Here is a 288358-nt window from a genome sequence, read left to right as displayed (position 1 = left end):
CTAAACACTAATTTACTATATATGCTCATTGACTTGTCTTCTGATGGCCATTACTAGCCAAAAATTCTACTAAAGTTTTTTTTTATTTTTTAAAATTTTTATTCATGTTAATGCTGTAGAGATGTCCATATTTGACCTACTGAACATGTTTTTGGCCCAAGAGTACTTAAACACTAACTTACAATTTATGCTCATTGACTTCTCTTCTGATTGCCATTACTAGCAAAAAGTTCCAAAAAAGTTATTTTTATTTTTTTTAATTTTTTATTCATGTTATGGTTGTAGAGATGTCCATATTTGACCTACTGAACATGTTTTTGTCCCAAGAGTACTTAAAAACTAACTTACTATTTATGCTCATTGACTTGTCTTCTGATTGCCATTACTAGCAAAAAGTTCCAAAAAAGTTTTTAAAAAGTTTTTGAAAAGTTTTTTTTTTTTTTTTTTACATTATGGCTGTACAGAAGTCCATATTTGACCTACTGAACATGTTTTTCGCCCAAGAGTACTTAAACACTAACTTAATATATATGCTCATTGACTTCTCTTCTGATTGCCATTACTAGCAAAAAGTTCCAAAAAAGTTTTTTTTAATTTTTTTAATTTTTATTCATGTTAATGCTGTAGAGATGTCCATATTTGACCTACTGAACATGTTTTTGGCCCAAGAGTACTTAAACACTAACTTACAATTTATGCTCATTGACTTCTCTTCTGATTGCCATTACTAGCAAAAAGTTCCAAAAAAGTTATTTTTATTTTTTTTAATTTTTTATTCATGTTATGGTTGTAGAGATGTCCATATTTGACCTACTGAACATGTTTTTGTCTCAAGAGTACTTAAAAACTAACTTACTATTTATGCTCATTGACTTGTCTTCTGATTGCCATTACTAGCAAAAAGTTCCAAAAAAGTTTTTAAAAAGTTTTTGAAAAGTTTTTTTTTTTTTTTTTACATTATGGCTGTACAGAAGTCCATATTTGACCTACTGAACATGTTTTTCGCCCAAGAGTACTTAAACACTAACTTAATATATATGCTCATTGACTTCTCTTCTGATTGCCATTACTAGCAAAAAGTTCCAAAAAAGTTTTTTTTTAATTTTTTTAATTTTTTTTATTCATGTTATGGCTGTAGAGATGTCCATATTTGACCTAATGAACATGTTTTTGGCCCAAGAGTACTTAAACACTAACTTACTATTTATGCTCATTGACTTCTCTTCTGATTGCCATTACTAGCAAAAAGTTCCAAAAAAGTTTTTATTTTTATTTTTTTTTATTCATGTTATGGCTGTAGAGATGTCCATATTTGACCTACTGAACATGTTTTTGGCCCAAGAGTACTTAAACACTAACTTACAATTTATGCTCATTGACTTCTCTTCTGATTGCCATTACTAGCAAAAAGTTCCAAAAAAGTTATTTTTATTTTTTTTTAATTTTTTATTCATGTTATGGTTGTAGAGATGTCCATATTTGACCTACTGAACATGTTTTTGTCCCAAGAGTACTTAAAAACTAACTTACTATTTATGCTCATTGACTTGTCTTCTGATTGCCATTACTAGCAAAAAGTTCCAAAAAAGTTTTTAAAAAGTTTTTGAAAAGTTTTTTTTTTTTTTTACATTATGGCTGTACAGAAGTCCATATTTGACCTACTGAACATGTTTTTCGCCCAAGAGTACTTAAACACTAACTTAATATATATGCTCATTGACTTCTCTTCTGATTGCCATTACTAGCAAAAAGTTCCAAAAACGTTTTTTTTTATTTTTTTTTTTTTTATTCATGTTAATGCTGTAGAGATGTCCATATTTGACCTACTGAACATGTTTTTGGCCCAAGAGTACTTAAACACTAACTTACAATTTATGCTCATTGACTTCTCTTCTGATTGCTATTACTAGCAAAAAGTTCCAAAAAAGTTATTTTTATTTTTTTTAATTTTTTATTCATGTTATGGTTGTAGAGATGTCCATATTTGACCTACTGAACATGTTTTTGTCTCAAGAGTACTTAAAAACTAACTTACTATTTATGCTCATTGACTTGTCTTCTGATTGCCATTACTAGCAAAAAGTTCCAAAAAAGTTTTTAAAAAGTTTTTGAAAAGTTTTTTTTTTTTTTTTACATTATGGCTGTACAGAAGTCCATATTTGACCTACTGAACATGTTTTTCGCCCAAGAGTACTTAAACACTAACTTAATATATATGCTCATTGACTTCTCTTCTGATTGCCATTACTAGCAAAAAGTTCCAAAAAAGTTTTTTTTTTATTTTTTTTATTTTTTTTATTCATGTTATGGCTGTAGAGATGTCCATATTTGACCTAATGAACATGTTTTTGGCCCAAGAGTACGTAAACACTAACTTACTATTTATGCTCATTGACTTCTCTTCTGATTGCCATTACTAGCAAAAAGTTCCAAAAAAGTTTTTTTTTATTTTTTTATTTTTTTTATTCATGTTATGGCTGTAGAGATGTCCATATTTGACCTACTGAACATGTTTTTTGCCCAAGAGTACCTAAACACTAATTTACTATATATGCTCATTGACTTGTCTTCTGATGGCCATTACTAGCCAAAAATTCTACTAAAGTTTTTTTTTATTTTTTTAAATTTTTATTCATGTTAATGCTGTAGAGATGTCCATATTTGACCTACTGAACATGTTTTTGGCCCAAGAGTACTTAAACACTAACTTACAATTTATGCTCATTGACTTCTCTTCTGATTGCCATTACTAGCAAAAAGTTCCAAAAAAGTTATTTTTATTTTTTTTAATTTTTTATTCATGTTATGGTTGTAGAGATGTCCATATTTGACCTACTGAACATGTTTTTGTCCCAAGAGTACTTAAAAACTAACTTACTATTTATGCTCATTGACTTGTCTTCTGATTGCCATTACTAGCAAAAAGTTCCAAAAAAGTTTTTAAAAAGTTTTTGAAAAGTTTTTTTTTTTTTTTTACATTATGGCTGTACAGAAGTCCATATTTGACCTACTGAACATGTTTTTCGCCCAAGAGTACTTAAACACTAACTTAATATATATGCTCATTGACTTCTCTTCTGATTGCCATTACTAGCAAAAAGTTCCAAAAACGTTTTTTTTTTTTTTTTTTAATTTTTATTCATGTTAATGCTGTAGAGATGTCCATATTTGACCTACTGAACATGTTTTTGGCCCAAGAGTACTTAAACACTAACTTACAATTTATGCTCATTGACTTCTCTTCTGATTGCCATTACTAGCAAAAAGTTCCAAAAAAGTTATTTTTATTTTTTTTAATTTTTTATTCATGTTATGGTTGTAGAGATGTCCATATTTGACCTACTGAACATGTTTTTGTCTCAAGAGTACTTAAAAACTAACTTACTATTTATGCTCATTGACTTGTCTTCTGATTGCCATTACTAGCAAAAAGTTCCAAAAAAGTTTTTAAAAAGTTTTTGAAAAGTTTTTTTTTTTTTTTTACATTATGGCTGTACAGAAGTCCATATTTGACCTACTGAACATGTTTTTCGCCCAAGAGTACTTAAACACTAACTTAATATATATGCTCATTGACTTCTCTTCTGATTGCCATTACTAGCAAAAAGTTCCAAAAAAGTTTTTTTTTTATTTTTTTTATTTTTTTTATTCATGTTATGGCTGTAGAGATGTCCATATTTGACCTAATGAACATGTTTTTGGCCCAAGAGTACTTAAACACTAACTTACTATTCATGCTCATTGACTTCTCTTCTGATTGCCATTACTAGCAAAAAGTTCCAAAAAAGTTTTTTTTTTAAAAATTTTTATTCATGTTATGGCTGTAGAGATGTCCATATTTGACCTAATGAACATGTTTTTGGCCCAAGAGTACTTAAACACTAACTTACTATTTATGCTCATTGACTTCTCTTCTGATTGCCATTACTAGCAAAAAGTTCCAAAAAAGTTTTTTTAAATTTTTAAAAAAATTTTATTCATGTTAGTGCTGTAGAGATGTTCATATTTGACCTACTGAACATGTTTTTGGCCCAAGAGTACTTAAACACTAACTTACTATTTATGCTCATTGACTTCTCTTCTGATTGCCATTACTAGCAAAAAGTTCCAAAAAAGTTTTTTTAAATTTTTAAAAAAAAATTTATTCACGTTAGTGCTGTAGAGATGTCCATATTTGACCTACTGAACATGTTTTTGGCCCAAGAGTACTTAAACACTAACTTACTATTTATGCTCATTGACTTCTCTTCTGATTGCCATTACTAGCAAAAAGTTCGAAAAAAGTTTTAAAAAACTTTTTAAAAAGTTTTTTTTTTTTTACATTATCGCTGTACAGAAGTCCATATTTGACCTACTGAATATGTTTTTCGCCCAAGAGTACTTAAACACTAACTTAATATATATGCTCATTGACTTCTCTTCTGATTGCCATTACTAGCAAAAAGTTCCAAAAAAAGTTTTTTTAAATTTTTTTAAATTTTTATTAATGTTAATGCTGTGGAAATGTCCATATTTGACCTACTGAACATGTTTTTGGCCCAAGAGTACTTAAACACTAACTTACAATTTACGCTCATTGACTTCTCTTCTGATTGCCATTACTAGCAAAAAGTTCCAAAAAAGTTTTTAAAAAGTTTTTAAAAAGTTTTTTTTTTTTTTTTACATTATGGCTGTACAGAAGTCCATATTTGACCTACTGAATATGTTTTTCGCCCAAGAGTACTTAAACACTAACTTAATAAATATGCTCATTGACTTCTCTTCTGATTGCCATTACTAGCAAAAAGTTCCAAAAAAGTTTTTTTTAATTTTTTTTACATTTTTATTCATGTTAATGCTGTAGAGATGTCCATATTTGACCTACTGAACATGTTTTTGGCCCAAGAGTACTTAAACACTAACTTACTATTTATGCTCATTGACTTCTCTTCTGATGGCCATAACTAGCCAAAAATTCTACTAAAGTTTTTTTTAATTTTTTAATTTTTTTAATTATGTTATGGCTGTAGAGATGTCCATATTTGACCTACTGAACATGTTTTTTGCCCAAGAGTACCTAAACACTAATTTACTATATATGCTCATTGACTTCTCTTCTGATTGCCATTACTAGCAAAAAGTTCCAAAAAAGTTTGAAAAAAGTTTTTAAAAAGTTTTTTTTTTTTTACATTATGGCTGTACAGAAGTCCATATTTGACCTACTGAACATGTTTTTGGCCCAAGAGTACTTAAACACTAACTTACAATTTACGCTCATTGACTTCTCTTCTGATTGCCATTACTAGCAAAAAGTTCCAAAAAAGTTATTTTTATTTTTTTTAATTTTTTATTCATGTTATGGTTGTAGAGATGTCCATATTTGACCTACTGAACATGTTTTTGTCCCAAGAGTACTTAAAAACTAACTTACTATTTATGCTCCTTGACTTGTCTTCTGATTGCCATTACTAGCAAAAAGTTCCCAAAAAGTTTTTAAAAAGTTTTTGAAAAGTTTTTTTTTTTTTTTACATTATGGCTGTACAGAAGTCCATATTTGACCTACTGAACATGTTTTTCGCCCAAGAGTACTTAAACACTAACTTAATATATATGCTCACTGACTTCTCTTCTGATTGCCATTACTAGCAAAAAGTTCCAAAAAAGTTTTTTTTAATTTTTAAATTTTTTTTATTCATGTTATGGCTGTAGAGATGTCCATATTTGACCTAATGAACATGTTTTTGGCCCAAGAGTACTTAAACACTAACTTACTATTTATGCTCATTGACTTCTCTTCTGATTGCCATTACTAGCAAAAAGTTCGAAAAAAGTTTTTAAAAAGTTTTTTAAAAGTTTTTCTTTTTTTACATTATGGCTGTACAGAAGTCCATATTTGACCTACTGAATATGTTTTTCGCCCAAGAGTACTTAAACACTAACTTACTATTTATGCTCATTGACTTCTCTTCTGATTGCCATTACTAGCAAAAATGTTCGAAAAAAGTTTTTAAAAAGTTTTTAAAAAGTTTTTTTTTTTTTACATTATGGCTGTACAGAAGTCCATATTTGACCTACTGAACATGTTTTTCGCACAAGAGTACTTCAACACTAACTTAATATATATGCTCATTGACATCTCTTCTGATTGCCATTACTAGCAAAAAGTTATAAAAAAGTTAAAAAAAAGTTTTTTGTGTTTTACATTATGGCTGTACAGAAGTCCATATTTGATCAACTGAACATATTTTACGCCTAAGAGTGCTTAAACACTAATTTACTATATATTGTTATTGACTTGTCTTCTGATTGCCATTACTAGCCAAAAATTCCACAAAAGTTTTTTTTTATTTTTTTTATTTTTTTATTCATGTTATGGCTGTAGAGATGTCCATATTTGACCTACTGAACTTGTTTTTGGCCCAAGAGTACTTAAACACTAACTTAATATATATGCTCATTGACTTCTCTTCTGATTGCCATTACTAGCAAAAAGTTCCAAAAAAGTTTTTTTTTATTTTTTAATTTTTTTTATTCATGTTATGGCTGTAGAGATGTCCATATTTGACCTACTGAACATGTTTTTTGCCCAAGAGTACCTAAACACTAATTTACTATATATGCTCATTGACTTCTCTTCTGATTGCCATTACTAGCAAAAAGTTCCAAAAAAAGTTTGAAAAAAGTTTTTAAAAAGTTTTTTTTTTTTTACATTATGGCTGTACAGAAGTCCATATTTGACCTACTGAACATGTTTTTGTCCCAAGAGTACTTAAAAACTAACTTACTATTTATGCTCCTTGACTTGTCTTCTGATTGCCATTACTAGCAAAAAGTTCCCAAAAAGTTTTTAAAAAGTTTTTGAAAAGTTTTTTTTTTTTTTTACATTATGGCTGTACAGAAGTCCATATTTGACCTACTGAACATGTTTTTCGCCCAAGAGTACTTAAACACTAACTTAATATATATGCTCATTGACTTCTCTTCTGATTGCCATTACTAGCAAAAAGTTCCAAAAAAGTTTTTTTTAATTTTTTTATTTTTTTTATTCATGTTATGGCTGTAGAGATGTCCATATTTGACCTAATGAACATGTTTTTGGCCCAAGAGTACTTAAACACTAACTTACTATTTACGCTCATTGACTTCTCTTCTGATTGCCATTACTAGCAAAAAGTTCGAAAAAAGTTTTTAAAAAGTTTTTAAAAAGTTTTTCTTTTTTTACATTATGGCTGTACAGAAGTCCATATTTGACCTACTGAATATGTTTTTCGCCCAAGAGTACTTAAACACTAACTTACTATTTATGCTCATTGACTTCTCTTCTGATTGCCATTACTAGCAAAAATGTTCGAAAAAAGTTTTTAAAAAGTTTTTAAAAAGTTTTTTTTTTTTACATTATGGCTGTACAGAAGTCCATATTTGACCTACTGAACATGTTTTTCGCACAAGAGTACTTCAACACTAACTTAACATATATGCTCATTGACATCTCTTCTGATTGCCATTACTAGCAAAAAGTTATAAAAAAGTTAAAAAAAAGTTTTTTGTGTTTTACATTATGGCTGTACAGAAGTCCATATTTGATCAACTGAACATATTTTACGCCTAAGAGTGCTTAAACACTAATTTACTATATATTGTTATTGACTTGTCTTCTGATTGCCATTACTAGCCAAAAATTCCACAAAAGTTTTTTTTTATTTTTTTTATTTTTTTATTCATGTTATGGCTGTAGAGATGTCCATATTTGACCTACTGAACTTGTTTTTGGCCCAAGAGTACTTAAACACTAACTTAATATATATGCTCATTGACTTCTCTTCTGATTGCCATTACTAGCAAAAAGTTCCAAAAAAGTTTTTTTTTATTTTTTAAATTTTTTTATTCATGTTATGGCTGTAGAGATGTCCATATTTGACCTACTGAACATGTTTTTTGCCCAAGAGTACCTAAACACTAATTTACTATATATGCTCATTGACTTGTCTTCTGATGGCCATTACTAGCCAAAAATTCTACTAAAGTTTTTTTTTATTTTTTAAAATTTTTATTCATGTTAATGCTGTAGAGATGTCCATATTTGACCTACTGAACATGTTTTTGGCCCAAGAGTACTTAAACACTAACTTACAATTTATGCTCATTGACTTCTCTTCTGATTGCCATTACTAGCAAAAAGTTCCAAAAAAGTTATTTTTATTTTTTTTAATTTTTTATTCATGTTATGGTTGTAGAGATGTCCATATTTGACCTACTGAACATGTTTTTGTCCCAAGAGTACTTAAAAACTAACTTACTATTTATGCTCATTGACTTGTCTTCTGATTGCCATTACTAGCAAAAAGTTCCAAAAAAGTTTTTAAAAAGTTTTTGAAAAGTTTTTTTTTTTTTTTTACATTATGGCTGTACAGAAGTCCATATTTGACCTACTGAACATGTTTTTCGCCCAAGAGTACTTAAACACTAACTTAATATATATGCTCATTGACTTCTCTTCTGATTGCCATTACTAGCAAAAAGTTCCAAAAAAGTTTTTTTTAATTTTTTTAATTTTTATTCATGTTAATGCTGTAGAGATGTCCATATTTGACCTACTGAACATGTTTTTGGCCCAAGAGTACTTAAACACTAACTTACAATTTATGCTCATTGACTTCTCTTCTGATTGCCATTACTAGCAAAAAGTTCCAAAAAAGTTATTTTTAATTTTTTTAATTTTTTATTCATGTTATGGTTGTAGAGATGTCCATATTTGACCTACTGAACATGTTTTTGTCTCAAGAGTACTTAAAAACTAACTTACTATTTATGCTCATTGACTTGTCTTCTGATTGCCATTACTAGCAAAAAGTTCCAAAAAAGTTTTTAAAAAGTTTTTGAAAAGTTTTTTTTTTTTTTTTTACATTATGGCTGTACAGAAGTCCATATTTGACCTACTGAACATGTTTTTCGCCCAAGAGTACTTAAACACTAACTTAATATATATGCTCATTGACTTCTCTTCTGATTGCCATTACTAGCAAAAAGTTCCAAAAAAGTTTTTTTTTAATTTTTTTAATTTTTTTTATTCATGTTATGGCTGTAGAGATGTCCATATTTGACCTAATGAACATGTTTTTGGCCCAAGAGTACTTAAACACTAACTTACTATTTATGCTCATTGACTTCTCTTCTGATTGCCATTACTAGCAAAAAGTTCCAAAAAAGTTTTTTATTTTATTTTTTTTTATTCATGTTATGGCTGTAGAGATGTCCATATTTGACCTACTGAACATGTTTTTGGCCCAAGAGTACTTAAACACTAACTTACAATTTATGCTCATTGACTTCTCTTCTGATTGCCATTACTAGCAAAAAGTTCCAAAAAAGTTATTATTTTTTTTTTTTAATTTTTTATTCATGTTATGGTTGTAGAGATGTCCATATTTGACCTACTGAACATGTTTTTGTCCCAAGAGTACTTAAAAACTAACTTACTATTTATGCTCATTGACTTGTCTTCTGATTGCCATTACTAGCAAAAAGTTCCAAAAAAGTTTTTAAAAAGTTTTTGAAAAGTTTTTTTTTTTTTTTACATTATGGCTGTACAGAAGTCCATATTTGACCTACTGAACATGTTTTTCGCCCAAGAGTACTTAAACACTAACTTAATATATATGCTCATTGACTTTTCTTCTGATTGCCATTACTAGCAAAAAGTTCCAAAAACGTTTTTTTATTTTTTATTTTTTTTTTATTCATGTTAATGCTGTAGAGATGTCCATATTTGACCTACTGAACATGTTTTTGGCCCAAGAGTACTTAAACACTAACTTACAATTTATGCTCATTGACTTCTCTTCTGATTGCCATTACTAGCAAAAAGTTCCAAAAAAGTTATTTTTATTTTTTTTTATTTTTTATTCATGTTATGGTTGTAGAGATGTCCATATTTGACCTACTGAACATGTTTTTGTCTCAAGAGTACTTAAAAACTAACTTACTATTTATGCTCATTGACTTGTCTTCTGATTGCCATTACTAGCAAAAAGTTCCAAAAAAGTTTTTAAAAAGTTTTTGAAAAGTTTTTTTTTTTTTTTTACATTATGGCTGTACAGAAGTCCATATTTGACCTACTGAACATGTTTTTCGCCCAAGAGTACTTAAACACTAACTTAATATATATGCTCATTGACTTCTCTTCTGATTGCCATTAGTAGCAAAAAGTTCCAAAAAAGTTTTTTTTTTATTTTTTTTATTCATGTTATGGCTGTAGAGATGTCCATATTTGACCTAATGAACATGTTTTTGGCCCAAGAGTACGTAAACACTAACTTACTATTTATGCTCATTGACTTCTCTTCTGATTGCCATTACTAGCAAAAAGTTCCAAAAAAGTTTTTTTTTATTTTTTTATTTTTTTTATTCATGTTATGGCTGTAGAGATGTCCATATTTGACCTACTGAACATGTTTTTTGCCCAAGAGTACCTAAACACTAATTTACTATATATGCTCATTGACTTGTCTTCTGATGGCCATTACTAGCCAAAAATTCTACTAAAGTTTTTTTTTATTTTTTTAAATTTTTATTCATGTTAATGCTGTAGAGATGTCCATATTTGACCTACTGAACATGTTTTTGGCCCAAGAGTACTTAAACACTAACTTACAATTTATGCTCATTGACTTCTCTTCTGATTGCCATTACTAGCAAAAAGTTCCAAAAAAGTTATTTTTATTTTTTTTAATTTTTTATTCATGTTATGGTTGTAGAGATGTCCATATTTGACCTACTGAACATGTTTTTGTCCCAAGAGTACTTAAAAACTAACTTACTATTTATGCTCATTGACTTGTCTTCTGATTGCCATTACTAGCAAAAAGTTCCAAAAAAGTTTTTAAAAAGTTTTTGAAAAGTTTTTTTTTTTTTTTTACATTATGGCTGTACAGAAGTCCATATTTGACCTACTGAACATGTTTTTCGCCCAAGAGTACTTAAACACTAACTTAATATATATGCTCATTGACTTCTCTTCTGATTGCCATTACTAGCAAAAAGTTCCAAAAACGTTTTTTTTTTTTTTTTTTTTTTTTTATTCATGTTAATGCTGTAGAGATGTCCATATTTGACCTACTGAACATGTTTTTGGCCCAAGAGTACTTAAACACTAACTTACAATTTATGCTCATTGACTTCTCTTCTGATTGCCATTACTAGCAAAAAGTTCCAAAAAAGTTATTTTTATTTTTTTTATTTTTTTATTCATGTTATGGTTGTAGAGATGTCCATATTTGACCTAATGAACATGTTTTTGGCCCAAGAGTACTTAAACACTAACTTACTATTCATGCTCATTGACTTCTCTTCTGATTGCCATTACTAGCAAAAAGTTCCAAAAAAGTTTTTTTTTAAATTTTTTTTATTCATGTTATGGCTGTAGAGATGTCCATATTTGACCTAATGAACATGTTTTTGGCCCAAGAGTACTTAAACACTAACTTACTATTTATGCTCATTGACTTCTCTTCTGATTGCCATTACTAGCAAAAAGTTCCAAAAAAGTTTTTTTAAATTTTTAAAAAATTTTTATTCATGTTAGTGCTGTAGAGATGTTCATATTTGACCTACTGAACATGTTTTTGGCCCAAGAGTACTTAAACACTAACTTACTATTTATGCTCATTGACTTCTCTTCTGATTGCCATTACTAGCAAAAAGTTCCAAAAAAGTTTTTTTAAATTTTTTAAAAAAAATTTATTCACGTTAGTGCTGTAGAGATGTCCATATTTGACCTACTGAACATGTTTTTGGCCCAAGAGTACTTAAACACTAACTTACTATTTATGCTCATTGACTTCTCTTCTGATTGCCATTACTAGCAAAAAGTTCGAAAAAAGTTTTAAAAAACTTTTTAAAAAGTTTTTTTTTTTTTACATTATCGCTGTACAGAAGTCCATATTTGACCTACTGAATATGTTTTTCGCCCAAGAGTACTTAAACACTAACTTAATATATATGCTCATTGACTTCTCTTCTGATTGCCATTACTAGCAAAAAGTTCCAAAAAAAGTTTTTTTAAATTTTTTTAAATTTTTATTAATGTTAATGCTGTGGAAATGTCCATATTTGACCTACTGAACATGTTTTTGGCCCAAGAGTACTTAAACACTAACTTACAATTTACGCTCATTGACTTCTCTTCTGATTGCCATTACTAGCAAAAAGTTCCAAAAAAGTTTTTAAAAAGTTTTTAAAAAGTTTTTTTTTTTTTTTTACATTATGGCTGTACAGAAGTCCATATTTGACCTACTGAATATGTTTTTCGCCCAAGAGTACTTAAACACTAACTTAATAAATATGCTCATTGACTTCTCTTCTGATTGCCATTACTAGCAAAAAGTTCCAAAAAAGTTTTTTTTAATTTTTTTTACATTTTTATTCATGTTAATGCTGTAGAGATGTCCATATTTGACCTACTGAACATGTTTTTGGCCCAAGAGTACTTAAACACTAACTTACTATTTATGCTCATTGACTTCTCTTCTGATGGCCATAACTAGCCAAAAATTCTACTAAAGTTTTTTTTAATTTTTTTATTTTTTTTATTCATGTTATGGCTGTAGAGATGTCCATATTTGACCTACTGAACATGTTTTTTGCCCAAGAGTACCTAAACACTAATTTACTATATATGCTCATTGACTTCTCTTCTGATTGCCATTACTAGCAAAAAGTTCCAAAAAAGTTTGAAAAAAGTTTTTAAAAAGTTTTTTTTTTTTTACATTATGGCTGAACAGAAGTCCATATTTGACCTACTGAACATGTTTTTGGCCCAAGAGTACTTAAACACTAACTTACAATTTACGCTCATTGACTTCTCTTCTGATTGCCATTACTAGCAAAAAGTTCCAAAAAAGTTATTTTTATTTTTTTTAATTTTTTATTCATGTTATGGTTGTAGAGATGTCCATATTTGACCTACTGAACATGTTTTTGTCCCAAGAGTACTTAAAAACTTACTTACTATTTATGCTCCTTGACTTGTCTTCTGATTGCCATTACTAGCAAAAAGTTCCCAAAAAGTTTTTAAAAAGTTTTTGAAAAGTTTTTTTTTTTTTTTACATTATGGCTGTACAGAAGTCCATATTTGACCTACTGAACATGTTTTTCGCCCAAGAGTACTTAAACACTAACTTAATATATATGCTCACTGACTTCTCTTCTGATTGCCATTACTAGCAAAAAGTTCCAAAAAAGTTTTTTTTAATTTTTAAATTTTTTTTATTCATGTTATGGCTGTAGAGATGTCCATATTTGACCTAATGAACATGTTTTTGGCCCAAGAGTACTTAAACACTAACTTACTATTTATGCTCATTGACTTCTCTTCTGATTGCCATTACTAGCAAAAAGTTCGAAAAAAGTTTTTAAAAAGTTTTTTAAAAGTTTTTCTTTTTTTACATTATGGCTGTACAGAAGTCCATATTTGACCTACTGAATATGTTTTTCGCCCAAGAGTACTTAAACACTAACTTACTATTTATGCTCATTGACTTCTCTTCTGATTGCCATTACTAGCAAAAATGTTCGAAAAAAGTTTTTAAAAAGTTTTTAAAAAGTTTTTTTTTTTTTACATTATGGCTGTACAGAAGTCCATATTTGACCTACTGAACATGTTTTTCGCACAAGAGTACTTCAACACTAACTTAATATATATGCTCATTGACATCTCTTCTGATTGCCATTACTAGCAAAAAGTTATAAAAAAGTTAAAAAAAAGTTTTTTGTGTTTTACATTATGGCTGTACAGAAGTCCATATTTGATCAACTGAACATATTTTACGCCTAAGAGTGCTTAAACACTAATTTACTATATATTGTTATTGACTTGTCTTCTGATTGCCATTACTAGCCAAAAATTCCACAAAAGTTTTTTTTTATTTTTTTAAATTTTTTATTCATGTTATGGTTGTAGAGATGTCCATATTTGACCTACTGAACATGTTTTTGTCCCAAGAGTACTTAAAAACTAACTTACTATTTATGCTCATTGACTTGTCTTCTGATTGCCATTACTAGCAAAAAGTTCCAAAAAAGTTTTTAAAAAGTTTTTGAAAAGTTTTTTTTTTTTTTTACATTATGGCTGTACAGAAGTCCATATTTGACCTACTGAACATGTTTTTCGCCCAAGAGTACTTAAACACTAACTTAATATATATGCTCATTGACTTTTCTTCTGATTGCCATTACTAGCAAAAAGTTCCAAAAACGTTTTTTTTTTTTTTATTTTTTTTTTATTCATGTTAATGCTGTAGAGATGTCCATATTTGACCTACTGAACATGTTTTTGGCCCAAGAGTACTTAAACACTAACTTACAATTTATGCTCATTGACTTCTCTTCTGATTGCCATTACTAGCAAAAAGTTCCAAAAAAGTTATTTTTATTTTTTTTTATTTTTTATTCATGTTATGGTTGTAGAGATGTCCATATTTGACCTACTGAACATGTTTTTGTCTCAAGAGTACTTAAAAACTAACTTACTATTTATGCTCATTGACTTGTCTTCTGATTGCCATTACTAGCAAAAAGTTCCAAAAAAGTTTTTAAAAAGTTTTTGAAAAGTTTTTTTTTTTTTTTTACATTATGGCTGTACAGAAGTCCATATTTGACCTACTGAACATGTTTTTCGCCCAAGAGTACTTAAACACTAACTTAATATATATGCTCATTGACTTCTCTTCTGATTGCCATTAGTAGCAAAAAGTTCCAAAAAAGTTTTTTTTTTATTTTTTTTATTCATGTTATGGCTGTAGAGATGTCCATATTTGACCTAATGAACATGTTTTTGGCCCAAGAGTACGTAAACACTAACTTACTATTTATGCTCATTGACTTCTCTTCTGATTGCCATTACTAGCAAAAAGTTCCAAAAAAGTTTTTTTTTATTTTTTTATTTTTTTTATTCATGTTATGGCTGTAGAGATGTCCATATTTGACCTACTGAACATGTTTTTTGCCCAAGAGTACCTAAACACTAATTTACTATATATGCTCATTGACTTGTCTTCTGATGGCCATTACTAGCCAAAAATTCTACTAAAGTTTTTTTTTATTTTTTTAAATTTTTATTCATGTTAATGCTGTAGAGATGTCCATATTTGACCTACTGAACATGTTTTTGGCCCAAGAGTACTTAAACACTAACTTACAATTTATGCTCATTGACTTCTCTTCTGATTGCCATTACTAGCAAAAAGTTCCAAAAAAGTTATTTTTATTTTTTTTAATTTTTTATTCATGTTATGGTTGTAGAGATGTCCATATTTGACCTACTGAACATGTTTTTGTCCCAAGAGTACTTAAAAACTAACTTACTATTTATGCTCATTGACTTGTCTTCTGATTGCCATTACTAGCAAAAAGTTCCAAAAAAGTTTTTAAAAAGTTTTTGAAAAGTTTTTTTTTTTTTTTTACATTATGGCTGTACAGAAGTCCATATTTGACCTACTGAACATGTTTTTCGCCCAAGAGTACTTAAACACTAACTTAATATATATGCTCATTGACTTCTCTTCTGATTGCCATTACTAGCAAAAAGTTCCAAAAACGTTTTTTTTTTTTTTTTTTAATTTTTATTCATGTTAATGCTGTAGAGATGTCCATATTTGACCTACTGAACATGTTTTTGGCCCAAGAGTACTTAAACACTAACTTACAATTTATGCTCATTGACTTCTCTTCTGATTGCCATTACTAGCAAAAAGTTCCAAAAAAGTTATTTTTATTTTTTTTATTTTTTTATTCATGTTATGGTTGTAGAGATGTCCATATTTGACCTAATGAACATGTTTTTGGCCCAAGAGTACTTAAACACTAACTTACTATTCATGCTCATTGACTTCTCTTCTGATTGCCATTACTAGCAAAAAGTTCCAAAAAAGTTTTTTTTTAAATTTTTTTTATTCATGTTATGGCTGTAGAGATGTCCATATTTGACCTAATGAACATGTTTTTGGCCCAAGAGTACTTAAACACTAACTTACTATTTATGCTCATTGACTTCTCTTCTGATTGCCATTACTAGCAAAAAGTTCCAAAAAAGTTTTTTTAAATTTTTAAAAAATTTTTATTCATGTTAGTGCTGTAGAGATGTTCATATTTGACCTACTGAACATGTTTTTGGCCCAAGAGTACTTAAACACTAACTTACTATTTATGCTCATTGACTTCTCTTCTGATTGCCATTACTAGCAAAAAGTTCCAAAAAAGTTTTTTTAAATTTTTAAAAAAAAATTTATTCACGTTAGTGCTGTAGAGATGTCCATATTTGACCTACTGAACATGTTTTTGGCCCAAGAGTACTTAAACACTAACTTACTATTTATGCTCATTGACTTCTCTTCTGATTGCCATTACTAGCAAAAAGTTCGAAAAAAGTTTTAAAAAACTTTCTAAAAAGTTTTTTTTTTTTTACATTATCGCTGTACAGAAGTCCATATTTGACCTACTGAATATGTTTTTCGCCCAAGAGTACTTAAACACTAACTTAATATATATGCTCATTGACTTCTCTTCTGATTGCCATTACTAGCAAAAAGTTCCAAAAAAAGTTTTTTTAATTTTTTTTAAATTTTTATTAATGTTAATGCTGTGGAAATGTCCATATTTGACCTACTGAACATGTTTTTGGCCCAAGAGTACTTAAACACTAACTTACAATTTACGCTCATTGACTTCTCTTCTGATTGCCATTACTAGCAAAAAGTTCCAAAAAAGTTTTTAAAAAGTTTTTAAAAAGTTTTTTTTTTTTTTTTACATTATGGCTGTACAGAAGTCCATATTTGACCTACTGAATATGTTTTTCGCCCAAGAGTACTTAAACACTAACTTAATAAATATGCTCATTGACTTCTCTTCTGATTGCCATTACTAGCAAAAAGTTCCAAAAAAGTTTTTTTTAATTTTTTTTACATTTTTATTCATGTTAATGCTGTAGAGATGTCCATATTTGACCTACTGAACATGTTTTTGGCCCAAGAGTACTTAAACACTAACTTACTATTTATGCTCATTGACTTCTCTTCTGATGGCCATAACTAGCCAAAAATTCTACTAAAGTTTTTTTTAATTTTTTTATTTTTTTTATTCATGTTATGGCTGTAGAGATGTCCATATTTGACCTACTGAACATGTTTTTTGCCCAAGAGTACCTAAACACTAATTTACTATATATGCTCATTGACTTCTCTTCTGATTGCCATTACTAGCAAAAAGTTCCAAAAAAGTTTGAAAAAAGTTTTTAAAAAGTTTTTTTTTTTTTACATTATGGCTGAACAGAAGTCCATATTTGACCTACTGAACATGTTTTTGGCCCAAGAGTACTTAAACACTAACTTACAATTTACGCTCATTGACTTCTCTTCTGATTGCCATTACTAGCAAAAAGTTCCAAAAAAGTTATTTTTATTTTTTTTAATTTTTTATTCATGTTATGGTTGTAGAGATGTCCATATTTGACCTACTGAACATGTTTTTGTCCCAAGAGTACTTAAAAACTTACTTACTATTTATGCTCCTTGACTTGTCTTCTGATTGCCATTACTAGCAAAAAGTTCCCAAAAAGTTTTTAAAAAGTTTTTGAAAAGTTTTTTTTTTTTTTTACATTATGGCTGTACAGAAGTCCATATTTGACCTACTGAACATGTTTTTCGCCCAAGAGTACTTAAACACTAACTTAATATATATGCTCACTGACTTCTCTTCTGATTGCCATTACTAGCAAAAAGTTCCAAAAAAGTTTTTTTTAATTTTTAAATTTTTTTTATTCATGTTATGGCTGTAGAGATGTCCATATTTGACCTAATGAACATGTTTTTGGCCCAAGAGTACTTAAACACTAACTTACTATTTATGCTCATTGACTTCTCTTCTGATTGCCATTACTAGCAAAAAGTTCGAAAAAAGTTTTTAAAAAGTTTTTTAAAAGTTTTTCTTTTTTTATATTATGGCTGTACAGAAGTCCATATTTGACCTACTGAATATGTTTTTCGCCCAAGAGTACTTAAACACTAACTTACTATTTATGCTCATTGACTTCTCTTCTGATTGCCATTACTAGCAAAAATGTTCGAAAAAAGTTTTTAAAAAGTTTTTAAAAAGTTTTTTTTTTTTTACATTATGGCTGTACAGAAGTCCATATTTGACCTACTGAACATGTTTTTCGCACAAGAGTACTTCAACACTAACTTAATATATATGCTCATTGACATCTCTTCTGATTGCCATTACTAGCAAAAAGTTATAAAAAAGTTAAAAAAAAGTTTTTTGTGTTTTACATTATGGCTGTACAGAAGTCCATATTTGATCAACTGAACATATTTTACGCCTAAGAGTGCTTAAACACTAATTTACTATATATTGTTATTGACTTGTCTTCTGATTGCCATTACTAGCCAAAAATTCCACAAAAGTTTTTTTTTATTTTTTTAATTTTTTTATTCATGTTATGGCTGTAGAGATGTCCATATTTGACCTACTGAACTTGTTTTTGGCCCAAGAGTACTTAAACACTAACTTAATATATATGCTCATTGACTTCTCTTCTGATTGCCATTACTAGCAAAAAGTTCCAAAAAAGTTTTTTTTTATTTTTTAATTTTTTTTATTCATGTTATGGCTGTAGAGATGTCCATATTTGACCTACTGAACATGTTTTTTGCCCAAGAGTACCTAAACACTAATTTACTATATATGCTCATTGACTTGTCTTCTGATGGCCATTACTAGCCAAAAATTCTACTAAAGTTTTTTTTTATTTTTTAAAATTTTTATTCATGTTAATGCTGTAGAGATGTCCATATTTGACCTACTGAACATGTTTTTGGCCCAAGAGTACTTAAACACTAACTTACAATTTATGCTCATTGACTTCTCTTCTGATTGCCATTACTAGCAAAAAGTTCCAAAAAAGTTATTTTTATTTTTTTTAATTTTTTATTCATGTTATGGTTGTAGAGATGTCCATATTTGACCTACTGAACATGTTTTTGTCCCAAGAGTACTTAAAAACGAACTTACTATTTATGCTCATTGACTTGTCTTCTGATTGCCATTACTAGCAAAAAGTTCCAAAAAAGTTTTTAAAAAGTTTTTGAAAAGTTTTTTTTTTTTTTTTACATTATGGCTGTACAGAAGTCCATATTTGACCTACTGAACATGTTTTTCGCCCAAGAGTACTTAAACACTAACTTAATATATATGCTCATTGACTTCTCTTCTGATTGCCATTACTAGCAAAAAGTTCCAAAAAAGTTTTTTTTTATTTTTTTAAATTTTTATTCATGTTAATGCTGTAGAGATGTCCATATTTGACCTACTGAACATGTTTTTGGCCCAAGAGTACTTAAACACTAACTTACAATTTATGCTCATTGACTTCTCTTCTGATTGCCATTACTAGCAAAAAGTTCCAAAAAAGTTATTTTTATTTTTTTTAATTTTTTATTCATGTTATGGTTGTAGAGATGTCCATATTTGACCTACTGAACATGTTTTTGTCTCAAGAGTACTTAAAAACTAACTTACTATTTATGCTCATTGACTTGTCTTCTGATTGCCATTACTAGCAAAAAGTTCCAAAAAAGTTTTTAAAAAGTTTTTGAAAAGTTTTTTTTTTTTTTTTTACATTATGGCTGTACAGAAGTCCATATTTGACCTACTGAACATGTTTTTTGCCCAAGAGTACTTAAACACTAACTTAATATATATGCTCATTGACTTCTCTTCTGATTGCCATTACTAGCAAAAAGTTCCAAAAAAGTTTTTTTTTAATTTTTTTAATTTTTTTTATTCATGTTATGGCTGTAGAGATGTCCATATTTGACCTAATGAACATGTTTTTGGCCCAAGAGTACTTAAACACTAACTTACTATTTATGCTCATTGACTTCTCTTCTGATTGCCATTACTAGCAAAAAGTTCCAAAAAAGTTTTTTTTTATTTATTTTTTTATTCATGTTATGGCTGTAGAGATGTCCATATTTGACCTAATGAACATGTTTTTGGCCCAAGAGTACTTAAACACTAACTTACTATTTATGCTCATTGACTTCTCTTCTGATTGCCATTACTAGCAAAAAGTTCCAAAAAAGTTTTTTTAAATTTTTTAATTTTTTTTATTCATGTTAGTGCTGTAGAGATGTCCATATTTGACCTACTGAACATGTTTTTGGCCCAAGAGTACTTAAACACTAACTTACTATTTATGCTCATTGACTTCTCTTCTGATTGCCATTACTAGCAAAAAGTTCCAAAAAAGTTTTTTTAAATTTTTAAAAAAAATTTTATTCATGTTAGTGCTGTAGAGATGTCTATATTTGACCTACTGAACATGTTTTTGGCCCAAGAGTACTTAAACACTAACTTACTATTTATGCTCATTGACTTCTCTTCTGATTGCCATTACTAGCAAAAAGTTCGAAAAAAGTTTTAAAAAACTTTTTAAAAAGTTTTTTTTTTTTTACATTATCGCTGTACAGAAGTCCATATTTGACCTACTGAATATGTTTTTCGCCCAAGAGTACTTAAACACTAACTTAATATATATGCTCATTGACTTCTCTTCTGATTGCCATTACTAGCAAAAAGTTCCAAAAAAAGTTTTTTTTAATTTTTTTTAATTTTTATTCATGTTAATGCTGTAGAAATGTCCATATTTGACCTACTGAACATGTTTTTGGCCCAAGAGTACTTAAACACTAACTTACAATTTACGCTCATTGACTTCTCTTCTGATTGCCATTACTAGCAAAAAGTTCCAAAAAAGTTTTTAAAAAGTTTTTAAAAAGTTTTTTTTTTTTTTTTTACATTATGGCTGTACAGAAGTCCATATTTGACCTACTGAATATGTTTTTCGCCCAAGAGTACTTAAACACTAACTTAATAAATATGCTCATTGACTTCTCTTCTGATTGCCATTACTAGCAAAAAGTTCCAAAAAACTTTTTTTAAATTTTTTTTACATTTTTATTCATGTTAATGCTGTAGAGATGTCCATATTTGACCTACTGAACATGTTTTTGGCCCAAGAGTACTTAAACACTAACTTACTATTTATGCTCATTGACTTCTCTTCTGATGGCCATTACTAGCCAAAAATTCTACTAAAGTTTTTTTTAATTTTTTTATTTTTTTTATTCATGTTATGGCTGTAGAGATGTCCATATTTGACCTACTGAACATGTTTTTTGCCCAAGAGTACCTAAACACTAATTTACTATATATGCTCATTGACTTCTCTTCTGATTGCCATTACTAGCAAAAAGTTCGAAAAAAGTTTTTAAAAAGTTTTTTAAAAGTTTTTCTTTTTTTACACTATGGCTGTACAGAAGTCCATATTTGACCTACTGAATATGTTTTTCGCCCAAGAGTACTTAAACACTAACTTACTATTTATGCTCATTGACTTCTCTTCTGATTGCCATTACTAGCAAAAATGTTCGAAAAAAGTTTTTAAAAAGTTTTTAAAAAGTTTTTTTTTTTTTACATTATGGCTGTACAGAAGTCCATATTTGACCTACTGAACATGTTTTTCGCACAAGAGTACTTCAACACTAACTTAATATATATGCTCATTGACATCTCTTCTGATTGCCATTACTAGCAAAAAGTTATAAAAAAGTTAAAAAAAAAGTTTTTTGTGTTTTACATTATGGCTGTACAGAAGTCCATATTTGATCAACTGAACATATTTTACGCCTAAGAGTGCTTAAACACTAATTTACTATATATTGTTATTGACTTGTCTTCTGATTGCCATTACTAGCCAAAAATTCCACAAAAGTTTTTTTTAATTTTTTTAATTTTTTTATTCATGTTATGGCTGTAGAGATGTCCATATTTGACCTACTGAACTTGTTTTTGGCCCAAGAGTACTTAAACACTAACTTAATATATATGCTCATTGACTTCTCTTCTGATTGCCATTACTAGCAAAAAGTTCCAAAAAAGTTTTTTTTTATTTTTTAAATTTTTTTATTCATGTTATGGCTGTAGAGATGTCCATATTTGACCTACTGAACATGTTTTTTGCCCAAGAGTACCTAAACACTAATTTACTATATATGCTCATTGACTTGTCTTCTGATGGCCATTACTAGCCAAAAATTCTACTAAAGTTTTTTTTATTTTTTTAAATTTTTATTCATGTTAATGCTGTAGAGATGTCCATATTTGACCTACTGAACATGTTTTTGGCCCAAGAGTACTTAAACACTAACTTACAATTTATGCTCATTGACTTCTCTTCTGATTGCCATTACTAGCAAAAAGTTCCAAAAAAGTTATTTTTATTTTTTTTAATTTTTTATTCATGTTATGGTTGTAGAGATGTCCATATTTGACCTACTGAACATGTTTTTGTCCCAAGAGTACTTAAAAACTAACTTACTATTTATGCTCATTGACTTGTCTTCTGATTGCCATTACTAGCAAAAAGTTCCCAAAAAGTTTTTAAAAAGTTTTTGAAAAGTTTTTTTTTTTTTTTTACATTATGGCTGTACAGAAGTCCATATTTGACCTACTGAACATGTTTTTCGCCCAAGAGTACTTAAACACTAACTTAATATATATGCTCATTGACTTCTCTTCTGATTGCCATTACTAGCAAAAAGTTCCAAAAAAGTTTTTTTTTATTTTCTTAATTTTTATTCATGTTAATGCTGTAGAGATGTCCATATTTGACCTACTGAACATGTTTTTGGCCCAAGAGTACTTAAACACTAACTTACAATTTATGCTCATTGACTTCTCTTCTGATTGCCATTACTAGCAAAAAGTTCCAAAAAAGTTATTTTTATTTTTTTTAATTTTTTATTCATGTTATGGTTGTAGACATGTCCATATTTGACCTACTGAACATGTTTTTGTCTCAAGAGTACTTAAAAACTAACTTACTATTTATGCTCATTGACTTGTCTTCTGATTGCCATTACTAGCAAAAAGTTCCAAAAAAGTTTTTAAAAAGTTTTTGAAAAGTTTTTTTTTTTTTTTTACATTATGGCTGTACAGAAGTCCATATTTGACCTACTGAACATGTTTTTCGCCCAAGAGTACTTAAACACTAACTTAATATATATGCTCATTGACTTCTCTTCTGATTGCCATTACTAGCAAAAAGTTCCAAAAAAGTTTTTTTTTAATTTTTTTAATTTTTTTTATTCATGTTATGGCTGTAGAGATGTCCATATTTGACCTAATGAACATGTTTTTGGCCCAAGAGTACTTAAACACTAACTTACTATTTATGCTCATTGACTTCTCTTCTGATTGCCATTACTAGCAAAAAGTTCCAAAAAAGTTTTTATTTTTATTTTTTTTTATTCATGTTATGGCTGTAGAGATGTCCATATTTGACCTACTGAACATGTTTTTGGCCCAAGAGTACTTAAACACTAACTTACAATTTATGCTCATTGACTTCTCTTCTGATTGCCATTACTAGCAAAAAGTTCCAAAAAAGTTATTTTTATTTTTGTTTATTTTTTATTCATGTTATGGTTGTAGAGATGTCCATATTTGACCTACTGAACATGTTTTTGGCCCAAGAGTACTTAAAAACTAACTTACTATTTATGCTCATTGACTTGTCTTCTGATTGCCATTACTAGCAAAAAGTTCCAAAAAAGTTTTTAAAAAGTTTTTGATAAGTTTTTTTTTTTTTTTTACATTATGGCTGTACAGAAGTCCATATTTGACCTACTGAACATGTTTTTCGCCCAAGAGTACTTAAACACTAACTTAATATATATGCTCATTGACTTCTCTTCTGATTGCCATTACTAGCAAAAAGTTCCAAAAACGTTTTTTTTTTTTTTTTTTAATTTTTATTCATGTTAATGCTGTAGAGATGTCCATATTTGACCTACTGAACATGTTTTTGGCCCAAGAGTACTTAAACACTAACTTACAATTTATGCTCATTGACTTCTCTTCTGATTGCCATTACTAGCAAAAAGTTCCAAAAAAGTTATTTTTATTTTTTTTAATTTTTTATTCATGTTATGGTTGTAGAGATGTCCATATTTGACCTACTGAACATGTTTTTGTCTCAAGAGTACTTAAAAACTAACTTACTATTTATGCTCATTGACTTGTCTTCTGATTGCCATTACTAGCAAAAAGTTCCAAAAAAGTTTTTAAAAAGTTTTTGAAAAGTTTTTTTTTTTTTTTTACATTATGGCTGTACAGAAGTCCATATTTGACCTACTGAACATGTTTTTCGCCCAAGAGTACTTAAACACTAACTTAATATATATGCTCATTGACTTCTCTTCTGATTGCCATTACTAGCAAAAAGTTCCAAAAAAGTTTTTTTTTTATTTTTTTTATTTTTTTTATTCATGTTATGGCTGTAGAGATGTCCATATTTGACCTAATGAACATGTTTTTGGCCCAAGAGTACGTAAACACTAACTTACTATTTATGCTCATTGACTTCTCTTCTGATTGCCATTACTAGCAAAAAGTTCCAAAAAAGTTTTTTTTTATTTTTTTATTTTTTTCATTCATGTTATGGCTGTAGAGATGTACATATTTGACCTACTGAACATGTTTTTTGCCCAAGAGTACCTATACACTAATTTACTATATATGCTCATTGACTTGTCTTCTGATGGCCATTACTAGCCAAAAATTCTACTAAAGTTTTTTTTTTTTTTTTTAAATTTTTATTCATGTTAATGCTGTAGAGATGTCCATATTTGACCTACTGAACATGTTTTTGGCCCAAGAGTACTTAAACACTAACTTACAATTTATGCTCATTGACTTCTCTTCTGATTGCCATTACTAGCAAAAAGTTCCAAAAAAGTTATTTTTATTTTTTTTAATTTTTTATTCATGTTATGGTTGTAGAGATGTCCATATTTGACCTACTGAACATGTTTTTGTCCCAAGAGTACTTAAACACTAACTTACAATTTATGCTCATTGACTTCTCTTCTGATTGCCATTACTAGCAAAAAGTTCCAAAAAAGTTATTTTTATTTTTTTTAATTTTTTATTCATGTTATGGTTGTAGAGATGTCCATATTTGACCTACTGAACATGTTTTTGTCCCAAGAGTACTTAAAAACTAACTTACTATTTATGCTCATTGACTTCTCTTCTGATTGCCATTACTAGCAAAAAGTTCCAAAAAAGTTTTTTTAAATTTTTAAAAAAAAATTTATTCATGTTAGTGCTGTAGAGATGTCCATATTTGACCTACTGAACATGTTTTTGGCCCAAGAGTACTTAAACACTAACTTACTATTTATGCTCATTGACTTCTCTTCTGATTGCCATTACTAGCAAAAAGTTCGAAAAAAGTTTTAAAAAACTTTTTACAAAGTTTTTTTTTTTTACATTATCGCTGTACAGAAGTCCATATTTGACCTACTGAATATGTTTTTCGCCCAAGAGTACTTAAACAATAACTTAATATATATGCTCATTGACTTCTCTTCTGATTGCCATTACTAGCAAAAAGTTCCAAAAAAAGTTTTTTTAAATTTTTTTTAATTTTTATTCATGTTAATGCTGTAGAAATGTCCATATTTGACCTACTGAACATGTTTTTGGCCCAAGAGTACTTAAACACTAACTTACAATTTACGCTCATTGACTTCTCTTCTGATTGCCATTACTAGCAAAAAGTTCCAAAAAAGTTTTTAAAAAGTTTTTAAAAAGTTTTTTTTTTTTTTTTTACATTATGGCTGTACAGAAGTCCATATTTGACCTACTGAATATGTTTTTCGCCCAAGAGTACTTAAACACTAACTTAATAAATATGCTCATTGACTTCTCTTCTGATTGCCATTACTAGCAAAAAGTTCCAAAAAAGTTTTTTTTAATTTTTTTTACATTTTTATTCATGTTAATGCTGTAGAGATGTCCATATTTGACCTACTGAACATGTTTTTGGCCCAAGAGTACTTAAACACTAACTTACTATTTATGCTCATTGACTTCTCTTCTGATGGCCATTACTAGCCAAAAATTCTACTAAAGTTTTTTTTAATTTTTTTTATTTTTTTATTCATGTTATGGCTGTAGAGATGTCCATATTTGACCTACTGAACATGTTTTTTGCCCAAGAGTACCTAAACACTAATTTACTATATATGCTCATTGACTTCTCTTCTGATTGCCATTACTAGCAAAAAGTTCCAAAAAAGTTTGAAAAAAGTTTTTAAAAAGTTTTTTTTTTTTTACATTATGGCTGTACAGAAGTCCATATTTGACCTACTGAACATGTTTTTGGCCCAAGAGTACTTAAACACTAACTTACAATTTACGCTCATTGACTTCTCTTCTGATTGCCATTACTAGCAAAAAGTTCCAAAAAAGTTATTTTTATTTTTTTTTATTTTTTATTCATGTTATGGTTGTAGAGATGTCCATATTTGACCTACTGAACATGTTTTTGTCCCAAGAGTACTTAAAAACTAACTTACTATTTATGCTCCTTGACTTGTCTTCTGATTGCCATTACTAGCAAAAAGTTCCAAAAAAGTTTTTTTTAATTTTTAAATTTTTTTTATTCATGTTATGGCTGTAGAGATGTCCATATTTGACCTAATGAACATGTTTTTGGCCCAAGAGTACTTAAACACTAACTTACTATTTATGCTCATTGACTTCTCTTCTGATTGCCATTACTAGCAAAAAGTTCGAAAAAAGTTTTTAAAAAGTTTTTTAAAAGTTTTTCTTTTTTTACATTATGGCTGTACAGAAGTCCATATTTGACCTACTGAATATGTTTTTCGCCCAAGAGTACTTAAACACTAACTTACTATTTATGCTCATTGACTTCTCTTCTGATTGCCATTACTAGCAAAAATGTTCGAAAAAAGTTTTTAAAAAGTTTTTAAAAAGTTTTTTTTTTTTACATTATGGCTGTACAGAAGTCCATATTTGACCTACTGAACATGTTTTTCGCCCAAGAGTACTTCAACACTAACTTAATATATATGCTCATTGACATCCCTTCTGATTGCCATTACTAGCAAAAAGTTATAAAAAAGTTAAAAAAAAGTTTTTTGTGTTTTACATTATGGCTGTACAGAAGTCCATATTTGATCAACTGAACATATTTTACGCCTAAGAGTGCTTAAACACTAATTTACTATATATTGTTATTGACTTGTCTTCTGATTGCCATTACTAGCCAAAAATTCCACAAAAGTTTTTTTTTATTTTTTTTATTTTTTTATTCATGTTATGGCTGTAGAGATGTCCATATTTGACCTACTGAACTTGTTTTTGGCCCAAGAGTACTTAAACACTAACTTAATATATATGCTCATTGACTTCTCTTCTGATTGCCATTACTAGCAAAAAGTTCCAAAAAAGTTTTTTTTTATTTTTTAAATTTTTTTATTCATGTTATGGCTGTAGAGATGTCCATATTTGACCTACTGAACATGTTTTTTGCCCAAGAGTACCTAAACACTAATTTACTATATATGCTCATTGACTTGTCTTCTGATGGCCATTACTAGCCAAAAATTCTACTAAAGTTTTTTTTTATTTTTTTAAATTTTTATTCATGTTAATGCTGTAGAGATGTCCATATTTGACCTACTGAACATGTTTTTGGCCCAAGAGTACTTAAACACTAACTTACAATTTATGCTCATTGACTTCTCTTCTGATTGCCATTACTAGCAAAAAGTTCCAAAAAAGTTTTTAAAAAGTTTTTGAAAAGTTTTTTTTTTTTTTTTACATTATGGCTGTACAGAAGTCCATATTTGACCTACTGAACATGTTTTTCGCCCAAGAGTACTTAAACACTAACTTAATATATATGCTCATTGACTTCTCTTCTGATTGCCATTACTAGCAAAAAGTTCCAAAAAAGTTTTTTTTTTTTTTTTTAAATTTTTATTCATGTTAATGCTGTAGAGATGTCCATATTTGACCTACTGAACATGTTTTTGGCCCAAGAGTACTTAAACACTAACTTACAATTTATGCTCATTGACTTCTCTTCTGATTGCCATTACTAGCAAAAAGTTCCAAAAAAGTTATTTTTATTTTTTTTAATTTTTTATTCATGTTATGGTTGTAGAGATGTCCATATTTGACCTACTGAACATGTTTTTGTCCCAAGAGTACTTAAAAACTAACTTACTATTTATGCTCATTGACTTGTCTTCTGATTGCCATTACTAGCAAAAAGTTCCAAAAAAGTTTTTAAAAAGTTTTTGAAAAGTTTTTTTTTTTTTTTACATTATGGCTGTACAGAAGTCCATATTTGACCTACTGAACATGTTTTTCGCCCAAGAGTACTTAAACACTAACTTAATATATATGCTCATTGACTTCTCTTCTGATTGCCATTACTAGCAAAAAGTTCCAAAAAAGTTTTTTTTTATTTTTTTAAATTTTTATTCATGTTAATGCTGTAGAGATGTCCATATTTGACCTACTGAACATGTTTTTGGCCCAAGAGTACTTAAATACTAACTTACAATTTATGCTCATTGACTTCTCTTCTGATTGCCATTACTAGCAAAAAGTTCCAAAAAAGTTTTTTTAAATTTTTTAATTTTTTTTATTCATGTTAGTGCTGTAGAGATGTCCATATTTGACCTACTGAACATGTTTTTGGCCCAAGAGTACTTAAACACTAACTTACTATTTATGCTCATTGACTTCTCTTCTGATTGCCATTACTAGCAAAAAGTTCCAAAAAAGTTTTTTTAAATTTTTAAAAAAATTTTTATTCATGTTAGTGCTGTAGAGATGTCCATATTTGACCTACTGAACATGTTTTTGGCCCAAGAGTACTTAAACACTAACTTACTATTTATGCTCATTGACTTCTCTTCTGATTGCCATTACTAGCAAAAAGTTCGAAAAAAGTTTTAAAAAACTTTTTAAAAAGTTTTTTTTTTTTTACATTATCGCTGTACAGAAGTCCATATTTGACCTACTGAATATGTTTTTCGCCCAAGAGTACTTAAACACTAACTTAATATATATGCTCATTGACTTCTCTTCTGATTGCCATTACTAGCAAAAAGTTCCAAAAAAAGTTTTTTTTAATTTTTTTTAATTTTTATTCATGTTAATGCTGTAGAAATGTCCATATTTGACCTACTGAACATGTTTTTGGCCCAAGAGTACTTAAACACTAACTTACAATTTACGCTCATTGACTTCTCTTCTGATTGCCATTACTAGCAAAAAGTTCCAAAAAAGTTTTTAAAAAGTTTTTAAAAAGTTTTTTTTTTTTTTTTTACATTATGGCTGTACAGAAGTCCATATTTGACCTACTGAATATGTTTTTCGCCCAAGAGTACTTAAACACTAACTTAATAAATATGCTCATTGACTTCTCTTCTGATTGCCATTACTAGCAAAAAGTTCCAAAAAACTTTTTTTAAATTTTTTTTACATTTTTATTCATGTTAATGCTGTAGAGATGTCCATATTTGACCTACTGAACATGTTTTTGGCCCAAGAGTACTTAAACACTAACTTACTATTTATGCTCATTGACTTCTCTTCTGATGGCCATTACTAGCCAAAAATTCTACTAAAGTTTTTTTTAATTTTTTTATTTTTTTTATTCATGTTATGGCTGTAGAGATGTCCATATTTGACCTACTGAACATGTTTTTTGCCCAAGAGTACCTAAACACTAATTTACTATATATGCTCATTGACTTCTCTTCTGATTGCCATTACTAGCAAAAAGTTCGAAAAAAGTTTTTAAAAAGTTTTTTAAAAGTTTTTCTTTTTTTACACTATGGCTGTACAGAAGTCCATATTTGACCTACTGAATATGTTTTTCGCCCAAGAGTACTTAAACACTAACTTACTATTTATGCTCATTGACTTCTCTTCTGATTGCCATTACTAGCAAAAATGTTCGAAAAAAGTTTTTAAAAAGTTTTTAAAAAGTTTTTTTTTTTTTACATTATGGCTGTACAGAAGTCCATATTTGACCTACTGAACATGTTTTTCGCACAAGAGTACTTCAACACTAACTTAATATATATGCTCATTGACATCTCTTCTGATTGCCATTACTAGCAAAAAGTTATAAAAAAGTTAAAAAAAAAGTTTTTTGTGTTTTACATTATGGCTGTACAGAAGTCCATATTTGATCAACTGAACATATTTTACGCCTAAGAGTGCTTAAACACTAATTTACTATATATTGTTATTGACTTGTCTTCTGATTGCCATTACTAGCCAAAAATTCCACAAAAGTTTTTTTTAATTTTTTTAATTTTTTTATTCATGTTATGGCTGTAGAGATGTCCATATTTGACCTACTGAACTTGTTTTTGGCCCAAGAGTACTTAAACACTAACTTAATATATATGCTCATTGACTTCTCTTCTGATTGCCATTACTAGCAAAAAGTTCCAAAAAAGTTTTTTTTTATTTTTTAAATTTTTTTATTCATGTTATGGCTGTAGAGATGTCCATATTTGACCTACTGAACATGTTTTTTGCCCAAGAGTACCTAAACACTAATTTACTATATATGCTCATTGACTTGTCTTCTGATGGCCATTACTAGCCAAAAATTCTACTAAAGTTTTTTTTTATTTTTTTTTATTTTTATTCATGTTAATGCTGTAGAGATGTCCATATTTGACCTACTGAACATGTTTTTGGCCCAAGAGTACTTAAACACTAACTTACAATTTATGCTCATTGACTTCTCTTCTGATTGCCATTACTAGCAAAAAGTTCCAAAAAAGTTATTTTTATTTTTTTTAATTTTTTATTCATGTTATGGTTGTAGAGATGTCCATATTTGACCTACTGAACATGTTTTTGTCCCAAGAGTACTTAAAAACTAACTTACTATTTATGCTCATTGACTTGTCTTCTGATTGCCATTACTAGCAAAAAGTTCCAAAAAAGTTTTTAAAAAGTTTTTGAAAAGTTTTTTTTTTTTTTTTACATTATGGCTGTACAGAAGTCCATATTTGACCTACTGAACATGTTTTTCGCCCAAGAGTACTTAAACACTAACTTAATATATATGCTCATTGACTTCTCTTCTGATTGCCATTACTAGCAAAAAGTTCCAAAAAAGTTTTTTTTTATTTTCTTAATTTTTATTCATGTTAATGCTGTAGAGATGTCCATATTTGACCTACTGAACATGTTTTTGGCCCAAGAGTACTTAAACACTAACTTACAATTTATGCTCATTGACTTCTCTTCTGATTGCCATTACTAGCAAAAAGTTCCAAAAAAGTTATTTTTATTTTTTTTAATTTTTTATTCATGTTATGGTTGTAGACATGTCCATATTTGACCTACTGAACATGTTTTTGTCTCAAGAGTACTTAAAAACTAACTTACTATTTATGCTCATTGACTTGTCTTCTGATTGCCATTACTAGCAAAAAGTTCCAAAAAAGTTTTTAAAAAGTTTTTGAAAAGTTTTTTTTTTTTTTTTACATTATGGCTGTACAGAAGTCCATATTTGACCTACTGAACATGTTTTTCGCCCAAGAGTACTTAAACACTAACTTAATATATATGCTCATTGACTTCTCTTCTGATTGCCATTACTAGCAAAAAGTTCCAAAAAAGTTTTTTTTTAATTTTTTTAATTTTTTTTATTCATGTTATGGCTGTAGAGATGTCCATATTTGACCTAATGAACATGTTTTTGGCCCAAGAGTACTTAAACACTAACTTACTATTTATGCTCATTGACTTCTCTTCTGATTGCCATTACTAGCAAAAAGTTCCAAAAAAGTTTTTTATTTTATTTTTTTTTATTCATGTTATGGCTGTAGAGATGTCCATATTTGACCTACTGAACATGTTTTTGGCCCAAGAGTACTTAAACACTAACTTACAATTTATGCTCATTGACTTCTCTTCTGATTGCCATTACTAGCAAAAAGTTCCAAAAAAGTTATTTTTATTTTTGTTTATTTTTTATTCATGTTATGGTTGTAGAGATGTCCATATTTGACCTACTGAACATGTTTTTGGCCCAAGAGTACTTAAAAACTAACTTACTATTTATGCTCATTGACTTGTCTTCTGATTGCCATTACTAGCAAAAAGTTCCAAAAAAGTTTTTAAAAAGTTTTTGATAAGTTTTTTTTTTTTTTTTACATTATGGCTGTACAGAAGTCCATATTTGACCTACTGAACATGTTTTTCGCCCAAGAGTACTTAAACACTAACTTAATATATATGCTCATTGACTTCTCTTCTGATTGCCATTACTAGCAAAAAGTTCCAAAAACGTTTTTTTTTTTTTTTTTAAATTTTTATTCATGTTAATGCTGTAGAGATGTCCATATTTGACCTACTGAACATGTTTTTGGCCCAAGAGTACTTAAACACTAACTTACAATTTATGCTCATTGACTTCTCTTCTGATTGCCATTACTAGCAAAAAGTTCCAAAAAAGTTATTTTTATTTTTTTTAATTTTTTATTCATGTTATGGTTGTAGAGATGTCCATATTTGACCTACTGAACATGTTTTTGTCTCAAGAGTACTTAAAAACTAACTTACTATTTATGCTCATTGACTTGTCTTCTGATTGCCATTACTAGCAAAAAGTTCCAAAAAAGTGTTTAAAAAGTTTTTGAAAAGTTTTTTTTTTTTTTTTACATTATGGCTGTACAGAAGTCCATATTTGACCTACTGAACATGTTTTTCGCCCAAGAGTACTTAAACACTAACTTAATATATATGCTCATTGACTTCTCTTCTGATTGCCATTACTAGCAAAAAGTTCCAAAAAAGTTTTTTTTTTATTTTTTTTATTTTTTTTATTCATGTTATGGCTGTAGAGATGTCCATATTTGACCTAATGAACATGTTTTTGGCCCAAGAGTACGTAAACACTAACTTACTATTTATGCTCATTGACTTCTCTTCTGATTGCCATTACTAGCAAAAAGTTCCAAAAAAGTTTTTTTTTATTTTTTTATTTTTTTTATTCATGTTATGGCTGTAGAGATGTACATATTTGACCTACTGAACATGTTTTTTGCCCAAGAGTACCTATACACTAATTTACTATATATGCTCATTGACTTGTCTTCTGATGGCCATTACTAGCCAAAAATTCTACTAAAGTTTTTTTTTATTTTTTAAAATTTTTATTCATGTTAATGCTGTAGAGATGTCCATATTTGACCTACTGAACATGTTTTTGGCCCAAGAGTACTTAAACACTAACTTACAATTTATGCTCATTGACTTCTCTTCTGATTGCCATTACTAGCAAAAAGTTCCAAAAAAGTTATTTTTATTTTTTTTAATTTTTTATTCATGTTATGGTTGTAGAGATGTCCATATTTGACCTACTGAACATGTTTTTGTCCCAAGAGTACTTAAACACTAACTTACAATTTATGCTCATTGACTTCTCTTCTGATTGCCATTACTAGCAAAAAGTTCCAAAAAAGTTATTTTTATTTTTTTTAATTTTTTATTCATGTTATGGTTGTAGAGATGTCCATATTTGACCTACTGAACATGTTTTTGTCCCAAGAGTACTTAAAAACTAACTTACTATTTATGCTCATTGACTTCTCTTCTGATTGCCATTACTAGCAAAAAGTTCCAAAAAAGTTTTTTTAAATTTTTAAAAAAAAATTTATTCATGTTATGGCTGTAGAGATGTCCATATTTGACCTACTGAACATGTTTTTGGCCCAAGAGTACTTAAACACTAACTTACTATTTATGCTCATTGACTTCTCTTCTGATTGCCATTACTAGCAAAAAGTTCGAAAAAAGTTTTAAAAAACTTTTTAAAAAGTTTTTTTTTTTTTACATTATCGCTGTACAGAAGTCCATATTTGACCTACTGAATATGTTTTTCGCCCAAGAGTACTTAAACAATAACTTAATATATATGCTCATTGACTTCTCTTCTGATTGCCATTACTAGCAAAAAGTTCCAAAAAAAGTTTTTTTAAATTTTTTTTAATTTTTATTCATGTTAATGCTGTAGAAATGTCCATATTTGACCTACTGAACATGTTTTTGGCCCAAGAGTACTTAAACACTAACTTACAATTTACGCTCATTGACTTCTCTTCTGATTGCCATTACTAGCAAAAAGTTCCAAAAAAGTTTTTAAAAAGTTTTTAAAAAGTTTTTTTTTTTTTTTTTACATTATGGCTGTACAGAAGTCCATATTTGACCTACTGAATATGTTTTTCGCCCAAGAGTACTTAAACACTAACTTAATAAATATGCTCATTGACTTCTCTTCTGATTGCCATTACTAGCAAAAAGTTCCAAAAAAGTTTTTTTTAATTTTTTTTACATTTTTATTCATGTTAATGCTGTAGAGATGTCCATATTTGACCTACTGAACATGTTTTTGGCCCAAGAGTACTTAAACACTAACTTACTATTTATGCTCATTGACTTCTCTTCTGATGGCCATTACTAGCCAAAAATTCTACTAAAGTTTTTTTTAATTTTTTTTATTTTTTTATTCATGTTATGGCTGTAGAGATGTCCATATTTGACCTACTGAACATGTTTTTTGCCCAAGAGTACCTAAACACTAATTTACTATATATGCTCATTGACTTCTCTTCTGATTGCCATTACTAGCAAAAAGTTCCAAAAAAGTTTGAAAAAAGTTTTTAAAAAGTTTTTTTTTTTTTACATTATGGCTGTACAGAAGTCCATATTTGACCTACTGAACATGTTTTTGGCCCAAGAGTACTTAAACACTAACTTACAATTTACGCTCATTGACTTCTCTTCTGATTGCCATTACTAGCAAAAAGTTCCAAAAAAGTTATTTTTATTTTTTTTTATTTTTTATTCATGTTATGGTTGTAGAGATGTCCATATTTGACCTACTGAACTTGTTTTTGGCCCAAGAGTACTTAAACACTAACTTAATATATATGCTCATTGACTTCTCTTCTGATTGCCATTACTAGCAAAAAGTTCCAAAAAAGTTTTTTTTAATTTTTAAATTTTTTTTATTCATGTTATGGCTGTAGAGATGTCCATATTTGACCTAATGAACATGTTTTTGGCCCAAGAGTACTTAAACACTAACTTACTATTTATGCTCATTGACTTCTCTTCTGATTGCCATTACTAGCAAAAAGTTCGAAAAAAGTTTTTAAAAAGTTTTTTAAAAGTTTTTCTTTTTTTACATTATGGCTGTACAGAAGTCCATATTTGACCTACTGAATATGTTTTTCGCCCAAGAGTACTTAAACACTAACTTACTATTTATGCTCATTGACTTCTCTTCTGATTGCCATTACTAGCAAAAATGTTCGAAAAAAGTTTTTAAAAAGTTTTTAAAAAGTTTTTTTTTTTTACATTATGGCTGTACAGAAGTCCATATTTGACCTACTGAACATGTTTTTCGCCCAAGAGTACTTCAACACTAACTTAATATATATGCTCATTGACATCCCTTCTGATTGCCATTACTAGCAAAAAGTTATAAAAAAGTTAAAAAAAAGTTTTTTGTGTTTTACATTATGGCTGTACAGAAGTCCATATTTGATCAACTGAACATATTTTACGCCTAAGAGTGCTTAAACACTAATTTACTATATATTGTTATTGACTTGTCTTCTGATTGCCATTACTAGCCAAAAATTCCACAAAAGTTTTTTTTTATTTTTTTAATTTTTTTATTCATGTTATGGCTGTAGAGATGTCCATATTTGACCTACTGAACTTGTTTTTGGCCCAAGAGTACTTAAACACTAACTTAATATATATGCTCATTGACTTCTCTTCTGATTGCCATTACTAGCAAAAAGTTCCAAAAAAGTTTTTTTTTATTTTTTAAATTTTTTTATTCATGTTATGGCTGTAGAGATGTCCATATTTGACCTACTGAACATGTTTTTTGCCCAAGAGTACCTAAACACTAATTTACTATATATGCTCATTGACTTGTCTTCTGATGGCCATTACTAGCCAAAAATTCTACTAAAGTTTTTTTTTTTTTTTTTAAATTTTTATTCATGTTAATGCTGTAGAGATGTCCATATTTGACCTACTGAACATGTTTTTGGCCCAAGAGTACTTAAACACTAACTTACAATTTATGCTCATTGACTTCTCTTCTGATTGCCATTACTAGCAAAAAGTTCCAAAAAAGTTTTTAAAAAGTTTTTGAAAAGTTTTTTTTTTTTTTTTACATTATGGCTGTACAGAAGTCCATATTTGACCTACTGAACATGTTTTTCGCCCAAGAGTACTTAAACACTAACTTAATATATATGCTCATTGACTTCTCTTCTGATTGCCATTACTAGCAAAAAGTTCCAAAAAAGTTTTTTTTTTTTTTTTTAAATTTTTATTCATGTTAATGCTGTAGAGATGTCCATATTTGACCTACTGAACATGTTTTTGGCCCAAGAGTACTTAAACACTAACTTACAATTTATGCTCATTGACTTCTCTTCTGATTGCCATTACTAGCAAAAAGTTCCAAAAAAGTTATTTTTATTTTTTTTAATTTTTTATTCATGTTATGGTTGTAGAGATGTCCATATTTGACCTACTGAACATGTTTTTGTCCCAAGAGTACTTAAAAACTAACTTACTATTTATGCTCATTGACTTGTCTTCTGATTGCCATTACTAGCAAAAAGTTCCAAAAAAGTTTTTAAAAAGTTTTTGAAAAGTTTTTTTTTTTTTTTACATTATGGCTGTACAGAAGTCCATATTTGACCTACTGAACATGTTTTTCGCCCAAGAGTACTTAAACACTAACTTAATATATATGCTCATTGACTTCTCTTCTGATTGCCATTACTAGCAAAAAGTTCCAAAAAAGTTTTTTTTTATTTTTTTAAATTTTTATTCATGTTAATGCTGTAGAGATGTCCATATTTGACCTACTGAACATGTTTTTGGCCCAAGAGTACTTAAATACTAACTTACAATTTATGCTCATTGACTTCTCTTCTGATTGCCATTACTAGCAAAAAGTTCCAAAAAAGTTTTTTTAAATTTTTTAATTTTTTTTATTCATGTTAGTGCTGTAGAGATGTCCATATTTGACCTACTGAACATGTTTTTGGCCCAAGAGTACTTAAACACTAACTTACTATTTATGCTCATTGACTTCTCTTCTGATTGCCATTACTAGCAAAAAGTTCCAAAAAAGTTTTTTTAAATTTTTAAAAAAAAAATTATTCATGTTAGTGCTGTAGAGATGTCCATATTTGACCTACTGAACATGTTTTTGGCCCAAGAGTACTTAAACACTAACTTACTATTTATGCTCATTGACTTCTCTTCTGATTGCCATTACTAGCAAAAAGTTCGAAAAAAGTTTTAAAAAACTTTTTAAAAAGTTTTTTTTTTTTTACATTATCGCTGTACAGAAGTCCATATTTGACCTACTGAATATGTTTTTCGCCCAAGAGTACTTAAACACTAACTTAATATATATGCTCATTGACTTCTCTTCTGATTGCCATTACTAGCAAAAAGTTCCAAAAAAAGTTTTTTTTAATTTTTTTTAATTTTTATTCATGTTAATGCTGTAGAAATGTCCATATTTGACCTACTGAACATGTTTTTGGCCCAAGAGTACTTAAACACTAACTTACAATTTACGCTCATTGACTTCTCTTCTGATTGCCATTACTAGCAAAAAGTTCCAAAAAAGTTTTTAAAAAGTTTTTAAAAAGTTTTTTTTTTTTTTTTTACATTATGGCTGTACAGAAGTCCATATTTGACCTACTGAATATGTTTTTCGCCCAAGAGTACTTAAACACTAACTTAATAAATATGCTCATTGACTTCTCTTCTGATTGCCATTACTAGCAAAAAGTTCCAAAAAACTTTTTTTAAATTTTTTTTACATTTTTATTCATGTTAATGCTGTAGAGATGTCCATATTTGACCTACTGAACATGTTTTTGGCCCAAGAGTACTTAAACACTAACTTACTATTTATGCTCATTGACTTCTCTTCTGATGGCCATTACTAGCCAAAAATTCTACTAAAGTTTTTTTTAATTTTTTTATTTTTTTTATTCATGTTATGGCTGTAGAGATGTCCATATTTGACCTACTGAACATGTTTTTTGCCCAAGAGTACCTAAACACTAATTTACTATATATGCTCATTGACTTCTCTTCTGATTGCCATTACTAGCAAAAAGTTCGAAAAAAGTTTTTAAAAAGTTTTTTAAAAGTTTTTCTTTTTTTACACTATGGCTGTACAGAAGTCCATATTTGACCTACTGAATATGTTTTTCGCCCAAGAGTACTTAAACACTAACTTACTATTTATGCTCATTGACTTCTCTTCTGATTGCCATTACTAGCAAAAATGTTCGAAAAAAGTTTTTAAAAAGTTTTTAAAAAGTTTTTTTTTTTTTACATTATGGCTGTACAGAAGTCCATATTTGACCTACTGAACATGTTTTTCGCACAAGAGTACTTCAACACTAACTTAATATATATGCTCATTGACATCTCTTCTGATTGCCATTACTAGCAAAAAGTTATAAAAAAGTTAAAAAAAAAGTTTTTTGTGTTTTACATTATGGCTGTACAGAAGTCCATATTTGATCAACTGAACATATTTTACGCCTAAGAGTGCTTAAACACTAATTTACTATATATTGTTATTGACTTGTCTTCTGATTGCCATTACTAGCCAAAAATTCCACAAAAGTTTTTTTTAATTTTTTTAATTTTTTTATTCATGTTATGGCTGTAGAGATGTCCATATTTGACCTACTGAACTTGTTTTTGGCCCAAGAGTACTTAAACACTAACTTAATATATATGCTCATTGACTTCTCTTCTGATTGCCATTACTAGCAAAAAGTTCCAAAAAAGTTTTTTTTTATTTTTTAAATTTTTTTATTCATGTTATGGCTGTAGAGATGTCCATATTTGACCTACTGAACATGTTTTTTGCCCAAGAGTACCTAAACACTAATTTACTATATATGCTCATTGACTTGTCTTCTGATGGCCATTACTAGCCAAAAATTCTACTAAAGTTTTTTTTTATTTTTTTAAATTTTTATTCATGTTAATGCTGTAGAGATGTCCATATTTGACCTACTGAACATGTTTTTGGCCCAAGAGTACTTAAACACTAACTTACAATTTATGCTCATTGACTTCTCTTCTGATTGCCATTACTAGCAAAAAGTTCCAAAAAAGTTATTTTTATTTTTTTTAATTTTTTATTCATGTTATGGTTGTAGAGATGTCCATATTTGACCTACTGAACATGTTTTTGTCCCAAGAGTACTTAAAAACTAACTTACTATTTATGCTCATTGACTTGTCTTCTGATTGCCATTACTAGCAAAAAGTTCCAAAAAAGTTTTTAAAAAGTTTTTGAAAAGTTTTTTTTTTTTTTTTACATTATGGCTGTACAGAAGTCCATATTTGACCTACTGAACATGTTTTTCGCCCAAGAGTACTTAAACACTAACTTAATATATATGCTCATTGACTTCTCTTCTGATTGCCATTACTAGCAAAAAGTTCCAAAAAAGTTTTTTTTTAATTTTTTTAATTTTTTTTATTCATGTTATGGCTGTAGAGATGTCCATATTTGACCTAATGAACATGTTTTTGGCCCAAGAGTACTTAAACACTAACTTACTATTTATGCTCATTGACTTCTCTTCTGATTGCCATTACTAGCAAAAAGTTCCAAAAAAGTTTTTTATTTTATTTTTTTTTATTCATGTTATGGCTGTAGAGATGTCCATATTTGACCTACTGAACATGTTTTTGGCCCAAGAGTACTTAAACACTAACTTACAATTTATGCTCATTGACTTCTCTTCTGATTGCCATTACTAGCAAAAAGTTCCAAAAAAGTTATTTTTATTTTTGTTTATTTTTTATTCATGTTATGGTTGTAGAGATGTCCATATTTGACCTACTGAACATGTTTTTGGCCCAAGAGTACTTAAAAACTAACTTACTATTTATGCTCATTGACTTGTCTTCTGATTGCCATTACTAGCAAAAAGTTCCAAAAAAGTTTTTAAAAAGTTTTTGATAAGTTTTTTTTTTTTTTTTACATTATGGCTGTACAGAAGTCCATATTTGACCTACTGAACATGTTTTTCGCCCAAGAGTACTTAAACACTAACTTAATATATATGCTCATTGACTTCTCTTCTGATTGCCATTACTAGCAAAAAGTTCCAAAAACGTTTTTTTTTTTTTTTTTTAATTTTTATTCATGTTAATGCTGTAGAGATGTCCATATTTGACCTACTGAACATGTTTTTGGCCCAAGAGTACTTAAACACTAACTTACAATTTATGCTCATTGACTTCTCTTCTGATTGCCATTACTAGCAAAAAGTTCCAAAAAAGTTATTTTTATTTTTTTTAATTTTTTATTCATGTTATGGTTGTAGAGATGTCCATATTTGACCTACTGAACATGTTTTTGTCTCAAGAGTACTTAAAAACTAACTTACTATTTATGCTCATTGACTTGTCTTCTGATTGCCATTACTAGCAAAAAGTTCCAAAAAAGTGTTTAAAAAGTTTTTGAAAAGTTTTTTTTTTTTTTTTACATTATGGCTGTACAGAAGTCCATATTTGACCTACTGAACATGTTTTTCGCCCAAGAGTACTTAAACACTAACTTAATATATATGCTCATTGACTTCTCTTCTGATTGCCATTACTAGCAAAAAGTTCCAAAAAAGTTTTTTTTTTATTTTTTTTATTTTTTTTATTCATGTTATGGCTGTAGAGATGTCCATATTTGACCTAATGAACATGTTTTTGGCCCAAGAGTACGTAAACACTAACTTACTATTTATGCTCATTGACTTCTCTTCTGATTGCCATTACTAGCAAAAAGTTCCAAAAAAGTTTTTTTTTATTTTTTTATTTTTTTTATTCATGTTATGGCTGTAGAGATGTACATATTTGACCTACTGAACATGTTTTTTGCCCAAGAGTACCTATACACTAATTTACTATATATGCTCATTGACTTGTCTTCTGATGGCCATTACTAGCCAAAAATTCTACTAAAGTTTTTTTTTATTTTTTTAAATTTTTATTCATGTTAATGCTGTAGAGATGTCCATATTTGACCTACTGAACATGTTTTTGGCCCAAGAGTACTTAAACACTAACTTACAATTTATGCTCATTGACTTCTCTTCTGATTGCCATTACTAGCAAAAAGTTCCAAAAAAGTTATTTTTATTTTTTTTAATTTTTTATTCATGTTATGGTTGTAGAGATGTCCATATTTGACCTACTGAACATGTTTTTGTCCCAAGAGTACTTAAACACTAACTTACAATTTATGCTCATTGACTTCTCTTCTGATTGCCATTACTAGCAAAAAGTTCCAAAAAAGTTATTTTTATTTTTTTTAATTTTTTATTCATGTTATGGTTGTAGAGATGTCCATATTTGACCTACTGAACATGTTTTTTGCCCAAGAGTACCTAAACACTAATTTACTATATATGCTCATTGACTTGTCTTCTGATGGCCATTACTAGCCAAAAATTCTACTAAAGTTTTTTTTTTTTTTTTTAAATTTTTATTCATGTTAATGCTGTAGAGATGTCCATATTTGACCTACTGAACATGTTTTTGGCCCAAGAGTACTTAAACACTAACTTACAATTTATGCTCATTGACTTCTCTTCTGATTGCCATTACTAGCAAAAAGTTCCAAAAAAGTTTTTAAAAAGTTTTTGAAAAGTTTTTTTTTTTTTTTTACATTATGGCTGTACAGAAGTCCATATTTGACCTACTGAACATGTTTTTCGCCCAAGAGTACTTAAACACTAACTTAATATATATGCTCATTGACTTCTCTTCTGATTGCCATTACTAGCAAAAAGTTCCAAAAAAGTTTTTTTTTTTTTTTTTAAATTTTTATTCATGTTAATGCTGTAGAGATGTCCATATTTGACCTACTGAACATGTTTTTGGCCCAAGAGTACTTAAACACTAACTTACAATTTATGCTCATTGACTTCTCTTCTGATTGCCATTACTAGCAAAAAGTTCCAAAAAAGTTATTTTTATTTTTTTTAATTTTTTATTCATGTTATGGTTGTAGAGATGTCCATATTTGACCTACTGAACATGTTTTTGTCCCAAGAGTACTTAAAAACTAACTTACTATTTATGCTCATTGACTTGTCTTCTGATTGCCATTACTAGCAAAAAGTTCCAAAAAAGTTTTTAAAAAGTTTTTGAAAAGTTTTTTTTTTTTTTTACATTATGGCTGTACAGAAGTCCATATTTGACCTACTGAACATGTTTTTCGCCCAAGAGTACTTAAACACTAACTTAATATATATGCTCATTGACTTCTCTTCTGATTGCCATTACTAGCAAAAAGTTCCAAAAAAGTTTTTTTTTATTTTTTTAAATTTTTATTCATGTTAATGCTGTAGAGATGTCCATATTTGACCTACTGAACATGTTTTTGGCCCAAGAGTACTTAAATACTAACTTACAATTTATGCTCATTGACTTCTCTTCTGATTGCCATTACTAGCAAAAAGTTCCAAAAAAGTTTTTTTAAATTTTTTAATTTTTTTTATTCATGTTAGTGCTGTAGAGATGTCCATATTTGACCTACTGAACATGTTTTTGGCCCAAGAGTACTTAAACACTAACTTACTATTTATGCTCATTGACTTCTCTTCTGATTGCCATTACTAGCAAAAAGTTCCAAAAAAGTTTTTTTAAATTTTTAAAAAAAAAATTATTCATGTTAGTGCTGTAGAGATGTCCATATTTGACCTACTGAACATGTTTTTGGCCCAAGAGTACTTAAACACTAACTTACTATTTATGCTCATTGACTTCTCTTCTGATTGCCATTACTAGCAAAAAGTTCGAAAAAAGTTTTAAAAAACTTTTTAAAAAGTTTTTTTTTTTTTACATTATCGCTGTACAGAAGTCCATATTTGACCTACTGAATATGTTTTTCGCCCAAGAGTACTTAAACACTAACTTAATATATATGCTCATTGACTTCTCTTCTGATTGCCATTACTAGCAAAAAGTTCCAAAAAAAGTTTTTTTTAATTTTTTTTAATTTTTATTCATGTTAATGCTGTAGAAATGTCCATATTTGACCTACTGAACATGTTTTTGGCCCAAGAGTACTTAAACACTAACTTACAATTTACGCTCATTGACTTCTCTTCTGATTGCCATTACTAGCAAAAAGTTCCAAAAAAGTTTTTAAAAAGTTTTTAAAAAGTTTTTTTTTTTTTTTTTACATTATGGCTGTACAGAAGTCCATATTTGACCTACTGAATATGTTTTTCGCCCAAGAGTACTTAAACACTAACTTAATAAATATGCTCATTGACTTCTCTTCTGATTGCCATTACTAGCAAAAAGTTCCAAAAAACTTTTTTTAAATTTTTTTTACATTTTTATTCATGTTAATGCTGTAGAGATGTCCATATTTGACCTACTGAACATGTTTTTGGCCCAAGAGTACTTAAACACTAACTTACTATTTATGCTCATTGACTTCTCTTCTGATGGCCATTACTAGCCAAAAATTCTACTAAAGTTTTTTTTAATTTTTTTATTTTTTTTATTCATGTTATGGCTGTAGAGATGTCCATATTTGACCTACTGAACATGTTTTTTGCCCAAGAGTACCTAAACACTAATTTACTATATATGCTCATTGACTTCTCTTCTGATTGCCATTACTAGCAAAAAGTTCGAAAAAAGTTTTTAAAAAGTTTTTTAAAAGTTTTTCTTTTTTTACACTATGGCTGTACAGAAGTCCATATTTGACCTACTGAATATGTTTTTCGCCCAAGAGTACTTAAACACTAACTTACTATTTATGCTCATTGACTTCTCTTCTGATTGCCATTACTAGCAAAAATGTTCGAAAAAAGTTTTTAAAAAGTTTTTAAAAAGTTTTTTTTTTTTTACATTATGGCTGTACAGAAGTCCATATTTGACCTACTGAACATGTTTTTCGCACAAGAGTACTTCAACACTAACTTAATATATATGCTCATTGACATCTCTTCTGATTGCCATTACTAGCAAAAAGTTATAAAAAAGTTAAAAAAAAAGTTTTTTGTGTTTTACATTATGGCTGTACAGAAGTCCATATTTGATCAACTGAACATATTTTACGCCTAAGAGTGCTTAAACACTAATTTACTATATATTGTTATTGACTTGTCTTCTGATTGCCATTACTAGCCAAAAATTCCACAAAAGTTTTTTTTAATTTTTTTAATTTTTTTATTCATGTTATGGCTGTAGAGATGTCCATATTTGACCTACTGAACTTGTTTTTGGCCCAAGAGTACTTAAACACTAACTTAATATATATGCTCATTGACTTCTCTTCTGATTGCCATTACTAGCAAAAAGTTCCAAAAAAGTTTTTTTTTATTTTTTAAATTTTTTTATTCATGTTATGGCTGTAGAGATGTCCATATTTGACCTACTGAACATGTTTTTTGCCCAAGAGTACCTAAACACTAATTTACTATATATGCTCATTGACTTGTCTTCTGATGGCCATTACTAGCCAAAAATTCTACTAAAGTTTTTTTTTATTTTTTTAAATTTTTATTCATGTTAATGCTGTAGAGATGTCCATATTTGACCTACTGAACATGTTTTTGGCCCAAGAGTACTTAAACACTAACTTACAATTTATGCTCATTGACTTCTCTTCTGATTGCCATTACTAGCAAAAAGTTCCAAAAAAGTTATTTTTATTTTTTTTAATTTTTTATTCATGTTATGGTTGTAGAGATGTCCATATTTGACCTACTGAACATGTTTTTGTCCCAAGAGTACTTAAAAACTAACTTACTATTTATGCTCATTGACTTGTCTTCTGATTGCCATTACTAGCAAAAAGTTCCAAAAAAGTTTTTAAAAAGTTTTTGAAAAGTTTTTTTTTTTTTTTTACATTATGGCTGTACAGAAGTCCATATTTGACCTACTGAACATGTTTTTCGCCCAAGAGTACTTAAACACTAACTTAATATATATGCTCATTGACTTCTCTTCTGATTGCCATTACTAGCAAAAAGTTCCAAAAAAGTTTTTTTTTAATTTTTTTAATTTTTTTTATTCATGTTATGGCTGTAGAGATGTCCATATTTGACCTAATGAACATGTTTTTGGCCCAAGAGTACTTAAACACTAACTTACTATTTATGCTCATTGACTTCTCTTCTGATTGCCATTACTAGCAAAAAGTTCCAAAAAAGTTTTTTATTTTATTTTTTTTTATTCATGTTATGGCTGTAGAGATGTCCATATTTGACCTACTGAACATGTTTTTGGCCCAAGAGTACTTAAACACTAACTTACAATTTATGCTCATTGACTTCTCTTCTGATTGCCATTACTAGCAAAAAGTTCCAAAAAAGTTATTTTTATTTTTGTTTATTTTTTATTCATGTTATGGTTGTAGAGATGTCCATATTTGACCTACTGAACATGTTTTTGGCCCAAGAGTACTTAAAAACTAACTTACTATTTATGCTCATTGACTTGTCTTCTGATTGCCATTACTAGCAAAAAGTTCCAAAAAAGTTTTTAAAAAGTTTTTGATAAGTTTTTTTTTTTTTTTTACATTATGGCTGTACAGAAGTCCATATTTGACCTACTGAACATGTTTTTCGCCCAAGAGTACTTAAACACTAACTTAATATATATGCTCATTGACTTCTCTTCTGATTGCCATTACTAGCAAAAAGTTCCAAAAACGTTTTTTTTTTTTTTTTTTAATTTTTATTCATGTTAATGCTGTAGAGATGTCCATATTTGACCTACTGAACATGTTTTTGGCCCAAGAGTACTTAAACACTAACTTACAATTTATGCTCATTGACTTCTCTTCTGATTGCCATTACTAGCAAAAAGTTCCAAAAAAGTTATTTTTATTTTTTTTAATTTTTTATTCATGTTATGGTTGTAGAGATGTCCATATTTGACCTACTGAACATGTTTTTGTCTCAAGAGTACTTAAAAACTAACTTACTATTTATGCTCATTGACTTGTCTTCTGATTGCCATTACTAGCAAAAAGTTCCAAAAAAGTGTTTAAAAAGTTTTTGAAAAGTTTTTTTTTTTTTTTTACATTATGGCTGTACAGAAGTCCATATTTGACCTACTGAACATGTTTTTCGCCCAAGAGTACTTAAACACTAACTTAATATATATGCTCATTGACTTCTCTTCTGATTGCCATTACTAGCAAAAAGTTCCAAAAAAGTTTTTTTTTTATTTTTTTTATTTTTTTTATTCATGTTATGGCTGTAGAGATGTCCATATTTGACCTAATGAACATGTTTTTGGCCCAAGAGTACGTAAACACTAACTTACTATTTATGCTCATTGACTTCTCTTCTGATTGCCATTACTAGCAAAAAGTTCCAAAAAAGTTTTTTTTTATTTTTTTATTTTTTTTATTCATGTTATGGCTGTAGAGATGTACATATTTGACCTACTGAACATGTTTTTTGCCCAAGAGTACCTATACACTAATTTACTATATATGCTCATTGACTTGTCTTCTGATGGCCATTACTAGCCAAAAATTCTACTAAAGTTTTTTTTTATTTTTTTAAATTTTTATTCATGTTAATGCTGTAGAGATGTCCATATTTGACCTACTGAACATGTTTTTGGCCCAAGAGTACTTAAACACTAACTTACAATTTATGCTCATTGACTTCTCTTCTGATTGCCATTACTAGCAAAAAGTTCCAAAAAAGTTATTTTTATTTTTTTTAATTTTTTATTCATGTTATGGTTGTAGAGATGTCCATATTTGACCTACTGAACATGTTTTTGTCCCAAGAGTACTTAAACACTAACTTACAATTTATGCTCATTGACTTCTCTTCTGATTGCCATTACTAGCAAAAAGTTCCAAAAAAGTTATTTTTATTTTTTTTAATTTTTTATTCATGTTATGGTTGTAGAGATGTCCATATTTGACCTACTGAACATGTTTTTGTCCCAAGAGTACTTAAAAACTAACTTACTATTTATGCTCATTGACTTCTCTTCTGATTGCCATTACTAGCAAAAAGTTCCAAAAAAGTTTTTTTAAATTTTTAAAAAAAAAATTATTCATGTTAGTGCTGTAGAGATGTCCATATTTGACCTACTGAACATGTTTTTGGCCCAAGAGTACTTAAACACTAACTTACTATTTATGCTCATTGACTTCTCTTCTGATTGCCATTACTAGCAAAAAGTTCGAAAAAAGTTTTAAAAAACTTTTTAAAAAGTTTTTTTTTTTTTACATTATCGCTGTACAGAAGTCCATATTTGACCTACTGAATATGTTTTTCGCCCAAGAGTACTTAAACAATAACTTAATATATATGCTCATTGACTTCTCTTCTGATTGCCATTACTAGCAAAAAGTTCCAAAAAAAGTTTTTTTAAATTTTTTTTAATTTTTATTCATGTTAATGCTGTAGAAATGTCCATATTTGACCTACTGAACATGTTTTTGGCCCAAGAGTACTTAAACACTAACTTACAATTTACGCTCATTGACTTCTCTTCTGATTGCCATTACTAGCAAAAAGTTCCAAAAAAGTTTTTAAAAAGTTTTTAAAAAGTTTTTTTTTTTTTTTTTACATTATGGCTGTACAGAAGTCCATATTTGACCTACTGAATATGTTTTTCGCCCAAGAGTACTTAAACACTAACTTAATAAATATGCTCATTGACTTCTCTTCTGATTGCCATTACTAGCAAAAAGTTCCAAAAAAGTTTTTTTTAATTTTTTTTACATTTTTATTCATGTTAATGCTGTAGAGATGTCCATATTTGACCTACTGAACATGTTTTTGGCCCAAGAGTACTTAAACACTAACTTACTATTTATGCTCATTGACTTCTCTTCTGATGGCCATTACTAGCCAAAAATTCTACTAAAGTTTTTTTTAATTTTTTTTATTTTTTTATTCATGTTATGGCTGTAGAGATGTCCATATTTGACCTACTGAACATGTTTTTTGCCCAAGAGTACCTAAACACTAATTTACTATATATGCTCATTGACTTCTCTTCTGATTGCCATTACTAGCAAAAAGTTCCAAAAAAGTTTGAAAAAAGTTTTTAAAAAGTTTTTTTTTTTTTACATTATGGCTGTACAGAAGTCCATATTTGACCTACTGAACATGTTTTTGGCCCAAGAGTACTTAAACACTAACTTACAATTTACTCTCATTGACTTCTCTTCTGATTGCCATTACTAGCAAAAAGTTCCAAAAAAGTTATTTTTATTTTTTTTTATTTTTTATTCATGTTATGGTTGTAGAGATGTCCATATTTGACCTACTGAACATGTTTTTGTCCCAAGAGTACTTAAAAACTAACTTACTATTTATGCTCCTTGACTTGTCTTCTGATTGCCATTACTAGCAAAAAGTTCCAAAAAAGTTTTTTTTAATTTTTAAATTTTTTTTATTCATGTTATGGCTGTAGAGATGTCCATATTTGACCTAATGAACATGTTTTTGGCCCAAGAGTACTTAAACACTAACTTACTATTTATGCTCATTGACTTCTCTTCTGATTGCCATTACTAGCAAAAAGTTCGAAAAAAGTTTTTAAAAAGTTTTTTAAAAGTTTTTCTTTTTTTACATTATGGCTGTACAGAAGTCCATATTTGACCTACTGAATATGTTTTTCGCCCAAGAGTACTTAAACACTAACTTACTATTTATGCTCATTGACTTCTCTTCTGATTGCCATTACTAGCAAAAATGTTCGAAAAAAGTTTTTAAAAAGTTTTTAAAAAGTTTTTTTTTTTTTACATTATGGCTGTACAGAAGTCCATATTTGACCTACTGAACATGTTTTTCGCCCAAGAGTACTTCAACACTAACTTAATATATATGCTCATTGACATCCCTTCTGATTGCCATTACTAGCAAAAAGTTATAAAAAAGTTAAAAAAAAGTTTTTTGTGTTTTACATTATGGCTGTACAGAAGTCCATATTTGATCAACTGAACATATTTTACGCCTAAGAGTGCTTAAACACTAATTTACTATATATTGTTATTGACTTGTCTTCTGATTGCCATTACTAGCCAAAAATTCCACAAAAGTTTTTTTTAATTTTTTTAATTTTTTTATTCATGTTATGGCTGTAGAGATGTCCATATTTGACCTACTGAACTTGTTTTTGGCCCAAGAGTACTTAAACACTAACTTAATATATATGCTCATTGACTTCTCTTCTGATTGCCATTACTAGCAAAAAGTTCCAAAAAAGTTTTTTTTTATTTTTTAAATTTTTTTATTCATGTTATGGCTGTAGAGATGTCCATATTTGACCTACTGAACATGTTTTTTGCCCAAGAGTACCTAAACACTAATTTACTATATATGCTCATTGACTTGTCTTCTGATGGCCATTACTAGCCAAAAATTCTACTAAAGTTTTTTTTTATTTTTTTAAATTTTTATTCATGTTAATGCTGTAGAGATGTCCATATTTGACCTACTGAACATGTTTTTGGCCCAAGAGTACTTAAACACTAACTTACAATTTATGCTCATTGACTTCTCTTCTGATTGCCATTACTAGCAAAAAGTTCCAAAAAAGTTTTTAAAAAGTTTTTGAAAAGTTTTTTTTTTTTTTTTACATTATGGCTGTACAGAAGTCCATATTTGACCTACTGAACATGTTTTTCGCCCAAGAGTACTTAAACACTAACTTAATATATATGCTCATTGACTTCTCTTCTGATTGCCATTACTAGCAAAAAGTTCCAAAAAAGTTTTTTTTTTTTTTTTTAAATTTTTATTCATGTTAATGCTGTAGAGATGTCCATATTTGACCTACTGAACATGTTTTTGGCCCAAGAGTACTTAAACACTAACTTACAATTTATGCTCATTGACTTCTCTTCTGATTGCCATTACTAGCAAAAAGTTCCAAAAAAGTTATTTTTATTTTTTTTAATTTTTTATTCATGTTATGGTTGTAGAGATGTCCATATTTGACCTACTGAACATGTTTTTGTCCCAAGAGTACTTAAAAACTAACTTACTATTTATGCTCATTGACTTGTCTTCTGATTGCCATTACTAGCAAAAAGTTCCAAAAAAGTATTTAAAAAGTTTTTGAAAAGTTTTTTTTTTTTTTTTACATTATGGCTGTACAGAAGTCCATATTTGACCTACTGAACATGTTTTTCGCCCAAGAGTACTTAAACACTAACTTAATATATATGCTCATTGACTTCTCTTCTGATTGCCATTACTAGCAAAAAGTTCCAAAAAAGTTTTTTTTTATTTTTTTAAATTTTTATTCATGTTAATGCTGTAGAGATGTCCATATTTGACCTACTGAACATGTTTTTGGCCCAAGAGTACTTAAATACTAACTTACAATTTATGCTCATTGACTTCTCTTCTGATTGCCATTACTAGCAAAAAGTTCCAAAAAAGTTATTTTTTTTTATTTATTTTTTTTATTCATGTTATGGTTGTAGAGATGTCCATATTTGACCTACTGAACATGTTTTTGTCCCAAGAGTACTTAAAAACTAACTTACTATTTATGCTCATTGACTTGTCTTCTGATTGCCATTACTAGCAAAAAGTTCCAAAAAAGTTTTTAAAAAGTTTTTGAAAAGTTTTTTTTTTTTTTTTACATTATGGCTGTACAGAAGTCCATATTTGACCTACTGAACATGTTTTTCGCCCAAGAGTACTTAAACACTAACTTAATATATATGCTCATTGACTTCTCTTCTGATTGCCATTACTAGCAAAAAGTTCCAAAAAAGTTTTTTTTTAAATTTTTTTTATTTTTTTTATTCATGTTATGGCTGTAGAGATGTCCATATTTGACCTAATGAACATGTTTTTGGCCCAAGAGTACTTAAACACTAACTTACTATTTATGCTCATTGACTTCTCTTCTGATTGCCATTACTAGCAAAAAGTTCCAAAAAAAGTTATTTTTATTTTTTTTAATTTTTTATTCATGTTATGGTTGTAGAGATGTCCATATTTGACCTACTGAACATGTTTTTGTCCCAAGAGTACTTAAAAACTAACTTACTATTTATGCTCATTGACTTGTCTTCTGATTGCCATTACTAGCAAAAAGTTCCAAAAAAGTTTTTAAAAAGTTTTTGAAAAGTTTTTTTTTGTTATTTACATTATGGCTGTACAGAAGTCAATATTTGACCTACTGAACATGTTTTTGGTCCAAGAGTACTTAAACACTAATTTACTATATATGCTCATTGACTTCTCTTCTGATTCCCATTACTAGCCAAAAGTTCCACAAAAAAAATTTTTTTTATTATTATTTTTTACATGTTATGGCTTGACAGAAGTCCATATATTTGACTTACTGAATATATCTTTTGCCTAAGAGTCTGTGAACACTATCTTACTATATATACTCATTTAATTCTCTTCTATTACTAGCCAAAAGTTCTGCAGTTTTTTTACGTTATGGCTATGCAGAAATCCATATTTTAACTACTGAATATGTTTCTGGCTAAGGGATCCACACAAGATTTTCAACTATATATTCTCAAAAACTCCTAATGGAAAATCAGCCATAACGTAGTCCACGTACTGAACATCTTTATGCCTTAAGAGCCAATAGTCCATAGTAGTCCATATTTACCTGCCTGGCTTATTTAACCTTCTGTGGACCCTTTGTCCACAAATGGGAATCAGAAAGGAAATCAATGAGTATGTATAGTAAATTCAAGATCGAGGCCAGAAATATGTTCAGTTGGTCATATATAGATTACTGTATAGCTGATTTAATATAGAAAAGGGTTCTATGAAATTATAGAGCAAATGTAAACCTTTGTTTACCCTTTGGCAAGAAATATGTTCAGTAGGTCAAATATGGACTACTGTCTGCTTTAACATCAGAAGGAATCTTTGAGAATATTTAGTTGAAAACCTTTTGTAGACACCTTGGGCAGAAACGTTCTTTTTTTTTATTGACAAAAAAACAGTAAAATACAAAACTTTCGTAGGGGAAAGAGAATATACACATGTAATTACAAATGTTGTCAAAATACAAAAGTTAATAACTAAACAGAAAACAACAAAACAAAACAAAACAAAACAAAAAAAACAAAAGAAAGGGGCCATTTAAAAACACTTATATGTTTTGCAATGCAAAAGCAATAATCTATTCAATGCACAATTAGTTTTTATATGCATTTCAATGCAAAAGCACTAATCTCTTCAATGCACAACACGTTCTTAAATGCTTTGCAATGCAAAAGCACTTATCTCTTCAATACACGAGTTTTGTATGCATTCTAATGCAAAAGCACTAATGACTTCAATGCACACCGAGTTCTTGAATGCAATGCAATGCAAAAGCACTTTTCTCTTCAATATACAACATGTTCCTATATGCATTGCAATATAAAAGCAATAATCTATTCAATGCACAATGAGTTTTGCATGCATTGCAATGCAAAAGCAATAATCTATTCAATGCACAATGAGTTTAGCATGCATTGCAATGCAAAAGCATTTATCTCTTCAATGCACGAGTTTGTATGCCTTACCATGCAAAAGTTCGTTTCTCTTTAATGCACGAGTTTTGTATGCATTGCAATGCAAAATCACTAATCTCTTCAATGCACAAAAAGATTAATAATGCAATGCATTTCAACCGCACTAATCTATTCATTAAAAATGAGTTTTGTATGCATTGCAATGCAAAAGCAATAATCCATTCAATGCACAAGAAGTTTTTAATGCAATGCAATGCAATGCAAAAGCACTAATCTCTTCAATGCACAACACGTTCTTAAATGCATTGCAATGCAAAAGCACTTTTCTATTCAATATAAAACAAGTTCTTATATGCATTGCAATGCAAAAGCACTAATGACTTAAAGGCACACCGAGTTCTTGAATGCAATGCAATGCAAAAGCACTTCTCTTCAATATACAACATGTTCTTATGTGCATTGCGATGCAAAAGCAATAATCTATTCAATGCACAATGAGTTTTGCATGAATTGCAATGCAAAAGCAATAATCTATTCAATGCAACGAGTTTTGTCTGCATTGCAATGCAAAATCACTAATCTCTTCAATTCACAAAAAGATTAATAATGCAATGCATTTCAACCAATCTAATCTATTAATTGCATAGCGGGTTTTGAATGCATTGCAATGCAAAATCAATAATCTCTTCAATGCACAAGAAGTTTTTTTAATGCAATGCAATGCAAACACACTAATCTATTCAATGCACAAGGAGTTTTTGTATGCATTTCAATGCAAAAGCACTAATCTCTTCAATGCACAACAGGTTCTTATATGCTTTGCAATGCAAAAGCACATATATCTTCAATGCACGAATTTGATATGCATTGCAATGCAAAATCACTTGTCTCTTAATTCACACCGAGTTCTTGAATGCAATGCAAAAGCACTTGTCTCTTCAATGCACTAATATTCCTAAAAGCATTGCATGCAAACGCAATAATCTATTCAATGCACCGAGTTCTTGAATGCAATGCAATGCAAAAGCACTTTTCTCTTCAATAAACAACACGTTCTTATATGCATTGCAATGATTTCAATAATCTGTCTATTCAATGCACAATGAGTTTTGCATGCATTGCTATGCAAAAGCAATAATCTATGCAATGCAAAATGAGTTTTGCATGCACTGCAATGCAAAAGCACTTATCTCTTCAATGCACGAGTTTTTTATGCATTGCCATGCAAAAGTACTTGTCTCTTAATGCACAACGAGTTTCGTATGCATTGCAATGCAAAATCACTAATCTCATCAATGCACAAAAAGATTAATAATGCAATGAATTTCAACCGCACTAATCTATTCATTGCATAATGGGTTTTCTATGCATTGCAATGCAAAATCACTAATCTCTTCAATGCACAAAAAGATTATTAATGCAATTTATTTCAACCACACTAATCTATTCATTGCATAATGAGTTTTGTATGCACTGCAATGCAAAAGCACTAATCTCTTCAATGCACAACATGTTCTTAAATGCATCGCAATGCAAGAGCAATAATTTAATCAATGCAAACGAGTTTTGCATGCATGCATGCCATGCATTTCAGAACACTGATCTGTTCAATGCAAAACGAGTTTTCTATGCATTGCAGTGCAAAAGCACTTGTCTCCTCAATGCACAACACGTTCTTATATGCATTGCAACTTAAAATCACTTATCTCTTCCATGCGCAAGAATTTCTTTTACTCATTATAATGCAAAAGCATTTTTTTTCTTCAGTTCACATTATGGTTATCTTATGCATTGCAATGCAAATGCACAATCTCTTCAATGCACAACATGTTCTTTATGCATTGTAATGCAAAGGCACTAATCTCTTCAATGCACATTGAGTTCTTGTATGCATTTCAATGCAAAAACACTAATCTCTTCAATGCACAACAAGTTCTTGAATGCAATGCAAAAGCACTTTTCTCTTCAATATACAACATGTTCTTATGTGCATTGCGATGCAAAAGCAATAATCTATTCAATGCACAATGAGTTTTGCATGAATTGCAATGCAAAAGCAATAATCTATTCAATGCAACGAGTTTTGTCTGCATTGCAATGCAAAATCACTAATCTCTTCACTTCACAAAAAGATTAATAATGCAATGCATTTCAACCAATCTAATCTATTAATTGCATAACGGGTTTTGAATGCATTGCAATGCAAAATCACTAATCTCTTCAATGCACAATAAGTTTTTTAATGCAATGCAATGCAAACACACTAATCTATTCAATGCACAAGGAGTTTTTGTAAGCATTTCAATGCAAAAGCACTAATCTCTTCAATGCACAACAGGTTCTTATATGCCTGGCAATGCAAAAGCACATATCTCTTCAATGCACGAATTTTATATGCATTGCAATGCAAAATCACTTGTCTCTTCAATGCACTAATATTCCTAAAAGCATTGCATGCAAAAGCAATAATCTCTTCAATGCACGAATTTTATATGCATTGCAATGCAAAAGCACTTGTCTCTTCAATGCACTAATATTCCTAAAAGCATTGCATGCAAAAGCAATAATCTATTCAATGCTCACCGAGTTCTTGAATGCATTGCAATGCAAAAGCAATAATCTATTCAATGCACAATGAGTTTTGCATGCATTGCAATGCAAAAGCAATAATCTATGCAATGCATAATGAGTTTTGCATGCACTACAATGCAAAATCACTTATGCAATGCAATGCACGAGTTTTATATGCCTTGCCATGCAATGCATTTCAACCGCACTAATCTATTCATTAAATAATGGGTTTTGTATGCATTGCAATGCAAAAGCACTAATCTCTTCATTGCACAACACGTTCTTGTATGCCTTGCAATGCAAAAGCACATATCTCTTCAATGCACAATGAGTTTTGTGTGCATTGCAATGCATAATCACTAATGACTTCAATGCACACTGAGTTCTTGAATGCAATGCAATGCAAAAGCAATAATCAATTCAATGCACACCGAGTTCTTGAATGCAATGCAATGCAAAAGCACTTTTCTCTTCAACAAACAACACGTTCTTATATGCATTGCAATGATTTCAATAATCTATTCAATGCACAATGAGTTTTGCATGCATTGCAATGCAAAAGCAATAATCTATGCAATGCAAAATGAGTTTTGCATGCACTGCAATGCAAAAGCACTTATCTCTTCAATGCACGAGTTTTTTATGCATTGCCATGCAAAAGTACTTGTCTCTTCATGCACAACGAGTTTCGTATGCATTGCAATGCAAAATCACTAATCTCTTCAATGCACAAAAATATTAATAATGCAATGCAAACACACTAATCTATTCAATGCACAACACGTTCTTATATGCATTGCAATGCAAAAGCACTTATCTCTTCTCGGCACAATGAGTTTTGTATGCATTGCAATGCAAAAGTACTCATCTCTCAATGCACAACGAGTTTTAAATGCATTGCAATGCAAAATCACTAACCTCCTCAATGCACAAAAATATTAATAATGCAATGCAATGCAAACAGTAATCTATTCAATGCACAACACGTTCTTATATGCATTGCAATGCAAACGCAATTATCTCTTCAAGGCATAATGAGTTTTGTATGCGTTGCAATGCAAAGGCATTTATCTCTTCAATGCACGAGTTTTGAATGCATTGCAATGCAAAAGCACTAATGACTTCAAGGCACACCGAGTTCTTGAATGCAATGCAATGCAATGCAAAAGCACTTTTCTCTTCAATGCACGAGTTTTGCATGCATTGCCATGCAAAAGTACTTATCTCTTCAATGCACAACGAGTTTTGTATGCATTGCAATGCAAAATCACTAATCTCGTCAATGCACAAAAAGATTAATAATGCAATGCATTTCAACCGCACTAATCTATTCATTGCATAATGAGTTTTGTATGCACTGCAATGCAAAAGCAATAATCTAATCAATGCAAAAGCACTTGTCTCCTCAATGCAAAACACGTTCTTATATGCATTGCAACTTAAAATCACTTATCTCTTCCATGCGCAAGAATTTCTTTTACTCATTATAACGCGAAAGCATTTTTTTCTTCAGTTCACAAAATAGTTATCTTATGCATTGCAATGCAAATGCACAATCTCTTCAATGCACAACATGTTCTTTATGCATTGTAATGCAAAAGCACTAATCTCTTCAATGCACATTGAGTTCTTGAATGAAATTGCAATGCAACAGTATGTATCTCTTCAATACACAACGATGTATTGCATATGCAATACAATGCGAACACACTTATCTTATCAGTGCGCAAAGATTTATAATTTGCATTGTAATGCAAAAGCAACTTTATCTTCGATGAACATCAAGTTCTTGTTCTTGCAGTGCAAAAGCACTTATCTCATTGAGTCCTTCTTATGTTATATAAAGCCAGAGAGAAGCCATAATTGACCTACTGAATATATTTCTGGCCCAAGAGTCCTTAAACACTAACTTACTATACACACTCATTGACTTCCCTTCTGATTCCAATTACAAGAAAAAAAAGTTCCACACAAGTTTTTATATTTTTTTAATTAATTGTTTTAAGTAATCGCTGTACAGATCATATTTGACCTATTGGACATATTTTTGGCCCAATAGTTCTTAAACACTAACTTACTATACATATTCATTGACTTTCCTTCTGATTTGAATTACAAGCCAAACGTTCCACACAAGTTTTTACATTTTTTTTTATTTCTTTTTTTAAGTTATGCCTATACATAAGTCCATATTTGACCTACTGAACATATTTTTGGCCCAAGAGTCCTTAAACTCTAATTTACTATATATGCTCATTGACTTCTCTTCTGATTGCCATTACTAGCCAAAAGTTCCAAAAAAGTTAAAAAAATATATATATTTACGTTATGGCTGTACATATTTGAGCTACGGAACGTGTTTTTGGCCCAAGAGTACTTAATCACTAACTTATTATATACTTATCGACTTCTCTTCTGATTGCCATTACCAGCAAAAAGTTTCACAAAAGGTTTAAAAAAATAAAAAATTATAATTTGTTTTATACATGTTATGGCTTTACAGAAGTCTATATTTGACCTACTGAACATATTTTTGGCCAAAGAGCCCTACAACACTAACTTACTATACACACTCATTGACTTCCATTCTGATTCCCATTACTAGCCAAAAGTTCCAAAAAAGTTTTTTTAAATTTTTTTATTCATGTTATGGTTGTAGAGATGTCCATATTTGACCTACTGAACATGTTTTTGGCCCAAGACTACTTAAACACTAACTTAATATATATGCTCATTGACTTCTCTTCTGATTGCCATTACTAGCAAAAAGTTCGAAAAAAGTTTTAAATTTTTTTTTTAAAAGATTTTTTTTTTTTTACATTATGGCTGTACAGAAGTCCATATTTGATCAACTGAACATATTTTACGCCTAAGACTGCTTAAACACTAATTTACTATATATGCTCATTGTCTTCTCTTCTGATTGCCATTACTAGCAAAAAGTTCCAAAAAAGTATTAGAAAAGTTTTTTTTTTTACATTATGGAAGTCTACAGAAGTCCATATTTGACAAACTTATCATGTTTTTGGCCCAAGAGTCCTTAAACACTAATTTATTATATATGCTCATTGACTTCTCTTCTGATTGCCATTACTAGCCAAAAATTCCACTAAAGTTTTTTTTATTTTTTTTTATTCATGTTATGGCTGTACAGAAGTCCATATTTGACCTACTGAACATTTTTTGGCCCAAGAGTACTTAAACACTAACTTACTATATATGCTCATTGACTTGTCTTCTGATTGCCATTACTAGCCAAAAATTCCACTAAAGTTTTTTTAATTTTTTTTTATTCATGTTATGGCTGTAGAGATGTCCATATTTGACCTACTGAACATGTTTTTTGCCCAAGAGTACCTAAACACTGACTTAATATATATGCTCATTGACTTCTCTTCTGATTGCCATTACTAGCAAAAAGTTCCAAAAAAGTTTTTTTTTATTTTTTTATTATTTTTTATTCATGTTATGGCTGTAGAGATGTCCATATTTGACCTACTGAACATTTTTTGGCCCAAGAGTACTTAAACACTAACTTACTATATATGCTCATTGACTTGTCCTCTGATTGCCATTACTAGCCAAAAAATCCACTAAAGTTTTTTTTAATTTTTTTATTTTTTTTATTCATGTTATGGCTGTAGAGATGTCCATATTTGACCTACTGAACATGTTTTTTGCCCAAGAGTACCTAAACACTAATTTACTATATATGCTCATTGACTTCTCTTCTGATTGCCATTACTAGCAAAAAGTTCCAAAAAAGTTTTTTTTAATTTTTTTTAATTTTTATTCATGTTAATGCTGTAGAGATGTCCATATTTGACCTACTGAACCTGTTTTTTGCCCAAGAGTACTTAAACACTAACTTACTATTTATGCTCATTGACTTCTCTTCTGATTGCCATTACTAGCAAAAAGTTCCAAAAAAGTTTTTTTTTAAATTTTTAAATTTTTTTTATTCATGTTATGGCTGTAGAGATGTCCATATTTGACCTACTGAACATGTTTTTCGCCCAAGAGTACTTAAACACTAACTTAATATCTATGCTCATTGACTTCTTTTCTGATTGCCATTACTAGCAAAAAGTTCCAAAAAAGTTATTTTTATTTATTTTTATTTTTTATTTTATTTTTATTCATGTTATGGTTGTAGAGATGTCCATATTTGACCTACTGAAAATGTTTTTGGCCCAAGAGTACTTAAAAACTAACTTACTCTTTATGCTCATTGACTTCTCTCCTGATTGCCATTACTAGCAAAAAGTTCCAAAAAAGTTGTAAAAAAGTTTTTGAAAAGTTTTTTTTTTTTTTTTTACATTATGGCTGTACAGAAGTTCATATTTGACCTACTGAACATGTTTTTCGCCCAAGAGTACTTAAACACTAACTTAATATATATGCTCATTGACTTCTCTTCTGATTGCCATTACTAGCAAAAAGTTCCAAAAAAGTTTTTTTTTAATGTTTTAAATTTTTTAATTCATGTTATGGTTGTAGAGATGTCCATATTTGACCTACTGAACATGTTTTTGGCCGGGGAGTACTTAAACAATAACTTACTATTTATGCTCATTGACTTCTCTTCTGATTGCCATTACTAGCAAAAATGTTCGAAAAAAGTTTTTAAAAAGTTTTTAAAAAGTTTTTTTTTTTTTACATTATGGCTGTACAGAAGTCCATATTTGACCTACTGAACATGTTTTTCGCCCAAGAGTACTTCAACACTAACTTAATAAATATGCTCATTGACATCTCTTCTGATTGCCATTACTAGCAAAAAGTTATAAAAAAGTTAAAAAAAAGTTTTTTGTGTTTTACATTATGGCTGTACAGAAGTCCATATTTGATCAACTGAACATATTTTACGCCTAAGAGTGCTTAAACACTAATTTACTATATATTGTTATTGACTTGTCTTCTGATTGCCATTACTAGCCAAAAATTCCACAAAAGTTTTTTTTTATTTTTTTTATTTTTTTTATTCATGTTATGGCTGTAGAGATGTCCATATTTGACCTACTGAACTTGTTTTTGGCCCAAGAGTACTTAAACACTAACTTAATATATATGCTCATTGACTTCTCTTCTGATTGCCATTACTAGCAAAAAGTTCCAAAAAAGTTTTTTTTAATTTTTTTAATTGTTTTATTCATGTTATGGCTGTAGAGATGTCCATATTTGACCTACTGAACATGTTTTTTGCCCAAGAGTACCTAAACACTGACTTAATATATATGCTCATTGACTTCTCTTCTGATTGCTATTACTAGCAAAAAGTTCCAAAAAAGTTTTTTTTTATTTTTTTATTATTTTTTATTCATGTTATGGCTGTAGAGATGTCCATATTTGACCTACTGAACATTTTTTGGCCCAAGAGTACTTAAACACTAACTTACTATATATGCTCATTGACTTGTCCTCTGATTGCCATTACTAGCCAAAAAATCCACTAAAGTTTTTTTTAATTTTTTTATTTTTTTTATTCATGTTATGGCTGTAGAGATGTCCATATTTGACCTACTGAACATGTTTTTTGCCCAAGAGTACCTAAACACTAATTTACTATATATGCTCATTGACTTCTCTTCTGATTGCCATTACTAGCAAAAAGTTCCAAAAAAGTTTTTTTTAATTTTTTTTAATTTTTATTCATGTTAATGCTGTAGAGATGTCCATATTTGACCTACTGAACCTGTTTTTTGCCCAAGAGTACTTAAACACTAACTTACTATTTATGCTCATTGACTTCTCTTCTGATTGCCATTACTAGCAAAAAGTTCCAAAAAAGTTTTTTTTTAAATTTTTTAATTTTTTTTATTCATGTTATGGCTGTAGAGATGTCCATATTTGACCTACTGAACATGTTTTTCGCCCAAGAGTACTTAAACACTAACTTAATATCTATGCTCATTGACTTCTTTTCTGATTGCCATTACTAGCAAAAAGTTCCAAAAAAGTTATTTTTATTTATTTTTATTTTTTATTTTATTTTTATTCATGTTATGGTTGTAGAGATGTCCATATTTGACCTACTGAAAATGTTTTTGGCCCAAGAGTACTTAAAAACTAACTTACTCTTTATGCTCATTGACTTCTCTCCTGATTGCCATTACTAGCAAAAAGTTCCAAAAAAGTTGTAAAAAAGTTTTTGAAAAGTTTTTTTTTTTTTTTTACATTATGGCTGTACAGAAGTTCATATTTGACCTACTGAACATGTTTTTCGCCCAAGAGTACTTAAACACTAACTTAATATATATGCTCATTGACTTCTCTTCTGATTGCCATTACTAGCAAAAAGTTCCAAAAAAGTTTTTTTTTAATGTTTTAAATTTTTTAATTCATGTTATGGTTGTAGAGATGTCCATATTTGACCTACTGAACATGTTTTTGGCCGGGGAGTACTTAAACAATAACTTACTATTTATGCTCATTGACTTCTCTTCTGATTGCCATTACTAGCAAAAATGTTCGAAAAAAGTTTTTAAAAAGTTTTTAAAAAGTTTTTTTTTTTTTACATTATGGCTGTACAGAAGTCCATATTTGACCTACTGAACATGTTTTTCGCCTAAGAGTACTTCAACACTAACTTAATAAATATGCTCATTGACATCTCTTCTGATTGCCATTACTAGCAAAAAGTTATAAAAAAGTTAAAAAAAAGTTTTTTGTGTTTTACATTATGGCTGTACAGAAGTCCATATTTGATCAACTGAACATATTTTACGCCTAAGAGTGCTTAAACACTAATTTACTATATATTGTTATTGACTTGTCTTCTGATTGCCATTACTAGCCAAAAATTCCACAAAAGTTTTTTTTTATTTTTTTTATTTTTTTTATTCATGTTATGGCTGTAGAGATGTCCATATTTGACCTACTGAACTTGTTTTTGGCCCAAGAGTACTTAAACACTAACTTAATATATATGCTCATTGACTTCTCTTCTGATTGCCATTACTAGCAAAAAGTTCCAAAAAAGTTTTTTTTAATTTTTTTAATTGTTTTATTCATGTTATGGCTGTAGAGATGTCCATATTTGACCTACTGAACATGTTTTTTGCCCAAGAGTACCTAAACACTAATTTACTATATATGCTCATTGACTTGTCTTCTGATGGCCATTACTAGCCAAAAATTCTACTAAAGTTTTTTTTAATTTTTTTAAATTTTTATTCATGTTAATGCTGTAGAGATGTCCATATTTGACCTACTGAACATGTTTTTGGCCCACGAGTACTTAAACACTAACTTACAATTTATGCTCATTGACTTCTCTTCTGATTGCCATTACTAGCAAAAAGTTCCAAAAAAGTTATTTTTATTTTTTTAAATTTTTTATTCATGTTATGGTTGTAGAGATGTCCATATTTGACCTACTGAACATGTTTTTGTCCCAAGAGTACTTAAAAACTAACTTACTATTTATGCTCATTGACTTGTCTTCTGATTGCCATTACTAGCAAAAAGTTCCAAAAAAGTTTTTAAAAAGTTTTTGAAAAGTTTTTTTTTTTTTTTACATTATGGCTGTACAGAAGTTCATATTTGACCTTCTGAACATGTTTTTCGCCCAAGAGTACTGAAACACTAACTTAATATATATGCTCATTGACTTCTCTTCTGATTGCCATTACTAGCAAAAAGTTCCAAAAAAGTTTTTTTTTAATGTTTTAAATTTTTTAATTCATGTTATGGTTGTAGAGATGTCCATATTTGACCTTCTGAACATGTTTTTCGCCCAAGAGTACTTAAACACTAACTTAATATATATGCTCATTGACTTCTCTTCTGATTGCCATTACTAGCAAAAAGTTCCAAAAAAGTTTTTTTTTATTTTTTTAAATTTTTATTCATGTTAATGCTGTAGAGATGTCCATATTTGACCTACTGAACATGTTTTTGGCCCAAGAGTACTTAAACACTAACTTACAATTTATGCTCATTGACTTCTCTTCTGATTGCCATTACTAGCAAAAAGTTCCAAAAAAGTTATATATTTTTTTTTTATTTTTTATTCATGTTATGGTTGTAGAGATGTCCATATTTGACCTACTAAACATGTTTTTGTCTCAAGAGTACTTAAAAACTAACTTACTATTTATGCTCATTGACTTGTCTTCTGATTGCCATTACTAGCAAAAAGTTCCAAAAAAGTTTTTAAAAAGTTTTTGAAAAGTTTTTTTTTTTTTTTACATTATGGCTGTACAGAAGTCCATATTTGACCTACTGAACATGTTTTTCGCCCAAGAGTACTTAAACACTAACTTAATATATATGCTCATTGACTTCTCTTCTGATTGCCATTACTAGCAAAAAGTTCCAAAAAAGTTTTTTTTTATTTTTATTTTTTTTTTTTTATTCATGTTATGGCTGTAGAGATGTCCATATTTGACCTAATGAACATGTTTTTGGCCCAAGAGTACTTAAACACTAACTTACTATTTATGCTCATTGACTTCTCTTCTGATTGCCATTACTAGCAAAAAGTTCCAAAAAAGTTTTTTTTTAAATTTTTTTTATTCATGTTATGGCTGTAGAGATGTCCATATTTGACCTAATGAACATGTTTTTGGCCCAAGAGTACTTAAACACTAACTTACTATTTATGCTCATTGACTTCTCTTCTGATTGCCATTACTAGCAAAAAGTTCCCAAAAAGTTTTTTTAAATTTTTATTTTTTTTTATTCATGTTAGTGCTGTAGAGATGTCCATATTTGACCTACTGAACATGTTTTTGGCCCAAGAGTACTTAAACACTAACTTACTATTTATGCTCATTGACTTCTCTTCTGATTGCCATTACTAGCAAAAAGTTCCAAAAAAGTTTTTTTAAATTTTAAAAATTTTTTTTATTCATGTTAGTGCTGTAGAGATGTCCATATTTGACCTACTGAACATGTTTTTGGCCCAAGAGTACTTAAACACTAACTTACTATTTATGCTCATTGACTTCTCTTCTGATTGCCATTACTAGCAAAAAGTTCGAAAAAAGGTTTAAAAAACTTTTTAAAAAGTTTTTTTTTTTTTACATTATCGCTGTACAGAAGTCCATATTTGACCTACTGAATATGTTTTTCGCCCAAGAGTACTTAAACACTAACTTAATATATATGCTCATTGACTTCTCTTCTGATTGCCATTACTAGCAAAAAGTTCCAAAAAAAGTTTTTTTTAATTTTTTAAAATTTTTATTAATGTTAATGCTGTGGAAATGTCCATATTTGACCTACTGAACATGTTTTTGGCCCAAGAGTACTTAAACACTAACTTACAATTTACGCTCATTGACTTCTCTTCTGATTGCCATTACTAGCAAAAAGTTCCAAAAAAGTTTTTAAAAAGTTTTTAAAAAGTTTTTTTTTTTTTTTTTACATTATGGCTGTACAGAAGTCCATATTTGACCTACTGAATATGTTTTTCGCCCAAGAGTACTTAAACACTAACTTAATAAATATGCTCATTGACTTCTCTTCTGATTGCCATTACTAGCAAAAAGTTCCAAAAAAGTTTTTTTTAATTTTTTTTACATTTTTATTCATGTTAATGCTTTAGAGATGTCCATATTTGACCTACTGAACATGTTTTTTGCCCAAGAGTACCTAAACACTGACTTAATATATATGCTCATTGACTTCTCTTCTGATTGCCATTACTAGCAAAAAGTTCCAAAAAAGTTTTTTTTTATTTTTTTATTATTTTTTATTCATGTTATGGCTGTAGAGATGTCCATATTTGACCTACTGAACATTTTTTGGCCCAAGAGTACTTAAACACTAACTTACTATATATGCTCATTGACTTGTCCTCTGATTGCCATTACTAGCCAAAAAATCCACTAAAGTTTTTTTTAATTTTTTAATTTTTTTTATTCATGTTATGGCTGTAGAGATGTCCATATTTGACCTACTGAACATGTTTTTTGCCCAAGAGTACCTAAACACTAATTTACTATATATGCTCATTGACTTCTCTTCTGATTGCCATTACTAGCAAAAAGTTCCAAAAAAGTTTTTTTTAATTTTTTTTAATTTTTATTCATGTTAATGCTGTAGAGATGTCCATATTTGACCTACTGAACCTGTTTTTTGCCCAAGAGTACTTAAACACTAACTTACTATTTATGCTCATTGACTTCTCTTCTGATTGCCATTACTAGCAAAAAGTTCCAAAAAAGTTTTTTTTTAAATTTTTAAAATTTTTTTATTCATGTTATGGCTGTAGAGATGTCCATATTTGACCTACTGAACATGTTTTTCGCCCAAGAGTACTTAAACACTAACTTAATATCTATGCTCATTGACTTCTCTTCTGATTGCCATTACTAGCAAAAAGTTCCAAAAAAGTTATTTTTATTTATTTTTATTTTTTATTTTATTTTTATTCATGTTATGGTTGTAGAGATGTCCATATTTGACCTACTGAAAATGTTTTTGGCCCAAGAGTACTTAAAAACTAACTTACTATTTATGCTCATTGACTTCTCTCCTGATTGCCATTACTAGCAAAAAGTTCCAAAAAAGTTTTTTTTTAATGTTTTACATTTTTTAATTCATGTTATGGTTGTAGAGATGTCCATATTTGACCTACTGAACATGTTTTTCGCCCAAGAGTACTTAAACACTAACTTAATATATATGCTCATTGACTTCTGTTCTGATTGCCATTACTAGCAAAAAGTTCCAAAAAAGTTTTTTTTTAATGTTTTAAATTTTTTAATTCATGTTATGGTTGTAGAGATGTCCATATTTGACCTACTGAACATGTTTTTGGCCGGGGAGTACTTAAACAATAACTTACTATTTATGCTCATTGACTTCTCTTCTGATTGCCATTACTAGCAAAAATGTTCGAAAAAAGTTTTTAAAAAGTTTTTAAAAAGTTTTTTTTTTTTTACATTATGGCTGTACAGAAGTCCATATTTGACCTACTGAACATGTTTTTCGCCCAAGAGTACTTCAACACTAACTTAATAAATATGCTCATTGACATCTCTTCTGATTGCCATTACTAGCAAAAAGTTATAAAAAAGTTAAAAAAAAGTTTTTTGTGTTTTACATTATGGCTGTACAGAAGTCCATATTTGATCAACTGAACATATTTTACGCCTAAGAGTGCTTAAACACTAATTTACTATATATTGTTATTGACTTGTCTTCTGATTGCCATTACTAGCCAAAAATTCCACAAAAGTTTTTTTTAATTTTTTTTATTTTTTTATTCATGTTATGGCTGTACAGAAGTCCATATTTGACCTACTGAACATGTTTTTCGCCCAAGAGTACTTAAACACTAACTTAATATATATGCTCATTGACTTCTCTTCTGATTGCCATTACTAGCAAAAAGTTCCAAAAAAGTTGTTTTTTTTTTTTTAAATTTGTATTCATGTTAATGCTGTAGAGATGTCCATATTTGACCTACTGAACATGTTTTTGGCCCAAGAGTACTTAAACACTAACTTACAATTTATGCTCATTGACTTCTCTTCTGATTGCCATTACTAGCAAAAAGTTCCAAAAAAGTTTTTTTTTAAATTTTTTTTATTCATGTTATGGCTGTAGAGATGTCCATATTTGACCTAATGAACATGTTTTTGGCCCAAGAGTACTTAAACACTAACTTACTATTTATGCTCATTGACTTCTCTTCTGATTGCCATTACTAGCAAAAAGTTCCAAAAAAGGTTTTTTTTTATTTTTTTTTATTCATGTTATGGCTGTAGAGATGTCCATATTTGACCTAATGAACATGTTTTTGGCCCAAGAGTTCTTAAACACTAACTTACTATTTATGCTCATTGACTTCTCTTCTGATTGCCATTACTAGCAAAAAGTTCCAAAAAAGTTTTTTTAAATTTTAAAAAAATTTTTTATTCATGTTAGTGCTGTAGAGATGTCCATATTTGACCTACTGAACATGTTTTTGGCCCAAGAGTACTTAAACACTAACTTAATATATATGCTCATTGACTTCTCTTCTGATTGCCATTACTAGCAAAAAGTTCCAAAAAAAGTTTTTTTTAATTTTTTTTAAATTTTTATTAATGTTAATGCTGTGGAAATGTCCATATTTGACCTACTGAACATGTTTTTGGCCCAAGAGTACTTAAACACTAACTTACAATTTACGCTCATTGACTTCTCTTCTGATTGCCATTACTAGCAAAAAGTTCCAAAAAAGTTTTTAAAAAGTTTTTAAAAAGTTTTTTTTTTTTTTTTTACATTATGGCTGTACAGAAGTCCATATTTGACCTACTGAATATGTTTTTCGCCCAAGAGTACTTAAACACTAACTTAATAAATATGCTCATTGACTTCTCTTCTGATTGCCATTACTAGCAAAAAGTTCCAAAAAAGTTTTTTTTTATTTTTTTTACATTTTTATTCATGTTAATGCTGTAGAGATGTCCATATTTGACCTACTGAACATGTTTTTGGCCCAAGAGTACTTAAAAACTAACTTACTATTTATGCTCATTGACTTCTCTTCTGATTGCCATTACTAGCAAAAAGTTCGAAAAAAGTTTTAAAAAACTTTTTAAAAAGTTTTTTTTTTTTTACATTATCGCTGTACAGAAGTCCATATTTGACCTACTGAATATGTTTTTCGCCCAAGAGTACTTAAACACTAACTTAATATATATGCTCATTGACTTCTCTTCTGATTGCCATTACTAGCAAAAAGTTCCAAAAAAAGTTTTTTTTAATTTTTTTAAATTTTTATTAATGTTAATGCTGTGGAAATGTCCATATTTGACCTACTGAACATGTTTTTGGCCCAAGAGTACTTAAACACTAACTTACAATTTACGCTCATTGACTTCTCTTCTGATTGCCATTACTAGCAAAAAGTTCCAAAAAAGTTTTTAAAAAGTTTTTAAAAAGTTTTTTTTTTTTTTTTTTACATTATGGCTGTACAGAAGTCCATATTTGACCTACTGAATATGTTTTTCGCCCAAGAGTACTTAAACACTAACTTAATAAATATGCTCATTGACTTCTCTTCTGATTGCCATTACTAGCAAAAAGTTCCAAAAAAGTTTTTTTTAATTTTTTTAACATTTTTATTCATGTTAATGCTTTAGAGATGTCCATATTTGACCTACTGAACATGTTTTTGGCCCAAGAGTACTTAAACACTAACTTACTATTTATGCTCATTGACTTCTCTTCTGATTGCCATTACTAGCAAAAAGTTCCAAAAAAGTTTGAAAAAAGTTTTTAAAAAGTTTTTTTTTTTTTACATTATGGCTGTACAGAAGTCCATATTTGACCTACTGAACATGTTTTTGGCCCAAGAGTACTTAAACACTAACTTACAATTTACGCTCATTGACTTCTCTTCTGATTGCCATTACTAGCAAAAAGTTCCAAAAAAGTTATTTTTATTTTTTTTAATTTTTTATTCATGTTATGGTTGTAGAGATGTCCATATTTGACCTACTGAACATGTTTTTGTCCCAAGAGTACTTAAAAACTAACTTACTATTTATGCTCCTTGACTTGTCTTCTGATTGCCATTACTAGCAAAAAGTTCCCAAAAAGTTTTTAAAAAGTTTTTGAAAAGTTTTTTTTTTTTTTTACATTATGGCTGTACAGAAGTCCATATTTGACCTACTGAACATGTTTTTCGCCCAAGAGTACTTAAACACTAACTTAATATATATGCTCATTGACTTCTCTTCTGATTGCCATTACTAGCAAAAAGTTCCAAAAAAGTTTTTTTTAATTTTTACATTTTTTTTATTCATGTTATGGCTGTAGAGATGTCCATATTTGACCTAATGAACATGTTTTTGGCCCAAGAGTACTTAAACACTAACTTACTATTTATGCTCATTGACTTCTCTTCTGATTGCCATTACTAGCAAAAAGTTCGAAAAAAGTTTTTAAAAAGTTTTTTAAAAGTTTTTCTTTTTTTACATTATGGCTGTACAGAAGTCCATATTTGACCTACTGAATATGTTTTTCGCCCAAGAGTACTTAAACACTAACTTACTATTTATGCTCATTGACTTCTCTTCTGATTGCCATTACTAGCAAAAATGTTCGAAAAAAGTTTTTAAAAAGTTTTTAAAAAGTTTTTTTTTTTTTACATTATGGCTGTACAGAAGTCCATATTTGACCTACTGAACATGTTTTTCGCACAAGAGTACTTCAACACTAACTTAATATATATGCTCATTGACATCTCTTCTGATTGCCATTACTAGCAAAAAGTTATAAAAAAGTTAAAAAAAAGTTTTTTGTGTTTTACATTATGGCTGTACAGAAGTCCATATTTGATCAACTGAACATATTTTACGCCTAAGAGTGCTTAAACACTAATTTACTATATATTGTTATTGACTTGTCTTCTGATTGCCATTACTAGCCAAAAATTCCACAAAAGTTTTTTTATATTTTTTTTATTTTTTTATTCATGTTATGGCTGTAGAGATGTCCATATTTGACCTACTGAACTTGTTTTTGGCCCAAGAGTACTTAAACACTAACTTAATATATATGCTCATTGACTTCTCTTCTGATTGCCATTACTAGCAAAAAGTTCCAAAAAAGTTTTTTTTTATTTTTTAAATTTTTTTATTCATGTTATGGCTGTAGAGATGTCCATATTTGACCTACTGAACATGTTTTTTGCCCAAGAGTACCTAAACACTAATTTACTATATATGCTCATTGACTTGTCTTCTGATGGCCATTACTAGCCAAAAAGTTCCAAAAAAGTTATTTTTATTTTTTTAAATTTTTTATTCATGTTATGGTTGTAGAGATGTCCATATTTGGACTACTGAACATGTTTTTGTCCCAAGAGTACTTAAAAACTAACTTACTATTTATGCTCATTGACTTGTCTTCTGATTGCCATTACTAGCAAAAAGTTCCAAAAAAGTTTTAAAAAAGTTTTTGAAATTTTTTTTTTTTTTTTTTACATTATGGCTGTACAGAAGTCCACATTTGACCTACTGAACATGTTTTTCGCCCAAGAGTACTTAAACACTAACTTAATATATATGCTCATTGACTTCTCTTCTGATTGCCATTACTAGCAAAAAGTTCCAAAAAAGTTTTTTTTTAATTTTTTTAATTTTTTTTATTCATGTTATGGCTGTAGAGATGTCCATATTTGACCTAATGAACATGTTTTTGGCCCAAGAGTACTTAAACACTAACTTACTATTTATGCTCATTGACTTCTCTTCTGATTGCCATTACTAGCAAAAAGTTCCAAAAAAGTTTTATTTTTTATTTTTTTTATTCATGTTATGGCTGTAGAGATGTCCATATTTGACCTAATGAACATGTTTTTGGCCCATGAGTACTTAAACACTAACTTACTATTTATGCTCATTGACTTCTCTTCTGATTGCCATTACTAGCAAAAAGTTCCAAAAAAGTTTTTTTAAATTTTTAAAAAAAAATTTATTCATGTTAGTGCTGTAGAGATGTCCATATTTGACCTACTGAACATGTTTTTGGCCCAAGAGTACTTAAACACTAACTTACTATTTATGCTCATTGACTTCTCTTCTGATTGCCATTACTAGCAAAAAGTTCGAAAAAAGTTTTAAAAAAGTTTTTAAAAAGTTTTTTTTTTTTTACATTATCGCTGTACAGAAGTCCATATTTGACCTACTGAATATGTTTTTCGCCCAAGAGTACTTAAACACTAACTTAATATATATGCTCATTGACTTCTCTTCTGATTGCCATTACTAGCAAAAAGTTCCAAAAAAGTTTTTAAAAAGTTTTTAAAAAGTTTTTTTTTTTTTTTTTACATTATGGCTGTACAGAAGTCCATATTTGACCTACTGAATATGTTTTTCGCCCAAGAGTACTTAAACACTAACTTAATAAATATGCTCATTGACTTCTCTTCTGATTGCCATTACTAGCAAAAAGTTCCAAAAAAGTTTTTTTTAATTTTTTTTACATTTTTATTCATGTTAATGCTGTAGAGATGTCCATATTTGACCTACTGAACATGTTTTTGGCCCAAGAGTACTTAAACACTAACTTACAATTTACGCTCATTGACTTCTCTTCTGATTGCCATTACTAGCAAAAAGTTCCAAAAAAGTTTTTAAAAAGTTTTTAAAAAGTTTTTTTTTTTTTTTTTACATTATGGCTGTACAGAAGTCCATATTTGACCTACTGAATATGTTTTTCGCCCAAGAGTACTTAAACACTAACTTAATAAATATGCTCATTGACTTCTCTTCTGATTGCCATTACTAGCAAAAAGTTCCAAAAAAGTTTTTTTTAATTTTTTTTACATTTTTATTCATGTTAATGCTGTAGAGATGTCCATATTTGACCTACTGAACATGTTTTTGGCCCAAGAGTACTTAAACACTAACTTACTATTTATGCTCATTGACTTCTCTTCTGATGGCCATTACTAGCCAAAAATTCTACTAAAGTTTTTTTTAATTTTTTTATTTTTTTTATTCATGTTATGGCTGTAGAGATGTCCATATTTGACCTACTGAACATGTTTTTTGCCCAAGAGTACCTAAACACTAATTTACTATATATGCTCATTGACTTCTCTTCTGATTGCCATTACTAGCAAAAAGTTCCAAAAAAGTTTGAAAAAAGTTTTTTAAAAGTTTTTTTTTTTTTTACATTATGGCTGTACAGAAGTCCATATTTGACCTACTGAACATGTTTTTGGCCCAAGAGTACTTCAACACTAACTTAATATATATGCTCATTGACATCTCTTCTGATTGCCATTACTAGCAAAAAGTTATAAAAAAGTTAAAAAAAAGTTTTTTGTGTTTTACATTATGGCTGTACAGAAGTCCATATTTGATCAACTGAACATATTTTACGCCTAAGAGTGCTTAAACACTAATTTACTATATATTGTTATTGACTTGTCTTCTGATTGCCATTACTAGCCAAAAATTCCACAAAAGTTTTTTTTTATTTTTTTTATTTTTTTATTCATGTTATGGCTGTAGAGATGTCCATATTTGACCTACTGAACTTGTTTTTGGCCCAAGAGTACTTAAACACTAACTTAATATATATACTCATTGACTTCTCTTCTGATTGCCATTACTAGCAAAAAGTTCCAAAAAAGTTTTTTTTTATTTTTTAAATTTTTTTATTCATGTTATGGCTGTAGAGATGTCCATATTTGACCTACTGAACATGTTTTTTGCCCAAGAGTACCTAAACACTAATTTACTATATATGCTCATTGACTTGTCTTCTGATGGCCATTACTAGCCAAAAATTCTACTAAAGTTTTTTTTTATTTTTTTAAATTTTTATTCATGTTAATGCTGTAGAGATGTCCATATTTGACCTACTGAACATGTTTTTGGCCCAAGAGTACTTAAACACTAACTTACAATTTATGCTCATTGACTTCTCTTCTGATTGCCATTACTAGCAAAAAGTTCCAAAAAAGTTATTTTTATTTTTTTAAATTTTTTATTCATGTTATGGTTGTAGAGATGTCCATATTTGACCTACTGAACATGTTTTTGTCCCAAGAGTACTTAAAAACTAACTTACTATTTATGCTCATTGACTTGTCTTCTGATTGCCATTACTAGCAAAAAGTTCCAAAAAAGTTTTTAAAAAGTTTTTGAAAAGTTTTTTTTTTTTTTTTACATTATGGCTGTACAGAAGTCCATATTTGACCTACTGAACATGTTTTTCGCCCAAGAGTACTTAAACACTAACTTAATATATATGCTCATTGACTTCTCTTCTGATTGCCATTACTAGCAAAAAGTTCCAAAAAAGTTTTTTTTTATTTTTTTAAATTTTTATTCATGTTAATGCTGTAGAGATGTCCATATTTGACCCACTGAACATGTTTTTGGCCCAAGAGTACTTAAACACTAACTTACAATTTATGCTCATTGACTTGTCTTCTGATTGCCATTACTAGCAAAAAGTTCCAAAAAAGTTATTTTAATTTTTTTTTATTTTTTATTCATGTTATGGTTGTAGAGATGTCCATATTTGACCTACTGAACATGTTTTTGTCTCAAGAGTACTTAAAAACTAACTTACTATTTATGCTCATTGACTTGTCTTCTGATTGCCATTACTAGCAAAAAGTTCCAAAAAAGTTTTTAAAAAGTTTTTGAAAAGTTTTTTTTTTTTTTTTTACATTATGGCTGTACAGAAGTCCATATTTGACCTACTGAACATGTTTTTCGCCCAAGAGTACTTAAACACTAACTTAATATATATGCTCATTGACTTCTCTTCTGATTGCCATTACTAGCAAAAAGTTCCAAAAAAGTTTTTTTTATTTTTTTTTTATTTTTTTTATTCATGTTATGGCTGTAGAGATGTCCATATTTGACCTAATGAACATGTTTTTGGCCCAAGAGTACTTAAACACTAACTTACTATTTATGCTCATTGACTTCTCTTCTGATTGCCATTACTAGCAAAAAGTTCCCAAAAAGTTTTTTTTTTAATTTTTTTTATTCATGTTATGGCTGTAGAGATGTCCATATTTGACCTAATGAACATGTTTTTGGCCCAAGAGTACTTAAACACTAACTTACTATTTATGCTCATTGACTTCTCTTCTGATTGCCATTACTAGCAAAAAGTTCCAAAAAAGTTTTTTTAAATTTTAAATTTTTTTTTATTCATGTTAGTGCTGTAGAGATGTCCATATTTGACCTACTGAACATGTTTTTGGCCCAAGAGTACTTAAACACTAACTTACTATTTATGCTCATTGACTTCTCTTCTGATTGCCATTACTAGCAAAAAGTTCCAAAAAAGTTTTTTTAAATTTTTAAAAAAAATTTTATTCATGTTAGTGCTGTAGAGATGTCCATATTTGACCTACTGAACATGTTTTTGGCCCAAGAGTACTTAAACACTAACTTACTATTTATGCTCATTGACTTCTCTTCTGATTGCCATTACTAGCAAAAAGTTCGAAAAAAGTTTTAAAAAACTTTTTAAAAAGTTTTTTTTTTTTTACATTATCGCTGTACAGAAGTCCATATTTGACCTACTGAATATGTTTTTCGCCCAAGAGTACTTAAACACTAACTTAATATATATGCTCATTGACTTCTCTTCTGATTGCCATTACTAGCAAAAAGTTCCAAAAAAAGTTTTTTTTAATTTTTTTAAATTTTTATTAATGTTAATGCTGTGGAAATGTCCATATTTGACCTACTGAACATGTTTTTGGCCCAAGAGTACTTAAACACTAACTTACAATTTACGCTCATTGACTTCTCTTCTGATTGCCATTACTAGCAAAAAGTTCCAAAAAAGTTTTTTTTAATTTTTTTTACATTTTTATTCATGTTAATGCTGTAGAGATGTCCATATTTGACCTACTGAACATGTTTTTGGCCCAAGAGTACTTAAACACTAACTTACTATTTATGCTCATTGACTTCTCTTCTGATGGCCATTACTAGCCAAAAATTCTACTAAAGTTTTTTTTAATTTTTTTATTTTTTTTATTCATGTTATGGCTGTAGAGATGTCCATATTTGACCTACTGAACATGTTTTTTGCCCAAGAGTACCTAAACACTAATTTACTATATATGCTCATTGACTTCTCTTCTGATTGCCATTACTAGCAAAAAGTTCCAAAAAAGTTTGAAAAAAGTTTTTAAAAAGTTTTTTTTTTTTTTACATTATGGCTGTACAGAAGTCCATATTTGACCTACTGAACATGTTTTTGGCCCAAGAGTACTTAAACACTAACTTACAATTTACGCTCATTGACTTCTCTTCTGATTGCCATTACTAGCAAAAAGTTCCAAAAAAGTTATTTTTATTTTTTTTAATTTTTTATTCATGTTATGGTTGTAGAGATGTCCATATTTGACCCACTGAACATGTTTTTGTCCCAAGAGTACTTAAAAACTAACTTACTATTTATGCTCCTTGACTTGTCTTCTGATTGCCATTACTAGCAAAAAGTTCCCAAAAAGTTTTTAAAAAGTTTTTGAAAAGTTTTTTTTTTTTTTTACATTATGGCTGTACAGAAGTCCATATTTGACCTACTGAACATGTTTTTCGCCCAAGAGTACTTAAACACTAACTTAATATATATGCTCATTGACTTCTCTTCTGATTGCCATTACTAGCAAAAAGTTCCAAAAAAGTTTTTTTTAATTTTTAAATTTTTTTTATTCATGTTATGGCTGTAGAGATGTCCATATTTGACCTAATGAACATGTTTTTGGCCCAAGAGTACTTAAACACTAACTTACTATTTATGCTCATTGACTTCTCTTCTGATTGCCATTACTAGCAAAAAGTTTTTAAAAAGTTTTTAAAACGTTTTTTAAAAGTTTTTCTTATTTTACATTATGGCTGTACAGAAGTCCATATTTGACCTACTGAATATGTTTTTCGCCCAAGAGTACTTAAACACTAACTTACTATTTATGCTCATTGACTTCTCTTCTGATTGCCATTACTAGCAAAAATTTATAAAAAAGTTAAAAAAAAGTTTTTTGTGTTTTACATTATGGCTGTACAGAAGTCCATATTTGATCAACTGAACATATTTTACGCCTAAGAGTGCTTAAACACTAATTTACTATATATTGTTATTGACTTGTCTTCTGATTGCCATTACTAGCTAAAAATGCCACAAAAGGTTTTTTTAATTTTTTAATTTTTTTTATTCATGTTATTGCTGTAGAGATGTCCATATTTGACCTACTGAACATGTTTTTGGCCCAAGAGTACTTAAACACTAACTTATTATTTATGCTCATTTACTTCTCTTCTGATTGCCATTACTAGCAAAAAGTTCCAAAAAAGTTTTAAAAAAGTTTTTAAATTTTTTTTTTTTTTTTTACATTATGGTTGTAGAGATGTCCATATTAGACCTACTCAACATGTTTTTCGCCCAAGAGTACTTAAACACTAACTTACTATTTATGCTCATTGACTTCTCTTCTGATTGCCATTACTAGCAAAAAGTTCCAAAAAAGTTTGAAAAAAGTTTTTAAAAAGTTTTTAAAAAGTTTTTTTTTTTTTACATTACGGCTGTACAGAAGTCCATATTTGACCTACTGAACATGTTTTTCGCCCAAGAGTACTTAAACACTAACTTAATAAATATGCTCATTGACTTCTCTTCTGATTGCCATTACTAGCAAAAAGTTCCAAAAAAGTTTTTTTAAATTTTTTTTACATTTTTATTCATGTTAATGCTGTAGAGATGTCCATATTTGACCTACTGAACATGTTTTTGGCCCAAGAGTACTTAAACACTAACTTACTATTTATGCTCATTGACTTCTCTTCTGATGGCCATTACTAGCCAAAAATTCTACTAAAGTTTTTTTTAATTTTTTAATTTTTTTTATTCATGTTATGGCTGTAGAGATGTCCATATTTGACCTACTGAACATGTTTTTGGCCCAAGAGTACTTAAACACTAACTTACTATTTATGCTCATTGACTTGTCTTCTGATTGCCATTACTAGCAAAAAGTTCCAAAAAAGTTTTTAAAAAGTTTTTGAAAAGTTTTTTTTTTTTTTTTACATTATGGCTGTACAGAAGTCCATATTTGACCTACTGAACATGTTTTTCGCCCAAGAGTACTTAAACACTAACTTAATATATATGCTCATTGACTTCTCTTCTGATTGCCATTACTAGCAAAAAGTTCCAAAAAAGTTTTTTTTTATTTTTTTAAATTTTTATTCATGTTAATGCTGTAGAGATGTCCATATTTGACCCACTGAACATGTTTTTGGCCCAAGAGTACTTAAACACTAACTTACAATTTATGCTCATTGACTTGTCTTCTGATTGCCATTACTAGCAAAAAGTTCCAAAAAAGTTATTTTAATTTTTTTTTATTTTTTATTCATGTTATGGTTGTAGAGATGTCCATATTTGACCTACTGAACATGTTTTTGTCTCAAGAGTACTTAAAAACTAACTTACTATTTATGCTCATTGACTTGTCTTCTGATTGCCATTACTAGCAAAAAGTTCCAAAAAAGTTTTTAAAAAGTTTTTGAAAAGTTTTTTTTTTTTTTTTTACATTATGGCTGTACAGAAGTCCATATTTGACCTACTGAACATGTTTTTCGCCCAAGAGTACTTAAACACTAACTTAATATATATGCTCATTGACTTCTCTTCTGATTGCCATTACTAGCAAAAAGTTCCAAAAAAGTTTTTTTTATTTTTTTTTTATTTTTTTTATTCATGTTATGGCTGTAGAGATGTCCATATTTGACCTAATGAACATGTTTTTGGCCCAAGAGTACTTAAACACTAACTTACTATTTATGCTCATTGACTTCTCTTCTGATTGCCATTACTAGCAAAAAGTTCCCAAAAAGTTTTTTTTTTAATTTTTTTTATTCATGTTATGGCTGTAGAGATGTCCATATTTGACCTAATGAACATGTTTTTGGCCCAAGAGTACTTAAACACTAACTTACTATTTATGCTCATTGACTTCTCTTCTGATTGCCATTACTAGCAAAAAGTTCCAAAAAAGTTTTTTTAAATTTTAAATTTTTTTTTATTCATGTTAGTGCTGTAGAGATGTCCATATTTGACCTACTGAACATGTTTTTGGCCCAAGAGTACTTAAACACTAACTTACTATTTATGCTCATTGACTTCTCTTCTGATTGCCATTACTAGCAAAAAGTTCCAAAAAAGTTTTTTTAAATTTTTAAAAAAATTTTTATTCATGTTAGTGCTGTAGAGATGTCCATATTTGACCTACTGAACATGTTTTTGGCCCAAGAGTACTTAAACACTAACTTACTATTTATGCTCATTGACTTCTCTTCTGATTGCCATTACTAGCAAAAAGTTCGAAAAAAGTTTTAAAAAACTTTTTAAAAAGTTTTTTTTTTTTTACATTATCGCTGTACAGAAGTCCATATTTGACCTACTGAATATGTTTTTCGCCCAAGAGTACTTAAACACTAACTTAATATATATGCTCATTGACTTCTCTTCTGATTGCCATTACTAGCAAAAAGTTCCAAAAAAAGTTTTTTTTAATTTTTTTAAATTTTTATTAATGTTAATGCTGTGGAAATGTCCATATTTGACCTACTGAACATGTTTTTGGCCCAAGAGTACTTAAACACTAACTTACAATTTACGCTCATTGACTTCTCTTCTGATTGCCATTACTAGCAAAAAGTTCCAAAAAAGTTTTTTTTAATTTTTTTTACATTTTTATTCATGTTAATGCTGTAGAGATGTCCATATTTGACCTACTGAACATGTTTTTGGCCCAAGAGTACTTAAACACTAACTTACTATTTATGCTCATTGACTTCTCTTCTGATGGCCATTACTAGCCAAAAATTCTACTAAAGTTTTTTTTAATTTTTTTATTTTTTTTATTCATGTTATGGCTGTAGAGATGTCCATATTTGACCTACTGAACATGTTTTTTGCCCAAGAGTACCTAAACACTAATTTACTATATATGCTCATTGACTTCTCTTCTGATTGCCATTACTAGCAAAAAGTTCCAAAAAAGTTTGAAAAAAGTTTTTAAAAAGTTTTTTTTTTTTTTACATTATGGCTGTACAGAAGTCCATATTTGACCTACTGAACATGTTTTTGGCCCAAGAGTACTTAAACACTAACTTACAATTTACGCTCATTGACTTCTCTTCTGATTGCCATTACTAGCAAAAAGTTCCAAAAAAGTTATTTTTATTTTTTTTAATTTTTTATTCATGTTATGGTTGTAGAGATGTCCATATTTGACCCACTGAACATGTTTTTGTCCCAAGAGTACTTAAAAACTAACTTACTATTTATGCTCCTTGACTTGTCTTCTGATTGCCATTACTAGCAAAAAGTTCCCAAAAAGTTTTTAAAAAGTTTTTGAAAAGTTTTTTTTTTTTTTTACATTATGGCTGTACAGAAGTCCATATTTGACCTACTGAACATGTTTTTCGCCCAAGAGTACTTAAACACTAACTTAATATATATGCTCATTGACTTCTCTTCTGATTGCCATTACTAGCAAAAAGTTCCAAAAAAGTTTTTTTTAATTTTTAAATTTTTTTTATTCATGTTATGGCTGTAGAGATGTCCATATTTGACCTAATGAACATGTTTTTGGCCCAAGAGTACTTAAACACTAACTTACTATTTATGCTCATTGACTTCTCTTCTGATTGCCATTACTAGCAAAAAGTTTTTAAAAAGTTTTTAAAACGTTTTTTAAAAGTTTTTCTTATTTTACATTATGGCTGTACAGAAGTCCATATTTGACCTACTGAATATGTTTTTCGCCCAAGAGTACTTAAACACTAACTTACTATTTATGCTCATTGACTTCTCTTCTGATTGCCATTACTAGCAAAAATTTATAAAAAAGTTAAAAAAAAGTTTTTTGTGTTTTACATTATGGCTGTACAGAAGTCCATATTTGATCAACTGAACATATTTTACGCCTAAGAGTGCTTAAACACTAATTTACTATATATTGTTATTGACTTGTCTTCTGATTGCCATTACTAGCTAAAAATGCCACAAAAGGTTTTTTTTATTTTTTAATTTTTTTTATTCATGTTATTGCTGTAGAGATGTCCATATTTGACCTACTGAACATGTTTTTGGCCCAAGAGTACTTAAACACTAACTTATTATTTATGCTCATTTACTTCTCTTCTGATTGCCATTACTAGCAAAAAGTTCCAAAAAAGTTTTAAAAAAGTTTTTAAAATTTTTTTTTTTTTTTTACATTATGGTTGTAGAGATGTCCATATTAGACCTACTCAACATGTTTTTCGCCCAAGAGTACTTAAACACTAACTTACTATTTATGCTCATTGACTTCTCTTCTGATTGCCATTACTAGCAAAAAGTTCCAAAAAAGTTTGAAAAAAGTTTTTAAAAAGTTTTTAAAAAGTTTTTTTTTTTTTACATTACGGCTGTACAGAAGTCCATATTTGACCTACTGAACATGTTTTTCGCCCAAGAGTACTTAAACACTAACTTAATAAATATGCTCATTGACTTCTCTTCTGATTGCCATTACTAGCAAAAAGTTCCAAAAAAGTTTTTTTAAATTTTTTTTACATTTTTATTCATGTTAATGCTGTAGAGATGTCCATATTTGACCTACTGAACATGTTTTTGGCCCAAGAGTACTTAAACACTAACTTACTATTTATGCTCATTGACTTCTCTTCTGATGGCCATTACTAGCCAAAAATTCTACTAAAGTTTTTTTTAATTTTTTAATTTTTTTTATTCATGTTATGGCTGTAGAGATGTCCATATTTGACCTACTGAACATGTTTTTGGCCCAAGAGTACTTAAACACTAACTTACTATTTATGCTCATTGACTTCTCTTCTGATTGCCATTACTAGCAAAAAGTTCCAAAAAAGTTTTTTTAAATTTTTAAAAAAAAATTTATTCATGTTAGTGCTGTAGAGATGTCCATATTTGACCTACTGAACATGTTTTTGGCCCAAGAGTACTTAAACACTAACTTACTATTTATGCTCATTGACTTCTCTTCTGATTGCCATTACTAGCAAAAAGTTCGAAAAAAGTTTTAAAAAACTTTTTAAAAAGTTTTTTTTTTTTTACATTATCGCTGTACAGAAGTCCATATTTGACCTACTGAATATGTTTTTCGCCCAAGAGTACTTAAACACTAACTTAATATATATGCTCATTGACTTCTCTTCTGATTGCCATTACTAGCAAAAAGTTCCAAAAAAAGTTTTTTTTAATTTTTTTAAATTTTTATTAATGTTAATGCTGTGGAAATGTCCATATTTGACCTACTGAACATGTTTTTGGCCCAAGAGTACTTAAACACTAACTTACAATTTACGCTCATTGACTTCTCTTCTGATTGCCATTACTAGCAAAAAGTTCCAAAAAAGTTTTTAAAAAGTTTTTAAAAAGTTTTTTTTTTTTTTTTTACATTATGGCTGTACAGAAGTCCATATTTGACCTACTGAATATGTTTTTCGCCCAAGAGTACTTAAACACTAACTTAATAAATATGCTCATTGACTTCTCTTCTGATTGCCATTACTAGCAAAAAGTTCCAAAAAAGTTTTTTTTAATTTTTTTTACATTTTTATTCATGTTAATGCTGTAGAGATGTCCATATTTGACCTACTGAACATGTTTTTGGCCCAAGAGTACTTAAACACTAACTTACTATTTATGCTCATTGACTTCTCTTCTGATGGCCATTACTAGCCAAAAATTCTACTAAAGTTTTTTTTAATTTTTTTATTTTTTTTATTCATGTTATGGCTGTAGAGATGTCCATATTTGACCTAATGAACATGTTTTTGGCCCAAGAGTACTTAAACACTAACTTACTATTTATGCTCATTGACTTCTCTTCTGATTGCCATTACTAGCAAAAAGTTCCAAAAAAGGTTTTTTTTTAATTTTTTTTATTCATGTTATGGCTGTAGAGATGTCCATATTTGACCTAATGAACATGTTTTTGGCCCAAGAGTACTTAAACACTAACTTACTATTTATGCTCATTGACTTCTCTTCTGATTGCCATTACTAGCAAAAAGTTCCCAAAAAGTTTTTTTAAATTTTTAATTTTTTTTAATTCATGTTAGTGCTGTAGAGATGTCCATATTTGACCTACTGAACATGTTTTTGGCCCAAGAGTACTTAAACACTAACTTACTATTTATGCTTATTGACTTCTCTTCTGATTGCCATTACTAGCAAAAAGTTCCAAAAAAGTTTTTTTAAATTTTAAAAAATTTTTTTATTCATGTTAGTGCTGTAGAGATGTCCATATTTGACCTACTGAACATGTTTTTGGCCCAAGAGTACTTAAACACTAACTTACTATTTATGCTCATTGACTTCTCTTCTGATTGCCATTACTAGCAAAAAGTTCCAAAAAAGTTTTTTAATTTTTTTTTTACATTTTTATTCATGTTAATGCTGTAGAGATGTCCATATTTGACCTACTGAACATGTTTTTGGCCCAAGAGTACTTAAACACTAACTTACTATTTATGCTCATTGACTTCTCTTCTGATTGCCATTACTAGCAAAAAGTTCGAAAAAAGTTTTAAAAAAGTTTTAAAAAAGTTTTTTTTTTTTTACATTATCGCTGTACAGAAGTCCATATTTGACCTACTGAATATGTTTTTCGCCCAAGAGTACTTAAACACTAACTTAATATATATGCTCATTGACTTCTCTTCTGATTGCCATTACTAGCAAAAAGTTCCAAAAAAAGTTTTTTTTATTTTTTTTTAATTTTTATTCATGTTAATGCTGTAGAAATGTCCATATTTGACCTACTGAACATGTTTTTGGCCCAAGAGTACTTAAACACTAACTTACAATTTACGCTCATTGACTTCTCTTCTGATTGCCATTACTAGCAAAAAGTTCCAAAAAAGTTATTTTTATTTTTTTTAATTTTTTATTCATGTTATGGTTGTAGAGATGTCCATATTTGACCCACTGAACATGTTTTTGTCCCAAGAGTACTTAAAAACTAACTTACTATTTATGCTCCTTGACTTGTCTTCTGATTGCCATTACTAGCAAAAAGTTCCCAAAAAGTTTTTAAAAAGTTTTTGAAAAGTTTTTTTTTTTTTTTACATTATGGCTGTACAGAAGTCCATATTTGACCTACTGAACATGTTTTTCGCCCAAGAGTACTTAAACACTAACTTAATATATATGCTCATTGACTTCTCTTCTGATTGCCATTACTAGCAAAAAGTTCCAAAAAAGTTTTTTTTAATTTTTAAATTTTTTTTATTCATGTTATGGCTGTAGAGATGTCCATATTTGACCTAATGAACATGTTTTTGGCCCAAGAGTACTTAAACACTAACTTACTATTTATGCTCATTGACTTCTCTTCTGATTGCCATTACTAGCAAAAAGTTTTTAAAAAGTTTTTAAAACGTTTTTTAAAAGTTTTTCTTATTTTACATTATGGCTGTACAGAAGTCCATATTTGACCTACTGAATATGTTTTTCGCCCAAGAGTACTTAAACACTAACTTACTATTTATGCTCATTGACTTCTCTTCTGATTGCCATTACTAGCAAAAATTTATAAAAAAGTTAAAAAAAAGTTTTTTGTGTTTTACATTATGGCTGTACAGAAGTCCATATTTGATCAACTGAACATATTTTACGCCTAAGAGTGCTTAAACACTAATTTACTATATATTGTTATTGACTTGTCTTCTGATTGCCATTACTAGCTAAAAATGCCACAAAAGGTTTTTTTAATTTTTTAATTTTTTTTATTCATGTTATTGCTGTAGAGATGTCCATATTTGACCTACTGAACATGTTTTTGGCCCAAGAGTACTTAAACACTAACTTATTATTTATGCTCATTTACTTCTCTTCTGATTGCCATTACTAGCAAAAAGTTCCAAAAAAGTTTTAAAAAAGTTTTTAAAATTTTTTTTTTTTTTTTACATTATGGTTGTAGAGATGTCCATATTAGACCTACTCAACATGTTTTTCGCCCAAGAGTACTTAAACACTAACTTACTATTTATGCTCATTGACTTCTCTTCTGATTGCCATTACTAGCAAAATGTTCCAAAAAAGTTTGAAAAAAGTTTTTAAAAAGTTTTTAAAAAGTTTTTTTTTTTTACATTACGGCTGTACAGAAGTCCATATTTGACCTACTGAACATGTTTTTCGCCCAAGAGTACTTAAACACTAACTTAATAAATATGCTCATTGACTTCTCTTCTGATTGCCATTACTAGCAAAAAGTTCCAAAAAAGTTTTTTTAATTTTTTTTTACATTTTTATTCATGTTAATGCTGTAGAGATGTCCATATTTGACCTACTGAACATGTTTTTGGCCCAAGAGTACTTAAACACTAACTTACTATTTATGCTCATTGACTTCTCTTCTGATGGCCATTACTAGCCAAAAATTCTACTAAAGTTTTTTTTAATTTTTTAATTTTTTTTATTCATGTTATGGCTGTAGAGATGTCCATATTTGACCTACTGAACATGTTTTTGGCCCAAGAGTACTTAAACACTAACTTACTATTTATGCTCATTGACTTCTCTTCTGATTGCCATTACTAGCAAAAAGTTCCAAAAAAGTTTTTTTAAATTTTTAAAAAAAAATTTATTCATGTTAGTGCTGTAGAGATGTCCATATTTGACCTACTGAACATGTTTTTGGCCCAAGAGTACTTAAACACTAACTTACTATTTATGCTCATTGACTTCTCTTCTGATTGCCATTACTAGCAAAAAGTTCGAAAAAAGTTTTAAAAAACTTTTTAAAAAGTTTTTTTTTTTTTACATTATCGCTGTACAGAAGTCCATATTTGACCTACTGAATATGTTTTTCGCCCAAGAGTACTTAAACACTAACTTAATATATATGCTCATTGACTTCTCTTCTGATTGCCATTACTAGCAAAAAGTTCCAAAAAAAGTTTTTTTTAATTTTTTTAAATTTTTATTAATGTTAATGCTGTGGAAATGTCCATATTTGACCTACTGAACATGTTTTTGGCCCAAGAGTACTTAAACACTAACTTACAATTTACGCTCATTGACTTCTCTTCTGATTGCCATTACTAGCAAAAAGTTCCAAAAAAGTTTTTAAAAAGTTTTTAAAAAGTTTTTTTTTTTTTTTTTACATTATGGCTGTACAGAAGTCCATATTTGACCTACTGAATATGTTTTTCGCCCAAGAGTACTTAAACACTAACTTAATAAATATGCTCATTGACTTCTCTTCTGATTGCCATTACTAGCAAAAAGTTCCAAAAAAGTTTTTTTTAATTTTTTTTACATTTTTATTCATGTTAATGCTGTAGAGATGTCCATATTTGACCTACTGAACATGTTTTTGGCCCAAGAGTACTTAAACACTAACTTACTATTTATGCTCATTGACTTCTCTTCTGATGGCCATTACTAGCCAAAAATTCTACTAAAGTTTTTTTTTATTTTTTTATTTTTTTTATTCATGTTATGGCTGTAGAGATGTCCATATTTGACCTAATGAACATGTTTTTGGCCCAAGAGTACTTAAACACTAACTTACTATTTATGCTCATTGACTTCTCTTCTGATTGCCATTACTAGCAAAAAGTTCCAAAAAAGGTTTTTTTTTAATTTTTTTTATTCATGTTATGGCTGTAGAGATGTCCATATTTGACCTAATGAACATGTTTTTGGCCCAAGAGTACTTAAACACTAACTTACTATTTATGCTCATTGACTTCTCTTCTGATTGCCATTACTAGCAAAAAGTTCCCAAAAAGTTTTTTTAAATTTTTTATTTTTTTTAATTCATGTTAGTGCTGTAGAGATGTCCATATTTGACCTACTGAACATGTTTTTGGCCCAAGAGTACTTAAACACTAACTTACTATTTATGCTTATTGACTTCTCTTCTGATTGCCATTACTAGCAAAAAGTTCCAAAAAAGTTTTTTTAAATTTTAAAAAAAATTTTTATTCATGTTAGTGCTGTAGAGATGTCCATATTTGACCTACTGAACATGTTTTTGGCCCAAGAGTACTTAAACACTAACTTACTATTTATGCTCATTGACTTCTCTTCTGATTGCCATTACTAGCAAAAAGTTCCAAAAAAGTTTGAAAAAAGTTTTTAAAAAGTTTTTAAAAAGTTTTTTTTTTTTTACATTACGGCTGTACAGAAGTCCATATTTGACCTACTGAACATGTTTTTCGCCCAAGAGTACTTAAACACTAACTTAATAAATATGCTCATTGACTTCTCTTCTGATTGCCATTACTAGCAAAAAGTTCCAAAAAAGTTTTTTAAATTTTTTTTTACATTTTTATTCATGTTAATGCTGTAGAGATGTCCATATTTGACCTACTGAACATGTTTTTGGCCCAAGAGTACTTAAACACTAACTTACTATTTATGCTCATTGACTTCTCTTCTGATTGCCATTACTAGCAAAAAGTTCGAAAAAAGTTTTAAAAAACTTTTTAAAAAGTTTTTTTTTTTTTACATTATCGCTGTACAGAAGTCCATATTTGACCTACTGAATATGTTTTTCGCCCAAGAGTACTTAAACACTAACTTACTATTTATGCTTATTGACTTCTCTTCTGATTGCCATTACTAGCAAAAAGTTCCAAAAAAGTTTTTTTAAATTTTAAAATTTTTTTTTATTCATGTTAGTGCTGTAGAGATGTCCATATTTGACCTACTGAACATGTTTTTGGCCCAAGAGTACTTAAACACTAACTTAATATATATGCTCATTGACTTCTCTTCTGATTGCCATTACTAGCAAAAAGTTCCAAAAAAAGTTTTTTTTAATTTTCTTAAATTTTTATTAATGTTAATGCTGTGGAAATGTCCATATTTGACCTACTGAACATGTTTTTGGCCCAAGAGTACTTAAACACTAACTTACAATTTACGCTCATTGACTTCTCTTCTGATTGCCATTACTAGCAAAAAGTTCCAAAAAAGTTTTTAAAAAGTTTTTAAAAAGTTTTTTTTTTTTTTTTTACATTATGGCTGTACAGAAGTCCATATTTGACCTACTGAATATGTTTTTCGCCCAAGAGTACTTAAACACTAACTTAATAAATATGCTCATTGACTTCTCTTCTGATTGCCATTACTAGCAAAAAGTTCCAAAAAAGTTTTTTTTAATTTTTTTTACATTTTTATTCATGTTAATGCTGTAGAGATGTCCATATTTGACCTACTGAACATGTTTTTGGCCCAAGAGTACTTAAACACTAACTTACTATTTATGCTCATTGACTTGTCTTCTGATGGCCATTACTAGCCAAAAAGTTCCAAAAAAGTTATTTTTATTTTTTTTAATTTTTTATTCATGTTATGGTTGTAGAGATGTCCATATTTGGCCTACTGAACATGTTTTTGTCCCAAGAGTACTTAAAAACTAACTTACTATTTATGCTCATTGACTTGTCTTCTGATTGCCATTACTAGCAAAAAGTTCCAAAAAAGTTTTAAAAAAGTTTTTGAAAAGTTTTTTTTTTTTTTTTACATTATGGCTGTACAGAAGTCCACATTTGACCTACTGAACATGTTTTTCGCCCAAGAGTACTTAAACACTAACTTAATATATATGCTCATTGACTTCTCTTCTGATTGCCATTACTAGCAAAAAGTTCCAAAAAAGTTTTTTTTTAATTTTTTTAATTTTTTTAATTCATGTTATGGCTGTAGAGATGTCCATATTTGACCTAATGAACATGTTTTTGGCCGAAGAGTACTTAAACACTAACTTACTATTTATGCTCATTGACTTCTCTTCTGATTGCCATTACTAGCAAAAAGTTCCAAAAAAGTTTTATTTTTTATTTTTTTTATTCATGTTATGGCTGTAGAGATGTCCATATTTGACCTAATGAACATGTTTTTGGCCCAAGAGTACTTAAACACTAACTTACTATTTATGCTCATTGACTTCTCTTCTGATTGCCATTACTAGCAAAAAGTTCCAAAAAAGTTTTTTTAAATTTTTAAAAAAAAATTTATTCATGTTAGTGCTGTAGAGATGTCCATATTTGACCTACTGAACATGTTTTTGGCCCAAGAGTACTTAAACACTAACTTACTATTTATGCTCATTGACTTCTCTTCTGATTGCCATTACTAGCAAAAAGTTCGAAAAAAGTTTTAAAAAAGTTTTAAAAAAGTTTTTTTTTTTTTACATTATCGCTGTACAGAAGTCCATATTTGACCTACTGAATATGTTTTTCGCCCAAGAGTACTTAAACACTAACTTAATATATATGCTCATTGACTTCTCTTCTGATTGCCATTACTAGCAAAAAGTTCCAAAAAAAGTTTTTTTTATTTTTTTTTAATTTTTATTCATGTTAATGCTGTAGAAATGTCCATATTTGACCTACTGAACATGTTTTTGGCCCAAGAGTACTTAAACACTAACTTACAATTTACGCTCATTGACTTCTCTTCTGATTGCCATTACTAGCAAAAAGTTCCAAAAAAGTTTTTAAAAAGTTTTTAAAAAGTTTTTTTTTTTTTTTTTACATTATGGCTGTACAGAAGTCCATATTTGACCTACTGAATATGTTTTTCGCCCAAGAGTACTTAAACACTAACTTAATAAATATGCTCATTGACTTCTCTTCTGATTGCCATTACTAGCAAAAAGTTCCAAAAAAGTTTTTTTTAATTTTTTTTACATTTTTATTCATGTTAATGCTGTAGAGATGTCCATATTTGACCTACTGAACATGTTTTTGGCCCAAGAGTACTTAAACACTAACTTACTATTTATGCTCATTGACTTCTCTTCTGATGGCCATTACTAGCCAAAAATTCTACTAAAGTTTTTTTTAATTTTTTTATTTTTTTTATTCATGTTATGGCTGTAGAGATGTCCATATTTGACCTAATGAACATGTTTTTGGCCCAAGAGTACTTAAACACTAACTTACTATTTATGCTCATTGACTTCTCTTCTGATTGCCATTACTAGCAAAAAGTTCCAAAAAAGGTTTTTTTTTATTTTTTTTTATTCATGTTATGGCTGTAGAGATGTCCATATTTGACCTAATGAACATGTTTTTGGCCCAAGAGTACTTAAAAACTAACTTACTATTTATGCTCATTGACTTGTCTTCTGATTGCCATTACTAGCAAAAAGTTCCAAAAAAGTTTTTTTAAATTTTTAAAAAAATTTTTATTCATGTTAGTGCTGTAGAGATGTCCATATTTGACCTACTGAACATGTTTTTGGCCCAAGAGTACTTAAACACTAACTTACTATTTATGCTCATTGACTTCTCTTCTGATTGCCATTACTAGCAAAAAGTTCGAAAAAAGTTTTAAAAAAGTTTTAAAAAAGTTTTTTTTTTTTTACATTATCGCTGTACAGAAGTCCATATTTGACCTACTGAATATGTTTTTCGCCCAAGAGTACTTAAACACTAACTTAATATATATGCTCATTGACTTCTCTTCTGATTGCCATTACTAGCAAAAAGTTCCAAAAAAAGTTTTTTTTATTTTTTTTTAATTTTTATTCATGTTAATGCTGTAGAAATGTCCATATTTGACCTACTGAACATGTTTTTGGCCCAAGAGTACTTAAACACTAACTTACAATTTACGCTCATTGACTTCTCTTCTGATTGCCATTACTAGCAAAAAGTTCCAAAAAAGTTTTTAAAAAGTTTTTAAAAAGTTTTTTTTTTTTTTTTTACATTATGGCTGTACAGAAGTCCATATTTGACCTACTGAATATGTTTTTCGCCCAAGAGTACTTAAACACTAACTTAATAAATATGCTCATTGACTTCTCTTCTGATTGCCATTACTAGCAAAAAGTTCCAAAAAAGTTTTTAAAAAGTTTTTAAAAAGTTTTTTTTTTTTTTTTTACATTATGGCTGTACAGAAGTCCATATTTGACCTACTGAATATGTTTTTCGCCCAAGAGTACTTAAACACTAACTTAATAAATATGCTCATTGACTTCTCTTCTGATTGCCATTACTAGCAAAAAGTTCCAAAAAAGTTTTTTTTAATTTTTTTTACATTTTTATTCATGTTAATGCTGTAGAGATGTCCATATTTGACCTACTGAACATGTTTTTGGCCCAAGAGTACTTAAACACTAACTTACTATTTATGCTCATTGACTTCTCTTCTGATGGCCATTACTAGCCAAAAATTCTACTAAAGTTTTTTTTTATTTTTTTATTTTTTTTATTCATGTTATGGCTGTAGAGATGTCCATATTTGACCTACTGAACATGTTTTTTGCCCAAGAGTACCTAAACACTAATTTACTATATATGCTCATTGACTTCTCTTCTGATTGCCATTACTAGCAAAAAGTTCCAAAAAAGTTTGAAAAAAGTTTTTTAAAAGTTTTTTTTTTTTTTACATTATGGCTGTACAGAAGTCCATATTTGACCTACTGAACATGTTTTTGGCCCAAGAGTACTTCAACACTAACTTAATATATATGCTCATTGACATCTCTTCTGATTGCCATTACTAGCAAAAAGTTATAAAAAAGTTAAAAAAAAGTTTTTTGTGTTTTACATTATGGCTGTACAGAAGTCCATATTTGATCAACTGAACATATTTTACGCCTAAGAGTGCTTAAACACTAATTTACTATATATTGTTATTGACTTGTCTTCTGATTGCCATTACTAGCCAAAAATTCCACAAAAGTTTTTTTTTATTTTTTTTATTTTTTTATTCATGTTATGGCTGTAGAGATGTCCATATTTGACCTACTGAACTTGTTTTTGGCCCAAGAGTACTTAAACACTAACTTAATATATATACTCATTGACTTCTCTTCTGATTGCCATTACTAGCAAAAAGTTCCAAAAAAGTTTTTTTTTATTTTTTAAATTTTTTTATTCATGTTATGGCTGTAGAGATGTCCATATTTGACCTACTGAACATGTTTTTTGCCCAAGAGTACCTAAACACTAATTTACTATATATGCTCATTGACTTGTCTTCTGATGGCCATTACTAGCCAAAAATTCTACTAAAGTTTTTTTTTATTTTTTTAAATTTTTATTCATGTTAATGCTGTAGAGATGTCCATATTTGACCTACTGAACATGTTTTTGGCCCAAGAGTACTTAAACACTAACTTACAATTTATGCTCATTGACTTCTCTTCTGATTGCCATTACTAGCAAAAAGTTCCAAAAAAGTTATTTTTATTTTTTTAAATTTTTTATTCATGTTATGGTTGTAGAGATGTCCATATTTGACCTACTGAACATGTTTTTGTCCCAAGAGTACTTAAAAACTAACTTACTATTTATGCTCATTGACTTGTCTTCTGATTGCCATTACTAGCAAAAAGTTCCAAAAAAGTTTTTAAAAAGTTTTTGAAAAGTTTTTTTTTTTTTTTTACATTATGGCTGTACAGAAGTCCATATTTGACCTACTGAACATGTTTTTCGCCCAAGAGTACTTAAACACTAACTTAATATATATGCTCATTGACTTCTCTTCTGATTGCCATTACTAGCAAAAAGTTCCAAAAAAGTTTTTTTTTATTTTTTTAAATTTTTATTCATGTTAATGCTGTAGAGATGTCCATATTTGACCTACTGAACATGTTTTTTGCCCAAGAGTACTTAAACACTAACTTACAATTTATGCTCATTGACTTGTCTTCTGATTGCCATTACTAGCAAAAAGTTCCAAAAAAGTTATTTTTATTTTTTTTTATTTTTTATTCATGTTATGGTTGTAGAGATGTCCATATTTGACCTACTGAACATGTTTTTGTCTCAAGAGTACTTAAAAACTAACTTACTATTTATGCTCATTGACTTGTCTTCTGATTGCCATTACTAGCAAAAAGTTCCAAAAAAGTTTTTAAAAAGTTTTTGAAAAGTTTTTTTTTTTTTTTTACATTATGGCTGTACAGAAGTCCATATTTGACCTACTGAACATGTTTTTCGCCCAAGAGTACTTAAACACTAACTTAATATATATGCTCATTGACTTCTCTTCTGATTGCCATTACTAGCAAAAAGTTCCAAAAAAGTTTTTTTTATTTTTTTTTTATTTTTTTTATTCATGTTATGGCTGTAGAGATGTCCATATTTGACCTAATGAACATGTTTTTGGCCCAAGAGTACTTAAACACTAACTTACTATTTATGCTCATTGACTTGTCTTCTGATTGCCATTACTAGCAAAAAGTTCCAAAAAAGTTTTTTTTAAAAAAATTTTTATTCATGTTATGGCTGTAGAGATGTCCATATTTGACCTAATGAACATGTTTTTGGCCCAAGAGTACTTAAACACTAACTTACTATTTATGCTCATTGACTTCTCTTCTGATTGCCATTACTAGCAAAAAGTTCCAAAAAAGTTTTTTTAAATTTTTAATTTTTTTTTATTCATGTTAGTGCTGTAGAGATGTCCATATTTGACCTACTGAACATGTTTTTGGCCCAAGAGTACTTAAACACTAACTTACTATTTATGCTCATTGACTTCTCTTCTGATTGCCATTACTAGCAAAAAGTTCCAAAAAAGTTTTTTTAAATTTTTAAAAAAAATTTTATTCATGTTAGTGCTGTAGAGATGTCCATATTTGACCTACTGAACATGTTTTTGGCCCAAGAGTACTTAAACACTAACTTACTATTTATGCTCATTGACTTCTCTTCTGATTGCCATTACTAGCAAAAAGTTCGAAAAAAGTTTTAAAAAACTTTTTAAAAAGTTTTTTTTTTTTTACATTATCGCTGTACAGAAGTCCATATTTGACCTACTGAATATGTTTTTCGCCCAAGAGTACTTAAACACTAACTTAATATATATGCTCATTGACTTCTCTTCTGATTGCCATTACTAGCAAAAAGTTCCAAAAAAAGTTTTTTTTAATTTTTTTTTATTTTTATTAATGTTAATGCTGTGGAAATGTCCATATTTGACCTACTGAACATGTTTTTGGCCCAAGAGTACTTAAACACTAACTTACTATTTACGCTCATTGACTTCTCTTCTGATTGCCATTACTAGCAAAAAGTTCCAAAAAAGTTTTTAAAAAGTTTTTAAAAAGTTTTTTTTTTTTTTTTTACATTATGGCTGTACAGAAGTCCATATTTGACCTACTGAATATGTTTTTCGCCCAAGAGTACTTAAACACTAACTTAATAAATATGCTCATTGACTTCTCTTCTGATTGCCATTACTAGCAAAAAGTTCCAAAAAAGTTTTTTTTAATTTTTTTTACATTTTTATTCATGTTAATGCTGTAGAGATGTCCATATTTGACCTACTGAACATGTTTTTGGCCCAAGAGTACTTAAACACTAACTTACTATTTATGCTCATTGACTTCTCTTCTGATGGCCATTACTAGCCAAAAATTCTACTAAAGTTTTTTTTAATTTTTTTATTTTTTTTATTCATGTTATGGCTGTAGAGATGTCCATATTTGACCTACTGAACATGTTTTTTGCCCAAGAGTACCTAAACACTAATTTACTATATATGCTCATTGACTTCTCTTCTGATTGCCATTACTAGCAAAAATGTCCAAAAAAGTTTGAAAAAAGTTTTTAAAAAGTTTTTTTTTTTTTTACATTATGGCTGTACAGAAGTCCATATTTGACCTACTGAACATGTTTTTGGCCCAAGAGTACTTAAACACTAACTTACTATTTATGCTCATTGACTTCTCTTCTGATTGCCATTACTAGCAAAAAGTTTTTAAAAAGTTTTTAAAACGTTTTTTAAAAGTTTTTCTTATTTTACATTATGGCTGTACAGAAGTCCATATTTGACCTACTGAATATGTTTTTCGCCCAAGAGTACTTAAACACTAACTTACTATTTATGCTCATTGACTTCTCTTCTGATTGCCATTACTAGCAAAAATTTATAAAAAAGTTAAAAAAAAGTTTTTTGTGTTTTACATTATGGCTGTACAGAAGTCCATATTTGATCAACTGAACATATTTTACGCCTAAGAGTGCTTAAACACTAATTTACTATATATTGTTATTGACTTGTCTTCTGATTGCCATTACTAGCTAAAAATGCCACAAAAGGTTTTTTTAATTTTTTAATTTTTTTTATTCATGTTATTGCTGTAGAGATGTCCATATTTGACCTACTGAACATGTTTTTGGCCCAAGAGTACTTAAACACTAACTTATTATTTATGCTCATTTACTTCTCTTCTGATTGCCATTACTAGCAAAAAGTTCCAAAAAAGTTTTAAAAAAGTTTTTAAATTTTTTTTTTTTTTTTTTACATTATGGTTGTAGAGATGTCCATATTAGACCTACTCAACATGTTTTTCGCCCAAGAGTACTTAAACACTAACTTACTATTTATGCTCATTGACTTCTCTTCTGATTGCCATTACTAGCAAAAAGTTCCAAAAAAGTTTGAAAAAAGTTTTTAAAAAGTTTTTAAAAAGTTTTTTTTTTTTTACATTACGGCTGTACAGAAGTCCATATTTGACCTACTGAACATGTTTTTCGCCCAAGAGTACTTAAACACTAACTTAATAAATATGCTCATTGACTTCTCTTCTGATTGCCATTACTAGCAAAAAGTTCCAAAAAAGTTTTTTTTAATTTTTTTTACATTTTTATTCATGTTAATGCTGTAGAGATGTCCATATTTGACCTACTGAACATGTTTTTGGCCCAAGAGTACTTAAACACTAACTTACTATTTATGCTCATTGACTTCTCTTCTGATGGCCATTACTAGCCAAAAATTCTACTAAAGTTTTTTTTAATTTTTTTATTTTTTTTATTCATGTTATGGCTGTAGAGATGTCCATATTTGACCTACTGAACATGTTTTTTGCCCAAGAGTACCTAAACACTAATTTACTATATATGCTCATTGACTTCTCTTCTGATTGCCATTACTAGCAAAAAGTTCCAAAAAAGTTTGAAAAAAGTTTTTAAAAAGTTTTTTTTTTTTTTACATTATGGCTGTACAGAAGTCCATATTTGACCTACTGAACATGTTTTTGGCCCAAGAGTACTTAAACACTAACTTACTATTTATGCTCATTGACTTCTCTTCTGATTGCCATTACTAGCAAAAAGTTTTTAAAAAGTTTTTAAAACGTTTTTTAAAAGTTTTTCTTATTTTACATTATGGCTGTACAGAAGTCCATATTTGACCTACTGAATATGTTTTTCGCCCAAGAGTACTTAAACACTAACTTACTATTTATGCTCATTGACTTCTCTTCTGATTGCCATTACTAGCAAAAATTTATAAAAAAGTTAAAAAAAAGTTTTTTGTGTTTTACATTATGGCTGTACAGAAGTCCATATTTGATCAACTGAACATATTTTACGCCTAAGAGTGCTTAAACACTAATTTACTATATATTGTTATTGACTTGTCTTCTGATTGCCATTACTAGCTAAAAATGCCACAAAAGGTTTTTTTAATTTTTTAATTTTTTTTATTCATGTTATTGCTGTAGAGATGTCCATATTTGACCTACTGAACATGTTTTTGGCCCAAGAGTACTTAAACACTAACTTATTATTTATGCTCATTTACTTCTCTTCTGATTGCCATTACTAGCAAAAAGTTCCAAAAAAGTTTTAAAAAAGTTTTTAAATTTTTTTTTTTTTTTTTTACATTATGGTTTTAGAGATGTCCATATTAGACCTACTCAACATGTTTTTCGCCCAAGAGTACTTAAACACTAACTTACTATTTATGCTCATTGACTTCTCTTCTGATTGCCATTACTAGCAAAAAGTTCCAAAAAAGTTTGAAAAAAGTTTTTAAAAAGTTTTTAAAAAGTTTTTTTTTTTTTACATTACGGCTGTACAGAAGTCCATATTTGACCTACTGAACATGTTTTTCGCCCAAGAGTACTTAAACACTAACTTAATAAATATGCTCATTGACTTCTCTTCTGATTGCCATTACTAGCAAAAAGTTCCAAAAAAGTTTTTTTAAATTTTTTTTACATTTTTATTCATGTTAATGCTGTAGAGATGTCCATATTTGACCTACTGAACATGTTTTTGGCCCAAGAGTACTTAAACACTAACTTACTATTTATGCTCATTGACTTCTCTTCTGATGGCCATTACTAGCCAAAAATTCTACTAAAGTTTTTTTTAATTTTTTAATTTTTTTTATTCATGTTATGGCTGTAGAGATGTCCATATTTGACCTACTGAACATGTTTTTGGCCCAAGAGTACTTAAACACTAACTTACTATTTATGCTCATTGACTTCTCTTCTGATTGCCATTACTAGCAAAAAGTTCCAAAAAAGTTTTTTTAAATTTTTAAAAAAAAATTTATTCATGTTAGTGCTGTAGAGATGTCCATATTTGACCTACTGAACATGTTTTTGGCCCAAGAGTACTTAAACACTAACTTACTATTTATGCTCATTGACTTCTCTTCTGATTGCCATTACTAGCAAAAAGTTCGAAAAAAGTTTTAAAAAACTTTTTAAAAAGTTTTTTTTTTTTTACATTATCGCTGTACAGAAGTCCATATTTGACCTACTGAATATGTTTTTCGCCCAAGAGTACTTAAACACTAACTTAATATATATGCTCATTGACTTCTCTTCTGATTGCCATTACTAGCAAAAAGTTCCAAAAAAGTTTTTTTTAATTTTTTTTACATTTTTATTCATGTTAATGCTGTAGAGATGTCCATATTTGACCTACTGAACATGTTTTTGGCCCAAGAGTACTTAAACACTAACTTACTATTTATGCTCATTGACTTCTCTTCTGATGGCCATTACTAGCCAAAAATTCTACTAAAGTTTTTTTTAATTTTTTTATTTTTTTTATTCATGTTATGGCTGTAGAGATGTCCATATTTGACCTAATGAACATGTTTTTGGCCCAAGAGTACTTAAACACTAACTTACTATTTATGCTCATTGACTTCTCTTCTGATTGCCATTACTAGCAAAAAGTTCCAAAAAAAGTTTTTTTTATTTTTTTTTAATTTTTATTCATGTTAATGCTGTAGAAATGTCCATATTTGACCTACTGAACATGTTTTTGGCCCAAGAGTACTTAAACACTAACTTACAATTTACGCTCATTGACTTCTCTTCTGATTGCCATTACTAGCAAAAAGTTCCAAAAAAGTTTTTAAAAAGTTTTTAAAAAGTTTTTTTTTTTTTTTTTACATTATGGCTGTACAGAAGTCCATATTTGACCTACTGAATATGTTTTTCGCCCAAGAGTACTTAAACACTAACTTAATAAATATGCTCATTGACTTCTCTTCTGATTGCCATTACTAGCAAAAAGTTCCAAAAAAGTTTTTAAAAAGTTTTTAAAAAGTTTTTTTTTTTTTTTTTACATTATGGCTGTACAGAAGTCCATATTTGACCTACTGAATATGTTTTTCGCCCAAGAGTACTTAAACACTAACTTAATAAATATGCTCATTGACTTCTCTTCTGATTGCCATTACTAGCAAAAAGTTCCAAAAAAGTTTTTTTTAATTTTTTTTACATTTTTATTCATGTTAATGCTGTAGAGATGTCCATATTTGACCTACTGAACATGTTTTTGGCCCAAGAGTACTTAAACACTAACTTACTATTTATGCTCATTGACTTCTCTTCTGATGGCCATTACTAGCCAAAAATTCTACTAAAGTTTTTTTTTATTTTTTTATTTTTTTTATTCATGTTATGGCTGTAGAGATGTCCATATTTGACCTACTGAACATGTTTTTTGCCCAAGAGTACCTAAACACTAATTTACTATATATGCTCATTGACTTCTCTTCTGATTGCCATTACTAGCAAAAAGTTCCAAAAAAGTTTGAAAAAAGTTTTTTAAAAGTTTTTTTTTTTTTTACATTATGGCTGTACAGAAGTCCATATTTGACCTACTGAACATGTTTTTGGCCCAAGAGTACTTCAACACTAACTTAATATATATGCTCATTGACATCTCTTCTGATTGCCATTACTAGCAAAAAGTTATAAAAAAGTTAAAAAAAAGTTTTTTGTGTTTTACATTATGGCTGTACAGAAGTCCATATTTGATCAACTGAACATATTTTACGCCTAAGAGTGCTTAAACACTAATTTACTATATATTGTTATTGACTTGTCTTCTGATTGCCATTACTAGCCAAAAATTCCACAAAAGTTTTTTTTTATTTTTTTTATTTTTTTATTCATAGTTTTTTTTTTTTTTTTACATTATGGCTGTACAGAAGTCCATATTTGACCTACTGAACATGTTTTTCGCCCAAGAGTACTTAAACACTAACTTAATATATATGCTCATTGACTTCTCTTCTGATTGCCATTACTAGCAAAAAGTTCCAAAAAAGTTTTTTTTATTTTTTTTTTATTTTTTTTATTCATGTTATGGCTGTAGAGATGTCCATATTTGACCTAATGAACATGTTTTTGGCCCAAGAGTACTTAAACACTAACTTACTATTTATGCTCATTGACTTGTCTTCTGATTGCCATTACTAGCAAAAAGTTCCAAAAAAGTTTTTTTAAAAAAAATTTTTATTCATGTTATGGCTGTAGAGATGTCCATATTTGACCTAATGAACATGTTTTTGGCCCAAGAGTACTTAAACACTAACTTACTATTTATGATTGCCATTACTAGCAAAAAGTTCCAAAAAAGTTTTTTTAAATTTTTAATTTTTTTTTATTCATGTTAGTGCTGTAGAGATGTCCATATTTGACCTACTGAACATGTTTTTGGCCCAAGAGTACTTAAACACTAACTTACTATTTATGCTCATTGACTTCTCTTCTGATTGCCATTACTAGCAAAAAGTTCCAAAAAAGTTTTTTTAAATTTTTAAAAAAAAATTTATTCATGTTAGTGCTGTAGAGATGTCCATATTTGACCTACTGAACATGTTTTTGGCCCAAGAGTACTTAAACACTAACTTACTATTTATGCTCATTGACTTCTCTTCTGATTGCCATTACTAGCAAAAAGTTCGAAAAAAGTTTTAAAAAACTTTTTAAAAAGTTTTTTTTTTTTTACATTATCGCTGTACAGAAGTCCATATTTGACCTACTGAATATGTTTTTCGCCCAAGAGTACTTAAACACTAACTTAATATATATGCTCATTGACTTCTCTTCTGATTGCCATTACTAGCAAAAAGTTCCAAAAAAAGTTTTTTTTAATTTTTTTTTATTTTTATTAATGTTAATGCTGTGGAAATGTCCATATTTGACCTACTGAACATGTTTTTGGCCCAAGAGTACTTAAACACTAACTTACTATTTACGCTCATTGACTTCTCTTCTGATTGCCATTACTAGCAAAAAGTTCCAAAAAAGTTTTTAAAAAGTTTTTAAAAAGTTTTTTTTTTTTTTTTTACATTATGGCTGTACAGAAGTCCATATTTGACCTACTGAATATGTTTTTCGCCCAAGAGTACTTAAACACTAACTTAATAAATATGCTCATTGACTTCTCTTCTGATTGCCATTACTAGCAAAAAGTTCCAAAAAAGTTTTTTTTAATTTTTTTTACATTTTTATTCATGTTAATGCTGTAGAGATGTCCATATTTGACCTACTGAACATGTTTTTGGCCCAAGAGTACTTAAACACTAACTTACTATTTATGCTCATTGACTTCTCTTCTGATGGCCATTACTAGCCAAAAATTCTACTAAAGTTTTTTTTAATTTTTTTATTTTTTTTATTCATGTTATGGCTGTAGAGATGTCCATATTTGACCTACTGAACATGTTTTTTGCCCAAGAGTACCTAAACACTAATTTACTATATATGCTCATTGACTTCTCTTCTGATTGCCATTACTAGCAAAAAGTTCCAAAAAAGTTTGAAAAAAGTTTTTAAAAAGTTTTTTTTTTTTTTACATTATGGCTGTACAGAAGTCCATATTTGACCTACTGAACATGTTTTTGGCCCAAGAGTACTTAAACACTAACTTACTATTTATGCTCATTGACTTCTCTTCTGATTGCCATTACTAGCAAAAAGTTTTTAAAAAGTTTTTAAAACGTTTTTTAAAAGTTTTTCTTATTTTACATTATGGCTGTACAGAAGTCCATATTTGACCTACTGAATATGTTTTTCGCCCAAGAGTACTTAAACACTAACTTACTATTTATGCTCATTGACTTCTCTTCTGATTGCCATTACTAGCAAAAATTTATAAAAAAGTTAAAAAAAAGTTTTTTGTGTTTTACATTATGGCTGTACAGAAGTCCATATTTGATCAACTGAACATATTTTACGCCTAAGAGTGCTTAAACACTAATTTACTATATATTGTTATTGACTTGTCTTCTGATTGCCATTACTAGCTAAAAATGCCACAAAAGGTTTTTTTAATTTTTTAATTTTTTTTATTCATGTTATTGCTGTAGAGATGTCCATATTTGACCTACTGAACATGTTTTTGGCCCAAGAGTACTTAAACACTAACTTATTATTTATGCTCATTTACTTCTCTTCTGATTGCCATTACTAGCAAAAAGTTCCAAAAAAGTTTTAAAAAAGTTTTTAAATTTTTTTTTTTTTTTTTTACATTATGGTTGTAGAGATGTCCATATTAGACCTACTCAACATGTTTTTCGCCCAAGAGTACTTAAACACTAACTTACTATTTATGCTCATTGACTTCTCTTCTGATTGCCATTACTAGCAAAAAGTTCCAAAAAAGTTTTTAAAAAGTTTTTAAAAAGTTTTTAAAAAGTTTTTTTTTTTTTACATTACGGCTGTACAGAAGTCCATATTTGACCTACTGAACATGTTTTTCGCCCAAGAGTACTTAAACACTAACTTAATAAATATGCTCATTGACTTCTCTTCTGATTGCCATTACTAGCAAAAAGTTCCAAAAAAGTTTTTTTTAATTTTTTTTACATTTTTATTCATGTTAATGCTGTAGAGATGTCCATATTTGACCTACTGAACATGTTTTTGGCCCAAGAGTACTTAAACACTAACTTACTATTTATGCTCATTGACTTCTCTTCTGATGGCCATTACTAGCCAAAAATTCTACTAAAGTTTTTTTTAATTTTTTTATTTTTTTTATTCATGTTATGGCTGTAGAGATGTCCATATTTGACCTACTGAACATGTTTTTTGCCCAAGAGTACCTAAACACTAATTTACTATATATGCTCATTGACTTCTCTTCTGATTGCCATTACTAGCAAAAAGTTCCAAAAAAGTTTGAAAAAAGTTTTTAAAAAGTTTTTTTTTTTTTTTACATTATGGCTGTACAGAAGTCCATATTTGACCTACTGAACATGTTTTTGGCCCAAGAGTACTTAAACACTAACTTACTATTTATGCTCATTGACTTCTCTTCTGATTGCCATTACTAGCAAAAAGTTTTTAAAAAGTTTTTAAAACGTTTTTTAAAAGTTTTTCTTATTTTACATTATGGCTGTACAGAAGTCCATATTTGACCTACTGAATATGTTTTTCGCCCAAGAGTACTTAAACACTAACTTACTATTTATGCTCATTGACTTCTCTTCTGATTGCCATTACTAGCAAAAATTTATAAAAAAGTTAAAAAAAAGTTTTTTGTGTTTTACATTATGGCTGTACAGAAGTCCATATTTGATCAACTGAACATATTTTACGCCTAAGAGTGCTTAAACACTAATTTACTATATATTGTTATTGACTTGTCTTCTGATTGCCATTACTAGCTAAAAATGCCACAAAAGGTTTTTTTAATTTTTTAATTTTTTTTATTCATGTTATTGCTGTAGAGATGTCCATATTTGACCTACTGAACATGTTTTTGGCCCAAGAGTACTTAAACACTAACTTATTATTTATGCTCATTTACTTCTCTTCTGATTGCCATTACTAGCAAAAAGTTCCAAAAAAGTTTTAAAAAAGTTTTTAAATTTTTTTTTTTTTTTTTTACATTATGGTTTTAGAGATGTCCATATTAGACCTACTCAACATGTTTTTCGCCCAAGAGTACTTAAACACTAACTTACTATTTATGCTCATTGACTTCTCTTCTGATTGCCATTACTAGCAAAAAGTTCCAAAAAAGTTTGAAAAAAGTTTTTAAAAAGTTTTTAAAAAGTTTTTTTTTTTTTACATTACGGCTGTACAGAAGTCCATATTTGACCTACTGAACATGTTTTTCGCCCAAGAGTACTTAAACACTAACTTAATAAATATGCTCATTGACTTCTCTTCTGATTGCCATTACTAGCAAAAAGTTCCAAAAAAGTTTTTTTAAATTTTTTTTACATTTTTATTCATGTTAATGCTGTAGAGATGTCCATATTTGACCTACTGAACATGTTTTTGGCCCAAGAGTACTTAAACACTAACTTACTATTTATGCTCATTGACTTCTCTTCTGATGGCCATTACTAGCCAAAAATTCTACTAAAGTTTTTTTTAATTTTTTAATTTTTTTTATTCATGTTATGGCTGTAGAGATGTCCATATTTGACCTACTGAACATGTTTTTGGCCCAAGAGTACTTAAACACTAACTTACTATTTATGCTCATTGACTTCTCTTCTGATTGCCATTACTAGCAAAAAGTTCCAAAAAAGTTTTTTTAAATTTTTAAAAAAAAATTTATTCATGTTAGTGCTGTAGAGATGTCCATATTTGACCTACTGAACATGTTTTTGGCCCAAGAGTACTTAAACACTAACTTACTATTTATGCTCATTGACTTCTCTTCTGATTGCCATTACTAGCAAAAAGTTCGAAAAAAGTTTTAAAAAACTTTTTAAAAAGTTTTTTTTTTTTTACATTATCGCTGTACAGAAGTCCATATTTGACCTACTGAATATGTTTTTCGCCCAAGAGTACTTAAACACTAACTTAATATATATGCTCATTGACTTCTCTTCTGATTGCCATTACTAGCAAAAAGTTCCAAAAAAAGTTTTTTTTAATTTTTTTAAATTTTTATTAATGTTAATGCTGTGGAAATGTCCATATTTGACCTACTGAACATGTTTTTGGCCCAAGAGTACTTAAACACTAACTTACAATTTACGCTCATTGACTTCTCTTCTGATTGCCATTACTAGCAAAAAGTTCCAAAAAAGTTTTTAAAAAGTTTTTAAAAAGTTTTTTTTTTTTTTTTTACATTATGGCTGTACAGAAGTCCATATTTGACCTACTGAATATGTTTTTCGCCCAAGAGTACTTAAACACTAACTTACTATTTATGCTCATTGACTTCTCTTCTGATTGCCATTACTAGCAAAAAGTTCCAAAAAAGGTTTTTTTTTAATTTTTTTTATTCATGTTATGGCTGTAGAGATGTCCATATTTGACCTAATGAACATGTTTTTGGCCCAAGAGTACTTAAACACTAACTTACTATTTATGCTCATTGACTTCTCTTCTGATTGCCATTACTAGCAAAAAGTTCCCAAAAAGTTTTTTTGAATTTTTAATTTTTTTTTATTCATGTTAGTGCTGTAGAGATGTCCATATTTGACCTACTGAACATGTTTTTGGCCCAAGAGTACTTAAACACTAACTTACTATTTATGCTCATTGACTTCTCTTCTGATTGCCATTACTAGCAAAAAGTTCCAAAAAAGTTTTTTTAAATTTTAAAAAAAAAATTTATTCATGTTAGTGCTGTAGAGATGTCCATATTTGACCTACTGAACATGTTTTTGGCCCAAGAGTACTTAAACACTAACTTAATATATATGCTCATTGACTTCTCTTCTGATTGCCATTACTAGCAAAAAGTTCCAAAAAAAGTTTTTTTTAATTTTTTTAAATTTTTATTAATGTTAATGCTGTGGAAATGTCCATATTTGACCTACTGAACATGTTTTTGGCCCAAGAGTACTTAAACACTAACTGACAATTTACGCTCATTGACTTCTCTTCTGATTGCCATTACTAGCAAAAAGTTCCAAAAAAGTTTTTAAAAAGTTTTTAAAAAGTTTTTTTTTTTTTTTTTTACATTATGGCTGTACAGAAGTCCATATTTGACCTACTGAATATGTTTTTCGCCCAAGAGTACTTAAACACTAACTTAATAAATATGCTCATTGACTTCTCTTCTGATTGCCATTACTAGCAAAAAGTTCCAAAAAAGTTTTTTTTAATTTTTTTTACATTTTTATTCATGTTAATGCTGTAGAGATGTCCATATTTGACCTACTGAACATGTTTTTGGCCCAAGAGTACTTAAACACTAACTTACTATTTATGCTCATTGACTTCTCTTCTGATTGCCATTACTAGCAAAAAGTTCGAAAAAAGTTTTAAAAAACTTTTTAAAAAGTTTTTTTTTTTTTACATTATCGCTGTACAGAAGTCCATATTTGACCTACTGAATATGTTTTTCGCCCAAGAGTACTTAAACACTAACTTAATATATATGCTCATTGACTTCTCTTCTGATTGCCATTACTAGCAAAAAGTTCCAAAAAAAGTTTTTTTTAATTTTTTTAAATTTTTATTAATGTTAATGCTGTGGAAATGTCCATATTTGACCTACTGAACATGTTTTTGGCCCAAGAGTACTTAAACACTAACTTACAATTTACGCTCATTGACTTCTCTTCTGATTGCCATTACTAGCAAAAAGTTCCAAAAAAGTTTTTAAAAAGTTTTTAAAAAGTTTTTTTTTTTTTTTTTTTACATTATGGCTGTACAGAAGTCCATATTTGACCTACTGAATATGTTTTTCGCCCAAGAGTACTTAAACACTAACTTAATAAATATGCTCATTGACTTCTCTTCTGATTGCCATTACTAGCAAAAAGTTCCAAAAAAGTTTTTTTTAATTTTTTTTACATTTTTATTCATGTTAATGCTGTAGAGATGTCCATATTTGACCTACTGAACATGTTTTTGGCCCAAGAGTACTTAAACACTAACTTACTATTTATGCTCATTGACTTCTCTTCTGATTGCCATTACTAGCAAAAAGTTCCAAAAAAGTTTGAAAAAAGTTTTTAAAAAGTTTTTTTTTTTTTACATTATGGCTGTACAGAAGTCCATATTTGACCTACTGAACATGTTTTTGGCCCAAGAGTACTTAAACACTAACTTACAATTTACGCTCATTGACTTCTCTTCTGATTGCCATTACTAGCAAAAAGTTCCAAAAAAGTTATTTTTATTTTTTTTAATTTTTTATTCATGTTATGGTTGTAGAGATGTCCATATTTGACCTACTGAACATGTTTTTGTCCCAAGAGTACTTAAAAACTAACTTACTATTTATGCTCCTTGACTTGTCTTCTGATTGCCATTACTAGCAAAAAGTTCCCAAAAAGTTTTTAAAAAGTTTTTGAAAAGTTTTTTTTTTTTTTTACATTATGGCTGTACAGAAGTCCATATTTGACCTACTGAACATGTTTTTCGCCCAAGAGTACTTAAACACTAACTTAATATATATGCTCATTGACTTCTCTTCTGATTGCCATTACTAGCAAAAAGTTCCAAAAAAGTTTTTTTTAATTTTTACATTTTTTTTATTCATGTTATGGCTGTAGAGATGTCCATATTTGACCTAATGAACATGTTTTTGGCCCAAGAGTACTTAAACACTAACTTACTATTTATGCTCATTGACTTCTCTTCTGATTGCCATTACTAGCAAAAAGTTCCAAAAAAGTTTTTTTAAATTTTTAATTTTTTTTTATTCATGTTAGTGCTGTAGAGATGTCCATATTTGACCTACTGAACATGTTTTTGGCCCAAGAGTACTTAAACACTAACTTACTATTTATGCTCATTGACTTCTCTTCTGATTGCCATTACTAGCAAAAAGTTCCAAAAAAGTTTTTTTAAATTTTTAAAAAAATTTTTATTCATGTTAGTGCTGTAGAGATGTCCATATTTGACCTACTGAACATGTTTTTGGCCCAAGAGTACTTAAACACTAACTTACTATTTATGCTCATTGACTTCTCTTCTGATTGCCATTACTAGCAAAAAGTTCGAAAAAAGTTTTAAAAAACTTTTTAAAAAGTTTTTTTTTTTTTACATTATCGCTGTACAGAAGTCCATATTTGACCTACTGAATATGTTTTTCGCCCAAGAGTACTTAAACACTAACTTAATATATATGCTCATTGACTTCTCTTCTGATTGCCATTACTAGCAAAAAGTTCCAAAAAAAGTTTTTTTTAATTTTTTTAAATTTTTATTAATGTTAATGCTGTGGAAATGTCCATATTTGACCTACTGAACATGTTTTTGGCCCAAGAGTACTTAAACACTAACTTACAATTTACGCTCATTGACTTCTCTTCTGATTGCCATTACTAGCAAAAAGTTCCAAAAAAGTTTTTAAAAAGTTTTTAAAAAGTTTTTTTTTTTTTTTTTACATTATGGCTGTACAGAAGTCCATATTTGACCTACTGAATATGTTTTTCGCCCAAGAGTACTTAAACACTAACTTAATAAATATGCTCATTGACTTCTCTTCTGATTGCCATTACTAGCAAAAAGTTCCAAAAAAGTTTTTTTTAATTTTTTTTACATTTTTATTCATGTTAATGCTGTAGAGATGTCCATATTTGACCTACTGAACATGTTTTTGGCCCAAGAGTACTTAAACACTAACTTACTATTTATGCTCATTGACTTCTCTTCTGATGGCCATTACTAGCCAAAAATTCTACTAAAGTTTTTTTTAATTTTTTTATTTTTTTTATTCATGTTATGGCTGTAGAGATGTCCATATTTGACCTACTGAACATGTTTTTTGCCCAAGAGTACCTAAACACTAATTTACTATATATGCTCATTGACTTCTCTTCTGATTGCCATTACTAGCAAAAAGTTCCAAAAAAGTTTGAAAAAAGTTTTTAAAAAGTTTTTTTTTTTTTTACATTATGGCTGTACAGAAGTCCATATTTGACCTACTGAACATGTTTTTGGCCCAAGAGTACTTAAACACTAACTTACTATTTATGCTCATTGACTTCTCTTCTGATTGCCATTACTAGCAAAAAGTTTTTAAAAAGTTTTTAAAACGTTTTTTAAAAGTTTTTCTTATTTTACATTATGGCTGTACAGAAGTCCATATTTGACCTACTGAATATGTTTTTCGCCCAAGAGTACTTAAACACTAACTTACTATTTATGCTCATTGACTTCTCTTCTGATTGCCATTACTAGCAAAAATTTATAAAAAAGTTAAAAAAAAGTTTTTTGTGTTTTACATTATGGCTGTACAGAAGTCCATATTTGATCAACTGAACATATTTTACGCCTAAGAGTGCTTAAACACTAATTTACTATATATTGTTATTGACTTGTCTTCTGATTGCCATTACTAGCTAAAAATGCCACAAAAGGTTTTTTTAATTTTTTAATTTTTTTTATTCATGTTATTGCTGTAGAGATGTCCATATTTGACCTACTGAACATGTTTTTGGCCCAAGAGTACTTAAACACTAACTTATTATTTATGCTCATTTACTTCTCTTCTGATTGCCATTACTAGCAAAAAGTTCCAAAAAAGTTTTTAAAAAGTTTTTAAATTTTTTTTTTTTTTTTTTACATTATGGTTGTAGAGATGTCCATATTAGACCTACTCAACATGTTTTTCGCCCAAGAGTACTTAAACACTAACTTACTATTTATGCTCATTGACTTCTCTTCTGATTGCCATTACTAGCAAAAAGTTCCAAAAAAGTTTGAAAAAAGTTTTTAAAAAGTTTTTAAAAAGTTTTTTTTTTTTTACATTACGGCTGTACAGAAGTCCATATTTGACCTACTGAACATGTTTTTCGCCCAAGAGTACTTAAACACTAACTTAATAAATATGCTCATTGACTTCTCTTCTGATTGCCATTACTAGCAAAAAGTTCCAAAAAAGTTTTTTTAAATTTTTTTTACATTTTTATTCATGTTAATGCTGTAGAGATGTCCATATTTGACCTACTGAACATGTTTTTGGCCCAAGAGTACTTAAACACTAACTTACTATTTATGCTCATTGACTTCTCTTCTGATGGCCATTACTAGCCAAAAATTCTACTAAAGTTTTTTTTAATTTTTTAATTTTTTTTATTCATGTTATGGCTGTAGAGATGTCCATATTTGACCTACTGAACATGTTTTTGGCCCAAGAGTACTTAAACACTAACTTACTATTTATGCTCATTGACTTCTCTTCTGATTGCCATTACTAGCAAAAAGTTCCAAAAAAGTTTTTTTAAATTTTTAAAAAAATTTTTATTCATGTTAGTGCTGTAGAGATGTCCATATTTGACCTACTGAACATGTTTTTGGCCCAAGAGTACTTAAACACTAACTTACTATTTATGCTCATTGACTTCTCTTCTGATTGCCATTACTAGCAAAAAGTTCGAAAAAAGTTTTAAAAAACTTTTTAAAAAGTTTTTTTTTTTTTACATTATCGCTGTACAGAAGTCCATATTTGACCTACTGAATATGTTTTTCGCCCAAGAGTACTTAAACACTAACTTAATATATATGCTCATTGACTTCTCTTCTGATTGCCATTACTAGCAAAAAGTTCCAAAAAAAGTTTTTTTTAATTTTTTTAAATTTTTATTAATGTTAATGCTGTGGAAATGTCCATATTTGACCTACTGAACATGTTTTTGGCCCAAGAGTACTTAAACACTAACTTACAATTTACGCTCATTGACTTCTCTTCTGATTGCCATTACTAGCAAAAAGTTCCAAAAAAGTTTTTAAAAAGTTTTTAAAAAGTTTTTTTTTTTTTTTTTACATTATGGCTGTACAGAAGTCCATATTTGACCTACTGAATATGTTTTTCGCCCAAGAGTACTTAAACACTAACTTAATAAATATGCTCATTGACTTCTCTTCTGATTGCCATTACTAGCAAAAAGTTCCAAAAAAGTTTTTTTTAATTTTTTTTACATTTTTATTCATGTTAATGCTGTAGAGATGTCCATATTTGACCTACTGAACATGTTTTTGGCCCAAGAGTACTTAAACACTAACTTACTATTTATGCTCATTGACTTCTCTTCTGATGGCCATTACTAGCCAAAAATTCTACTAAAGTTTTTTTTAATTTTTTTATTTTTTTTATTCATGTTATGGCTGTAGAGATGTCCATATTTGACCTAATGAACATGTTTTTGGCCCAAGAGTACTTAAACACTAACTTACTATTTATGCTCATTGACTTCTCTTCTGATTGCCATTACTAGCAAAAAGTTCCAAAAAAGGTTTTTTTTTAATTTTTTTTATTCATGTTATGGCTGTAGAGATGTCCATATTTGACCTAATGAACATGTTTTTGGCCCAAGAGTACTTAAACACTAACTTACTATTTATGCTCATTGACTTCTCTTCTGATTGCCATTACTAGCAAAAAGTTCCAAAAAAGTTTTTTTAAATTTTTAATTTTTTTTTATTCATGTTAGTGCTGTAGAGATGTCCATATTTGACCTACTGAACATGTTTTTGGCCCAAGAGTACTTAAACACTAACTTACTATTTATGCTCATTGACTTCTCTTCTGATTGCCATTACTAGCAAAAAGTTCCAAAAAAGTTTTTTTAAATTTTAAATTTTTTTTTTATTCATGTTAGTGCTGTAGAGATGTCCATATTTGACCTACTGAACATGTTTTTGGCCCAAGAGTACTTAAACACTAACTTAATATATATGCTCATTGACTTCTCTTCTGATTGCCATTACTAGCAAAAAGTTCCAAAAAAAGTTTTTTTTAATTTTTTTAAATTTGTATTAATGTTAATGCTGTGGAAATGTCCATATTTGACCTACTGAACATGTTTTTGGCCCAAGAGTACTTAAACACTAACTTACAATTTACGCTCATTGACTTCTCTTCTGATTGCCATTACTAGCAAAAAGTTCCAAAAAAGTTTTTAAAAAGTTTTTAAAAATTTTTTTTTTTTTTTTTTACATTATGGCTGTACAGAAGTCCATATTTGACCTACTGAATATGTTTTTCGCCCAAGAGTACTTAAACACTAACTTAATAAATATGCTCATTGACTTCTCTTCTGATTGCCATTACTAGCAAAAAGTTCCCAAAAAGTTTTTTTTAATTTTTTTTACATTTTTATTCATGTTAATGCTGTAGAGATGTCCATATTTGACCTACTGAACATGTTTTTGGCCCAAGAGTACTTAAACACTAACTTACTATTTATGCTCATTGACTTCTCTTCTGATTGCCATTACTAGCAAAAAGTTCCAAAAAAGTTTTAAAAAACTTTTTAAAAAGTTTTTTTTTTTTTACATTATCGCTGTACAGAAGTCCATATTTGACCTACTGAATATGTTTTTCGCCCAAGAGTACTTAAACACTAACTTAATATATATGCTCATTGACTTCTCTTCTGATTGCCATTACTAGCAAAAAGTTCCAAAAAAAGTTTTTTTTAATTTTTTTAAATTTTTATTAATGTTAATGCTGTGGAAATGTCCATATTTGACCTACTGAACATGTTTTTGGCCCAAGAGTACTTAAACACTAACTTACAATTTACGCTCATTGACTTCTCTTCTGATTGCCATTACTAGCAAAAAGTTCCAAAAAAGTTTTTAAAAAGTTTTTAAAAAGTTTTTTTTTTTTTTTTTTACATTATGGCTGTACAGAAGTCCATATTTGACCTACTGAATATGTTTTTCGCCCAAGAGTACTTAAACACTAACTTAATAAATATGCTCATTGACTTCTCTTCTGATTGCCATTACTAGCAAAAAGTTCCAAAAAAGTTTTTTTTAATTTTTTTTACATTTTTATTCATGTTAATGCTGTAGAGATGTCCATATTTGACCTACTGAACATGTTTTTGGCCCAAGAGTACTTAAACACTAACTTACTATTTATGCTCATTGACTTCTCTTCTGATTGCCATTACTAGCAAAAAGTTCCAAAAAAGTTTGAAAAAAGTTTTTAAAAAGTTTTTTTTTTTTTACATTATGGCTGTACAGAAGTCCATATTTGACCTACTGAACATGTTTTTGGCCCAAGAGTACTTAAACACTAACTTACAATTTACGCTCATTGACTTCTCTTCTGATTGCCATTACTAGCAAAAAGTTCCAAAAAAGTTATTTTTATTTTTTTTAATTTTTTATTCATGTTATGGTTGTAGAGATGTCCATATTTGACCTACTGAACATGTTTTTGTCCCAAGAGTACTTAAAAACTAACTTACTATTTATGCTCCTTGACTTGTCTTCTGATTGCCATTACTAGCAAAAAGTTCCCAAAAAGTTTTTAAAAAGTTTTTGAAAAGTTTTTTTTTTTTTTTACATTATGGCTGTACAGAAGTCCATATTTGACCTACTGAACATGTTTTTCGCCCAAGAGTACTTAAACACTAACTTAATATATATGCTCATTGACTTCTCTTCTGATTGCCATTACTAGCAAAAAGTTCCAAAAAAGTTTTTTTTAATTTTTACATTTTTTTTATTCATGTTATGGCTGTAGAGATGTCCATATTTGACCTAATGAACATGTTTTTGGCCCAAGAGTACTTAAACACTAACTTACTATTTATGCTCATTGACTTTTCTTCTGATTGCCATTACTAGCAAAAAGTTCGAAAAAAGTTTTTAAAAAGTTTTTTAAAAGTTTTTCTTTTTTTACATTATGGCTGTACAGAAGTCCATATTTGACCTACTGAATATGTTTTTCGCCCAAGAGTACTTAAACACTAACTTACTATTTATGCTCATTGACTTCTCTTCTGATTGCCATTACTAGCAAAAATGTTCGAAAAAAGTTTTTAAAAAGTTTTTAAAAAGTTTTTTTTTTTTACATTATGGCTGTACAGAAGTCCATATTTGACCTACTGAACATGTTTTTCGCACAAGAGTACTTCAACACTAACTTAATATATATGCTCATTGACATCTCTTCTGATTGCCATTACTAGCAAAAAGTTATAAAAAAGTTAAAAAAAAGTTTTTTGTGTTTTACATTATGGCTGTACAGAAGTCCATATTTGATCAACTGAACATATTTTACGCCTAAGAGTGCTTAAACACTAATTTACTATATATTGTTATTGACTTGTCTTCTGATTGCCATTACTAGCCAAAAATTCCACAAAAGTTTTTTATTATTTTTTTTATTTTTTTATTCATGTTATGGCTGTAGAGATGTCCATATTTGACCTACTGAACTTGTTTTTGGCCCAAGAGTACTTAAACACTAACTTAATATATATGCTCATTGACTTCTCTTCTGATTGCCATTACTAGCAAAAAGTTCCAAAAAAGTTTTTTTTTATTTTTTAAATTTTTTTATTCATGTTATGGCTGTAGAGATGTCCATATTTGACCTACTGAACATGTTTTTTGCCCAAGAGTACCTAAACACTAATTTACTATATATGCTCATTGACTTGTCTTCTGATGGCCATTACTAGCCAAAAAGTTCCAAAAAAGTTATTTTTATTTTTTTTAATTTTTTATTCATGTTATGGTTGTAGAGATGTCCATATTTGGCCTACTGAACATGTTTTTGTCCCAAGAGTACTTAAAAACTAACTTACTATTTATGCTCATTGACTTGTCTTCTGATTGCCATTACTAGCAAAAAGTTCCAAAAAAGTTTTAAAAAAGTTTTTGAAAAGTTTTTTTTTTTTTTTTACATTATGGCTGTACAGAAGTCCACATTTGACCTACTGAACATGTTTTTCGCCCAAGAGTACTTAAACACTAACTTAATATATATGCTCATTGACTTCTCTTCTGATTGCCATTACTAGCAAAAAGTTCCAAAAAAGTTTTTTTTTAATTTTTTTAATTTTTTTTATTCATGTTATGGCTGTAGAGATGTCCATATTTGACCTAATGAACATGTTTTTGGCCCAAGAGTACTTAAACACTAACTTACTATTTATGCTCATTGACTTCTCTTCTGATTGCCATTACTAGCAAAAAGTTCCAAAAAAGTTTTATTTTTTATTTTTTTTATTCATGTTATGGCTGTAGAGATGTCCATATTTGACCTAATGAACATGTTTTTGGCCCAAGAGTACTTAAACACTAACTTACTATTTATGCTCATTGACTTCTCTTCTGATTGCCATTACTAGCAAAAAGTTCCAAAAAAGTTTTTTTAAATTTTTAAAAAAAATTTTATTCATGTTAGTGCTGTAGAGATGTCCATATTTGACCTACTGAACATGTTTTTGGCCCAAGAGTACTTAAACACGAACTTACTATTTATGCTCATTGACTTCTCTTCTGATTGCCATTACTAGCAAAAAGTTCGAAAAAAGTTTTAAAAAAGTTTTTAAAAAGTTTTTTTTTTTTTACATTATCGCTGTACAGAAGTCCATATTTGACCTACTGAATATGTTTTTCGCCCAAGAGTACTTAAACACTAACTTAATATATATGCTCATTGACTTCTCTTCTGATTGCCATTACTAGCAAAAAGTTCCAAAAAAAGTTTTTTTTATTTTTTTTTAATTTTTATTCATGTTAATGCTGTAGAAATGTCCATATTTGACCTACTGAACATGTTTTTGGCCCAAGAGTACTTAAACACTAACTTACAATTTACGCTCATTGACTTCTCTTCTGATTGCCATTACTAGCAAAAAGTTCCAAAAAAGTTTTTAAAAAGTTTTTAAAAAGTTTTTTTTTTTTTTTTTACATTATGGCTGTACAGAAGTCCATATTTGACCTACTGAATATGTTTTTCGCCCAAGAGTACTTAAACACTAACTTAATAAATATGCTCATTGACTTCTCTTCTGATTGCCATTACTAGCAAAAAGTTCCAAAAAAGTTTTTTTTAATTTTTTTAACATTTTTATTCATGTTAATGCTGTAGAGATGTCCATATTTGACCTACTGAACATGTTTTTGGCCCAAGAGTACTTAAACACTAACTTACTATTTATGCTCATTGACTTCTCTTCTGATGGCCATTACTAGCCAAAAATTCTACTAAAGTTTTTTTTAATTTTTTTATTTTTTTTATTCATGTTATGGCTGTAGAGATGTCCATATTTGACCTACTGAACATGTTTTTTGCCCAAGAGTACCTAAACACTAATTTACTATATATGCTCATTGACTTCTCTTCTGATTGCCATTACTAGCAAAAAGTTCCAAAAAAGTTTGGAAAAAGTTTTTTAAAAGTTTTTTTTTTTTTTACATTATGGCTGTACAGAAGTCCATATTTGACCTACTGAACATGTTTTTGGCCCAAGAGTACTTCAACACTAACTTAATATATATGCTCATTGACATCTCTTCTGATTGCCATTACTAGCAAAAAGTTATAAAAAAGTTAAAAAAAAGTTTTTTGTGTTTTACATTATGGCTGTACAGAAGTCCATATTTGATCAACTGAACATATTTTACGCCTAAGAGTGCTTAAACACTAATTTACTATATATTGTTATTGACTTGTCTTCTGATTGCCATTACTAGCCAAAAATTCCACAAAAGTTTTTTTTTATTTTTTTTATTTTTTTATTCATGTTATGGCTGTAGAGATGTCCATATTTGACCTACTGAACATGTTTTTTGCCCAAGAGTACCTAAACACTAATTTACTATATATGCTCATTGACTTGTCTTCTGATGGCCATTACTAGCCAAAAATTCTACTAAAGTTTTTTTTTTTTTTTTTTAATTTTTATTCATGTTAATGCTGTAGAGATGTCCATATTTGACCTACTGAACATGTTTTTGGCCCAAGAGTACTTAAACACTAACTTACAATTTATGCTCATTGACTTCTCTTCTGATTGCCATTACTAGCAAAAAGTTCCAAAAAAGTTATTTTTATTTTTTTAAATTTTTTATTCATGTTATGGTTGTAGAGATGTCCATATTTGACCTACTGAACATGTTTTTGTCCCAAGAGTACTTAAAAACTAACTTACTATTTATGCTCATTGACTTGTCTTCTGATTGCCATTACTAGCAAAAAGTTCCAAAAAAGTTTTTAAAAAGTTTTTGAAAAGTTTTTTTTTTTTTTTTACATTATGGCTGTACAGAAGTCCATATTTGACCTACTGAACATGTTTTTCGCCCAAGAGTACTTAAACACTAACTTAATATATATGCTCATTGACTTCTCTTCTGATTGCCATTACTAGCAAAAAGTTCCAAAAAAGTTTTTTTTAATTTTTACATTTTTTTTATTCATGTTATGGCTGTAGAGATGTCCATATTTGACCTAATGAACATGTTTTTGGCCCAAGAGTACTTAAACACTAACTTACTATTTATGCTCATTGACTTCTCTTCTGATTGCCATTACTAGCAAAAAGTTCGAAAAAAGTTTTTAAAAAGTTTTTTAAAAGTTTTTCTTTTTTTACATTATGGCTGTACAGAAGTCCATATTTGACCTACTGAATATGTTTTTCGCCCAAGAGTACTTAAACACTAACTTACTATTTATGCTCATTGACTTCTCTTCTGATTGCCATTACTAGCAAAAATGTTCGAAAAAAGTTTTTAAAAAGTTTTTAAAAAGTTTTTTTTTTTTACATTATGGCTGTACAGAAGTCCATATTTGACCTACTGAACATGTTTTTCGCACAAGAGTACTTCAACACTAACTTAATATATATGCTCATTGACATCTCTTCTGATTGCCATTACTAGCAAAAAGTTATAAAAAAGTTAAAAAAAAGTTTTTTGTGTTTTACATTATGGCTGTACAGAAGTCCATATTTGACCTACTGAACATATTTTACGCCTAAGAGTGCTTAAACACTAATTTACTATATATTGTTATTGACTTGTCTTCTGATTGCCATTACTAGCCAAAAATTCCACAAAAGTTTTTTTTTATTTTTTTTATTTTTTTATTCATGTTATGGCTGTAGAGATGTCCATATTTGACCTACTGAACTTGTTTTTGGCCCAAGAGTACTTAAACACTAACTTAATATATATGCTCATTGACTTCTCTTCTGATTGCCATTACTAGCAAAAAGTTCCAAAAAAGTTTTTTTTTATTTTTTAAATTTTTTTATTCATGTTATGGTTGTAGAGATGTCCATATTTGGCCTACTGAACATGTTTTTGTCCCAAGAGTACTTAAAAACTAACTTACTATTTATGCTCATTGACTTGTCTTCTGATTGCCATTACTAGCAAAAAGTTCCAAAAAAGTTTTAAAAAAGTTTTTGAAAAGTTTTTTTTTTTTTTTTACATTATGGCTGTACAGAAGTCCACATTTGACCTACTGAACATGTTTTTCGCCCAAGAGTACTTAAACACTAACTTAATATATATGCTCATTGACTTCTCTTCTGATTGCCATTACTAGCAAAAAGTTCCAAAAAAGTTTTTTTTTAATTTTTTTAATTTTTTTTATTCATGTTATGGCTGTAGAGATGTCCATATTTGACCTAATGAACATGTTTTTGGCCCAAGAGTACTTAAACACTAACTTACTATTTATGCTCATTGACTTCTCTTCTGATTGCCATTACTAGCAAAAAGTTCCAAAAAAGTTTTATTTTTTATTTTTTTTATTCATGTTATGGCTGTAGAGATGTCCATATTTGACCTAATGAACATGTTTTTGGCCCAAGAGTACTTAAACACTAACTTACTATTTATGCTCATTGACTTCTCTTCTGATTGCCATTACTAGCAAAAAGTTCCAAAAAAGTTTTTTTAAATTTTTAAAAAAAATTTTATTCATGTTAGTGCTGTAGAGATGTCCATATTTGACCTACTGAACATGTTTTTGGCCCAAGAGTACTTAAACACGAACTTACTATTTATGCTCATTGACTTCTCTTCTGATTGCCATTACTAGCAAAAAGTTCGAAAAAAGTTTTAAAAAAGTTTTTAAAAAGTTTTTTTTTTTTTACATTATCGCTGTACAGAAGTCCATATTTGACCTACTGAATATGTTTTTCGCCCAAGAGTACTTAAACACTAACTTAATATATATGCTCATTGACTTCTCTTCTGATTGCCATTACTAGCAAAAAGTTCCAAAAAAAGTTTTTTTTATTTTTTTTTTATTTTTATTCATGTTAATGCTGTAGAAATGTCCATATTTGACCTACTGAACATGTTTTTGGCCCAAGAGTACTTAAACACTAACTTACAATTTACGCTCATTGACTTCTCTTCTGATTGCCATTACTAGCAAAAAGTTCCAAAAAAGTTTTTAAAAAGTTTTTAAAAAGTTTTTTTTTTTTTTTTTACATTATGGCTGTACAGAAGTCCATATTTGACCTACTGAATATGTTTTTCGCCCAAGAGTACTTAAACACTAACTTAATAAATATGCTCATTGACTTCTCTTCTGATTGCCATTACTAGCAAAAAGTTCCAAAAAAGTTTTTTTTAATTTTTTTAACATTTTTATTCATGTTAATGCTGTAGAGATGTCCATATTTGACCTACTGAACATGTTTTTGGCCCAAGAGTACTTAAACACTAACTTACTATTTATGCTCATTGACTTCTCTTCTGATGGCCATTACTAGCCAAAAATTCTACTAAAGTTTTTTTTAATTTTTTTATTTTTTTTATTCATGTTATGGCTGTAGAGATGTCCATATTTGACCTACTGAACATGTTTTTTGCCCAAGAGTACCTAAACACTAATTTACTATATATGCTCATTGACTTCTCTTCTGATTGCCATTACTAGCAAAAAGTTCCAAAAAAGTTTGGAAAAAGTTTTTTAAAAGTTTTTTTTTTTTTTACATTATGGCTGTACAGAAGTCCATATTTGACCTACTGAACATGTTTTTGGCCCAAGAGTACTTCAACACTAACTTAATATATATGCTCATTGACATCTCTTCTGATTGCCATTACTAGCAAAAAGTTATAAAAAAGTTAAAAAAAAGTTTTTTGTGTTTTACATTATGGCTGTACAGAAGTCCATATTTGATCAACTGAACATATTTTACGCCTAAGAGTGCTTAAACACTAATTTACTATATATTGTTATTGACTTGTCTTCTGATTGCCATTACTAGCCAAAAATTCCACAAAAGTTTTTTTTTATTTTTTTTATTTTTTTATTCATGTTATGGCTGTAGAGATGTCCATATTTGACCTACTGAACTTGTTTTTGGCCCAAGAGTACTTAAACACTAACTTAATATATATACTCATTGACTTCTCTTCTGATTGCCATTACTAGCAAAAAGTTCCAAAAAAGTTTTTTTTTATTTTTTAAATTTTTTTATTCATGTTATGGCTGTAGAGATGTCCATATTTGACCTACTGAACATGTTTTTTGCCCAAGAGTACCTAAACACTAATTTACTATATATGCTCATTGACTTGTCTTCTGATGGCCATTACTAGCCAAAAATTCTACTAAAGTTTTTTTTTATTTTTTTAAATTTTTATTCATGTTAATGCTGTAGAGATGTCCATATTTGACCTACTGAACATGTTTTTGGCCCAAGAGTACTTAAACACTAACTTACAATTTATGCTCATTGACTTCTCTTCTGATTGCCATTACTAGCAAAAAGTTCCAAAAAAGTTATTTTTATTTTTTTAAATTTTTTATTCATGTTATGGTTGTAGAGATGTCCATATTTGACCTACTGAACATGTTTTTGTCCCAAGAGTACTTAAAAACTAACTTACTATTTATGCTCATTGACTTGTCTTCTGATTGCCATTACTAGCAAAAAGTTCCAAAAAAGTTTTTAAAAAGTTTTTGAAAAGTTTTTTTTTTTTTTTTACATTATGGCTGTACAGAAGTCCATATTTGACCTACTGAACATGTTTTTCGCCCAAGAGTACTTAAACACTAACTTAATATATATGCTCATTGACTTCTCTTCTGATTGCCATTACTAGCAAAAAGTTCCAAAAAAGTTTTTTTTTATTTTTTTTTATTTTTATTCATGTTAATGCTGTAGAGATGTCCATATTTGACCTACTGAACATGTTCCCTTTCGAAAGGGAACTCTCGCTGCGTCTAGCTGACGCTATGGGGGACGCCTCCAGCGTCACAGGTGTCTGAAGCTACTATCGAATCACGTCAATCCTATTGACCGACGACAACCCATGACGTCATCACTATGCGACCTGGAAGTATATAAGGGCGCTGTGCCAACACATACACATCTTTCTCGTCTTCAGGGACTGTCTGTAAAGCGGTAAATTCTACGGATCCTGGTAAAAGACTTTGTACATTATGAAACGCACTGAGAAGAGGCAGAACTGCTTCAGGAAGTGTGCCGACCCGTGTCAGAGATTTCTGACACCGGAAGACACACACACTCTGTGTGTTTTCTGCTTGGGAGAAGAGCATGCACAAGCAGTTCTTGAGGGTTCTGCTTGTGCAAATTGTGAGAGGTTTCCGCTGCGAACTCTCCGCTCTCGTTTGGCCCTCTTCTCGAGGGAAGGGGGCGCTTCATCTGGCGCAACCGATGTGGGTTCCACTCCCGCTGAGGCGGAGCGGCTACGCACATCGTGGGGCTCCCAGATGGAGCTCGCCGATCGTCTGGAGAGAGGCGTTGTTCTCTCAGACGATCCAGCGGCTGACGAGAGTGAGCTGCAGGTCGACGTGGAGAATGGCAGTTCTCCGCGAAGCTCTGCAGCGAGTGCTCTTCTGGACGGGCAGGAGATGGCTGAGGAGGGTGGTAACAACAACCAGGATCAGCCTGGATCCTCTCAGCCACCCTGTCCCGCGTACGCTGAGCTGCTGGACACTGTGGAGCGCGCCGCGGGCAGGCTGAGGCTGCCTTGGCGGCGCGCTAGGGGAGAGATCGCACGTGGTAGACTCGACGATCGGTTTCTCCCCGGCCACAGCCCAGTACCTCAGGCGAGCCTTCCATTCCTCCCGGACCTCCATGATGAGGTCCGGGCGGCATGGAGGAACCCGTACTCCGCCCGCATCCACCGGCATCAGCGAGCTAGTTTCGCTGATGTCGAGGGGATGGCGGAGCACGGGTATGTGTCGATGCCCCCCATGGACGAGACGTTCGCGAACTATCTCGTCTCAGGGCGTGCATCGACACTGAGAGCTCCAACTCTGCCATCCCGACCGCTGAGGGCGACCGCGCGGTTGAATGGCAGAGCGTACGCGGCAGCAGGTCAGGCTGGTGCGACCCTGCACACGATGGCTGTGTTGCAGGCGTACCAGGCGGATCTGCTGGAAGACCTCGACCAGGGGGCGGGGCTGTCCCCTGAGGCGGTGGCTGAGTTGCGCCGCACCACAGACCTGGCTCTCCGGGCCACTAAACAAACCGCTGCCGCGATCGGGCGGTCGATGGCGGCGATGGTGGCCACGGAGAGGCACCTGTGGTTGAGCTTGGCTGACATCGGGGAGAAAGAAAAGAGCTTTCTCCTCGATTCACCAGTTTCGCCCTCTGAACTTTTTGGCACCTCCGTAGAGGCGGTGGTTGGGAAGTTCAGAGAGGCGAAGGCGCGCTCAGCCGCATTCAAAAACTGTATACCGCTGAGGTCTGCGTCCGCACCCAGGCAGGCGGGACCTGGTCCATCGCGGCTCGAGGGCCGTAGAATGGACCAGAGAGTGAGCGTCTCTTCCCGTGCCCCTCCTCCGTTGAGGAGTAGGACACAGAGGAGACGCCAGTCCCGCAGGAAAAGGGATCTTAGGGAGGTGATCCAGGACAAGCGCTCCCGGCGTTGGTAATGGGTCACCTCCTTTGAGGGGATTTCAATCCTACCCTCTCCCTTTTCCTTTTTAAAAAAATGCCTTTTTAATGCAACATTTTAACATTCTATGTCTTTTAAATCCCAGGCGCTTCTTACATCAGGCCTGAGGCGGGCCTATGATGATTAGAACAGTGGTTCTGACGGCCCGCCGTAGCTTGGTTAGTGAGAGCGCCACTTTCAGGCATGCAAGGGCGGTAGAACATCGCGGTGATAGCTGCTTGGTGAGTCTTCGCTCTACGTGCCGCAGGTGAGAGTGGTAATTTTTTGTGTTGAAACACTAAAAAATGTGCTTCTTACAGAGACACCATTCCCTGTTGCAGTACGGGATTTTTCTGAGACGGAGCTAACTGAAGTTTTCCCCCTGTAGGTGGCTTATGTCAGCATCAGGTGCTGCTTGAGTATGTGTTGGCCTTCCCTTCTGCGATTGAGTTATCGCGGGGCTGGCCACCGCTCATGGTATCATAGTTTTGTGTTAAGGCCTCCTCTCAGTGTGAGAGTGGTGTTTAGGCCGCCGTTCTTTTCTATTGAAATGTTTGCGGGATACTAAGCGGTAGCACACCCTTCTGGGAGAATGGAGTGTTGTCTTTCTACCGCTTAGGGTTTTTTACTATATGCCTTCGGTAAGCCACCGCAGGTTAGAATAGTTTGTCTCCTTCAGAGTGTTTGTTAGAGACTGATGCCGGAGCTTCAGTTAGGCATTTGGCTTAGGCTATGTGGATGAGGGAGCTGCATTGCTGAGGCACTGTCACCTCTGGTCGTCACTTCGTGATTTTGAGCCTTCTTGTACCATCCCTGTGGTAGCCTCCTCTCACTTGAGAGTCGTTTTTGTCAAAGCAATAATAGTATTAGTCAGCCAGTGGATCTAACTGTCAAGGGTTTCATAGCAGTCAGTTAAACTTGCTACCAGGTGGTAGGCCTCACCAGGCCTCCTTGGAGGCGAGTTCCTGAGTTGGATACTCGGGGAGCTAGCATTGCTTGCTATCAGGTAGTAGGCCCCTTCAGGCCTCCTTGAGGGCGAGAGCCGAAAATAAGGCGTGAATTTGATATGGCTAGCCTGATGGCTATCAAGCGGTAGGCCTCATCAGGCCTCCGTGGAGACGAGCCCCTAGGGTCTTTTTTGTTACTCTCACATTGTGCAATGTGTTTGATATCAGTTGGCAGGCCTTTGAAGCTAGGCCTCGCTGGAGGAGCGCTCTGAGTCTCAGTCGCTTGACAGCTAGCACGGCTGAGGTAGTGCTAGCAGGTGGTAGGCCTCACTAGGCCTCCCTAGTAGGCTTGCTCTCAGATAGAAGGCCTCTTTAGGCCTCTCTTTTGAGGGTGAGCTTCCGGTAGAAGTTCCCGGGCAGCTAGCATAGCTTGCTATCTAGGTAGGCCTCACCAGGCCTCCTGGGAAGGCAAGTATCGATGCAGGGCATCGTGAAAAACAGCCCGGCTGGCTTTCAGGGTATAGGCTACAATAAGCCTCCTTGATGGTCGGCTGTTAGGTGGAAGGCCTCAGTCAGGCCTCCCGGGAGGCAAGTACCGATGTGTGGGCATCGGGAGTATTTTAGCCTGGCAGGCTACTCAGGTGGTAGGCCTTATCAGGCCTCCCTGAAGGCAGAAGAACCAGCCTAGCTGGCTATCAGGGTGTAAAGAGCCATTATGCTCCCCTGAGGGTCGGCTGCCAAGTAGGCCTCTATAGGCCTCTTGACCAGGCATATTATCAGTTGGAAGGCCTCGCTAAAAAAAGCAGGCCTCACTGGAGGAAGTACCGATAATCACATCGGGACAACTGGCCTGCCGGCTAGCAGGTTGCAGGCCTCATCAGGCCTCCCTGAAGGCCTGTTGTAGTGGAAGCAGGCTAAAATGGGTGGAAGGCTTTACAAAAGCTTTCCTGAAAAGGAGTTCCCAGGTCATGGTCACTAGATCAGTAGTATATATTGCTATCTGACAGTAGGCCTGTACCGGGCTTATCCCAGAGGCCGGTAGTAGGCCTTATTAGGCCTCCCTAAGGCGTTCTTGGGGCCCACTCACTTGAGAAACAGTTAGGAACGAAAAACAAACAGGTAGTAGGCCTCTCCAGGCCTCCCTAAAGACTGGCTATCAGGTTGTAGGCCTCAATAGGCCTCCCTTGAGGGCGAGTTCCTGAGTCAGGATGCTCGGCTAGCCTGCGTAGCTTGACTGTCAGGTAGCAGGCCTTCATTTGGCCTCCTTGAGAAAACAAGTTCAGTTTTCCAGCCTTGACAGACAGCTTCAACTGTTATCAGGTGGCCCACGGGACCTCCCTAGATGTAACCTCAGCAGTAAGCATGCTTCGCTGGCAGGTGGTAGGCCTCTTTAGGCCTCCCTGAAGGTGAGCTCGAACGCTCTATAAGTTGGCATATATTGCTGTCAGGTAGTAGGCCTCTCTAGGCCTCCCTGAAGGTGAGCTTGAACGCTCTGTAAGTTGCCAGCATGGCGTGCTGTTAGGTAGTAGGCCTTTATAGGCCTCCCTGGGGGATAAACCTTTTATCAGGTAGTAGGCCCACCGGGCCTCCTTGAAGGCGAAGTTCCCGAGGTAGGCACTTCTTAGTTACCAGTTCTCTGTCTTAGAACTGGTCATAGTTGGCCTACAGCTGGAGGTTACCCGCCAGGCAGGCTCAGCTGCTCCCCTCACTGAGGGTCGTCTATGAGCACACAGCCGCCTGAGCCTGGTCAGACGGTTGTAGGCCTCTCGTGAGGCCTCCTTGTTAGATCAGTCCGTAGGCCTTTCCGGCCTCCTTATTGCTTTGAAACACAAGCACCTGATAGATCCTTGATTGAGCAGGCAGACTCCCCTCGCTAGCAAGGGTTGTAAAGCGCTATGCTGAGTATTGCTCTCTTGGATAACCCGTCTCTGAGTTCCGGGCTGAGTAGGACTGCCAGTTTTTCAGTCCCTTAGTTTGGATGCCTCCTGGGCACCATCCAGAGGCTCTGTCTCTGAACAGACAGGGTTGGCTAAACCGAAGTGTCCATAACTCTTAGGGCACCAGGTCAGGCCTCCCTGGTGGCATTCGGGAGAACTTGTTTCCCGAGTAGTGACTGGCCAGGGTTCCTTCGGGTCCCCTAGCCACATTCCCTTAAAGTAACCCCTTCTGTTGAAGTAGTGGTCTCGGGCCTTTGAGCAGTCTGGATAAGAACCTCACGCAGTTGCGTTAAGGTTCCGTTTAGATGTATAGCTTGGGCTATGACCGTAGGGAATGCTGTCGCTGACAGCCCAGTGTGACCTGAGGGAGTGGCTCAGGTTTTTGTTCAGTTGAATTTACTTGTGTTGACAGTGGTCACTGCCACTAGGCAGACACTCCCCTCAGCATGGCGGCGTTGGTATATCGTTCCCCATAGCGTCAGCTAGACGCAGCGAGAGTTCCCTTTCGAAAGGGAACGTTCTAAGGTTACGTATGTAACCTCTGTTCCCTGAGAACAGGGAACGAACGCTGCGTCGCTTTGCCATGCTTCAGGGCCTATCTGCCATACAGTCCCTTCAGACGAGAAGATGTGTATGTGTTGGCACAGCGCCCTTATATACTTCCGGGTCGCATAGTGATGACGTCATGGGTTGTCGTCGGTCAATAGGATTGACGTGATTCGATAGTAGCTTCAGACACCTGTGACGCTGGAGGCGTCCCCCATAGCGTCAGCTAGACGCAGCGTTCGTTCCCTGTTCTCAGGGAACAGAGGTTACATACGTAACCTTAGAACGTTTTTGGCCCAAGAGTACTTAAACACTAACTTACAATTTATGCTCATTGACTTGTCTTCTGATTGCCATTACTAGCAAAAAGTTCCAAAAAAGTTATTTTTATTTTTTTTTATTTTTTATTCATGTTATGGTTGTAGAGATGTCCATATTTGACCTACTGAACATGTTTTTGTCTCAAGAGTACTTAAAAACTAACTTACTATTTATGCTCATTGACTTGTCTTCTGATTGCCATTACTAGCAAAAAGTTCCAAAAAAGTTTTTAAAAAGTTTTTGAAAAGTTTTTTTTTTTTTTTTACATTATGGCTGTACAGAAGTCCATATTTGACCTACTGAACATGTTTTTCGCCCAAGAGTACTTAAACACTAACTTAATATATATGCTCATTGACTTCTCTTCTGATTGCCATTACTAGCAAAAAGTTCCAAAAAAGTTTTTTTTATTTTTTTTTTATTTTTTTTATTCATGTTATGGCTGTAGAGATGTCCATATTTGACCTAATGAACATGTTTTTGGCCCAAGAGTACTTAAACACTAACTTACTATTTATGCTCATTGACTTCTCTTCTGATTGCCATTACTAGCAAAAAGTTCCAAAAAAGTTTTTTTTTAAATTTTTTTTATTCATGTTATGGCTGTAGAGATGTCCATATTTGACCTAATGAACATGTTTTTGGCCCAAGAGTACTTAAACACTAACTTACTATTTATGCTCATTGACTTCTCTTCTGATTGCCATTACTAGCAAAAAGTTCCAAAAAAGTTTTTTTAAATTTTAAAAAATTTTTTATTCATGTTAGTGCTGTAGAGATGTCCATATTTGACCTACTGAACATGTTTTTGGCCCAAGAGTACTTAAACACTAACTTAATATATATGCTCATTGACTTCTCTTCTGATTGCCATTACTAGCAAAAAGTTCCAAAAAAGTTTTTTTTATTTTTTTTTTATTTTTTTTATTCATGTTATGGTTGTAGAGATGTCCATATTTGACCTACTGAACATGTTTTTGTCTCAAGAGTACTTAAAAACTAACTTACTATTTATGCTCATTGACTTGTCTTCTGATTGCCATTACTAGCAAAAAGTTCCAAAAAAGTTTTTAAAAAGTTTTTGAAAAGTTTTTTTTTTTTTTTTACATTATGGCTGTACAGAAGTCCATATTTGACCTACTGAACATGTTTTTGGCCCAAGAGTACTTAAACACTAACTTACTATTTATGCTCATTGACTTCTCTTCTGATTGCCATTACTAGCAAAAAGTTCCAAAAAAGTTTTTTTAAATTTTTAATTTTTTTTTATTCATGTTAGTGCTGTAGAGATGTCCATATTTGACCTACTGAACATGTTTTTGGCCCAAGAGTACTTAAACACTAACTTACTATTTATGCTCATTGACTTCTCTTCTGATTGCCATTACTAGCAAAAAGTTCCAAAAAAGTTTTTTTAAATTTTTAAAAAAATTTTTATTCATGTTAGTGCTGTAGAGATGTCCATATTTGACCTACTGAACATGTTTTTGGCCCAAGAGTACTTAAACACTAACTTACTATTTATGCTCATTGACTTCTCTTCTGATTGCCATTACTAGCAAAAAGTTCGAAAAAAGTTTTAAAAAACTTTTTAAAAAGTTTTTTTTTTTTACATTATCGCTGTACAGAAGTCCATATTTGACCTACTGAATATGTTTTTCGCCCAAGAGTACTTAAACACTAACTTAATATATATGCTCATTGACTTCTCTTCTGATTGCCATTACTAGCAAAAAGTTCCAAAAAAAGTTTTTTTTAATTTTTTTAAATTTTTATTAATGTTAATGCTGTGGAAATGTCCATATTTGACCTACTGAACATGTTTTTGGCCCAAGAGTACTTAAACACTAACTTACAATTTACGCTCATTGACTTCTCTTCTGATTGCCATTACTAGCAAAAAGTTCCAAAAAAGTTTTTAAAAAGTTTTTAAAAAGTTTTTTTTTTTTTTTTTTACATTATGGCTGTACAGAAGTCCATATTTGACCTACTGAATATGTTTTTCGCCCAAGAGTACTTAAACACTAACTTAATAAATATGCTCATTGACTTCTCTTCTGATTGCCATTACTAGCAAAAAGTTCCAAAAAAGTTTTTTTTAATTTTTTTTACATTTTTATTCATGTTAATGCTGTAGAGATGTCCATATTTGACCTACTGAACATGTTTTTGGCCAAAGAGTACTTAAACACTAACTTACTATTTATGCTCATTGACTTCTCTTCTGATGGCCATTACTAGCCAAAAATTCTACTAAAGTTTTTTTTAATTTTTTTATTTTTTTTATTCATGTTATGGCTGTAGAGATGTCCATATTTGACCTACTGAACATGTTTTTTGCCCAAGAGTACCTAAACACTAATTTACTATATATGCTCATTGACTTCTCTTCTGATTGCCATTACTAGCAAAAAGTTCCAAAAAAGTTTGAAAAAAGTTTTTAAAAAGTTTTTTTTTTTTTTTACATTATGGCTGTACAGAAGTCCATATTTGACCTACTGAACATGTTTTTGGCCCAAGAGTACTTAAACACTAACTTACAATTTACGCTCATTGACTTCTCTTCTGATTGCCATTACTAGCAAAAAGTTCCAAAAAAGTTATTTTTATTTTTTTAAATTTTTTATTCATGTTATGGTTGTAGAGATGTCCATATTTGACCTACTGAACATGTTTTTGTCCCAAGAGTACTTAAAAACTAACTTACTATTTATGCTCCTTGACTTGTCTTCTGATTGCCATTACTAGCAAAAAGTTCCCAAAAAGTTTTTAAAAAGTTTTTGAAAAGTTTTTTTTTTTTTTTACATTATGGCTGTACAGAAGTCCATATTTGACCTACTGAACATGTTTTTCGCCCAAGAGTACTTAAACACTAACTTAATATATATGCTCATTGACTTCTCTTCTGATTGCCATTACTAGCAAAAAGTTCCAAAAAAGTTTTTTTTAATTTTTAAAATTTTTTTATTCATGTTATGGCTGTAGAGATGTCCATATTTGACCTAATGAACATGTTTTTGGCCCAAGAGTACTTAAACACTAACTTACTATTTATGCTCATTGACTTCTCTTCTGATTGCCATTACTAGCAAAAAGTTTTTAAAACGTTTTTAAAACGTTTTTTAAAAGTTTTTCTTATTTTACATTATGGCTGTACAGAAGTCCATATTTGACCTACTGAATATGTTTTTCGCCCAAGAGTACTTAAACACTAACTTACTATTTATGCTCATTGACTTCTCTTCTGATTGCCATTACTAGCAAAAATTTATAAAAAAGTTAAAAAAAAGTTTTTTGTGTTTTACATTATGGCTGTACAGAAGTCCATATTTGATCAACTGAACATATTTTACGCCTAAGAGTGCTTAAACACTAATTTACTATATATTGTTATTGACTTGTCTTCTGATTGCCATTACTAGCAAAAAGTTCCAAAAAAGTTTGAAAAAAGTTTTTAAAAAGTTTTTTTTTTTTTTACATTATGGCTGTACAGAAGTCCATATTTGACCTACTGAACATGTTTTTGGCCCAAGAGTACTTAAACACTAACTTACAATTTACGCTCATTGACTTCTCTTCTGATTGCCATTACTAGCAAAAAGTTCCAAAAAAGTTATTTTTATTTTTTTTAATTTTTTATTCATGTTATGGTTGTAGAGATGTCCATATTTGACCTACTGAACATGTTTTTGTCCCAAGAGTACTTAAAAACTAACTTACTATTTATGCTCCTTGACTTGTCTTCTGATTGCCATTACTAGCAAAAAGTTCCCAAAAAGTTTTTAAAAAGTTTTTGAAAAGTTTTTTTTTTTTTTTACATTATGGCTGTACAGAAGTCCATATTTGACCTACTGAACATGTTTTTCGCCCAAGAGTACTTAAACACTAACTTAATATATATGCTCATTGACTTCTCTTCTGATTGCCATTACTAGCAAAAAGTTCCAAAAAAGTTTTTTTTAATTTTTAAATTTTTTTTATTCATGTTATGGCTGTAGAGATGTCCATATTTGACCTAATGAACATGTTTTTGGCCCAAGAGTACTTAAACACTAACTTACTATTTATGCTCATTGACTTCTCTTCTGATTGCCATTACTAGCAAAAAGTTTTTAAAAAGTTTTTAAAACGTTTTTTAAAAGTTTTTCTTATTTTACATTATGGCTGTACAGAAGTCCATATTTGACCTACTGAATATGTTTTTCGCCCAAGAGTACTTAAACACTAACTTACTATTTATGCTCATTGACTTCTCTTCTGATTGCCATTACTAGCAAAAATTTATAAAAAAGTTAAAAAAAAGGTTTTTGTGTTTTACATTATGGCTGTACAGAAGTCCATATTTGATCAACTGAACATATTTTACGCCTAAGAGTGCTTAAACACTAATTTACTATATATTGTTATTGACTTGTCTTCTGATTGCCATTACTAGCTAAAAATGCCACAAAAGGTTTTTTTAATTTTTTAATTTTTTTTATTCATGTTATTGCTGTAGAGATGTCCATATTTGACCTACTGAACATGTTTTTGGCCCAAGAGTACTTAAACACTAACTTATTATTTATGCTCATTTACTTCTCTTCTGATTGCCATTACTAGCAAAAAGTTCCAAAAAAGTTTTAAAAAAGTTTTTAAAATTTTTTTTTTTTTTTTTACATTATGGTTGTAGAGATGTCCATATTAGACCTACTCAACATGTTTTTCGCCCAAGAGTACTTAAACACTAACTTACTATTTATGCTCATTGACTTCTCTTCTGATTGCCATTACTAGCAAAAAGTTCCAAAAAAGTTTGAAAAAAGTTTTTAAAAAGTTTTTAAAAAGTTTTTTTTTTTTTACATTACGGCTGTACAGAAGTCCATATTTGACCTACTGAACATGTTTTTCGCCCAAGAGTACTTAAACACTAACTTAATAAATATGCTCATTGACTTCTCTTCTGATTGCCATTACTAGCAAAAAGTTCCAAAAAAGTTTTTTTAAATTTTTTTTACATTTTTATTCATGTTAATGCTGTAGAGATGTCCATATTTGACCTACTGAACATGTTTTTGGCCCAAGAGTACTTAAACACTAACTTACTATTTATGCTCATTGACTTCTCTTCTGATGGCCATTACTAGCCAAAAATTCTACTAAAGTTTTTTTTAATTTTTAAATTTTTTTTATTCATGTTATGGCTGTAGAGATGTCCATATTTGACCTACTGAACATGTTTTTGGCCCAAGAGTACTTAAACACTAACTTACTATTTATGCTCATTGACTTCTCTTCTGATTGCCATTACTAGCAAAAAGTTCCAAAAAAGTTTTTTTAAATTTTTAAAAAATTTTTTATTCATGTTAGTGCTGTAGAGATGTCCATATTTGACCTACTGAACATGTTTTTGGCCCAAGAGTACTTAAACACTAACTTACTATTTATGCTCATTGACTTCTCTTCTGATTGCCATTACTAGCAAAAAGTTCGAAAAAAGTTTTAAAAAACTTTTTTAAAAGTTTTTTTTTTTTTACATTATCGCTGTACAGAAGTCCATATTTGACCTACTGAATATGTTTTTCGCCCAAGAGTACTTAAACACTAACTTAATATATATGCTCATTGACTTCTCTTCTGATTGCCATTACTAGCAAAAAGTTCCAAAAAAAGTTTTTTTTAATTTTTTAAAATTTTTATTAATGTTAATGCTGTGGAAATGTCCATATTTGACCTACTGAACATGTTTTTGGCCCAAGAGTACTTAAACACTAACTTACAATTTACGCTCATTGACTTCTCTTCTGATTGCCATTACTAGCAAAAAGTTCCAAAAAAGTTTTTAAAAAGTTTTTAAAAAGTTTTTTTTTTTTTTTTTACATTATGGCTGTACAGAAGTCCATATTTGACCTACTGAATATGTTTTTCGCCCAAGAGTACTTAAACACTAACTTAATAAATATGCTCATTGACTTCTCTTCTGATTGCCATTACTAGCAAAAAGTTCCAAAAAATTTTTTTTTTATTTTTTTTACATTTTTATTCATGTTAATGCTGTAGAGATGTCCATATTTGACCTACTGAACATGTTTTTGGCCCAAGAGTACTTAAACACTAACTTACTATTTATGCTCATTGACTTCTCTTCTGATGGCCATTACTAGCCAAAAATTCTACTAAAGTTTTTTTTAATTTTTTAATTTTTTTTATTCATGTTATGGCTGTAGAGATGTCCATATTTGACCTACTGAACATGTTTTTTGCCCAAGAGTACCTAAACACTAATTTACTATATATGCTCATTGACTTCTCTTCTGATTGCCATTACTAGCAAAAAGTTCCAAAAAAGTTTGAAAAAAGTTTTTAAAAAGTTTTTTTTTTTTTTACATTATGGCTGTACAGAAGTCCATATTTGACCTACTGAACATGTTTTTGGCCCAAGAGTACTTAAACACTAACTTACAATTTACGCTCATTGACTTCTCTTCTGATTGCCATTACTAGCAAAAAGTTCCAAAAAAGTTATTTTTATTTTTTTTAATTTTTTATTCATGTTATGGTTGTAGAGATGTCCATATTTGACCTACTGAACATGTTTTTGTCCCAAGAGTACTTAAAAACTAACTTACTATTTATGCTCCTTGACTTGTCTTCTGATTGCCATTACTAGCAAAAAGTTCCCAAAAAGTTTTTAAAAAGTTTTTGAAAAGTTTTTTTTTTTTTTACATTATGGCTGTACAGAAGTCCATATTTGACCTACTGAACATGTTTTTCGCCCAAGAGTTCTTAAACACTAACTTAATATATATGCTCATTGACTTCTCTTCTGATTGCCATTACTAGCAAAAAGTTCCAAAAAAGTTTTTTTTAATTTTTAAATTTTTTTTATTCATGTTATGGCTGTAGAGATGTCCATATTTGACCTAATGAACATGTTTTTGGCCCAAGAGTACTTAAACACTAACTTACTATTTATGCTCATTGACTTCTCTTCTGATTGCCATTACTAGCAAAAAGTTTTTAAAAAGTTTTTAAAACGTTTTTTAAAAGTTTTTCTTATTTTACATTATGGCTGTACAGAAGTCCATATTTGACCTACTGAATATGTTTTTCGCCCAAGAGTACTTAAACACTAACTTACTATTTATGCTCATTGACTTCTCTTCTGATTGCCATTACTAGCAAAAATTTATAAAAAAGTTAAAAAAAAGTTTTTTGTGTTTTACATTATGGCTGTACAGAAGTCCATATTTGATCAACTGAACATATTTTACGCCTAAGAGTGCTTAAACACTAATTTACTATATATTGTTATTGACTTGTCTTCTGATTGCCATTACTAGCTAAAAATGCCACAAAAGGTTTTTTTAATTTTTTAATTTTTTTTATTCATGTTATTGCTGTAGAGATGTCCATATTTGACCTACTGAACATGTTTTTGGCCCAAGAGTACTTAAACACTAACTTATTATTTATGCTCATTTACTTCTCTTCTGATTGCCATTACTAGCAAAAAGTTCCAAAAAAGTTTTAAAAAAGTTTTTAAAATTTTTTTTTTTTTTTTTACATTATGGTTGTAGAGATGTCCATATTAGACCTACTCAACATGTTTTTTGCCCAAGAGTACTTAAACACTAACTTACTATTTATGCTCATTGACTTCTCTTCTGATTGCCATTACTAGCAAAAAGTTCCAAAAAAGTTTGAAAAAAGTTTTTAAAAAGTTTTTAAAAAGTTTTTTTTTTTTTACATTACGGCTGTACAGAAGTCCATATTTGACCTACTGAACATGTTTTTCGCCCAAGAGTACTTAAACACTAACTTAATAAATATGCTCATTGACTTCTCTTCTGATTGCCATTACTAGCAAAAAGTTCCAAAAAAGTTTTTTTAAATTTTTTTTACATTTTTATTCATGTTAATGCTGTAGAGATGTCCATATTTGACCTAATGAACATGTTTTTGGCCCAAGAGTACTTAAACACTAACTTACTATTTATGCTCATTGACTTCTCTTCTGATGGCCATTACTAGCCAAAAATTCTACTAAAGTTTTTTTAAATTTTTTAATTTTTTTTATTCATGTTATGGCTGTAGAGATGTCCATATTTGACCTACTGAACATGTTTTTTGCCCAAGAGTACCTAAACACTAATTTACTATATATGCTCATTGACTTCTCTTCTGATTGCCATTACTAGCAAAAAGTTCCAAAAAAGTTTGAAAAAAGTTTTTAAAAAGTTTTTTTTTTTACATTATGGCTGTACAGAAGTCCATATTTGACCTACTGAATATGTTTTTCGCCCAAGAGTACTTAAACACTAACTTAATATATATGCTCATTGACTTCTCTTCTGATTGCCATTACTAGCAAAAAGTTCCAAAAAAAGTTTTTTTAAATTTTTTTAAATTTTTATTCATGTTAATGCTGTAGAAATGTCCATATTTGACCTACTGAACATGTTTTTGGCCCAAGAGTACTTAAACACTAACTTACAATTTACGCTCATTGACTTCTCTTCTGATTGCCATTACTAGCAAAAAGTTCCAAAAAAGTTATTTTTATTTTTTTAAATTTTTTATTCATGTTATGGTTGTAGAGATGTCCATATTTGACCTACTGAACATGTTTTTGTCCAAAGAGTACTTAAAAACTAACTTACTATTTATGCTCCTTGACTTGTCTTCTGATTGCCATTACTAGCAAAAAGTTCCCAAAAAGTTTTTAAAAAGTTTTTGAAAAGTTTTTTTTTTTTTTTACATTATGGCTGTACAGAAGTCCATATTTGACCTACTGAACATGTTTTTCGCCCAAGAGTACTTAAACACTAACTTAATATATATGCTCATTGACTTCTCTTCTGATTGCCATTACTAGCAAAAAGTTCCAAAAAAGTTTTTTTTAATTTTTAATTTTTTTTTATTCATGTTATGGCTGTAGAGATGTCCATAATTGACCTAATGAACATGTTTTTGGCCCAAGAGTACTTAAACACTAACTTACTATTTATGCTCATTGACTTCTCTTCTGATTGCCATTACTAGCAAAAAGTTCCAAAAAAGTTTTTTTAAATTTTTACATTTTTTTTATTCATGTTAGTGCTGTAGAGATGTCCATATTTGACCTACTGAACATGTTTTTGGCCCAAGAGTACTTAAACACTAACTTACTATTTATATTCATTGACTTCTCTTCTGATTGCCATTACTAGCAAAAAGTTCGAAAAAAGTTTTTAAAAAGTTTTTTTTTTTTTTACATTATGGCTGTACAGAAGTCCATATTTGACCTACTGAATATGTTTTTCGCCCAAGAGTACTTAAACACTAACTTAATATATATGCTCATTGACTTCTCTTCTCATTGCCATTACTAGCAAAAAGTTATAAAAAAGTTAAAAAAAAGTTTTTTGTGTTTTACATTATGGCTGTACAGAAGTCCATATTTGATCAACTGAACATATTTTACGCCTAAGAGTGCTTAAACACTAATTTACTATATATTGTTATTGACTTGTCTTCTGATTGCCATTACTAGCCAAAAATGCCACAAAAGGTTTTTTTAATTTTTTAATTTTTTTTATTCATGTTATTGCTGTAGAGATGTCCATATTTGACCTACTGAACATGTTTTTGGCCCAAGAGTACTTAAACACTAACTTACTATTTATGCTCATTGACTTTTCTTCTGATTGCCATTACTAGCAAAAAGTTCGAAAAAAGTTTTTAAAAAGTTTTTTATTTTATTTTATTTTTTTTACATTATGGCTGTACAGAAGTCCATATTTGACCTACTGAACATGTTTTTCGCCTAAGAGTACTTAAACACTGACTTATATATATATATGTAATTTTTTGTAAATTTTTTGGAACTTTTGGCTAGTAATGGCAATCAGAAGACAAGTCAATGAGAATATATAGTAAATTATTGTTTAAGCACTCTTAGGCGTAAAACATGTTCAGTTGATCAAATATGGACTTCTGTACAGCCATAATGTAAAAAAAAAAAAACTTTTTAAAAACCTTTTAAAAACTTTTTAAAAACTTTTTAAAAACTTTTTAAAAACTTTTTAAAAACTTTTTTCTATAGTAATATTTATATAGTATTATTAGTATTATAGTATTATTTATATTAATATTTATAGTAGTATAGTAATATATATATATATATATATATATATATATATATATATATATATATATATATATATATATATATATATATATATATATATATATATATATATATTACTATACATACTCATTGACTTTCCTTCTAATTCCAACTACTAGGCAAAAGTTCCACAAAAGTTAAAAAAAAAAAATGTTTTTTTTTTTACACTACAGAAGTCCATATTTGACCTACTGAACATGTTTTTCGCCCAAGAGTACTTAAACACTAACTTACTATTTATGCTCAGTGACTTCTCTTCTGATTGCGATTACTAGCAAAAAGGAGAAAAAAAAGGAAAAAAAAAGTTTAAAAAAAGTTTTTTTTTTTTACGCCCAAGAGTACTTAAACACTGACTTATATATATATACGTAATTTTTTGTAAATTTTTTGGAACTTTTGGCTAGTAATGGCAATCAGAAGACAAGTCAATGAGAATATATAGTTAATTAGTGTTTTAAGCACTCTTAGGCGTAAAACATGTTCAGTTGATCAAATTTGGACTTCTGTACAGCCATAATGTAAAAAACAAAAAACTTTTTAAAAACTTTTTAAAAACTTTTTTCGAACTTTTTTCTATAGTAATATTTATATAGTATTATTAGTATTATAGTATTATTTATATTAATATTTATAGTAGTATAGTAATATTTATATATATATATATATATATATATATATATATATATATATATATATATATATATATATATATATATAAAAATATTACTATACATACTCATTGACTTTCCTTCTAATTCCAACTACTAGGCAAAAGTTCCACAAAAGTTAAAAATTTTTTTTTTTTTTTTTACACTACAGAAGTCCATATTTGACCTACTGAACATGTTTTTCGCCCAAGAGTACTTAAACACTACTTAAACTTAATATCTATGCTCATTGACTTCTCTTCTGATTGCCATTACTAGCCAAAAGTTCCAAAAAATTTAACAAAAAAAATAAACAAAACAAAAAAAACAAACAAAATAAAAAAATATATATATATATATACTCATTGCCTTTCCTTCTAATTCCAACTACTAGCCAAAAGTTCCACAAAAGTTTTTTTAATTTTTGTAATTTTTTTTTTATTCATGTTATGGCTGTAGAGATGTCCATATTTGACCTACTGAACATGTTTTTGGCCCAAGAGTACTTAAACACTAACTTAATATATATGCTCATTGACTTCTCTTCTGATTGCCATTACTAGCAAAAAGTTCAAAAAAAGTTTACATTTTTTTTTAGTTTTTTACATTATGGCTGTACAGAAGTCCATATTTGATCAACTAAAAATGTTTTACGCCTAAGAGTGCTTAAACACTAATTACTAGCAAAAAGTTCAAAAAAAGTTTACATTTTTTTTAGTTTTTTACATTATGGCTGTACAGAAGTCCATATTTGATCAACTGAACATGTTTTACGCCTAAGAGTGCTTAAACACTAATTTACTATATATTCTCATTGACTTTTCTTCTGATTGCCATTACTAGCCAAAAGTTCCAAAAAATGTAAAAAAAAATTATGCATATATATATATATATATTACCATACATACTCATTGACTTTCCTTCTAATTCCAACTACTAGGCAAAAGTTCCACAAAAGTTTTAATTTTTTTTTTTTTTTTTTTTACACTTAAGAAGTCCATATTTGACCTACTGAACATGTTTTTTGCCCAAGAGTACCTAACACTAATTTACTATATATGCTCATTGACTTCCCTTCTGTTTGCCATTACTAGCCAAAAATTCCACAAACGTTTTTTTTTATTTTTTATTCATGTTTTGGCTGTAGAGATGTCCATATTTGACCTACTGAACATGTTTTTGGCCCAAGAGTACTTAAACACTAACTTACTATTTATGCTCATTGACTTCTCTTCTGATTCCCATTACTAGCCAAAAGTTCCACAAAAGTTTTTTTTTATTTTTATTATTTTTTACGTTATGGCTATACAGAAGTCCATATATTTGACTTACTGAATATATCCTTTGCGTAAGAGTCTGTGAACACTATCTTACTATATATACTCATTTAATTCTCTTCTATTACTAGCCAAAATTTCTGCAGTTTGTTTACGTTATGGCCATGGAGAAATCCATATTTTAACTACTGAATATGTTTCTGGCCAAGGGATCCACACAACATTTTCAACTATATATTCTCAAAGACTCCACGTACTGAACATCTTTATGCCTTAAGAGCCAACAGTCCATAAGTAGTCCATATTTACCTGCCTGGCTTATTTAACCTTCTGTGGACCCTTTGTCCACAAATGGGAATCAGAAAAGAAATCAATGAGTATGTATAGTAAATTCACGATCGAGGCCAGAAATTTGTTCAGTAGGTCAAATATGGAATACTGCACGCTTTAACATCAGAAGGAATCTTTGAGAATATATAGTTGAAAACCTTTTGTAGACACCTTGGCCAGAAACGTTCTTTTTTTTTTATTGACAAAAAAACAGTAAAATACAAAACTCTCGTAGGGGAAAGAGAATATACACATACATGTAATTACAAATGTTGTCAAAATACAAAAGTTAATAACTAAACAGAAAACAACAGAACAAAACAAAACAAAAAAACAAAAGAAAGGGGCCATTTAAAAACACATATGTTTTGCAATGCAAAAGCAATAATCTATTCAATGCGCAATGAGTTTTTGCATGCATTGCAATGCAAGAGCAATAATCTATTCAATGCACACCGAGTTCTTGAATGCAATGCAATGCAAAAGCACTTGTCTCTTCAATGCACTAATATTATTAAAAGCATTTGCATGCAAAATCAATAATCTATTCAATACACACCGAGTTCTTGAAAGCAATGCAATGCAAAAGCACTTTTCTCTTTAAAATACAACACGTTCTTATATGCATTGCAATGCAAAAGCAATAATCTATTCAATGCACAATGAGTTTGGCATGCATTGCAATGCAAAATCAATAATCTATTCAATGCACAATGAGTTTAGCATGCATTGCAATGCAAAAGCATTTATCTCTTCAATAAACGAGTTTTGTATGCATTGCCATGCAAAAGTACTTATGTCTTTTAATGTACAACACGTTCTTAAAAGCATTGCAATGCAAAAGCACTAATCTCTTCAAGGCACAATGAGTTTTGTATGCATTTCAATGCAAAAGCAATAATCTATGCAATGCATAATGAGTTTTGCATGCACTGCAATGCAAAATCACTTATCTCTGCAATGCACAAGTTTCATATGCCTTGCCATGCAATGCATTTCAACCGCACTAATCTATTCATTAAATAATGGGTTTTGTATGCCTTGTAATGCAAAAGCACTAATCTCTTCAATGCACAAAAAGATTAATAATGCAATGCATTTCAACCGCACTAATCTATTAATTAAATAATGGGTTTTGTATGCATTGCAATGCAAAAGCACTAATCTCTTCAATGCACAACACGTTCTTGTATGCCTTGCAATGCAAAAGCACTAATCTCTTCAATGCACAACACGTTCTTAAAGCATTGCAATGCAAAAGCACTAATCTCTTCAAGGCACAATGAGTTTTGTATGCATTGCAATGCAAAAGCACTTATCTCTTCAATGCACAAGAAGTTTTTTAATGCAATGCAATGCAAACACATTAAACATGTTCAGATGGCGTAAAACATGTTCAGTTGATCAAATATGGACTTCTGTACAGCCATAATGTAAAAAAAAAAAAACTTTTTAAAAACCTTTTAAAAACTTTTTAAAAACTTTTTAAAAACTTTTTAAAAACTTTTTTCTATAGTAATATTTATATAGTATTATTAGTATTATAGTATTATTTATATTAATATTTATAGTAGTATAGTAATATATATATATATATATATATATATATATATATATATATATATATATATATATATATATATATATATATATATATATATATAAATATTACTATACATACTCATTGACTTTCCTTCTAATTCCAACTACTAGGCAAAAGTTCCACAAAAGTAAAAAAAAAAAAATTGTTTTTTTTTTTACACTACAGAAGTCCATATTTGACCTACTGAACATGTTTTTCGCCCAAGAGTACTTAAACACTAACTTACTATTTATGCTCAGTGACTTCTCTTCTGATTGCGATTACTAGCAAAAAGGAGAAAAAAAAGGAAAAAAAAAGTTTAAAAAAAGTTTTTTTTTTTTACGCCCAAGAGTACTTAAACACTGACTTATATATATATACGTAATTTTTTGTAAATTTTTTGGAACTTTTGGCTAGTAATGGCAATCAGAAGACAAGTCAATGAGAATATATAGTTAATTAGTGTTTTAAGCACTCTTAGGCGTAAAACATGTTCAGTTGATCAAATTTGGACTTCTGTACAGCCATAATGTAAAAAACAAAAAACTTTTTAAAAACTTTTTAAAAACTTTTTTCGAACTTTTTTCTATAGTAATATTTATATAGTATTATTAGTATTATAGTATTATTTATATTAATATTTATAGTAGTATAGTAATATTTATATATATATATATATATATATATATATATATATATATATATATATATATATATATATATATATATATATATATATATATATATATATATATATATATATAAAAATATTACTATACATACTCATTGACTTTCCTTCTAATTCCAACTACTAGGCAAAAGTGCCACAAAAGTTAAAAAATTTTTTTTTTTTTTTTACACTACAGAAGTCCATATTTGACCTACTGAACATGTTTTTCGCCCAAGAGTACTTAAACACTACTTAAACTTAATATCTATGCTCATTGACTTCTCTTCTGATTGCCATTACTAGCCAAAAGTTCCAAAAAATTTAACAAAAAAAATAAAAAAAACAAAAAAAACAAACAAAATAAAAATATATATATATATATACTCATTGCCTTTCCTTCTAATTCCAACTACTAGCCAAAAGTTCCACAAAAGTTTTTTTAATTTTTGTAATTTTTTTTTTATTCATGTTATGGCTGTAGAGATGTCCATATTTGACCTACTGAACATGTTTTTGGCCCAAGAGTACTTAAACACTAACTTAATATATATGCTCATTGACTTCTCTTCTGATTGCCATTACTAGCAAAAAGTTCAAAAAAAGTTTACATTTTTTTGAGTTTTTTACATTATGGCTGTACAGAAGTCCATATTTGATCAACTAAAAATGTTTTACGCCTAAGAGTGCTTAAACACTAATTACTAGCAAAAAGTTCAAAAAAAGTTTACATTTTTTTTAGTTTTTTACATTATGGCTGTACAGAAGTCCATATTTGATCAACTGAACATGTTTTACGCCTAAAAGTGCTTAAACACTAATTTACTATATATTCTCATTGACTTTTCTTCTGATTGCCATTACTAGCCAAAAGTTCCAAAAAATGTAAAAAAAATTATGCATATATATATATATATATTACCATACATACTCATTGACTTTCCTTCTAATTCCAACTACTAGGCAAAAGTTCCACAAAAGTTTTAATTTTTTTTTTTTTTTTTTTTACACTTAAGAAGTCCATATTTGACCTACTGAACATGTTTTTTGCCCAAGAGTACCTAACACTAATTTACTATATATGCTCATTGACTTCCCTTCTGTTTGCCATTACTAGCCAAAAATTCCACAAACGTTTTTTTTTATTTTTTATTCATGTTTTGGCTGTAGAGATGTCCATATTTGACCTACTGAACATGTTTTTGGCCCAAGAGTACTTAAACACTAACTTACTATTTATGCTCATTGACTTCTCTTCTGATTCCCATTACTAGCCAAAAGTTCCACAAAAGTTTTTTTTTATTTTTATTATTTTTTACGTTATGGCTATACAGAAGTCCATATATTTGACTTACTGAATATATCCTTTGCGTAAGAGTCTGTGAACACTATCTTACTATATATACTCATTTAATTCTCTTCTATTACTAGCCACAATTTCTGCAGTTTGTTTACGTTATGGCCATGGAGAAATCCATATTTTAACTACTGAATATGTTTCTGGCCAAGGGATCCACACAACATTTTCAACTATATATTCTCAAAGACTCCACGTACTGAACATCTTTATGCCTTAAGAGCCAACAGTCCATAAGTAGTCCATATTTACCTGCCTGGCTTATTTAACCTTCTGTGGACCCTTTGTCCACAAATGGGAATCAGAAAAGAAATCAATGAGTATGTATAGTAAATTCACGATCGAGGCCAGAAATTTGTTCAGTAGGTCAAATATGGAATACTGCACGCTTTAACATCAGAAGGAATCTTTGAGAATATATAGTTGAAAACCTTTTGTAGACACCTTGGCCAGAAACGTTCTTTTTTTTTTATTGACAAAAAAACAGTAAAATACAAAACTCTCGTAGGGGAAAGAGAATATACACATACATGTAATTACAAATGTTGTCAAAATACAAAAGTTAATAACTAAACAGAAAACAACAGAACAAAACAAAACAAAAAAACAAAAGAAAGGGGCCATTTAAAAACACATATGTTTTGCAATGCAAAAGCAATAATCTATTCAATGCGCAATGAGTTTTTGCATGCATTGCAATGCAAGAGCAATAATCTATTCAATGCACACCGAGTTCTTGAATGCAATGCAATGCAAAAGCACTTGTCTCTTCAATGCACTAATATTATTAAAAGCATTTGCATGCAAAATCAATAATCTATTCAATACACACCGAGTTCTTGAAAGCAATGCAATGCAAAAGCACTTTTCTCTTTAACATACAACACGTTCTTATATGCATTGCAATGCAAAAGCAATAATCTATTCAATGCACAATGAGTTTGGCATGCATTGCAATGCAAAATCAATAATCTATTCAATGCACAATGAGTTTAGCATGCATTGCAATGCAAAAGCATTTATCTCTTCAATAAACGAGTTTTGTATGCATTGCCATGCAAAAGTACTTATGTCTTTTAATGTACAACACGTTCTTAAAAGCATTGCAATGCAAAAGCACTAATCTCTTCAAGGCACAATGAGTTTTGTATGCATTTCAATGCAAAAGCAATAATCTATGCAATGCATAATGAGTTTTGCATGCACTGCAATGCAAAATCACTTATCTCTGCAATGCACAAGTTTCATATGCCTTGCCATGCAATGCATTTCAACCGCACTAATCTATTCATTAAATAATGGGTTTTGTATGCCTTGTAATGCAAAAGCACTAATCTCTTCAATGCACAAAAAGATTAATAATGCAATGCATTTCAACCGCACTAATCTATTAATTAAATAATGGGTTTTGTATGCATTGCAATGCAAAAGCACTAATCTCTTCAATGCACAACACGTTCTTGTATGCCTTGCAATGCAAAAGCACTAATCTCTTCAATGCACAACACGTTCTTAAAGCATTGCAATGCAAAAGCACTAATCTCTTCAAGGCACAATGAGTTTTGTATGCATTGCAATGCAAAAGCACTTATCTCTTCAATGCACAAGAAGTTTTTTAATGCAATGCAATGCAAACACATTAAACATGTTCAGATGGCGTAAAACATGTTCAGTTGATCAAATATGGACTTCTGTACAGCCATAATGTAAAAAAAAAAAAACTTTTTAAAAACCTTTTAAAAACTTTTTAAAAACTTTTTAAAAACTTTTTAAAAACTTTTTTCTATAGTAATATTTATATAGTATTATTAGTATTATAGTATTATTTATATTAATATTTATAGTAGTATAGTAATATATATATATATATATATATATATATATATATATATATATATATATATATATATATATATATATATATATATATATATATATATATATATATATATATATATATATAAATATTACTATACATACTCATTGACTTTCCTTCTAATTCCAACTACTAGGCAAAAGTTCCACAAAAGTAAAAAAAAAAAATTGTTTTTTTTTTTACACTACAGAAGTCCATATTTGACCTACTGAACATGTTTTTCGCCCAAGAATACTTAAACACTAACTTACTATTTATGCTCAGTGACTTCTCTTCTGATTGCGATTACTAGCAAAAAGGAGAAAAAAAAGGAAAAAAAAAGTTTAAAAAAAGTTTTTTTTTTTTACGCCCAAGAGTACTTAAACACTGACTTATATATATATACGTAATTTTTTGTAAATTTTTTGGAACTTTTGGCTAGTAATGGCAATCAGAAGACAAGTCAATGAGAATATATAGTTAATTAGTGTTTTAAGCACTCTTAGGCGTAAAACATGTTCAGTTGATCAAATTTGGACTTCTGTACAGCCATAATGTAAAAAACAAAAAACTTTTTAAAAACTTTTTAAAAACTTTTTTCGAACTTTTTTCTATAGTAATATTTATATAGTATTATTAGTATTATAGTATTATTTATATTAATATTTATAGTAGTATAGTAATATTTATATATATATATATATATATATATATATATATATATATATATATATATATATATATATATATATATATATATATATATATATATATATATATATAAAAATATTACTATACATACTCATTGACTTTCCTTCTAATTCCAACTACTAGGCAAAAGTGCCACAAAAGTTAAAAATTTTTTTTTTTTTTTTACACTACAGAAGTCCATATTTGACCTACTGAACATGTTTTTCGCCCAAGAGTACTTAAACACTACTTAAACTTAATATCTATGCTCATTGACTTCTCTTCTGATTGCCATTACTAGCCAAAAGTTCCAAAAAATTTAACAAAAAAAATAAAAAAAACAAAAAAAACAAACAAAATAAAAATATATATATATATATACTCATTGCCTTTCCTTCTAATTCCAACTACTAGCCAAAAGTTCCACAAAAGTTTTTTTAATTTTTGTAATTTTTTTTTTATTCATGTTATGGCTGTAGAGATGTCCATATTTGACCTACTGAACATGTTTTTGGCCCAAGAGTACTTAAACACTAACTTAATATATATGCTCATTGACTTCTCTTCTGATTGCCATTACTAGCAAAAAGTTCAAAAAAAGTTTACATTTTTTTGAGTTTTTTACATTATGGCTGTACAGAAGTCCATATTTGATCAACTAAAAATGTTTTACGCCTAAGAGTGCTTAAACACTAATTACTAGCAAAAAGTTCAAAAAAAGTTTACATTTTTTTTAGTTTTTTACATTATGGCTGTACAGAAGTCCATATTTGATCAACTGAACATGTTTTACGCCTAAAAGTGCTTAAACACTAATTTACTATATATTCTCATTGACTTTTCTTCTGATTGCCATTACTAGCCAAAAGTTCCAAAAAATGTAAAAAAAATTATGCATATATATATATATATATTACCATACATACTCATTGACTTTCCTTCTAATTCCAACTACTAGGCAAAAGTTCCACAAAAGTTTTAATTTTTTTTTTTTTTTTTTTTACACTTAAGAAGTCCATATTTGACCTACTGAACATGTTTTTTGCCCAAGAGTACCTAACACTAATTTACTATATATGCTCATTGACTTCCCTTCTGTTTGCCATTACTAGCCAAAAATTCCACAAACGTTTTTTTTTATTTTTTATTCATGTTTTGGCTGTAGAGATGTCCATATTTGACCTACTGAACATGTTTTTGGCCCAAGAGTACTTAAACACTAACTTACTATTTATGCTCATTGACTTCTCTTCTGATTCCCATTACTAGCCAAAAGTTCCACAAAAGTTTTTTTTTATTTTTATTATTTTTTACGTTATGGCTATACAGAAGTCCATATATTTGACTTACTGAATATATCCTTTGCGTAAGAGTCTGTGAACACTATCTTACTATATATACTCATTTAATTCTCTTCTATTACTAGCCACAATTTCTGCAGTTTGTTTACGTTATGGCCATGGAGAAATCCATATTTTAACTACTGAATATGTTTCTGGCCAAGGGATCCACACAACATTTTCAACTATATATTCTCAAAGACTCCACGTACTGAACATCTTTATGCCTTAAGAGCCAACAGTCCATAAGTAGTCCATATTTACCTGCCTGGCTTATTTAACCTTCTGTGGACCCTTTGTCCACAAATGGGAATCAGAAAAGAAATCAATGAGTATGTATAGTAAATTCACGATCGAGGCCAGAAATTTGTTCAGTAGGTCAAATATGGAATACTGCACGCTTTAACATCAGAAGGAATCTTTGAGAATATATAGTTGAAAACCTTTTGTAGACACCTTGGCCAGAAACGTTCTTTTTTTTTTATTGACAAAAAAACAGTAAAATACAAAACTCTCGTAGGGGAAAGAGAATATACACATACATGTAATTACAAATGTTGTCAAAATACAAAAGTTAATAACTAAACAGAAAACAACAGAACAAAACAAAACAAAAAAACAAAAGAAAGGGGCCATTTAAAAACACATATGTTTTGCAATGCAAAAGCAATAATCTATTCAATGCGCAATGAGTTTTTGCATGCATTGCAATGCAAGAGCAATAATCTATTCAATGCACACCGAGTTCTTGAATGCAATGCAATGCAAAAGCACTTGTCTCTTCAATGCACTAATATTATTAAAAGCATTTGCATGCAAAATCAATAATCTATTCAATACACACCGAGTTCTTGAAAGCAATGCAATGCAAAAGCACTTTTCTCTTTAACATACAACACGTTCTTATATGCATTGCAATGCAAAAGCAATAATCTATTCAATGCACAATGAGTTTGGCATGCATTGCAATGCAAAATCAATAATCTATTCAATGCACAATGAGTTTAGCATGCATTGCAATGCAAAAGCATTTATCTCTTCAATAAACGAGTTTTGTATGCATTGCCATGCAAAAGTACTTATGTCTTTTAATGTACAACACGTTCTTAAAAGCATTGCAATGCAAAAGCACTAATCTCTTCAAGGCACAATGAGTTTTGTATGCATTTCAATGCAAAAGTAATAATCTATGCAATGCATAATGAGTTTTGCATGCACTGCAATGCAAAATCACTTATCTCTGCAATGCACAAGTTTCATATGCCTTGCCATGCAATGCATTTCAACCGCACTAATCTATTCATTAAATAATGGGTTTTGTATGCCTTGTAATGCAAAAGCACTAATCTCTTCAATGCACAAAAAGATTAATAATGCAATGCATTTCAACCGCACTAATCTATTAATTAAATAATGGGTTTTGTATGCATTGCAATGCAAAAGCACTAATCTCTTCAATGCACAACACGTTCTTGTATGCCTTGCAATGCAAAAGCACTAATCTCTTCAATGCACAACACGTTCTTAAAGCATTGCAATGCAAAAGCACTAATCTCTTCAAGGCACAATGAGTTTTGTATGCATTGCAATGCAAAAGCACTTATCTCTTCAATGCACAAGAAGTTTTTTAATGCAATGCAATGCAAACACATTAATCTATTCAATGCACAATGAGTTTTTGTATGCATTTCAATGCAAAAGCACTAATCTCTTCAATGCACAACAAGTTCTTAAATGCATTGCAATGCAAAAGCACTTTTCTCTTCAATATTCAACATGTTCTTATATGCATTGCAATGCAAAAGCAATAATCTCTTCAATGCACGAGTTTTGTATGCATTGCAATGCAAAAGCACTAAGGACTTAAATGCACACCGAGTTCTTGAATGCAATGCAATGCAAAAGCAATAATCTATTCACTGCAACGAGTTTTGTATGCATTGCAATGCAAATCACTAATCTCTTCAATGCACAAAAAGATTAATAATGCAATGCATTTCAATCACTCTAATCTATTAGAAAAAGCACTAATCTCTTCAATGTACAACACGTTCTTGTATGCCTTGCAATGCAAAAACACATATCTCTTCAATGCACGAATTTGATATGCATTGCAATGAAAAATCACTTGTCTCTCAATGCACAACGAGTTTTGTATGCATTGCAATGCATAATCCCTAATCACTTCAATGCAATCCGAGTTCTTGAATGCAATGCAATGCAAAATCACTAATCTCTTCAATACACAAAAAGATTAATAATGCAATGCATTTCAACCGCACTAATCTATTCATTGCATAATGGGTTTTGTATGCATTGCAATGCAAAAGCACTAATCTGTTCAAGGCACAAGAAGTTTTTTAATGCAATGCAATGCAATGCAAAAGCACTAATCTCTTCAATGCACAACACGTTCTTAAAAGCATTGCAATGCAAAAGCACTAATCTCTTCAAGGCACAATGAGTTTTGTATGCATTGCAATGCAAAAGCACTTATCTCTTCAATGCACAACAAGTTCTTAAATGCATTGCAATGCAAAAGCACTTTTCTCTGAAATATACAACATGTTCTTATATGCATTGCAATGCAAAAGGAATAATCTCTTCAATACACGAGTTTTGTATGCATTGCAATGCAAAAGCAAAAACACTAATCTCTTCAATGCGCAACAAGTTCTTAAATGCATTGCAATGCAAAAGCACTTTTCTCTTCAATATTCAACATGTTCTTATATGCTTTGCAATGCAAAAGCAATAATCGCTTCAATGCACGAGTTTTGTATGCATTGCAATGCAAAATCACTAATCTCTTCAATGCACAAAAAATATTAATAATGCAATGCATTTCAACCACTCTAATCTATTAGAAAAAGCACTAATCTCTTCAATGCACAACACGTTCTTGTATGCCTTGCAATGCAAAAACACATATCTCTTCAATGCACGAATTTGATATGCATTGCAATGAAAAATCACTTGTCTCTTAATGCACAACGAGTTTTGTATGCATTGCAATGCATAATCCCTAATCACTTCAATGAAATCCGAGTTCTTGAATGCAATGCAATGCAAAAGCATTTGTCTCTTCAATGCACTAATATTATTAAAAGCATTTGCATGCAAAAGCAATAATCTATTCAATGCACAAAAAGATTAATAATGCAATGCATGTCAACCACTCTAATCTATTAATTGCATAATGGGTTTTGAATGCATTGCAATGCAAAAGCACTAATGACTTCAATGCACACCGATTTCTTGAATGCAATGCAATGCAAAAGCAATAATCTATTCAATGCACAATGAGTTTTGAATGCATTGCAATGCAAAAGCAATAATCTATTCAATGCACAATGAGCTTAGCATGCATTGCAATGCAAAAGCATTTATCTCTTCAATGCACGAGTTTTGTATGCATTGCCATGCAAAAGTACTTATCTCTTTAATGCACAACGAGTTTTGTATGCATTTCAATGCAAAAACACTAATCTCTTCAATGCACAACAAGTTCTTAAATACATTGCAATGCAAAAGGACTTTTCTCTTCAATATACATGTTCTTATATGCATTGCAATGCAAAAGCAATAATATCTTCAATGCACGAGTTTTGTATGCATTGCAATGCAAAAGCACTAAGGACTTAAATGCACACCGAGTTCTTGAATGCAATGCAATGCAATGCAAAAGCAATAATGTATTCAATGCAACGAGTTGTGTATGCATTGCAATGCAAAATCACTAATCTCTTCAATGCACAAAAAGATTAATAATGCAATGCATTTCAATCACTCTAATCTATTAGAAAAAACACTAATCTCTTCAATGCACAACACGTTCTTGTATGCCTTGCAATGCAAATCAAATTCGTGCATTGAAGAGATATGTGCTTTTGCACATATCTCTTCAATGCACGAATTTGATATGCATTGCAATGAAAAATCACTTGTCTCTTAATGCACAACGAGTTTTGTATGCATTGCAATGCATAATCACTAATCACTTCAATGCAATCCGAGTTCTTGAATGCAATGCAATGCAAAAGCACTTGTCTCTTCAATGCACTAATATTATTAAAAGCACTTGCATGCAAAAGCAATAATCTATTCAATGCACAAAAAGATTAATAATGCAATGCATTTCAACCACTCTAATCTATTAATTGCATAATGGGTTTTGAATGCATTGCAATGCAAAAGCACTAATGACCAATGCACACCGAGTTCTTGAATGCAATGCAATGCAAAAGCAATAATCTATTCAATGCACAATGAGCTTAGTATGCATTGTAATGCAAAAGCATTTATCTCTTCAATGCACGAGTTTTGTATGCATTGCCATGCAAAAGTACTTATCTCTTAAATGCACAACGAGTTTTGTATGCATTGCAATGCAAAAGCACTTATCTCTTCAATGCACGAGTCTTGTATGCATTTCAATATGTGATTCACTAATGACTTAAATGCACACCGAGTTCTTGAATGCAATGCAATTCAAAAGCACTTTTCTCTTCAATATACAACATGTTCTTATGTGCATTGCGATGCAAAAGCAATCTTTTCTCTTCAATATACAACATGTTCTTATGTGCATTGCGATGCAAAAGCAATAATCTATTCAATTCACAATGAGTTTTGCATGAATTGCAATGCAAAAGCAATAATCTATTCAATGCACAAAAAGATTAATAATGCAATGCATTTCAACCACTCTAATCTATTAATTGCATAATGGGTTTTTGAATGCATTGCAATGCAAAAGCACTAATCTCTTCAATGCACGAGTTTTGTATGCATTGCAATGCAAACACACTAATCTATTCAATGCACAATGAGTTTTGCATGCATTGCAATGCAAAAGCACTTATCTCTTCAATGCACGAGTTTTGTATGCATTGCCATGCAAAAGTACTTATCTCTTCAATGCACGAGTTTTGTATGCATTGTCATGCAAAATCACTAAACTCTTCAATGCACAAAAAGTCTAATAATGCAATGCATTTCAACCACACTAATCTATTCAATGTACAATGAGTTTTGCAAGCATTGCAATGCAAAAGCAAGAATCTCTTCAATGCACAATGAGTTTTTGTCCATTGCATGCAAAAGCACTGATCTTTTCAATGCAAAACGAGTTTTGTATGCATTGCAGTGCAAAAGCACTTGTCTCCTCAATGAACAACACGTTCTTATATGCATTTCAACTTAAAATCACTTATCTCTTCAATGCGCAAGAATTTATTGTACTCATTGTAATGCAAAAGCATTTTTTTTTCTTCAATGCACAACATGTTCTTTATGCATTGTAATGCAACAGCATGTATCTCTTCAACACACAACGATGTATTGCATATGCAATGCAATGCAAACACACTTATCTTTCAGTGCACAACGATTTATCATTTGCATTGTAATGCAAAAGCAACTTTATCTTCGATGAACATCAAGTTCTTGTTCTTGCAGTGCAAAAGCACTAATCTCTTCAAAGCGTTACATTGTGCAATGCAATGCGAAAGCAAATATGTTTATCTCTTTCACACACAAGTAAGTGCCTCAATGCACTGCAACAGTGCCTTTAAATACACAACAGAACAAGCTGATTTCTTGTATGTAATGCAACAGTTCACGTGTAGTGTTATCTCAATATTAAGTTAGATGGTGCAAAATATAATAGCTCTTCATTATTAACACAACATTTTATTGAAATGCATTGAAAATGCGTTGAAACGAAATTTTATTCTTTAATGCACATCGGAATAATTTTAAACATATTTTTGACCAAAGAGTCTGTAAAATTTAATTTACTATACATACTCGTATTGACTTAACTTTTACTCCTAATTCTGAAAAAAAGTTTTTTTTCGTTATATATTCTCATAGACTCCTTCTGGTGTTAAATCAGCCATACAGTAGTCCATATTTAACCCACTCAACATATTTCTAGTCCTTGATCATTAACTTTTCTATTAATTCCTATTGACTCATCCTCCTTTTAAATCTGCCGTAACGTAACATATATGAACAATTGAACATCTTTCTGGCCGAAGAGTCTTTAAATATTAAGCTACTGTACATACTCATTGAGTTCTTCTTATATTATATAAAGGCAGAGAGAAGCCATAATTGACCTACTGAATATATTTCTGGCCCAAGAGACCTTAAACACTAACTTACTATACACACTCATTGACTTCCCTTCTGATTCCAATTACAAGAAAAAAAAGTTCCACACAAGTTTTTACATTTTTTTAATTAATTGTTTTAAGTTATCCCTGTACAGAAGATCATATTTGACCCACTGAACATATTTTTGGCCCAAGAGTTCTTAAACACTAATTTACTATACACATTCATTGACTTTCCTTCTGATTTAAATTACAAGCCAAACGATCCACACAAGTTTTTACATTTTTTTAAATTTCTTTTTTTAAGTTATGCCTATACAGAAGTCCATATTTGACCTACTGAACATATTTTTGGCCCAAGAGTCCTTAATCACTAAGTTAAAATAAATATATATATATATTTACGTTATGGCTGTACATATTTGAGCTACTGAACATGTTTTTGGCCCAAGAATCACTAACTTATTATATACTTATTGACTTCTCTTCTGATTGCCATTACCAGCAAAAAGTTTCACAAAAGGTTTAAAAATAATAAAAATAATAATTTGTTTTATACATGTTATGGCTGTACAGAAGTCTATATTTGACCTACTGATCATATTTTTGGCACAAGAGTTCTTAAACACTAACTGACTCATACTCATTGACTTTCCTTCCTAATTCCAATTACAAGCCAAAAGTTCCACATAAGTTTAAAAAAAAATGGTATTTATTTTTTTACGTTATGCCTACACAGAAGTCCATATTTGACAAACTTATCATGTTTTTGGCCCAAGAGTCCTTAAACACTAATTTATTATATATGCTCATTGACTTCTCTTCTGATTGCCATTACTAGCCAAAAATTCAACAAAAGTTTTTTTATTTTGATTTATTTTTTTATACATGTTAAGGCTGTACAGAAGTCCATATTTGACCTACATAACATATTTTTTAACCCTAGAGTCCTTAAACACTAACTTACTATGCTCATTGACCTCTTCTGATTGTCATTACTAGCCAAAAGTTCCAAAAAATGTAGGGAAAAAAAACATAATATATATATATATAAATATTACTATACATACTCATTGACTTTCCTTTTATTTCCAACTACTAGCCAAAAGTTCCACAAAAGGTTGAAATGTTTTTTGTTTTTGTTACACTATGGCTGTACAGAAGTCCATATTTGACCTACTGAACATGTTTTTCGCCCAAGAGTACTTAAACACTAACTTAATATTTATGCTCATTGACTTCTCTTCTGATTGCCATTACTAGCAAAAAGTTCGAAAAAAGTTTTAAATAAGTTTTAAAAAAGTTTTTTTTTTTTTTACATTATGGCTGTGCAGAAGTCCATATTTGACCTACTGAACATGTTTTTTGCCCAAGAGTACTTAAAAACACTAATTTACTATATATGCTCATTGACTTCCCTTCTGATTGCCATTACTAGCCAAAAATTCCACAAAAGTTTTTTTTAAATTTTAAATTTTTTTTATTCATGTTATGGCTGTAGAGATGTCCATATTTGACCTACTGAACATGTTTTTGGCCCAAGAGTACTTAAACACTAACTTACTCTTTATGCTCATTGACTTTTCTTCTGATTGCCATTACTAGCAAAAAGTTCGAAAAAAAGTTTTTAAAAAGTTTTTAAAAAGTTTTTTTTTTTTTACATAATGGCTCTACAGAAGTCCATATTTGACCTACATAACATATTTTTGACCCAAGAGTCTTTAAACACTAACTTACTATATATGCTCTTTGACCTCTTCTGATTGCCATTACTAGCCAAAAGTTCCAAAAAATGTAAAAAAAATTATGTACATATATATATATATATATATATATATATATATATATATAAACATTACTATACATACTCATTGACTTTCCTTCTAATTCCAACTGCTAGGCAAAAGTTCCACAAAGGTTTTAAATGGTTTTTTTTTTTTTTACACTACAGAAGTCCATATTTGACCTACTGAACATGTTTTTCACCCTAGAGTACTTAAACACTAACTTATTATTTATGCTCATTGACTTCTCTTCTGATTGCCATTACTAGCAAAAAGTTCGAAAAAAGTTAAAAAAAAGTTTTGAAAACGTTACTTTTTTTAACATTATATGGCTCTACAGAAGTCTGCTCGGGTTATGTATATAACCCTTGTTCCCTGAGAAAGGGAACGAGCACTGCATCGGAACGACGCTTTGGGGATGCTCCCTTAGCATCAGCGAATCTGAAACCAGAATGCCAACTAGGCCAATCCGATTGGCGTGCGTGATGACGTCATCGTGACGGCATACCCGGAAGAATAAAAGGGGGGCTGGAACGTAATGGCGGTAGTAATTGCTCTGAAGCATGCGCTCCAGGCGCGCCGAGGTGTGGCGTCGGGATGCAGTGCTCGTTCCCTTTCTCAGGGGTTATATATTTCTCAGGGGTTAACAAGGGTTATATACATAACCCGAGCAGTTCCCTTTCGAGGGAACTCGCACTGCATCGGAACGACGCTTTGGGGAACGAGTACCCACTAGGCCACACCGAAGGGTAGCACCTGCCCTAGTGTGAAGCTGGAGACCGGGCACAGCTAGGACTGGAGCACCCTAGCACCAGGCGTCGTAGGGAGATCCAGGCTATAGAACCTGATAAAAGTGTGTGGGGTAGCCCACCCGGCCGCCTCGCAGATATCCTGCAAGGGGACCCTAGAAAGAAGGGCCACCGAAGAGGCCATGCCTCTGGTGGAATGAGCCCTCACGGCCACAGGTGAAGGCAAACTGCGCACCTGGTAGGCCATGGTAATCGCCTGGACAATCCAATTACTGATTGTCTGAGTAGACGCAGGCAATCCCTTCTTAGGTGAGCCAAAACACACCAACAGTTGTTGCGATCTCCTCCACTGTGCAAACTTTGCCAGATAAACTCTAAGGGCCCTAACCGGGCAGAGTAGGTGAAGCCTCCCCTCTTCCGCCGTCACGTGAGGCGGAGGATGGAATGCCTGCAGGACCAATGACCTGACCACCCTTGAAGAAACCTTAGGCACGTAGCCCGGCCTAGGGTGTAAGATGGCTTTTACTCCTCCCGGGGCAAACTCCAGGCAGGTCGGCGTTACCGCCAAGGCCTGGAGATCTCCCACTCTCCTAAGAGAGGTAATGGCAAGGAGAAAAGCCACCTTAAGGGTCAGGTCCTTTGGTCCAGCCGACTCCAATGGTTCGAAGGGGGCCTCAGCCAATCCTTCAAGAACCACTGCCAGGTCCCAGGTTGGAACTCTGGAATGAGCCGCAGGCCTCATCCTCCGAGCCCCACGGAGGAATTGTACAACCAGATGGTGCCTACCCAGAGGCCCATCACCCATAGGAGCGTGGAAAGCCGCAATGGCAGCCACGTACACCTTGAGTGTGGACGGGGTAAGCCCTGCAGAGAAGCGATCTTGGAGGAACTCCAGCACTGAAGCCACCGGGCAGTTAACTGGGTCCACCTCACGCTCCCTGCACCAAGTGGAAAATACATTCCACTTGAGGCTGTACAGTCTCCTCGTAGACGGAGCCCTGGAACTGAGGAAGGTCTCTATCACCTCCACCGATAGGCCAGCCTCTAGGTACCTGGTCCCCTCAGGGGCCAGACCCACAGGTTCCAAATCTCCGGGCGGGGGTAAAATATCGTACCCGCCGCCTGAGATAGGAGATCCCTCCTCAGAGGAATCTCCCACGGCTGACCTGTTAGCAGAGCTATGATATCCGAAAACCAAACTCGAGTCGGCCAACGGGGTGCTACCAGAAGTAGACTGACCCCCTGTCGCCTGACCCTCTCTAGGACTCCCGGAAGCAGAGCAATCGGGGGAAATGCGCACAGACACAGCCTCGGCTACGTCTGAACCATGGCATCCAACCCCAGCGAGGCTGGATGCGTGAGGAAAAACCACAGTGGGCAGTGGGACGTCTCTCGAGACGCAAATAATCCACTTCCACTGGGCCGAACCTCTTGCATATGGCCTCCACCACCTCTGGGTGGAGTCGCCACTCCCCGGGCCTCAGCCCCTGCCTCAGCAGGATGTCTGCTCCCTGATTTTGGACCCCCGGGACATACATTGCCCTGATGGACAACAGTTTCCCTTGGGACCACAGGAGGATGTGATGCGCCAGTCTGCAAAGAGGGTGCAACCTCAAACCCCCCTGCCGTGCCCCAACCAGTGAGGGAGGCGTCTGCTGAAACGGATTTCCGGCAACAGGACGCTCCCAACACTGGCCCTTGGGACAGAAACCAAGGTTTCTTCCATATGACTAGGGAACGAAGGCCACTGCGCGTTACCCTGATCATACAGAATGGATTTCCCCTCAAGGAAAGCCACCTGGTTTACTTCCATATCAGGACATGGTGGCCGCGGAGGTCCGGGAAAAAGCTCCTCAGAGCTTTGTAGACCGCCAGCATTTCCAGGCAGTAGATGTGCCAGGAGAAATGCCTGGTCTCCCACAGACCTCTCGCAAAGCGGCCGCCATGACCACGTCCCAGCCAGTGAGGGAGGCGTCTGTTGAAACGGATTCCCGGCAACAGAACGCTCCCAACACTGGCCCTTGGGACAGAAACCAAGGTTTCTTCCATATGACTAGGGAACGAAGGCCACTGCGCGTTACCCTGATCATACAGAATGGATTTCCCCTCAAGGAAAGCCACCTGGTTTACTTCTCATAACCACGTCCCAGCCAGTGAGGGAGGCGCCTGTTGAAACGGATTACCGGCAACAGAACGCTCCCAACACTGGCACCTGGGACAGAAACCAAGGTTTCTTCCATATGACTAGGGAACGAAGGTATCTGCGCGTTACCCTGATCATACAGAATGGTTTTCCCCCCGAGGAAAACCCCTTGATTCCCAGCTACCACTGTAAGGGTCTCATGCAGCAGGCCAAGAGATATTCTGTTGGACGCAGCCGCAATGAGCCCCAGCAGACCTTAAACTGCTTCACAGTGATGCTGTGGCCTAGCTTCATTTTAGAGAGACCACCGCCCGTATGGACTCGATACGTTCGGGAGACAATTGTGCCCACAACGTAGAGAATCCCATACGACTCCCAGGAACACAGTTCTCTGAGAAGGCGTCAACACGCTACTGCGTGTAGAGTCTCAAAGGGCTAGGCCGCCTGGAAGAACCCGATATTGGTACGCTTCGCCCCAAAAAGCGAACCTCAGGAACTTCCTGTGACACAGAAGGATGGATACAGGGAAGTATGCGTCCTCTTCAGACCCATCGTGACAGACCAGTCCTCAGACTGGATCTGAATCACAATGGAGGAAATGCTAAGCATCTTGAATCTGAATCTCCTCAGAGAACGATTCAAGTACCTCCGGTCTAAAGTTGGATGCAACTCGCCATCCCTCTTAGGAACTATGAAGTACTGGCTGTAGAACCCGGACTCCCTGTCTGGCAGAGGAGCACATTCTGTGGCCTCCTTACCAACAGGGAGTGAACTTCCTGTTCCATTGCCCGAACCTGCCCAGGGACCACTGCCGTCCAGACCACCCCACTGAACTTCAGGGGAAGGTAACCGGACTGCAGTCTGTATGCCCCTTCCTACAGTCGCAGGCCCCAAGCTGATATATTCGGAGGCATAACCATGCGCCGAGATAATCTGCTAAGGGAACCAGCCTCTCGAGGCCGGTCTCGGGTGTCAACCGAGCCTCCTCCCCGACCCCCTGAAGCGGCTAACTGGCAGGGCGAAATCGAGGAAGATTTTCGGTGTGCGTACGCGTTTGCTGGACCACCGCAAGTCTTGCTAGAGGCGGCTGGTGCAGCACGCGTGCACGGGGAAACGATGTGGCCCGAAGCGTACTAGACGGCGGGAACACAGCATCGACTCCCGAAAAACTCCACAGGGGAGACGACCTCGATCACTCCTACCCGGGAGAGGGGGCTGGCCAGCAGGGGCCTCATCTAAGGGAGCAGCTCAACAGGGCCACAACACTAGAGCGGACACTGCGATTAGCAATTGCCTGAAACTGATGTGTCCCGCAGGCCACAAGGCGGCGAGAACGACATCAACTTCAGGAGGGCTCCATCTTAGATGAATATCCAGTTCACAAGTTAAACACGCTTGGGTGACAGAATTAAAGTATCCAACTTAACAAAGTTGGATAACATGACACTCAATTCCTCGGAATTAAATGCCATCATAATCACCAAACCCGTGCAACCTGATCTGAATAATAGGCTGAATAAAAAATATATCTAACTCCTCAAAGTCAGATAATATTTTAATTTAATTCCTCAGAATTAAATGCAGCCACAATTAAGGTGAAACATAGTCTGAATGATAGGCTAAATATCTTTAATTCCTTAGAATTAAATGTAGCCGTAATTAATCAGACAACACTGTTTTATTTGTATTATACGGACTCATAGACCCCGCGTTGCCTCAGCAACGTGGTTCAAGCCGTCATAATACAATTGGTTTTCATCCGTCGAGAAAAAAGCCAAACAGTGTCACACAATACGGTGAAACATGGTCTGAATGACAGGCTGAATATCTAACTCCTCAGAGTCAGATCATATCTCATTTAAATCCTCAGACTTAAATGCAGCCATATCAGACAATACTGATTTAACGTACTATACGGACTTGCCGTTAAGCCAACCAGTATCTCATGCACACCGATCACGTGTGTTCACTTTAATTGCAGACCCATAACCTGCGCGCTGCCTTTTTTTTCTGCAATCGCGAGATGGAATCTTGCATATTTAAGAAGTGCTTATAACTTTGACTGCCACGATGCTGAGCACGTCTAATTCCTCAGAATCAGACCGCTCACACATCGGGTCCTCCGCAGCGCGGGCTTCCACACGGGGAAGGAGAACATCTGAACTGTCAGATAAAGACTGGGAAGATGCCTCAGCAGTCCCAGTCCCGCTGACAGTCCATCCGTGAGCCCCATGACCAGCCTCGCCGCACCGCCTCGGCGGATGCGGGACCGATCCACGGGGCTCACAAGGCTGGCCGGCCTCATCGAGCACGGCCAGCCGAGAGCGGAGCACCCTGAGCGTCAGCTTCTTGTAATGCTCACAAGCGGCTCCCTCGAGAGCCGCTTGAGCATGCTGAACGCCCAGGCAATGCACACAAAGCAGGTGTGTATCCGAGCCCGACATGTAGCGGGGGCAAGGATGCACACACTGCTTAAACTCTCTCACATTTTTCCATTTTTCAGTCATACACACTTTCACTGACAATACAACAGTAAAAAGACAGACAGTTTGACAGATAGCGCTTGATGAAGAGCAATAACTACCGCCATTACGTTCCAGCCCCCCTTTTATACTTCCGGGTATGCCGTCACGATGACGTCATCACGCACGCCAATCGGATTGGCCTAGTTGGCATTCTGGTTTCAGATTCGCTGATGCTAAGGGAGCATCCCCAAAGCGTCGTTCCGATGCAGTGCGAGTTCCCTCGAAAGGGAACCATATTTGACCTACTGAACATGTTTTTCGCCCGGGAGTACTTCAACACTAACTTAATATACATGCTCATTGACTTCTCTTCTGATTGCCATTACTAGCAAAACGTTCCAAAAAAGTTTTTATTTAATTTAAAAAAAATTTTTATTCATGTTATGGCTGTAGAGATGTCCATATTTGACCTACTGAACATGTTTTTCGCCCAAGAGTACTTCAACACTAACTTAATATCTATGCTCATTGACTTCTCTTCTGATTGCCATTACTAGCCAAAAGTTCCAAAAAATGTAAAAAAAAAAAAAAATGTAAAAAAAAAAAAGTAAAACAAATAATATATATATATATATATACTGTATATATATATATATATATATATATATATATATATATATATATATATATATATATATATATATATATATATATATATATATATATATATATATATATATATTACTATACACACTCATTGACTTTCCTTCTAATTCCAACTACTAGCCAAAAGTTCCACAAAAGTTTTAGCTTTTTTTTTTTTTTTTTTTTTTTTTACATTATGGCTGTACAGAAGTCAATATTTGATCAACTGAAAATGTTTTACGCCTAAGAGTTCTTAAACACTAATTTTCTATATATTCTCATTGACTTGTCTTCTGATTGCCATTACTAGCCAAAAATTCCAGAAAAGTTTTTATTTTTATTTTTATTTTTTTATTCATGTTATCGCTGTAGAGATGTCCATATTTGACCTACTGAACATGTTTTTGGCCCAAGAGTACTTAAACACTAACTTACTATTTATGCTCATTGACTTTTCTTCTGATTGCCATTTCTAGAAAAAAGTTCGAAAAAAGTTTTTAAAAAGTTTTTAAAAAGTTTTTAAAAAGTTTTTAAAAAGTTTTAAAAAAGTTTTTAAAAACTTTTTAAAAAGTTTTTAAAAAGTTTTAAAAAAGTTTTTAAAAACTTTTTAAAAACTTTTTAAAAAGTTTTTAAAAAGTTTTTAAAAAGTTTTTTGTTTTTTACATTATGGCTGTACAGATGTCCATATTTGATCAACTGAACATGTTTTACGCCTAAGAGTGCTTAAACACTAATTTACTATATTCTCATTGACTTGTCTTCTGATTGCCATTACTAGCCAAAAATTTCACAGAAGTTTTTTTTATTTTGTTTTATTTTTGTATACATGTTATGGCTGTACAGAAGTCCATATTTGATCAACTGAACATGTTTTACGCCTAAGAGTGCTTAAACACTAATTTACTATATTCTCATTGACTTGTCTTCTGATTGCCATTACTAGCCAAAAATTTCACAGAAGTTTTTTTTATTTTGTTTTATTTTTGTATACATGTTATGGCTGTACAGAAGTCCATATATGACCTACATAACATATTTTTGACCCAAGAGTCCTTAAACACTAACTTACTATATATGCTCATTGACCTCTTCTGATTGCCATTACTAGCCAAAAGTTCCAAAAAATGTAAAAAAAATGATGTGTATATATATATATATATATATATATATATATATATATATATATATATATAAATATTACAATACATACTCATTGACTTTCCTTCTAATTCCAACTACTAGGCAAAAAGTTCGAAAAAAGTAAAAAAAAAGTTTTAAAAAAGTTTTTTTTTTTTTACATTATGGCTCTACAGAAGTCCATATTTGACCTACTGAACATGTTTTTCGCCCAAGAGTACTGAAACACTAACTTAATATCTATGCTCATTGACTTCTCTTCTGATTGCCATTACTAGCCAAAAGTTCAAAAAAATGTAAAAAAAAAAAAAAAAAAAAAAATTATATATATATATATATATATATATATATATATATATATATATATATATATATATATATATATATATATATATATATATATATATATATATATAAATATTACTATACATACTCATTGACTTTCCTTCTAATTCCAACTACTAGGCAAAAAGTTCGAAAAAAGTAAAAAAAAAAGTTTTAAAAACGTTTTTTTTTTTTTACATTATGGCTCTACAGAAGTCCATATTTGACCTACTGAACATGTTTTTCGCCCAAGAGTACTGAAACACTAACTTAATATATATGCTCATTGACTTCTCTTCTGATTGCCATTACTAGCAAAACGTTCCAAAAAAGTTTTTATTTAATTTTTAATTTTTTTATATTCATGATATGGCTGTAGAGATGTCCATATTTGACCTACTGAACATGCTTTTTGCCCAAGAGTACTTAAACACTAACTTAATATCTATGCTCATTGACTTCTCTTCTGATTGCCATTACTAGAGAAAAGTTCGAAAAAAGTTTTAAAAAAGTTTTTAAAAGTTTTTTTTTTTTTACATTATGGCTGTACAGAAGTCCATATTTGATCAACTGAACATGTTTTACGCCTAAGAGTGCTTAAACACTAATTGACTATATATTCTCATTGACTTGTTTTCTGATTGCCATTACTAGCCAAAAATTCCACAGAAGTTTTTTTTCTTTTGTTTTATTTTTGTATACATATTATGGCTGTACAGAAGTCCATATATGACCTACATAACATATTTTTGACCCAAGAGTCCTTAAACACAAAACTTACTATATATGCTCATTGACCTCTTCTGATGGCCATTACTAGCCAAAAGTTCCAAAAAATGTAAAAAAATTATGTGTACATATATATATATATATATATATATATATATATATATATATATATATATATATATATATATATATATATATATATACATACATATATATATATATTACTATACATACTCATTGACTTTCCTTCTAATTCCAACTACTAGGCAAAAGTTCCACAAAAGTAAAAACAATTTTTTTTTTTTTTTTTACACTACAGAAGTCCATATTTGACCTACTGAACATGTTTTTCGCCCAAGAGTACTTAAACACTAACTTAATATATATGCTCATTGACTTCTCTTCTGATTGCCATTACTAGCAAAACGTTCCAAAAAAGTTTTTATTTAATTAAAAAAAGTTTTTTTATTCATGTTATGGCTGTAGAGATGTCCATATTTGACCTACTGAACATGTTTTTCGCCCAAGAGTACTTAAACACTAACTTAATATCTATGCTCATTGACTTCTCTTCTGATTGCCATTACTAGCCAAAAGTTCAAAAAAATGTAATAAAAAAAAAAAAATATATATATATATATATATACGTATATATATACATATATACATATATATATATATATATATATATATACATATATACATATATATATATATATATATACATATATATATATATATATATATATATATATATATATATATATATATATATATATATATATATATATATATATATATATATATATTACTATACATACTCATTGACTTTCCTTCTAATTCCAACTACTAGCCAAAGGTTCCACAAAAGTTTTAGCTTTTTTTTTTTTTTTTTTTTTACATTATGGCTGTACAGAAGTCAGTATTTGATCAGCTGAAAATGTTTTACGCCTAAGAGTGCTTAAACACTAATTTACTATATATTCTCATCGACTTGTCTTCTGATTGCCATTACTAGCCAAAAATTCCACAAAAGTTTTTTTTATTTTTTTTATTTTTTTATTCATGTTATGGCTGTAGAGATGTCCATATTTGACCTACTGAACATGTTTTTGGCCCAAGAGTACTTAAACACTAACTTACTATGTATGCTCATTGACTTTTCTTCTGATTGCCATTACTAGAAAAAAGTTTGTAAAAAAGTTTTTAAAAAGTTTTTAAAAAGTTTTTTGTTTTTTACATTATGGCTGTACAGAAGTCCATATTTGATAAACTGAACATGTTTTACGCCTAAGAGTGCTTAAACAATAATTTACTATATATTCTCATTGACTTGTCTTCTGATTGCCATTACTAGCCAAAAATTCCACAGAAGTTTTTTTTATTTTGTTTTATTTTTGTATACATGTTATGGCTGTACAGAAGTCCATATATGACCTACATAACATATTTTTGACCCAAGAGTCCTTAAACACTAACTTACTATATATGCTCATTGACCTCTTCTGATTGCCATTACTAGCCAAAAGTTCCAAAAAATGTAAAAAAAATGATGTATATATATATATATATATATATATATATATATATATATATATATATATATATATATATATATATATATATATATATATATATATATAAATATTACTATACATACTCATTGACTTTCCTTCTAATTCCAACTACTAGGCAAAAAGTTCGAAAAAAGTAAAAAAAAAGTTTTAAAAAAGTTTTTTTTTTTTACATTATGGCTCTACAGAAGTCCATATTTGACCTACTGAACATGTTTTTCGCCCAAGAGTACTTAAACACTAACTTAATATATATGCTCATTGACTTCTCTTCTGATTGCCATTACTAGCAAAACGTTCCAAAAAAGTTTTTATTTAATTTTTAATTTATTTATATTCATGTTATGGCTGTAGAGATGTCCATATTTGACCTACTGAACATGCTTTTCGCCCAAGAGTACTTAAACACTAACTTAATATCTATGCTCATTGACTTCTCTTCTGATTGCCATTACTAGCCAAAAGTTCCAAAAAATGTAAAAAAAATAAATAAAAAAAAAATAATAATATATATATATATATATATATATATATATATATATATATATATATATATATATATATATATATATATATATATATATATATATATATATATATATTACTATACATACTCATTGACTTTCCTTCTAATTCCAACTACTAGCAAAAAGTTCCACAAAAGTTTTAGCTTTTTTTTTTTTTTTTTTTTTTTACATTATGGCTGTACAGAAGTCAATATTTGATCAACTGAAAATGTTTTACGCCTAAGAGTGCTTAAACACTAATTTACTATATATTCTCGTTGACTTGTCTTCTGATTGCCATTACAAGCCAAAAATTCCACAAAAGTTTTTTTAATTTTTTCAATTTTTTTATTCATGTTATGGCTGTAGAGATGTCCATATCTGACCTACTGAACATGTTTTTGGCCCAAGAGTACTTAAACACTAACTTACTATTTATGCTCATTGACTTTTCTTCTGATTGCCATTACTAGAGAAAAGTTCGAAAAAAGTTTTTAAAAAGTTTTTTAAAGTTTTTTTTTTTTTACATTATGGCTGTACAGAAGTCCATATTTGATCAACTGAACATGTTTTACGCCTAAGAGTGCTTAAACACTAATTGACTATATATTTTCATTGACTTGTTTTCTGATTGCCATTACTAGCCAAAAATTCCACAGAAGTTTTTTTTCTTTTGTTTTATTTTTGTATACATGTTATGGCTGTACAGAAGTCCATATATGACCTACATAACATATTTTTGACCCAAGAGTCCTTAAACACAAAACTTACTATATATGCTCATTGACCTCTTCTAATGGCCATTACTAGCCAAAAGTTCCAAAAAATGTAAAAAAATTATGTGTACATATATATATATTACTATACATACTCATTGACTTTTAAAAAGTTTTTTTTTTTTACACTACAGAAGTCCATATTTGAAATACTGAACATGTTTTTCGCCCAAGAGTACTTAAACACTAACTTACTATTTATGCTCATTGACTTCTCTTCTGATTGCCATTACTAGCAAAAAGTTCGAAAAAAGTAAAAAAAAAGTTTTAAGAAAGGTTTTTTTTTTTTTACATTATGGCTCTACAGAAGTCCATATTTGACCTACTGAACATGTTTTTCGCCCAAGAGTACTGAAACACTAACTTAATATATATGCTCATTGACTTCTCTTCTGATTGCCATTACTAGCAAAACGTTCCAAAAAAGTTTTTATTTAATTTAAAAAAAAAAATTATTCATGTTATGGCTGTAGAGATGTCCATATTTGACCTACTGAACATGTTTTTGGCCCAAGAGTACTTAAACACTAACTTACTCTTTATGCTCATTGACTTCTCTTCTGATTGCCATTACTAGCAAAAAGTTCGAAAAAAGTTTTTTGTTCCCTTTCGTTCAGTCACTCCGACGTACGTCAGTGACTGACGAATGGGGGGTTTTGCCTAGAAGCCAATTACCTTCGAGGTGTTTAACAGCGCCCAATGGCGTGCCAATGCCATGGGCATGCGGAATTTGCATGCGTAACTCCGCCCCACCTCGTGGGTATATAAGGAAGTACGCTAGCAACATCGCATTATGTTTCTGCTTTGGAGCCAAGAGTATCTCTTCACTCCTTCAAGCCTGCTAACTGAGTCTTTGTCAGCCTTCGAGACGAACAGCTTTCCAGAGGCGTTGGATCTACGGCGCTTTCCAGCGATCCCATACTGCCTGCCTGCTGATCTGCGCAGTGGTCCGTCTGACAGCTGGTGTGTGGTCCCTGGGCGCTTCGGCGTCTCTGCGAAGCTTCCTCTCCTAAAAGAGCTTACACGTGGCACGTCCTTTTCAGGATGTCTCGCCCGTGTACTTCTGGGCGTGGCCGGTCGTTGACTTCCTTTGATGGGCACAATCTCTGCTTGGTATGCTTGGGCGTTCAGCATGCTCAAGCAGCGTTTGTGGATGAGTCATGTTCCCACTGCGGGAACATGACCATCGCGGTGCTGCGGTCGAGACTTAAGGATCTTCGTAATGAAGTCCCCTCAACCACACCCCGATCTACCGTGCCCCCCGTGGCCGGTACTTCGGCTGGTGGTCAGGGTGAACTGAGGGTTACGGTGTGGAACAAAGCCCCGACGCTCATGCCTCGGGCCACACCCCCCTCTAGCGCTCCGCAACCCGCGAGTGTTCAGACTGAAATCGCGGGGCCAGCTCCAGCTCCCTCGCGCATTTCGTTTGGCGCTCCAGAGGATGATGCGATGTCGGTCACCGCATCACAAGGTGGGCTCGAGGCCTTCGGGTGCGCCAGCATTGCCCGAGTCGGACCCAGAGCTGACAGCCATGCTGTCTCGGGCAGCCGGGAGTTTAGGGTTAGAGTGGAACCCTCCACCCTGTCCCGAACGCTCGCGGCTCGACGATTGGTTTTTGGGAGCCCGCGCTGACTCACGTCAGTCCCCGCCCCCAATACCTTTCTTTCCCGAGCTGCATGAGGAGATTGCCCGGTCCTGGAAGTCCCCGTTGTCTTCCCGTGATCGGTCTGCAGTCTCCTCCGCCTTCTCCACCCTTGATGGGGCCGCGGCCAAAGGGTACACTGGGGTCCCCCAGGTTGAACGTTCTGTTGCGATACAACTGTGTCCTCAGAGCGCTTCAACCTGGCGAGGTGATCCTAAGCACCCCTCCAAAGCCTGTCGATTTACATCAACCTTGGTGGCGAAATCGCACAGAGCTGCGGGGCAGGCTGCCGCCTCGCTGCATGCCATGGCGATCCTCCAGGTCTACCAGGCCAGGATCCTCAGGGACATGCACGAGGGTAGAGTTGATCCGGGGCTCTTAAATGAGCTGCGTGCCGCCACCGACCTCGCTCTCCGGGCGACGAAGGTGACCGCACGCTCCCTGGGTCAAGTGATGTCCACAAATGTGGTTAAAATGTGGACATCTGTGGCTAAACCTGGCCGATATGCGGGACACCGAGCGGACACGTTTCCTCGATGCCCCCATATCCCAGGTAACGCCGCACTGGCTTCGCGATCGAGTCCCGAGATGGGCATGGTGGTCTGGCACGCTCCGGGTCCAAATAACCTGGGCCTGCTTACAGACACTCACTCCGTGGTCGAACCTCAGTTTTCTACGGACCGGCGTGTCCTTAGAACGAGTTTCCAGGCATGTTGTTGTATCAACGGATGCCTCCTCCACGGGCTGGGGTGCCATGTGCAATGGACAAGCAGCCACGGGCTCCTGGACAGGACCACAGCGCCTTCTGCATGTCAATTGCCTCGAGTTGCTGGCAGTACGGTTCGCCCTGCACCGCTTCCGAGCGTTGCTGAGGGGTCAACACGTACTTGTCCGGACAGACAACACGGCCACTGTAGCGTACATCAACCACCAGGGCGGTCTACGCTCCCGCCGTATGTCTCAACTCGCCCGCCATCTTGTTTTATGGAGTCAGAAGCACCTGAGGTCCCTTCGTGCTATCCACATCCCGGGAGAACTGAACCGTGCAGCCGACGAGCTCTCACGGATTCAGCCACTTCCTGGAGAATGGAGACTCCATCCCCAGACGGTCCAGCTGATTTGGGAACAGTTCGGCGACGCACAGGTAGATCTGTTTGCCTCCCACGACTCTTCCCACTGCAGCCTGTACTTTTCCCTGACCGAGGGCACGCTCGGCACGGATGCACTGGCGCACAGCTGGCCCCAGGGCCTACGCTTATATGCGTTTCCCCCAGTGAGCCTTCTCGCACGAGTACTGTGCAAGATCAGGGAGGACAAGGAGCAGGTCATGTTGGTCGCCCCGTATTGGCACGGCCAGACCTGGTTCTCAGAACTGCTACTCCTTGCGACAGCCCCTCCCTGGCCTATCCCTCTGAGACCGGACCTCCTCTCTCAGAGACGGGGCACCCTATGGCACCCGCATCCAGCGCTCTGGAAGCTCCACGTGTGGCTTCTGGACGGGACGCGGCAGGTTTGAGTGGCCTGCCACCTACAGTGGCCGCCACCATCACTTCCGCTAGGGCAGAGTCTACACGACACCTCTATGCGTTGAAGTGGAACCTCTTCGTCACCTGGTGCTCTTCCCGCCAAGAAGACCCCTGGAAATGCCCGATCGGGTCCGTGCTTGAGTTTCTCCAAGAGGGGCTGGAGCGAAGGCTGTCTCCCTCCACCCTGAAAGTGTATGTGGCTGCAATATCTGCCCATCACGACCTCTTGGGAGACAAAAAGGTAAGTCAGCACGATCTGATCATCAGGTTCCTGAGGGGGGCGAGGAGACTGAATCCTCCTCGCTCTCCTCTCGTTCCCTCTTGGGACCTCTCAGTAGTCCTCCACCCGGAGTGTGGCCTCCTCTTGGGCTCTAGCGCATGGCGCCTCGCTAACAGACATCTGCAGAGCTGCAGGCTGGGCGACACCCAACACATTCGCCAGATTCTACAATCTCCGAGTGGAGCCAGTGTCCGACTATGTACTCGCCCCCCCGAGGGGCCGGTAATGGACCAGGCTCTGGTGTCTTCGCTTGCTCGCCACTCCACTCCACGGACTGGATACGTGCGATATTCTCCTCAGGTGAGCTCCCCGAGAGCCCTGAGCTCCTCCAGCACTGTCGACGCCGACATCAGTTCAGTCTGCCCTTTCGAGCCCAGACCCTCATGTCCGGCCAGGTGCCCCGTGTGCATGGTTCCCTCCGGCGACCCCCACACGAGTATTTCCACCGTAAGCCTCCTCAGTGAGCAGGTGTCTTTCCCTTGGCAAGCCCTGCCACCACCTTCGGCTGGTACCCTAGAGTTTCCCATTTGCAGCCCGCAGCGGGTCATATGTGTACTCTCTAAGTCCTCCCCACGGGTAGGCATCATTGGCATTCCCTCACTGGGATATGCTTCCCAGTGTACCTTGGTAATCCTGTGATAAGTGGGAGTCCTACGGCCTTAAGTGGCGGGATCTCACACTTACGCAGGGCACTGGACGACAGCTGAGTGGCGCGGTTATATTGGAACCCCCATTCGTCAGTCACTGACGTACGTCGGAGTGACTGAACGAAAGGGAACGTCTCGGTTACGTATGTAACCCTCGTTCCCTGAGGAGGGAACGGAGACGTACGTTCCTCAGCCACGTCAGCTGTGCTGCTGGAACGCGGAGTTCAGATCTTGGCTCCGCAGCAGATACATAATGCGATGTTGCTAGCGTACTTCCTTATATACCCACGAGGTGGGGCGAAGTTACGCATGCAAATTCCGCATGCCCATGGCATTGGCACGCCATTGGGCGCTGTTAAACACCTCGAAGGTAATTGGCTTCTAGGCGAAACCCCCCATTCGTCAGTCACTGACGTACGTCTCCGTTCCCTCCTCAGGGAACGAGGGTTACATACGTAACCGAGACGTTTTTTACATTATGGCTGTACAGAAGTCCATATTTGATCAACTGAACAAGTTTTACGCCTAAAAGTGCTTAAACACTAATTTACTATATATTCTCATTGACTTGTCTTCTGATTGCCATTACTAGCCAAAAATTCCACAGAAGTTTTTTTTATTTTGTTTTATTTTTGTATACATGTTATGGCTGTACAGAAGTCCATATATGACCTACATAACATATTTTTGACTCAAGAGTCCTTAAACACTAACTTACTATATATGCTCATTGACCTCTTCTGATTGCCATTACTAGCCAAAAGTTCCAAAAAATTTAAAAAAAATTATGTATATATATATATATATATATATATATATATATATATATATATATATATATATATATATATATATATATATATATATATATATATTACTATACATACTCATTGACTTTCCTTCTAATTCCAACTACTAGGCAAAAGTTCCACAAAAGTTTAAATTTTTTTTTTTTTTTTACACTACAGAAGTCCATATTTGAAATACTGAACATGTTTTTCGCCCAAGAGTACTTAAACACTAACTTACTATTTATGCTCATTGACTTCTCTTCTGATTGCCATTACTAGCAAAAAGTTCGAAAAAAGTAAAAAAAAAGTTTTAAGAAAGGTTTTTTTTTTTTTTACATTATGGCTCTACAGAAGTCCATATTTGACCTACTGAACATGTTTTTCGCCCAAGAGTACTTAAACACTAACTTAATATATATGCTCATTGACTTCTCTTCTGATTGCCATTACTAGCAAAACGTTCCAAAAAAGTTTTTATTTAATTTTTAATTTTTTTTTATTCATGTTATGGCTGTAGAGATGTCCACATTTGACCTACTGAACATGTTTTTCGCCCAAGAGTGCTTAAACACTAATTTACTATATATTCTCATTGACTTGTCTTCTGATTGCCATTACTAGCCAAAAATCCACAAAAGTTTTTACAAATTTTTTTATTCATGTTATGGCTGTAGAGATGTCCATATTTGACCTACTGAACATGTTTTTGGCCCAAGAGTACTTAAACACTAACTTACTATTTATGCTCATTAGGGTTGGGTACCGAAATCCGGTTCCAATATGGCACCGGTACTTATATAACCGGTATGTACCGGACCGAATCAGAACGCAGATTTCGGTTCCTCATTTCGGTGCCAAAATTCAAACGTGCTTTCGCGCTTTGGCTGAGCCAGAGACAGACGCTCAGCGCTGGTCACATCACAACTCATGACAACTATTCAGTGTTTTCAACGACATCATGTTTATTTCAGGTTTCAGACATTTAAATGCTCATAAGTAGGCTACTAGCAAAAAACACACCCTGATGTCTATGAAACAATAGACCCTGTCCATGAAACATAGACCCTGATGTCTATGACAATCCTTTCAGACGATTATAATTTGACTAACGTTACATGTTTTATTCACATCAGATACATGCACATTATATAGTAACTATAGCGTTTACTCTGTTCTTCTTCCAGTTCACTGGTCACTTACTTTCATGTATTTCGTGAGACGAGAATGCTCTCAAGTGTTGTAAATCCGACAGATCCGATTCTGAGGCGCAAACTAACATGGCGCCGCCCATTGCGCTTTATAGATCAACTAACACACATTCACTCACACATTTGAACATCAGATAGTTCGTGACACAGTTAAGAAGTTTGTGAATATTTTGAATAAAAAGAAAAAACGAAATAAACCCGATACAGCTGAGCTGTCAGCGCTATTGCGGCTGCTGTGTGTCATGTGAGAAACATGACGCGTCACCATGGAAACATTAAGACGATGCGTTCTAAAATATTTAGCCAGAGAATATGATCATATTTCAAAAAAGAGCTGAAGCTCGAAGCTGGTTAGTAGCATACCAAGAATACAGACTACTGCTGTTATTATTGTAATTAAGAGTTATATTAGGCTTGTTGTAGTTGGGTTAGGTGGCTTAGGTTTTACTGTGAATTTGTAAATAAGTCAATTATAATTTGTAAATAAGTAAATTGTGTTTTGTATTTATTTATATTCATACATTTAAGTATACATTAAACTTTTAATAAATGGTTCAATTTAAATAAAAAATAAATAAATAAAAAGCCATTTAATGTCATCCACTTCGTTTTGTGGCCTTTTTAAAAAAAAAAAGTATCGGTTCAGGCACCGTTTAGGCACCGGAACCGTTTTAAAAGTATCGGTTTGGCACCGGAATCGAAAAAAACCCAAACGATACCCAACCCTAATGCTCATTGACTTCTCTTCTGATTGCCATTACTAGCAAAAAGTTTTAAAAAAGTTTTAAAAAAGTTTTAAAAAAGTTTTTAAAAAGTTTTAAAAAAGTTTTAAAAAAGTTTTAAAAAAGTTTTAAAAAAGTTTTTAAAAAGTTTTTTGTTTTTTACATTACACATACTCATTGACTTTCCTTATAATTTCCTTATACAGACATTTTCAACCTGTCTCTTGCCCAAGCAGCTGTACCTTCATGCTTTAAACGCACTTCCATTGTGCCAGTGCCGAAACACTCTAGCCCGAGGTGCCCTAATGACTACCGCCCTGTAGCACTCACACCCATCGTCATAAAGTGCTTTGAGCGGCTGGTCCTGGAACATCTAAAAGACTCTCTACCATCCACATTGGACTCACACCAGTTTGCCTACCGCAGCAATAGGAGCACAGAGGATGCAGTTTCCATGGCACTGCACTCCGTGCTCACCCATCTGGACCATAAGAACACGTATGCACGCATGCTGTTTGTTGACTTCAGCTCCGCATTCAACACTGTCATCCCATCCAAGTTAATAGCCAAACTTGGAGACCTGGGCATCAACACTTCAATGTGTAACTGGATTTTGGACTTCCTAACTGACAGACCCCAGAATGTTCGTTCAGGATTCACCTGCTCCACATCCATCACACTCAACACTGGTGTACCACAGGGCTGTGTGCTAAGCCCGTTTCTCTACTCCCTCTTCACCGCCGACTGCAAGCCTGTGTATGGATCTAATTCTATCGTCAAGTTTGCGGACGACACTACGGTGATCGGGCTCATCAGCAACAACGATCAGACTGCCTACAGGGAGGAGATCCAGCACCTGGCCACATGGTGCGCTGATAATAACCTGCTCCTCAACACCACCAAAACGAAGGAGCTCATCGTGGACTTCAGGAAAGAGTCAAGAGGCACACACGACACCATCCACATCAATGGAATGGCTGTTGAGCGTGTCTCCAGTTTCAAGTTCCTGGGGACCCACATCTCGGCGGACATGTCGTGGACGACCAACACCTCCAGCCTGATCAAGAAGGCTCACCAGGGCCTCTTCTTCCTGAGGACACTGAGGAAGAATCAGCTCTCCTCGGCTATCCTGGTGAACTTCTATCGCTGCGCAATAGAAAGCATCCTGACCAACTGTGTGGCAGTGTGGTATGGGAGCTGCTCTGTTGCGGAGCGCAAGGCACTGCAGCGGGTGGTGAAAACTGCCCAGCGCATCACAGGGACTCCACTACCTGCCATCGAGCACATCCAGAGGAAACGCTGTCTGCATCGAGCTCGCAGCATCCTCAAGGACTCCTCTCACCCAGCCCACAGACTGTTTTCTCTCCTGCCCTCCGGCAGGCGTTTCAGGATCCACCGGACCAGGACCAGCAGACTGAAGAACAGTTTTTTCCCCAGAGCTGTCTCTTTATTGAACTCAAACCCCTGTTGATCCACTTCCCTCATAAACTGATAACTCTCCTACCTCACATCTTCCTTCACTTTGTTATTTGCACTACCGACTGTTTATCACAGTAACAACTGTTTACATATGCATCTTACACTGCCATATCTTAACTGGATTATGCTCATTTGCACTGCCGACTGTATTTATAGTACCAATGTTTACATTTGCATTTTTGCACTGTACTTCTAAATGTAATATGCAACCACTTTTCACTGCACTTTACACTTTTTTTTCCGGATAGCTCTGTCCATAATTTATTGCACTACCCTAATCCACTGCTATTCCTCATATTAGCCTAACATATTATTGTATACCTCTATCTGTAAAATTCTGTTTATAGTAATAGCCATCTGTATATTGTATTCATAGTACATATTCACCTGTAAATTCTGTTTATAGTAATAGCCATCTGTATATTTATTCACTGTACATATTCACCTGTAAATTCAGTTCTGTTTATAGTAATAACGTCTCTCTATTTATACATATTCAGTACATATCCATGTCCTACACTTACGCATCCATTGTATATCCTGCACTTGCTGCTATTGCACTTCTGGTTAGACCTAAACTGCATTTCGTTGCCTTGTACTTGTACTTGTGTAATGACAATAAAGTTGAATCTAATCTAATCTAATAATTCCAACTACTAGCCAAAACTTCCACAAAAGTTTTAGCTTTTTTTTTTTTTTTACATTATGGCTGTACAGAAGTCAATATTTGATCAACTGAAAATGTTTTACGCCTAAGAGTGCTTAAACACTAATTTACTATATATTCTCATTGACTTCTCTTCTGATTGCCATTACTAGCCAAAAATTTCACAAAAGTTTTTTTTTAATTTTTTTAATTTTTTTATTCATGTTATGGCTGTAGAGATGTCCATATTTGAACTACTGAACATGTTTTTGGCCCAAGAGTACTTAAACACTAACTTACTATTTATGCTCATTGACTTCTCTTCTGATTGCCATTACTAGCAAAAAGTTCAAAAAAAGTTTTTAAAAAGTTTTTAAAAAGTTTTGTTTTTAAAAAGTTTTTAAAAAGTTTTTAAAAAGTTTTTATAAAGTTTTTAAAAAGTTTTTCAAAAGTTTTAAAAAAGTTTTAAAAAAGTTTTGAAAAAGTTTTTAAAAAGTTTTTAGTTTTTTACATTATGGCTGTACAGAAGTCCATATTTGATCAACTGAACATGTTTTACGCCTAAGAGTGCTTAAACTCTAATTTACTATATATTCTCATTGACTTGTCTTCTGATTGCCATTGCTAGCCAAAAAATCCATAACATTTTTTTTTTATTTTTTTTATACATGTTATGGCTGTAGAGATGTCCATATTTGACCAACTGAACATGTTTTTGGCCCAAGAGTACTTAAACACTAACCAACTATATATGCTCATTGACTTCTCTTCTGATTGCCATTACTAGCCAAAATTCCACAAAAGTTTTTTGTTTAGTTTTATTTTTTTATTCATGTTATGGCTGTACAGAAGTCCATATTTGACCTACTGAACATGTTTTTTGCCATAGAGTACCTAAACATTAATTTACTATATATGCTCATTGACTTCCCTTCTGATTGCCATTGCTAGCCAAAAATTCCACAAAAGATTTTTTTAATTTTTTACATTTTTTTATTCATGTTATGGCTGTTGAGATTTCCATATTTGACCTACTGAACATGTTTTTGGCCCAAGAGTACTTAAACACTTACTTACTATTTATGCTCATTGACTTTTCTTCTGATTGCCATTACTAGAAAAAAGTTCAAAAAAAGTGCAAAAAAATTTTTTTAAACGTTTTTTTTTTTTTACATTATGGCTGTACAGAAGTCCATATTTGACCTATTGAACATGTTTTTCGCCCAAGAGTACTTAAACACTAACTTAATATATATGCTCATTGACTTCTCTTCTGATTGCCATTACTAGCCAAAATTCCACAAAAGTTTTTTTATTTGGTTTTATTTTTTTATTCATGTTTTGGCTGTACAGAAATCCATATTTGACCTACTGAACATGTTTTTTGACCAAGAGTACCTAAACACTAATTTACTATATATGCTCATTGACTTTTCTTCTGATTGCCATTACTAGCAAAAAGTTCCAAAAAAGTTTTTTTAAATTTTACTTTTTTATTTTATTTATGTTATGGCTGTAGAGATGTCCATATTTGACCTACTGAACATGTTTTTGGCCCAAGAGTACTTAAACACTAACTTACTATTTATGCTCATTGACTTCTCTTCTGATTGCCATTACTAGCAAAAAGTTTTAAAAAAGTTTTAAAAAAGTTTTAAAAAAGTTGTTAAAAAGTTTTTAAAAAGTTTTTAAAAAGTTTTAAAAAAGTTTTTTGTTTTTTACATTACACATACTCATTGACTTTCCTTATAATTCCAACTACTAGCCAAAACTTCCACAAAAGTTTTAGCTTATTTTTTTTTTTTTTTTTTTTTTTTTACATTATGGCTTTACAGAAGTCAATATTTGATCAACTGAAAATGTTTTACGCCTAAGAGTGCTTAAACACTAACTTACTATTTATGCTCATTGCCTTCTCTTCTGATTGCCATTACTAGCAAAAAGTTTGAAAAAAATTTAAAAAAAGGTTTTTTTTTTTTTACAATTTGGCTCTACAGAAGTCCATATTTGACCTACTGAACATGTTTTTCGCCCAAGAGTACTTAAACACTAACTTAATATATATGCTCATTGACTTCTCTTCTGATTGCCATTACTATCAAAAAGTTCCAAAAAAGTTTTCATATAATTAAAAAAAAAATGTATTCATGTTATGGCTGTAGAGATGTCCATATTTGACCTACTGAACATGTTTTTGGCCCAAGAGTACTTAAAGACTAACTTACTATTTATGCTCATTGACTTCTCTTCTGATCGCCATTACTAGCCAAAATTCCACAAAAGTTTTTTTATTTTGTTTTATTTTTTTATTCATGTTTTGGCTGTACAGAAGTCCATATTTGACCTACTGAACATGTTTTTTGCCATAGAGTACCTAAACATTAATTTACTATATATGCTCATTGACTTCCCTTCTGATTGCCATTGCTAGCCAAAAATTCCACAAAAGATTTTTTTAATTTTTTACATTTTTTTATTCATGTTATGGCTGTTGAGATTTCCATATTTGACCTACTGAACATGTTTTTGGCCCAAGAGTACTTAAACACTTACTTACTATTTATGCTCATTGACTTTTCTTCTGATTGCCATTACTAGAAAAAAGTTCAAAAAAAGTTCAAAAAAAAATTTTTAAACGTTTTTTTTTTTTTACATTATGGCTGTACAGAAGTCCATATTTGACCTATTGAACATGTTTTTCGCCCAAGAGTACTTAAACACTAACTTAATATATATGCTCATTGACTTCTCTTCTGATTGCCATTACTAGCCAAAATTCCACAAAAGTTTTTTTATTTGGTTTTATTTTTTTATTCATGTTTTGGCTGTACAGAAATCCATATTTGACCTACTGAACATGTTTTTTGACCAAGAGTACCTAAACACTAATTTACTATATATGCTCATTGACTTTTCTTCTGATTGCCATTACTAGCAAAAAGTTCCAAAAAAGTTTTTTTAAATTTTACTTTTTTATTTTATTTATGTTATGGCTGTAGAGATGTCCATATTTGACCTACTGAACATGTTTTTGGCCCAAGAGTACTTAAACACTAACTTACTATTTATGCTCATTGACTTCTCTTCTGATTGCCATTACTCGCAAAAAGTTTTAAAAAAGTTTTAAAAAAGTTTTAAAAAAGTTGTTAAAAAGTTTTTAAAAAGTTTTTAAAAAGTTTTAAAAAAGTTTTTTGTTTTTTACATTACACATACTCATTGACTTTCCTTATAATTCCAACTACTAGCCAAAACTTCCACAAAAGTTTTAGGTTTTTTTTTTTTTTTTTTTTTTTTTTTACATTATGGCTTTACAGAAGTCAATATTTGATCAACTGAAAATGTTTTACGCCTAAGAGTGCTTAAACACTAACTTACTATTTATGCTCATTGCCTTCTCTTCTGATTGCCATTACTAGCAAAAAGTTTGAAAAAAATTTAAAAAAAGGTTGTTTTTTTTTTACAATTTGGCTCTACAGAAGTCCATATTTGACCTACTGAACATGTTTTTCGCCCAAGAGTACTTAAACACTAACTTAATATATATGCTCATTGACTTCTCTTCTGATTGCCATTACTATCAAAAAGTTCCAAAAAAGTTTTCATATAATTAAAAAAAAAAATGTATTCATGTTATGGCTGTAGAGATGTCCATATTTGACCTACTGAACATGTTTTTGGCCCAAGAGTACTTAAACACTAACTTACTATTTATGCTCATTGACTTCTCTTCTGATCGCCATTACTAGCCAAAATTCCACAAAAGTTTTTTTATTTTGTTTTATTTTTTTATTCATGTTTTGGCTGTACAGAAGTCCATATTTGACCTACTGAACATGTTTTTTGCCATAGAGTACCTAAACACTAATTTACTATATATGCTCATTGACTTCCCTTCTGATTGCCATTGCTAGCCAAAAATTCCACAAAAGATTTTTTTAATTTTTTACATTTTTTTATTCATGTTATGGCTGTTGAGATTTCCATATTTGACCTACTGAACATGTTTTTGGCCCAAGAGTACTTAAACACTTACTTACTATTTATGCTCATTGACTTTTCTTCTGATTGCCATTACTAGAAAAAAGTTCGAAAAAAGTTTTTAAAAAGTTTTTACGAAGTTTTTTGTTTTTTACATTATGGCTGTACAGAAGTCCATATTTGATCAACTGAACATGTTTTACGCCTAAGAGTGCTTAAACACTAATTGACTATATATTCTCATTGACTTGTCTTCTGATTGCCATTACTAGCCAAAAATTCCAAAGAAGTTTTTTTTATTTTGTTTTATTTTTGTATACATGTTATGGCTGTACAGAAGTCCATATATGACCTACAGAACATATTTTTGACCCAAGAGTCCTTAAACACTAACTTACTATATATGCTCATTGAACTCTTCTGATTGCCATTACTAGCCAAAAGTTCCAAAAAATGTAAAAAAAATTATGTATATATATATATATATATATATATATATATATATATATATATATATATATATATATATATATATATATATATAAACATTACTATACATACTCATTGACTTTCCTTCTAATTCCAACTACTAGGCAAAAGTTCCACAAAATTTTAATTTTTTTTTTTTTTTTTACACTACAGAAGTCCATATTTGAAATACTGAACATGTTTTTCGCCCAAGAGTACTTAAACACTAACTTAATATATATGCTCATTGACTTCTCTTCTGATTGCCATTACTAGCAAAACGTTCCAAAAAAGTTTTTATTTAATTTTTAAATATTTTTTATTCATGTTATGGCTGTAGAGATGTCCATATTTGACCTACTGAACATGTTTTTCGCCCAAGAGTGCTTAAACACTAACTTAATATATATGCTCATTGACTTCTCTTCTGATTGCCATTACTATCAAAAAGTTCCAAAAAAGTTTTCATATAATTTAAAAAAAAAATGTATTCATGTTATGGCTGTAGAGATGTCCATATTTGACCTACTGAACATGTTTTTGGCCCAAGAGTACTTAAACACTAACTTACTATTTATGCTCATTGACTTCTCTTCTGATCGCCATTACTAGCCAAAATTCCACAAAAGTTTTTTTATTTTGTTTTATTTTTTTATTCATGTTTTGGCTGTACAGAAGTCCATATTTGACCTACTGAACATGTTTTTTGCCATAGAGTACCTAAACACTAATTTACTATATATGCTCATTGACTTCCCTTCTGATTGCCATTGCTAGCCAAAAATTCCACAAAAGATTTTTTTAATTTTATACATTTTTTTATTCATGTTATGGCTGTTGAGATTTCCATATTTGACCTACTGAACATGTTTTTGGCCCAAGAGTACTTAAACACTTACTTACTATTTATGCTCATTGACTTTTCTTCTGATTGCCATTACTAGAAAAAAGTTCGAAAAAAGTTTTTAAAAAGTTTTTACGAAGTTTTTTGTTTTTTACATTATGGCTGTACAGAAGTCCATATTTGATCAACTGAACATGTTTTACGCCTAAGAGTGCTTAAACACTAATTGACTATATATTCTCATTGACTTGTCTTCTGATTGCCATTACTAGCCAAAAATTCCAAAGAAGTTTTTTTTATTTTGTTTTATTTTTGTATACATGTTATGGCTGTACAGAAGTCCATATATGACCTACAGAACATATTTTTGACCCAAGAGTCCTTAAACACTAACTTACTATATATGCTCATTGAACTCTTTTGATTGCCATTACTAGCCAAAAGTTCCAAAAAATGTAAAAAAAATTATGTACATATATATATATATATATATATATATATATATATATATATATATATATATATATATATATATTACTATACATACTCATTGACTTTCCTTCTAATTCCAACTACTAGGCAAAAGTTCCACAAAAGTTTTAAATTTTTTTTTTTTTTTTACACTACAGAAGTCCATATTTGAAATACTGAACATGTTTTTCGCCCAAGAGTACTTAAACACTAACTTACTATTTATGCTCATTGACTTCTCTTCTGATTGCCATTACTAGCAAAAAGTTCGAAAAAAGTAAAAAAAAAGTTTTAAGAAAGGTTTTTTTTTTTTTACATTATGGCTCTACAGAAGTCCATATTTGACCTACTGAACATGTTTTTCGCCCAAGAGTACTTAAACACTAACTTAATATATATGCTCATTGACTTCTCTTCTGATTGCCATTACTAGCAAAACGTTCCAAAAAAGTTTTTATTTAATTTTTAAATATTTTTTATTCATGTTATGGCTGTAGAGATGTCCATATTTGACCTACTGAACATGTTTTTCGCCCAAGAGTACTTAAACACTTACTTACTATTTATGCTCATTGACTTTTCTTCTGATTGCCATTACTAGCCAAAAATCCACAAAAGTTTTTTTAATTTTTTTTATTCATGTTATGGCTGTAGAGATGTCCATATTTGACCTACTGAACATGTTTTTGGCCCAAGAGTACTTAAACACTAACTTACTATTTATGCTCATTGACTTCTCTTCTGATTGCCATTACTAGCAAAAAGTTCGAAAAAAGTTTTTAAAAAGTTTTAAAAAAGTTTTTAAAAAGTTTTTAAAAAGTTTTAAAAAAGTTTTTAAAAAGTTTAAAAAGTTTTAAAAAAGTTTTTTGTTTTTTACATTACACATACTCATTGACTTTCCTTATAATTCCAACTACTAGCCAAAACTTCCACAAAAGTTTTAGCTTTTTTTTTTTTTTTTTTTTTTACATTATGGCTTTACAGAAGTCAATATTTGATCAACTGAAAATGTTTTACGCCTAAGAGTGCTTAAACACTAACTTACTAGTTATGCTCATTGCCTTCGCTTCTGATTGCCATTACTAGCAAAAAGTTTGAAAAAAATTAAAAAAATTTTTTTTTTTTTTTACAATTTGGCTCTACAGAAGTCCATATTTGACCTACTGAACATGTTTTTCGCCCAAGAGTACTTAAACACTAACTTAATATATATGCTCATTGACTTCTCTTCTGATTGCCATTACTATCAAAAAGTTCCAAAAAAGTTTTCATATAATTTAAAAAAATGTTTTATTCATGTTATGGCTGTAGAGATGTCCATATTTGACCTACTGAACATGTTTTTGGCCCAAGAGTACTTAAACACTAACTTACTATTTATGCTCATTGACTTCTCTTCTGATCGCCATTACTAGCCAAAATTCCACAAAAGTTTTTTTATTTTGTTTTATTTTTTTATTCATGTTTTGGCTGTACAGAAGTCCATATTTGACCTACTGAACATGTTTTTTGCCATAGAGTACCTAAACACTAATTTACTATATATGCTCATTGACTTCCCTTCTGATTGCCATTGCTAGCCAAAAATTCCACAAAAGATTTTTTTAATTTTTTACATTTTTTTATTCATGTTATGGCTGTTGAGATTTCCATATTTGACCTACTGAACATGTTTTTGGCCCAAGAGTACTTGAACACTAACTTACTATTTATGCTCATTGCCTTCTCTTCTGATTGCCATTACTAGCAAAAAGTTTGAAAATTTTTTTAAAAAAGTTTTTTTTTTTTTTTTTTACAATTTGGCTCTACAGAAGTCCATATTTGACCTACTGAACATGTTTTTCGCCCAAGAGTACTTAAACACTAACTTAATATATATGCTCATTGACTTCTCTTCTGATTGCCATTACTAGCAAAAAGTTTGAAAAAAGTAAAAAAAAAGTTTTAAGAAAGGTTTTTTTTTTTTTACATTATGGCTCTACAGAAGTCCATATTTGACCTACTGAACATGTTTTTCGCCCAAGAGTACTTAAACACTAACTTAATATATATGCTCATTGACTTCTCTTCTGATTGCCATTACTAGCAAAACGTTCCAAAAAAGTTTTTATTTAATTTTTAAATATTTTTTATTCATGTTATGGCTGTAAAGTCCATATTTGACCTACTGAACATGTTTTTGGCCCAAGAGTACTTAAACACTAACTTACTATTTATGCTTATTGACTTCTCTTCTGATTGCCATTACTAGCAAAAAGTTCGAAAAAAGTTTTAAAAAAGTTTTAAAAAAGTTTTTAAAAAGTTTTTAAAAAGTTTTAAAAAAGTTTAAAAAAAGTTTAAAAAAAGTTTTTTTGTTTTTTACATTACACATACTCATTGACTTTCCTTATAATTCCAACTACTAGCCAAAACTTCCACAAAAGTTTTAGTTTTTTTTTTTTTTTTTTTTTTTTACATTATGGCTTTACAGAAGTCAATATTTGATCAACTGAAAATGTTTTACGCCTAAGAGTGCTTAAACACTAACTTACTATTTATGCTCATTGCCTTCTCTTCTGATTGCCATTACTAGCAAAAAGTTTGAAAAAAATTTAAAAAAAGTTTTTTTTTTTACAATTTGGCTCTACAGAAGTCCATATTTGACCTACTGAACATGTTTTTCGCCCAAGAGTACTTAAACACTAACTTAATATATATGCTCATTGACTTCTCTTCTGATTGCCATTACTATCAAAAAGTTCCAAAAAAGTTTTCATATAATTTAAAAAAAAAATTTATTCATGTTATGGCTGTAGAGATGTCCATATTTGACCTACTGAACATGTTTTTGGCCCAAGAGTACTTAAACACTAACTTACTATTTATGCTCATTGACTTCTCTTCTGATCGCCATTACTAGCCAAAATTCCACAAAAGTTTTTTTATTTTGTTTTATTTTTTTATTCATGTTTTGGCTGTACAGAAGTCCATATTTGACCTACTGAACATGTTTTTTTCCATAGAGTACCTAAACACTAATTTACTATATATGCTCATTGACTTCCCTTCTGATTGCCATTGCTAGCCAAAAATTCCACAAAAGATTTTTTTAATTTTTTACATTTTTTTATTCATGTTATGGCTGTTGAGATTTCCATATTTGACCTACTGAACATGTTTTTGGCCCAAGTAACTTAAACACTTACTTACTATTTATGCTCATTGACTTTTCTTCTGATTGCCATTACTAGAAAAAAGTTCGAAAAAAGTTTTTACAAAGTTTTTTGTTTTTTACATTATGGCTGTACAGAAGTCCATATTTGATCAACTGAACATGTTTTACGCCTAAGAGTGCTTAAACACTAATTGACTATATATTCTCATTGACTTGTCTTCTGATTGCCATTACTAGCCAAAAATTCCAAAGAAGTTTTTTTTATTTTGTTTTATTTTTGTATACATGTTATGGCTGTACAGAAGTCCATATATGACCTACAGAACATATTTTTGACCCAAGAGTCCTTAAACACTAACTTACTATATATGCTCATTGAACTCTTCTGATTGCCATTACTAACCAAAAGTTCCAAAAAATTTAAAAAAAATTATGTATATATATGTATATATATATATATATATATATATATATATATATATATATATATATATATATATATATATATATATATATATATATATATATATATATATATATATATATATATTACTATACATACTCATTGACTTTCCTTCTAATTCCAACTACTAGGCAAAAGTTCCACAAAAGTTTTAAATTTTTTTTTTTTTTTTACACTACAGAAGTCCATATTTGAAATACTGAACATGTTTTTCGCCCAAGAGTACTTAAACACTAACTTACTATTTATGCTCATTGACTTCTCTTCTGATTGCCATTACTAGCAAAAAGTTCGAAAAAAGTTAAAAAAAAAAGTTCTAAGAAAGTTTTTTTTTTTTTTACATTATGGCTCTACAGAAGTCCATATTTGACCAACTGAACATGTTTTTCGCCCAAGAGTACTTAAACACTAACTTAATATATATGCTCATTGACTTCTCTTCTGATTGCCATTACTAGCAAAACGTTCCAAAAAAGTTTTTATTTAATTTTTAAATATTTTTTATTCATGTTATGGCTGTAGAGAAGTCCATATTTGACCTACTGAACATGTTTTTCGCCCAAGAGTGCTTAAACACTAATTTACTATATATTCTCATTGACTTGTCTTCTGATTGCCATTACTAGCCAAAAATCCACAAAAGTTTTTTAAATTTTTTTTATTCATGTTATGGCTGTAGAGATGTCCATATTTGACCTACTGAACATGTTTTTGGCCCAAGAGTACTTAAACACTAACTTACTATTTATGCTCATTGACTTCTCTTCTGATTGCCATTACTAGCAAAAAGTTCGAAAAAAGTTTTAAAAAAGTTTTAAAAAAGTTTTTAAAAAGTTTTAAAAAAGTTTTTAAAAAGTTTTAAAAAAGTTTTTCGTTTTTTACATTACACATACTCATTGACTTTCCTTATAATTCCAACTACTAGCCAAAACTTCCACAAAAGTTTTAGGTTTTTTTTTTTTTTTACATTATGGCTTTACAGAAGTCAATATTCGATCAACTGAAAATGTTTTACGCCTAAGAGTGCTTAAACACTAACTTACTATTTATGCTCATTGCCTTCTCTTCTGATTGCCATTACTAGCAAAAAGTTTGAAAAAAATTTAAAGAAAGTTTTTTTTTTTTTTACAATTTGGCTCTACAGAAGTCCATATTTGACCTACTGAACATGTTTTTCGCCCAAGAGTACTTAAACACTAACTTAATATATATGCTCATTGACTTCTCTTCTGATTGCCATTACTATCAAAAAGTTCCAAAAAAGTTTTCATATAATTAAAAAAAAAAATGTATTCATGTTATGGCTGTAGAGATGTCCATATTTGACCTACTGAACATGTTTTTGGCCCAAGAGTACTTAAACACTAACTTACTATTTATGCTCATTGACTTCTCTTCTGATCGCCATTACTAGCCAAAATTCCACAAAAGTTTTTTTATTTTGTTTTGTTTTTTTATTCATGTTTTGGCTGTACAGAAGTCCATATTTGACCTACTGAACATGTTTTTTGCCATAGAGTACCTAAACACTAATTTACTATATATGCTCATTGACTTCCCTTCTGATTGCCATTGCTAGCCAAAAATTCCACAAAAGATTTTTTTAATTTTTTACATTTTTTTATTCATGTTATGGCTGTTGAGATTTCCATATTTGACCTACTGAACATGTTTTTGGCCCAAGAGTACTTAAACACTTACTTACTATTTATGCTCATTGACTTTTCTTCTGATTGCCATTACTAGAAAAAAGTTCGAAAAAAGTTTTTAAAAAGTTTTTACAAAGTTTTTTGTTTTTTACATTATGGCTGTACAGAAGTCCATATTTGATCAACTGAACATGTTTTACGCCTAAGAGTGCTTAAACACTAATTGACTATATATTCTCATTGACTTGTCTTCTGATTGCCATTACTAGCCAAAAATTCCAAAGAAGTTTTTTTTATTTTGTTTTATTTTTGTATACATGTTATGGCTGTACAGAAGTCCATATATGACCTACAGAACATATTTTTGACCCAAGAGTCCTTAAACACTAACTTACTATATATGCTCATTGAACTCTTCTGATTGCCATTACTAACCAAAAGTTCCAAAAAATGTAAAAAAAAATTATGTATATATATGTATATATATATATATATATATATATATATATATATATATATATATATATATATATATATATTACTATACATACTCATTGACTTTCCTTCTAATTCCAACTACTAGGCAAAAGTTCCACAAAAGTTTTAAATTTTTTTTTTTTTTTTTACACTACAGAAGTCCATATTTGAAATACTGAACATGTTTTTCGCCCAAGAGTACTTAAACACTAACTTACTATTTATGCTCATTGACTTCTCTTCTGATTGCCATTACTAGCAAAAAGTTCGAAAAAAGTAAAAAAAAAAAGTTCTAAGAAAGTTTTTTTTTTTTTTACATTATGGCTCTACAGAAGTTCATATTTGACCAACTGAACATGTTTTTCGCCCAAGAGTACTTAAACACTAACTTAATATATATGCTCATTGACTTCTCTTCTGATTGCCATTACTAGCAAAACGTTCCAAAAAAGTTTTTATTTAATTTTTAAATATTTTTTATTCATGTTATGGCTGTAGAGAAGTCCATATTTGACCTACTGAACATGTTTTTCGCCCAAGAGTGCTTAAACACTAATTTACTATATATTCTCATTGACTTGTCTTCTGATTGCCATTACTAGCCAAAAATCCACAAAAGTTTTTAAAAAAAATTTTATTCATGTTATGGCTGTAGAGATGTCCATATTTGACCTACTGAACATGTTTTTGGCCCAAGAGTACTTAAACACTAACTTACTATTTATGCTCATTGACTTCTCTTCTGATTGCCATTACTAGCAAAAAGTTCGAAAAAAGTTTTAAAAAAGTTTTAAAAAAGTTTTTAAAAAGTTTTAAAAAAGTTTTTAAAAAGTTTTAAAAAAGTTTTTGTTTTTTACATTACACATACTCATTGACTTTCCTTATAATTCCAACTACTAGCCAAAACTTCCACAAAAGTTTTAGGTTTTTTTTTTTTTTTTACATTATGGCTTTACAGAAGTCAATATTTGATCAACTGAAAATGTTTTACGCCTAAGAGTGCTTAAACACTAACTTACTATTTATGCTCATTGCCTTCTCTTCTGATTGCCATTACTAGCAAAAAGTTTGAAAAAAATTTAAAAAAAGTTTTTTTTTTTTTACAATTTGGCTCTACAGAAGTCCATATTTGACCTACTGAACATGTTTTTCGCCCAAGAGTACTTAAACACTAACTTAATATATATGCTAATTGACTTCTCTTCTGATTGCCATTACTATCAAAAAGTTCCAAAAAAGTTTTCATATAATTAAAAAAAAAAAATTATTCATGTTATGGCTGTAGAGATGTCCATATTTGACCTACTGAACATGTTTTTGGCCCAAGAGTACTTAAACACTAACTTACTATTTATGCTCATTGACTTCTCTTCTGATCGCCATTACTAGCCAAAATTCCACAAAAGTTTTTTTATTTTGTTTTATTTTTTTATTCATGTTTTGGCTGTACAGAAGTCCATATTTGACCTACTGAACATGTTCCCATTCAGTCGGTCACGTTCGACGTACGTCGGACGTACCGACGAATTGGGATCACTTCTGGGAGCCCCTATCAGCTTCGAGCTATCTAGAACCGGCCAATGAACAATTGGCGTGCGAGATTTGCATCTCGCGCTCCGCCCTGCGTCGCGGGTATAAACAGGAAGCGAGAGCGAATGCACGCTGTCATTCACTTCGGAGCCACACAGGCGTATGAAGGACTCACTCTCTTCATTCAAGACGAGTATTTTTCGCTGCTATCAGCAAGACTGTCTACAGACACCGGAAAGCCAGAGGAGGACGCGTGTTGGAGAAACGGCACCTTTCAGCGGGATCGCGCTGAACTCATCGAGTTGCCTCTGAGTGCAGAAAAACTGCTGTTATCACAGCAACCTGTTGGTCTGGGTAGAGCGTTTTCCTGCTGAGTACAGGCACGGGCTGCACTAACAATCCCGTGCGCTGTCGCGTTTCCCCCTGAGTGCTTCAGCACAGAGCGTTTTCCTCACAAAAGAGCTTCACGGGTGACGTGCAGTCTTTTTCAAGATGTCTTACCACTCGTGCGTTTCTGGATGCGGTTGTTTCCTGTCCTGACGGCCACGATCCATCTCGCATAAACATGTTGAGACTGTGTCGTGGGTGATCCATGTTCTCCCAGGGGAACGGGATCACGTCGACGCGCTGGTCATCTCACCTTCCGCGTGAGGGTTTGAGTGTTCAGCGCGCCGTGTGCCGTCTGGCTGCCGGGTGACAGCGCGGGTTGCCACGGCAACTCTGCGCGCGTCACTCGGCGCCTCCGATGCGCGGTCGAGACTATGATGCCTCAAACGGGGTTGAGTCCCTTCGCTTATACCCCGATCTAGTCTCTTTTCTGGTGCACCAGAGGGGGGACTATTTTGGCTGATAAGCCTGGGTGGCCTGAGGATTACAGTGAGGCTTCCCCGCCGCGTATATCTCTGTGGGCCCCTCACTCCTCTATCGCATCGCAAGCATGTTGAGACTGTGTTCGTGGGTGGTCTATGCTCTCTCACGAGAGCATGGCCACGTCGGCGCGCTGTTCGTCTTGCCTTTTTCATAAGGGCTTGAGTGTTCAGCGCGCCGTGTGCCGTCTCACGGCCATGCCCACTGTCTCACGTGTCTGCTGGTAGCTTACAGATGGGATTGCTGGTCCTTGAAAGGGGACCTAGCATTTCATTTGGGGCTCTAGCAGAGGACAGATGTCAATCGCTGCATCGGAGAGAGGGCTGTTATGTGTTGGAAATGAAGATGATGCTGAGATTCCCACTGTAATAGTGGGTGCTCGTGCTGAATCAGATTCATACTTGACAGCCATGCTTTCCCGGATGGCTGAGGCATAGTGCAACGCGTAAATCGCCTTGCCTGCCCCTTGCCTTTTTTCGGATGTGCATTGGAAGGCTTTGGCATTGTGGAACTATTGGTGCCAAAATATGGAACACCAATAGGGCCATAATCTGTATAAAGTTTTCCTCTCTCTCACTACCCTCATCGGTGGGGTGGCAGTGCCACTGGCAGGCCACCTCCGCCCTGCTTAGTGCACAAGGGTAGTTCTGAGCTGAGGTTGAGCTGCGCACAGCGCTGGCCCTTGGCTAGACGATGTCCACCCTGGTCCAGAAGCACAATTGACCCGGATTTGGTCTGGAACTGTTCTTCCCCGGAGGAGGGCCGGGTGCAAAACCATTAGTAATTCTGTTCCGCCACTGATGTTAAAAACAGCCAGTGGTACCAAAAAAAAAAAAAAAAAAGAGCAGTTCCAATACCTCTGGGTCTCGGGAGTTCAGGAATGGCAGCGTGTGATGCTACAGAGCCTCGCCGCTTTCATTCCCCTCCCCACAAGAGGGCGAGAATGGCAGTGTGTGTGACGCTACAAAGCCTCGCCACTCTCATTCCCCTCTTCTCAGCGGTGCGTGGACAACAGTGCGCGACGCTATGCCTCGCCACTCTTGTTCCCCGCTGAGGAAGGAGGTGAGGCAGACCGTGTGCAACGCCACAAAGCCTTGCCACGCTCAGCCCCTCCTTCATTTGGGAGCGCGCTTGGCGGTGGTCGACGCTCCCATGCCTCGCCACCCTCAGACGCCTCTCCCTTCGCCAGCAGGGGGCGCCGGCTGTGGGAACGCACTCAAGCGGCCTCCCCACACTCGCACGCCCCCTCCGCGGACGCAGGTAAGTGTTGCACAGCACACTCAGATCCCACTTCGGGCCGCTCCATGCCGTCCGAGTCGGATCCCTGCATTCCGCGTCGCTGCCCCGCTGCGGGTACGTCTGTGGTTAATCCCCTTGCTCGGTGTCTGGAAGCCTGGCTAGAGCTTCCCAGCCCGTCTCGGGGCCGTACCATCAGACTCGGCTATGCGATTCAGTTCGCCAGGCGTCCCCCTAAGTTTGGGGGCGTTCACTTCCCAGTAGCGAAGGAGAACGCCCCCGTGCTCCAGGCGGAGATCGCAGTCCTACTGGCGAAGGACGCGATGGAGCCGGTCCCTCCAGCCGATATGAGGTCCGGGTTCTACAGCCCGTACTTCATTGTACCCAAGAAAGGCGGCGGGTTATGGCCGGTCTTGGACCTGCGGTTCTTGAACCGGTCCCTTCACAGGCTGCCGTTCAGAATGCTAACGCAGAAGCACATCTTCAGGTGCGTCCGTCCCCAAGATTGGTTTGCAGCGATCGACCTGAAGGACGCGTACTTTCATTCTCGTTTCCCCTCGACCGGCCCTTTCTGCGCTTCGCGTTCGAGGGACGGGCATGTCAGTACCGCGTCTTGCCCTTCGGCCTGTCCCTGTCGCCCCGCGTCTTTACGAAGGTTGCGGAGGCGGCCATTGCTCCCATGAGAGAGCATGGCGTTCGCATCCTCAACTACCTCGACGACTGGCTGATTCTTGCCCAGTCGCGAGAGCAGTTGTGCGAACACAGGGACAAGGTGCTCAGTCACCTCAGCCAGTTGGGACTTCGGGTCAACTGGGAGAAGAGCAAACTCTGCCCCACGCAGAGGATCTCTTTTCTCGGTATGGAGATAGACTCGGTCGCCATGATTGCGCGCCTCACCGAGGAGCGCGTCCAGTCGGTGTTGAACTGCCTGAATTCGTTCAAAGGCAGGACAGCGGTTCCACTGAAACATTTTCAGAGGCTCCTGGGGCATATGGCATCCGCAGCCGCAGTAACGGCGCTCGGATTGCTTCATATGAGACCGCTTCAACGCTGGCTACACGATCGAGTCCCGAGATGGGCGTGGCACAGCGGTTCCCTCCGCGTCCAAGTGACTCCGAGGTGCCGCCAAACCTTCGGCCCGTGGTCGGACCCTCTGTTTCTCCGGGCGGGAGTTCCCCTAGAACAAGTGTCCAGGCACTCCGTTGTCTCCACGTGCCTCATCCACGGGTTGGGGTGCCACGTACAACGGGCTTGCAGTTCGGGTCTGTGGACGGGGCCTCAACTGCAATGGCATATCAATTGCCTCGAGTTGTTAGCAGTTCGTCTTGCACTCAGCCGCTTCAAAGTTCCGCTCAGAGGCAAGCACGTTCTGGTCCGTACGGACAACACTGCGACCGTTGCGTACGTCAAAAAACAGGGTGGTCTACGCTCTCGTCGCATATCACAACTCGCCCGCCATCTCCCCTTATGGAGTCAGAAGCATCTGAGGTCGCTTCGTGCCATTCACATTCCGGGCCTGCTCAATCGTGCAGCCGACGAGCTGTCACGTCAGCCGGTGCTTCCGGGAGAATGGCGACTCCATCCCCAGGCGGTCCAGCTAATCTGGAGTCGTTTCGGGGCCGCACAGGTAGACCTGTTTGCCTCCCCAGAGACGACCCACTGTCAGTGGTTTTATTCCTTGACCGAGGGAACCCTCGGGTCGGATGCCCTGGCCCACAGCTGGCCCCGGGAAGAACGCAAGTATGCGTTTCCCCCAGTGAGCCTTCTTGCGCAGACTCTGTGCAAAGTCAGGGAGGACGAGGAGCAGGTCCTGTTGGTCGCTCCGTATTGGCCCAACCGGACTTGGTTCCCGGAACTAGTGCTCCTTGCGACAGCACCTCCCTGGCCCATTCCTCTGAGGCAGGACCTCCTGACTCAGAGACGGGGCACCCTATGGCACCCGCGTCCGGACCTCTGGAAACTCCATGTTTGGTCCCTGGACGGGACGCGGAGGTTCTAGGTGACCTACCGCAAGCGGTAGTTGACACCATCACTTCCGCTAGAGCCCCCTCTACGAGGCGCCTCTATGCGTTGAAGTGGACCCTGTTCGTCGACTGGTGCTCTTCTCGCCGAGAAGACCCCCGAAGATGTTCGGTCGCATCTGTGCTTACCTTTCTACAGGATGGGTTGGAGCGAAGGCTGTCTCCCTCCACCCTCAAAGTCTATGTCGCCGCTATCGCCGCTAATCATGAGCTCGTAGATGCAAAATCTCTAGGTAAGCACGATCTGATCGTCAGGTTCCTTAGGGGAGCGAGGAGGTTAAATCCACCTCGTCCTCCCTCCATACCCTCTTGGGACTTAACTCTGGTGCTAACTGCGCTACAGAGAGAACCTTTTGAGCCTCTGCAGTCAGCTGAGTTGAAAGTTCTGTCGTTAAAGACAATACTCCTGACTGCGTTGGCCTCCATCAAGAGGGTAGGGGACCTGCAGGCATTTTCGGTCGACGAATCGTGCCTGGAATTCGGGCCCGGTAACTCTCATGTGATCATGAGACCCCGGCCTGGATATGTGCCCAAGGTTCCCACTACTCCCTTCCGGGACCAAGTGGTGAGCCTGCAAGCGCTGCCTTCGGAGGAGGCAGACCCAGCCCTAGCTTTTCTCTGTCTCGTCCGTGCTCTCCGGACTTACGTGGATAGAACGCAAAGCTTCAGGACCTCAGAGCATCTCTTCGTCTGTTACGGAGGACAGCAAAAGGGAAAGGCTGTCTCCAAGCAGAGGATGGCCCACTGGATAGTGGATGCCATCGTCTTGGCTTATCAGTCCCAAGACGTGCCCTGCCCGCTCGGGTTAAGAGCCCACTCCACTAGGGGTGTTGCCTCTTCCTGGGCGCTGGCTCGTGGCGCCTCGCTGACAGATATTTGTAGAGCTGCGGGCTGGCCGACACCTAACACGTTCGCTAGATTCTATAGCCTCCGTGTAGAGCCGGTTTCTTCCTGTGTGCTCACTTCCCATAGTCAGTAACACCGAAGTGCCCGTTCTAGTGTCGGCTTGCTGCGCCATTCCCTCCCCTATGGTAGACGGATGCGTGCGCTTATTCTGCTCCAGTCGAGTTCCCCGGATCGGCGAACCCTGTTGAGTCCTCCGCAACCCGCGGCAGTCGGACGTGGCGGAGCGTTCGACGCCAGGTCTAACACTCGTATGCATTGGTGGAACTTGTGTTAGGCTGGGTTCCGTATGTAGTGACCCCCACGGCGGTCCCATATGTGTATTCTTCCACGGTACGGCTCCCTACGGCGAGCCCGTGTCTTTCCCTCGGCAGAGTTCCTCTGCCGTCCCAGGTACGTGTTGTTCCCCCTCCACGAATTGGCCGGGGCCACCCCTGGGACTTCCGTATGTTGTGCTGCCCACGGCCAGCCCATACGTGTATTCTCCACTTGTTAACTCCCTCTGGGCATGATGTGGCTTCCGCAGCTGCCTTCACAGGCGCGCTTTCCCAGCGTTATCCAATACAGTCAGCTGAGTGGGTCTTGCGGAACAGCAGCTTTGACTCTCCCTGCGTGAACCTACCCGCCCGCATCAGATCGGGGTCTGTGGGGCTCATCGCTGGGCGCTGGAAGTGGTAGTAACTATGGCGTTTTCCATAGGGGATCCCAATTCGTCGGTACGTCCGACGTACGTCGAACGTGACCGACTGAATGGGAACGTCTCGGTTACGTATGGTAACCCTCGTTCCCTGAAGGAGGGAACGGAGACGTACGTCCCGTCGCCACAGTTGCTGTACCATCACTGCAGGTCGAGCCACTACGTGTGGCTCCTCAGTGAAAAACAGCGTGCATTCGCTCTCGCTTCCTGTTTATACCCGCGGCGCGGGGCAGAGCGCGAGATGCAAATCTCGCACGCCAATTGTTCATTGGCCGGTTCTAGATAGCTCGAAGCTGATAGGGGCTCCCAGAAGTGATCCCAATTCGTCGGTACGTCCGACGTACGTCTCCGTTCCCTCCTTCAGGGAACGAGGGTTACCATACGTAACCGAGACGTTTTTTGCCATAGAGTACCTAAACACTAATTTACTATATATGCTCATTGACTTCCCTTCTGATTGCCATTGCTAGCCAAAAATTCCACAAAAGATTTTTTTAATTTTTTACATTTTTTTATTCATGTTATGGCTGTTGAGATTTCCATATTTGACCTACTGAACATGTTTTTGGCCCAAGAGTACTTAAACACTTACTTACTATTTATGCTCATTGACTTCTCTTCTGATTGCCATTACTAGAAAAAAGTTCGAAAAAAGTTTTTAAAAAGTTTTTACAAAGTTTTTTGTTTTTTACATTATGGCTGTACAGAAGTCCATATTTGATCAACTGAACATGTTTTACGCCTAAGAGTGCTTAAACACTAATTGACTATATATTCTCATTGACTTGTCTTCTGATTGCCATTACTAGCCAAAAATTCCAAAGAAGTTTTTTTTATTTTGTTTTATTTTTGTATACATGTTATGGCTGTACAGAAGTCCATATATGACCTACAGAACATATTTTTGACCCAAGAGTCCTTAAACACTAACTTACTATATATGCTCATTGAACTCTTCTGATTGCCATTACTAGCCAAAAGTTCCAAAAAAAGTAAAAAAAATTATGTATATATATATATATATATATATATATATATATATATATATATATATATATATATATATATATATATATATATATATATTACTATACATACTCATTGACTTTCCTTCTAATTCCAACTACTAGGCAAAAGTTCCACAAAAGTTAAAAATTTTTTTTTTTTTTTACACTACAGAAGTCCATATTTGAAATACTGAACATGTTTTTCGCCCAAGAGTACTTAAACACTAACTTACTATTTATGCTCATTGACTTCTCTTCTGATTGCCATTACTAGCAAAAAGTTCGAAAAAAGTAAAAAAAAAAGTTTTAAGAAAGGTTTTTTTTTTTTTACATTATGGCTCTACAGAAGTCCATATTTGACCTACTGAACATGTTTTTCGCCCAAGAGTACTTAAACACTAACTTAATATATATGCTCATTGACTTCTCTTCTGATTGCCATTACTAGCAAAACGTTCCAAAAAAGTTTTTATTTAATTTTTAAATATTTTTTATTCATGTTATGGCTGTAGAGATGTCCATATTTGACCTACTGAACATGTTTTTCGCCCAAGAGTGCTTAAACACTAATTTACTATATATTCTCATTGACTTGTCTTCTGATTGCCATTACTAGCCAAAAATCCACAAAAGTTTTTTTAAATTTTTTTATTCATGTTATGGCTGTAGAGATGTCCATATTTGACCTACTGAACATGTTTTTGGCCCAAGAGTACTTAAACACTAACTTACTATTTATGCTCATTGACTTCTCTTCTGATTGCCATTACTAGCAAAAAGTTCGAAAAAAGTTTTAAAAAAGTTTTTAAAAAGTTTTTAAAAAGTTTTAAAAAAGTTTTTTGTTTTTTACATTACACATACTCATTGACTTTCCTTATAATTCCAACTACTAGCCAAAACTTCCACAAAAGTTGTAGCTTTTTTTTTTTTTTTTTTTTTTTACATTATGGCTTTACAGAAGTCAATATTTGATCAACTGAAAATGTTTTACGCCTAAGAGTGCTTAAACACCAACTTACTATTTATGCTCATTGCCTTCTCTTCTGATTGCCATTACTAGCAAAAAATTTGAAAAAAATTTAAAAAAAAGTTTTTGTTTTTTACAATTTGGCTCTACAGAAGTCCATATTTGACCTACTGAACATGTTTTTCGACCAAGAGTACTTAAACACTAACTTAATATCTATGCTAATTGACTTCTCTTCTGATTGCCATTACTAGCAAAAAGTTCCAAAAAATTTTTTTTTTCTTTTTTACATTTTTTTATTCATGTTATGGCTGTAGAGATGTCCATATTTGACCTACTGAACATGTTTTTTGCCCAAGAGTACCTATACACTAATTTACTATATATGCTCATTGACTTCTCTTCTGATCGCCATTACTAGCCAAAATTCCACAAAAGTTTTTTTATTTGGTTTTATTTTTTTATTCATATTTTGGCTGTACAGAAGTCCATATTTGACCTACTGAACATGTTTTTTGCCCAAGAGTACCTAAACACTAATTTACTATATATGCTCATTGACTTCCCTTCTGATTGCCCTTACTAACCAAACATTCCACAAAAGTTTTTTTTAATTTTTTTTATTTTTTATTCATGTTATGGCTGTAGAGATGTCCATATATGACCTACTGAACATGTTTTTGGCCCAAGAGTACTTAAACACTAACTTACTATTTATGCTCATTGACTTTTCTTTTGATTGCCATTACTAGCAAAAAGTTCCAAAAAAGTTTTTTTAAATTTTAAATTTTTTTTTATTTATGTTATGGCTGTAGAGATGTCCATATTTGACCTACTGAACATGTTTTTGGCCCAAGAGTACTTAAACACTAACTTACTATTTATGCTCATTGACTTTTCTTCTGATTGCCATTACTAGCAAAAAGTTCCAAAAAAGTTTTTTTAAATTTTAATTTTTTTTTTATTCATGTTATGGCTGTTGAGATTTCCATATTTGACCTACTGAACATGTTTTTGGCCCAAGAGTACTTAAACACTTACTTACTATTTATGCTCATTGACTTTTCTTCTGATTGCCATTACTAGAAAAAAGTTCAAAAAAAGTTCAAAAATTTTTTTTAAAACGTTTTTTTTTTTTTACATTATGGCTGTACAGAAGTCCATATTTGACCTATTGAACATGTTTTTCGCCCAAGAGTACTTAAACACTAACTTAATATATATACTCATTGACTTCTCTTCTGATTGCCATTACTAGCCAAAATTCCACAAAAGTTTTTTTATTTGGTTTTATTTTTTTATTCATGTTTTGGCTGTACAGAAATCCATATTTGACCTACTGAACATGTTTTTTGCCCAAGAGTACCTAAACACTAATTTACTATATATGCTCATTGACTTCCCTTCTGATTGCCCTTACTAGCCAAACATTCCACAAAAGTTTGTTTTAATTTTTTTTATTTTTTTATTCATGTTATGGCTGTAGAGATGTCCATATTTGACCTACTGAACATGTTTTTGGCCCAAGAGTACTTAAACACTAACTTACTATTTATGCTCATTGACTTTTTTCTGATTGCCATTACTAGCAAAAAGTTCCAAAAAAGTTTTTTTAAATTTTAAAATTTTTTTTTAATTTATGTTATGGCTGTAGAGATGTCCATATTTGACCTACTGAACATGTTTTTGGCCCAAGAGTACTTAAACACTTACTTACTATTTATGCTCATTGACTTCTCTTCTGATTGCCATTACTAGAAAAAAGTTCGAAAAAAGTTTTTAAAAAGTTTTTACAAAGTTTTTTGTTTTTTACATTATGGCTGTACAGAAGTCCATATTTGATCAACTGAACATGTTTTACGCCTAAGAGTGCTTAAACACTAATTGACTATATATTCTCATTGACTTGTCTTCTGATTGCCATTACTAGCCAAAAATTCCAAAGAAGTTTTTTTTATTTTGTTTTATTTTTGTATACATGTTATGGCTGTACAGAAGTCCATATATGACCTACAGAACATATTTTTGACCCAAGAGTCCTTAAACACTAACTTACTATATATGCTCATTGAACTCTTCTGATTGCCATTACTAGCCAAAAGTTCCAAAAAAAGTAAAAAAAATTATGTATATATATATATATATATATATATATATATATATATATATATATATATATATATATATATATTACTATACATACTCATTGACTTTCCTTCTAATTCCAACTACTAGGCAAAAGTTCCACAAAAGTTAAAAATTTTTTTTTTTTTTTACACTACAGAAGTCCATATTTGAAATACTGAACATGTTTTTCGCCCAAGAGTACTTAAACACTAACTTACTATTTATGCTCATTGACTTCTCTTCTGATTGCCATTACTAGCAAAAAGTTCGAAAAAAGTAAAAAAAAAAGTTTTAAGAAAGGTTTTTTTTTTTTTACATTATGGCTCTACAGAAGTCCATATTTGACCTACTGAACATGTTTTTCGCCCAAGAGTACTTAAACACTAACTTAATATATATGCTCATTGACTTCTCTTCTGATTGCCATTACTAGCAAAACGTTCCAAAAAAGTTTTTATTTAATTTTTAAATATTTTTTATTCATGTTATGGCTGTAGAGATGTCCATATTTGACCTACTGAACATGTTTTTCGCCCAAGAGTGCTTAAACACTAATTTACTATATATTCTCATTGACTTGTCTTCTGATTGCCATTACTAGCCAAAAATCCACAAAAGTTTTTTTAATTTTTTTTATTCATGTTATGGCTGTAGAGATGTCCATATTTGACCTACTGAACATGTTTTTGGCCCAAGAGTACTTAAACACTAACTTACTATTTATGCTCATTGACTTCTCTTCTGATTGCCATTACTAGCAAAAAGTTCGAAAAAAGTTTTAAAAAAGTTTTTAAAAAGTTTTTAAAAAGTTTTAAAAAAGTTTTTTGTTTTTTACATTACACATACTCATTGACTTTCCTTATAATTCCAACTACTAGCCAAAACTTCCACAAAAGTTGTAGCTTTTTTTTTTTTTTTTTTTTTTTACATTATGGCTTTACAGAAGTCAATATTTGATCAACTGAAAATGTTTTACGCCTAAGAGTGCTTAAACACCAACTTACTATTTATGCTCATTGCCTTCTCTTCTGATTGCCATTACTAGCAAAAAATTTGAAAAAAATTTAAAAAAAAGTTTTTGTTTTTTACAATTTGGCTCTACAGAAGTCCATATTTGACCTACTGAACATGTTTTTCGACCAAGAGTACTTAAACACTAACTTAATATCTAGGCTAATTGACTTCTCTTCTGATTGCCATTACTAGCAAAAAGTTCCAAAAAATTTTTTTTTTCTTTTTTACATTTTTTTATTCATGTTATGGCTGTAGAGATGTCCATATTTGACCTACTGAACATGTTTTTTGCCCAAGAGTACCTATACACTAATTTACTATATATGCTCATTGACTTCTCTTCTGATCGCCATTACTAGCCAAAATTCCACAAAAGTTTTTTTATTTGGTTTTATTTTTTTATTCATATTTTGGCTGTACAGAAGTCCATATTTGACCTACTGAACATGTTTTTTGCCCAAGAGTACCTAAACACTAATTTACTATATATGCTCATTGACTTCCCTTCTGATTGCCCTTACTAACCAAACATTCCACAAAAGTTTTTTTTAATTTTTTTTATTTTTTATTCATGTTATGGCTGTAGAGATGTCCATATATGACCTACTGAACATGTTTTTGGCCCAAGAGTACTTAAACACTAACTTACTATTTATGCTCATTGACTTTTCTTTTGATTGCCATTACTAGCAAAAAGTTCCAAAAAAGTTTTTTTAAATTTTAAATTTTTTTTTATTTATGTTATGGCTGTAGAGATGTCCATATTTGACCTACTGAACATGTTTTTGGCCCAAGAGTACTTAAACACTAACTTACTATTTATGCTCATTGACTTTTCTTCTGATTGCCATTACTAGCAAAAAGTTCCAAAAAAGTTTTTTTAAATTTTAATTTTTTTTTTATTCATGTTATGGCTGTTGAGATTTCCATATTTGACCTACTGAACATGTTTTTGGCCCAAGAGTACTTAAACACTTACTTACTATTTATGCTCATTGACTTTTCTTCTGATTGCCATTACTAGAAAAAAGTTCAAAAAAAGTTCAAAAAATTTTTTTAAAACGTTTTTTTTTTTTTACATTATGGCTGTACAGAAGTCCATATTTGACCTATTGAACATGTTTTTCGCCCAAGAGTACTTAAACACTAACTTAATATATATACTCATTGACTTCTCTTCTGATTGCCATTACTAGCCAAAATTCCACAAAAGTTTTTTTATTTGGTTTTATTTTTTTATTCATGTTTTGGCTGTACAGAAATCCATATTTGACCTACTGAACATGTTTTTTGCCCAAGAGTACCTAAACACTAATTTACTATATATGCTCATTGACTTCCCTTCTGATTGCCCTTACTAGCCAAACATTCCACAAAAGTTTGTTTTAATTTTTTTTTTTTTTTTATTCATGTTATGGCTGTAGAGATGTCCATATTTGACCTACTGAACATGTTTTTGGCCCAAGAGTACTTAAACACTAACTTACTATTTATGCTCATTGACTTTTTTCTGATTGCCATTACTAGCAAAAAGTTCCAAAAAAGTTTTTTTAAATTTTAAATTTTTTTTTAATTTATGTTATGGCTGTAGAGATGTCCATATTTGACCTACTGAACATGTTTTTGGCCCAAGAGTACTTAAACACTAACTTACTATTTATGCTCATTGACTTTTCTTCTGATTGCCATTACTAGCAAAAAGTTCCAAAAAAGTTTTTTTAAATTTTACATTTTTTTAAATTTATGTTATGGCTGTAGAGATGTCCATATTTGACCTACTGAACATGTTTTTGGCCCAAGAGTACTTAAACACTAACTTAGTATTTATGCTCATTGCCTTCTCTTCTGATTGCCATTACTAGCAAAAAGTTTGAAAAAAATTTAAAAAAAGTTTTTTTTTTTTTTTTTACAATTTGGCTCTACAGAAGTCCATATTTGACCTACTGAACATGTTTTTCGCCCAAGAGTACTTAAACACTAACTTAATATATATGCTCATTGACTTCTCTTCTGATTGCCATTACTAGCAAAACGTTCCAAAAAAGTTTTTATTTAATTTTTAAATATTTTTTATTCATGTTATGGCTGTAGAGATGTCCATATTTGACCTACTGAACATGTTTTTCGCCCAAGAGTGCTTAAACACTAATTTACTATATATTCTCATTGACTTCCCTTCTGATTGCCCTTACTAGCCAAACATTCCACAAAAGTTTTTTTTAATTTTTTTTATTTTTTATTCATGTTATGGCTGTAGAGATGTCCATATATGACCTACTGAACATGTTTTTGGCCCAAGAGTACTTAAACACTAACTTACTATTTATGCTCATTGACTTTTCTTCTGATTGCCATTACTAGCAAAAAGTTCCAAAAAAGTTTTTTTAAATTTTAAATTTTTTTTTATTTATGTTATGGCTGTAGAGATGTCCATATTTGACCTACTGAACATGTTTTTGGCCCAAGAGTACTTAAACACTAACTTACTATTTATGCTCATTGACTTTTCTTCTGATTGCCATTACTAGCAAAAAGTTCAAAAAAAGTTCAAAAAATTTAAAAAAAATTTTTTATTCATGTTATGGCTGTTGAGATTTCCATATTTGACCTACTGAACATGTTTTTGGCCCAAGAGTACTTAAACACTTACTTACTATTTATGCTCATTGACTTTTCTTCTGATTGCCATTACTAGAAAAAAGTTCAAAAAAATTTCAAAAAATTTTTTTAAAACGTTTTTTTTTTTTACATTATGGCTGTACAGAAGTCCATATTTGACCTGTTGAACATGTTTTTCGCCCAAGAGTACTTAAACACTAACTTAATATATATACTCATTGACTTTTCTTCTGATTGCCATTACTAGCAAAAAGTTCCAAAAAAGTTTTTTTAAATTTTAATTTTTTTTTTTATTTATGTTATGGCTGTAGAGATGTCCATATTTGACCTACTGAACATGTTTTTGGCCCAAGAGTACTTAAACACTAACTTACTATTTATGCTCATTGACTTTTCTTCTGATTGCCATTACTAGCAAAATGTTCCAAAAAAGTTTTTTTAAATTTTAATTTTTTATTTATTTATGTTATGGCTGTAGAGATGTCCATATTTGACCTACTGAACATGTTTTTGGCCCAAGAGTACTTAAACACTAACTTACTATTTATGCTCATTGACTTTTCTTCTGATTGCCATTACTAGCAAAAAGTTCCAAAAAAGTTTTTTTAAATTTTAAATTTTTTTTTAATTTATGTTATGGCTGTAGAGATGTCCATATTTGACCTACTGAACATGTTTTTGGCCCAAGAGTACTTAAACACTAACTTACTATTTATGCTCATTGACTTTTCTTCTGATTGCCATTACTAGCAAAAAGTTCCAAAAAAGTTTTTTTAAATTTTACATTTTTTTAAATTTATGTTATGGCTGTAGAGATGTCCATATTTGACCTACTGAACATGTTTTTGGCCCAAGAGTACTTAAACACTAACTTAGTATTTATGCTCATTGCCTTCTCTTCTGATTGCCATTACTAGCAAAAAGTTTGAAAAAAATTTAAAAAAAGTTTTTTTTTTTTTTTTTACAATTTGGCTCTACAGAAGTCCATATTTGACCTACTGAACATGTTTTTCGCCCAAGAGTACTTAAACACTAACTTAATATATATGCTCATTGACTTCTCTTCTGATTGCCATTACTAGCAAAACGTTCCAAAAAAGTTTTTATTTAATTTTTAAATATTTTTTATTCATGTTATGGCTGTAGAGATGTCCATATTTGACCTACTGAACATGTTTTTCGCCCAAGAGTGCTTAAACACTAATTTACTATATATTCTCATTGACTTCCCTTCTGATTGCCCTTACTAGCCAAACATTCCACAAAAGTTTTTTTTAATTTTTTTTATTTTTTATTCATGTTATGGCTGTAGAGATGTCCATATATGACCTACTGAACATGTTTTTGGCCCAAGAGTACTTAAACACTAACTTACTATTTATGCTCATTGACTTTTCTTCTGATTGCCATTACTAGCAAAAAGTTCCAAAAAAGTTTTTTTAAATTTTAAATTTTTTTTTATTTATGTTATGGCTGTAGAGATGTCCATATTTGACCTACTGAACATGTTTTTGGCCCAAGAGTACTTAAACACTAACTTACTATTTATACTCATTGACTTTTCTTCTGATTGCCATTACTAGCAAAAAGTTCAAAAAAAGTTAAAAAAATTTTAAAAAAAATTTTATTCATGTTATGGCTGTTGAGATTTCCATATTTGACCTACTGAACATGTTTTTGGCCCAAGAGTACTTAAACACTTACTTACTATTTATGCTCATTGACTTTTCTTCTGATTGCCATTACTAGAAAAAAGTTCAAAAAAATTTCAAAAAATTTTTTTTCAACGTTTTTTTTTTTTACATTATGGCTGTACAGAAGTCCATATTTGACCTGTTGAACATGTTTTTCGCCCAAGAGTACTTAAACACTAACTTAATATATATACTCATTGACTTTTCTTCTGATTGCCATTACTAGCAAAAAGTTCCAAAAAAGTTTTTTTAAATTTTAATTTTTTTTTTTATTTATGTTATGGCTGTAGAGATGTCCATATTTGACCTACTGAACATGTTTTTGGCCCAAGAGTACTTAAACACTAACTTACTATTTATGCTCATTGACTTTTCTTCTGATTGCCATTACTAGCAAAAAGTTCCAAAAAAGTTTTTTTAAATTTTAATTTTTTTTTTATTTATGTTATGGCTGTAGAGATGTCCATATTTGACCTACTGAACATGTTTTTGGCCCAAGAGTACTTAAACACTAACTTACTATTTATGCTCATTGACTTTTCTTCTGATTGCCATTACTAGCAAAAAGTTCCAAAAAAGTTTTTTTAAATTTTAAATTTTTTTTTAATTTATGTTATGGCTGTAGAGATGTCCATATTTGACCTACTGAACATGTTTTTGGCCCAAGAGTACTTAAACACTAACTTACTATTTATGCTCATTGACTTTTCTTCTGATTGCCATTACTAGCAAAAAGTTCCAAAAAAGTTTTTTTAAATTTTACATTTTTTTAAATTTATGTTATGGCTGTAGAGATGTCCATATTTGACCTACTGAACATGTTTTTGGCCCAAGAGTACTTAAACACTAACTTAGTATTTATGCTCATTGCCTTCTCTTCTGATTGCCATTACTAGCAAAAAGTTTGAAAAAAATTAAAAAAAAGTTTTTTTTTTTTTTTTACAATTTGGCTCTACAGAAGTCCATATTTGACCTACTGAACATGTTTTTCGCCCAAGAGTACTTAAACACTAACTTAATATATATGCTCATTGACTTCTCTTCTGATTGCCATTACTAGCAAAACGTTCCAAAAAAGTTTTTATTTAATTTTTAAATATTTTTTATTCATGTTATGGCTGTAGAGATGTCCATATTTGACCTACTGAACATGTTTTTCGCCCAAGAGTGCTTAAACACTAATTTACTATATATTCTCATTGACTTCCCTTCTGATTGCCCTTACTAGCCAAACATTCCACAAAAGTTTTTTTTAATTTTTTTTATTTTTTATTCATGTTATGGCTGTAGAGATGTCCATATATGACCTACTGAACATGTTTTTTTCCCAAGAGTACTTAAACACTAACTTACTATTTATGCTCATTGACTTTTCTTCTGATTGCCATTACTAGCAAAAAGTTCCAAAAAAGTTTTTTTAAATTTTAAATTTTTTTTTATTTATGTTATGGCTGTAGAGATGTCCATATTTGACCTACTGAACATGTTTTTGGCCCAAGAGTACTTAAACACTAACTTACTATTTATGCTCATTGACTTTTCTTCTGATTGCCATTACTAGCAAAAAGTTCAAAAAAAGTTCAAAAAATTTTAAAAAAATTTTTATTCATGTTATGGCTGTTGAGATTTCCATATTTGACCTACTGAACATGTTTTTGGCCCAAGAGTACTTAAACACTTACTTACTATTTATGCTCATTGACTTTTCTTCTGATTGCCATTACTAGAAAAAAGTTCAAAAAAATTTCAAAAAATTTTTTTAAAACGTTTTTTTTTTTTACATTATGGCTGTACAGAAGTCCATATTTGACCTGTTGAACATGTTTTTCGCCCAAGAGTACTTAAACACTAACTTAATATATATACTCATTGACTTTTCTTCTGATTGCCATTACTAGCAAAAAGTTCCAAAAAAGTTTTTTTAAATTTTAATTTTTTTTTTAATTTATGTTATGGCTGTAGAGATGTCCATATTTGACCTACTGAACATGTTTTTGGCCCAAGAGTACTTAAACACTAACTTACTATTTATGCTCATTGACTTTTCTTCTGATTGCCATTACTAGCAAAAAGTTCCAAAAAAGTTTTTTTAAATTTTAATTTTTTTTTTATTTATGTTATGGCTGTAGAGATGTCCATATTTGACCTACTGAACATGTTTTTGGCCCAAGAGTACTTAAACACTAACTTACTATTTATGCTCATTGACTTTTCTTCTGATTGCCATTACTAGCAAAAAGTTCCAAAAAAGTTTTTTTAAATTTTAATTTTTTTTTTATTCATGTTATGGCTGTTGAGATTTCCATATTTGACCTACTGAACATGTTTTTGGCCCAAGAGTACTTAAACACTTACTTACTATTTATGCTCATTGACTTTTCTTCTGATTGCCATTACTAGAAAAAAGTTCAAAAAAAGTTCAAAAAAATTTTTTAAAACGTTTTTTTTTTTTTACATTATGGCTGTACAGAAGTCCATATTTGACCTATTGAACATGTTTTTCGCCCAAGAGTACTTAAACACTAACTTAATATATATACTCATTGACTTCTCTTCTGATTGCCATTACTAGCCAAAATTCCACAAAAGTTTTTTTATTTGGTTTTATTTTTTTATTCATGTTTTGGCTGTACAGAAATCCATATTTGACCTACTGAACATGTTTTTTGCCCAAGAGTACCTAAACACTAATTTACTATATATGCTCATTGACTTCCCTTCTGATTGCCCTTACTAGCCAAACATTCCACAAAAGTTTTTTTAAATTTTTTTTTTTTTTATTCATGTTATGGCTGTAGAGATGTCCATATTTGACCTACTGAACATGTTTTTGGCCCAAGAGTACTTAAACACTAACTTACTATTTATGCTCATTGACTTTTCTTCTGATTGCCATTACTAGCAAAAAGTTCCAAAAAAGTTTTTTTAAATTTTAAATTTTTTTTAAATTTATGTTATGGCTGTAGAGATGTCCATATTTGACCTACTGAACATGTTTTTGGCCCAAGAGTACTTAAACACTAACTTACTATTTATGCTCATTGACTTTTCTTCTGATTGCCATTACTAGCAAAAAGTTCCAAAAAAGTTTTTTTAAATTTTACATTTTTTTAAATTTATGTTATGGCTGTAGAGATGTCCATATTTGACCTACTGAACATGTTTTTGGCCCAAGAGTACTTAAACACTAACTTAGTATTTATGCTCATTGCCTTCTCTTCTGATTGCCATTACTAGCAAAAAGTTTGAAAAAAATTTAAAAAAAGTTTTTTTTTTTTTTTTACAATTTGGCTCTACAGAAGTCCATATTTGACCTACTGAACATGTTTTTCGCCCAAGAGTACTTAAACACTAACTTAATATATATGCTCATTGACTTCTCTTCTGATTGCCATTACTAGCAAAACGTTCCAAAAAAGTTTTTATTTAATTTTTAAATATTTTTTATTCATGTTATGGCTGTAGAGATGTCCATATTTGACCTACTGAACATGTTTTTCGCCCAAGAGTGCTTAAACACTAATTTACTATATATTCTCATTGACTTTTCTTCTGATTGCCATTACTAGCCAAAAATCCACAAAAGTTTTTTTAAATTTTTGTATTCATGTTATGGCTGTAGAGATGTCCATATTTGACCTACTGAACATGTTTTTGGCCCAAGAGTACTTAAACACTAACTTACTATTTATGCTCATTGACTTCTGATTGCCATTACTAGCAAAAAGTTTTAAAAAAGTTTTAAAAAAGTTTTAAAAAAGTTTTTAAAAAGTTTTTAAAAAGTTTTTTAAAAGTTTTTAAAAAGTTTTTAAAAAGTTTTTAAAAAGTTTTTTGTTTTTTACATTACACATACTCATTGACTTTCCTTATAATTCCAACTACTAGCCAAAACTTCCACAAAAGTTTTAGCTTTTTTTTTTTTTTTTTTTTTACATTATGGCTTTACAGAAGTCAATATTTGATCAACTGAAAATGTTTTACGCCTAAGAGTGCTTAAACACTAATTTACTATATATTCTCATTGACTTCTCTTCTGATTGCCATTACTAGCCAAAAATTTCACAAAAGTTTTTTTTTTATTTTTTTTATTTTTTTATTCATGTTATGGCTGTAGAGATGTCCATATTTGAACTACTGAACATGTTTTTGGCCCAAGAGTACTTAAACACTAACTTACTATGTATGCTCATTGACTTCTCTTCTGATTGCCATTACTAGCAAAAAGTTCGAAAAAAGTTTTAAAAAAGTTTTTAAAAAGTTTTGTTTTTAAAAAGTTTTTCAAAAGTTTTTCAAAAGTTTTTCAAAAGTTTTTTGTTTTTTACATTATGGCTGTACAGAAGTCCATATTTGATCAACTGAACATGTTTTACGCCTAAGAGTGCTTAAACTCTAATTTACTATATATTCTCATTGACTTGTCTTCTGATTGCCATTGCTAGCCAAAAAATCCACAACATTTTTTTAAAAAATTTTTTATACATGTTATGGCTGTAGAGATGTCCATATTTGACCAACTGAACATGTTTTTGGCCCAAGAGTACTTAAACACTAACCAACTATATATGCTCATTGACTTCTCCTCTGATTGCCATTACTAGCCAAAATTCCACAAAAGTTTTTTATTTTGTTTTATTTTTTCATTCATGTTATGGCTGTACAGAAGTCCATATTTGACCTACTGAACATGTTTTTTGCCATAGAGTACCTAAACACTAATTTACTATATATGCTCATTGACTTCCCTTCTGATTGCCATTGCTAGCCAAAAATTCCACAAAAGATTTTTTTAATTTTTTAAATTTTTTTATTCATGTTATGGCTGTTGAGTTCCCTTTCGAAAGGGAACTCGCGCTGCGTCAGTTTGACGCTACGGGAACGCCCTCGGCGTGACAGGTGTCTGAGCTACAATCGAATCACATCAGTCCTACTGACCGGCGACAGCCGATGACGTCATCCAGATGCGACCAGGAAGTATAAAAGGGCGCCTCTGCCAACATGACACCGCTTCTTCGTCTTCAGTGACTGTTCTGTCTGGTGTTACAAGAGAGAATTACATTGGTAAGAAAGGATGAAGTGTTCACAGAAGACCCGACACTTTAGAAAGTGTGCGGATCCGTGTCCCAGGTATTTGACGCCTGAGGACACGTACAATCTCTGTGTCTACTGCCTGGGGGAAGAGCACGCGCGGGAGGTTCTTGAGGGAGCCTCTTGCGCGAACTGCGAGCGTTTCCCCATCCGAACGCTCCGCTCTCGCCTGGCCCTCTTCTCGAGGGAAGAGGGGCCAGCGTCTGGGGACGGTCCTGCTCACGCCAAGGCTGAGCGACGACGGAAGTCCTGGGGTTCTCAGACGGACTTGGCTTGTCGTCTGGAGGAGGGTGTAATCCTCACAGACGACCAGCCAGGTCGCGAGGGGCGGCTGACGGGGGAGGAGTCGGATCTTTCCTCTTCGTCAGCCGATGCTCTTCCATTTGAGCAGAGGATGGCTGGGCAGGGTGGTAATGAATCGGTTGGAACCGAACCCTCCCAGCCATCTTGCCCCGTGTACACAGAGCTGATCGAGGTTATGGAGCGCGCCACCAGCAGGCTGGAGTTACGCTGGCAGCGCGCTAGGAGAGAACCCGAGCGTCCTGGTCGCCTGGATGATCGCTTTCTCTCCGGCCATAACCCTTCACCTCTGGGGAGCCTTCCATTCCTCCCCGATCTGCACGACCAGATCTCGGGGGCATGGAGGAACCCATACTCAGCCCGGATATTTCGGCATCAGCGTGGGAACTTCGCTGATGTTGAAGGATCGGCTGAGCATGGGTACGTGTCGATGCCTCCGATTGACGAGACGTTTGCGAACTATCTCGCGTCGGGGAGGCCATCGACACTGAGAACTCCCACTCTGCCGTCTAAAGCGCTGAAAAATACCTCGCGCTTAAACGGTAGGGCGTACACGTCAGCGGGTCAGGCCGCTGCAGCACTGCATACTACCGCAGTGCTACAGGCATACCAGGCCGACTTGCTGAAGGATCTCGACCAGGGGGAGGGCTTACCCCCTGACGCGATGGCTGAGCTCCGCCTCACCACAGATCTGGCTCTCCGTGCTTCCAAGCAAACAGCAGTCGCCATCGGGCGTGCGATGGCGGCTATGGTAGCTACGGAGAGACATCTGTGGCTGAACCTCGCGGACATCGGGGCGAAAGAGAAAGCTTTTCTCCTCGATGCCCCGGTCTCGCCCTCTGAGCTTTTCGGCACCTCCGTCGAGGCGGTGGTGGAAAGGTTCAGAGAGGCGAGGGCGCGCTCAGCAGCATTCAGATCATGCATTCCGCGGAGATCCGGGGCCGCGCCCAGGCAGGCGGGAGGCCCTGGTCCATCGCGGCCCGAGGGTCAGCGACAGGACCAGCGAGCCAGTGTCGCCTCTCGTGCGCCCCCTCAGTGGCGGAGTAGGGCGCAGAAGAGGCGGGACTCCCGCACTAGGAATAGGAAGGACGCCGGGCAAGGTCGGTTCCAGCGAAGAAGACCACGCTGGGACAAGTCTCCTCCCCCAAGAGCGCGTTGAGTGAGGAGGGCGTCCTTCTCCTAGGTTTTTTCTCCCCAGGCGCTTTAACACCAGGCTGGGCGGGCCCATGATGAGCGGAGAAAGAGCAACGTCAGACTCTGATGGCCTGCCTGGCCTGGTTGGTGAGTGCGCCCCCTCAGCCCCGTGGTAGTAGTACACCTAAGCATTCATGTGAAAATAAAGCTTGTGGGTGGATATCATGGCGTGCCGCAGGCGAGCGGGTAAGTCCCCTATAAGGGAAATTATTACATATTTTCTGTAAGCTTACGCTCCCTGTTGAGGGCTTCGGGGATCACGGGATGCAAGTTTAAAGGGCCTGTAGTTCCCCTGCTGGGTCGGCTAGAACGATAAAATGTCATTTTAAACAAAAACCAGTTGCTTAAGCCCTGTACAAATATCAGTACCGCTAGCGGAAGCCAGCTAACACCATATTTGGTATGGTATATCTCGCGTTGGAAGCTGTACAGCCCCCTTTTATTTTCAAGCCTAAGGCAATAAAGATGCGTTAAGAACTAACGCTGGGAATACCGTTCACTTTCTGAGGGTGTGTATCGGTTATATATATATAGATACATATATATATACAAAAAAAAGAAAAAAAAAAGAAAAGAGGGGTTTTTCTGTGCTAAAAGGAGGCTAGGAGTTTTTCCTCCTGGTATTAAGCTGTTAACTGGTAGCCGCCTCAGGGTAAGGCGGTCTGTATCTTCTCTCAGTGTAAATTTCTGGAGAATACAGGATCAGACCATGCTAGAACTACAGTTAGATCTAGAGCCAGATCTATTTAACGATTGGCATTTCTACCCGAGTGCCCCTTTTTGCATGGTGCAATAGTAGCGGCCCTTTTATGGACCTCGGGTACAGATCTAGATTGGCCTAGGCTTTCAAGGGATTACGGAGATGCACGCCAAGAAAGCGTCTGCACTCCGGGTAGCTGTTCCTTTTCTGAATCTAGCTTTATTACTGTCCCTAATGTAGCCTCCTCTTGTGTTGAGTAGTCCGGCCAAGGCCCGCCCCCTTACCTGTGTTTTGGGGATTTTCCTAGTAATGCAGGTTGGTGCTGTGCAGTATTGATAGCGACTTAGCCAGTAGTCGTGGGGCAAGGGTTGAGGCGTTTTTCATGCAGATACGAAGATTCCGTATGCATAGCTCAGCCCGGCTTTCCAGAGCTAGTTTTTAGAGGCCGCCAGTTTTTTTGGCAGGCGCTGGCCCTTCCTGTATATGCCCTGGCCAGTTGATAGTACTCCCCTGACAAGGCAGGGTAGATTTGAGTACCTCCACTCCTAGCTCTGTATCATTCTGCCTCACCCATGGCTCGGGTCGAGCAGCACTTTTCAACCCTTTGTTTATGTTGGTTTGGTCGTGAGCTCCCTTGTAGCCAGAGCATTGCCATGGCTGACGCCCTTGCACGGTATGGTAGGCCGCTATTAAAGCTAGGACCTCCATGTGGTGGGTGGCGTATGTGGTACTCCCCCCGCTTAGGGGGTACAGGGCGTTTGGTTTGCCGAGTACCCTGCTATGGACAATGTGATTAGGTTCCAGTGCTTGTAGGCGCTGCCGATAAGACTGCACCATTATACGGTTGGCTCCAGAAGGAATCGAGTCACCCAGCTAGGCTGGGATGGATTGTAGGACCAGCTGGCTGTGAGTAGCCAGCTGGGGCAGTCTTGGCAGTAGACTCCAGTTCAGGTAGTAGGCCTCAGACAGGCCTCCTTGCGAGTGAGTCCTGACGGTTGGGGAGGTTGGCAATTTATTAGCTGCAACCTGGAAAATAGGTAGTCAGCCTTGGTGGGCCTCTGCAAAGCTCGGCCCCATGTGTATTGCGGTATATATTGCTCCCCAACGATGTCGGCTTCAAGTAGCAGAATTTCCCAACTACTAACCCTAGTTAACAGTTGGATGTTAATTTTTTTTTTTGTCAGCCAGCAGAGAAGCTACTGTCAGTCCAAGGTTATAACAGCATAACAGTTTTTCACTCTTGCCACCAGGAAGCCGTCCCTGCAGGCCTGCTGTGAGGTGGTAGGCCCCATCGGGCCTCCCTGAAGGCAGGCTCCCTTTCGCCAGTCGCTGCCAGCTAGCATGGGCTGCTAAGCTGTTGATGGGTGGTAGGCCGCACCAGGCCTCCCTGAAGACTCGGCATGAGGTAGCAGGCCTCACCAGGCCTCCCTTGAGGGCGCAGGCTTGGGCTCAGTCACTTGGTGGGTTGTGATGAACCATTGGCAGGTAGTAGGCCTCACCAGGCCTCCCTGAAGGAGCGCTCCTGTTTGCCAGTCGCCATGTCAGCTAGCACAGGAACTGCTAGGCCGCTGCTGGGTAGTAGGCCGCATTAGGCCTCCCTGAAGACTGGTCGCAAGGTAGTAGGCCTCGCCAGGCCTCCCTGAAGGAGGGCTCCTGTTTGCCAGTCGCCGTGCCAGCTAGCACACAAACTGCTAGGCTGCTGCTGGGTAGTAGGCCGCACTAGGCCTCCCGGTAGACTGATTGTAAGGCTTTACTGGGCCTCTCTAAGGGCCCATTATCGAGTCGTAGGCCTTACTAGGCCTATCCAACTCCTAGCATAAGGTAGTAGGCCTCACCAGGCCTCCCCGAGGGCATGTTTCTGGGCTCCTGGACCATCAAAATGAGAAACAGTTAGCACGAGTCGCCTGCAGTTAGCAGGCTGGGCCTCCCTGCAGGCCCGCTATCAGGTAGTAGGCCTCACTAGGCCTCTCTTGAGGGCGAGTTCCTGAGTGAGGATGCTCGGGTAACTAGCAATGCTTGCTGTCAGGTAGTAGGCCTCTACAGGCCTCCCTAAAAAGCCTGTTATCAGGTGGTAGGCCTCACCAGGCCTCCCCAAGGGTGAGTTCCCGAGTCAGAGGTGCTCGGGCAGCTGGCTTAGTTTGCTACCAGACGGTAGGCCTAAGCACTAAACCTCCCCTAAGGCTCGCTAAACAGGCCCTATGGGCTTGCTATCAGGTAGTAGGCCTCACAAGGCCTCCCTGAGGATGAGTTCCTGAGTCAGACGCTCAGGCAGTTAGCAAAGCTTGCTATCAGGTAGTAGGCCTCACAAGGCCTCCCTGAGGGTTACTTCCCGAGTCAGGATGCTCGGTTAACTGTTGTAGCTGGACTATCAGGTAGTAGGCCTCCATTAGGCCTCCCTGAGAAAACGAGTTTCCGTTTTTCAGCTACCTTGACAGTCGGCTTCAACTGCGATCAGGTAGTAGGCCTCACCAGGCCTCCCTCTAAGCGAGTTCCTGAGCCTGATTTCTCAGGCTTCTCTGGCATATATTCCTATTATACAATGGGCCTCACTGGGCCTCCCTAAACGGGTCTTTTGGTTCTCAGTGCAAGGACTGCTAACTGGCGTAACGCTGACAGCCAGTGGTGACTTGCTATCAGTGATCTGGCCCTTAGCCGGCAGCATCTGGTAAAGTCTTACCCTGGCGCGACTGGTGTCACTTCTGCTACTTGGTCCCCAAGGAGGGGATTTCAGCCTGCAACCTGGTTTACCTACTGGGCAGCCCCCTTTAAGCTCCCCTCCTTTCGGAGGGTCGTATGTGAGCCGAAGCTGCCTGGGCCTGATCGGGTGGTCGTAGGCCCCTAGGGTGGCCTCCCAATTAGATCAGCTTTTAGGTCAGTCTGGCCTCCTGAGTGTTTCTATCTGATAATAGCTCAGTAGATCCTAGGATCGAGCAGATTAGCTCCCCTCGCTGGCAAGGGTAGAAAGCGCTATGCTGAGTACTGCTCTCCAGGATTCCCGTCTCTGAGATCCGGTCTGAGGAGGACATTGTCATTCTGCAGTCCCTTGGACTGGATGCCTCTCCAGGAGGCAAGTACCCAGAGGCTCTGTTATCGAACAGACAGGGATGGCCCGGCTGAAGTGCCCGTTTTAAAAAGCACCAAGCTAGGCCTCCTTGGTGGCAGTAGTGGCTGGCTGGGGCGCCCTAGGGCCCCCTAGCCACATTCCCTTAAAGGAGCCCCGTTCTTTCGAATGGGTTGGATCCAGGCCTTTGAGCGGCCTGGGTAGAACTTCTCTAAGTGTTCGAAGCTTCCTACTCAGGCTTATAGCTTGGGCCATGACCGTAGGGAATGCTGTCACTGACAGCCTTATGTGACCAGAGGGGGAGTGGTTCAGGCATTTCTTTTGAATTTGCTTGTCCTGACAGTTTTTCACTGCCAGTGGGCATGCACTCCCCTCGGCATGGCGGCGTGGGTATATCGTTCCCCGTAGCGTCAAACTGACGCAGCGCGAGTTCCCTTTCGAAAGGGAACGTCTCAGGTTACGAATGTAACCATTGTTCCCTGAGAACAGGGAACGAGACGCTGCGTAGCTTTGCCATGCCTCAGGGTTTGCCTGCCAAACAGTCCCTGAAGACGAAGGGCGGTGTCATGTTGGCAGAGGCGCCCTTTTATACTTCCTGGTCGCATCTGGATGACGTCATCGGCTGTCGCCGGTCAGTAGGACTGATGTGATTCGATTGTAGCTCAGACACCTGTCACGCCGAGGGCGTTCCCGTAGCGTCAAACTGACGCAGCGTCTCGTTCCCTGTTCTCAGGGAACAATGGTTACATTCGTAACCTGAGACGATTTCCATATTTGACCTACTGAACATGTTTTTGGCCCAAGAGTACTTAAACACTTACTTACTATTTATGCTCATTGACTTTTCTTCTGATTGCCATTACTAGAAAAAAGTTAAAAAAAAGTTAAAAAAAAATTTTTAAAACGTTTTTTGTTTTACATTATGGCTGTACAGAAGTCCATATTTGACCTATTGAACATGTTTTTCGCCCAAGAGTACTTAAACACTAACTTAATATATATGCTCATTGACATCTCTTCTGATTGCCATTACTAGCCAAAATTCCACAAAAGTTTTTTTATTTGGTTTTATTTTTTTATTCATGTTTTGGCTGTACAGAAATCCATATTTGACCTACTGAACATGTTTTTTGCCCAAGAGTACCTAAACACTAATTTACTATATATGCTCATTGACTTCCCTTCTGATTGCCATTACTAGCCAAAAATTCCACAAAAGTTTTTTTTAATTTTTTTTATTTTTTATTCATGTCATTCATTCAGTACTCAGTTATGATTGCCATTACTAGCAAAAAGTTTGAAAAAATTTTTAAAAAAGTTTTTTTTTTTACAATTTGGCTCTACAGAAGTCCATATTTGACCTACTGAACATGTTTTTCGCCCAAGAGTACTTAAACACTAACTTAATATATATGCTCATTGACTTCTCTTCTGATTGCCATTACTATCAAAAAGTTCCAAAAAAGTTTTCATATAATTCAAAAAAAAAATTTATTCATGTTATGGCTGTAGAGATGTCCATATTTGACCTACTGAACATGTTTTTGGCCCAAGAGTACTAACTTAAACACTAACTTAGTATCTATGCTCATTGACTTCTCTTCTGATTGCCATTACTAGCCAAAAGTTCCAAAAGTTCCAAAAGTTCCAAAAAAAAAAAAAATAATAAATAAATAAATAAATAAATATATATATATATATATATATATATATATATATATATATATATATATATATATATATATATATATAAATATTACTCTACATACTCATTGACTTTCCTTCTAATTCCAACTACTAGCCAAAAGTTCCACAAATGTTTTATTTTTTTTTTTTTTTTTTTTTTTACATTATGGCTGTACAGAAGTCAATATTTGATCAACTGAAAACGTTTTACACCTAAGAGTGCTTAAACACTAATACTATATATTCTCATTGACTTGTCTTCTGATTGCCATTACTAGCCAAAAATTCCACAAAAGTTTTTTTTTATTTTTTTATTTTTTTTATTCATGTTATGGCTGTAGAGATGTCCATATTTGACCTACTGAACATGTTGTTGGCCCAAGAGAACTTAAACACTAACTTACTAATCATGGTCATTGACTTCTCTTCTGATTGCCATTACTAGCAAAAAGTTCGAAAAAAGTTTTAAAAAAGTTTTTAAAAAGTTTTTTACAAGTTTTTTGTTTTTTACATTATGGCTATACAGAAGTCCACATTTGATCAACTGAACATGTTTTACGCCTAAGAGTGCTTAAAGCCGCACTAGGTAACTTTTGCTCTTGGGCTCCCCCTACAGTTGTGAAACAGTATTGTCCTCTACTACTGTCGTAAACGGTCACTCTACATCAGGGGATGCATCGCACGTGCATTTGTTGACATGACAACTATGATAGCCCTGAACTCTGCAGGAGTTCACATGAGGTGTTCTGCTTGCGTCGCGTGTGAAATGTCTTCATCCCAGGTACAGTGGCATATGTTTCAGCATGTCATATGAATACAATTTCATGGGTTTTATTTTTTTCAAACGCCAAATGATCGCGATGCTCACGTTTACAAGCCAGCGTCATTATAGTAGCCTAGTCTATTGGTTCCCGTTTTACAGAATCTATATGATACTTCAATTCAATGTTTGAGTGGTAGGTAACAACCATATATCGTCAATATTATAATATCAAGCTACCATAGATGAATCTGGAAATTCGAAAAATCGATTTGCATTAAAGCTTGAGGAAAGACAAATAAACCAATATCACAGACATGTTAGGTATCCTAAAATATGATTTTGTATGTATTACGTATTTACTTGCAAGAATGTAGCCCCTCCTCCTTCAGCTCACGCCAACGAGCAAACGCTGGCCCAATGTTGATCCTCGTCCTGCCTTTAATCCGATCACTTTCTCGTTTTCTCTTTTTGCTTTCCTCAGACAAAACCTTTGCTTTCTTATTTTTCTGTGCTGCTTCGGCCATGACTATAACATTCGGCAAACAAATGATTTGCGAGCGATTTTGTCACGCACGTCCGAATTTAAGGAAGTGGGGATGGTGGTGGAAGTGACGGATATGCCGTAAAGCAGTCTAATTTTGTAGTTCTTTTTGTTCTCGGGTTACTACCCGAAACCCGAAGTTTAAAAGTACGATTAAATACGATACAGACCCCGTCAGGCTATGGCAGACGTGTCATTCAACCTATTGTAAGTCGATGTATCATCACAAGAGTTTTGAAAATATATTATGAAGGTTGAAAAGTTACCTAGTGCTGCTTTAAACACTAATTTACTATATATTCTCATTGACTTGTCTTCTGATTGCCATTACTAGCCAAAAATTCCACAAAAGTTTTTTTTTATTTTTAATTTTTTTTATACATGTTATGGCTGTACAGATGTCCATATTTGACCAACTGAACATGTTTTTGGCCCAAGAGTACTTAAACACTAACTTACTATATATGCTCATTGACTTGTCTTCTGATTGCCATTACTAGAAAAAAGTTCGAAAAAAGTTTTAAAAAAGTTTTTAAAACGTTTTTTGTTTTTACATTACGGCTGTACAGAAGTCCATATTTGACCAATTGAACATGTTTTTCGCCCAAGAGTACTTAAACACTAACTTAATATATATGCTCATTGACTTCTCTTCTGATTGCCATTACCAGCAAAAAGTTCCAAAAAAGCTTTTTTAAATTTAAATTTTTTTAAAATTTATGTTATGGCTGTAGAGATGTCCATATTTGACCTACTGAACATGTTTTTGGCCCAAGAGTACTTAAACACTAACTTACTATTTATGCTCATTGACTTCTCTTCTGATTGCCATTACTAGCAAAAAGTAAAGAAAAAGTTTTAAAAAAGTTTTAAACAAGTTTTTTTTTTTACATTATGGCTCTACAGAAGTCCATATTTGACCTACTGAACATGTTTTTCGCCCAAGAGTACTTAAACACTAACTTAATATATGCTCATTGACTTCTCTTCTGATTGCCATTACTAGCAAAAAGTTCCAAAAAAGTTTTTATTTAATTTTTAATTTTTTTTTATTCATGTTATGGCTGTAGAGATGTCCATATTTGACCTACTGAACATGTTTTTCGCCCAAGAGTACCGAAACACTAACTTAATATCTATGCTCATTGACTTCTCTTCTGATTGCCATTACTAGCCAAAAGTTCCAAAAAATTAAAAAAAAAAAAAAAAAAAAAAAAAAAAAAATATATATATATATATATATATATATATATATATATATATATATATATATATATATATATATATATATATATATATATATATATATATATATATATATATATATATATATATATATATATACATACTCATTGACTTTCCTTCTAATTCCAACTACTAGCCAAAAGTTCCACAAAAGTTTTAGATTTTTTTTTTTTTTTTTTTTTTACATTATGGCTGTACAGAAGTCAATATTTGATCAACTGAAAACGTTTTACTTCTAAGAGTGCTTAAACACTAATTTACTATATATTCTCATTGACTTGTCTTCTGATTGCCATTACTAGCCAAAAATTCCACAAAAGTTTTTTTTTTAGTTTTTTTAATTTTTGTATTCATGTTATGGCTGTAGAGATGTCCATATTTGACCTACTGAACATGTTTTTGGCCCAAGAGAACTTAAACACTAACTTACTATTTATGCTCATTGACTTCTCTTCTGATTGCCATTACTAGCAAAAAGTTTTTAAAAAGTTTTTAAAAAGTTTTTAAAAAGTTTTTAAAAAGTTTTTAAAAAAAGTTTTTAAAAAGTTTTTAAAAAGTTTTTAAAAAGTTTTTTGTTTTTTACATTATGGCTGTACAGAAGTCCATATTTGATCAACTGAACATATTTTACGCCTAAGAGTGCTTAAACACTAATTTACTATATATTCTCATTGAGTTGTCTTCTGATTGCCATTACTAGCCAAAAATTCCACAAAAGTTTTTTTTACATTTTTTTTTTTTTTTAAACATGTTATGGCTGTACAGATGTCCATATTTGACCAACTGAACATGTTTTTGGCCCAAGAGTACACTAACTTACTATACACTAACACTAACTTACTATATGTGCTCATTGACTTCTCTTCTGATTGCCATTACTAGCCAAAATTCCACAAAAGTTTTTTTATTTTGTTTTATTTTTTTATTTTATTCATGTTATGGCTGTAGAGAAAGTTTTAACTGTATTTTTTTTAATTTTTTTTACACTATGGCTGTACAAAAGTCCATATTTGACCTACTGAACATGTTTTTGGCCCAAGAGTACTTAAACACTAACTTACTATATATGCTCATTGACTTCTCTTCTGATTGCCATTACTAGCCAAAATTCCACAAAAGTTTTTTATTTTGTTTTATTTTTTTATTCATGTTATGGCTGTAGAGAAAGTTTTAACTTTATTTATTTTAATTTTTTTTACACTATGGCTGTACAAAAGTCCATATTTGACCTACTGAACATGTTTTTCGCCCAAGAGTACTTAAACACTAACTTAATATATATGCTCATTGACTTATCTTCTGATTGCCATTACTAGCAAAAAGTTCCTAAAAGGTTTTTTGTTTTTTACATTATGGCGGTACAGAAGTCCATATTTAATCAACTGAACATGTTTTACGCCTAAGAGTGCTTAAACACTAATTTACTATATATTCTCATTGACTTGTCTTCTGATTGCCATCACTAGCCAAAAATTCCACAAAAGTTTTTTTTAAATTTTTTAATTTTTTAAATTCATGTTATGGCTGTAGAGATGTCCATATTTGACCTACTGAACATGTTTTTGGCCCAAGAGTACTTAAACACTTATTTACTATTTATCCTCATTGACTTCTCTTCTGATTGCCATTACTAGCAAAAAGATCGAAAAAAGTTTTTAAAAAGTTTTACAAAAGTTTTAAAAAAGTTTTAAAAAAGTTTTAAAAAAGTTTTTAAAAAGTTTTTAAAATGTTTTTAAAAAGTTTTTAAAAAGTTTTTAGTTTTTTACATAATGGCTTAACAGAAGTCCATATTTGACCTACTGAACATGTTTTATGCTAAAGAGTACTTAAACACTAACTTACTATATATGCTCATTGACAACTCTTTTGATTGCCATTACTTGCAAAAAGTTCTTAAAAAGTTTTTTGTTTTTTACATTATGGCGGTACAGAAGTCCATTTTTGATCAACTGAACATGTTTTACGCCTAAGAGTGCATAAACACTAATTTACTACATATCCTCATTGACTTGTCTTCTGATTGCCATTACTAGCCAAAAATTCTACAAAAGTTTTTTTAAATTATTAATTTTTTTTAATTCATGTTATGGCTGTAGAGATGTACATATTTGACCTACTGAACATGTTTTTGGCCCAAGAGTACTTAAACACTAACTTACTATTTATCCTGATTGACTTCTCTTCTGATTGCCATTACTAGCAAAAAGATCGAAAAAAGTTTGAAAAAAGTTTTTTGTTTTTTACATAATGGCTTTACAGAAGTCCATATTTGACCTACTGAACATGTTTTATGCTAAAGAGTACTTAAACACTAACTTACTATATATGCTCATTGACTACTCTTCTGATTGCCATTACTAGCAAAAAGTTCCAAAAAAGTTTTAGAAAAGTTTTTTGTATTTTACATTATGGCTGTACAGAAGTCCATATTTGACCTACAGAACATGTTTTTCGCCAAAGAGTACTTAAACACTAACTTAATATATATGCTCATTGACTACTCTTCTGATTGCCATTACTAGCAAAAAGTTCCAAAAAAGTTTTAGAAAAGTTTTTTTGTTTTTTACATTATGGCTGTACAGAAGTCCATATTTGACAAACTTATCATGTTTTTGGACCAAGAGTCCTTAAACACTAATTTATCATATATGCTCAGTGACTTCTCTTCTGATTGCCATTACTAGCCAAAAATTCCAGAAGTTTTTTTTTGTTTAATTTTTTTATACATTTTATGTCTGTACAGATGTCCATATTTGACCAACTGAACATGTTTTTGACCCAAGAGTACTTAAACACTAACTTACTTGCTCATTGACTTCTCTTATGATTGCCATTACTAGCAAAAAGATCCAATAAAGTTTGTTTTGCTTTTTGCATTATGGCTGTCCATATTTGACCTACATAACATATTTTTGGCCCGAGAGTTCTTAAACACTAACTTTCTATACATACTCATTGACTTTCCTTCTAATTCCAATTACTAGCCAAAAGTTCCACAAAAGTTTTAACTTTTTTTTTTTTACGTTATGGCTTTACAGAAGTCCATATTTGACCTACTGAACATGTTTTTTGCCCAAGAGTACCTAAACACTAATTCACTATATATGCTCATTGACTTCTCTTCTGATTGCCATTACTAGCCAAAAATTCCACACAAGTTTTTACATTTTTTTTAATTCATTTTTTGTACTTTATGGTTGTACAAAAGTCCATATTTGACCTACTGAACATGTTTTATGCCCAAGAGAACTTAAACACTAATTTACTATTAATGCTCATTGACTTCTCTTCTGATTGCCATTACTAGCAAAAGGTTCCAAAAAAGTTTTTTGTTTTTTACATTATGGCTGTACAGAAGTCCATATTTGACCTACTGAACATGTTTTGGTCCAAGAGTACTTAAACACTAATTTACTATATATGCTCATTGACTTCTCTTCTGATTACTAGCCAAAAGTTCCACAAAAGGTTTTTATTTATTTTTATATTTTTTTACGTTATGGCTGTACAGAAGTCCATATATTTGACTTACTGAATATATATTTTGCCTTATGAGTCTGTGAACACTATCTTACTATATATACTCATTTAATTATTTTCTATTACTAGCCAAATGTTCTGCAGTTTTTTTACGTTATGGCTATGCAGAAATCCATATTTTATCTACTGAATATGTTTCTGGCCAAGGGATCCACACAAGATTTTCAACTATATATTCTCAAAGACTCCTAATGGAAAATCAGCCATACCGTGGTCCACGTACTGAACATCTTTATGCCTTAAGAGCCAAAAGTCCATAAGTAGTCCATATTCCATATGTCCATTTTTGGACATATGGACTGCTGCCTGGCTTATTTAACCTTCTGTTGACCCTTTGTCCACAAATCAGAAAAAAGGGAATCAGAAAGGAAATCAATGAGTATGTATAGTAAATTCAAGATCGAGGCCAGAAATATGTTCAGTTGGTCATATATGTATTATACTGTATACATATACTGTATAGCTGATTTAATATAAAAAGGGTTCTATGAAAATATATAGCAAATGTAAACCTTTGTTTACCCTTTGGTCTGCTTTAACATCAGAAGGAATATTTGAGAATATATAGTTGAAAACCTTTTGTAGACTCCTTGGCCAGAAACGTTCTTTTTTTTTTTTTTTATTGACAAAAAACAGTAAAATACAAAACTCTCGTAGGGGAAAGAGAATATACACATACATGTAATTACAAATGTTGTCAAAATACAAAAGTTAATAACTAAACAGAAAACAACAACAACAAAACAAAACAAAAAAACAAAAGGAAAGGGGCTATTTAAAAACACTTATATGTTTTGCAATGCAAAAGCAATAATCTATTCAATGCACAATGGGTTTTTGTATGCATTTCAATGCAAAAGCACTAATCTCTTCAATGCATAACACGTTCTTAAATGCATTGCAATGCAAAAGCACTTATCTCTTTAAGGCACAATGAGTTTTGTATGCATTGCAATGCAAAAGCACTTATCTCTTCAATCCACGAGTTTTGTATGCATTGTAATGCAAAAGCACTAATGACTTCAATGCACACCGAGTTCTTGAATGCAATGCTTCAATATACAACATGTTCCTATATGCATTGCAATGCAAAAGCAATAATCTATTCACTGCACAATGAGTTTTGCATGCATTGCAATGCAAAAGCAATAATCTATTCAATGCACACTGAGTTCTTGAATGCAATGCAATGCAAAAGCGCTTTTCTCTTCAATATACAACATGTTCTTATATGCATTGCAATGCAAACACACTAATCTATTCAATGCACAAGGAGTTTTTGTATGGGTTTCAATGCAAAAGCGCTTTTCTCTTCAATGCACAACACGTTCTCATATGCTTTGCAATGCAAAGCACATATCTCTTCAATGCACGAATTTTATATGCATTGCACTAAAATCTCTTAATGCATAATTGAGTTCTTGAATGCAATACAAAAGTACTTGTCTCTTCAATGCACTAATATTCCTAAAAGCATTGCATGCAAAAGCAATAATCTATTCAATGCACACGAGTTCTTGAATGCAATGCAAAAGCACTTTTCTCTTCAATGTACAACACGTTCTCATATGCATTGCAATGCAAAAGCAATAATCTATTCAATGAACAATGAGTTTTTGTATGCGTTTCAATGCAAAAGCACTAATCTCTTAATCTATTCAATGCACACCGAGTTCTTGAATGCAATGCAAAAGTACTTTTCTCTTCAATGTACAACACGTTCTTATATGCATTGCAATGCAAAAGCAATAATCTATTCAATGCACAATGAGTTTTGCATGCATTGCAATGCAAAAGCAATAATATATTCAATGCACAACACGTTCTTATATGCTTAGCAATGCAAAGCACATATCTCTTCAATGCACGAATTTTATATGCATTGCACCAAAATCTCTTAATGCATAATTGAGTTCTTGAATGCAATGCAAAAGTACTTGTCTCTTCAATGCACTAATATTCCTAAAAGCATTGCATGCAAACGCAATAATCTATTCAATGCACACCGAGTTCTTGAATGCAATGCAATGCAAAAGCACTTTTCTCTTCAATAAACAACACGTTCTTATATGCATTGCAATGATTTCAATAATCTATCTATTCAATGCACAATGAGTTTTGCATGCATTGCAATGCAAAAGCAATAATCTATGCAATGCAAAAAGAGTTTTGCATGCACTGCAATGCAAAAGCACTTATCTCTTCAATGCACGAGTTTTTTATGCATTGCCATGCAAAAGTACTTGTCTCTTAATGCACAACGAGTTTCTTATGCATTGCAATGCAAAAGCAATAATCTATGCAATGCAAAAAGAGTTTTGCATGCACTGCAATGCAAAAGCACTTATCTCTTCAATGCACGAGTTTCTTATGCATTGCAATGCAAAATCACTAATCTCGTCAATGCACAAAAAGATTAATAATGCAATGCATTTCAACCGCACTAATCTATTCATTGCATAATGGGTTTTCTATTAATTGCAATGCAAAATCACTAATCTCTTCAATGCACAAAAAGATTAATAATGCAATTTATTTCAACCACACTAATCTATTCATTGCATAATGAGTTTTGTATGCACTGCAATGCAAAAGCACTAATCTCTTCAATGCACAACATGTTCTTAAAAGCATTTGCATGCAAAAGCAATAATCTATTCAATGCACACGAGTTCTTTAATGCAATACAATGCAAAAGCGCTTTTCTCTTCAATATACAGCATGTTCTTATATGCATTGCAATGCAAACACACTAATCTATTCAATGCACAAGGAGTTTTTGTATGGGTTTCAATGCAAAAGCGCTTTTCTCTTCAATGCACAACACGTTCTCATATGCTTTGCAATGCAAAGCACATATCTCTTCAATGCACGAATTTTATATGCATTGCACTAAAATCTCTTAATGCATAATTGAGTTCTTGAATGCAATACAAAAGTACTTGTCTCTTCAATGCACTAATATTCCTAAAGCATTGCATGCAAAAGCAATAATCTATTCAATGCACACGAGTTCTTGAATGCAATGCAAAAGCACTTTTCTCTTCAATGTACAACACGTTCTTATATGCATTGCAATGCAAAAGCAATAATCTATTCAATGAACAATGAGTTTTTGTATGCGTTTCAATGCAAAAGCACTAATCTCTTAATCTATTCAATGCACACCGAGTTCTTGAATGCAATGCAAAAGTACTTTTCTCTTCAATGTACAACACGTTCTTATATGCATTGCAATGCAAAAGCAATAATCTATTCAATGCACAATGAGTTTTGCATGCATTGCAATGCAAAAGCAATAATATATTCAATGCACAACACGTTCTTATATGCTTAGCAATGCAAAGCACATATCTCTTCAATGCACGAATTTTATATGCATTGCACCAAAATCTCATAATGCATAATTGAGTTCTTGAATGCAATGCAAAAGTACTTGTCTCTTCAATGCACTAATATTCCTAAAAGCATTGCATGCAAAAGCAATAATCTATTCAATGCACCGAGTTCTTGAATGCAATGCAAAAGCACTTTTCTCTTCAATGTACAACACGATCTTATATGCATTGCAATGCAAAAGCAATAATCTATTCAATGCACAACGAGTTTTGCATGCATTGCAATGCAAAAGCAATAATATATGCAATGCATAATGAGTTTTGCATGCATTGCAATGCATAATCACTAATGACTTCAATGCACACCGAGTTCTTGAATGCATTGCAATGCAAAAGCAATAATCTATGCAATGCAAAATGAGTTTTGCATGCACTGCAATGCAAAAGCACTTATCTCTTCAATGCACGAGTTTTATATGCATTGCCATGCAAAAGTACTTGTCTCTTAATGCACAGCGTGTTTCGTATGCATTGCAATGCAAAAGCACTTATCTCTTCTCGGCACAATGAGTTTTGTATGCATTGCAATGCAAAAGTACTCATCTCTCAATGCACAACGAGTTTTGAATGCATCGCAATGCAAAATCACTAACCTCTTCAATGCACAACAAGATTAATAATGCAATGCAATGCAAACACAGTAATCTATTCAATGCACAACACGTGCAAAAGCAAAAGCAACAATGCAAAAGCAATTATCTCTTCACGGCATAATGATTTTTTATGCATTGCAATGCAAAAGCATTTTTCTCTTCAATATACAACATGTTCTTATATGCATTGCAATGCAAAAGCACTAATCTCTTCAATGCACAAGAAGTTTTTTAATGCAATGCAATGCAAACACACTAATCTATTCAGTGCACAATGAGTTTTTGTATGCATTTCAATGCAAAATCACTAATCTCTTCAATGCACAAAAAGATTAATAATGCAATGCATTTCAACCACACTAATCTATTCATTGCATAATGAGTTTTGTATGCACTGTAATGCAAAATCACTAACCTCTTCAATGCACAAAAAGATTAATAATGCAATGCAATGCAAACACAGTAATCTATTCAATGCACAACACGTGCAAAAGCATAAGCAACAATGCAAAAGCAATTATCTCTTCACGGCATAATGATTTTTTATGCATTGCAATGCAAAAGCATTTTTCTCTTCAATGCACGAGTTTTTTATGCATTGCAATGCAAAAGTACTTTTCTCTTCAATATACATGTTCTTATATGCATTGCAATGCAAAATCACTAATCTCTTCAATGCACAAAAAGATTAATAACGCAATGCATTTCAACCGCACTAATCTATTCATTGCATAATGGGTTTTGTATATATTGCAATGCAAAAGCACTAATCTCTTCATTGCACAATGAGTTTTTGTATGCATTTCAAAGCAAAAGCACTTATCTCTTCAATGCACGAGTTTTGTATGCATTGCAATGCAAACTCACTAATCTCGTAAATGCACAAAAAGATTAATAATGCAATGCATTTAAACCGCACTAATCTATTTATTGTATAATGGGTTTTGTATGCATTGCAATGCAAAATCACTAATATCTTCAATGCACAAGATGTTTTTAATGCAATGCAATGCAAAATCAATAATCTATTCAATGCACAATGAGTTTTTGTATGCACTGCAATGCAAAAGCACTAATCTCTTCAATGCACAAGATGTTTTTTTATGCAATGTAATGCAAACACACTAATCTATTCAATGCACAATGAGTTTTGCATGCATTGCAATGCAAAAGCACGTATCTCTTCAATGCACGAGTTTTGTATGCATTGCAATGCAAAATCACTAATCTCGTCAATGCACAAAAAGATTAATAATGCAATGCATTTCAACCACACTAATCTATTCATTGCATAATGAGTTTTGTATGCACTGCAATGCAAAAGCACTAATCTCTTCAATGCACAATAAGTTTTTTAATGCAATGCAATGCAAACACACTAATCTATTCAGTGCACAATGAGTTTTTGTATGCATTTCAATGCAAAATCACTAATCTCGTAAATGCACAAAAAGATTAATAATGCAATGCATTTCAACCACACTAATCTATTCATTGCATAATGAGTTTTGTATGCACTGTAATGCAAAAGCACTAATCTCTTCAATGCACAATATGTTTTTTAATGCAATGCAATGCAAACACACTAAGATTAGACAATGCACAATGAGTTTTTGTATGCACTGCAATGCAAAAGCACTTTTCTCTTCAACATACAACATGTTATTATATGCATTGCAATGCAAAAGCAATAATCTATTCAATGCACAATGAGTTTTGCATGCATTGCAATGCAGAAGCACTAATCTCGTCAATGCACAAAAAGATTCATAATGCAATGCATTTCAACTGCACTAATCTCGTCAATGCACAAAAAAGATTCATAATGCAATGCATTTCAACTGCACATTTCAAATGCATACAAAACCTATTCATTGCATAATGGGTTTTGTATGCATTGCAATGCAAAATCAGTAATCTCTTCAATGCACAAAAGATTAATAATGCATTGCATTTCAACCACACTAATCTATTCATTGCATAATGAGTTTTGTATGCATTTCAATGCAAAATCACTAATCTCGTAAATGCACAAAAAGATTAATAATGCAATGCAATGCAAAAGCAATAATCTATTCAATGCACAATGAGTTTTGCAAGCAAAAGCACTTATCTCGCAATGCAAAAGCACTTATCTCTTCAATGCACGAGTTTCGTATGCATTGCCATGCAAAAGTACTTATCTCTTCAATGCACAACGAATTTTGTATGCATTGCAATGCAAAATCACTAATCTCGTCAATGCACAAGATTAATAATGCAATGCATTTAAACCGCACTAATCTATTCATTGCATAATGGGTTTTGTATGCATTTCAATGCAAAAGCACTTTTCTCTTCAATATACAACATGTTCTTATATGCATTGCAATGCAAAAGCAATAATATATGCAATGCATATGAGTTTTGCATGCACTGCAATGCAAAAGCACTAATCTCTTCAATGCACAAAAAGATTAATAATGCAATGCATTTCAACCATACTAATCTATTCATTGCATAATGAGTTTTGTATGCACTGCAATGCAAAAGCACTAATCTCTTCAATGCACAAGATGTTTTTAATGCAATGCAATGCAAAAGCAATAATCTATTCAATGCACAATGAGTTTTGCATGCATTGCAATGCAAAAGCAATAATCTATGCAATGCAAAATTAGTTTTGCATGCACTGCAATGCAAAAGCACTTATCTCTTCAATGCACGAGTTTTATATGCATTGCCATGCAAAAGTACTAACTCTCAATGCACAACGAGTTTTGAATGCATTGCAATGCAAAATCACTAACCTCTTCAATGCACAAAAAGATTAATAATGCAATGCAATGCAAACACAGTAATCTATTCAATGCACAACACGTGCAAAAGCATAAGCAACAATGCAAAAGCAATTATCTCTTCACGGCATAATGGTTTTTTATGCATTGCAATGCAAAAGCATTTTTCTCTTCAATGCACGAGTTTTTTATGCATTGCAATGCAAAAGTACTTTTCTCTTCAATATACAACATGTTCTTATATGCATTGCAATGCAAAATCACTAATCTCTTCAATGCACAAAAATATTAATAATGCAATGCATTTCAACCGCACTAATCTATTCATTGCATAATGGGTTTTGTATGCATTGCAATGCAAAAGCACTAATCTCTTCATTGCACAATGAGTTTTTGTATGCATTTCAATGCAAAAGCACTTATCTCTTCAATGCACGAGTTTTGTATGCATTGCAATGCAAAATCACTAATCTCGTAAATGCACAAAAAGATTAATAATGCAATGCATTTAAACCGCACTAATCTATTTATTGTATAATGGGTTTTGTATGCATTGCAATGCAAAATCCCTAATCTCTTCAATGCACAAGATGTTTTTAATGCAATGCAATGCAAACACACTAATCTTTTCAGTGCACAATGAGTTTTTTATGCATTTCAATGCAAAAGCACTTTTCTCTTCAATGTACATGTTCTTATATGCATTGCAATGCAAAAGCAATAATCTATTCAATGCACAATGAGTTTTGCATGCAAAAGCACTTATCTCTTCAATGCACGAGTTTCGTATGCATTGCCATGCAAAAGTACTTATCTCTTCAATGCACAATGAGTTTTGCATGCATTGCAATGCAGAAGCACTAATCTCGTCAATGCACAAAAAGATTCATAATGCAATGCATTTCAACTGCACTAATGTCGTCAATGCACAAAAAGATTCATAATGCAATGCATTTCAACTGCACTAATCTATTCATTGCATAATGGGTTTTGTATGCATTGCAATGCAAAATCACTAATCTCTTCAATGCACAAAAAGATTAATAATGCATTGCATTTCAACCACACTAATCTATTAATTGCATAATGAGTTTTGTATGCACTGCAATGCAAAAGTACTAATCTTTTCAATGCACAAGATGTTTTTTAATGCAATGCAATGCAAACACACTAATCTATTCATTGCATAATGGGTTTTGTATGCATTTCAATGCAAAAGCACTAATCACTTCAATGCCAACCCATTCTTATATGCAAAAACACTTTTCTCAAAACACTTTTCTCTTCAATATACATACAATACAAAAGCAATAATCTATTCAATGCACAATGAGTTTTGCACTTATCTCTTCAATGCACGAGTTTTGTATGCATTGCCATGCAAAATCACTAATCTCGTCAATGCACAAAAAGATTAATAATGCAATGCATTTCAACCACACTTTTTAAACTCATTATTCATTGCATAATGAGTTTTGTATGCACTGCAATGCAAACACACTAATCTATTCAATGCACAAAACGTTTTTGTATGCACTGCAATGCAAAAGCACTTTTCTCTTCAACATACAACGTTATTATATGCATTGCAATGCAAAAACAATAATCTCATCTATCACAATGAGTTTTGCATGCATTGCAAAGCAAAAGCACTTATCTCTTCAATGCACAACGAGTTTTGTATGCATTGCAATGCAAAATCACTAATCTCGTAAATGCACAAAAAGATTAATAATGCAATGCATTTCAACTGCACTAATCTATTCATTGCATAATGAGTTTTGTATGCACTGCAATGCAAAAGCACTAATCTCTTCAATGCACAAGATGTTTTTTAATGCAATGCATTGCAAACACACTAATCTATTCAATGCACAATGAGTTTTTTATGCATTTCTATGCAAAAGCACTTTTCTCTTCAATATACATGTTCTTATATACATTGCAATGCAAAAGCAATAATCTATGCATTGCCCTGCAAAAGTACTTATCTTTTCAATGCACAACGAGTTTTGTATGCATTGCAATGCAAAATCACTAATCTCGTCAATGCACAAAAACATTAATAATGCAATGCATTTCAACCGCACTAATCTATTCATTGCATAATGGGTTTTGTATGCATTTCAATGCAAAAGCACTAATCACTTCAATGCACAACCCATTCTTATATGCATTGCAATGCAAAAGCACTAATCTCTTCAAGGCACAATGAGTTTTGTATGCATTGCAAAAACTCATCTCTCAATGCACAACGGTTTTGTATGCTTTGCAATGCAAAAACACTAATGACTTCAATGCACACCAAGTTCTTGAATGCAATGCAATGCAAAATCCCTTTTCTCTTCAATATACAACACGTTCTTATATGCATTGCAATGCAAAAGCAATAATCTATTCAATGCACAATGAGTTTTGCATGCATTGCGATGCAAAAGTAATAATCTATGCAATGCATAATGAGTTTTACATGCACTGCAATGCAAAAGCACTTATCTCGTCAATGCACAACACGTTCTTATATGCTTTGCAATGCAAAAGCATATATCTCTTCAATGCACAAATTGTATATGCATTGCAATGCAAAATCACTTGTCCCTCAATGCACAACGAGTTTTTGTATGCATTTCAATGCAAAAGCACTAGTCTATTCAATGCACACCAAGTTCTTGAATGCAATGCAATAGCACTTTTCTTTTCAATATACAACACGTTCTTATATGCATTTCAATGCAAAAGCAATAATCTATTCAATGTACAATGAGTTTTGCAAGCATTGCAATGCAAAAGCAATAATCTCTTCAATGCACAATGAGTTTTTGTCCATTGCATGCAAAAGCACTGATCTTTTAAATGCAAAACGAGTTTTGTATGCATTGCAGTGCAAAAGCACTCACTTGTCTCCTTAATGCACAACACGTTCTATATGCATTGCAACAAAATCACTTATCTCTTCAATGCGCAAGAATTTCTTGTACTCATTGTAATGCAAAAGCATTTTTTTTCTTCAATGCACATAATAGTTATCTTATATATTGCAATGCAAATGCACAATCTCTTCAATGCACAACATGTTCTATAAAGAACTGTAATGCAAAAGCACTAATCTCTTCAATGCACATTGATTTCTTGAATGAAATTGCAATGCAACAGCATGCATCTCTTCAATACACAACGATGTATTGCATATGCAATGCAATGCAAACACACTTATCTTTTCAGTGCACAAAGATTTATCATATGCATTGTAATGCAAAAGCAACTTTATCTTCGATGAACATCAAGTTCTTGTTCTTGCAGTGCAAAAGCACTAATCTCTTCAAAGCGTTACATTGTGCAATGCAATGCGAAAGCAAATATGTTTTTTATCTCTTTAATACACAAGTTAGTGCCTCAATGAACTGCAACAGCACGTTTGGTGTGTTCTCCTGTACACAACAGAACAAGCTGATTTCTTGTATGTAATGCAACAGTTCACGTGTAGTGTTATCTCAATATTAAGTTAGATGGTGCAAAATATATTATCTCTTCATTATTAACACAGCATTTTATTGAAATGCATTGAAAATGCGTTGAAACGAAATGTTATTCTTTAATGCACGTCGGAATAATTTTAAACATATTTTTGACCAAAAGAGTCCGTAAAAATTAATTTACTATACATACTCATTGACTTAACTTTTACTCCCAAATCTGGCAAAAAAGTTTTTTTTTCGTTATATATTCTTATAGACTCCTTCTGGTTTTAAATCAGCCATACAGTAGTCCAAATTTAACCCACTCAACATATTTCTAGTCCTTGATCATTAACTTTTCTATTAATTCCTATTGACTCATCCTCCTTTTAAATCTGCCGTAAAGTAACATATATGAACAATCTAACATCTTTCTGGCCGAAGAGTCCTTAAATATTAAGTTACTGTACACACTCATTGAGTCCTTCTTATGTTATATAAAGCCACAGAAAAGCCATAATTGACCTACTGAATATATTTCTGGCCCAAGAGTCCTTAAACACTAACTTACTATACATTAACATAACTATACTATACATATACATTCATTGACTTCCCTTCTGATTCCAATTACAAGAAAAAAAAGTTCCACACAAGTTTTTACATTTTTTTTAATTAATTGTTTTAAGTTATCGCTGTACAGAAGATCATATTTGACCTATTGAACATATTTTTGGCCCAAGAGTTCGTAAACACTAACTTACTATACATGTTCATTGACTTTCCTTCTGATTTGAATTACAAGCCTAACGTTCCACACAAGTTTTTACTTTTTTTTTTATTTCTTTTTTTAAGTTATGCCTATACAGAAGTCCATATGTGACCTACTGAACATGTTTTTGGCCCAAGAGTCCTTAAACACTAATTTACTAGATATGCTCATTGACTTCTCTTCTGATTGCCATTACTAGCCAAAAATTCCCAAAAAATTGTAAAATTATTATTATTTTTTTAATACATGTAATGGCTGTACAGAAGTCCATATTTGACCTACTGAACATATTTTTGGCCCAAGCGTCCTTAAACACTAATTTACTATATATGCTCATTGACTTCTCTTCTGATTGCCATTACTAGCAAAAATTCCAAACATTTATTTTTATTTTTTTTATTTTTTTTATACGTTATAGCTGTACAGAAGTCCATATTTGACTTGCTGAACATGTTTTTGGCCAAAGAGTCCTAAAACACTAACTTACTATACACACTCATTGACGTCCCTTCTGATTCCCATTACTAGCCAAAAGTTCCACAAAAAAAAAAAAAATACACATTTACGTTATGGCTGTACATATTTGAGCTACTGAACATGTTTTTGGCCCAAGAGTCCTTAATCACTAACTTATTATATACTTATTTACTTCTCTTCTGATTGCCATTACCAGCAAAAAGTTTCACAAAAGGTTTAAAAAATAATAATAATTAGTTTTATACATGTTATGGCTGTACAGAAGTCTATTTTAGACCTACTGAACATATTTTTGGCACAAGAGTTCTTAAACACTATCTTTGATTACTCATTGACTTTCCTTCTGGTTCCAATTACAAGCCAAAAGTTCCACACAAGTTTTTACAATTTATTTTTTTGTAATTTTTTTATTTTAATGGCTGTACAGAAGTCCATATTTGACCTACTGAATTAATTGTATTAATTTTTTTTGGCCCAAGAGTCCTAAAACACTAACTTACTATGTATGCTCATTGACTTCTCTTCTGATTGCCATTACTAGCAAAAAGTTCCAAACATTTCTTTTTATTTTTTTTATATTTTTTATACGTTATAGCTGTACAGAAGTCCATATTTGACTTGCTGAACATGTTTTTGGCCAAAGAGTCCTAAAACACTAACTTACTATACACACTCATTGACGTCCCTTCTGATTCCCATTACTAGCCAAAAGTTCCAAAAAAAAAAAAAAAAATACACATTTACGTTATGGCTGTACATATTTGAGCTACTGAACATGTTTTTGGCCCAAGAGTCCTTAATCACTAACTTATTATATACTTATTTACTTCTCTTCTGATTGCCATTACCAGCAAAAAGTTTCACAAAAGGTTTAAAAAAATAATAATAATTAGTTTTATACATGTTATGGCTGTACAGAAGTCTATTTTAGACCTACTGAACATATTTTTGGCACAAGAGTTCTTAAACACTATCTTTGATTACTCATTGACTTTCCTTCTGATTCCAATTACAAGCCAAAAGTTCCACACAAGTTTTTACAATTTATTTTTTTGTAATTTTTTTATTTTAATGGCTGTACAGAAGTCCATATTTGACCTACTGAATTAATTGTATTAATTTTTTTTGGCCCAAGAGTCCTAAAACACTAACTTACTTATATGATCATTGACTTCTCTTCTGATTGCCATTACTAGCAAAAAGTTCCACATAAGTTTAAAAAAAATTTTTTTTATTTTTTTACTTTAAGCCTATACAGAAGTCCATATTTGACCTACTGAACATGTTTTTCGCCCAAGAGTACTTAAACACTAATTTACTATATATGCTCATTGACTCCTCTTCTGATTGCCATTTCCAGCCAAAAATTCAACAATTTTTTTTTCTTTTGATTTATTTTTTTATACATGTTATGGCTGTACAGTAGTCCATATTTGACCTACTGAACATGTTTTTTGCCCAAGAGTACCTAAACTCTAATTTACTATATATGCTCATTGACTTCTCTTCTGATTGCCATTACTAGAAAAAGTTCCAAACATTTCTTTTTATATTTTTTTAATTTTTTTTATACGTTATATCTGTACAGAAATCCATATTTGACTTACTGAACATGTTTTTGGCCCAAGAGTCCTAAAACACTAACTTACTATATACACTCATTGACTTCCCTTCTGATTCCCATTACTAGCCAAAAGTTCCAAAAAAGTAAAAAAAAAAAAAAATGTTTACGTTATGGCTGTACATATTTGAGCTACTGAACATATTTTTGGCCCATGAGAACTTAATCACTAACTTATTATATACTTATTGACTTCTCTTCTGATTGCCATTACCAGCAAAAAGTTTCACAAAAGGTTTAAAAAAAATAAAAATAATTAAAGCTGCAAGCAGCATTTAGCGGGGTTCAAGCCTTTAAGGCCTTTAAGCACACAAGCATCAAAAGACATTACATTTCATTTAGCAAGATTTTAAACACTGAAATAACAGATGGAAAAGTCCATTTACAGGCAATATTGGCAATTTACCATAGAAAACATATGGTTTTAAAAGGTTTTTAATAGTTATAGCGCCACCTATGGTCCGATCTCTATAAAACTTTGCATGTTTGTTAATGATGTTATGACACACATGCCCACCAATTTTCGTGAAGTTTTGAGTTTTCCCTTAGAATATATCAAATGATATGCATATTTCGTGGATGTGTGCAACACCACGTGATTACAGAGCAATAAAACTCATTAGCGCCAACTAGTGGCCGATTTCTTTCAAAATTCTTACTGACCTCTAGGGCCATGAGACTTGTCTAATAGGTGCTCAAATTTAATTGGCTGTGGCAACCATGTTTTTTGAGATATGCCAATATCCTCACAGACATACTTGGTACCTTGGACCAAGACACTGCATACCAATTTTCAAGTCAATCGGACTAGCGGTCGGGTGGTTAAAGCCATTTTCATGTTTTTTCACGTTATTGCGCCACCAAGAGTTAAATCGTCACAATTTTTTTTATCGTGACCAAAGACTCAGCCTATACACATGTCTACCAAGTTTGGTAAAGATATCTCATTTTGTTCTTGAGTTATAGCTTTTTTAGTAAATAGGCTCCGCCCTGAACGACTATTTTTACGCTCCTTAACAACCGTGAATATAACTTTCGACTTTTTTTTGATAATTATTGATAACCTGACTCCAGAGAACATTTTGACACTGGTTTGGTTCCGATCGGGCAAAAAAACCTAGGACTAGTTTGCAAAAGTAGTTGTTTGACAAAATTCAAAATGGCGGAAAATCTATAATGGCGGAAATTAAATCGGAGATATCGGTTCGTCATGGACTCACCTTTCCAATGATATAAGACACTTGAGTCTACGTCATACGGTTTAGGAGTTATGAGCCATTTTGCGCTTTTGATTGCTGTAGCGCCACCTATTGTCCAATCGGGTTCATACTCTGACAACATTAGCCTCGATTTTTGTACTATCATCTGATGAAGTTTCAAGTCTCTAGCATTTACGCTTTGGTCTGCACGATCACAGTTTAAATATGATTGAACAATATAAGTTTAGAGGATAAGCCAATGAGTGGTCTTCTGCTGCCATCTGGTGGCAATTTTAGGTAATACACCATAATATATTTGAAATAAATTAATTTGACAAAATGTGATTGTAAATATTGTAATAGTGACTTTATAATGTCTAAATAGGAATTATAGAACATGATAAGTAAATAGTATGAAAAAATGACTATTTATGCCCAGCAGGTGGCAGCAGAGAACCACTCATTGGCTCATTTTCATTTTAATTGTCTGTTTTTCATTTAATGGGCACATTTTCCAAGTTAATGTCTTCAAACGTGCTTAACTCACATGCACATTTTGTTGGAGATATAGATATTTGAAATAAATGATGGGTAACAAATAGCTTATTCCAGGTTTTCCCCATTAAAACATATTTTCAGGCATTATTTTAATTGTAATTTAATAATTATTGTAAAAACATTAATCAAATGAACAAATTAATTGATAAACATTGACAAAATGTCATTTTCAATGCTATTATAATGTTTTTTTAGAGTTTATATATATGCTTAGTGGACAGAATGAACTAATGAGTGGTCTTCTGCTGCCCTCTGCTGGACATTCTACTTATTAATAAAGTCTTTTCACAGTTGCTTTGCAATAAACACTATAACATCAGTTATATATCAAATTGGTCTTCCATGTTAATTCCATTATGCATGCTTATACACACACACACACACACACACACACACACACACACACACACACACACACACACACACACACACACACACACACACACACACACACACACACACACACACACACACACACACACACACACACACACACACACACACACACACACACACACACACACACTTTTAATGCTATGGTCTATAATCATTTCACATAGCTCTTTGTAACTATTACAGTTTTTTCTAAATGCTTAAGCAATTTTTTTGTAACTATTGGCTATTTTTGCAAAACTCTACACACAAATAAGAAAACCTTTCACCCAATTATCAAAACATTGTAGTTCTCTTGCAAAAGCAAACACAGCTAGATTAACTCTTCACACCTTCGTAAAAATGGTGTTTTCGTATCAAACAGTAAACACAAGCCATCATCTACTAAGCACACAATGTGCCAACTACACACTGATGGTATGAATACAAAACACATCTGGCTTTTGCTTTCTCTGTGTACAGATGTCAATTTGAGGACATACTTTTGTCATAGTGTCATGTAAACATACAAGGATCCAAACTTCAAGTATTGCAGTTTATTCACAATCATCAAAACCAAGACAAAGTCAGAACACAAAATAGTAATTTCACAAAAAAAAAACAACAACAAAAAAACAATCAGCCTACATCATGTCGTCTTTCTGGGTCCGGCCACAAAATTTCGTCCACATCGCATGTGATATCCTCCAGTCCAAGGCACCGGTGAAAATATTTCCTTGAATGCTGTATCCAGGCCTGACATGATGCCTGGTCAATATCTCCACATGCCTCCTCCATTGCCTGTAAAAGGGCTACCTGTTGATGGGCTGATTGCAAAGTGAACTAATTATCTAAAACAGTTTTCACATGTGAAAGTGTGCCAGACAGTTGGCAAAATAGTGTTAATGATAGCCATACATGTGTATAATTTTGCTAGGAGTGAGTTGGAAATTTGGTAATTGAGTGTAAGCAGTGAGTTGTGTTTAAAGTTCTGCAAAAAGAGTGTTGTGCAGTGAATTGTGCCTACAGTTTTGCAAAGTGTGTGTTACAAAATTGCAAACTGAGTGCAAAGCAGTGTTTGTGCTTTTAGTTTTGCAAACTCAGTGAGTGGTTTTGCTATACGTATTAATAGTTTTAGAAATTGTGCTACAAGAATCACGATTAGCGCTTAAGCATTCAGAAAAAACTGTAATCAGATTATTAAAAATGTATTCAGAAACATAGGACTACACACACACAATTTGTTGTAGATACAGACATTTTAACTATATGGGAAAGCGAACGGCTTTTGAAGCAGGTCGGCGGAGCGCGCATGTAAGTTTTGAACATATTCTTTAATCCTGTTGCACGACTCTAGTAGCTTGATTCTCCTACTAATATTTTATTTCGTTGTGTGTGATTTTTAGCCTTGTATAACTGCCATAGCCAATTGCAAAGTTGCATTTGAATAAGATAATCTGACGTTGGTATTACTGAGACAGCTTTGCACTTAAGTTGCCTAGATCCAGGCATAAATTGGTTTTGATTTAAAGACATTCACGGCCTATCATCTGCGTGTTGAACTGCAATTATCAGAGGCAGCTGATCTCACTCAGCAACGAATAGGTTCTATTTAACGAGCGTTCCATAGCTGGCGCGGAAGCGTCAGCGGAAGCGTTCAGCGCGCGTTTCAGCCTCCGCGTGTGAAGACCGTTGCAGGTAAAGACATCTGTATTCGACTCTTCCTCTGCGCGACTCCTCCGAGGCAGGGACTCCGATAAGGCACCGAGTTATCTCCTTCTTCTCCCTTCATCTTTCTTTCCTTCCTCTCTCTAACCATGTGCGTCCACTCCATCCCCGTTATCTCGCAACCACGACCCACTATTACACGTAGACGTAGACGGCACCGTAACACTGCTAATCTACTTCCTGTTCCCTCCTCCTCTAATGCCTCTCCGTCTCTTTCTTTTTCTGTGGGGCTATGGAATTGTCAGTCAGCTGTCAATAAAGCTGACTTCATTCCTGCCTTTGCCACTCAATCCAACCTCAAAATCCTGGCCTTGACTGAGACCTGGATCCGTCCAGAAGACTCAGCAACACCTGCTGCTCTCTCTAATAACTTCTCTTTCTCCCACACCCCTCGCCAGACTGGGAGGGGTGGGGGCACGGGTCTTCTCATTTCTAACAATTGGAAATACTCATCTCACACAGCTCTTTGCAAAAACAACACATTTGAATATCATGCTATAACGCTTTCAACTCCCACTAAAATAGTCATTTACCGCCCCCCAGGTCCACTGACCACCTTTGTTGAGCTAGATGTTCTGCTGTGCTCATTTCCAGAGGATGGCTGCCCACTCATAGTACTCGGCGACTTCAACATTCACCTGGACAAATCTTATGCTTCAGATTTCCACTCCCTCCTAGCTTCATTCGACCTCAAACGCCTCATCACGTCACATACCCACAAATCTGGTAACCAGCTGGACCTCATTTACACACGCAACTGCTCTACAGACAATATCTTGGTCAAACCTCTACACATCTCAGATCACTTTTTCATCACATTTAATCTTCAACTTACTACTCACACACCACCAGTTCCTCCACCAGTTACTTTCAGACGAAACCTGCGCTCACTCTCTCCTTCTCATCTTTCCTCTGCTGTCTCTTCCTCCCTTCCCTCATCCACACAATTCTCTTCTATGGATGTTAACACTGCAACTGACACTCTATGCTCCACCTTAACTTCATGTCTAGACAATATCTGCCCTCTTTCTTTTAGGCCAGCACAAGCTACTCCCTCTAACCCTTGGTTATCTGATGTTATTCGTGAACATCGGACGACACTCAGGGCAGCAGAGAGGAAATGGCATAAATCAAATCACCCATCAGATCTAGCTAAGTATCAGTCTTTGCTCTCATCCTTCTCGAATGAAGTACACGCAGCTAAATATTCTTATTTCCAAAACAAAATCAGCAGCACCTCAAACTCACGCACACTATTCAGAGCATTCAACTCTCTGCTCTGTCCTCCCCCTCCACCCCCCACCACCTCCCTATCTCCAGAAGACTTTGCACAATTCTTCTCAAACAAAACAACAACTATCAGCAATCAGTTCTCACCCCCACACACTGTGGATTTTAGATCAGCCACTTCCACGACCGAACATACTCTCTCCTCATTTTCCACACTCACTGAGGCCGAAGTATCTAAACTTCTCTTCTCCAGCCATCCTACCACCTGTCCTCTCGATCCCATTCCCTCACACCTCCTTCAAGCCATCTCTCCTCTCCTTCCTGCACTCACACACATCATCAACACATCGCTCTGCACTGGCACTTTCCCTACCACTTTCAAGCAGGCTCGGGTAACTCCACTGCTTAAGAAACCCACTTTAAACGCATCACTCATAGATAACTACAGACCTGTCTCTCTCCTGCCATTCATAGCAAAAACTCTTGAATGAGTTGTTTTCAACCAGGTTTCATCCTTCCTCTCACAGAATAACCAGCTGGACTCGAACCAATCCGGTTTCAAAAGGGGCCACTCCACAGAGACTGCATTACTGTCGGTCACCGAAGCCCTGCGGATAGCTAAAGCTGAGTCCAAATCATCAGTCCTTGTCCTCCTTGATCTATCTGCTGCCTTTGACATGGTAAATCATCAAATTCTTCTGTCCACCCTCTCATCACTGGGCATCACAGGGACTCCGCTCCATTGGTTTGAATCTTATCTCACAGGTAGGTCCTTCAAGGTTGCCTGGAGAGGAGAGGAATCCCAAGCGCATCAACTGACCACGGGGGTTCCTCAGGGCTCAGTGCTTGGACCTCTCCTTTTCTCCATTTACACTACTTCATTAGGTCCCATCATACAGGCACATGGCTTCTCTTACCACTGCTATGCTGATGGTACTCAGCTCTACCTTTCATTCCAACCAGACGACCCCACAGTAGCTGCACGAATCTCCAGCTGTCTGGCTGACATCTCTGCATGGATGAGTAAAAATCACCTACAGCTCAACCTGGCAAAGACTGAGTTCCTCATCTTTCCCGCCAGTCCCACTATGCAACATGACTTCACCATCCAGCTAGGTGCATCCCTGATCTCCCCTTCAAAATCAGTCAGAAATCTTGGAGTTACATTTGATGACCAGTTGTCCTTCAGAGATCACATTGCTAAGACAGCTCGCTCTTGCAGGTTTGCGCTCTACAACATCAGGAAGTTCAGACCGTTCCTAACAGAACACGCAACACAGCTTCTTGTCCAGGCCCTGGTTATTTCTAGACTTGGCTACTGCAATGCGCTTCTGGCTGGACTCCCTTCTTGTGCGATCCAAACACTTCGAATGATCCAGAATGCAGCGGCACGTCTGGTCTTCAACGAGCGCAAAAGGACCCATGTCACACCACTCTTCATCTCTCTGCACTGGCTACCACTCGCTGCTCGCATCAAGTTTAAGTCGCTGACGCTTGCCTACAGAGCCACCACGCACTTAGCTCCTGCATACTTTGACTTGATTCTACGTCGTCACACCCCCACCAGAAGCCTTCGTTCAGCTAAGGAGCGAAGGCTTGTGGTACCATCACATAGAGGCAAAAAATCCCTCTCCAGAACATTTTCATTCAACGTTCCAAGCTGGTGGAATGATCTGCCCACCGCCATCCGAAATGCGGATTCATTGACAACATTCAAAAGTCAACTAAAAACTCATCTCTTCCGTGAGCACTTAACCTCCTAAAAAAAAAAAAAAAAAAAAAAAAAAAAAGAAAAAAACTTTCCTTTCCTCTTTTCCTCCTCTTTCCCGCCCTACTCTAGCCTGTGCTACACTGAGAAATGTACACGGACCAAGTATTTCAGGCACTTGTTGCGCTCACTCGACTCTTCACGACCAATCGCTTATTGTACTGCCAAGTTGTAAGTCGCTTTGGATAAAAGCGTCTGCTAAATGCATAAATGTAAATGTAAATGTAAATATGATGTTGCAGTAAACAAAATGTTTCCTGCAAGTCTCCTTCAAGATTCACATTTCTCAATGTGACAATTATTGTCAATGGTAATAGCTAATAGATTAATGTTGACTAAATGTGATTGTAAATGTTAAAATAGTGATTTTTTTAAAAGTCTGAATATGACTTATAGATCAATATTAGAGTGTAGTACAATAAAAAGAACAGCGGGGGGCAGCAAACGACCACTTATTGGCTTAATATACCATTATTTTAATATGAACTCTGTAATTTTCACCTTTTAAAGTGTTATAGAGGCAAATATTGTCCTAGCTGTCTGAAAATGGTCATGCTTGTTTAGAGGCATATTACACATGTTCTGACTTGTTTTTAAGAATATCTGAGCATTCATTGAATAGATATAGGCATTTGGGGACACTTGGTCAAGGCCACATCTTGAAATAACCTTGTTATAGCCATTCAGATGCAAAATTTTAACTTTTTTTTAAATAATTATTGCTCTAAAGAGTCCAGAGAATTGTACTGCACTGGTTTGGTTCTGATCGGGCAAAAAACCTATGACTAGTTTGCAAAAGTAGGTTTTTAACATAATATGCATAATTTATGCATATTATGTGGATGTTTTTAACCTCACCTGATTACAGAGATGTAAAATACCATTTACAGCCAATACAGGCAATTCACCATAGGGAATACATGATTTTACATTTACATTTACATTTACATTTATGCATTTAGCAGACGCTTTTATCCAAAGCGACTTACAACTTGGGGGTACAATAAGCGATTGGTCGTGAAGCGTTTTCAAAGCTTTTTAACAGTTATAGCGCCACCTATGGTCCGATCTCCATAAAACTTTGCATGCTTCTTCAGCATATTATGTCAGATATACATAACAATTTTCGTGAAGTTTTGAGTTTTCCTTTAGGATTTATAGGCTTTTGAGTGCATTTTGCTGCGCCCCTCTTCTAAATGACCCCATTATGACCCTGCATGCAAATGCAAAAGTTCAACTTTTTTTTGATAATTTTTGATCTAGAGAGTCTAGAGAATTGTCCTAGACTGGTTTGGTTCCGATCGGGCAAAAATCCAGGGACTAGTTCGCAAAAGTAGGTTTTAAACATAATTGCGAATATATAATGAACGATTTGATTGACAGCAATGCTTTTAGAGGCAAAGTTGTTCAGTATGAGGAGATCTATCATATGATATGGATATTTTGTTGATGTGTGCAACACCACGTGATTACAGAGCCATAAAACTCGTTAGCGCCAACTAGTGGCCGATTTCTTTCAAAATTCTTACAGACCTCTAGGGCCATTAGTCAAAGATGCCCACCAAGTTTCATTCCGATCGGCCTTCGTTAACCTTGTCTTAGAGGTGCTCAAACTTCATTAGCCGATAGCAGCCATGTTTTTTGAGATATGCCAATGTCCTCATAGACATATATGGTACCTTGGACCAAGACACGGCATACCAATTTTCAAGTCAATCGAACTAGCGGTCGGGTGGTTATAGCCATTTTCATGTTTTTTTCGTGTTATAGCGCCACCAAGTGGTCAATCGTCGCGATTCTTTTATCGTGACCAAAGACTCAGCCCATACACATGTGTACCAAGTTTGGTAAAGATATCTCATTTTGTTCTTGAGTTATAGCCATTTTAGTAAAATAGGCTCCTCCCACAACATTTGTTTTCCGCCCCTTTGCGACCTTGAAGCGAAAACTTTTTTTCGATAATTATTGATATTCAGACTCCATAGAACATTTCTGCACTTGTTTGGTTCCGATCGGGCTAAAATCCAGGGACTAGTTCGCAAAAGTAGTTTTTCAACAAAATTCAAAATGGCGGAAAAATTTGCATACCGAAAATGAAATCGGAGATATACATTATTTAAGTCAGGTATTCAGCTTTCCAATGATATAAGACACTTGAGTGTACAACTTACGGTTTAGGAGTTATGAGCAGTTACGCGCAATTGATTGCTATAGCGCCACCTATTGGCCAATCGGGGTCATACTTTGATACCCTTTGCTCGATTTTTGGGCTACCATCTGACAAAGTTTCAACGCTCCAGCCCTTACGGTTTGGGCTGCACGATGCATTTTAGCGGAGAATAATAATAATTAAAGCTGCAAGCAGCATTTAGCGGGGTTCAAGCCTTTAAGGCCTTTAAGCACACAAGCATCAAAAGACATTACGTTTCATTTAGCAAGATTTTAAACACTGAAATAACAGATGGAAAAGTCAATTTACAGGCAATATTGGCAATTTACCATAGAAAACATATGGTTTTAAAAGGTTTTTAATAGTTATAGCGCCACCTATGGTCCGATCTCTATAAAACTTTGCATGCTTGTTAATGATGTTATGACACACATGCCCACCAATTTTCGTGAAGTTTTGAGTTTTCCCTTAGAATATATCAAATGATATGCATATTTCGTGGATGTGTGCAACACCACGTGATTACAGAGCCATAAAACTCATTAGCGCCAACTAGTGGCCGATTTATTTCAAAATTCTTACCGACCTCTAGGGCCATGAGACTTGTCTAATAGGTGCTCAAATTTAATTGGCTGTGGCAGCCATGTTTTTTGAGATATGCCAATGTCCTCACAGACATACTTTGTACCTTGGACCAAGACACTGCATACCAATTTTCAAGTCAATCAGACTAGCGGTCGGGTGGTTAAAGCCATTTTCATGTTTTTTCACGTTATTGCGCCACCAAGAGTTAAATCGTCGCATATTTTTTTGTCGTGACCAAAGACTCAGCCTATACACATGTTTACCAAGTTTGGTAAAGATATCTCATTTTGTTCTTGAGTTATAGCTTTTTTAGTAAATAGGCTCCGCCCTGAACAACTATTTTTACGCTCCTTAAAGCTACACTGTGTAACTTTTTTAGTCTATTCTTAGCTAAAAACACTTAGTTCTTTCAAAAATATATGTGCTCATTAATGTATATTTACTTCTTTCAAGTAATAAAGTATTCTCGTAAGTTTATAATATGCCATTGAAAATACATAAGGTAATGGGATCTAACGGTGGTCGCCATGTTGCCCCTCCATCTTGAAAGTACATTAGCCAAAGAGGGACATACCCGTAAATTCAAGCTTCGCCTTTGGCGTTTTAACCGGTTTTAACACTGTGCGCGTCAACTTGTTCAGACTTGTCTGGTGCATGCGCAGAGAGTTTTCATCTCAGCAGCTCCAGTAACAGAGTTATACGGAGTTTTCCTGGCTTGTTTATTCCTCAAAAGTCTGTTTTTCCTTGTGTGGTATTTCTGTGCGTTAATAACTCCGTAAGTAATAATAGTTATTGTCATTGTGGATGTGTTTCAGAGTGTGTCATCATGTAATTCAGTTGATGTTACCTCAGAAGTATTTTTGTGTCAACATACAATAGCGTAATGCTCACCTATATTTGAATAGTCATTCAGTTATTAACAATGTTTATTCGTTTATAGAAAATATTTGCTTGTAATGTATGTTGATGGAAATATGTATCAGGTCTGATCGGCATATTAACACTTGTTATACAGAGCTAAACCTGCGCACACACTTTTGTAACCGGACACCGCTTGTTAGCAGCGGCAGCTCCGCTCCTTTTAATGCAGCTGCATTTAGCGCCTATATGTGGTACAATAAGCTCTGGTTTACGGTTACATTATACAAATGTAACTTATAAGTATAGTTATACAGTTCTTAACTTTGTATATTCTGTCATGTCATTATCATGTATATTTACCATCCTAATTTGTTCTCTCACAGAAACCACATTTATGTACATATCCATGCAAACCTGTTTATGCCTTGCGATTGGATGACTGAATAAACATTACTATCATCAAAGTTCACTCTGGATTAGCTGCAGTTCTTTCTAGCCGAATAATTAGGCCAGTTGAGTTCCAACCATCCCACTGCGCACAGAATATCCCACAGGCACCGTGTCGAATGTGGACGAGGTCGAACTGGAAGCCATATTAATCTTGGACTAAATCGGCCACCGTAGGAGTTAAAACGAAATCGGAATTGAACAGAACAGAAACTAAAATTCACTGGATGGTCATATACAAGTTCACCACTAGATGGGGGAAAATATCACACAGTGTAGCTTTAACAACCGTGAATTTAAATTTCGACTTTTTTTTGATAATTATTGATAAACTGACTCCAGAGAACATTTTGACACTGGTTTGGTTCCGATCGGGCAAAAAACCTAGGACTAGTTTGCAAAAGTAGTTTTTTGACAAAATTCAAAATGGCGGAAAATCTATAATAGCGGAAATTAAATCGGAGATATACGTTTTGTTCGTCATGGACTCACCTTTCCAATGATATAGGACACTTGAGTCTACGTCATACGGTTTAGGAGTTATGATACATTTTGCGCTTTTGATTGCTGTAGCGCCACCTATTGTCCAATCGGGTTCATACTCTGACAACATTAGCCTCGATTTTTGTACTATCATCTGATGAAGTTTCAAGTCTCTAGCATTTACGCTTTGGTCTGCACGATCACAGTTTAAATATGATTGAACAATATTAGTTTAGAGGATAAGCCAATGAGTGGTCTTCTGCTGCCATCTGGTGGCAATTTTAGGTAATACACCATAATATATTTGAAATAAATTAATTTGACAAAATGTGATTGTAAATATTGTAATAGTGACTTTATAATGTCTAAATAGGAATTATAGAACATGATAAGTAAATAGTATGAAAAAATGACTATTTATGCCCAGCAGGTGGCAGCAGAGAACCACTCATTGGCTCATTTTCATTTTAAATGTCTGTTTTTCATTTAATGGGCACATTTTCCAAGTTAATGTCTTCAAACGTGCTTAACTCACATGCACATTTTGTTGGAGATATAGATATTTGAAATAAATGATGGGTAACAAATAGCTTATTCCAGGTTTTCCCCTTTAAAACATATTTTCAGGCATTATTTTAATTGTAATTTAATAATTATTGTAAAAACATTAATCAAATGAACAAATTAATTGATAAACATTGACAAAATGCATTTGCAACATTTATTATAATGATTTTAAAAAGTTTAAATATGCTTAGTAAGCAGAATGAACCAATGAGTGGTCTTCTGCTGCCCTCTGCTGGACATTCTACTTATTAATAAAGTCTTTTCACAGTTGCTTTGCAATAAACACTATAAAATCAGTTATATATCAAATTGGTCTTCCATGTTAATTCCATTATGCATGCTTATACACACACACACACACACACACACACACACACACACACACACACACACACACACACACACACACACACACACACACACACACACACACACACACACACACACACACACACACACACACACACACACACACACACACACACACACACACACACACACACACACACACACTTTTTTAATGCTATGGTCTATAATCATTTCACATAGCTCTTTGTAACTGTTAATCAGGTTATTAAAAATGTATTCAGAAGCATAGGACTACACACACACAATTTGTTGTAGATACAGACATTTGAACTATATGATGTTGCAGTAAACAAAATGTTTCCTGCAAGTGTCCTTCAAGATTCACATTTCTCAATGTGACAATTATTGTCAATGGTAATAAGTCATAGATTAATTTTGACTAAATGTGATTGTAAATGTTAAAATGGTAAAAAATTGTTAAAGTCTGAATATGACTTATAGATCAATATTAGAGTGTAGTACAATAAAAAGAACAGCGGGGGGCAGCAAACGACCACTTATTGGCTTAATATACCATTATTTTCATAATTTTCGGCTTTTTAACTGTTATAGAGGCAAATATTGTCCTATCAGTCTGAAATTTTTCATGCTTGTTTAGAGGCATAGTACACATGTTCTGACTTGTTTTTAAGAATATCTGAGCATTCATTGAATAGATATAGGCATTTGGGGACACTTGGTCAAGGCCACATCATGAAATAACCCTGTTATAGCCATTCAGATGCAAAAGTTTAACTTTTTAAAAAAATAATTATTGCTCTAAAGAGTCCAGAGAATTGTACTGCACTGGTTTGGTTCTGATCAGGTTGAAACATCTATGACTAGTTTGCAAAAGTAGGTTATTAACATAATTGTTAGGGTTAGGGTTTAAATAACGATTTGATTGACAGTATTGGTTCTTGAGGCAAAGTTGTTCAGTATGAGGAGATATATCATAATTTATGCATATTATGTGGATGTTTTTAACCCCACCTGATTACAGAGATGGAAAATACCATTTACAGCCAATACAGGCATTTCACCATAGGATTAAATGGTTTTCAAAGCTTTTTAACAGTTATAGCGCCACCTATGGTCCGATCTCCATGAAACTTTGCATGATTTTTCAGCCTGTTATGTTACATATATAACAATTTTCGTGAAGTTTTGAGTTTTCCTTTAGGATTTATAGGCTTTTGAGTGTATTTTGCTACGCCCCTCTTCTAAATGACCCTTTTATAGCCATCCAAAGGCAAAAGTTCAACTTTTTTTCAATAATTATTGATCTAGAGAGTCCAGAGAATTGTCCTAGACTGGTTTGGTTCCGATCAGGCAAAAATCCAGGGACTAGTTTGCAAAAGTAGGTTTTAAACATAATCGCAAATATTTAATGAACGATTTGATTGACAGCAATGCTTCTAGAGGAAAAGCTGTTCAGTATGAGGAGCCCTATCATATGATGTGTATATTTGGTTGATGTGTGCCATACCACGTGATTACAGAGCCAAAAAACTCGTTAGCGCCAACTAGTGGCCGATTTCTTTCAAAATTCTTACAGTCCTCTAAGTCCATGAGTCAAACATGCCCACCGAGTTTCATTCCGATCGGCCTCCGTTAACCTTGTCTTAGAGGTGCTCAAACTTTATTGGCCAATAGCAGCCATGTTTTTTAAGATACGCCAATGTCCTCATAGACATACATGGTACCTTGGACCAAGACACTGCATACCAATTTTCAAGTCAATCGGACTAGCGGTCGGGTGGTTATAGCCATTTTCATGTTTTTCTCGTGTTATAGCGCCACCAAGTGTTCAATCGTCGCAATTGTTTTATCTTGACCCAAGACTCAGCCCTTACACATGTGTACAAAGTTTGGTAAAGATATCTCATTTTGTTCTTGAGTGATAGCCATTTTAGTAAAATAGGCTCCTCCCAAAACGTTCGTTTTCCGCCCCTTAGCAACAGTGAAAAGAAATTTGTATTTTTTTTCGATAATTATTGATAATCATACTCCAGAGAACATTTCTGCACTGGTTTGGTTCCGATCGGGCTAAAATCCAGGGACTAGTTCGCAAAAGTAGTTTTTTGACATAATTCAAAATGGCGGAAAATCTATAATGGCGGAAATGAAATCGGAGATATACATTTTTTACGTCAGGTATTCAGCTTTCCAATGATATAAGACACTTGAGTCTACGACATACGCTTTAGGAGTTATGAGCAGTTTCGCGCAATTGATTGCTATAGCGCCACCTATTGGCCAATCTGGCTCATAATTTGATAACCTCTCCTCGATTTTTGTACTACCATCTGACAAAGTTTCAAAGCTCCAGCTTCTACGGTTTGGGCTGCACGATGCGTTTTAGCGGAGAATAATAATAATTAAAGCTGCAAGCAGCATTTATCGGGGTTCAAGCAGTTAAGGCCTTTAAGGCCTTTAAACACACAAGCATCAAAAGACATTAAGTTTTATTTAGCAAGCATTTAACAACTGCCATCATAGATGAAAAAGTCGATTTACAGCCTATACAGGCAGTTTACCATAGGAAATATATGGTTTTAAAGCGTTTTTACAGTTATAGCACCTTTTGCCCGAGTCTTCTTATAGTCTTGCCTGATCTCCACCACTTTTATTAGTAGTACTCAAAGTGTGCCCATACTGTATATATGTGTCAGATTTGTTGTAAATATGTAATTTTAATAAGGAGTTTAGACAATTATATTCAGTGGCGTAACGAACGAGCCAACACCGGACCCTTAAGTAGGATTATCAAGGCGGGCCCCTTGATGACGCAATTGATGACGCAATGTCCGCGAGTAGGCTACCATGAATAGGGCAGGATATGATCATACACAGCATATAAGACATTAGATGACTAACAAAATCAGGAGTAGCCTACGCTCACCAAAAACAAAACAAAAAAAACAACAAAAAAACAATGGGGACAGCGCACTATAAAACATTGTTAGGCCTAGGTCCAAATACATAAAAAAAGATGCTCTCTTACATTATAGTGGGATTTTCCGGGCTTTCCTATGTGTTGATTAGATCAGGATTGTGCGCACAGGCAATAGGCTTGTTTGAGATGCGCCTTGCCTCGCCTGAAATGTATGCGAGAGTAGGCGGCTGCAGTGAGGGGAGGAGTGAAAAAAGCGCAGGCAAGCCGGACAGTTCTCTCTACTCACAGTGGATCTGACACCTGCGAGATCAAAGATGGATATCGCGGGATTCACGCGATTCATGCTCGTGCACAGTTTTGCTAATAAACTGGATGTAATTCAAGTTATGTTGCTTTTATATGAAAATAAATAAAATGAACAAGACACCCAAAGTACTTGTTATTTAATTCCATTCCAAATACATGTTTATCAATATTTCTTTCTTTAATACATACATGTTTTTTTTATTTATTTTATTTTTTTATAAAAAATAAATTGCATAACCCAAAGAGATCGCACTGTCAGATAGTTTGGGAATATTCACAAACAACATATACACATAAAACATGATATTAGAGTTTTAAAATCAAACATTTTAAAAGAGAACAATACATCACAGTTGTTTAAACCATTGAGCATTAAGCTGTCGTCAGCAAGTCGTTTCCCATCATGCTTTTGATCAGCGCAGTCGGTGGAGAGCAACTGCGCGCGACTGCAGAATCTGACACGTGCGCCTTGCGCTCGCAAGATATTTTTGACATACGTCAGCATGACATCAGAGCAAGGCGGACCGCACTCGGACACATTTGTAACCAGCATGCATCTCGCGCTGATCACCGGTGATCGGTTCTGCACAGATTTTGCTCATCTCAAACAAGCCTATTCTCAATTGACACTTCGCAGGGAGTTTGATTGACAGGCGATCTGACTAATCATAATCCGCCATTTTGTCCAACAAAGCAGTCAGGAAAATTAGTAGATTAACATAGGAGGATTTAAATTTGAAAAACAAAGTGTACTGACGTCTTAGCACTTTAAAACAACATTTGTTTTATGTTCATTCATGTTTATTTTAATGATATAAATTAACTAGAAGGAAGAGATGATCGGTTCACAAGCAGCTTTAACTGAGTCTCGAGTCTACAGCGATCTATCAGACACATTAAAGAGTCACAAAATGGTATTTATTGTTTAAATGTCTCTAAAAAATGACTACATTTGATAGGTGAGACTTTGTTTCATATCAAAAGTACTTGTCTGTCAGCGCGCAGTCTTTTCTCTGATCCGCTATTTATTTTTCACTGCGTGAGAACTTGGTGTGGTGTGAGAGTGGCGTCGCTTGTCAGACATAGCAACAGTAACTAAAGTGGGCGGGTCTTTGCGAACGGTCATTGACAGTATGGACGGGGATTCGCCAGTCCCATCATTGTTCGTTTCAAACATGTGAGAGCATCAAAATGATCCATGGGTGAAATTGATTGGATTTAATTAATTTTTTTGTCAGTTCCTATTTTAACATTTTGGCGTTATTGTTTAGCTATTTACCTATGTTTTCAAATTTACTTTGTCTTTTTGTTGTTGTCTCGAACAGACTAACGGCTTTGAAGATAACCAAAATTTTTTAAAGCTCTAAATGACACTTACAAAAACCATAAAGCGAAACCTGGCATGTTTGGTATTGTTGGACTCGGCAAGGATTCTTAGGAGAACACTCCTGTGAAAAAAACACGGGCTTGAAACTTCTAAGGCTCCTTCAAGGCATTGTGCCATTGACGTATTCTCAGTTTTTTTAGATACACCAATGTTCTCATAGACTATCATGGCACCCTGGACAAAGACACTGCATGCCAATTTTCAGTAGACTAACAGTTGGGTGCGCTTGTATCTATTTTCATGATTTTTTGCAGTTATAGCGTCACCAAGTGGCTATTTGTCACAATATTTTTCATGTCACTCAGATTGAGTTTATAAACATGTGTCCCAAGTTTAGCGAAAATATCTCTTTCCGTTCACAATTTATAACCATTTTATAGCGCCACCAAGTGGCCAATTGTCATGATTTTTTTCACGTGACCACAAAATGAGCTCATGAACATGTCCCAAGTTTTGCGAAAATATCTCTTTCCGTTCACAAGTTATAACCGTTTTAAAGTGCCACCTAGTGGCCAATTGTTGCGATTTATTTCACGTGACCACAAAATGAGCTCATGAACATGTATCCCAAGTTAAGCAAAAAAATCTCTTTCCGTTCACAATTTATAACCATTTTAGTAAAAATGGCCCTAGTGCCATCAAAGATTTTGGTTCCCCTTATCGACCGTTAATTGAAATTTTAAATTTTTTGGATCATTATTGATTGACAGACCCCAGAGAATAGTCTTGCTGTGGTTTGGTTCCAATCGGGCCAAAAATCTAGGAGAAGTCAGCAAAAATAGGTTTTTCAAATAAATGCAATTTACTCGAAATTGGCGCCCAAAGGACGAGCAAATCGGAGATAGCCATTTTGTCCGCCCTGAGCCAAGGATTCCTAGGATATAAGACACTTGATCCTGGGACAAACAGTCTAAGAGTTATGAGCAATTTTGAACTTTTGGTTGCTGTAGCGCCACCTATGGGCCATTCGGGGTCATACTCTGATAGGTTGTCCCCAAACTGAGGCCTACCATCTGGCCAGGTTTCATGTCTCTAGGCCTTACGGTTTGGCCTGCACGATGCGTTTTACGAATCCTTACAATTACAATAGGGTTTCAGCATTTCATGCTTGAACCCCTAATAAGAATGAAGGCTTTTTGCCAGTTATAGCGCCACCTATGGTCCGATCTCCATGAAACTCTGCATGCTTCCTCGCCATGTTCTGACACATATGCTCATCAATTTTGGTGAAGTTCTGAGTTTTCATTTGGGATGTATAGGCTTTTTAGTGTATTTTGCCACGCCCCTTTTCTAAATGACCCTGTTACAGCCAGCCAAATGCCAAAGTTCAACTTTTTTTTGATAATTATTGATCGAGAGAGTCCAGAGAATTGTCCTAGACTGGTTCAGTTCCGATCGGGCGAAAAACCAGGGACTAGTTTGCAAAAGTAGGTTTTGGACAAAATTCGACATAGCAGAAAATTTTCCCTGCCTACATCCAAATCGGAGATAGCCATTTTGTCTGCCTTGAGCCAAGGATTCCAACGATATAAGACACTTGATCCTGGGACAAACAGTCTAAGAGTTATGAGCAATTTTGAACTTTTGGTTGCTGTAGCGCCACCTATGGGCCATTCGGGGTCATACTCTGATAGGTTGTCCCCAAACTGAGGCCTACCATCTGGCCAGGTTTCATGTCTCTAGGCCTTACGGTTTGGCCTGCACGATGCGTTTTACGAATCCTTACAATTACAATAGGGTTTCAGCATTTCATGCTTGAACCCCTAATAAGAATGAAGGCTTTTTGCCAGTTATAGCGCCACCTATGGTCCGATCTCCATGAAACTCTGCATGCTTCCTCGCCATGTTCTGACACATATGCTCATCAATTTTGGTGAAGTTCTGAGTTTTCATTTGGGATGTATAGGCTTTTTAGTGTATTTTGCCACGCCCCTTTTCTAAATGACCCTGTTACAGCCAGCCAAATGCCAAAGTTCAACTTTTTTTTGATCACTATTGATTGAGAGAGTCCAGAGAATTGTCCTAGACTGGTTCGGTTCCGATCGGGCGAAAAACCAGGGACTAGTTTGCAAAAGTAGGTTTTGGACAAAATTCGACATAGCAGAAAATTTTCCCTGCCTACATCCAAATCGGAGATAGCCATTTTGTATGCCTTGAGCCAAGGATTCCAACGATATAAGACACTTGATCCTGGGACAAACAGTCTAAGAGTTATGAGCAATTTTGAACTTTTGGTTGCTGTAGCGCCACCTATGGGCCATTCGGGGACATACTCTGATAGGTTGTCCCCAAACTGAGGCCTACCATCTGGCCAGGTTTCATGTCTCTAGGCCTTACGGTTTGGCCTGCACGATGCGTTTTACGAATCCTTACAATTACAATAGGGTTTCAGCATTTCATGCTTGAACCCCTAATAAGAATGAAGGCTTTTTGCCAGTTATAGCGCCACCTATGGTCCTATCTCCATGAAACTCTGCATGCTTCCTCGCCATGTTCTGACACATATGCTCATCAATTTTGGTGAAGTTCTGAGTTTTCATTTGGGATGTATAGGCTTTTTAGTGTATTTTGCCACACCCATTTTCTAAATGACCCTGTTACAGCCAGCCAAATGCCAAAGTTCAACTTTTTTTTGATAATTATTGATCGAGAGAGTCCAGAGAATTGTCCTAGACTGGTTCGGTTCCGATCGGGCGAAAAACCAGGGACTAGTTTGCAAAAGTAGGTTTTGGACAAAATTCGACATAGCAGAAAATTTTCCCTGCCTACATCCAAATCGGAGATAGCCATTTTGTCTGCCTTGAGCCAAGGATTCCAACGATATAAGACACTTGATCCTGGGACAAACAGTCTAAGAGTTATGAGCAATTTTGAACTTTTGGTTGCTGTAGCGCCACCTATGGGCCATTCGGGGTCATACTCTGATAGGTTGTCCCCAAACTGAGGCCTACCATCTGGCCAGGTTTCATGTCTCTAGGCCTTACGGTTTGGCCTGCACGATGCGTTTTACGAATCCTTACAATTACAATAGGGTTTCAGCATTTCATGCTTGAACCCCTAATAAGAATGAAGGCTTTTTGCCAGTTATAGCACCACCTATGGTCCGATCTCCATGAAACTCTGCATGCTTCCTCGCCATGTTCTGACACATATGCTCATCAATTTTGGTGAAGTTCTGAGTTTTCATTTGGGATGTATAGGCTTTTTGGTGTATTTTGCCACGCACCTTTTCTAAATGACCCTGTTACAGCCAGCCAAATGCCAAAATTCTAATTTCTTTTGATAATTATTGATCGAGAGAGTCCAGAGAATTGTCCTAGACTGGTTCGGTTCCGATCGGGCGAAAAACCAGGGACTAGTTTGCAAAAGTAGGTTTTGGACAAAATTCGACATAGCAGAAAATTTTCCCTGCCTCCATCCAAATCGGAGATAGCCATTTTGTCTGCCTTGAGCCAAGGATTCCAACGATATAAGACACTTGATCCTGGGACAAACAGTCTAAGAGTTATGAGCAATTTTGAACTTTTGGTTGCTGTAGCGCCACCTATGGGCCATTCGGGGTCATACTCTGATAGGTTGTCCCCAAACTGAGGCCTACCATCTGGCCAGGTTTCATGTCTCTAGGCCTTACGGTTTGGCCTGCACGATGCGTTTTACGAATCCTTACAATTACAATAGGGTTTCAGCATTTCATGCTTGAACCCCTAATAAGAATGAAGGCTTTTTGCCAGTTATAGCGCCACCTATGGTCCGATCTCCATGAAACTCTGCATGCTTCCTCGCCATGTTCTGACACATATGCTCATCAATTTTGGTGAAGTTCTGAGTTTTCATTTGGGATGTATAGGCTTTTTAGTGTATTTTGCCACGCCCCTTTTCTAAATGACCCTGTTACAGCCAGCCAAATGCCAAAGTTCAACTTTTCTTTGATAATTATTGATCGAGAGAGTCCAGAGAATTGTCCTAGACTGGTTCGGTTCCGATCGGGCGAAAAACCAGGGACTAGTTTGCAAAAGTAGGTTTTGGACAAAATTCGACATAGCAGAAAATTTTTCCTGCCTACATCCAAATCGGAGATAGCCATTTTGTCTGCCTTGAGCCAAGGATTCCAACGATATAAGACACTTGATCCTGTGACAAACAGTCTAAGAGTTATGAGCAATTTTGAACTTTTGGTTGCTGTAGCGCCACCTATGGGCCATTCGGGGTCATACTCTGATAGGTTGTCCCCAAACTGAGGCCTACCATCTGGCCAGGTTTCATGTCTCTAGGCCTTACGGTTTGGCCTGCACGATGCGTTTTACGAATCCTTACAATTACAATAGGGTTTCAGCATTTCATGCTTGAACCCCTAATAAGAATGAAGGCTTTTTGCCAGTTATAGCGCCACCTATGGTCCGATCTCCATGAAACTCTGCATGCTTCCTCACCATGTTCTGACACATATGCTCATCAATTTTGGTGAAGTTCTGAGTTTTCATTTGGGATGTATAGGCTTTTTAGTGTATTTTGCCACGCCCCTTTTCTAAATGACCCTGTTACAGCCACCCAAATGCCAAAGTTCAACTTTTTTTTGATAATTATTGATCGAGAGAGTCCAGATAATTATCCTAGACTGGTTCGGTTCCGATCGGGCGAAAAACCAGGGACTAGTTTGCAAAAGTAGGTTTTGGACAAAATTCGACATAGCAGAAAATTTTCCCTGCCTACATCCAAATGGGATATAGCCATTTTGTCTGCCTTGAGCCAAGGATTCCAACGATATAAGACACTTGATCCTGGGACAAACGGTCTAAGAGTTATGAGCAATGTTGAACTTTTGGTTGCTGTAGCGCCACCTATGGGCCATTCGGGGTCATACTCTGATAGGTTGTCCCCAAACTGAGGCCTGCCATCTGGCCAGGTTTCATGTCTCTAGGCCTTACGGTTTGGCCTGCACGATGCGTTTTACGAATCCTTACAATTACAATAGGGTTTCAGCATTTCATGCTTGAACCCCTAATAAGAATGAAGGCTTTTTGCCAGTTATAGCGCCACCTATGGTCTGATCTCCATGAAACTCTGCATGCTTCCTCACCATGTTCTGACACATATGCTCATCAATTTTGGTGAAGTTCTGAGTTTTCATTTGGGATGTATAGGCTTTTTAGTGTATTTTGCCACGCCCCTTTTCTAAATGACCCTGTTACAGCCACCCAAATGCCAAAGTTCAACTTTTTTTTGATAATTATTGATCGAGAGAGTCCAGATAATTATCCTAGACTGGTTCGGTTCCGATCGGGCGAAAAACCAGGGACTAGTTCGCAAAAGTAGGTTTTGGACAAAATTCAACATAGCAGAAAATTTTCCCTGCCTACATCCAAATGGGATATAGCCATTTTGTCTGCCTTGAGCCAAGGATTCCAACGATATAAGACACTTGATCCTGGGACAAACGGTCTAAGAGTTATGAGCAATTTTGAACTTTTGGTTGCTGTAGCGCCACCTATGGGCCATTCGGGGTCATACTCTGATAGGTTGTCCCCAAACTGAGGCCTGCCATCTGGCCAGGTTTCATGTCTCTAGGCCTTACGGTTTGGCCTGCACGATGCGTTTTACGAATCCTTACAATTACAATAGGGTTTCAGCATTTCATGCTTGAACCCCTAATAAGAATGAAGGCTTTTTGCCAGTTATAGCGCCACCTATGGTCCGATCTCCATGAAACTCTGCATGCTTCCTCACCATGTTCTGACACATATGCTCATCAATTTTGGTGAAGTTCTGAGTTTTTATTTGGGATGTATAGGCTTTTTAGTGTATTTTGCCACGCCCCTTTTCTAAATGACCCTGTTACAGTCAGCCAAATGCCAAAGTTCAACTTTTTTTTGATCACTATTGATCGAGAGAGTCCAGAGAATTGTCCTAGACTGGTTCGGTTCCGATCGGGCGAAAAACCAGGGACTAGTTCGCAAAAGTAGGTTTTGGACAAAATTCGACATAGCAGAAAATTTTCCCTGCCTACATCCAAATCGGAGATAGCCATTTTGTCTGCCTTGAGCCAAGGATTCCAACGACATAAGACACTTGATCCTGGGACAAACAGTCTAAGAGTTATGAGCAATTTTGAACTTTTGGTTGCTGTAGCGCCACCTATGGGCCATTCGGGGTCATACTCTGATAGGTTGTCCCCAAACTGAGGCCTACCATCTGGCCAGGTTTCATGTCTCTAGGCCTTACGGTTTGGCCTGCACGATGCGTTTTACGAATCCTTACAATTACAATAGGGTTTCAGCATTTCATGCTTGAACCCCTAATAAGAATGAAGGCTTTTTGCCAGTTATAGCGCCACCTATGGTCCGATCTCCATGAAACTCTGCATGCTTCCTCGCCATGTTCTGACACATATGCTCATCAATTTTGGTGAAGTTCTGAGTTTTCATTTGGGATGTATAGGCTTTTTAGTGTATTTTGCCACGCCCCTTTTCTAAATGACCCTGTTACAGCCAGCCAAATGCCAAAGTTCAACTTTTTTTTGATCACTATTGATTGAGAGAGTCCAGAGAATTGTCCTAGACTGGTTCGGTTCCGATCGGGCGAAAAACCAGGGACTAGTTTGCAAAAGTAGGTTTTGGACAAAATTCGACATAGCAGAAAATTTTCCCTGCCTACATCCAAATCGGAGATAGCCATTTTGTATGCCTTGAGCCAAGGATTCCAACGATATAAGACACTTGATCCTGGGACAAACAGTCTAAGAGTTATGAGCAATTTTGAACTTTTGGTTGCTGTAGCGCCACCTATGGGCCATTCGGGGTCATACTCTGATAGGTTGTCCCCAAACTGAGGCCTACCATCTGGCCAGGTTTCATGTCTCTAGGCCTTACGGTTTGGCCTGCACGATGCGTTTTACGAATCCTTACAATTACAATAGGGTTTCAGCATTTCATGCTTGAACCCCTAATAAGAATGAAGGCTTTTTGCCAGTTATAGCGCCACCTATGGTCCGATCTCCATGAAACTCTGCATGCTTCCTCGCCATGTTCTGACACATATGCTCATCAATTTTGGTGAAGTTCTGAGTTTTCATTTGGGATGTATAGGCTTTTTAGTGTATTTTGCCACGCCCCTTTTCTAAATGACCCTGTTACAGCCAGCCAAATGCCAAAGTTCAACTTTTTTTTGATAATTATTGATCGAGAGAGTCCAGAGAATTGTCCTAGACTGGTTCGGTTCCGATCGGGCGAAAAACCAGGGACTAGTTTGCAAAAGTAGGTTTTGGACAAAATTCGACATAGCAGAAAATTTTTCCTGCCTACATCCAAATCGGAGATAGCCATTTTGTCTGCCTTGAGCCAAGGATTCCAACGATATAAGACACTTGATCCTGTGACAAACAGTCTAAGAGTTATGAGCAATTTTGAACTTTTGGTTGCTGTAGCGCCACCTATGGGCCATTCGGGGTCATACTCTGATAGGTTGTCCCCAAACTGAGGCCTACCATCTGGCCAGGTTTCATGTCTCTAGGCCTTACGGTTTGGCCTGCACGATGCGTTTTACGAATCCTTACAATTACAATAGGGTTTCAGCATTTCATGCTTGAACCCCTAATAAGAATGAAGGCTTTTTGCCAGTTATAGCGCCACCTATGGTCCGATCTCCATGAAACTCTGCATGCTTCCTCGCCATGTTCTGACACATATGCTCATCAATTTTGGTGAAGTTCTGAGTTTTCATTTGGGATGTATAGGCTTTTTAGTGTATTTTGCCACGCACCTTTTCTAAATGACCCTGTTACAGCCAGCCAAATGCCAAAGTTCAACTTTTTTTTGATAATTATTGATCGAGAGAGTCCAGAGAATTGTCCTAGACTGGTTCGGTTCCGATCGGGCGAAAAACCAGGGACTAGTTTGCAAAAGTAGGTTTTGGACAAAATTCGACATAGCAGAAAATTTTTCCTGCCTACATCCAAATCGGAGATAGCCATTTTGTCTGCCTTGAGCCAAGGATTCCAACGATATAAGACACTTGATCCTGTGACAAACAGTCTAAGAGTTATGAGCAATTTTGAACTTTTGGTTGCTGTAGCGCCACCTATGGGCCATTCGGGGTCATACTCTGATAGGTTGTCCCCAAACTGAGGCCTACCATCTGGCCAGGTTTCATGTCTCTAGGCCTTACGGTTTGGCCTGCACGATGCGTTTTACGAATCCTTACAATTACAATAGGGTTTCAGCATTTCATGCTTGAACCCCTAATAAGAATGAAGGCTTTTTGCCAGTTATAGCGCCACCTATGGTCCGATCTCCATAAAACTCTGCATGCTTCCTCGCCATGGTCTGACACATATGCTCATCAATTTTGGTGAAGTTCTGAGTTTTCATTTGGGATGTATAGGCTTTTTAGTGTATTTTGCCACGCACCTTTTCTAAATGACCCTGTTACAGCCAGCCAAATGCCAAAGTTCAACTTTCTTTTGATAATTATTGATCGAGAGAGTCCAGAGAATTGTCCTAGACTGGTTCGGTTCCGATCGGGCGAAAAACCAGGGACTAGTTTGCAAAAGTAGGTTTTGGACAAAATTCGACATAGCAGAAAATTTTCCCTGCCTACATCCAAATTGGAGATAGCCATTTTGTATGCCTTGAGCCAAGGATTCCAACGATATAAGACACTTGATCCTGGGACAAACAGTCTAAGAGTTATGAGCAATTTTGAACTTTTGGTTGCTGTAGCGCCACCTATGGGCCATTCGGGGTCATACTCTGATAGGTTGTCCCCAAACTGAGGCCTACCATCTGGCCAGGTTTCATGTCTCTAGGCCTTACGGTTTGGCCTGCACGATGCGTTTTACGAATCCTTACAATTACAATAGGGTTTCAGCATTTCATGCTTGAACCCCTAATAAGAATGAAGGCTTTTTGCCAGTTATAGCGCCACCTATGGTCCGATCTCCATGAAACTCTGCATGCTTCCTCACCATGTTCTGACACATATGCTCATCAATTTTGGTGAAGTTCTGAGTTTTCATTTGGGATGTATAGGCTTTTTAGTGTATTTTGCCACGCCCCTTTTCTAAATGACCCTGTTACAGCCACCCAAATTCCAAAGTTCAACTTTTTTTTGATAATTATTGATCGAGAGAGTCCAGAGAATTGTCCTAGACTGGTTCGGTTCCGATCGGGCGAAAAACCAGGGACTAGTTCGCAAAAGTAGGTTTTGGACAAAATTCGACATAGCAGAAAATTTTCCCTGCCTACATCCAAATCGGAGATAGCCATTTTGTCTGCCTTGAGCCAAGGATTCCAACGACATAAGCCACTTGATCCTGGGACAAACAGTCTAAGAGTTATGAGCAATTTTGAACTTTTGGTTGCTGTAGCGCCACCTATGGGCCATTCGGGGTCATACTCTGATAGGTTGTCCCCAAACTGAGGCCTACCATCTGGCCAGGTTTCATGTCTCTAGGCCTTACGGTTTGGCCTGCACGATGCGTTTTACGAATCCTTACAATTACAATAGGGTTTCAGCATTTCATGCTTGAACCCCTAATAAGAATGAAGGCTTTTTGCCAGTTATAGCGCCACCTATGGTCCGATCTCCATGAAACTCTGCATGCTTTCTCGCCATGTTCTGACACATATGCTCATCAATTTTGGTGAAGTTCTGAGTTTTCATTTGGGATGTATAGGCTTTTTAGTGTATTTTGCCACGCCCCTTTTCTAAATGACCCTGTTACAACCAGCCAAATTCCAAAGTTCAACTTTTTTTTGATAATTATTGATCGAGAGAGTCCAGAGAATTGTCCTAGACTGGTTCGGTTCCGATCGGGCGAAAAACCAGGGACTAGTTTGCAAAAGTAGGTTTTGGACAAAATTCGACATAGCAGAAAATTTTCCCTGCCTACATCCAAATCGGAGATAGCCATTTTGTATGCCTTGAGCCAAGGATTCCAACGATATAAGACACTTGATCCTGGGACAAACAGTCTAAGAGTTATGAGCAATTTTGAACTTTTGGTTGCTGTAGCGCCACCTATGGGCCATTCGGGGACATACTCTGATAGGTTGTCCCCAAACTGAGGCCTACCATCTGGCCAGGTTTCATGTCTCTAGGCCTTACGGTTTGGCCTGCACGATGCGTTTTACGAATCCTTACAATTACAATAGGGTTTCAGCATTTCATGCTTGAACCCCTAATAAGAATGAAGGCTTTTTGCCAGTTATAGCGCCACCTATGGTCCTATCTCCATGAAACTCTGCATGCTTCCTCGCCATGTTCTGACACATATGCTCATCAATTTTGGTGAAGTTCTGAGTTTTCATTTGGGATGTATAGGCTTTTTAGTGTATTTTGCCACACCCATTTTCTAAATGACCCTGTTACAGCCAGCCAAATGCCAAAGTTCAACTTTTTTTTGATAATTATTGATCGAGAGAGTCCAGAGAATTGTCCTAGACTGGTTCGGTTCCGATCGGGCGAAAAACCAGGGACTAGTTTGCAAAAGTAGGTTTTGGACAAAATTCGACATAGCAGAAAATTTTCCCTGCCTACATCCAAATCGGAGATAGCCATTTTGTCTGCCTTGAGCCAAGGATTCCAACGATATAAGACACTTGATCCTGGGACAAACAGTCTAAGAGTTATGAGCAATTTTGAACTTTTGGTTGCTGTAGCGCCACCTATGGGCCATTCGGGGTCATACTCTGATAGGTTGTCCCCAAACTGAGGCCTACCATCTGGCCAGGTTTCATGTCTCTAGGCCTTACGGTTTGGCCTGCACGATGCGTTTTACGAATCCTTACAATTACAATAGGGTTTCAGCATTTCATGCTTGAACCCCTAATAAGAATGAAGGCTTTTTGCCAGTTATAGCACCACCTATGGTCCGATCTCCATGAAACTCTGCATGCTTCCTCGCCATGTTCTGACACATATGCTCATCAATTTTGGTGAAGTTCTGAGTTTTCATTTGGGATGTATAGGCTTTTTGGTGTATTTTGCCACGCACCTTTTCTAAATGACCCTGTTACAGCCAGCCAAATGCCAAAATTCTAATTTCTTTTGATAATTATTGATCGAGAGAGTCCAGAGAATTGTCCTAGACTTGTTCGGTTCCGATCGGGCGAAAAACCAGGGACTAGTTTGCAAAAGTAGGTTTTGGACAAAATTCGACATAGCAGAAAATTTTCCCTGCCTCCATCCAAATCGGAGATAGCCATTTTGTCTGCCTTGAGCCAAGGATTCCAACGATATAAGACACTTGATCCTGGGACAAACAGTCTAAGAGTTATGAGCAATTTTGAACTTTTGGTTGCTGTAGCGCCACCTATGGGCCATTCGGGGTCATACTCTGATAGGTTGTCCCCAAACTGAGGCCTACCATCTGGCCAGGTTTCATGTCTCTAGGCCTTACGGTTTGGCCTGCACGATGCGTTTTACGAATCCTTACAATTACAATAGGGTTTCAGCATTTCATGCTTGAACCCCTAATAAGAATGAAGGCTTTTTGCCAGTTATAGCGCCACCTATGGTCCGATCTCCATGAAACTCTGCATGCTTCCTCGCCATGTTCTGACACATATGCTCATCAATTTTGGTGAAGTTCTGAGTTTTCATTTGGGATGTATAGGCTTTTTAGTGTATTTTGCCACGCCCCTTTTCTAAATGACCCTGTTACAGCCAGCCAAATGCCAAAGTTCAACTTTTCTTTGATAATTATTGATCGAGAGAGTCCAGAGAATTGTCCTAGACTGGTTCGGTTCCGATCGGGCGAAAAACCAGGGACTAGTTTGCAAAAGTAGGTTTTGGACAAAATTCGACATAGCAGAAAATTTTTCCTGCCTACATCCAAATCGGAGATAGCCATTTTGTCTGCCTTGAGCCAAGGATTCCAACGATATAAGACACTTGATCCTGTGACAAACAGTCTAAGAGTTATGAGCAATTTTGAACTTTTGGTTGCTGTAGCGCCACCTATGGGCCATTCGGGGTCATACTCTGATAGGTTGTCCCCAAACTGAGGCCTACCATCTGGCCAGGTTTCATGTCTCTAGGCCTTACGGTTTGGCCTGCACGATGCGTTTTACGAATCCTTACAATTACAATAGGGTTTCAGCATTTCATGCTTGAACCCCTAATAAGAATGAAGGCTTTTTGCCAGTTATAGCGCCACCTATGGTCCGATCTCCATGAAACTCTGCATGCTTCCTCACCATGTTCTGACACATATGCTCATCAATTTTGGTGAAGTTCTGAGTTTTCATTTGGGATGTATAGGCTTTTTAGTGTATTTTGCCACGCCCCTTTTCTAAATGACCCTGTTACAGCCACCCAAATGCCAAAGTTCAACTTTTTTTTGATAATTATTGATCGAGAGAGTCCAGATAATTATCCTAGACTGGTTCGGTTCCGATCGGGCGAAAAACCAGGGACTAGTTTGCAAAAGTAGGTTTTGGACAAAATTCGACATAGCAGAAAATTTTCCCTGCCTACATCCAAATGGGATATAGCCATTTTGTCTGCCTTGAGCCAAGGATTCCAACGATATAAGACACTTGATCCTGGGACAAACGGTCTAAGAGTTATGAGCAATGTTGAACTTTTGGTTGCTGTAGCGCCACCTATGGGCCATTCGGGGTCATACTCTGATAGGTTGTCCCCAAACTGAGGCCTGCCATCTGGCCAGGTTTCATGTCTCTAGGCCTTACGGTTTGGCCTGCACGATGCGTTTTACGAATCCTTACAATTACAATAGGGTTTCAGCATTTCATGCTTGAACCCCTAATAAGAATGAAGGCTTTTTGCCAGTTATAGCGCCACCTATGGTCTGATCTCCATGAAACTCTGCATGCTTCCTCACCATGTTCTGACACATATGCTCATCAATTTTGGTGAAGTTCTGAGTTTTCATTTGGGATGTATAGGCTTTTTAGTGTATTTTGCCACGCCCCTTTTCTAAATGACCCTGTTACAGCCACCCAAATGCCAAAGTTCAACTTTTTTTTGATAATTATTGATCGAGAGAGTCCAGATAATTATCCTAGACTGGTTCGGTTCCGATCGGGCGAAAAACCAGGGACTAGTTCGCAAAAGTAGGTTTTGGACAAAATTCAACATAGCAGAAAATTTTCCCTGCCTACATCCAAATGGGATATAGCCATTTTGTCTGCCTTGAGCCAAGGATTCCAACGATATAAGACACTTGATCCTGGGACAAACGGTCTAAGAGTTATGAGCAATTTTGAACTTTTGGTTGCTGTAGCGCCACCTATGGGCCATTCGGGGTCATACTCTGATAGGTTGTCCCCAAACTGAGGCCTGCCATCTGGCCAGGTTTCATGTCTCTAGGCCTTACGGTTTGGCCTGCACGATGCGTTTTACGAATCCTTACAATTACAATAGGGTTTCAGCATTTCATGCTTGAACCCCTAATAAGAATGAAGGCTTTTTGCCAGTTATAGCGCCACCTATGGTCCGATCTCCATGAAACTCTGCATGCTTCCTCACCATGTTCTGACACATATGCTCATCAATTTTGGTGAAGTTCTGAGTTTTTATTTGGGATGTATAGGCTTTTTAGTGTATTTTGCCACGCCCCTTTTCTAAATGACCCTGTTACAGTCAGCCAAATGCCAAAGTTCAACTTTTTTTTGATCACTATTGATCGAGAGAGTCCAGAGAATTGTCCTAGACTGGTTCGGTTCCGATCGGGCGAAAAACCAGGGACTAGTTCGCAAAAGTAGGTTTTGGACAAAATTCGACATAGCAGAAAATTTTCCCTGCCTACATCCAAATCGGAGATAGCCATTTTGTCTGCCTTGAGCCAAGGATTCCAACGACATAAGACACTTGATCCTGGGACAAACAGTCTAAGAGTTATGAGCAATTTTGAACTTTTGGTTGCTGTAGCGCCACCTATGGGCCATTCGGGGTCATACTCTGATAGGTTGTCCCCAAACTGAGGCCTACCATCTGGCCAGGTTTCATGTCTCTAGGCCTTACGGTTTGGCCTGCACGATGCGTTTTACGAATCCTTACAATTACAATAGGGTTTCAGCATTTCATGCTTGAACCCCTAATAAGAATGAAGGCTTTTTGCCAGTTATAGCGCCACCTATGGTCCGATCTCCATGAAACTCTGCATGCTTCCTCGCCATGTTCTGACACATATGCTCATCAATTTTGGTGAAGTTCTGAGTTTTCATTTGGGATGTATAGGCTTTTTAGTGTATTTTGCCACGCCCCTTTTCTAAATGACCCTGTTACAGCCAGCCAAATGCCAAAGTTCAACTTTTTTTTGATCACTATTGATTGAGAGAGTCCAGAGAATTGTCCTAGACTGGTTCGGTTCCGATCGGGCGAAAAACCAGGGACTAGTTTGCAAAAGTAGGTTTTGGACAAAATTCGACATAGCAGAAAATTTTCCCTGCCTACATCCAAATCGGAGATAGCCATTTTTTATGCCTTGAGCCAAGGATTCCAACGATATAAGACACTTGATCCTGGGACAAACAGTCTAAGAGTTATGAGCAATTTTGAACTTTTGGTTGCTGTAGCGCCACCTATGGGCCATTCGGGGTCATACTCTGATAGGTTGTCCCCAAACTGAGGCCTACCATCTGGCCAGGTTTCATGTCTCTAGGCCTTACGGTTTGGCCTGCACGATGCGTTTTACGAATCCTTACAATTACAATAGGGTTTCAGCATTTCATGCTTGAACCCCTAATAAGAATGAAGGCTTTTTGCCAGTTATAGCGCCACCTATGGTCCGATCTCCATGAAACTCTGCATGCTTCCTCGCCATGTTCTGACACATATGCTCATCAATTTTGGTGAAGTTCTGAGTTTTCATTTGGGATGTATAGGCTTTTTAGTGTATTTTGCCACGCCCCTTTTCTAAATGACCCTGTTACAGCCAGCCAAATGCCAAAGTTCAACTTTTTTTTGATAATTATTGATCGAGAGAGTCCAGAGAATTGTCCTAGACTGGTTCGGTTCCGATCGGGCGAAAAACCAGGGACTAGTTTGCAAAAGTAGGTTTTGGACAAAATTCGACATAGCAGAAAATTTTTCCTGCCTACATCCAAATCGGAGATAGCCATTTTGTCTGCCTTGAGCCAAGGATTCCAACGATATAAGACACTTGATCCTGTGACAAACAGTCTAAGAGTTATGAGCAATTTTGAACTTTTGGTTGCTGTAGCGCCACCTATGGGCCATTCGGGGTCATACTCTGATAGGTTGTCCCCAAACTGAGGCCTACCATCTGGCCAGGTTTCATGTCTCTAGGCCTTACGGTTTGGCCTGCACGATGCGTTTTACGAATCCTTACAATTACAATAGGGTTTCAGCATTTCATGCTTGAACCCCTAATAAGAATGAAGGCTTTTTGCCAGTTATAGCGCCACCTATGGTCCGATCTCCATGAAACTCTGCATGCTTCCTCGCCATGTTCTGACACATATGCTCATCAATTTTGGTGAAGTTCTGAGTTTTCATTTGGGATGTATAGGCTTTTTAGTGTATTTTGCCACGCACCTTTTCTAAATGACCCTGTTACAGCCAGCCAAATGCCAAAGTTCAACTTTTTTTTGATAATTATTGATCGAGAGAGTCCAGAGAATTGTCCTAGACTGGTTCGGTTCCGATCGGGCGAAAAACCAGGGACTAGTTTGCAAAAGTAGGTTTTGGACAAAATTCGACATAGCAGAAAATTTTTCCTGCCTACATCCAAATCGGAGATAGCCATTTTGTCTGCCTTGAGCCAAGGATTCCAACGATATAAGACACTTGATCCTGTGACAAACAGTCTAAGAGTTATGAGCAATTTTGAACTTTTGGTTGCTGTAGCGCCACCTATGGGCCATTCGGGGTCATACTCTGATAGGTTGTCCCCAAACTGAGGCCTACCATCTGGCCAGGTTTCATGTCTCTAGGCCTTACGGTTTGGCCTGCACGATGCGTTTTACGAATCCTTACAATTACAATAGGGTTTCAGCATTTCATGCTTGAACCCCTAATAAGAATGAAGGCTTTTTGCCAGTTATAGCGCCACCTATGGTCCGATCTCCATAAAACTCTGCATGCTTCCTCGCCATGGTCTGACACATATGCTCATCAATTTTGGTGAAGTTCTGAGTTTTCATTTGGGATGTATAGGCTTTTTAGTGTATTTTGCCACGCACCTTTTCTAAATGACCCTGTTACAGCCAGCCAAATGCCAAAGTTCAACTTTCTTTTGATAATTATTGATCGAGAGAGTCCAGAGAATTGTCCTAGACTGGTTCGGTTCCGATCGGGCGAAAAACCAGGGACTAGTTTGCAAAAGTAGGTTTTGGACAAAATTCGACATAGCAGAAAATTTTCCCTGCCTACATCCAAATTGGAGATAGCCATTTTGTATGCCTTGAGCCAAGGATTCCAACGATATAAGACACTTGATCCTGGGACAAACAGTCTAAGAGTTATGAGCAATTTTGAACTTTTGGTTGCTGTAGCGCCACCTATGGGCCATTCGGGGTCATACTCTGATAGGTTGTCCCCAAACTGAGGCCTACCATCTGGCCAGGTTTCATGTCTCTAGGCCTTACGGTTTGGCCTGCACGATGCGTTTTACGAATCCTTACAATTACAATAGGGTTTCAGCATTTCATGCTTGAACCCCTAATAAGAATGAAGGCTTTTTGCCAGTTATAGCGCCACCTATGGTCCGATCTCCATGAAACTCTGCATGCTTCCTCACCATGTTCTGACACATATGCTCATCAATTTTGGTGAAGTTCTGAGTTTTCATTTGGGATGTATAGGCTTTTTAGTGTATTTTGCCACGCCCCTTTTCTAAATGACCCTGTTACAGCCACCCAAATTCCAAAGTTCAACTTTTTTTTGATAATTATTGATCGAGAGAGTCCAGAGAATTGTCCTAGACTGGTTCGGTTCCGATCGGGCGAAAAACCAGGGACTAGTTCGCAAAAGTAGGTTTTGGACAAAATTCGACATAGCAGAAAATTTTCCCTGCCTACATCCAAATCGGAGATAGCCATTTTGTCTGCCTTGAGCCAAGGATTCCAACGACATAAGCCACTTGATCCTGGGACAAACAGTCTAAGAGTTATGAGCAATTTTGAACTTTTGGTTGCTGTAGCGCCACCTATGGGCCATTCGGGGTCATACTCTGATAGGTTGTCCCCAAACTGAGGCCTACCATCTGGCCAGGTTTCATGTCTCTAGGCCTTACGGTTTGGCCTGCACGATGCGTTTTACGAATCCTTACAATTACAATAGGGTTTCAGCATTTCATGCTTGAACCCCTAATAAGAATGAAGGCTTTTTGCCAGTTATAGCGCCACCTATGGTCCGATCTCCATGAAACTCTGCATGCTTTCTCGCCATGTTCTGACACATATGCTCATCAATTTTGGTGAAGTTCTGAGTTTTCATTTGGGATGTATAGGCTTTTTAGTGTATTTTGCCACGCCCCTTTTCTAAATGACCCTGTTACAACCAGCCAAATTCCAAAGTTCAACTTTTTTTTGATAATTATTGATCGAGAGAGTCCAGAGAATTGTCCTAGACTGGTTCGGTTCCGATCGGGCGAAAAACCAGGGACTAGTTCGCAAAAGTAGGTTTTGGACAAAATTCGACATAGCAGAAAATTTTCCCTGCCTACATCCAAATCGGAGATAGCCATTTTGTCTGCCTTGAGCCAAGGATTCCAACGACATAAGACACTTGATCCTGGGACAAACAGTCTAAGAGTTATGAGCAATTTTGAACTTTTGGTTGCTGTAGCGCCACCTATGGGCCATTCGGGGTCATACTCTGATAGGTTGTCCCCAAACTGAGGCCTACCATCTGGCCAGGTTTCATGTCTCTAGGCCTTACGGTTTGGCCTGCACGATGCGTTTTACGAATCCTTACAATTACAATAGGGTTTCAGCATTTCATGCTTGAACCCCTAATTAAAGCTGCAAGCAGCATTTATCGGGGTTCAAGCAGTTAAGGCCTTTAAGGCCTTGAAGCACACAAGCATCAAAAGACATTAAGTTTTATTTAGCAAGCATTTAACAACTGCCGTAATAGATGAAAAAGTCAATTTACAGCCTATACAGGCAGTTTACCATAGGAAAAATATGGTTTTAAAGCGTTTTTACAGTTATAGAACGTTTTGCCTGAGTCTTCTTATAGTCTTGCCTGATCTCCACCACTTTTATTAGTAGTACTCAAAGTGTGCCCATATATATGTGTCAAATTTGTTGTAAATATGTAATTTTGATTAGGAGTTTAGACAATTATATTCAGTGGCATAACGAGCCAACACCGGGCCCTTAAGTAGGATTATCAAGGCGGGCCCCTTGATGACGCAATGTCCGTGAGTAGTCTACCATGAATAGGACAGGATATGATCATACACAGCATATAAGAGATGAGATGACTAACAAAATCAGGAGGAGCCTACGCTCACCAAAAAACAACAACAAAAAAACCCACTGGTGACAGCGCACCATAACACATTGTTAGGCCTAGGTCCAAATACATGAAAAACATGCTCTCTTAAATTATATCGGGATTTTCCGGGCTTTACTATGTGCAACTGCAAAGTTGTCGATTAGATCAGGATTGTGCGCACGGGCATTCTCAATTGACCCTTCGCAGGGAGTTTGATTGACAGGTGATCTGACTAATCATAATCTGCCATTTTGTCCAACAAAGCAGTCAGGAGAGTTAGTAGATTAACATAGGAGGATTTAAATTTGAAAAACAAAGTGTACTGACGTCTTAGCACTAAAACAACATTCCTTTTATGTTCATTCATGTTTATTTTAATTATATAGATTAACTAGAAGGAAGAGATGATCGGTTCACAAGCAGCTTTAACTGAGCCTCGAGTCTACAGTGATCTATCAGACACATTAAAGAGTCACAAAATGGTATTTATTGTTTAAATGTCTCTAAAAAATGACTACATTTGAAAGGTGAGACTTTGTTTCATATCAAAAGTACTTGTCTGTCAGCACGCAGTCTTTTCTCTGATCCGCAATGTATTTTTCACTGCGTGAGAACTTGGTGTGGTGTGAGAGTGGCGTCGCTTGTCAGACATAGCAACAGTAACTAAAGTGGGCGGGTCTTTGCGAAAACGGTCATTGACAGTATGGACGGGGATTCGCCAGTCCCAATTCAAAACAAATTTCATCACAATCCATCATTGTTCGTTTCAAACATGTGAGAGCATCAAAATGATCCATGGGTGAAATTGATTGGATTTAATTAATTTTTTTGTCAGTTCCTATCATAATTTTAACATTTTGGCAATATTGTTTAGCTATTTACCTATGTTTTCAAATTTCCTTTGTTTTTTTGTTGTTGTCTCGATCAGACTAACGGCTTTGAAGATAACCACAATTTTTTAAAGCTCTAAATGACACTTAAAACCATAAGGCGAAACCTGGCATGTTTGGTATTGTTGAACTCGGCAAAGATTCTTAGGAGGTCACTCCTGTGAAAATAACACGGGCTTGAAACTTCTCAGGCTCCTTCAAGGCATTGTGCCAATGACGTATACTGGTTTTTTTTTAGATACACCAATGTTCTCATAGACTATCATGGCACCCTGGACAAAGACACTGCATGCCAATTTTCAGTAGACTAACGGTTGGGTGCGCTTATAGCTATTTTCATGATTTTTTCCACTGTTATAGTGCCACCAAGTTGCCAATTGTCACGATTTTTTTCATGTCAATTCAGATTGAGTTTATGAACATGTGTCCCAAGTTTAGCGAAAATATCTCTTTCCGTTCACAAGTTATAACCATTTTATAGCGCCAACAAGTGGCCAATTGTCATGATTTTTTTTCACGTGACCTCAGAATGAGCTCATGAACATGTGTCCCAAGTTTTGCAAAAATATCTCTTTCCGTTCACAAGTTATAACCGTTTTATAGTGCCACCTAGTGGCCAATCGTTGCGATTTTTTTCAAGTGATCTCAGATTGAGCTCACGAAGATGTATGCCAAGTTTAGCAAAAAAATCTCTTTCCGTTCACAATTTATAACCATTTTAGTAAAAATGGCCCTGGTGCCATCAAAGATTTTGGTTCCCCTTATCGACCGTTAATTTAAATTTTGAATTTTTTGGGTGATTATTGATTGTCAGACTCCAGAGAATAGTCTTGCAGTGGTTTGGTTCCAATCAAGCCAAAAACCTAGGAGAAGTTTGCAAAAATAGGTTTTTCAAAAAAATGCAATTTACTCGAAATTGGCGCCTGAAGGGTCCTGGGATCCTGGTCCTGGGACAATCGGTCTAAGAGTTATGAGCAATTTTGAACTTTTGGTTGCTGTAGCGCCACCTATGGGCCATTCGGGGTCATACTCTGATAGGTTGTCCCCAAACTGAGGCCTACCATCTGGCCAGGTTTCATGTCTCTAGGCCTTACGGTTTGGCCTGCACGATGCGTTTTACGAATCCTTACAATTACAATAGGGTTTCAGCATTTCATGCTTGAACCCCTAATAAGAATGAAGGCTTTTTGCCAGTTATAGCGCCACCTATGGTCCGATCTCCATGAAACTCTGCATGCTTCCTCACCATGTTCTGACACATATGCTCATCAATTTTGGTGAAGTTCTGAGTTTTCATTTGGGATGTATAGGCTTTTTAGTGTATTTTGCCACGCCCCTTTTCTAAATGACCCTGTTACAGCCACCCAAATTCCAAAGTTCAACTTTTTTTTGATAATTATTGATCGAGAGAGTCCAGAGAATTGTCCTAGACTGGTTCGGTTCCGATCGGGCGAAAAACCAGGGACTAGTTCGCAAAAGTAGGTTTTGGACAAAATTCGACATAGCAGAAAATTTTCCCTGCCTACATCCAAATCGGAGATAGCCATTTTGTCTGCCTTGAGCCAAGGATTCCAACGACATAAGACACTTGATCCTGGGACAAACAGTCTAAGAGTTATGAGCAATTTTGAACTTTTGGTTGCTGTAGCGCCACCTATGGGCCATTCGGGGTCATACTCTGATAGGTTGTCCCCAAACTGAGGCCTACCATCTGGCCAGGTTTCATGTCTCTAGGCCTTACGGTTTGGCCTGCACGATGCGTTTTACGAATCCTTACAATTACAATAGGGTTTCAGCATTTCATGCTTGAACCCCTAATAAGAATGAAGGCTTTTTGCCAGTTATAGCGCCACCTATGGTCCGATCTCCATGAAACTCTGCATGCTTCCTCACCATGTTCTGACACATATGCTCATCAATTTTGGTGAAGTTCTGAGTTTTCATTTGGGATGTATAGGCTTTTTAGTGTATTTTGCCACGCCCATTTTCTAAATGACCCTGTTACAACCAGCCAAATTCCAAAGTTCAACTTTTTTTTGATAATTATTGATCGAGAGAGTCCAGAGAATTGTCCTAGACTGGTTCGGTTCCGATCGGGCGAAAAACCAGGGACTAGTTCGCAAAAGTAGGTTTTGGACAAAATTCGACATAGCAGAAAATTTTCCCTGCCTACATCCAAATCGGAGATAGCCATTTTGTCTGCCTTGAGCCAAGGATTCCAACGACATAAGACACTTGATCCTGGGACAAACAGTCTAAGAGTTATGAGCAATTTTGAACTTTTGGTTGCTGTAGCGCCACCTATGGGCCATTCGGGGTCATACTCTGATAGGTTGTCCCCAAACTGAGGCCTACCATCTGGCCAGGTTTCATGTCTCTAGGCCTTACGGTTTGGCCTGCACGATGCGTTTTACGAATCCTTACAATTACAATAGGGTTTCAGCATTTCATGCTTGAACCCCTAATTAAAGCTGCAAGCAGCATTTATCGGGGTTCAAGCAGTTAAGGCCTTTAAGGCCTTGAAGCACACAAGCATCAAAAGACATTAAGTTTTATTTAGCAAGCATTTAACAACTGCCGTAATAGATGAAAAAGTCAATTTACAGCCTATACAGGCAGTTTACCATAGGAAAAATATGGTTTTAAAGCGTTTTTACAGTTATAGAACGTTTTGCCTGAGTCTTCTTATAGTCTTGCCTGATCTCCACCACTTTTATTAGTAGTACTCAAAGTGTGCCCATATATATGTGTCAAATTTGTTGTAAATATGTAATTTTGATTAGGAGTTTAGACAATTATATTCAGTGGCATAACGAGCCAACACCGGGCCCTTAAGTAGGATTATCAAGGCGGGCCCCTTGATGACGCAATGTCCGTGAGTAGTCTACCATGAATAGGACAGGATATGATCATACACAGCATATAAGAGATGAGATGACTAACAAAATCAGGAGGAGCCTACGCTCACCAAAAAACAACAACAAAAAAACCCACTGGTGACAGCGCACCATAACACATTGTTAGGCCTAGGTCCAAATACATGAAAAACATGCTCTCTTAAATTATATCGGGATTTTCCGGGCTTTACTATGTGCAACTGCAAAGTTGTCGATTAGATCAGGATTGTGCGCACGGGCATTCTCAATTGACCCTTCGCAGGGAGTTTGATTGACAGGTGATCTGACTAATCATAATCTGCCATTTTGTCCAACAAAGCAGTCAGGAGAGTTAGTAGATTAACATAGGAGGATTTAAATTTGAAAAACAAAGTGTACTGACGTCTTAGCACTAAAACAACATTCCTTTTATGTTCATTCATGTTTATTTTAATTATATAGATTAACTAGAAGGAAGAGATGATCGGTTCACAAGCAGCTTTAACTGAGCCTCGAGTCTACAGTGATCTATCAGACACATTAAAGAGTCACAAAATGGTATTTATTGTTTAAATGTCTCTAAAAAATGACTACATTTGAAAGGTGAGACTTTGTTTCATATCAAAAGTACTTGTCTGTCAGCACGCAGTCTTTTCTCTGATCCGCAATGTATTTTTCACTGCGTGAGAACTTGGTGTGGTGTGAGAGTGGCGTCGCTTGTCAGACATAGCAACAGTAACTAAAGTGGGCGGGTCTTTGCGAAAACGGTCATTGACAGTATGGACGGGGATTCGCCAGTCCCAATTCAAAACAAATTTCATCACAATCCATCATTGTTCGTTTCAAACATGTGAGAGCATCAAAATGATCCATGGGTGAAATTGATTGGATTTAATTAATTTTTTTGTCAGTTCCTATCATAATTTTAACATTTTGGCAATATTGTTTAGCTATTTACCTATGTTTTCAAATTTCCTTTGTTTTTTTGTTGTTGTCTCGATCAGACTAACGGCTTTGAAGATAACCACAATTTTTTAAAGCTCTAAATGACACTTAAAACCATAAGGCGAAACCTGGCATGTTTGGTATTGTTGAACTCGGCAAAGATTCTTAGGAGGTCACTCCTGTGAAAATAACACGGGCTTGAAACTTCTCAGGCTCCTTCAAGGCATTGTGCCAATGACGTATACTGGTTTTTTTTTAGATACACCAATGTTCTCATAGACTATCATGGCACCCTGGACAAAGACACTGCATGCCAATTTTCAGTAGACTAACGGTTGGGTGCGCTTATAGCTATTTTCATGATTTTTTCCACTGTTATAGTGCCACCAAGTTGCCAATTGTCACGATTTTTTTCATGTCAATTCAGATTGAGTTTATGAACATGTGTCCCAAGTTTAGCGAAAATATCTCTTTCCGTTCACAAGTTATAACCATTTTATAGCGCCAACAAGTGGCCAATTGTCATGATTTTTTTTCACGTGACCTCAGAATGAGCTCATGAACATGTGTCCCAAGTTTTGCAAAAATATCTCTTTCCGTTCACAAGTTATAACCGTTTTATAGTGCCACCTAGTGGCCAATCGTTGCGATTTTTTTCAAGTGATCTCAGATTGAGCTCACGAAGATGTATGCCAAGTTTAGCAAAAAAATCTCTTTCCGTTCACAATTTATAACCATTTTAGTAAAAATGGCCCTGGTGCCATCAAAGATTTTGGTTCCCCTTATCGACCGTTAATTTAAATTTTGAATTTTTTGGGTGATTATTGATTGTCAGACTCCAGAGAATAGTCTTGCAGTGGTTTGGTTCCAATCAAGCCAAAAACCTAGGAGAAGTTTGCAAAAATAGGTTTTTCAAAAAAATGCAATTTACTCGAAATTGGCGCCTGAAGGGTCCTGGGATCCTGGTCCTGGGACAATCGGTCTAAGAGTTATGAGCAATTTTGAACTTTTGGTTGCTGTAGCGCCACCTATGGGCCATTCGGGGTCATACTCTGATAGGTTGTCCCCAAACTGAGGCCTACCATCTGGCCAGGTTTCATGTCTCTAGGCCTTACGGTTTGGCCTGCACGATGCGTTTTACGAATCCTTACAATTACAATAGGGTTTCAGCATTTCATGCTTGAACCCCTAATAAGAATGAAGGCTTTTTGCCAGTTATAGCGCCACCTATGGTCCGATCTCCATGAAACTCTGCATGCTTCCTCACCATGTTCTGACACATATGCTCATCAATTTTGGTGAAGTTCTGAGTTTTCATTTGGGATGTATAGGCTTTTTAGTGTATTTTGCCACGCCCCTTTTCTAAATGACCCTGTTACAGCCACCCAAATTCCAAAGTTCAACTTTTTTTTGATAATTATTGATCGAGAGAGTCCAGAGAATTGTCCTAGACTGGTTCGGTTCCGATCGGGCGAAAAACCAGGGACTAGTTCGCAAAAGTAGGTTTTGGACAAAATTCGACATAGCAGAAAATTTTCCCTGCCTACATCCAAATCGGAGATAGCCATTTTGTCTGCCTTGAGCCAAGGATTCCAACGACATAAGCCACTTGATCCTGGGACAAACAGTCTAAGAGTTATGAGCAATTTTGAACTTTTGGTTGCTGTAGCGCCACCTATGGGCCATTCGGGGTCATACTCTGATAGGTTGTCCCCAAACTGAGGCCTACCATCTGGCCAGGTTTCATGTCTCTAGGCCTTACGGTTTGGCCTGCACGATGCGTTTTACGAATCCTTACAATTACAATAGGGTTTCAGCATTTCATGCTTGAACCCCTAATAAGAATGAAGGCTTTTTGCCAGTTATAGCGCCACCTATGGTCCGATCTCCATGAAACTCTGCATGCTTCCTCACCATGTTCTGACACATATGCTCATCAATTTTGGTGAAGTTCTGAGTTTTCATTTGGGATGTAGAGGCTTTTTAGTGTATTTTGCCACGCCCATTTTCTAAATGACCCTGTTACAACCAGCCAAATTCCAAAGTTCAACTTTTTTTTGATAATTATTGATCGAGAGAGTCCAGAGAATTGTCCTAGACTGGTTCGGTTCCGATCGGGCGAAAAACCAGGGACTAGTTCGCAAAAGTAGGTTTTGGACAAAATTCGACATAGCAGAAAATTTTCCCTGCCTACATCCAAATCGGAGATAGCCATTTTGTCTGCCTTGAGCCAAGGATTCCAACGACATAAGACACTTGATCCTGGGACAAACAGTCTAAGAGTTATGAGCAATTTTGAACTTTTGGTTGCTGTAGCGCCACCTATGGGCCATTCGGGGTCATACTCTGATAGGTTGTCCCCAAACTGAGGCCTACCATCTGGCCAGGTTTCATGTCTCTAGGCCTTACGGTTTGGCCTGCACGATGCGTTTTACGAATCCTTACAATTACAATAGGGTTTCAGCATTTCATGCTTGAACCCCTAATTAAAGCTGCAAGCAGCATTTATCGGGGTTCAAGCAGTTAAGGCCTTTAAGGCCTTGAAGCACACAAGCATCAAAAGACATTAAGTTTTATTTAGCAAGCATTTAACAACTGCCGTAATAGATGAAAAAGTCAATTTACAGCCTATACAGGCAGTTTACCATAGGAAAAATATGGTTTTAAAGCGTTTTTACAGTTATAGAACGTTTTGCCTGAGTCTTCTTATAGTCTTGCCTGATCTCCACCACTTTTATTAGTAGTACTCAAAGTGTGCCCATATATATGTGTCAAATTTGTTGTAAATATGTAATTTTGATTAGGAGTTTAGACAATTATATTCAGTGGCATAACGAGCCAACACCGGGCCCTTAAGTAGGATTATCAAGGCGGGCCCCTTGATGACGCAATGTCCGTGAGTAGTCTACCATGAATAGGACAGGATATGATCATACACAGCATATAAGAGATGAGATGACTAACAAAATCAGGAGGAGCCTACGCTCACCAAAAAACAACAACAAAAAAACCCACTGGTGACAGCGCACCATAACACATTGTTAGGCCTAGGTCCAAATACATGAAAAACATGCTCTCTTAAATTATATCGGGATTTTCCGGGCTTTACTATGTGCAACTGCAAAGTTGTCGATTAGATCAGGATTGTGCGCACGGGCATTCTCAATTGACCCTTCGCAGGGAGTTTGATTGACAGGTGATCTGACTAATCATAATCTGCCATTTTGTCCAACAAAGCAGTCAGGAGAGTTAGTAGATTAACATAGGAGGATTTAAATTTGAAAAACAAAGTGTACTGACGTCTTAGCACTAAAACAACATTCCTTTTATGTTCATTCATGTTTATTTTAATTATATAGATTAACTAGAAGGAAGAGATGATCGGTTCACAAGCAGCTTTAACTGAGCCTCGAGTCTACAGTGATCTATCAGACACATTAAAGAGTCACAAAATGGTATTTATTGTTTAAATGTCTCTAAAAAATGACTACATTTGAAAGGTGAGACTTTGTTTCATATCAAAAGTACTTGTCTGTCAGCACGCAGTCTTTTCTCTGATCCGCAATGTATTTTTCACTGCGTGAGAACTTGGTGTGGTGTGAGAGTGGCGTCGCTTGTCAGACATAGCAACAGTAACTAAAGTGGGCGGGTCTTTGCGAAAACGGTCATTGACAGTATGGACGGGGATTCGCCAGTCCCAATTCAAAACAAATTTCATCACAATCCATCATTGTTCGTTTCAAACATGTGAGAGCATCAAAATGATCCATGGGTGAAATTGATTGGATTTAATTAATTTTTTTGTCAGTTCCTATCATAATTTTAACATTTTGGCAATATTGTTTAGCTATTTACCTATGTTTTCAAATTTCCTTTGTTTTTTTGTTGTTGTCTCGATCAGACTAACGGCTTTGAAGATAACCACAATTTTTTAAAGCTCTAAATGACACTTAAAACCATAAGGCGAAACCTGGCATGTTTGGTATTGTTGAACTCGGCAAAGATTCTTAGGAGGTCACTCCTGTGAAAATAACACGGGCTTGAAACTTCTCAGGCTCCTTCAAGGCATTGTGCCAATGACGTATACTGGTTTTTTTTTAGATACACCAATGTTCTCATAGACTATCATGGCACCCTGGACAAAGACACTGCATGCCAATTTTCAGTAGACTAACGGTTGGGTGCGCTTATAGCTATTTTCATGATTTTTTCCACTGTTATAGTGCCACCAAGTTGCCAATTGTCACGATTTTTTTCATGTCAATTCAGATTGAGTTTATGAACATGTGTCCCAAGTTTAGCGAAAATATCTCTTTCCGTTCACAAGTTATAACCATTTTATAGCGCCAACAAGTGGCCAATTGTCATGATTTTTTTTCACGTGACCTCAGAATGAGCTCATGAACATGTGTCCCAAGTTTTGCAAAAATATCTCTTTCCGTTCACAAGTTATAACCGTTTTATAGTGCCACCTAGTGGCCAATCGTTGCGATTTTTTTCAAGTGATCTCAGATTGAGCTCACGAAGATGTATGCCAAGTTTAGCAAAAAAATCTCTTTCCGTTCACAATTTATAACCATTTTAGTAAAAATGGCCCTGGTGCCATCAAAGATTTTGGTTCCCCTTATCGACCGTTAATTTAAATTTTGAATTTTTTGGGTGATTATTGATTGTCAGACTCCAGAGAATAGTCTTGCAGTGGTTTGGTTCCAATCAAGCCAAAAACCTAGGAGAAGTTTGCAAAAATAGGTTTTTCAAAAAAATGCAATTTACTCGAAATTGGCGCCTGAAGGGTCCTGGGATCCTGGTCCTGGGACAATCGGTCTAAGAGTTATGAGCAATTTTGAACTTTTGGTTGCTGTAGCGCCACCTATGGGCCATTCGGGGTCATACTCTGATAGGTTGTCCCCAAACTGAGGCCTACCATCTGGCCAGGTTTCATGTCTCTAGGCCTTACGGTTTGGCCTGCACGATGCGTTTTACGAATCCTTACAATTACAATAGGGTTTCAGCATTTCATGCTTGAACCCCTAATAAGAATGAAGGCTTTTTGCCAGTTATAGCGCCACCTATGGTCCGATCTCCATGAAACTCTGCATGCTTCCTCACCATGTTCTGACACATATGCTCATCAATTTTGGTGAAGTTCTGAGTTTTCATTTGGGATGTATAGGCTTTTTAGTGTATTTTGCCACGCCCCTTTTCTAAATGACCCTGTTACAGCCACCCAAATTCCAAAGTTCAACTTTTTTTTGATAATTATTGATCGAGAGAGTCCAGAGAATTGTCCTAGACTGGTTCGGTTCCGATCGGGCGAAAAACCAGGGACTAGTTCGCAAAAGTAGGTTTTGGACAAAATTCGACATAGCAGAAAATTTTCCCTGCCTACATCCAAATCGGAGATAGCCATTTTGTCTGCCTTGAGCCAAGGATTCCAACGACATAAGCCACTTGATCCTGGGACAAACAGTCTAAGAGTTATGAGCAATTTTGAACTTTTGGTTGCTGTAGCGCCACCTATGGGCCATTCGGGGTCATACTCTGATAGGTTGTCCCCAAACTGAGGCCTACCATCTGGCCAGGTTTCATGTCTCTAGGCCTTACGGTTTGGCCTGCACGATGCGTTTTACGAATCCTTACAATTACAATAGGGTTTCAGCATTTCATGCTTGAACCCCTAATAAGAATGAAGGCTTTTTGCCAGTTATAGCGCCACCTATGGTCCGATCTCCATGAAACTCTGCATGCTTCCTCACCATGTTCTGACACATATGCTCATCAATTTTGGTGAAGTTCTGAGTTTTCATTTGGGATGTAGAGGCTTTTTAGTGTATTTTGCCACGCCCATTTTCTAAATGACCCTGTTACAACCAGCCAAATTCCAAAGTTCAACTTTTTTTTGATAATTATTGATCGAGAGAGTCCAGAGAATTGTCCTAGACTGGTTCGGTTCCGATCGGGCGAAAAACCAGGGACTAGTTCGCAAAAGTAGGTTTTGGACAAAATTCGACATAGCAGAAAATTTTCCCTGCCTACATCCAAATCGGAGATAGCCATTTTGTCTGCCTTGAGCCAAGGATTCCAACGACATAAGACACTTGATCCTGGGACAAACAGTCTAAGAGTTATGAGCAATTTTGAACTTTTGGTTGCTGTAGCGCCACCTATGGGCCATTCGGGGTCATACTCTGATAGGTTGTCCCCAAACTGAGGCCTACCATCTGGCCAGGTTTCATGTCTCTAGGCCTTACGGTTTGGCCTGCACGATGCGTTTTACGAATCCTTACAATTACAATAGGGTTTCAGCATTTCATGCTTGAACCCCTAATTAAAGCTGCAAGCAGCATTTATCGGGGTTCAAGCAGTTAAGGCCTTTAAGGCCTTGAAGCACACAAGCATCAAAAGACATTAAGTTTTATTTAGCAAGCATTTAACAACTGCCGTAATAGATGAAAAAGTCAATTTACAGCCTATACAGGCAGTTTACCATAGGAAAAATATGGTTTTAAAGCGTTTTTACAGTTATAGAACGTTTTGCCTGAGTCTTCTTATAGTCTTGCCTGATCTCCACCACTTTTATTAGTAGTACTCAAAGTGTGCCCATATATATGTGTCAAATTTGTTGTAAATATGTAATTTTGATTAGGAGTTTAGACAATTATATTCAGTGGCATAACGAGCCAACACCGGGCCCTTAAGTAGGATTATCAAGGCGGGCCCCTTGATGACGCAATGTCCGTGAGTAGTCTACCATGAATAGGACAGGATATGATCATACACAGCATATAAGAGATGAGATGACTAACAAAATCAGGAGGAGCCTACGCTCACCAAAAAACAACAACAAAAAAACCCACTGGTGACAGCGCACCATAACACATTGTTAGGCCTAGGTCCAAATACATGAAAAACATGCTCTCTTAAATTATATCGGGATTTTCCGGGCTTTACTATGTGCAACTGCAAAGTTGTCGATTAGATCAGGATTGTGCGCACGGGCATTCTCAATTGACCCTTCGCAGGGAGTTTGATTGACAGGTGATCTGACTAATCATAATCTGCCATTTTGTCCAACAAAGCAGTCAGGAGAGTTAGTAGATTAACATAGGAGGATTTAAATTTGAAAAACAAAGTGTACTGACGTCTTAGCACTAAAACAACATTCCTTTTATGTTCATTCATGTTTATTTTAATTATATAGATTAACTAGAAGGAAGAGATGATCGGTTCACAAGCAGCTTTAACTGAGCCTCGAGTCTACAGTGATCTATCAGACACATTAAAGAGTCACAAAATGGTATTTATTGTTTAAATGTCTCTAAAAAATGACTACATTTGAAAGGTGAGACTTTGTTTCATATCAAAAGTACTTGTCTGTCAGCACGCAGTCTTTTCTCTGATCCGCAATGTATTTTTCACTGCGTGAGAACTTGGTGTGGTGTGAGACTTGGTGCGCTTGTCAGACATAGCAACAGTAACTAAAGTGGGCGGGTCTTTGCGAAAACGGTCATTGACAGTATGGACGGGGATTCGCCAGTCCCAATTCAAAACAAATTTCATCACAATCCATCATTGTTCGTTTCAAACATGTGAGAGCATCAAAATGATCCATGGGTGAAATTGATTGGATTTAATTAATTTTTTTGTCAGTTCCTATCATAATTTTAACATTTTGGCAATATTGTTTAGCTATTTACCTATGTTTTCAAATTTCCTTTGTTTTTTTGTTGTTGTCTCGATCAGACTAACGGCTTTGAAGATAACCACAATTTTTTAAAGCTCTAAATGACACTTAAAACCATAAGGCGAAACCTGGCATGTTTGGTATTGTTGAACTCGGCAAAGATTCTTAGGAGGTCACTCCTGTGAAAATAACACGGGCTTGAAACTTCTCAGGCTCCTTCAAGGCATTGTGCCAATGACGTATACTGGTTTTTTTTTAGATACACCAATGTTCTCATAGACTATCATGGCACCCTGGACAAAGACACTGCATGCCAATTTTCAGTAGACTAACGGTTGGGTGCGCTTATAGCTATTTTCATGATTTTTTCCACTGTTATAGTGCCACCAAGTTGCCAATTGTCACGATTTTTTTCATGTCAATTCAGATTGAGTTTATGAACATGTGTCCCAAGTTTAGCGAAAATATCTCTTTCCGTTCACAAGTTATAACCATTTTATAGCGCCAACAAGTGGCCAATTGTCATGATTTTTTTTCACGTGACCTCAGAATGAGCTCATGAACATGTGTCCCAAGTTTTGCAAAAATATCTCTTTCCGTTCACAAGTTATAACCGTTTTATAGTGCCACCTAGTGGCCAATCGTTGCGATTTTTTTCAAGTGATCTCAGATTGAGCTCACGAAGATGTATGCCAAGTTTAGCAAAAAAATCTCTTTCCGTTCACAATTTATAACCATTTTAGTAAAAATGGCCCTGGTGCCATCAAAGATTTTGGTTCCCCTTATCGACCGTTAATTTAAATTTTGAATTTTTTGGGTGATTATTGATTGTCAGACTCCAGAGAATAGTCTTGCAGTGGTTTGGTTCCAATCAAGCCAAAAACCTAGGAGAAGTTTGCAAAAATAGGTTTTTCAAAAAAATGCAATTTACTCGAAATTGGCGCCTGAAGGGTCCTGGGATCCTGGTCCTGGGACAATCGGTCTAAGAGTTATGAGCAATTTTGAACTTTTGGTTGCTGTAGCGCCACCTATGGGCCATTCGGGGTCATACTCTGATAGGTTGTCCCCAAACTGAGGCCTACCATCTGGCCAGGTTTCATGTCTCTAGGCCTTACGGTTTGGCCTGCACGATGCGTTTTACGAATCCTTACAATTACAATAGGGTTTCAGCATTTCATGCTTGAACCCCTAATAAGAATGAAGGCTTTTTGCCAGTTATAGCGCCACCTATGGTCCGATCTCCATGAAACTCTGCATGCTTCCTCACCATGTTCTGACACATATGCTCATCAATTTTGGTGAAGTTCTGAGTTTTCATTTGGGATGTATAGGCTTTTTAGTGTATTTTGCCACGCCCCTTTTCTAAATGACCCTGTTACAGCCACCCAAATTCCAAAGTTCAACTTTTTTTTGATAATTATTGATCGAGAGAGTCCAGAGAATTGTCCTAGACTGGTTCGGTTCCGATCGGGCGAAAAACCAGGGACTAGTTCGCAAAAGTAGGTTTTGGACAAAATTCGACATAGCAGAAAATTTTCCCTGCCTACATCCAAATCGGAGATAGCCATTTTGTCTGCCTTGAGCCAAGGATTCCAACGACATAAGACACTTGATCCTGGGACAAACAGTCTAAGAGTTATGAGCAATTTTGAACTTTTGGTTGCTGTAGCGCCACCTATGGGCCATTCGGGGTCATACTCTGATAGGTTGTCCCCAAACTGAGGCCTACCATCTGGCCAGGTTTCATGTCTCTAGGCCTTACGGTTTGGCCTGCACGATGCGTTTTACGAATCCTTACAATTACAATAGGGTTTCAGCATTTCATGCTTGAACCCCTAATAAGAATGAAGGCTTTTTGCCAGTTATAGCGCCACCTATGGTCCGATCTCCATGAAACTCTGCATGCTTCCTCACCATGTTCTGACACATATGCTCATCAATTTTGGTGAAGTTCTGAGTTTTCATTTGGGATGTATAGGCTTTTTAGTGTATTTTGCCACGCCCATTTTCTAAATGACCCTGTTACAACCAGCCAAATTCCAAAGTTCAACTTTTTTTTGATAATTATTGATCGAGAGAGTCCAGAGAATTGTCCTAGACTGGTTCGGTTCCGATCGGGCGAAAAACCAGGGACTAGTTCGCAAAAGTAGGTTTTGGACAAAATTCGACATAGCAGAAAATTTTCCCTGCCTACATCCAAATCGGAGATAGCCATTTTGTCTGCCTTGAGCCAAGGATTCCAACGACATAAGACACTTGATCCTGGGACAAACAGTCTAAGAGTTATGAGCAATTTTGAACTTTTGGTTGCTGTAGCGCCACCTATGGGCCATTCGGGGTCATACTCTGATAGGTTGTCCCCAAACTGAGGCCTACCATCTGGCCAGGTTTCATGTCTCTAGGCCTTACGGTTTGGCCTGCACGATGCGTTTTACGAATCCTTACAATTACAATAGGGTTTCAGCATTTCATGCTTGAACCCCTAATTAAAGCTGCAAGCAGCATTTATCGGGGTTCAAGCAGTTAAGGCCTTTAAGGCCTTGAAGCACACAAGCATCAAAAGACATTAAGTTTTATTTAGCAAGCATTTAACAACTGCCGTAATAGATGAAAAAGTCAATTTACAGCCTATACAGGCAGTTTACCATAGGAAAAATATGGTTTTAAAGCGTTTTTACAGTTATAGAACGTTTTGCCTGAGTCTTCTTATAGTCTTGCCTGATCTCCACCACTTTTATTAGTAGTACTCAAAGTGTGCCCATATATATGTGTCAAATTTGTTGTAAATATGTAATTTTGATTAGGAGTTTAGACAATTATATTCAGTGGCATAACGAGCCAACACCGGGCCCTTAAGTAGGATTATCAAGGCGGGCCCCTTGATGACGCAATGTCCGTGAGTAGTCTACCATGAATAGGACAGGATATGATCATACACAGCATATAAGAGATGAGATGACTAACAAAATCAGGAGGAGCCTACGCTCACCAAAAAACAACAACAAAAAAACCCACTGGTGACAGCGCACCATAACACATTGTTAGGCCTAGGTCCAAATACATGAAAAACATGCTCTCTTAAATTATATCGGGATTTTCCGGGCTTTACTATGTGCAACTGCAAAGTTGTCGATTAGATCAGGATTGTGCGCACGGGCATTCTCAATTGACCCTTCGCAGGGAGTTTGATTGACAGGTGATCTGACTAATCATAATCTGCCATTTTGTCCAACAAAGCAGTCAGGAGAGTTAGTAGATTAACATAGGAGGATTTAAATTTGAAAAACAAAGTGTACTGACGTCTTAGCACTAAAACAACATTCCTTTTATGTTCATTCATGTTTATTTTAATTATATAGATTAACTAGAAGGAAGAGATGATCGGTTCACAAGCAGCTTTAACTGAGCCTCGAGTCTACAGTGATCTATCAGACACATTAAAGAGTCACAAAATGGTATTTATTGTTTAAATGTCTCTAAAAAATGACTACATTTGAAAGGTGAGACTTTGTTTCATATCAAAAGTACTTGTCTGTCAGCACGCAGTCTTTTCTCTGATCCGCAATGTATTTTTCACTGCGTGAGAACTTGGTGTGGTGTGAGAGTGGCGTCGCTTGTCAGACATAGCAACAGTAACTAAAGTGGGCGGGTCTTTGCGAAAACGGTCATTGACAGTATGGACGGGGATTCGCCAGTCCCAATTCAAAACAAATTTCATCACAATCCATCATTGTTCGTTTCAAACATGTGAGAGCATCAAAATGATCCATGGGTGAAATTGATTGGATTTAATTAATTTTTTTGTCAGTTCCTATCATAATTTTAACATTTTGGCAATATTGTTTAGCTATTTACCTATGTTTTCAAATTTCCTTTGTTTTTTTGTTGTTGTCTCGATCAGACTAACGGCTTTGAAGATAACCACAATTTTTTAAAGCTCTAAATGACACTTAAAACCATAAGGCGAAACCTGGCATGTTTGGTATTGTTGAACTCGGCAAAGATTCTTAGGAGGTCACTCCTGTGAAAATAACACGGGCTTGAAACTTCTCAGGCTCCTTCAAGGCATTGTGCCAATGACGTATACTGGTTTTTTTTTAGATACACCAATGTTCTCATAGACTATCATGGCACCCTGGACAAAGACACTGCATGCCAATTTTCAGTAGACTAACGGTTGGGTGCGCTTATAGCTATTTTCATGATTTTTTCCACTGTTATAGTGCCACCAAGTTGCCAATTGTCACGATTTTTTTCATGTCAATTCAGATTGAGTTTATGAACATGTGTCCCAAGTTTAGCGAAAATATCTCTTTCCGTTCACAAGTTATAACCATTTTATAGCGCCAACAAGTGGCCAATTGTCATGATTTTTTTTCACGTGACCTCAGAATGAGCTCATGAACATGTGTCCCAAGTTTTGCAAAAATATCTCTTTCCGTTCACAAGTTATAACCGTTTTATAGTGCCACCTAGTGGCCAATCGTTGCGATTTTTTTCAAGTGATCTCAGATTGAGCTCACGAAGATGTATGCCAAGTTTAGCAAAAAAATCTCTTTCCGTTCACAATTTATAACCATTTTAGTAAAAATGGCCCTGGTGCCATCAAAGATTTTGGTTCCCCTTATCGACCGTTAATTTAAATTTTGAATTTTTTGGGTGATTATTGATTGTCAGACTCCAGAGAATAGTCTTGCAGTGGTTTGGTTCCAATCAAGCCAAAAACCTAGGAGAAGTTTGCAAAAATAGGTTTTTCAAAAAAATGCAATTTACTCGAAATTGGCGCCTGAAGGGTCCTGGGATCCTGGTCCTGGGACAATCGGTCTAAGAGTTATGAGCAATTTTGAACTTTTGGTTGCTGTAGCGCCACCTATGGGCCATTCGGGGTCATACTCTGATAGGTTGTCCCCAAACTGAGGCCTACCATCTGGCCAGGTTTCATGTCTCTAGGCCTTACGGTTTGGCCTGCACGATGCGTTTTACGAATCCTTACAATTACAATAGGGTTTCAGCATTTCATGCTTGAACCCCTAATAAGAATGAAGGCTTTTTGCCAGTTATAGCGCCACCTATGGTCCGATCTCCATGAAACTCTGCATGCTTCCTCACCATGTTCTGACACATATGCTCATCAATTTTGGTGAAGTTCTGAGTTTTCATTTGGGATGTATAGGCTTTTTAGTGTATTTTGCCACGCCCATTTTCTAAATGACCCTGTTACAACCAGCCAAATTCCAAAGTTCAACTTTTTTTTGATAATTATTGATCGAGAGAGTCCAGAGAATTGTCCTAGACTGGTTCGGTTCCGATCGGGCGAAAAACCAGGGACTAGTTCGCAAAAGTAGGTTTTGGACAAAATTCGACATAGCAGAAAATTTTCCCTGCCTACATCCAAATCGGAGATAGCCATTTTGTCTGCCTTGAGCCAAGGATTCCAACGACATAAGACACTTGATCCTGGGACAAACAGTCTAAGAGTTATGAGCAATTTTGAACTTTTGGTTGCTGTAGCGCCACCTATGGGCCATTCGGGGTCATACTCTGATAGGTTGTCCCCAAACTGAGGCCTACCATCTGGCCAGGTTTCATGTCTCTAGGCCTTACGGTTTGGCCTGCACGATGCGTTTTACGAATCCTTACAATTACAATAGGGTTTCAGCATTTCATGCTTGAACCCCTAATTAAAGCTGCAAGCAGCATTTATCGGGGTTCAAGCAGTTAAGGCCTTTAAGGCCTTGAAGCACACAAGCATCAAAAGACATTAAGTTTTATTTAGCAAGCATTTAACAACTGCCGTAATAGATGAAAAAGTCAATTTACAGCCTATACAGGCAGTTTACCATAGGAAAAATATGGTTTTAAAGCGTTTTTACAGTTATAGAACGTTTTGCCTGAGTCTTCTTATAGTCTTGCCTGATCTCCACCACTTTTATTAGTAGTACTCAAAGTGTGCCCATATATATGTGTCAAATTTGTTGTAAATATGTAATTTTGATTAGGAGTTTAGACAATTATATTCAGTGGCATAACGAGCCAACACCGGGCCCTTAAGTAGGATTATCAAGGCGGGCCCCTTGATGACGCAATGTCCGTGAGTAGTCTACCATGAATAGGACAGGATATGATCATACACAGCATATAAGAGATGAGATGACTAACAAAATCAGGAGGAGCCTACGCTCACCAAAAAACAACAACAAAAAAACCCACTGGTGACAGCGCACCATAACACATTGTTAGGCCTAGGTCCAAATACATGAAAAAGATGCTCTCTTAAATTATATCGGGATTTTCCGGGCTTTACTATGTGCAACTGCAAAGTTGTCGATTAGATCAGGATTGTGCGCACGGGCATTCTCAATTGACCCTTCGCAGGGAGTTTGATTGACAGGTGATCTGACTAATCATAATCCGCCATTTTGTCCAACAAAGTAGTCAGGAGAGTTAGTAGATTAACATAGGAGGATTTAAATTTGAAAAACAAAGTGTACTGACGTCTTAGCACTAAAACAACATTCCTTTTATGTTCATTCATGTTTATTTTAATTATATAGATTAACTAGAAGGAAGAGATGATCGGTTCACAAGCAGCTTTAACTGAGCCTCGAGTCTACAGTGATCTATCAGACACATTAAAGAGTCACAAAATGGTATTTATTGTTTAAATGTCTCTAAAAAATGACTACATTTGAAAGGTGAGACTTTGTTTCATATCAAAAGTACTTGTCTGTCAGCACGCAGTCTTTTCTCTGATCCGCAATGTATTTTTCACTGCGTGAGAACTTGGTGTGGTGTGAGAGTGGCGTCGCTTGTCAGACATAGCAACAGTAACTAAAGTGGGCGGGTCTTTGCGAAAACGGTCATTGACAGTATGGACGGGGATTCGCCAGTCCCAATTCAAAACAAATTTCATCACAATCCATCATTGTTCGTTTCAAACATGTGAGAGCATCAAAATGATCCATGGGTGAAATTGATTGGATTTAATTAATTTTTTTGTCAGTTCCTATCATAATTTTAACATTTTGGCAATATTGTTTAGCTATTTACCTATGTTTTCAAATTTCCTTTGTTTTTTTGTTGTTGTCTCGATCAGACTAACGGCTTTGAAGATAACCACAATTTTTTAAAGCTCTAAATGACACTTAAAACCATAAGGCGAAACCTGGCATGTTTGGTATTGTTGAACTCGGCAAAGATTCTTAGGAGGTCACTCCTGTGAAAATAACACGGGCTTGAAACTTCTCAGGCTCCTTCAAGGCATTGTGCCAATGACGTATACTGTTTTTTTTTTAGATACACCAATGTTCTCATAGACTATCATGGCACCCTGGACAAAGACACTGCATGCCAATTTTCAGTAGACTAACGGTTGGGTGCGCTTATAGCTATTTTCATGATTTTTTCCACTGTTATAGTGCCACCAAGTTGCCAATTGTCACGATTTTTTTCATGTCAATTCAGATTGAGTTTATGAACATGTGTCCCAAGTTTAGCGAAAATATCTCTTTCCGTTCACAAGTTATAACCATTTTATAGCGCCAACAAGTGGCCAATTGTCTTGATTTTTTTTCACGTGACCTCAGAATGAGCTCATGAACATGTGTCCCAAGTTTTGCAAAAATATCTCTTTCCGTTCACAAGTTATAACTGTTTTATAGTGCCACCTAGTGGCCAATCGTTGCGATTTTTTTCAAGTGATCTCAGATTGAGCTCACGAAGATGTATGCCAAGTTTAGCAAAAAAATCTCTTTCCGTTCACAATTTATAACCATTTTAGTAAAAATGGCCCTGGTGCCATCAAAGATTTTGGTTCCCCTTATCGACCGTTAATTTAAATTTTGAATTTTTTGGGTGATTATTGATTGTCAGACTCCAGAGAATAGTCTTGCAGTGGTTTGGTTCCAATCAAGCCAAAAACCTAGGAGAAGTTTGCAAAAATAGGTTTTTCAAAAAAATGCAATTTACTCGAAATTGGCGCCTGAAGGGTCCTGGGATCCTGGTCCTGGGACAATCGGTCTAAGAGTTATGAGCAATTTTGAACTTTTGGTTGCTGTAGCGCCACCTATGGGCCATTCGGGGTCATACTCTGATAGGTTGTCCCCAAACTGAGGCCTACCATCTGGCCAGGTTTCATGTCTCTAGGCCTTACGGTTTGGCCTGCACGATGCGTTTTACGAATCCTTACAATTACAATAGGGTTTCAGCATTTCATGCTTGAACCCCTAATAAGAATGAAGGCTTTTTGCCAGTTATAGCGCCACCTATGGTCCGATCTCCATGAAACTCTGCATGCTTCCTCACCATGTTCTGACACATATGCTCATCAATTTTGGTGAAGTTCTGAGTTTTCATTTGGGATGTATAGGCTTTTTAGTGTATTTTGCCACGCCCCTTTTCTAAATGACCCTGTTACAGCCACCCAAATTCCAAAGTTCAACTTTTTTTTGATAATTATTGATCGAGAGAGTCCAGAGAATTGTCCTAGACTGGTTCGGTTCCGATCGGGCGAAAAACCAGGGACTAGTTCGCAAAAGTAGGTTTTGGACAAAATTCGACATAGCAGAAAATTTTCCCTGCCTACATCCAAATCGGAGATAGCCATTTTGTCTGCCTTGAGCCAAGGATTCCAACGACATAAGACACTTGATCCTGGGACAAACAGTCTAAGAGTTATGAGCAATTTTGAACTTTTGGTTGCTGTAGCGCCACCTATGGGCCATTCGGGGTCATACTCTGATAGGTTGTCCCCAAACTGAGGCCTACCATCTGGCCAGGTTTCATGTCTCTAGGCCTTACGGTTTGGCCTGCACGATGCGTTTTACGAATCCTTACAATTACAATAGGGTTTCAGCATTTCATGCTTGAACCCCTAAAAATCAATACAATTACAATAGGGTTTCAGCACCTCGTGCTTGAACCCCTAATAAAAATCAATACAATTACAATAGGGTTTCAGCACTTCGTGCTTGAACCCCTAATAATAAAAATCAGTACAATTACAATAGGGTTTCAGCACTTCGTGCTTGAACCCCTAAAAATCAATACAATTACAATAGGGTTTCAGCACTTCGTGCTTGAACCCCTAATTAAAGCTGCAAGCAGCATTTATCGGGGTTCAAGCAGTTAAGGCCTTTAAGCACACAAGCATAAAAAGACATTAAGTTTTATTTAGCAAGCATTTAACAACTGCCATCATAGATGAAAAAGTCAATTTACAGCCTATACAGGCAGTTTACCATAGGAAATATATGGTTTTAAAGCGTTTTTACAGTTATAGCACCTTTTGCCTGAGTCTTCTTATAGTCTTGCCTGATCTCCACCACTTTTATTAGTAGTACTCAAAGTGTGCCCATACTGTATATATGTGGAGGGAGTTTGATTGACAGGCGATCTGACTAATCACAATCCGCCATTTTGTCCAACAAAGCAGTCAGGAAAGTTAGTAGATTAACATAGGAAGAATTAAATTTGAAAAACAAAGTGTACTGACGTCTTAGCACTTTAAAACAACATTCCTTTTATGTTCATTCATGTTTATTTTAATGATATAAATTAACTAGAAGGAAGAG

This window comes from Gobio gobio (genome assembly GCF_949357685.1).
Source record: "Gobio gobio genome assembly, chromosome: 12".
NCBI lineage: Eukaryota > Metazoa > Chordata > Actinopteri > Cypriniformes > Gobionidae > Gobio > Gobio gobio.
Note: the sequence above shows the minus strand (reverse complement) of the source record.